The 252,493-nt window shown below is 32.7% G+C and overlaps 15 protein-coding genes, 3 long non-coding RNA genes and 2 pseudogenes across 42 annotated transcripts; 11 read left to right on the top strand and 9 right to left on the bottom strand.

Moving 5' to 3' along the window:
- Positions 1-8,377: 8,377 nt before the first annotated feature.
- On the bottom strand, positions 8,378-10,126 carry LOC148627638 (uncharacterized). The gene is made up of 3 exons (XR_015919320.1): positions 9,961-10,126; positions 9,461-9,528; positions 8,378-9,080 (listed from the first exon to the last, which is right to left on the bottom strand). It is a non-coding gene; the product is annotated as an uncharacterized LOC148627638 (long non-coding RNA).
- Positions 10,127-30,711: 20,585 nt separating this feature from the next.
- LOC148627635 (uncharacterized) lies at positions 30,712-53,272 on the top strand. 12 transcript variants are annotated; one of them, XM_088576386.1, is made up of 9 exons: positions 31,631-31,762; positions 33,024-33,298; positions 34,383-34,484; positions 34,729-34,752; positions 36,578-36,723; positions 36,995-37,045; positions 37,318-37,368; positions 49,213-49,353; positions 52,165-53,272. In XM_088576386.1, exons 5-9 carry the CDS (start codon positions 36,654-36,656, stop codon positions 52,308-52,310), a joined length of 459 nt encoding a protein of 152 aa, XP_088432512.1. In that variant the 5' UTR covers positions 31,631-31,762; positions 33,024-33,298; positions 34,383-34,484; positions 34,729-34,752; positions 36,578-36,653; the 3' UTR covers positions 52,311-53,272. The 12 variants fall into 12 exon arrangements, with proteins under 12 accessions (XP_088432521.1, XP_088432504.1, XP_088432427.1 ...); XM_088576321.1 differs by lacking the exons at positions 31,631-31,762; positions 34,729-34,752 and adding an exon at positions 30,784-30,821; XM_088576339.1 differs by lacking the exon at positions 33,024-33,298 and having other exon boundaries at positions 31,622-31,762.
- LOC148627637 (uncharacterized) lies at positions 42,941-43,879 on the top strand (annotated as a pseudogene).
- Positions 46,340-47,839, top strand: LOC148627636 (uncharacterized; annotated as a pseudogene).
- Positions 53,273-57,369: 4,097 nt separating the features above from the next.
- Positions 57,370-59,318, bottom strand: LOC148627634 (uncharacterized). Its single transcript, XM_088576283.1, has 3 exons — positions 59,168-59,318; positions 58,529-58,663; positions 57,370-57,949 (listed from the first exon to the last, which is right to left on the bottom strand). Exons 1-3 carry the CDS (start codon positions 59,220-59,222, stop codon positions 57,780-57,782), a joined length of 360 nt encoding a protein of 119 aa, XP_088432409.1. The 5' UTR covers positions 59,223-59,318; the 3' UTR covers positions 57,370-57,779.
- A 2,504-nt stretch (positions 59,319-61,822) lies between these two features.
- On the bottom strand, positions 61,823-69,256 carry LOC148627633 (uncharacterized). Its single transcript, XM_088576272.1, has 4 exons — positions 69,115-69,256; positions 67,179-67,383; positions 66,603-66,739; positions 61,823-66,007 (listed from the first exon to the last, which is right to left on the bottom strand). Exons 1-4 carry the CDS (start codon positions 69,161-69,163, stop codon positions 65,811-65,813), a joined length of 588 nt encoding a protein of 195 aa, XP_088432398.1. The 5' UTR covers positions 69,164-69,256; the 3' UTR covers positions 61,823-65,810.
- A 321-nt stretch (positions 69,257-69,577) lies between these two features.
- On the bottom strand, positions 69,578-72,188 carry LOC148627632 (retinal homeobox protein Rx2-like). The gene is made up of 4 exons (XM_088564675.1): positions 72,095-72,188; positions 71,664-71,765; positions 71,036-71,196; positions 69,578-70,232 (listed from the first exon to the last, which is right to left on the bottom strand). Exons 1-4 carry the CDS (start codon positions 72,152-72,154, stop codon positions 69,791-69,793), a joined length of 765 nt encoding a protein of 254 aa, XP_088420801.1. The 5' UTR covers positions 72,155-72,188; the 3' UTR covers positions 69,578-69,790.
- Positions 72,189-74,720: 2,532 nt separating this feature from the next.
- LOC148627631 (uncharacterized) lies at positions 74,721-101,080 on the top strand. 3 transcript variants are annotated; one of them, XM_088576249.1, is made up of 11 exons: positions 74,721-74,813; positions 80,605-80,677; positions 82,040-82,078; positions 83,303-83,407; positions 84,788-88,273; positions 91,205-91,348; positions 92,017-93,735; positions 94,175-94,340; positions 94,833-94,962; positions 97,224-97,436; positions 98,170-101,080. In XM_088576249.1, exons 4-11 carry the CDS (start codon positions 83,308-83,310, stop codon positions 98,308-98,310), a joined length of 6,099 nt encoding a protein of 2,032 aa, XP_088432375.1. In that variant the 5' UTR covers positions 74,721-74,813; positions 80,605-80,677; positions 82,040-82,078; positions 83,303-83,307; the 3' UTR covers positions 98,311-101,080. The 3 variants fall into 3 exon arrangements, with proteins under 3 accessions (XP_088432375.1, XP_088432366.1, XP_088432384.1); XM_088576240.1 differs by lacking the exon at positions 82,040-82,078; XM_088576258.1 differs by lacking the exons at positions 80,605-80,677; positions 82,040-82,078 and having other exon boundaries at positions 74,736-74,813.
- A 2,889-nt stretch (positions 101,081-103,969) lies between these two features.
- LOC148627630 (uncharacterized) lies at positions 103,970-108,668 on the top strand. Its single transcript, XM_088576227.1, has 3 exons — positions 103,970-104,573; positions 107,061-107,119; positions 107,372-108,668. The coding sequence occupies exons 1-3, from the start codon at positions 104,273-104,275 to the stop codon at positions 108,224-108,226; spliced, it is 1,215 nt and encodes a 404-aa protein (XP_088432353.1). The 5' UTR covers positions 103,970-104,272; the 3' UTR covers positions 108,227-108,668.
- A 2,298-nt stretch (positions 108,669-110,966) lies between these two features.
- On the bottom strand, positions 110,967-138,908 carry LOC148627629 (uncharacterized). 6 transcript variants are annotated; one of them, XM_088576147.1, is made up of 10 exons: positions 138,820-138,908; positions 131,671-131,855; positions 125,894-126,484; positions 122,799-122,918; positions 121,689-122,407; positions 118,540-119,210; positions 116,946-117,504; positions 115,730-115,970; positions 115,331-115,442; positions 110,967-114,491 (listed from the first exon to the last, which is right to left on the bottom strand). In XM_088576147.1, the coding sequence occupies exons 2-10, from the start codon at positions 131,815-131,817 to the stop codon at positions 114,301-114,303; spliced, it is 3,351 nt and encodes a 1,116-aa protein (XP_088432273.1). In that variant the 5' UTR covers positions 131,818-131,855; positions 138,820-138,908; the 3' UTR covers positions 110,967-114,300. The 6 variants fall into 6 exon arrangements, with proteins under 6 accessions (XP_088432273.1, XP_088432265.1, XP_088432290.1 ...); XM_088576139.1 differs by lacking the exon at positions 138,820-138,908 and adding an exon at positions 135,402-135,514; XM_088576164.1 differs by lacking the exon at positions 138,820-138,908 and adding an exon at positions 135,406-135,492.
- LOC148627628 (uncharacterized) lies at positions 135,508-151,708 on the top strand. Of its 2 annotated transcripts, none has more exons than XM_088576203.1 (9): positions 135,508-135,595; positions 144,049-144,538; positions 146,279-146,384; positions 146,592-146,660; positions 147,314-147,358; positions 147,777-147,831; positions 148,525-148,659; positions 150,968-151,021; positions 151,364-151,708. In XM_088576203.1, exons 2-9 carry the CDS (start codon positions 144,264-144,266, stop codon positions 151,408-151,410), a joined length of 786 nt encoding a protein of 261 aa, XP_088432329.1. In that variant the 5' UTR covers positions 135,508-135,595; positions 144,049-144,263; the 3' UTR covers positions 151,411-151,708. The 2 variants fall into 2 exon arrangements, with proteins under 2 accessions (XP_088432329.1, XP_088432320.1); XM_088576194.1 differs by lacking the exon at positions 135,508-135,595 and adding an exon at positions 142,712-142,786.
- A 65-nt stretch (positions 151,709-151,773) lies between these two features.
- Positions 151,774-161,018, bottom strand: LOC148627627 (uncharacterized). Its single transcript, XM_088579626.1, has 8 exons — positions 160,440-161,018; positions 157,911-158,085; positions 157,409-157,572; positions 156,527-156,668; positions 155,347-155,390; positions 153,596-153,716; positions 153,103-153,260; positions 151,774-152,732 (listed from the first exon to the last, which is right to left on the bottom strand). Exons 1-8 carry the CDS (start codon positions 160,489-160,491, stop codon positions 152,584-152,586), a joined length of 1,005 nt encoding a protein of 334 aa, XP_088435752.1. The 5' UTR covers positions 160,492-161,018; the 3' UTR covers positions 151,774-152,583.
- Positions 161,019-161,908: 890 nt separating this feature from the next.
- On the bottom strand, positions 161,909-164,988 carry LOC148627626 (uncharacterized). Its single transcript, XM_088576214.1, has 4 exons — positions 164,796-164,988; positions 163,769-163,919; positions 162,817-162,983; positions 161,909-162,552 (listed from the first exon to the last, which is right to left on the bottom strand). Exons 1-4 carry the CDS (start codon positions 164,845-164,847, stop codon positions 162,416-162,418), a joined length of 507 nt encoding a protein of 168 aa, XP_088432340.1. The 5' UTR covers positions 164,848-164,988; the 3' UTR covers positions 161,909-162,415.
- A 1,036-nt stretch (positions 164,989-166,024) lies between these two features.
- On the top strand, positions 166,025-169,085 carry LOC148627625 (uncharacterized). Its single transcript, XM_088576099.1, has 2 exons — positions 166,025-166,157; positions 166,818-169,085. Exon 2 carries the CDS (start codon positions 166,839-166,841, stop codon positions 169,083-169,085), a length of 2,247 nt encoding a protein of 748 aa, XP_088432225.1. The 5' UTR covers positions 166,025-166,157; positions 166,818-166,838.
- A 106-nt stretch (positions 169,086-169,191) lies between these two features.
- Positions 169,192-207,741, bottom strand: LOC148627624 (uncharacterized). The gene is made up of 4 exons (XR_015921209.1): positions 207,604-207,741; positions 206,936-207,005; positions 205,936-206,179; positions 169,192-169,679 (listed from the first exon to the last, which is right to left on the bottom strand). It is a non-coding gene; the product is annotated as an uncharacterized LOC148627624 (long non-coding RNA).
- Positions 207,742-207,781: 40 nt separating this feature from the next.
- LOC148627623 (transforming growth factor-beta-induced protein ig-h3-like) lies at positions 207,782-212,750 on the top strand. Its single transcript, XM_088576114.1, has 6 exons — positions 207,782-208,481; positions 208,722-208,939; positions 209,281-209,470; positions 209,851-209,949; positions 210,239-210,349; positions 210,971-212,750. The coding sequence occupies exons 1-6, from the start codon at positions 208,340-208,342 to the stop codon at positions 211,102-211,104; spliced, it is 894 nt and encodes a 297-aa protein (XP_088432240.1). The 5' UTR covers positions 207,782-208,339; the 3' UTR covers positions 211,105-212,750.
- Positions 212,751-214,938: 2,188 nt separating this feature from the next.
- On the top strand, positions 214,939-228,287 carry LOC148627622 (uncharacterized). Of its 3 annotated transcripts, none has more exons than XM_088576053.1 (6): positions 214,939-214,963; positions 221,596-221,723; positions 224,373-224,458; positions 225,612-225,732; positions 226,113-226,261; positions 228,135-228,287. In XM_088576053.1, exons 1-6 carry the CDS (start codon positions 214,956-214,958, stop codon positions 228,264-228,266), a joined length of 624 nt encoding a protein of 207 aa, XP_088432179.1. In that variant the 5' UTR covers positions 214,939-214,955; the 3' UTR covers positions 228,267-228,287. The 3 variants fall into 3 exon arrangements, with proteins under 3 accessions (XP_088432179.1, XP_088432195.1, XP_088432188.1); XM_088576069.1 differs by lacking the exon at positions 214,939-214,963 and adding an exon at positions 214,974-215,080; XM_088576062.1 differs by lacking the exon at positions 214,939-214,963 and adding an exon at positions 215,737-215,759.
- A 1,896-nt stretch (positions 228,288-230,183) lies between these two features.
- LOC148627621 (uncharacterized) lies at positions 230,184-235,003 on the top strand. Its single transcript, XM_088576041.1, has 6 exons — positions 230,184-231,035; positions 231,447-231,571; positions 232,930-233,015; positions 233,534-233,669; positions 234,051-234,196; positions 234,838-235,003. Exons 1-6 carry the CDS (start codon positions 231,019-231,021, stop codon positions 234,973-234,975), a joined length of 648 nt encoding a protein of 215 aa, XP_088432167.1. The 5' UTR covers positions 230,184-231,018; the 3' UTR covers positions 234,976-235,003.
- Positions 234,715-240,440, bottom strand: LOC148627620 (uncharacterized). 3 transcript variants are annotated; one of them, XR_015921206.1, is made up of 4 exons: positions 240,380-240,440; positions 239,586-239,641; positions 237,033-237,075; positions 234,715-235,168 (listed from the first exon to the last, which is right to left on the bottom strand). It is a non-coding gene; the product is annotated as an uncharacterized LOC148627620 (long non-coding RNA). The 3 variants fall into 3 exon arrangements; XR_015921207.1 differs by lacking the exon at positions 240,380-240,440 and adding an exon at positions 239,880-239,945; XR_015921205.1 differs by lacking the exon at positions 240,380-240,440 and having other exon boundaries at positions 239,586-239,701.
- On the top strand, positions 239,395-249,035 carry LOC148627619 (uncharacterized). Of its 2 annotated transcripts, none has more exons than XM_088576030.1 (7): positions 239,395-239,555; positions 241,635-241,721; positions 242,554-242,741; positions 244,239-244,313; positions 244,530-244,584; positions 244,976-245,125; positions 248,810-249,035. In XM_088576030.1, exons 2-7 carry the CDS (start codon positions 241,649-241,651, stop codon positions 248,917-248,919), a joined length of 651 nt encoding a protein of 216 aa, XP_088432156.1. In that variant the 5' UTR covers positions 239,395-239,555; positions 241,635-241,648; the 3' UTR covers positions 248,920-249,035. The 2 variants fall into 2 exon arrangements, with proteins under 2 accessions (XP_088432156.1, XP_088432148.1); XM_088576022.1 differs by having other exon boundaries at positions 244,976-245,143.
- Positions 249,036-252,493: the final 3,458 nt, after the last annotated feature.

The following is a 252,493-nucleotide window of genomic DNA, read 5'->3' as shown; positions in this document are numbered from 1 at the left end:
AATCCTGTTTGTACATATCTTTAGGCCAGAGAAGTTTTATTCAGTTTGCGCCGGTGGAATTTTTTGAAGCTGCTCAAATGTGTATATTGAAATGCACTTGAAAATTAATTGCGGTCTCGTGCCTGCTAAGTAGTAAATCTTAAAACCAATCAGAGGTTAAAACAGCAGAGCACCACAGATACCAATTACACCTCAACCCGCCCTAACTCCATACTAAACATTGTCTCGTTAAGCAAAGTAGAGCAGTGTTCATAGATCTGTAAATTTTTATAGTAGTACTCATGTCTTTTTCTTTTTTACATACTGACAGGTAGCCCGAGTCCCTGATTCTGGATAGCTGAGCGCCCTGTGGGCTGGTACTGATAGATAGTAGTAAAGATAAAAAAAAATCATATATTTAGTATGCGAATTTATAACTCTCTTAGTAGAAATTTGTTTCCAGCTTCCTTTGAAAAATGAAAAAGATATGATGATACCACGAAGAACCAATCCAAATGGAGGATATCAATTTCTTTTAAAAAATAAAAAATTATTATTTTTTTTAAATCTTGCTTGCTTTAAATTGTCTATTTTTTCTTTCGTGGAACTCGCGTTTCATTAATATGACCGAAGTTTAGTTCTTTCCTTTCTAGTCCCAAGTTCGCCTGTTCGTAAAAATGATTTCCACATGTATTAAGATAGATTAATAAAATACATTATGCATGCAAACTAGGTATAGTGTTTATTGTGAACATATTCATGAGTCTATATACGAATAACTGGGATGTATGCTGGGAAAACATGGCATCATTGTTTTTGATAGTGACTTTATCGCAGTTCATATCATATGAGCCCGTTAGGGTGAGTCCTGATATTAACCTACTCCTACAACGTAAGAGGTTTGAATTCCGTTACTCCATATACCACAACTTTTTACTTCCGAGCGCCATATTGCATACCACTCGTTCCGACGTTCTTTGAAATCGGCAGAATTGTAGCAAAATACTGACTATTTATAACGTTTTTTTTACCGTAACACGGTGGGGTTGTCTCAAAATCACCATTTCTATTCCCGTTATATTTAAGTTGATTTAGAGATTTAGTTCTATTTATGCAAGTTACTCGTACTCGAACTTGAATTCATCGCTATTACTATTTTCTTAATCGCGTACATGTTTATCACACTTTTTATTCGAACTTTGATATATGTTAACTTTATACTGCTACAAGTCGAAAGGCCGAGCAATTAAGAATTAACTAAAAAATACACACACACCTGATGGGGTGTTTTAACCTATAATTTTGTCGTTGAATTCGCTTGTTTGTTTTCGAATTACGTATTTATCAAAACAAAACAAAATAAATTTGGTCAAATTTGGTCATATAATCTTAATTTACATATTTGGTAGTCATGCATTCTTTTAACTGTTATTTTCTTCCTACTCTAATTTAACATATCGGTAAAAAGTAATAAATCTGATATTGTATAAAGGCTATCTTAGATTCAAACAATTACAAAAACAGGACAGTATGAGATATAAAGCTGAAAACAAAGCTTTCTGACGACATGGATCCCGTTATATGTTTAACACTAAATTCTAATTTTCAAGATGTCAATACGATAAAAACAGAATTTTCAGAATGCGAGATTTTCTTCTATTAATGCTCAAAATGTCTTTTAATCAAACACTTTTATTCGATCAAGCTGTTTCCTGCCAAAATATTCTGAAAGTATTTATTAAGTAACCATAAGAAATAGATAATTTGCATATTAATCGGCTATTTTTAAAAGGTCTAAAATCTAACCTTGAGTGTCTCACTATAATTATGCCTTGTATAATGGAATGGAAGAAGACAGTGATCTTCACGGTCTTCCTCCATTTCACTCTGATTGGGGCTTGCTGAGACATGGAATGGTAACTGTATCCAGTTGTTTTCATTCCATATCAAATTGAACTTTTCCATGTGTTTCTTGGGCGTTCTCTGTTTTCTTCCTCTGATGATTCCACTTAAGTGCTTGTCTTGAAATATTTCCTAGGTTGGTGCCAACTTTCTTTTCTTTACCTGCAATAAAGTAAGCTGATGTGTAAGTATCCAGGGACCATGATTATTTATGCATTTCTACTAATGAATTTTAATTATTCTACAAAGGAATCTATTGATTAAGGCTTGGATGGTTGATTCGCATTATCTGTGTTTTTATCTTTGTTAGTCTTGAGCCAAATTTTGTGGCCGTGTTTTTGAGAAAGACGTACCAGATCGTCGAGTTGATCCATGAGAGTCTACCGGATTTGGTTCCTTCTGTTCATGGTACTCTCTTTCATGCTTCAGCCGATTGCCAGTGGAGACAAGAAAGGTGACAAAACACAACCCTGACGATTGTTTTTTTTTCAGGTGTATATCGTTTTCAAGAAAGTAATCATGTGACACTGTACAATTCTATCATGCTCCTTGCATGTTTCATCAACTTGTGTGACAAGGCGCTCAAAAGTCTACTGGTCTAATCTTGTTCGATCATTAAGTAGATTAGTGTTAATGTTTTTAATCACTTCGATGGTTCACTTGTTGACTGTCTTATCCAATTTATTTTGCTTGTCTTCGGCTTCCCCTTTCATCTGTCTAAAGATGTTATGAATGCATCTTTAATCATTTTCCACGTAGCATTCATTGAACTCCCTCTTCCAGTGCGAGATCTTGAAATTTCTCTAAAGGTGCCAGCTAGTATGTCTCTAGATTTCCCTGCTTAAGAGCTTATTATATTATAGTATTTTCTGGCATCATTTTCTCGGAATCTTTTCTGCTTTTGACTTCCTATCACTTATTGATGATCTAATACTGCATCTGTAATATTTTTATCTCACGTTCTATTGCAATCTTCTGAACAATAGATTTAAGCAGATATGATCAATTTGATTACCAGGGATGTGATCAGACGATGTCCAAGTGGTTTTTCGTAGTCCTTTGTGTGGGAAAATCGTTGATCCAATGACAAAGTTGTTTGCAGCACAATTATCAGCCAGGTGGGTTCTAAAAAGATGGAACACCTAGATACCAATACGTAGTACTTGGTGGAGATTCTCTTTTCTTTGTAAACAAGATTTCAAATCATCGTCTTAATAATTTTACATGAGGCTGACTTTAAAGCTGATCTTATCTAAAAGAAGGGACATTGTTTAGCCAGATCCTTACATCTCCTTCGACCAATTTCTGCTATGTGGATGACGTGTTTTCATTCCTAGTATCAAGAATTTTATACACCGCAAATACCCCTACGAAATTGTGATAAATGACACTTTAGATACTACGAAGTCAGCCTCATATCTTGCCCTGCTTTAGTAGATCGGTGGAAAAGGAAAACTCATGAACAAACATGCCAAACGCGATGACGTGTCATTTCTTTTATTTATGGCATCATCTCTTCAGCACCTGCGCATGCAGTTTTCATAACACAACTCACATATTAAGCCAGAACTTGCCAAAACTATGTAATATTTTTGTACTGCGATAAACTTCTTAGAATTAGGCTTCTGGAACAAGATTATATTGCTTCAAGATAAAAGTCTTCACTTCAAGCAAGTACTATCTTTAAAAAAAAGATATCCGACGCAGTAAACTTTGTTCTTTTTACTTATAATTTTCTACATTTCATTCAAGAAATAACAACATGGCACGCAATTTCAATTTTCGATACAGGTTTTTTCGAACGCCACTAAGTTATCAGTATTTGGCCAATCGGGAAAGAGACTTGCGTTTCCATGGAAGAGCGCCTTTAAGGTCAAAGGGTAAAAAGCGAAACTATACCAACTGCGTCGGAAAAAAATATGGTCGTCATCGTTAGCTTGTGGAACATTATGGTGAATTCGTATCCACCATAAGTACCGATTTGCTCATTATATCCTATTGTTCTTTCCTCTTTCGTCTACTCCAGTTGTGACATTCTGTTAACAACTCCGTGGGTGTTTCTAAAAAAAGCTTAGAAGGCTTATTCTACAGGTGCAATTGGTTTATGCTCCCAGTTTTTAGTGGAGTCAGGGGTTGTCTATTCATTTCTTTTTGTTCCTATGTCCGTTTATTTTGATTATTTCTTGTTCTTTGTTGTCTGTGTCCATTTTTACGATCTATTCTTTTTCCTTGGAACATATTGTTTTGATTTCCGCTCGAATCTTGGTTTCCTGTTTTGTTGATCGGTGCATAACACATGACAACGGTAGTGTTAACCATTTGTGTGATGTTTCGAATTTGGCTTGTATAAGTCTTTTATTTATTGGTTCCTTTCCTATAGGAGATCATGCGTCTTTCTGTGACATCATGATGGCTTCTCCTTTTGTATGATTTGCGTTTTTATCATTGTTATCTGAAAGTATGACATTTTCGTCGTTCCATATCCGACTATAAAAGATTCCTATGTCGAATGATATTCGTTCGTTTGAACTGCTTCATATCTCCAGTTTGCCAGATTTTTGAAGTTGGTTTCTTTTATCTGTATTCTTGTCCATATTTCTGTAAGGTATTTCCCCAGGATGCTAGGGTTGTTAGCCTTATGCTTGAACCCTATATGATCAGAGGGACCGCTGTTTTTCTGTAGGTGTGTTTATCCCTTAGACGACTGCTTCTGCTATCGAGTTCCAACAACACGGATGTTTTCCTGAATTATCTTCCATTGTCTTTGATTTCCAGTCTTCTACAAGTCAGTGAAGATATTGGACCAATAGCTGGGGCATGGTTAGTGAGAACTAGGGCACACGCAAATGTTTCTCCACTCCGCACTTTAAGGGCCCTTTGTATACCAAGAATCCCTTTAATTCTGACTGAGGCTTATTTGCTTTATCCCAAATAACGTGCATTGACACGGGAAGGTATTAAATGAGGCTCAGTCTTTGTAGTGTAGAGGGTCAGTACTTGTAGGGCAAGCTTTACGCATTCAAGTTAGGCTAGCCAGCGGTAGCAGTAAATATACAAAATTTCCGCCACAACACTGATACATTTCACTACTTTCTTATGAAACAGCTCCAACATGCCTAAAACTTTACAATTTCCGGTTAAATGATATGATTTTAAAGGAACTGTTTTTGTTCCCAGTCAGTAGAGTTAGCTTATGTCAGTACTTCATTTTGTATTATGTCCATCATCTCCCATTTTTAGAATGGTTATAACTGAGTACTTGTAATTACGTGATATGACATTACTTTGGGTTCGTCCAGGCTTCAATGGACCCTCTGTAGCTGAAGGGTCGTATTAGTTTAAACAACGGTTTTGTCACAGGTTTCCTTTCTCACAGTTCCCGTTGAGAGTGTGATGTCTGAATCAACGTTAAGATAAAATTTGTGAAATACTTAAATTAGCAAATTAATCATTTTCTACTTGTATTTTAATAATTTACATATATATGATAATAGAAAACTTTCGTTTTGATAATTAAAGAGAGTCACATTAATATTTATGTGATATCCTTCACGTGATCTGATGCAATGCCTTATGATACAAAGGTATCGAATAAAAGCAAGATGTGAAATTATAGTATAATATACAGGTTTCCTCGTTTGCAAGTGCTTAACGTAAATGTTTGTTTCAGTTGTTATTACTATGTTTGTTATTTATCTTTCTGTTATGTTTATAATTTATATTCTTTCTCTTCTCTCAAATATCACTACACATGCCTCAGCATAACACTGTTACTCAGCTCTTTCTCAGTGGTTAAAGTGTTGTATCATTTTGTGGCCATGTAAAACTATTATAAGGAAATGTTTGGTCAAGTCTAATGGGAATTTAGTTTCATATTTCTATTTTTGCATTATTTAAAAGTAGATGTGGTATGATTGCCAGTAAGATACCCAAAAGCCAAATCATGTTATCTTGATATCTATTTAGTATTTAGTAACCTTAATGAATATGAAAGATTGAATTACATTAGTATTGAGATAAATCTTGAAGAGCGTGTACTTTAGTTTCATCCATTTCTAGAAATATAAACATGAATACCATATATTATAAGATCTGTGTTTTTGTTAATTACTTGATCCCTTACATTTTCACGCCTTTTAAAGTAATAAAGTACAAGGACACTCTTTATTCCTAATGTTTGACGGTCAAAAACCACTCGGATAACAAGCCGTTACTGTTAAACAAAAAGATTTCAGTAAGAAATATTTAAAACAATTTTAGAAAAGTATAAAGATCAACGACCAGTATTCTTATAGTAAAATGATCGGTCCTACATCTGATGTGTAAATATAATAATAGGACATTTCAAATACAGAAAAATCCAAGTTCATGGCCTACAAACATAATGTTTAAAACAGAATGAATTTACAAATATACAACGTGTCAATTGTTTTTGAAGAGACTCCTTTGTGACTCGTGTCGGGTAGCTGCGTAATTGTTGCTCAACTATTAGCGGATTATAAGGTTCCACTTTATAGATAGGTCACTGCAGATAACTTCATGACAATTTGTGGAAATAAAAATAAATTGAGACACTGAAACAAGCAAATCCAGCATTTTTTTCCTGTAAAAAGTATATATTTTTCAAAACCTTACATAGTGGAGATCCATGTAAATATATATTATTTCTCTTTTGTCATGAAAATCTGTAACCATGGTAACATTATAAAAATATATCTCAGTTTTCATAACAAATTTTGGTTGCCTTCCGAAAATGAATTGTAAAAAAAAACAGGTTTTCTGAAATACCAGGCACTTTAAAACTACCCAAAAAGTGAGCGGGTAAGGTATTATTGTAAAAAAAAAACAAATAAAAAGTGTAACTTTTTCTGTACATCGTTCATGATTTTAATTCTTAAAGTTCTTGCGAAATTTTGCTTTGTTGAAAAACAACCAGTTGGTGCAGGGAAGAGAACCCAATCCAGTGAGGATCAGAATCTTATATATCTCAGTTTTCATAACAAATTTTGGTTGCCTTCCGAAAATGAATTGTCAAAAAACAGGTTTTCTAAAATATCAGGCACTTTAAAACTGTCAAAAAAGTAAGCGAGTAAGGTATTATTGTAAATTAAGTAGATTAAGTATTTTTCACACATTCATATTGTCACATTTTAATTTTTGCCCTCTTTCTTGGCACTTTTGATCATTGACTATTACAAAGAAAATAGAAAAAAATACATCTATTTTGATTATAACTCCTCTTATGATGATCTTTTAGCAAAGGCCAAGACGCCTACTTTACATGTAAGACGTATCAGAGTAATTGCATTAGAAAGTTTAAAATATTATATGATCAGGCTCCACATGTATTATCTGAATTAATATGTAAACAAAATCATTCGTACAATTTCAGATACAGCGACTTATTACAGATACCACATGTTAAAACAACAAGAGCTTATGTTGAATTGTTGTAATGAACTTGCCGCCTTAAATAAAGCTTATTTGATTTGATTTGTTGGCGGAACAGGACACACTTACCCTTCCGGAGCACCTGATGTCACTTGCGGCTTTTGTGTGATGTCTTGTTTTCCTTATCTTTAGTGTTTGTATGTAATTTTTTTATACTGTTGTGTACACTAGTGTATGTTGATCGCCATTTTTTTCTGTTTTCACGTTCATGCCATGTTTTGGGGTTTTGACATATTTGAAAGCTCCGGTATTGTTTACCGATGTATAATATTGCATATAAAAGCTGGATATAAGAAAAACAAAACATTGCACAAAATCTTAAGCACTAGCAATATAAACTCCCACAAAAACCAGGTGTGATTTCTGGTGCTTTGTAAGGATAAGGATGTCTTGACACCCATTCAGGAGAGCCTGGACAATTTCAATATTTCAGTGTAGTGTTGTCATACCATGCCTTATTACAGAAGCAGAAGAAATATTAAATTTGATACGATAGTAGTGTAGTTGTGGCAAATATTTTTTTGTTTTATTTTGCACTAAGATCATTTATTAAATTAACCGATACAATCAGAGTAGTCGCAATTAGTCAGACACATATTTCATTTGTTCTTTTTTTAGGCAAATTATAGTCTATTCACGCTCATCACGACTGAACACTTCCTTAGTTTCCTAAAGAAAACACTTGAGGCGATAATTGTAAAACAATGGAAAGCACTATAGAAACTATACAAACATGATTTTGGTATCTGTATTTAAGTAATATTCAACCTTTAAACAGAGAACTATCAAGCCCGTTAATATGTCAAACATATTGGTTGTCTTTATCTTTTTTTATTTAGTAATCGTTTGAGTTTTCTATAAAATATGGAGATAATCAATGCTTCTGGCGTTGCAATAATTGAATTGCCATATTGTCTTATACATGTATCTTCTATATAGAATGTATATATTTCAAATTTGCAGTTTGATTTGTTTTAGGATGTCATGCTCTCATATCAATCCCACATGTAATTCATTTATGCCATTTGCATATATTTTTGTGTAATAGTGCTTTGGTTGCCATATAAAACACAATCCCAGGCAGTACTTTCTGATTGTTTATTAAGCATCATATACATATACAATGTACCTATATTGTTTCTATCCTGTTATATTAATAGTTTTGTGTGTGTGTACATTTTTAAAATAAAATTTTAAAATGCGTATCCCCTGAGGAGCCCCGATCGTTAAAGCGGTAGAAAAAAAATTAATACGCATGGCGCATGACTCGGTAAACATTGAAATTCAATCCACACTATATAATCCGTCAAAGCTGTTTGAAGAAAATAAACAATGTATCAAAATTTATTTAATTCCAAGAGACAGATAAGTAAAATGAACAATAATTACAAATATTTTGAATGTTGTAAAGTCGATTTTAAGAACATTAAAATTTTGAATTTCGCGAGGAAGGTGGAAGCTGACTTGTTTCTGTTTGGTATATGGCAGTAGATTTCAGGGGTGAAATTTGTGCACTAGTTTCTTTGGGATTTGAAATATCTGTTTGAGATTTTTGAAGAAGAGGAGGCAGTTGTATGGGCAGATCTATAATGTAGTGTTCCTCTGATTCATTATCTTGGAAGAGCCAGAAAGTCGATAACCTGCTAATGTACGGATACAGCAAAAACAAATAACCGTATACCTTTATTCGTTTAACAAATAATCTCATTGCAGGATAAATCAGAATCATAGGAAACAATGAAAATACCCTGTAATAATAAATAATCATTGTGAATATACATGATCAATACGCGAATTATAAAATATTTAAGATGATCAAAATAGGAAAAAAATAACAATGTTTTCCTCATATTCTAAAACTAATTTCTGGTAAGTCTCTAGTTCATATATATCCCATTTTAAACTCTAATTCAAAATGTGTAGATACTGTAAATAACACCATGTATAATATATGCATTTGTTAATTACACATATTAATCAATTCTCACAAATGTTATTCTGTGAATTATTCAAATAACTAAAAATCGAAACATGTGAATACAGGCAAAGGCATAATTCTGCAGTAACAAGGAAAGCAGACAACACGTTAAGCAACAAATATACATAAAATACTATGGACATAACATACCTCACATGTTTGTGTAAAGGCTGTGTCTCCTATGACCCTTATTACCAGTTCATCAAAATTATATAAACCTGAAGTACCAATATTTATAATCATAAATATTCAGGTCATTTAGATTAGATGCATTACTCTGTATAAATATAGTGAAAGTAGTTATCTCCTTTATATTTACATTTTTAACAAAGTAAAGCAGTATTAAGTTTATTAAGATGTAAATGACGTATCACTCACTCATATATTCTACCAAAATCATGCTAGATGCCTATGGAATTATGCATTTAAATTGTTAAGATGTTTTAAATCATATTTGTGTAAATCTAACTGTTATAATAAAGTTATTTAGTGACAATTATTTAAATCTCAAGTTTATATAAGATTTTATGTAACTCTCGAATCAATCATACAAAGCATTCAAACTCAATCACCAACTTTCTCCACAAAGATTACTTACTCTGAGAAAGGATTGAATGTTATAAATACTAAATTGTTAATAAGAAACAAACCTGAAAATGAACAGAAATGTACCATAAAGGTATAAAATTCCAACAAGACCAAAATGGCTTCTTCATACAATCAAAATCCAGAGTCAACTGCCCAGATAAGAAATTCCCACCAAAAAGTGAACTGGCCAATAAGAAACAAGAACGGAGTAGGAATATCTGAGTAAAGAGAACATAGCAGACTACGAATGTACTGTGAAAGAGTAACATACAAAATTACAAGTACAAGCACTGAAACTAATAAAACTAACTTTTATTCATATACAAATTACGCAAATAAATCATATATAGGGATATATGGCTGCTTACATCAATATACTGTTCACAAACACAAAATAATAAAATACCACATTTGTACTATTCTCAAACGTATCACATTTTGTTTTTGAAATATGCTCTTCTGGATATAGGAATAATACACTTTAAGACGAATCGCGTGATTATAGGAAAATGCCAGTATATTACTATTGTTCTTCAGAACACTAAACCATTAAAAGTTAAACATCTTTGTTTCGTTTCGGGCCAGTCGATAATTGTAATGAATTCATTGCAAAATCTATACGATGGCACTTACTCTATAAGTAATAATATTCCAAAGACTAACAGCTTAAATGTATACACACAGATATAAAAAAAAACTTCAATTGCATTTATCATTCATTTGCATGATAAAGATTTCTTAAATAACCAAATTTGTGTTTATTTACGCTTTATGAACCGCGAAGCGATTTATAAACAGCATAAATTGTCCCAAAGTTGGATATACTAGCATAACTTGGTCAACAATTAAAAACAATAATTTGATTTCTAATTAATGAATGTGAAAGTTAAGATTTGTCCCTTCATCAAAGCTTTATTTTGTTTGGAACTATTTGAATTGCAGAATGCGGACCCATTGACGTTAATGACGTCACAGTACTATGTTAGTTTATGACGTTAATGACGTCATAGTACTATGTTAGTTTATGGAAAATAACCTAATACAAAATCAAGTTAAATTATAACAAAGTAAGAAAATTCTTATAATACTTATATTGCAGGTATAAAATGTTATAAATGCAGTAGCTTAACAAGCGCAAGCTGTGTGGAGTCAATATACGCAGCCGTCGCTAGTATCACTTTACCCACTGTTCAATGCAATGACGATTGCTTCAAATTCCACCACCTGGGGCACACATCCCAGTTGCTTTGTGGGCAGAGCGCCCGAGCCCCCGGCTAGGGTTCTGAACACTATTTAGTCGCCTTTTACGACAAGCTTAGCGCTGCTGCAGGCCTATTCTTTTAACACCCGGACCTGCACGGGGACATTACCGGTAAGAAACATATTTTAATAGCGATCGTTGACGTTTTGAGACAATGATCAAAATATGAAGAGAAGCGATGCTTCATATGTATGATGAAAGGTCAGTTGATCATAGGTAGATAAATAAAATAAAACTGCCAAAACATAATCCACTGTTTTAGGTTGTTTAGGCAGATTGTTATTAAAACTGAAATGTGAAAGGTGTTTATTTGTTTTTAAATCACTGTGAACATTCTGTAAAAAAAATAATAAATTAAGTATTCATGGATTTATAGATATATGTACTTCTTCGTATTGGTCAAAACTACACAAAAGAACACGCACTATCACTAAGTAAATCGTCACGACTAGAAGGTATATTAGAAGATCAGGCAGAATATGTAGAAAGTTTTAGATTTCAATTTTGAAAATGTACAACTCTGCTCAAAAAACTTTTTCTGGAAATAAGAAATGAAAAAAGTGTATATTGCACAGAAAATATTACTTTTTTTTTCTTTTATCCAGAGATAAGACGGGGTTGTTCTACAGGGACAGAGTTTGGTGATTATTACTGCAGCTCTGATAGATGCAACGAAGGGTATCATCTGATGCCGAACTTTATATCTACGGCGACTGCAGTTCTTGCATCTCTTTTACTAATGAAATGGGTTTAAGCACTAAACTCCAAAAGCTGACACAGACATAAAGAATTTGTTCTCTGCTAGTTAAGTGCATACTTGCTCAGTTCATGTTGTGTAAAAAGTGGTATTAGCGATTTGCTGATATTATGGTACTTATAGTGGTTCATAAATAATATGCTTGCCTGTATATTTTCCTTTTCCCCAAAAAAATAACTTTAAATTAACATACTTAGTAATGTTTTAATTTAAAAAAAATACTAGTCACTCAGAGATGTTTGAGCCTTAATATAGGCTTATATATATAATATACTGATTAATTTTCCCATGAAATTAGAATATTCTTTAAAAGTCACCTTGGTTTCTTTTTTTTAATATTAGATTAAAAAAATATGAACTTCCCATTACATCATTACATTTCTACATAACATTTTCCCACAAATCGAAAGAAATTTAAAAAAGAAAAATAAATGTTTGTAATTTTACTATACATTTTTTTATGTCAAAATTTTTTTAATTACAATTTTTGAAGAAATGAAGAAATGTATACCCCTTCAATCACTATTTGAAAATCAAAATATAATATCATACCTCTGCACTATTTTGCAAGGTGATAGAGGAAAATGCGCGAAGAAATAGATGTATCGAATGCCAAATATCACCCCCCCCCCAAAAAAAAAAAAAAGAAGAAAATACCGAAACATCCAAACGGATTGAATAATATCATTAAATGAAATATAAAAACAAAATTACAACAGCAAAACCAGGAATTTGTTTTGCTTTTAAATATTCTTGAGATAAATGCTATCATTATGTTATTTTCTAGATTGTTTCATAAGTATAACGGGAATTAAACATTTGTTCGTCAAAATGATTACACATATTCACTAACCATACCCCCAACAGCCAAAATCGCTAAGGAAACTCATTTTAGATGTTTTGATACAAATATTTTTTCAAAAATTTTATTTGTTTTGTTACAGAAACGAATATTTTGTTGTAAAATATTGATATTTTAATTCAATCTTTTTGACCAATCAAACGACATGAAAATTCACACAACTTGTTTCTACAATCTTTTTCATTGTTTGAAAAGAGGACGGCAAGTTTTTGTTTAACATAATATATAACAAAGTTACATGCTTTCTTTCAGATTGAACTGAAAATCATTTATATAACATCCAAAACTATATGTAAAACTGTTTATAAGGTTTTATGAGATGCATAATTTGTTTTTGTGAATGGAGATCTTCACTGTCTTATAAGGCTTATTATTTTAATTCAAAAATGTGTGCATATCATAAAACCGCTGTACATATGAACGCTCTGATTTCTGAAATCTGTGTAAAATGGTCACTGTATTTGTTTTCCACCTTTTACACTTTCGTTGCACAGCAAATGCTTTTTTAAATGTTTTATACATTTCATGGTTATTTTATTAAGTGAAACAGTTCGACTTGAAGGTTTATCCGTAATGTTCATGTCAATAATCGAGTCGCAAAAAAATATTTGTTACCATAAATGTGGTTTATATAACTTAAAATAATTCCAAGTCAATAAAATAATCAGTATAAAATAAAATAATAAGTATAAAATGTTATTTCAGGATCGGTAAGGAACTGTAAATAAAAGAAACGAATTCTATAAATAGGTTATTGAGTTTTTGAGTGAATAATTGATAATTTGTATGTGTAAAAGTATTGTTTATTGCAATTTAACAATGATGAGTTCAGTTTTGGTAAAACTCCTATATTTCTTTTTGGAGTACTTTTTTTCATATTTTTATAGGAATTTTTTCACATGTTGTACTGTAATTTGAGAACCCTTTCTACAATAAACGTCAAACTTAACACAATTGTTGGTAATAATTGTCTTATGGATTGTACACTGATTGCAGAAAATTAGATATAAAATTAGTTTCAGATTTGTGTGTATATCTTTATTCTGATATAACCAAAGATGCACAAAATGTATGCAGAAAAACAAATTACCGAACAAAAATAAATCAATACATTATACAATTTGCTGAGGGAGCATGATAAGGGGAACATTTAATATTAACAGCGGCCAAAATGGGTCCATTTTGTCATTTATGATTCTTATAAATTTGTAATTTTGATTTTTGTTTCTGGTTCAATATTAAAATTTAAAACTTTACGAATAGATACGTGTTTTCTATCAATAAAAGTTTTCTGTCCTGTCGTAGACTTCTATTTTCTACTATGTGGTGGTATTCTTCACCAACAATTTCTCTTCAAAATAAAGACTTTCTTTGTTCATTTTTAATATATTGCCATCGGTCATTCTCTACTTGTAGCTTAAGGTTCATTGTTCTGAATCATGATAGTTTTATAATATCTTTGTCACTTAGAATATTGAGGTAGTGTACTAAGTTATGTGACACTTTATATATTCGGTAATATCGTTTTGGATAAGAGTAATCAAGGGAACCAAAGTGATACCAAAGCGGTAATCAAAGGAATGTAATCCAGGGACAAAAACCGGACATGGAAAACAGACACACACAACAAAGAATATGAAATAACTAAAATCATACACACAAAGTAACAAAAGCGGACTCCACTAAAAACTGGAATGGACCAGGTGCACAGATAGCGTAAGTGTTCTCTGCTTTTCTAGAAACATTCACCGAGTTGCTCATAAAAAGTCAAGTCCGGGGTAGACGAAAGAGGAAAGGAAAACTATAACACGTTGAACAAATCAGTTTTCATGGCGCAGATGGATATACCGTAGCGAACTACGAGTTCATGATACCGACCATATAACTTCTGTAGTGATGACTTCAATCTTGTAGCAACATAACCCTGTTCCAGAAGTCTATTTGTTAGAATTCTAGCGCGATACAAAAAAGTCTGCGTAGCTTCGGCAAGCTCTGGCATAACGTATGAGCTGTGATATGAACACCCCATACGCAGGTGCTGAAGGGATGATGCCACAGATGAAAGGAAAGTTGACAAAGCTGTTGATATTTTTCTCTCCACTTCCCTTTGAACTGATCTTCCAATCGTAGTTTAATAACAAACTTTCTGTTAGGTGTTGTGTGTTGGAACGTCCATAAGTTATGTGACTCTTTCATATTTTCATGGGTTTTCCATTGGGACATGTGAATCATGCATTCATAGTGAAGCTGTTAATTTGTTTTTGTGCTTTTTATTTTTGTTTTGTTTTTGTTTTGTTTTTGTTTTTGTTTTTTATTTTTTGTTCATATTAAATTACCTTATAAAGCAAAATGTGCTCTTTAGCAGTGACGGTCCTTAGCTAAGTTCTCTATGTCATCACCTTATTTTACAGAATTGCATATATACCTCTTCGGACTTTTTCAAAAGTAATTCTAGTATACATGATATCTAGAGTACTAAGTATGTTCAGTTTAAAACATAATTAATACAGCACTCCTGGTTATCGTACATGAACGATTTGCGAATTCAAAATATACTGGTTCAACGACCGTATATCACCACTGGTATGTGTGACAGAGGCAATTACGCGCGTACGACCTGGCTCAACGTCGTTATTGCCTCTGATTTTATTCATTTACACTGTCAAATAGCAATGACTGTTAAACTATCAAAACAGCTAAATAGTTTCACTTTAAACAAGGTTTGCGAAAAACGTCCTCTGATTTTACATACTAACTGTTTAAGACAATTTGAGAAATTGTAGCGTAAGTCTTTTGAAATAAAATGGCAAATTGCCTGTTTCTCTTCTGTTCCACTGGGGACAACTTTTGCTTGATTACTCGCTGATCTACGAGACTGACTATATAGCTGATCTGATACAAAAGAAGAAACATCATTTAGTCAGAACCTGTCATCTCAGTTTTTCACTATATAGTTGATGTATTAAGCAAATCCAGTTTTGGAAAATGTTATGCATCGCATCTCCCCAAAAATACATCAAGTTCGGATTACATACGTTCAAACTGACACTCTTTCCCTTTCAACTCTTTGTGAGAAGCTCTCAAATACGGTTAAAACATTTTATTTATATCAAGAATTGGTCATTTGAATTATCAGAATAGGTTGCAAAGAAATATAGACATGTAAGTTCAGGAACTGTTAATAAAAGAAATAAAATCTTCATATAATTGACAGCTATTCAAACTGAAAAGAAAGTGTCCAAAATGTTTGTTTTAGTTGTTATTACTATATTTGTTCTTTATCTTTCTGTTATGTTTATAATTTATATTCTTTCCCTTCTCACAAATATTACTACACATACCTCAGCATAACACTATTACTCAGCTCTTTCTATGTGGTTGAAGTTTTGTATTATTTTGCGCCCATGTTGCAATCTAGTATCTGACGAGATAGACTCTGAAATACAGGAATCAAGATGACGAGACACCAACATATTGTAAATGTTACCAGAGTTACATGTATTTGCCTTTCACCTGAAATTTTACTGTTATGGGGGCCAGCGATTGTTCGCCGGTTTTCTGGAGTGGAATTTATAGCATGGCAGTCGTTCTTGTGGTTTTGGCACGTGTCCACGATCTTCACTTAAACTGTCTTATTATAAAATAGGTGTTCAACCATTTCTCATTCTTTTAAAAATAGACATTCTGTCGAACATCATTTTTTTCGTTTGTTGTTGAAAAAAACATGTTAAATCCGGTGTGTAGTTCTATACGCATGTGAGCACACCCATATATGCAAATTTCGTACTTTTATGACCTGGCATGACCTTGTTTTGGGAAAGTCACAGAGAATCTTAGAGTATTAATATACCGAAGTTGTAACGAGTTTTTCTTGCAACGGGTCATAGTTTTCCTTTCATCGTTCGTCTACCCCGGACTTCACTTTTTATGAGCAACTCGGTGGGTTTTTCTAGAAAAGCAGAGGACGCTTACCCAACCGGTGCACCTGGTCCATGCTCCCAGTTTTTAGTGGAGCTTCTAGTTTCTCATTTGCTTTTGTTACTTTGTATGTATGATTTTAGTTACTTTATGTTCTTTTGTTGTGTCTATTTTCCATGTCTGGTTTTTGTTCCTGGATTGCATTCTTTTGATTACCGCTATAACCTTGGTTCCCTTGGTTACTTCTTACATTAAAATGTTCTTGATTTTTATTGAAATTGGCTTATGGATTTATTGAAATTTTAGTCATGAAATGCACTTATAGTGCATATTTTGAGGTTGTTTCTACAGTCTTGTGATTTTTCAAGGCTTGTATTTAAATTCTAGGGGTTTTGACATTGTCTGACAATTTCAACCATGTATCTCTGGTTCCTTGTCAAATTTAAACTTTTTTTTATTTATTTATTTATCTGAATTGTTAAGTAGTTTTCTACTTATCAGATCTTTTATTTATTTCTGTGCAGGACCACAGTGATTTTAAAATAAAGATTATGTTTGTCTAGCCAAATTATTTCATAGCAGACTCTGGTTAAGTTGGACATAGGGATATTCCTGAATTCAGTGTTTTTCCTGAAATCAGAGACAGGTATTACCTTATACAATCTTTTTCTAAGGATATTTCACACTAAACATGACCTGTCTATACCACTACAGCCGGTAAGAATTAAATTCGATAGGTAGCCAATATTGAAGATATCTTGTCTCGTCTGTGAAATATCATATCGGTTACTCAAATTGTGATGTCGACCGTAAAATTTTCGTAGTAATGATATTAACAAAAGCTGGACAAACCCATTATTAAAAACCGTAAATGATTATATTCGCGCTCTACGGAGAAATTCTACAGATCACAGGCTTCACAGTAACGGATAAACCGTGAAATATATACACCATAGGCTTGTAATGCTGGTATATTGCTATTAGGAAAATGGAAGTTTATTATTGGGAAGTCAAAATCATCACGTTTGTCATAAAGTTTCGATTTCAAAAAGTCCTGTATTATCTATGTACAAATTAAGGTCTAGTAATGAAGTAAAGATGGCGAAGGAGTATATGTTGTTTCTTTATTTTCAGGCTCTTTTGGGTGGATAAGATGTAGGTAATCCTTGAAACTATGATTTTTAAGAGATAGTTCATTACCTATACAACGAAAACTGAAATCGATGGTCTGGGCTATATGCCTCTCTTTTTTCAGTAGTAACCTTTATAAAAATCTGACTTTATACGAATGTGGGAACAAATCAGTCAAAAGTGGTGGTCTGCTGGAACATAAAATCGAAAACAGTGTTGTCAAACAGAAATTTCAACATATTAACAACATCAGACTTGGATTAGTTTTTGTTAAAGTCAGTGTGATTTTTTGTCACAAAATAAGCCTTTTCTCTACCTAATACTAGAGAAGCATGTCCCATGCTTTGGGTAAACATTGGTGACTAACATTACGTAGAAATGACTATAGCCTGTAATGTGGAAGTGTGAAGTACTAGGTAGAAGAATCAAAAGTTTGTATACTGCTACAAAGGTTAAGGCTCCTCGAAGAAAGAAAACCTTGTAGGGCTTTTGCATTCTTGAGAATCCACATGATTCACACCACTTGTAGAGTTGTAAGGAGTTTTGAAAGTGGTTTAGTCGGGCACTTGGATGACACAGCAATATACTTCTGTTTGTAAGGACACTTAATATGAAGATTTGATAAGTATGATTGATTTTTTTTGTATATGAGCCGAGGATTCCGAATTACCGGTTTCATTGACATATAACCATTGTTGTCTATGTCAGAAAAAATGGTCATTTAGAGATGACGCAGATGCCACAGGAATAGTGTAGTTATTGTTCATCAAATTTGAGTTGTTTTATTATTTATACTCTTATATAGCATTGTATTTGAAAACTTAAGCAGCCTTAATTTCTTCCAATACCTATGTTCAGCAGGTAAAATATTGCCACAGACATAAAGTTTCGGTTTTCATACATTAGAATAAAATAAAACTTGACTTTCACCTTTGCGGAAAACTCATAAAAACGATACATAAATGACGAATGGATAATAAAAGTGTGAGCATATTTTGAAACGACTTTGAAATACAAACATTAAAACGATCTTTCTAGTACTTCAATAAATTAAGAACAGAAGAATCGAAACAGATATGAAACATGTGAAATAAAAACCTATTAAAAACTCGTATGCAATATAATATATTACCTCAGAACTTTATTTTATTTTTTTTTTGTCATTCATGGCTACTGTAAAAAATAGATAATTATTATTTAAAGAAATGAAATTCAATCATATATCATTGAAAAGTCCTTCTTATGGTTCCGTTATTACATAATGACTATCTATTTTTCTTTTCCTTTTGTCTTTTATTTAGGTCACAGATTATTCAGAATCAATCTTCATGCTTACATGGTAATAATCGGTCAAATGTTTTTATATGTTTGATTCAAACGTCTGAAGAAAAAAATACAAGTCCAAAATTCTTAAATGTAGAGACAAAGCTATCAGATGTCTGCTTAATAGGAGGTGCATGCTATTTTGACATTTGCATAGTTTGAATAATATTTGTTGTGTGGAATGAATTGGCTATTAGATTTGATTAAATCGTTTGTGAAGCAGATAAAACCAAAACGAAACATCAAAACATTTTGGCAGATCATTCTTACACGTAGTCAAGGAAGTATTTGGTGTGATGCTATATTTAACATTTTGTGAAATAGACATAACTACTATAAAAAGGTTTGAAGTTTACATTAGATTTTTACCAAAAAAATTGAGCAATGGATTGTTTTTTTTTATCTAGAAATATAAACAGAATTCGTATGAGGGACTGTAAGTGTAATTGGGTGTGGAAAGAAGCCATCATGTTAAGATTGTATTTACTTATTTTTGTTCTTTACTTGTTTGAAGCTGTGAAAATGGCTGCAGTAAACAGTAAGATTTATTTAGAATACAATTATCAAACATTCATGTTCATTGATAAGTTAGATATTCAATTTCTTAAAATTAAATGGCACCTATAATCTATCTGTTTTCATGCAAATGTTTTGAAATTGAACGATTTTGTAACTGTGTGAAGTTGGTTACTTATTCCATATTCGTTAGATATTTATATGATTTTCGACTTTTGCTTGTCAATCTTTTGACACACGACCAATTACTTCCCATAATGACAAATTTGTTAGTGTCCCGCTAATGTAAAGCGGAATATTGATTTTTTTTTCTCTGTTTTTGTATGCATCTTTATACTCTGTATAATACTATTCCAAATGCTGGAAATCCTGACTTAAAAGCATTAAACATCTTTGTTACTCAAAAGAGATGGAACAAGTAATACTTGACAGATTCATTTGTTCAAAAATATCTATTTCAAATCGTCGTCCATACGTACCGACGAAGATACTGTAAGAATGCTAGACACCATCTAGTGAGGTGGATGTATTTCAACAGAATGTTTGCCATTGCAATGAGAACAAATTGTGTTTCGTTAGTCGCTGACCTATTCCTTCACTCTTATGAGGCTGACTCTACTCCCAAAAGAAGAAGAAACATCGTTTAGCTGGATCTTCTGGTCTCATTTTCCAATATAGATTTGATTTTTTGTCTTTGAACAATCCCAAATACGGTGATTTTATACATCGCATCCTCCAAAACGATTTGAGAAAATAACACTACAGACACTGTAAGGTCAATCTTATATCTTGAACAACTTTTAGGGTTCTATGATGTGGGAAAACTGTAGACACATGTGATGATTTGTAAGGGATAGTTTATCCTTTGAAATACACTTAGTCGAATGTCAAAAACATCTTTTGTCAATTTGATCCATGGTTAACACTGTCGGACGCTATAAATAGGATATCGATTGGTTGTTGATTGTTACCATTTTTACGTGATGATTGTTCTCCAAATTCAAGAAAAAGTACATAATTTTACCCATTTGGATAAAAATATCAAAAATAATACAAGAGGCGCACAATGGCATGACCTAACAATCATTTCTTGAAAGATCCATAAACGTTCAGCCAGTTGTTAAGGAGAAAATGGAGACACAACAGCAGAAATTTCACAAACTGACGGATGAACGAGTAAATGAACATGGATTCTACTTACTCCATATCAACTTAATAATTAGAAATAATCTTTCTCCCAGAAAATGAATGCACTTAAGTTATTGTGTGAAGTGTGAACGACGGACGAACGGACTATACATCCCGTCTAGAAAGACAGCCTTATTTCAATCATTTCGTGAAGGTTTAACATACATTCTGTTTTTTTTTCATGATAAATGATGAAATGTAAAGCAAAATTATAACAGCTAATTAATGGAAGGACAATTACAAGTAATGATATAATTGATCGTGCGTTAAGAGATGTTAAATGAACACCAAATAAACACCAAATGAAAATCAAAAGAATGTCGAATAAGTAACTTCGCTCTGCTTTTTTTCAATTTTCAGCCACAACAGAGAGCACTCCGATTCCGGTAACAAATTCGGCTGGTTGTAAGTAAATAAATAACGTGTAATATATTTTGATGCAAAAAGCATAGCAAATGTGTATCTTGTAGTATTTTTCAAGCTTTAGCGTAATTCAATTTTACTTAAGAACTTAGTCATATTTTTTGCATCTAATTACAAATATGCAAATTCTATATCATGAAAGTATATCAATTTATAAGGGAGGGTTGCAAATAAGATTTCAAAATTGTAATTTGATTTACTGGTAAAGAGTTAATTATTTACAGATTAACATAATAGCAAACACCGATTTGACATACCAGAAGTTACACGTATAAAACAAATTTATTTTTATCTTTGTTTGCTAATATCTATGGATTAGCTCCCATTGCAATGTTGCTCTGTAAACATATGTAAAAGAGCTGAACGTGTAAAGTCCAAAGAGGAGAGCATCTAATATAACAAGCCAAAGTAAAAATAAATCCACAATAATTAATATGTTTTCCAAAGGCTTCCCCTCTACAACAACAAAAAAAATATTAAAAAAAAACATTTCAGAAATTATTTATCGGACGTAAGTTGCATAATTTACTCGTAGTATATTGTAAATAAGAAATATTTCCGAAGGAAAAGTGCCAATAACAGAAAATTTTACATTTCTGAAATGACATGTAAAAATGAATACAGAAACACGTTATAACAGGAATCAATCAACTACCACGCGCCACAATTTTTTTTAATTTCATATGAAATGGTATTTAACATTTATAGTTATATATAGAACAAGATCTGTAATAAAATTGCTTATTTACTCTATGCAATATTTTTTGGAATTTTTTTCAACCATAATATGCTACGATTGTAGAAGCTGTACAAACGAATATTGCAAAAGTGCAGTAGGATGGTCGGCTCCCTTCCGTCTTTCTGTATATTGTTCAAGTGATTGTTTCACTTGGACTTTGCATTATGACGGTAGAACAGGTAGGTTGACTGTATTTAGAGACTGTAGCTGCTTCAAATAATGTAAAGATGTACTCATTGGACATTCCAATTTAGAAGTCCATGTCAATGTCTTGAATAATAGAGAAGAAAGTGGAACGGGTACTATGTGAAATTGATTTAAAAAAAACAACAACAACAACAACAACAAATAAACAGTCAAAGGCAGTCTATTTATCTTCAATGTACGGTGAGAAATGTTTCACACCTCCTCTTCCCGTGACGATAAAACTCATCTCAGAAGAGGTATTTGTCCAATGCTTAAATAGGTTACATAACAAACAAAGTACAGTACAGTCTCCATTACTTAGGATTACTACAAGTTACTTACATGCCAGTTCCATAATTCAGTAGAGCTTATTACAAGATATCCACAGCACTTCTTAATTCTAAAAAGATAGCATTAATTAGTGAAGTGGTATTTTTGTGATATCAATAATTTTGTCATTTTTTGTAAATGAGTAATCAAGGGAACCAAGGTTATAGCGGTAATCAAAAGAATTTAATCCAGGGACAAAGACCAGACATGGAAAACAGACATACACAACAAAGAACATAAAGTAACTAAAATCATACATACAAAGTAACAAAAGTAAATGAGCAACTCGAACTCCACTAAAAACTAGGAGCATGGACCAGGTGAACCGGTAGGGTAAGCGTCCTCTGCTTTTCTAGAAACACCCGTCGAGTTGTTCATAAAAAGTCAAGTCCGGGGTAGAGAAACGAGGAAAGGAAAACTATGACACGTTGAATAAATCAGTTTTCATGGTGCAGATGGATACACAGTAACGATCCACGAGTTAATGATGACGACCATAAAACTTCTGTAGTGATGACTTCAATCTTGTAACAACATAACCCTGTTCCAGAAGCCTATTTGTTAGAATTCTAGCGCGATACAAAAAGTCTGCGTAGTTTCGGCAAGTTCTGGCATAACGTATGAGTTGTGATATGAACACTCCATACGCAGTTGCCGGATGAAAGGAAAGTTGATAATTCTGAATGAAAAGTCATCACGTTTGTCGTAAAGTTTGGTCAATAGTTTTCCTTTACCATCGATTTCTAAGTGTAGGTCAAGATATGAGGCTGACTTCACAGTGTCTGTAGTATCCTTTATCTCAAGTTCTTTTGGGTAGATGCGATGTATCAAATCCCCGAAATTAGGATTGTTTAAAGATAATACGTCATCTATATAGCGGAAACTGAGATTGAAGGATATAGCCAAACCTTTGTAAATCTTTTGAAATGATCAAAATACGGAAAACCATAATGTAAAAGTTTTCAGTTTTAGAGGTATCGATTAATATCGATTTTAATTTGGACGGTTAACGAAATTATATATAAAGGGTTGGTCATGCAAAAAAAACAGGCTAAAGTTAGGACATGACTGATTTTTTTTTAAACAACAATTTTAAATCTCAAAGTTGAATATTTAATTTTTTAAGAAACTGTTTTAAATTAATATATGTTTTGGATATGATATATATTGCTATTGTAACGGTTTTTATTTTATTTGTTATTACGAATAATGTTACGTCCATTTGTCCGTTTTTCCGTTTTTTTTTTTTTTGTTTTTGTTTTTTTTTGTTTGTTTGTTTTTTGTTTTGTTTTGTTTTTTTTTATTATTACGATATCTAAGTGTTAACTAGATTTGATCTAGATACATTTACAATTCCTTTTATGTTTCAACCGTTCGATGATATATGTTCGAATTTGACGACGGTATTAAGTTCCTGTCTATGCCAAATTTGAAATAATGCAGTGGTGTATGTTATTGTATGCACAGTGGAATTCCATTTTAGCACTTGTTTTGATAATACGCCTTACAAAAGACTTTTTTTCAATATTTCCGATTAGCTGTATGAAAATAAGCGGATCTGATTAACTACTTAGACCGTTCTTGCCTGTATCAAAGTTAAAATCGTACTCTGTCTCACGCTATATTTTATAATAGCTACTATAAAACTGGTATTTTTTTGTATTTCAGAACAAATCGAAGGATGTTCTTCTGGAACTCACAAAGTTGATGAGGATTTATGTAGTGAAAATAGAGGCAACAGAGCAATACTGCTATTTTCTCACACTTTTACCCTTGTAATAACTTTAGTAATGTATTGTTTTTTGTCTAATTTCATAAATACATAATATCATTATAGCATGATATGTTCTTTTTTGTTTGGTGCTGAATATAGTTCATATGACGGTATATACGTACTTAAAAGTATTCATCTTTTTGACCATGCGTAATTGCTTTAAAGATCTTTTTTTCTTTTTAGAATAATTGGTTTTTGTTGTTGTCAATGTTTTCAAAAATAATTCAAGAGACAACAATACTTTTTTAAGAAAAATTATTCTTTGTATCCGTCACATCTACTTTAAAAAACACCAACTCCCATTTTTTCACTTATTTATTTATTTATTTTTTTATTTTTTTTTTGAGTTTTTAAAACTGTGTACTTTAAATAACATATGACATTAATTTAAGTTTGTCAAGTTCTCAATTGACTCGTTGTAGATTAAAGGTTTTATTCATTTTCAAACACTGGTTTTATGATTTCTTCTCTTAATGATTCTGTTGGGGTGTGATGTCAACCAAATAAGATCGTACCAGATACTTATTTTCCTAATATCTGGTTTTTGTTTTCATATGTATAAATTTTGGATTTTTATTTTTAGTTTTTAACAGTTTATCATAGGCTTTTGGTGTCAACAATATTTGGAAAAAAAAATCACACTTATCGTCATCTACTTGTATGAATTAACATTAACATGTACATGACAGTAGATAATCATCAATTTGATAATTTAAAAAAGTAATATTAAAATTAATGATCTTATGCAATGTCATTTGATACCCAAAAATCGAATAAAAGCAACGATGTGAAATTTAATTATAGTATAGTTTATTGTTCAAATATCTGTCGATAAGATTATTAAACTACATAGGGTATAAATTGTTACCGATGCATCATATTGACATTTTCTGCGCATTATAATTTAGTTTCACATTTTTATTAACAACAAACATTTTCTCTTTTTTCGTAAACAAGTGCATTACATGAGCGCTTTTCAGTTCCAATTGAACTGTTTTCTGTAATTTATAAAAGTTAATACACTCCTGTGGTGATTTATGATTTTGTTATCCTCTTCAGAATTGTCACTACACACATCACAACACAACGTCCTTGTTCATTTTGTTCTGTGAATAGAGTGCAAAGGGTTGTATTTTAAAAGAAGGGCACTTTTTCACAATGTACTCATTTCGTACTTGACGAGACAGACATTGAAATTCAAGACACACTAACATATAGAGAAGGCAATACTAATACAATATGTAATACAAAGAAAATATTTGATTGCGTCTTTTTTCCATACACTTTAAATGTACAATATGGGAATACAGTTTCGTTATCTTTTTTCTGCATAAATTATACATATTAACTGTAAAGAAAAAAACCTTTTGTGTTTTGTAACCTTAAAATGGATATTAAAGATTTAAATATCAATGTAAACTCTGTTTAAAAATATAAGCAATGTTGTAATTTAAAGCGCGTTTTCATGGGTTCCATCTATTTCTAAAATTTTATGCCTGATTTATAACTTATTTATAAAAAAAAGTATTTAAAAAATTAAACCAAAAAAGGCATTTAACGCCTTTTATAGTAATTCACTGCAATAAAACAGTTTATTGGTTCAGGAATACACACGGCTAAAAATCGTAACTAGTATGTGTTAGCAGAAATTAAAAAGATCTTATAAAGTCTTACAGTATTTGTAAGTAAAATGATATTTTTTATGCTTGGACCTACCAATGATGTGTACTAAAAGACCCAAATTATCGGAGAAAAAATAGACCAAAGAGTCCTTAATAGGACAACTCAGATAAAGTAAAATCCAAGTACATGAGCTAAATGTGAAAACTGAAGACAATCGGCACACACAATATAACAAATAGCATAAAATACAATAACATATAAAACTGGAAAACAATACAAAAACAAAAGCATTAGCAATATGAAATTCCAGGAAAAAAACGAGAGTGACATCAGATACTCCAGATCCGCCAGCGATATCTATCCAAAAACGCCTTGACGCCTTAAATCATTTAGTGTACATTGTTCTCATATCATGTCTGTTTATATTTAACTTATATGAACTGAGTATACATAGTAACAGATGGATTTTTTTTACTTGACCAGAAAGAAAAGTTTTGTAGGCATCTTTTTTATTAATTAAAGAGGTATGGACTATTAAAGCTTAAAATTGACCCGAAATTTAAAAAAAAATTCTTTCTCCAGTTCAAAATGTGTTTTATGTGCATTTAAACATCTGATAGACATAAATCATTTCCAAATTCAAATAAAGAAATGATATCATGAAAATTGTATTTAAAATATTGATAAAAAAATTATGCTACTTTTCCCTCTTTTGATGCGTCAAATCCCTAAACCAAAGTGTCCTTTTGATATGTTTTGTATAACTTCTTTGTATACTTTGCATCTACCCCAAAGAAGTTGAGAAAAAGAAATCTACAGACAGAGTGAGATCAACCTCATATCTTGACCTACACTTAGAAATCGATAGTAAGGCTAAGTGAAGACTTTTCATTCAGCATTTTCAAATTTCCTTTTATTTGTGGCAATATCTCTTCAGCACCGGCGTATGGAATGTTCATATCACAACTGATACGTTATGCCAGAGCTTGCCAAAACTACGCAAACTTTATGTATCGCGCTAGAATTCTAACAAATAGGCTTCTGGAACAGGGTTCTGTTGCTACAAGATTGAAGTCATCACTACAGAAGTTTTATGGATTGTCACGGTGTATCCATCTGCGCCATGAAAACTGATTTATTCAACGTGTCATAGTTTTCCTTTCCTCGTTTGTCTACCCCGGACTTGACTTTTTATGAGCAACTCGGTGGATGTTTCTAGAAAAGCAGAGGACGCTTACGCTTACCACCTGGTCCATTCTCCCAGTTTTTAGTGGAGTCCGAGTTGCTCATTTGCTTTTGTTACTTTGTATGTATGATTTTGTTACTTTATGCTCTTTTGTTGTGTTTGTCTGTTTTCTATGTCTGGTCTATGTCCCTGGATAACATTCTTTTGACTATCGCTATAACCTTGGTTCCATTGATTATTTTTTAATTATTTATTAAAGAAAATGGATTGATGTTTTCTTAAATTTTCCCACTTTCATCAGAATTCTGTACATTATAAAGTTTGAACTTTATAAATCTGTATAAAATGGTTACTGCATTTTTTTTCTTCTTTTATATTTTTCATTGCAAAATATATACCATTAAATGTTTAACTCTTTTTATGACTATAAAATGTGTTATTGTTTCGTTAGGATTAATTGTAACTACAGAACCTTACTATAATCCTTAGTTTAACTATAGACATGATAAAAAGATGGTGTGTGTTGCAGTGGAACATTGGTACAATTTGCAATGAAATACAATAATGAGTTTAAAATATAATTTCAGAATCTGCAAGGAACTAAAAATGAAATGAAGAAGAAAAAAAAACTATTATTGAGTAATGAAACTTTTGAATATATACGCAATTTTCATTTGCAAAATTATCACATTTATAACTTTAATTATTTAGTTGACAGTCAAGCGGGATAATTGGAAACCCCATTGATTGCTGATTCAAGTATAGAATTTATCGATCTAACATTATATAGATATGTTCTTGTTTCTATTAACAACAAGTGGTGATGCTTTGTTTTTTTTTCTATAAAAAATAATTTATAACAATATTTCAACTCTATTAAAACCATTTTTGTTGTTTTGTTGTGGTTTTTTTTGTTTGTTTGTTTGTTTGTTTGTTTTTATTATTATTATTTATTATTCCTTATGAAGCAAAATGAATAAACTCGCACTTTATATATCAGCATTTTAAATACTTACTAATAAACATGAAAAAAAATAGTTGTTCTTCAAAATTGTTTTCTATGAGACGTGTTCTGTCCTTTTAAGTCATTTGCTGGTTGGTTATCATAGAAATAGAAGAATAAACTAATCACAAAATACAACTTAAAACATACAGCTTTCATTAGCTTATATATAGCTATAAGTTTTAAGCCATAGCTGTCAGAAAAGAGGAGGGATTCGAATCCCGTTCAGGGAGGAAATGTTTACCGCAAATTTGCTACCTTGCATCGATTCTAGAGTTGGAATGTAGCTTAGACTTGATCATATATATATACCCTTAAACATGCCATAACCTTCCTTTTAGAATATTTTTCGGCAATATTGAAGTAATTCCAGTATACATCAATATATGTATCAAGTGTAAGACAGAAACTCAGCTTAAAACTTAATTAAGACAACTCTCCTGGTTATCGAACATAAAAGACGGCCATCTCTTGGAAAATGGTCATTTCTCTTTCTCATTGTGTTATATCAGTAAAATATGGGCCATGGGCATCAAGTTCAGGCTGTATACGTTTAAATGGAACTCTTGACCTTTCAACTCGTTCTGAAAATCTCCAAAATACGATACAAATACTTTTTTGTATGCCAATGAATGGTCATGTAAATTTTCAGAATAGTTGGAGAGAATTATGATATTAAGTATCGAAAAATAATTCATTCAAGAATCAGCAAGAAACTGAATAAAAAACCGAAATCTAAATCTAATTAAAATTGATATGCAGCCTTATCACTTGTCTTACTTGTTAGGTGTTGGTATTCATTTACGGTAATTGGTAACCCCTTTGCATTTTATTGATTACTGAAATTTAACAATATATCATTATACAAGTACTATCTTTAAAGATAGTCGACGCAATAAAATTTTGTTCTTGTTTTCTTTCAAGAAAATAACACATGAAACGCAATTTCAAATTCGATTGTTTTTTTGAACGCAATTTCAGAATTTCGATACAGTTTTTTTTCGAACGCTATTAAGTTAACAGTATTTGGCCAATCGGGAAACATGATTGCGATCAGGTGATTTACGTTTCCATAGAAGAGCGTCCTTAAGGTCAAATGGTAAAAAGCGAAACTATATCGACTGCGTCGGAAAAAAACACTCTCTTGCTGATATCGACATTTTTTTTTTCATAAAATATTAAATTAATCATTTTCTAATTCTACGTATAAACACTAAATACACATGGCAGTAGAAAACCATCAATTTGATAATTAAAGAAGGTCACATTAAATTTGAATACACCCATCACATGATGCAATATCATATAATACTAGAGAATCGAAGTAAAATTAAAGTACAATGTGAAAATTAAATGCTCAAATATCTGTCAATAAGATGCATCCTATTGACATATATTTGTACATTAAACCAGTGTATTTATAATTCAATTTCACATCTTTATTGAGTTACAATTCATCACAAAAGTACTTATTTTAGTTGCTATTAAATCATTTGTCTTTTCTCTGTCTGTTTGCTGTAAAAGTTTATGTCTTCCTCCTGAATATCACTTCACACGTCACAGCCCGCCTTTGTGGTTCATTTTTTCTTACAATAACAACAAAGAAACGAAAGTAAATGAAGAACCCAGATTCCGATAAAAACTGAGATCATGGACCAAAATCTTTTGGGTTAGATGTGATGTATAAAATCCCCGATTATTTACAAACAATACGTCATATATAAAGCAAAAACTGAGATAGGAAGATCTGGCATTACGATGTTCTGGATCTGATTAACTGTAAAGTCAACTTCTTAGGAGTGGAGGTATACGTCAGCGAGTAATGTAAAACGCAACATATACACTAGCAAATAAGAAACGTCTTAAGATCTTAAGTAAAATCAACTTGTTTATGATTGAGCCTACGCCTGATGCATTCATGAGTATTAAATTGTCCAAAAGAATCTAAGACTACTTGATGGTCTCACAGAATCTTTCCTCTTAAATGTTATGATTTTAAAAGAAGCAGTCAATAGTTTTATACCCACTCATTGAAATTAGCAACAATGAGATCTTTATTTGGTAAGATGTCCACCGTCTCCCATTTATTGGAGTGGTAAAACTGTGTATTTTAGATAGCATACATTACTTTGGGATCAAAGTTCTTTTCTCTTTTGACATATCAAATTGTTCAGCCCATCTTCACCTGGAGCTTTTCTTACTATGCAAATTTAAATAGGATATAGTTCATTCCGTCCGGTTGAGTTGTTGTCGCTTTGACATATTCACCACATCCATTCCCGTAATATCTAACATACAATAAGGAAATAATGTTTAACTTAAAGGGATAGAAAGTTGAACCAAATGTTTGATTTGTTCAAACAAACGAAACAGAGAAATGGAAAAAAGTGAAGACTTATAATCCCCAATTTCACATGTTCCCTATTTAAGCAAACCATGTTATCGTCACAATTAACTGTGCCTTTGTTTTTGCTTAGATAATGCAATAATTTCTAATATGTAATGGATTAAAAAGGCTGTGTAAATCATACAAAAATACATATCAATTATGCTAGAGACGTTTCAGCACTAAAGTTATGTATTATGCAGTGGTATCGATTCGGGGCATATATTTAAAAGTAACATTCATACTTTAAATATTGAGCCTTCAAACTCGTCAATATGTGATCTTCTTGGTATTTTCATCTACTGCATTAGTTAAAGGTAGGCACTTGTAATTAAGTAATCGTCCGTGTTATTTCAAGCCGGGGATAAAGAGATGCTTCTGACATTTGCAATATTAAACTATACATGTTTTTTTTATATTTTCTATGCGAGAAAAGTTTTTTTTTTGCGAATTTAAAATGCTTCTTTAGAAAGTCATACTACTCCGTTTTTATATATGAACCATTGATAATACGTTGCGTTATTCTTACTGCAAAAGTACTGTCGGTCCTTATATTATTTTGATATGCATCTACTAACACAGCCAAAAAAGTCGTAAGTAATGTAAATCAAATGTACATGTTTAAAGCTGCTTTAGCTGTCATTTTCATATTTTTTTGTATCTGTTGAAATATGCCTTAACTTTGAATTGTTTCTACTAAATTGTACTTTTCCTGTATAATTTAATTTGAATCACGATTAACATGCATTGAATACATGAAATAGCCTTCGATTCATTTATTGTCTTGCAAGGCAAAAAGTTTACGATATAATTCGTATACGTTAACTTCTGGTGGACTTAATCCCTGCAGGTTCTGTAAAGGTCGATTCTTTAAACAAAAATCTGATTCTAAAGCGAAAGTGGTTAATCAACGGCAAGGAAGACCCGTTTATTTGACAAGCTCAAATCGTCAAAGAAAAGAGTTCGAATTAAACGCAAGGATCCATTTGTAATATATATATTGTGATATAATACTGCACAAATGTGGTCAGTAATTGTCATTATTTATTTTGAAAACTAATCAAGAAATAGATGAAATGAAATAGAAACAAGACACGTGCTTACCTGTGTATCTGTTATTGATATTTTTAACCAACGTGGAAGTATTTTAACCCAGATGAATGTCCTGTCGGCAATTTTTGGAAGTAATGGCGAAAAATAATCTGATTATAGCTATCGATCTTCTTTGATTTAAAAAGCGTTGTTTTCACAAAATTCTGTAAGTATTATCGACATTCATCGATTCAATTGCATTACTACAAACTTATTTCATTGATTCAGCAAAATTCAGTAGAATCAAAACTGAACAAATTTGACAGCTAATGCAGCTTTTTTAGATGTATATTTAAAATTCTTATGCAATAAAATCACAGATCTAACTATTACTTTTTTGGTAGTCACGTATGGTTATTTGAAAACCCTTTGCTTCTTAAAGTGTTGGATTAAAAATCTATTGTTAAATGAGTCTCTCCTTAGTTTTATTACTTGTATTACGTAGCGACGATTATAAGTAAGTACTTGTAAATATTTATATTTATAAATCCTTATTCACAATCAACATTTATTTAAAAAAAAAACATCATGATAATATGTCATACTTTTGGCTCCTGCTTTTAAGACATTTGCACTATAACCTTGGTTCCCTTAATGACTCTTTCGATAATGTAAAAATGGAAAAATCGACTGGACACTTTTTTTAAAATGAAGATGTGCTTCGTAATAAAAAATGTTTATATAACGAGTGCTTTATTGTGGAATCATACATCTAGGCAGGTATTATACACCAATGACGTCCTTTGGGGTGTATTATAAAATACATTAAGTAAATCCCTTGAACATGAAATATGCTGAGTATATTAAGTTTACAGCATGATTGCGTCAGTCCTCCTAATTATCGTAGATGACAGGATCTTAGTTTGCTGGCTTTTAGATTCAATACCGCTTTTTTGTACGCGAGAAGGAATGGCCATTGCAAAATGACACAAATACCACCTTGCTCAATGTCTTTGTTTGTTTCTTTGTCTGTTTGTTTTTTGATGGTTTTTTTTTTTGTTTTGTTTTGTTTTGTTTTTTGTTTTGTTTTGTTTTGTTTTGTTTTGTTTATTTTTGTTTTTATTTGTTTGTTTGTTTTGTTTGATTTTTGTTTTCATTCACACTCCAATACTACTACAACTAAATAACTACGCGGACAAAGTAATAATTTATTATTGCACACAAAAAAAGTTTTTGCCAATAGGGTTACAAGACTTTGCAAAACCGTTTGAAGTTGAGCAAACATACTACATTGTATTTGAAAACTCGGGGCTTGGAAATTTAATAATTTTCTGCTAATTCTTGTGTTTTAGTGGTAAACAGACGTATAGTTCTGGTTTCCATACTTACAAATTAACTCAACTTCCCCTTTCCTCCAAGAATGGACAATAAAAGTTTAATATATTTGAAAGGAAAATGAAATATAAAGTATTTGTATCGTATTTCAGGATCTACAATGGACTGTGAATAGAAGAAACGAAATATACACAAACATATGAAATCAAAACCTTATTAAAATTCATATGGAACATTTTCTCAGAATTTTAAGTTACTACTTATAGGAACTGGAAATTACCTTTGATTGTGGAAAACCATAAATCTGTGCTATCCTCTTTTGGTCTCTCTACCAAGGACGATGATTGTGATTTACCGTCTATGTACTGGATTCCTAAACTTCACAAGAATCCATACAAACAACGTTTCATAGCTGGATCTGCAAAATGTACCACCAAACCTCTTTCAAAACTTTTAACTTCTATACTCACAACTGTCAAAGAGTTTCTGCAGTCCTACCACGACACTTGTTACTCCCGTAGTGGTATTAATTCAATGTGGATCCTGAAAAATTCGAAAGATCTTTTGGAGACAATCAGTTCAAGACTATTATCTGAATATAATAGCATTAAAACCTATGATTTTTCAACACTGTATACTTCTATTCCCCATACTCAGTTAAAATCCCGACTTAAAAACATTATACATCGTTGTTTTTTCCAAAAAAGATGGTACACCTAGATACAAATATATAGTTCTTGGTAGAGATTCCTCATACTTCGTAAGAAATGTTTACAAAATGCTGGAATTTCTAACAAGTAGACTTCTGGAACAGGGTTATGTTGCTACAAGATTGAAGTCATCACTACAGAAGTTTAATGGTCGTCATCATGAACTCGTGGATCGTTATGATGTATCCATCAGCACCATGAAAACTGATTTATTCAACGGGTCATAGTTTTCCTTTCCTCGTTTGTCTACCCCGTACTTGACTTTTTATGAGCAACTCGGCGGGTGTTTCTAGAAAAGCAGAGGACGCTTACCCTACCGGTGCACCTGGTCCATGCTCCCAGTTTTTTAGCGGAGTCCGAGTTGCTCATTTACTTTTGTTACTTTGTATGTATGATTTTAGTTACTTTATGTTCTTTGTTGTGTATGTCCATTTTCCATCTCTGGTCTTTGTCCCTGGATTAAATTCTTTTCATTACCTATATAACCTTTGTTCCCTTGATTACTCTAATTAAAGAAATGGAATTCAATAATATATCATAAGAAAATTCTTTTCATGGTCCTTTAATAACATAAGTACGATTCTTCTTTTTTCCCTTTGTAATATATCTTATACAACTCTTGAATAGTATAAACCTCCCAAATACACCATATACCCCATCTCCATTCCCCATTCAATCATGCATGTTTAACATGTAAGGAAGTATCAAATTTCTTATTTTTATATTTTTCATATTTGAAGGTGCACATCTTTAGTATGTATTTAAACATTTTGAAAATAGTATTTATTCAATATATTTTAGTTATGAATTACCCAAAGTAAGACCCCCCCTAAGCGTGAGTGTGGCGGACAGACGGAAGAAGTAGAGCGGCCAATACACCTGCTTTCATCGCAGGTAACGCAGGTACAGTAAGAATAGATCTTTTGGCTGTTCATTTCTACAGATAGTCAATGATTTATGTGATCTGTATTTAACTTGTGAAAAAGTTGTTAAAAAAGATTGGAAGTTTACATTCTATATTTAAATAGTCGTTTAAAAGCAAAGTTCCTTTTTAAAATTTGATTAATTTACATAGTTCACTTCAGAGACTGCAAGTGAAATGAGACTCCATGTTCTGATATTATCTCCTTACTTTTTTTGTTAGTAGCTGCGGATTGGGCTGCATTTAACAGTAAGAACTTAAAATGAAATTATCTAACATCCATGTCCCTAAACAGTTAATTAATCTTAATTCATTGACAATAAATGACGCCAATATTCTTTCGCTGTACATCCAACTACTTTAATAAGACCTTTTTAGCTCACCTGGCCGAAGGCCATGTGAGCTATTGCCATTACTTGGCGTCCTTCGTCGTCGTCGTCGTTATCAATTTTTCAAAACTGTTCTCCTCTGACACGACTTGACTTATTGAAACCAAACTGGATATGAATGTTCCTTGGGATATCCTGCATAGAATTGATGTAGGGATTTTTGATCCATCGAAAAACATGGCCGCTGTTACTAAAAATAGAATATAGTCGTTTTTCGCATATATCTCAGAAACCGTTAGATTTACCTAAATTCTGACTGGATAAAGGCGTTCAGCATGATGAGATCTACCTGCAGACAAATTTTCGTTTTAATCTGTTAAGCCATGTTTGAGATATTGCCCTTTTTCAACGTTTTTTGCTATTTTTAATGTTATTTCTTTAAAAAAATCTTCTCCTCTGACACTACTTTATCAATAGAAACCAAACTTGGTACGAGTGTTCCTAGGGATATCCTGCTTAGAACTGATGTGGGGAATTTTTTTTATCCTTCGAAAAACATGGCCACCGTCACTAAAATAGAACATAGGGGTCAGACAGTAGCTTTTCGCATATATCTGCAAAACCGTTAGATTTAGCCAAATTCTTTCAATAGCTGACATGATCCTTATTATTGGGACTACAAAAGTCTTTAGGTATAAAAGTTGTCAGACGACTCCTTGTTAGAGTTATTGATAGTGGAAAAAATGACAGTTTTTTTCAACAGTTTTCAGCCAATATCTTGAAAACTATAATAGATAGAAAGAAACTTTCAATTGCTGAAATGATCCTTATGATAAGTCCTACCAAAGTCTTCTTGAGTCAAAATTGTTGGACAACTTCTTGATAAATTTTTGCCCATGAAAGACAAAATTCAACCAGGTGAGCGATTAAGGCTCCTGAACGCCTCTTGTTTTAATTGTTAACAATTTTCGACACGTGCTTATTTTTTATACGATGCAAAAATTTGCAGTCGTTTAATGTTATGGCGCAGTCATCGTCGGCGGTGGCGGCTTTGTCGTCTAGGATCAATTTGTTTCCGTCCGATAATTTGAATTGTTGTTGACCAATTGTTCTAAAAAAAGAATTAATGATTTTACTAATACAAAAGAAAGGTTCCTATTTAATTTTGAGTTGATGGCCCTACCGTTTAAGGATAAGGGGCCAAAAAGGGTAAAAATATTTGATTAATTAAAACTTATACAGAATGTTTTACGTCCGATTTTGATATTTTTTTTATTGTGTTCCTTATTTAATTCTGGCAAACAAATGTATCAGCAGATTTTATGTGTTTTGGACCGTTTTCAAGTTATAGTGAGTAAAAATTGGGCTACGCCCATAACATTCACCTTTTTTTAATTTTTGATCCGATTTCAAAATTATTTGTTTCCATTGGATTCCTCATACAAATACCTACCTGCGTTTGCCAATCTGATTTAGATATCTCTTACGATTTGCGAGTTATAAGGGGTCATAGATATCACATCCGAAAATTATTTTTGGTTCCGATTTTGAAAATGTTTCATTGAATTTAACATTTGGTGCAATATAATGTCAAAACCATTAGTTGTGTCCATAATAAATTGTAATTCCTTATATTCAAGTGTATCAAAAACTAATATTTTGTCCACACTTGCCCCAACTGTTCAGGGTTCAATCACTTCGGTCGTATCACGCTGCGCTCGGCAAAGCTTTCTATTGCATTGTAGCAGCAACAGAAACCACTCCAATTCGGTGAAAGGAACCAAATTAGCTGATTGAAAGTAGTATAGAAGAAGTGTTGAAATGTTCAGATTTTACCCACTAATTATATTCATTTACTTGTTTAACGCTGTGGAGTTGGCTGCACTTGGCAGTAAGTTTTTTTCTTTTAAATTGTAATAATCTAACATTCATGTCTCTAAATAATTGTTTAATTTAATTCATTGACTATGAATGACACCAATATTCTTTCCATGTACATGCAAGTGATTTAATTTATATAACAATAATGGGTATGGTGTATATGTCAAATAGACAACAACCCCATTGGGATGAAAATTTCATCCCAAGGCTGCTGGCAGCTGGGCCCCAAAACAAACCATTTTCAACTGTAATCCATTTCCGACATTTTTTTCACGTTCCAGCCACAACAGAACCCACTCAACTTCCGGTGAAGAGAACCAAATCAGATGACTGTAAGTAGTGTAGAAGAAATGTAGAAATGTTAAGATTTTATCCACTGATTATATTCATATACTTGTTTGAAACAGGGATTTTGACTGCATTAAACAGTATTTTTTTTTACATTTTACAATGTAATAAACATTCATGTCCCTAAATAACTATTAAATTTAATCCATTGACAATAAGTAATGCCAATATTCCTTCCATGTATATGCAGTTAATTTAAATAGACCCTTTTTCAACTGTAAACCATATTCGACGCATAGTTGATTTTACGTTGTAGCCACAACAGAAACCACCCCACTCCCGGTGAAAGGAACCAAATCAGCTGATTGTAAGTAGTATAGTAAAAGTGTTAAAATACTTGAAATTTATGCATCAGGGTTTCCATCTGATTATAAGCATGCAATTAATATACTACAAAATTATTGCAAATAGTCATACAAGACAGAAAACGGGGTAGTTCGAATTACTGAAATCCCCGTAGAAAAAGTTGAAATCCCCCTTGGATTTGGTGAAAAACCCCTAGATATGTTTGATAATAAGTAAACAAAAGTTTCTATATAGGTTTAGTTAACTAAAAATCAGTTTTGAGTGTGATGGAGCACTTTTTCCCTGTCAGCCACGATGTTTATACGAAACCAATATGGCGGCCGATTGTTTACCTGGATATATCTGATCAAAGTACTGTAAAGCACTGATAGCGTTAGGTCAAATTAATATTTAAACTAGTATATTTATGCTCATGTTAGTAAAAAGCCCCCACGCCACGTCAATGCTGTGAGCATGTGAGGGTGGACAGGAACATATATTAGTTATATGATTAAAAAGGAGTGATTACAAAGACTCGGCACGGGCATATCTGTCGTAGTCACGCGAAAAGTTATTTAACATATTACAACAAAAAAAATAAAACTACTAAGATATCCTGCACAAGGCACAGGCATATCTGTCGTAGTCACGCGAAAAGTTATTTAAAATTTTATAACAAAAAATGAAAACTACTAAGATATCCTGCACCAGGTACGGGCATATCTGCAGTAGGCACATAACCAGATAAAAAAGATTTAATAATAAAAATAAGTAATACATCAGTTGGCTACATCAATTGATAGACGATTAAATAAAAGAAAAGAAAAAAATGAAATAAAGTATTAAAAAAGACATTATATAATTTTAGCTGAAATCAATTATTAAAAAAATACATCACATGTTGAAAAAATTAAAAGAAATACACTCTATGAATCGCAGTCTGTTTTCGTCTTCTTATGAGTCGTTGTCCTCTCATTAATCTTCCTCTTTCTTTTGACCAATCTTCTTTCCAAGTCCCCTTGGTTTAAGCACAGTCATGGTACCGTCTGTAGATGTGATTGTTTTCTGATCCTTAGGAACAAAACATCGAAATCTACTGAACAGTCTCTTTCTCTCTTCCTGTGTCTTACTCAACCATGCAGTCTTAGAAACAAGGAAATGTCGGTGAGATACCGAAAGCCTATACTAACCAATACTTACCACCAATCTTGGCTTCAATAGCCTCGCATTTAAGATCAAAACAAATGGCATCCTCAGCATTAATAAGTCCTTCATGTCCAAATATATCATCTATACTCGGCGTCACATAAATAACATACTGTTAAAATTTGAATAAAAATATTTTCTACGACTTTATTGACACCTACCGTCGTTTAAATTGTCTTAAATGACTTGCTCATTCGTTTAGCCAAACAGCTTCTCCCTAAACGAGTCGCTTATTAGCTTAAAGCATGCGTAACAAATCCTTACGGGAAAATCCCATACTAATATCCGCCATGTTGGTTTCTACCATACGATTTGTTTACAAGTTCCCGTCGAACTCCAGTGACAATCGTCTGCTTGATCAACTTCTCGGTATTGTACGTTGTTGGCGTAAAATAAATCCGAGATATCCGAAATAACGCCGAAATGCATTCTAGGTTCTTCGGTTTTTGGACAAACCATTTAAAGGTAAACAACATCTCCTAGCAACCCGATCACTGTAAACATGGCCGACTTTTTACAATGTAAATATTGGCACCGAGAATTAAAATCTGACCGGAATTTAACGATTCAATGTTTAGGGAGAAGCCGTTTGGCTAAACGAATGAGCAAGTCATTTAAGACAATTTAAACGACGGTAGGTGTCAATAAAGTCGTAGAAAATATTTTTATTCAAATTTTAACAGTATGTTATTTATGTGACGCCGAGTATAGTAAAGACTCGCGGTCCTTTTTGTCGATGACGTCGTCAAGTAGCTTACGCTTCACTTTCTCGTGTAAATGTCGCATGCACAATATATGGTCCGAATCGGGAAAAGCATTGTTAATGGCATTGACCATTGCAAGTTTCATCCGTAAATGATTACAAAAGTTGCTGAATGTAAAAAAGTCACTATTGTCATGGATGAACACTGGGCCTATGAAGATTGGAGATTCTTTGGTGGATTCCATATTGACGGCGGTATGTTTAAACAAGTAGCTGTTACACGCATGTCGCATAAGTTAAATGTCTTGTCGATTCCTAGAATGGATTGTCCTGAACAACACAATTTGTGATATCGTCCAACTGTTCGTTTGTATACAGGATAAGGCACGGCGCCTTCCCATTATCTCTCACTATCCTAGGTACAAAATAATATTGAAATACTGAATTTGATATATAGATTAGAATGCAACTTACGTGGTTTAGTATATGTCGGAGAAACACAAAAGGGTGTGCGGTCAAAGTTCGGGAATTAACACCACCAAATTCCCGACAGTTTATCAACATTTTAATCAAGAAGATCATTCAATCCTCTCTATGAAAGTTCGTATTTTAGAAAAAAAATTACCATCCTACGAACAGTCCCGTTTAAAGTAAAAATTATCGTAGGGAAAGAGAGGAGTACTGGATACGCAGACTAGGTACTGCAATACCTTACAGATGCAATGACAACATCAAAAGTATAGGAAATCTTTCAATCCAATATAACAATAACATAAATGTGATGAATTTATTTGACAAAAATCCAAGACGATAGAGAAAGAAGTCATGGCCATCGCCACTATACATCACCTAAATTACATGATGTGTCCATAAATGGTCTCCTTCCCTTCATACAAAAACGTCTTGGACTTGATAACATTAGAACCAAACTTTTTCTATACCTCTCACTGTACTACACTCCCTTTACAAAACAAGTCTTGACACTCCTGTTTCTGACCCTACCTCTTCATTATACAGACTTGTTGCCATCATTTTGAATATTGGTTTTCACAGATTCTTTAAACCAGTTTGTGTGAAAAGTCAAGATGAAGGAAAAAGATCATTTCTTCCACTACCGTTTGTCAACAAAGGTATAGATGCAATTAATTTGGCTAACATCCTCCATCACAAAAACGTTACCAACAAAAATTCCCCCATACTTTAAAGACAAATCCATACCAATTATTTCATATTCCTATACTTCACCCATTGCATCCAAAATTTTCAATTATAAAAGGCTATTAGAGAACCTCGAGATTGAGGACTTCAAAGCTAAACCATCTGACTGTTCTTGCAAAACCTCTCCATTCAAATATGGTTCTTCTGGTCACGTCGTTACGTGAGATTTAACTATCATCGAAAACGAATCTCTACGTAATATCCTTTATAAAGGTCCCAAGTACCGTGAACCACGCTCCATAAATTGGAATTATACCTTTAAAGTTCTTATGGATGCCGTGGAGGACTAGGCAAGAAAGTGGATAAAACGAGAAGAAGACATTGATTCTCTGTGAGAGTGGTTAAAGGCCGTGAAGTCTATAATTTTGAAACGAATGAAAGTTTTAAGTAGGTCAATGAGTGAAAAGGCTATATCTGTTTTCAAAGACCCCGATGTATTGAAAACATTGTCTACTATACATGACAAATGTGTTGTCGTAACAGCAGACAAAGCCCAAAACAACATTGTTTTTGTCAGCATAACGTTTTACATCCAATGTTTATTATCAGAGGTAGACGTAAAAAAATAGCAGTGATAAGACCTATACTGCCACCACACTCTCCAAAGAAGACATTGTGGTAAACCATAAATCTGTGCTATCCTCTTTTGGTCTCTTTACCAAGGATGATTGTGATTTACCGTCTATGCACTCGATTCCTAAACTCCACAAGAATCCATACAAACAACGTTTCATAGCTGGATGTGCAAAATGTACCACCAAACCTCTTTGAAAACTTTTAATGTAGATCCTGAAAAATTCGAAAAATCTTTTGGAGACAATCAGTTCAAGACTATTATCTGAATAATATAATAGCATTAAAACCTATGATTTTTCAACACTGTACACTTCTGTTCCCCATACTCAGTTAAAATCCCGACTTATAAACATTATACATTATACGTTGTTTTTTCCAAAAAAGATGGTACACCTAGATACAAATATATAGTTCTTGATAGAGATTCCTAATACTTTGTAAGAAATAATTCCAAATCATCTTCCAAATATACAGAGGTAGATGTTTACAAATGCTGGAAATTTTATACATATTTGTCCAGTGTGGTGGACGTGTTTTTCAACAAACGGTCGGCCTTCCAATGGAAACAAATTGTGCTCCTTTACTTGCTGACCCATTCCTTCACTCTTATGAGGCTGACTTTCTATCTGATTTGATTGGAAAGAAAGAATATCGTTTGGCTAGATCTTTTAATCTCAGTTTCCGCTATATAGATGACCTATTATCTTTAAACAGTCCTAATTTCGGGGACTTGATACATCGCATCTACCCCAAAGAACTTGAGATAAGGATACTACAGACACTCTGAAGTTAGCCTCATATCTTGACCTACACTTAGAAATCGATGTTAAAGGAAAACTATTGACCAAACTTTACGAATAACGTGATGATTTTTCATTCAGAATTGTCAACTTTTCTTTCATCTGTGGCAACATCTCTTCAGCACCTGCGTATGGAGTGTTCATATCACAACTCATACATTATGCCAGAGCTTGCCGAAACTACGTAGACTTTTTGTATCGCGCTAAAACTCTAACAAGTAGACTTCTGGAACAGAGTTATGTTGCTACAAGATTGAAGTCATCACTACAGACGTTTTATGGATTGTCACGGTGTATCCATCTGCGCCATGAAAACTGATTTATTCAACGTGTCATAGTTTTCCTTTCCTCGTTTGTCTACCCCGGACTTGACTTTTTATGAGCAACTCGGCAGTTGTTTCTAGAAAAGTAGAGGATTCTTTCACTACAGGTGCATCTGGTCCATGCTCCCAGTTTTTAATGGAATCCGAGTTGCTCATCTGCTTTTCTTACTTTGTATGTATGATTTTAGTTACTTCATGTTCTTTGTTGTGTATGTCTGTTTTCCTTGTCTGGTCTTTGTCCCTGGATTGTATTCTTTTGATTACTGCTATAACCATGGTTGCCTTGGTTGCTCTTGCTCTAGCTCTATTACTTTTACCTTTTAGCACACGTTGGTTTGCGAAGTTTGTAACTCGCTAGACAAAATGCCCTATTGAGGAACGATATTATTCCGATCTTGATGTAACGCAGCCTCCTCCGTTGATTTGACTCTAGCACCCGAAGGGCGGCATTACATTTTTGGTGGCAGCGGTGGGATAATCTCGTTTTTAGAGTCTGTTTTTTGTAATATCATTTTAATATTTGATTAATGAAGGTTGTCATACTTAAATAAAATGGATGATTCCGAAATTTGTTTCGGCTCGGTATCAAATGGTCGGGAATATCAACAGGAAACGTTACCAAGTAGCGTAGATTTAGCAGTGAGCAAAACAAATGATGACGAAACGACTTCTGATATGGAGGGTCTGATGGACAAATGTATGTCAGATTTTTTTTATTAAATGTAAGGTATGTTGGCAAATTTTCAAGATAAACTTGATTCTGCGACTATGAGCACTCCTGCTCGTCCAATTCGAAAAAGATATGATTGTGGGGTAGGGCCATTAATTTCTAATGAAACAAATCACAATAATAGTCACTCTGTTACAAATTATAACTCAAATGGCATGGTAGAAATTAATTGCAAAATAAAACCACAAATGTATGGTGGTAGTGATGATCTGAGTATTTAATTCAATTCAATTTATTAGCAGAATTGAATGGGTGGAATCCTAGATCAAAAGCGCTATTATTAGCAAATAGTTTGTCAGGGGAATCAAGGGCTATTTAAAATGAAAAGATAGAAACAATTATGAAAGTCTAGTATCCGTCCTTAAAAACAGATTTGGTTCTGGAAATAGAGCCGAAGTATTCAGAGCTCAGTTGCAATTTAGAGTAAGATTTAGAAATGAAACGTTGCCAGAATTGGCTCAGTCTATTAAAAACTTGTACGTTGAGCCTACCCTGGGACATCAGCTTTAGTACGGGATACTTTAGCGTAAGAATATTTTATAGACGCTATCCCAGAAACAGAGATTAGGCTCCGCTTAAGAGAAGTAGGGCCTAAAACCATAATTGAGGCCGAAAATATCGCGGTACGCCTCGAAGCACTCAGACTAGCTGATTACCAAAAGGACAGATCCGTTAGAATTGCAGACACAATGACTCAGGGTGATATTAGTCAAATTGATAGTGGGTTAAATCACGACCTTAATGAGTTGAAAGATGGACTTAAAACTCTTAAAAATGAAGTGAGTAACATTAAAGGAAGCCAAAATAGGGAGCGGAATGCAAATGTTAGACCTTCTCAGCAGAATCGCGATACCCAAAATAGAGATTTCAAGCGAAATCAAAATTCTGGGAATTTTCGTAAACATTTGAATCACGACAGACATAATGTAAAAAAGGCGGAAAACGGACAACTGTCGAGGACACGGGTCATCTTTTGACATCAGTATTAAGGCCCAACACTATTATTTCGAACGTATCAGGGGACAAGGAAAATGGATGTTTTGTTTTGTTAAATGTTAATTCATTACCTGTTCCTACACTTGTAGATTCCTGCGCTTGTTTTTTCTATTTTGAGATATGGTATCTTTGAATCTATTCCGGCCGACAGAAGACTCCAAGTTACGCCTGTCCGAATGAATCTTATAACTGCGACTGGATAAGTTTCAGAATTTATTGGTAGTGTAGAAATAAGATTAGGTGGTCGATGTAAACATGAGTTTTTACTTGCTAAAATTAAAGTAATGTGGAGGTTGATCAAATACTGCATAATGAAAGTTCACAAAATCTCGTCCGTTGTGTATTGTATAAAAACGACTGAGAAAAAGTTTATTAAATGTTTCAAAGAAAGCCTTTGAAAAACTAGATAAAGAACGGACAGAAAAATTGAACGATTTTTTGTGTTCTTATCAAGACGTATTTTCTAAGTCGTCGTCAGATATTGGTTATATGGAGCTCGTTAAACACGAAATAAATACGGGGGACACAAAAGCCATAAAACAAAGACCGTACAGGCTCCCCCTGGCGAAACGCGAGGCGGCGATGTAGGAAATCGATGATATGGCCTCTCGGGGTATTATTGAGCCTTCTAACTCTGCTTGGTGCTCACCGGTTGTCATGGTAACAAAGAAAGTAGATAATAAAATAAGATTCTGCTGCGACTTCAGAAAATTAAACGCAGTATCCCAAAATGATTGACAACCTTTACCCCGAATTGACGACACATTGGAAGTTTAAACGGAAATAAATGGTTTTCAACCCTTGATATGCGTTCTGGGTACTGGCAATGTGGCCTTGAAGAGAACGATTGAGAGAAAACCCCCATTGCAATCCCCGGAAGCGGTCTATGGCAGTTCCAAGTACTAAGTTTCGGTTTAAGTGAAGCACCCGCTACTTTCGAGAGGCTAGTTGAAAAGATCTTTTCAGGTTTAACCTGGAAGATATGTATGGTGTATTTGGACGATATCAGCGTGTATTCAAAAGATTTTGACAAAATATCTGAAAAACTTAAGTAAAAATTGTGATCGTTTAAGCAGTCAAATTTAAAGCTTCACCCTGATAAGTGTGTTTTAACACAAACTGAAGTAACATTTTAGGCCACGAAGTAACGAAAGACGGTATTAGTACCGATAACTCAAAATCGACATGGTCCGAGATTGGCCGGTCCCGAGAAAGTCAAAGAAACCCGTAGTTTTGTAGGTTTTTGTTCTTATTATCAACGTTTTGTTAAAGACTTTGCTACAATTGCAAAACCCCTACACAAATTGACAGAGAAAGGCACAAAGTTTGCTTGGACTGATGCATGTCAACAAGCTTTCCATACTATGAAAGAACTATTTATAGCCGCACCAGTGTTAGGTTACCCTGAAAATGAAGGGGAATTTATACTAGATTGTGATGCAAGATTCTTTCGGATGGGGACAGTTCTTTCTCAAATGCAAAATAAAGTTGAGAAACCAATAGCGTATTTAAGTAACACATTTTAAAACAAACTATTGTGTCACTCGAAAAGAGCTATTGGCTATTTATAAGGCTATCAAAAATTTTCACCATTACTAATACCGTCGAAAATTCACTGTCCGTACCGTCCACGGGTCCCTACGGTGGTTGATGAATTTTAAGGAACCGGAAGGGCAGCTGGCCCGTTGGTTGGAAGTGCTTGGTAGTTATGATTTTACAATTATACATAGGGCAGGTCGAATTCATGGGAATGCCGATGGTCTTAGCCGCCGGTCATGTCCAAACAGTTGCTCACATTGTCTACGAAGGGAGACAATAGAACGTTGCTCAAGAGGATCTGAAATTAAAGCCTACGTTGATAATTCAGATCCAGTACCTTCTAGTGAGCTTAACACCCCGACCGATACCAACAGTGAACATAAGGGAAGTCACAAAATTAGTTAGGAGATATGCACACTAAAGCACAATTAATAAGGTCGTGCGTATGTTCTCATATGACGACTCAATGAAAATACAGAACGACTCTGTAAACCAAACGTGACCCGGTTAGCTCACTTAAAATCGAATAAAGACAAATCGTTTACAGTTTGTGAAAAGTCGCAAGGCGTTAACCTCGGTGATTTTTCAAATAGAATCCAGTGTGAGCATGAAACTCGAGTGAGTGCTGTGAAAACACGAGGAATGGTGAAGAAAGAATTGACGGAGAGTAAGAATGACTGTAAAAATTCTGAAAATTAGCGGTTGAGCAATAGAATAGAAATAATGCAAGAACAAGAGAATGACAAGATTTTAAAACGTGTCCGTTATTCGGTAGAGAATTCAGTTAAACCGTTTTGGTCTGATGTCCCAAAATACTGTCCAGAAGTAAAATACTACTGGAATCGCTTGGATTCTTTTGACATAAAAGAAGGGGTTCTGTATAAAAAAAAATTGAACACGGGGGTGAAATTTCGTGGTTATTAGTAATACCGGATAGTTTGAAAGTTTCTATTTTGCAACATTTACATGATAGTGCAATGGGTGGTGGTCATCTAGGTGTCAAAAAGTCCCTTAGTAAAGAACGAGAGCGATACTTTTGGTTTGGGATAAGAAAGTTTGTGGTGTCGCAAATGTGACGTTTGCGCGAGTCGCATATCTACTGGTAGTAAACCAAGAGCACCAATGTGTCAATATCAAGTTGGTGCATGTTTTGAACGCGTAGCTATAGATATTCTTGGTCCTCTACCTACTTCGGAAAGTGGAAACAAATATTTGTTAGTCATTGGTGATATTTCACCAAATTTGTACATGCAGTTCCCATTGAAAACCAAGAGGCTGTTACGGTAACTCGAGCCTTTGTTAACAATTTTGTTTCTTTATTCGGTGTCCCTATGCAAGTGCATACGGACCAAGGGGCTAATGTCGAGTCACAATTGTTTCAGGAAACCTGCAAGCTCCTTGTTATAGATAAAACTCGTACCTCAGTAATGAGACCCCAATCTGATGGACTGGTAGAGCGCTATGTGCGGACAATTTTAAGTATGCTAGCATCATTTGTATCAAACCCATAGATGGATTGGGACCAAGTACTTCCCCTTGTCATGATGGCCTATCGGTCGTCGGTGCATGAGAGCTCTGGGTTTGCCCCATGTAAAATGATGTTCGATCAAGATGTCCATTTGCCAGTTCTTAAAGACCTCTCATCAGAGATGGGCCAGAATTTAAGTGTCACACTGGAAACAAAGAAAGAAGAGAGCACCGAAATCGAACTGCACCCTTCTAATAAAGAAATTGTAGAGCTCAGTTTTTCAAATCAAATCAAGAAAAATAAATCTTTGAAATATTTTCAGCCTCTTCCTCATCTTCCTCCTCTTCATCTGGCTCCTGTACAGAAGAAAAAAACACAGTAGTTACTGGACCAGCAAGTCTTCCTGAAAGAAATCCCTTCTCGTCACCCATGACCGAAGAGGTGGACACTAACTTGCAGTACCTGCAAGAATATCGGGAGAGAGAGTATGGAGGTGTTGAATATAGATGGAGTGAAATTTGAGACCAGCAAACCCACTCTTCGCTCGGACCCATCTTCAATCTTTGCCCAGATGATAAATCCGAACAGTGCATACCGCCCATCAAACAACATCAACAGTTTCGGCCGTGATCCAGCCCATTTCAAAATCATTCTCAACTATTTAAGAAACAATTGCTATGTAGAAAAAAGATACCAAGAGAACACAACTATTTCAATGAATTGTCACAGGAGGCAAAATTTTATAAGCTATTCGGTTTGAAAGCAGTAGTGGAAGAAAGACTGAATGATTTGTGTGCCTGCAAATTGAGTGCAATGTGAGAGAGGATGTGTATAAATCGGCTGTTGTTGTTATTAAATGTTTCATATTAATTTATAAAATACTGGTGCTAAAAGAAAAATCAAAGTACTGAAGCACTGATGTTGTTGTGATGAAAAATTAAAATCAGTGGTGTTAAAGTTGTGAAAGTCCCTTCTTTGAATTCTTTCTATTCCTTCTAATTTGGAGGCCAAATCCTGTAGTTAGGAGGCAGAGTTATGCGGACTACCCACCCCCTTTTTGTGTTGATTTTATATAGTTTGTAGATAAATTTGACAGAAAGGTATTTTGTGTTTCTTAACATTCAAATGTTGTTTGTTGTTCAAACTACGGCTAAAAGCTAATCTTTGTTGTTTAAGTGAAGTGACTTGTTACTCGATAGTTTTAGATTCGACTAAATACCGTCGGTTCTGATTTGTCAAAGAAGTTTAGCAAACGAAAAACCAGTCCATCTACTGATTTTAAATTGTATGGAAACTTTATGTTACTCCCGTTGTGTGTAATTGAGTTAAAAAGTAATTCCAATCCGTTGTCTTCAATAAAAAAACATGAAAACATTTTATTTTGTCCAAGTTTGGTGTTGTTTACCTTTTCATCAGCAGGCACTACCAGCCGTAATATTTTAGATAAAATGCACGGATTGGTTAATAACTATTGTGAATATGTAAGGCGCCTTTTGATTGGCTGAGCGCTTGTAATAAAAGTACTGTGCAGTACCGGAAACGGAGAGTCTAGATTACATCAACCAAAAAGTTCTGAAGTTGTCAAGGCGGCGACTTTTAAAATGTCTGAGGTGCACTCAGAAAGCGCAAAAGTTAGTTAGTTGAATAATTGATTAATGTTGTTGTGTTATGAAATCTAGAGTCCTAGATGGTTGATATATGTTTGCTGTGGGGTTAGATTTTACTATTTTATTTCTATTTGTTTGGATGCAAAAGTCTGGTGCAAAACTCCGGTGACAAATTGCGGGTGTAAATTCAATTTATGGGTGCAAATCCCGGGAGCAAATCCTCGGTGCAAATTCAAGGTGAAAATGCCCTATTGAGGAACCATATTATTCCGATCTTGATGTAATGCAGCCTCCTCCGGTGATTTGACTCTAGCACACACGAGAGGCGGCATTACAATATTCCTGCAAAAGTTCTTGATATCGGAATTTAACGATTTTGGCTCCCTATTCAAGTGAACGCTTTATGAAATAAGAAGTGATAGGTTGAATTGGTAACATTTAAAATTGTAGTCAGAATTTATGAATTGATATAGCTTCTTGTTAACCTATCTCATGATGTTCTCATAACCTCTTGATCAGCATTCATAATTGTGAAAGCATTTTTTAAAGAAAACTAACGTGATTTCTCAAAAAGTCAAATGCACACAAAATAAAACAGGGTGTATTTTGAGCCTACATACACTGACTGAATAGAACAAGATATTACAACAATTCCTTGATTACAATTTGTATAATAAACTTCTTTTTTTTTCTTTTTTAGCAATAGTATGCTACGATTGTAACAGTTTTTCAGATGAGAATTGTGGAGAACACCTTAAATGGAATGATCGATATTTCATCAAGACTGTTTATTGTTCAAATGATTGTTTCATTTGGACTTTACATTATGGCGGAAGAACAGGTAGATTAACAATATTAAATGGCCTAAAAATGATATTTTTCAGTTATGTACATATTAAGGAGATAATTGTCGACTTATTTGGACTGTATGTAAGACTGCTGTAAGGCATCATGATTCAATCCTGTCATATTTCATTTAGTACATTGCGGGCAAAGTAGTAGTTTTGTTTAATATGCAATTTACGAGTACGATTGTGTGGAAAATATTGATTTGTTATTGCAAATATTTTTTTGTATATTCTATTCTATCTGCTCTTATTTGTTCGGTTTTTTTTTTACTTTTTTGTTGGTCTGTTTGCTTTGTATTTTTTTATTGTTGTTGCTTTTTTTTTTTTTTCTTTTTTTTTTTTTTTTTTTTTTTTTTTTTTGCTTTTTTTGTTTTTTGTCAACAAGCTATGTTCTAGAAACATTACCAATCCAAATGGAGTTGTTATTTCAACTGATGGGTAATCCAATTTAACTTTCCAAGATCGAGTGAATTAAGAATGGAATTCTACTGGTTGTTTTCTTACTTCTGGAGTTTTCAAATCACGACTCATGCGTTATGCAAGGGGTTGTCGACACTACGTACACTTTTTTTTTTTACCGTGCTTGACTTCTTACAATTAGGCCTCTTGAAAAGGGAATGTTGCAAGATTAAAGTTATTACTACTGAAGTTGTTTTGTCCTTATATGTCGATAAGGAGGGTTTGTGTACTAAATTTAACAGTCTTCGTACTACGAATTTCGGTTACACGCTTTCAATGTCGATTCTACAATATGAGGACGTTTTATTGGACAGTATATTCACTTATAAATACCAAGAAAAATTTACAGAGTTTGTTATAGACAAACATGTAAGGTATGTCTTTAAATGAAGAAATATCAAGGACAGCAGTATTTACTTTATGTTTGTATAATTGATTTATTAGATCAGTTAATCTAACCTGTTGGAAAAAAACAATGATATTGTGCGCAAAATCTGCATTTTTTATTATAACTACACAAGTACACAAGTTAATTTACGTAAAAAAACGTGGATTTGATTTTGCTATTAACTAAGAGTCAATTTTTTTTCATGGCAACTGTCAACTATTTTCATTTCCCCTTTTGGTAGACGTGCACCTATACTTTAACACAATAACACATAGTCAATTATGTGTCTACTTCAAGGTTTCATTATGAGTAAAATTGAATATCGAAAAATATCAACTCGAGTATTTTGATCACACCATCCTAGCATGCGAACCTCGAGTAGTTTATTGTGATGCTGAAATTAAGTAACGAGGGTTGTCATTTTGCAACATTCAAATTTAATGAATTACTAAACCTTTTTCTTTATAATTTCACTGGAATATTCGGATGCTTGATAATTGAGCGATTGTCCTTCTATGCTGTTGTTACGGGAGAACAAAGTAAAAACATCATAATTTTGCTTTCGGCCAATCAGATTCTTTTGACATTTTTTTTTACATTTGGGAATGCACAAAAACCAAATGCAATGCCTAATTTAGACTTGCTACAATTCTCTCTGTATTTAAAATATTTTACATGATGTATATATCTACACTTTTAACTATCTCTGTAGCGCAGATCGATAGTGAATATAATGAGAATGGATCGGGTGAATATGTCAGACAACAATTCCACGGGGATAAAAAATGTCAGCTCTGGATTACTCATGGGTCTTCATTAAACGACGAGAGACGATATGAATATTTGATAGTAATAAAATAAATTTGAAAGATCACATATAGTACAAAGAGACTTATAGCAGAACTAAGAATTGTTCATTCCACAAGTATATCTTACATTGTCCTACGTTGTGATATCGCGAACTATCTATTATATGGCCGTTATATCTACTTCTTGGATGGCTAAATATTTGCGATATCACGCAATGGACGATGTGATATGAACGCGTAAAATTAAAGCTACGCCGTTGCGATTGGTTGTTTTATGATTGCGCATCATTTTCTATAAAACATGATTGATTGAAAGCGACGTAATTACAACCTTGATGTCGTTATAGACGGGTGATCGCTAAAATTTCCGCCATGACAGACGACATATATATATTCCAAACGAATCAAAGAGAAAAATGTCTCATAATGAGTGAAAGTTGAATATTGCAAAGTATCAACTCTCTTTATTTAATGTCAGTATCATAACAAAATATCCAGCCGTCCAAGAAGTAAATAAAACGATCAAATCATAGAGAATTTAAATTTCGTGACGATGTAAATGGTTTCAAACATGAGCTATCGATTACTTGTTTTTCTTTCTGGAAAACACCAACCACACCTAATTGAGCAGCATGAGAACTAAATACTCAAGAAGGTCAAGATTCCAAAAATAAATTGTGTAACAAGAAGAACTTAAAACAAAAAATGTCGAAGTTGAAGCAAACGCAGCACCGATGAGTTCTACTAGAGATATTAAAGGAGCTGATCGTATATAGACTCAAGTACACATGGACAGTGATCGTTTATTATAGTGAAAGTAAAAGAACGTTACCCGCGATAATGTCGCATAACATCTACTACACTTTGCGACAGAGCTACATTGTTAAAGCCTCGTGATAACGACTGTATCAGGTCGTAAACGCAAGCCTTGATAAGTCATGTTTGAAATTCATCTACCGTCTGTGTTATGTATTTTGAAAGCTCATTTCCAATAATCAAATTGCTATGATCGTATACAAATAAATTTTCAATATCTCTCATAGATAAACTGTAGGAAACCATGCATGCGGATCTGAAAAATAGCTATTTGACTGTTCTTGTCTGTATCAAACATTTTCTAATGCTATTTAAATATTGATATCTTTCAGAGTATGTCAGAGGATGCTCGTCTGGAACGCATAAAGTTGATAAAGAATTGTGCAGTAACAGTCGTTGTAATAGGGAAATACAATTATATTCTAACACTTTAACCCTTTTGTTAAATTTTGTAATGGTTTTTTTATTGTCAAAATAATTATGTTTCAAATTTCCCAATAATTAGAAATTAGAATGTATATTCTAAATGAACTGACCTATATCACGAACTATTCTTCCTTCTTTAAACATTGAAACATTTATACATAATCTATGTAAAGTAAGTGTGTGTTTTTTTGAATGTTTATTATATTATTTTTTTCTGATCACAGCACACTTCAATATTTAATGACTTTGTATCTATTCCGTGGCTTGATTTTTTTCAAACACACATTTTAATTAGAGTTTTAGTCTCTGTATCATTGTTTCGTAACTCAAAAGTGCTTATAAAAAGTTTTGCCAATGAACATGATTTAAGAAAATATGCACTAAGCTCAAAACAATGACGATTTTTTGTTAAATTAACATAAACCTTTTGTTCTGTGACTGTACTTATGACATGCTTAAAGATTTTGGTTCATTTCCGAAATTACCAAGGTGTATTTGGAAATTGATTTAGAAGCGTATCACAACTGGACTTAAAATAAAAGACATGTATTATCGATTTTACACTGGATAATTCTATAGTATCAAATTTGAAACCAAATGTTTTAGCAGGTTTGTAATAATCCAAAAAAGGCCAAATCATTGTAATTTAGCTTTACATATGCTTCTGTAATTTTTGGTTTGGTTCGAGTTTGTGGTTTCCATTGACGAAAAATAGAGTTGGATGATAACTGGTATGGGTTGTTTTGCTGCCCGTATTTTTTCTACGACCATTCTGAAACTTCTTCATATGTTTTATGTTTTTTTTTCTGTTTTAAATCAGTCACTGTATTGAAATGAACGACGTTTGCATTTCTTGTAGTTTTATCTCCATGTTACTATGGATCCTATTGATGTAAAAATTCTGTGCTCGGCAAATATCTATATATGATGCTTTTTGTCATTCCAATTGAATTAATTATTTGAATATAATTTGTTTAATTTTAAAGCTTTAGATAATAAAGAATTTATGAAGTATATGCGTGCAATGGCCTCTTAGTAATGATGGGTGATCTTCAGTATAATTCTGGTATTTTTAATTTCAATACTGTAAAAATTATTTGATCAGGTAGCGGTCTTCCGAAAAATCAAACAGAAAGTGATTCATGCATGTCAAAAATCCACCGAATTCAGTTTTATTTCTTGTTCAGAAACAGTTAATGATCAAATAACAAGTCTTAGATTTTCATTTGGATGTTGCACTTTTGAAATAAAAATTATATTGTACATAAAATTGGCACTTTGAATGAGTTATCGTTTTTGATTTGGTTTCATTTGATTGATTTCAGTGGGAGATAAGTGTTTGATTTTCTAAAAAATGCAGATCTGCTCACAATTATTAGGAGAGCTATATGCTAGGAGGTAAAATTAATATTAACCTTCATCAACCATTTATATTGTCATGCTTTTCAATCGATGGTGGGATGCCCAACATATATCATTTGTTTCTTTAGTTGATAGAATTTATCACATAAAGATAAATTGATTAAGTAAACGTGAATGCAACAACTCCAACATTGGCCAAACGTTCTTTGTTAGGTCAGGCTAGCGTTGGGACGACAAACTCATCAGAGTTTGTCCCAAGGACCAGTAAGCAATTCCTATGGATTATCTTGGAGACCTCAAGGAGACGAAATTGCCCAGACGACGGACACAGCGGTTCAGAAGCCACAAGATTGTTCCCAGTCACAGGCAAACTCGGATAAGTTGTATGACAATACATATATACCGAATATTGGGGCAGGGAATATGCGGGGGTTTTTTGGGCTTAGGTGTCCTGCAAGTAAGCCAAACACCAAATTGCACTTCAAACGTATTGATCATGTAAGTGCTCATTTCCGACAGAAATCAAAGACATAATATGAGTGGGTGAAGATCTGGCCATGGACAACCACTGAAATAGAAATAATACTGTAAACAGGGGAAAGATACAGTCGTTCAACTAGAACATATATCTATAACAAACATTCAATGTGGACCTCCGCAATTATGGTACATGTGGGGATTTTGCTTGAAAAATGGCCAAGCAAGGATCAAGAATTTTTGAAATACATGCATAACGTGAGTCTTGTTGCTATGAGGGTGTGGCACCAGGCTGGGTTTCATACGATGAGCAGTATAGGCTTCATAAAGTGAGAACCCCCAAATTATCATGGGTTGCTATTGATGTGGAGCTTTGGTTGTTATATGTATCCACTTGCCAGAGATCGGTGAATATCAACACTCATCAGTCATTGGTATGTAATGATGTCACAGAAACTTCTGGTCATACATACGAAAAGGGCCATTTTCCAATTTATCTGTTGGAACTGCAATAGAAAGAAGTGCAATTTCGGAGTAAAGTGCAATTCGCATAAAATGCCCGAATTGCATGGGAGACCATTCCGTCATGTAAAGGAAAATAAGCAAATAATGGAGAACAATAATCTTGACTGTCAGCTATATTCTTTGGAATCTTCTCCTATTTCGGTTGAGGTGGTCGAAAAAATCATAAGAATATCATCCTTTGCAGCAGGTGACTTAGGAGATTATATACAGATTATAATACGCCTTCAAATTATAATATTCCGGCCCACGACTGCCTATGAATAAAAAAAAATATAAGTGTTTCTGAGTACCCCGAAGTATCTCGCAAAAAAATGAGTAAAAGATGTCAAAACTTGGCATAGTGGCAGAACCATTCCACTCCCCGCCTGTCCTTACTATGCGAATGTCACCCATATTTTTAATCGCAAAAATGAATGGCGATTTTAGGTTGATTCATTACTTGTACAATCTTTGCGAAAAATCAGTTCACGATTTTTTCGACCATAAATTTTGCTCAGTAAGAGACTCTAGTGTTGATGATGAAGAAGAAATGGTTAAACGTAAAGCAAGATGCGGTATTCTGGCTTTGGCAGACATTAAGAGTGCTTCCAGATTGATAATAGTTTGTTAACCTCGATCAGTTGGATTTCATTTTTGATGAGAAAATTCTATTATAACAAATGTCTCCCGATGGGTCCCTCCATAAGCTGTCCCATTTCCGAAAAGTTTTCGACAGCGCCCTCCATTAGTTTATTTGAGTTCAGAGTAACAATGAAAACATCATGCGTTATCTAGATCACTACCTTATTGGTGCGGCAGACGAGTTACGTTGTCAAAATACATTGGATATTTTCAAAGGCGTGTGCGATGCGAGGGGTTTTAATGGCCGACGACAGAACTGTTGAATCCGTAGAAATTTTAACTTTTTTGGGCGTTCGTTGAATTTGGCACCTAGAAATGGAGCTTACTAGTAGATTTCCGGAAAAGAAAATTTTAGAAATTAAATCAGTCTTAGGTCATTAGATAATATCCGTTAAAAGGATTACCTTGCGTCAGCTTCAGTCGCTAATTGGGTAATTAAATTTTGCCTACCAGGTTGTTGCTTCCGGTGTAGCATTCTGAAGAAGACTGATCGATGCGAAGTGTAATGTTCAGAAACCTCACTACAAAATCGATGGCGAGGCTTGTCGAGCTATTCAAAAAATAAAATTTATTTCACGAGATGTGTGAAATTAATAATCAACAAGCTTTGAGTGTTTCGGAAAGCATGTGGGAAAACATACAAGTTTGGCAATCCTTCTTATCTCAGTATAATGGGGTAACCGTCATGCTTTTGTTCTTGTGGACATGATCCACCTTTTTTAGTTTAAAGTGATATTGCAGATGGCAAATAAGGGATTTAGGTTCTATTTCCGGGGGCTAGGCGCTCTGCCCACGGAGCAACTGGGTTGTGTCCCCAAGGTGGTGGAATGGGTTACCCCTGGCGTGTTACATACTGGAGTCGTCAGACTATAGTACGGAAAACCTGATCGCAAACCATAGTGGTGTACCGTGTTGGGAAAGATGCCACGTACCTCGCACGTTAAAGAACCATGCTGTGGTATTCGATAGGAGTAGGAAACTTTGTGTGCCGCCGCAGGAGGCTAAATTGCGCGACCCTACCCACCCTTCGCTATTTCTTGTGGCAATCAAAATTTCTCGACCCTACCATCTTGTGTCCCATTCCATTTTTCATTTCATCAGCATCATTTCATGTTCATTGTATCATCCATTTCATGTTCATTGCCTGAATGTAGCTGAAATATTGCTGCTCGGGTGTTAAACACAAAGAATCAATCAATTAATCATTTGTAACTATACATATATTATGGGGTCATCTTCTACGGAACGAGAAAATAATCTTCAATTTGGATAACTAGTCTGCTATGTGTATAATCAATAAAAAGTCCTCAGAAGGTGAATGTGTGATACGCCACTACAATGTCCGTACCAAAGAAATTGACTCATCTATCTGATGTTGTTAATGATATTTTTTCTGAATATCTGAATAACATCCCATTCATGAACCTCTTGAAAAGTTTGGGGCAGAAAGTTTTCCCTCCTAGGTAAAACTTTAATATGAATTTCGCGAAAGGAGTCGTTGTATGCAACTAAAAGCGGGGGAGGAGGATGCATGGCCTTGAGCAGACGAGCAGCTCATATGGCGGGGTATGACAAGATGATAAATTGGACATGTCGGTATCCCCAAATTGTACGTCAGCTTATATATATATATATATATATATATATATTTGGGGGTGTCTTCAGTGTTACCACAGAGACTGGTATTTTACTGTTAAGTTAAAATTGTGGGGGTTTTTTTGTTACCAGAGAGGCCGGTTTCTGAATTGATGCCAGTTAGGTACCTTTGGACTTTTTGAATACACCGGGAAGTTCGGGTAATTATTTGTTATCGTATCGGGGTTCGTGTTCTGTTTATCTATCTTTACCATGTAACAGCATTGAACGTGTAGGATTGAAGCTTTGACTGTTACCAGTGAAGCAGCGCTAGGCTTGCCACATTAATAAATCGGCGGTATGACTTTTGTCAACCTGTCATATTCTGTTCACGCAATTATTTTAACGATGGCCATACCTTCCACTGAAATTGTCTCCTCATTTAAGTCGCATGCATCTTTTGATGATGATTCATTCTTAGAAAGACGAACATACAGACATTTTTTTTGTCTTTTACTGACAAAAAGCCAAAAGAAAAACAACAGTTTCCATATGATTAGAATTTAATTTATTTAAGGCACATTTAGGCTTGTCTTAAAGTGATACTGAATGCATGTGTTTCATATATGAAAACGTTATACGTAAGACAATATCTGGATTGGCAAATATGATAAATTAATCAAATTTTATATAGGTTAAGCATAGTACAACCAGCAGAACTTTGAAAATATATATTATAATGGGTAAAATCCAGAACAACACCGAACGTTATAGATACTTTAAAGAATAAAGCCACCCAGTGCCAAAATGAAAGGCGTCCCTCTGTCGAATGTTTTCATTTAACATATAATGACATAAAAGTGTTTAACCACGAGAGAGTTTTAGAAAACATTGGATGTAAACTTTTCATCTGTGAGGTATTGTTGTTTGTCTACATATATGGTGACTATTATTGCCGATTTTAAAAACGACCTAAGTAATAAACAGTTGTGGTTGCGATTCCAACTGCGATGGTGGCACCAGGAAGTGACACTGGTGTGGCCGCATTACACAAATTCTGACTGCACAGATATTCAGCGTAGCTACTTGCTGGTGGTACCATTCCTAAGATCTTACATCCTCTCCTTACCTCTGAAATAAAAAAAGAGAGGCATTATAGACTCACAAAATACAGCTGACTTGACAATTGTTTAGGCTAAATCGTTGATGATATTCTGGTAGTTTATACTCACAAACCAAAGAAAAGCTCCTCAAAGGGCCATTTATTGCTAAGTTAAGGTACGGGTCAAACAAAATGATAACATAGTAAATTGATACCGTTCGGTAATTGCTCATAGTTCCCAATATACGTGTATGATTGCAGATCTAATCTTGGAAGAAATCTTTACTGTACAGATCCGTGCTTGTGATGCTTTATTTGATCTGATTTTGACTAATATTTTTTTTATCATTGTTGTTTTTGCTGTTTTTGTTTACTTTTGTTTTTGTTTTGTTTTGTTTTGTTTTTTTGTTATTATTTACTTTTTGGTTTGTTTTTTTTTCGGGTGTTTTAAACACAATGCAAGAGACAACAATCCCTTTCAAGAGTACTTAATTGTAGTATCTGTACCACATTCTATGAATTCTTTATATCAATAAAAAATGATTCATTATTTACAAAAGAAAAGGCAATTCAGTAGTATGAAAGAATGAAAAGACAATCGAACGTACCGTTACCATTTGAATATAAAATCCATTTATAGCAGCTTGTAGAACATCTTGTCGTAGTGAGGTATTCAGTCAATGGATCTTTTTCTCCGCATGAACTCTGTTGTTTGAATGATGTGCAGTTGTAACACCGCAATGCTGGTGTAAAAAAAAGAATATTGATGTTGAAGAGAACTCAAGTTTTAGAATATATTACACTATTATACTTTTCAGGACTATATCACAATTTAGCAACCAAGCGTACATGTACTTGGTATGACAGATTAATCCTTTAACAATTTTGTTAACGTAAACAAAGTAATGCTGCATGTTTGTAAAATAAGCATAAAAAGTGCAAATAATATGTTTCTTGGAATACACCTATGATGATCTCTTCAAGACATTTTAGTGACTTTTTATTCAAAAGAAAAAAACGACTAGTATTGTATCAATAAGAGCAAACGATTCCCAAAGCATCAAAACAGAAGGTAAAATCCAAGCCGTTAGAATAAAATACATACATTCAAAAGAAATTCTTTGGAAGTCATTTAATTTTGATCATTAAGTGTACGATGTTTTAAGACAAACAAAAAATCTTATCCCTCATGCCCACAGAAAAAATGTAATATTTACATGTAGCCTGGACGAATTAGTTTACATTACCAGAAGTACTTCCAACAAGAAGCAATAGGCCTAAAATTCCAGTCCAACTCTTCATATTCTAAAACAAGCCTGTTTGGTAGGCTATATATGATAACAGTTATCACAGGTTACGATTATGTTATGAGGTTAATGATCATCTATTTTATATCTTTCATCATACTTATGATAACCGAGTTACTTTCAAAGATATAACGATCATGATGGTGTTCATTGTTTTCATAAAATTTGATTTGATGAATTTAGACAATACGTCGAAAATATATCTTTTCTTTTATTCTTATTAAAATACACACAAACATACTTTAATTAAAAAATTGTCATGAACACCCAGTTTGTTGTTAATAATAAGTATATAAGCGTTTATATGTCATTCACTCAGTAAATGTGCATGTTTCTTATTAGTGGACGGAGGCCTCATAATGGTAATCAATACAAATTTAACCCTTGACCTTAGAAGCACTTGGAGCCAGATTTCAGTCTGACAGGAAGTTAACATGTAACACCAAGGGTACTACGAATCCTTCCTAGTTTCGTATCTTTAACAAAATAAATGCATATCTGCATATAGCTCACATCTTCTAAAGTTTTGTTAAATTATAAAGAAAAATAATTCCTAATTGATATCAAACTGTAAAAGGCTCGTTTTATTTTTCACAAAATATCAATATCATTAATTTTTCCTCTAACAGGCTACACTTACCGTATATTAAGTACCCCATCAATTAACTCAACTGTGCATGTTACTTGATATGTATATAGTCAACCCATTCAATGTACACATGTCCTAATAAGTACGTTATTCAAGCAATGTAATCGTATTTGATTTAATATTTTTCGTCATGACTTTGATATTCAATATATTTTTCATCAAAACAATTATTTTTTTTTTTAATATTTTGTCTTCAGTTTACGAACTTTTGATAACGAACAAGCAAATTCACAATAGTACAATAAATAAAAATATTACTATAATATTCTACCTTAAACTGAATGATATTGTTAACCTTTCCTGAAACATTATAGCACACATAAAATTGCAATAGGAGATGGGCAATTATTAAAATACCCATGTATATTTAGATTTCTTTTATGGTATTAAGTTTGATGCCTTAATGATCACGTTGTTCTTGTTCTACTCTATCAACTTTAGCTTATTCGATTCGTGTTTATCCGCGCCCGCCAATTTAGGTCTTACGGCAAATATACCGGGGCACTGATGGAATAATTTTAAAAAGATGTCTTTGATTACCTATCCACTTGCATTGCAATAGATATATGACGTTTATATGGTCATATGATATTTATATAAATTTGGCTCGACGGAGACTTGAACTGTACCTCTGTCTTCGCCTTATATGTTTACAATTCTTTTTATGGAAAACACTATGATTATATTGTTGAAGACAAAATGAAAATAATTAAAGTAATCTCAATTAAAGGTAACACATTTCAAGAACACAATAACATTAGTCTTGTAGAATTTAAATATTCAAACAAAAATTATTTCACAAATAAAAAAAAAACTGTTAAATAGTAAAATGTGATAAGCAGATACACCACATGGGTAGCAAAGATTTTAAGTTAAATGTATCTTTTGTGACATAATTGTACATAAGACGAAACAGGATATAGCCTTACCATTAACTGCTCGGTATAGCAAGTCGCAAACCACACTAGATCATTTATGTCATTACACAAGAACATATAATAACAGAGATTGACAAATTATTTTAATGGTATATTGTTACTTCTTCAGGATAAATTAGTTGTTGGTGATCTGGATTACAACCAAACTGAACAATGGCGCGAACACATGTTCAAGCTTTCATGTTCATCGCCTGAATATAGCTGAAATATTGCTGCTCTGGTGCTCGATCCTAACAATCAATCAATCAATCATGTTCAAGCCTGGGTTTCACTAAAATATTGTCAAATTGAGAATTTTCTCAAATTCTTGAGGATTTCTTCATATTTCCAATTTTATGCGATCTGATTGGTCGAAATTAATGTTAAGGAGGGGTTAGAGGGAAATCTCAAGATTGAAGGGATCTTGGCTGATTAGTTATAAACCTCGGTGTGTAAAGACAGTTATGATGCTTTGGGTAGCCAATATATGGAAAAAGAGGCATATTTATTTTCACCATCCTAACTCTTACCGGAAAAACAGGCACACCATTACTTATTCCGTCCTCCTTTATATAATCAAATTGTTTGTTGGTTCAGTTAATATTTTCCTTATATTAAAGGGGTTGGTTAAAGCCTTATTAAAGTAGTTTGTTTCATATGCCTGCCAATAGTTTGGAGATGATGGTACTTAATGCGAACAGTCTGAAGATGATGGTCATTAATTCGTCTTTTCGTCATTATATTACACTTTAGTTTGATTGATCTAAACATATTTAATTGTAACAATTACATCAAATAAGAACAGCAATGACACACAAGGATTTACAAAACAAACACGATCATGCTTCTGTAAATCTATCCCAATTAGCAAGTAAACCATGTATTAAAATTCATCGATTTGCATGTCCGTTACTATTTTTAAAAGTTCGGAAACTTTAACGTAAAATTATGAAAAATGAACAAAACAGAAAAAACGATAATTTTATTTTTGTATGGGCATTGGTTTTGACACATTTTAAATTAAATCTCTTACATCGTAGTATAATTTTTTTGAAAAGTCTAGATAATGACGAGTTTTGTTCGTCTGATAAATTTACGTTTCCAATAATAAGAAGATTTATGTCTACTAAAAAATTCAAATTTAAATTTCATTACAGATTTGAGCATGTCCTAGCGTGTATTATGTTAAAAATGAAATGTTGTACAGTCTCTATCTCACCACAAATACAATTTGTTAAGTTTTAGTTTGTTAATGAGGAATTCTCATCATTCTGTTGCCCAAGATTCATTATCCTTGTTGTCAGGACATTTCAGAGTTTGCCTTTCACTTTTTGAAGACCTTATTGGAACCTCTGAAAGTATTTACTGTCTTGGATTTAAGAAAGTAGACATAGGGTAAGGGACACAACTCTTACGAATCATTGAAACGTTTGTATTCAGCATTTTACATCAATCTTATGTAAGAGTTATCAAGGGAACCAAGGTCATAGCGGCAATCAAAAGAATGCACTCCAGGGACAAAGACCAGACATAGAAAACAGACATACACAACAAAGAACACAAAGCAACCAAAACCACACACACAAAGCAACAAAAGCAAACGAGCAACTCGGACTCCACTAAAAACTGGGAGCATGGACCAGGTGCACCGGTAGGGTAAGCGTCCTCTACTTTTCTAGAAACACCCGCCGAGTTGCTCATAAAAAGTTAAGTCCGGGGTAGACAAACGATGAAAGCATCTAATGAACTTGAACTGATTTCATTCTATTTCAAATGAAAGGTTGAGAGGCTTTGGTAAAATTGAATATGATACAAACATATCACTGATTTCATGAGTAATGTCCCTTACCCTAGGTTTACCTCCTTAAGTTATACGCTGATGTATTTGTTGCATTTCACCATAAACGATCTTTTTCCACCCTTATGTTATGGAAATGATTGAATACAAAAAGATGAATATTGTGTCTTTTACCTCAAACACGATGTTATTAGGAGCTGCTGGTACGATCTGGCAAAGTTTTTTTAACAGTGAGATCGTCAAAACAAATGTCTTAAAGAATCCCAGAGTTCAGGTTTGTGGGGACGTAAACGTTATATATTGCCTAGAGGAAAAGGCTGAATAAAATATTGGGGATAATCTTTCGGGAAAATCGCGATTCATTGAATGTGAAACATTTGTTTTCAATTTTGATATATTTGAAAGTACAATTTTGTTAAATAAATATTTCATGAAAAACATACAGTTTTTTTTTGTTTTTGTTTTTTTGTTTTGTTTTGATTTTTTTTTGGGGGGGGGGGGACAACGGTCAGTTGTACATCTAATCGGTTCGGGAGGTCTTGTTGGGAAATTTTAATTGGGTTTTGGGAGCAAATTTCGGTGAGGCGGGCCAAGTGATAGACACCCCCCATTTACAAACTTCCAAATTCCTTCCTGATCGTACCCTCTGAATCTGCTTATACCATTCAAAAGTCAAAACAAAATGAAACATTATTAATGATTTTTTTTCTATTTAAGTATATGAGTATATCTATGATTTTTGTTCTGATTTGATACGATAGAGGTCAAGTTTTAAAGTATATAACCTACAAGCACTCAATTATAAACAGAAATTATTTTATTTTCTTCGCAAATGTTCATGTTATAGAAAATGGAATATAACAGACAATCAAATTGTAATATTTGTGGAAAAGAACCAATTATGAACACTTCTTCGTCCGAAGTTATTTTTGACTAAAACTTAACAAAGTTCTTAGGAAAGCAGATACCGCTAAACCAATTACATCAAAGGAAATTGTTATTGGTTACCAATTTATGACAAGTACATGTAATATGAAAATATTAACATTCTTTACACACTTTTAGTTTTTTTTTCAATTTACAAGGCGTACTACGTGTCAAACCAAAGAGCTGGCATGTCAATGTATTGAAAAAAAAACTGTTTAATTGCTATAAAAAATATTTTCAAAAAAACAAAAAAAAATCTCATTAAATTTACAGTTTTTTTGTGTTATGAAATTAGTTTTGTTTTGTTTTGAGTATTCGGTTTTGAGTATCATGGCTAAATAAGTGGGAATTCAAAGGGATGCTTCCCTGTAAGCTTGGGCGCTGGAGCTTACTTTGTTACTATCTTGTTGAATAAATTAGTTTGGGTTCCAAAAAAATTAGACATATAGTAGCCAACTGTGAAAGCAACAAGACAAGCGGAATTTATTAAGACTTGTGTAGAAGAAGGGTAAGGAGGAAAACAGGCATCAAAGAGTAATCAAGGGAACCAAGATTCTAGCGGAAATCAAACGAATGCAATGCAGGGACAAAGACCAGACATGGAAAACGGACACACACAACAAAGAACATAACATAACAAAACAATGCATACAAAGTAACAAAAACAAATGAGCAACCCCGTTTCCACCAAAAACAGAAAATGGACAAGGCGCACCGGCAAAAATGTGCAACAGGGGACGTTTAAAACTTGAAAATAAGGCGACAGTACCAATTTTCAGCAAATTTCTAATGTAGCAAACATGCAGATATAAACCTGTGATATAGTGTTGAGAGAAACATGATATTTTAGTTAAGTTGATTATAAAAAAAAATAAATGAGAATTATCTATGTGTGTATATTAATTGAACAATAGACGATTTCCAATAGTCAGAGCAACAGTACACAGAATGCTAAGATGTACACTTTAGTTGAGAGAAATGTGTTTGTCTTAACAAATTAATGTTTCATTGTTTGGAGAAGTAATCAGTAAGCCTAAAGAAGAGAAAACCGTGAAAAAAGATCACGGTGGTAAGGGGACTGAAAAAAATATTTGGCAGTGAGCACTAGAATTGAATTTAACAAGGTTGATGAATTAAAGGTCGTTTGTTGTACCAAGCAATTTGATAATAAAGTTGGGTTAAAGGAATGATAAAAAGTGAGAAGAGGTAATATCTAACATCTTTTAAGCTGTGGTAAAGGGAAAAAATGATATTGCAAAATAAAAACTTGAGTGAAGAGAAAAGACAGATTCAGAAGCGTCTGAACAGAATATTTACAGAGAACAAGAAAAATTGACAAACGAGGTTAATTTATGGTTCCTTGCTTGTGCAGAAGGGAGCTGTTAGAAATTATACATGAAACTATATCGTAGTCATCTTCAAACATAGAAGACCTCAGATAAAATTAATACGAAGTTTCTACTAATAAAGCATAATTCAAATTTTGTAATTTGTTTGATGTTAGACTATTCCAAAAAGGAAATTTCTCTGAAAGTGATACGTGCATTATTTAAAAAAAAAGATGTGAATGGGTATCAAATATAAAGAATCGATGCTTCTTATGCTATTTGCGTAGTCAACTAAATATTCAGAATTTGAAACCTTACTCCGGATAAAAACGGGGATGATGAGATTTTCTGCAGACGTGGCTTTTCAAAAGAAATTGTAATGTGCTATGGAAGTCTGTTCACTCCGTATTTGATGAGAGTTGTTTGCAGATTTGCACGTAAATATCAGCTTGTTACAAGTACATATAATCGGAAGTGCAGTTGAATATGTGTCAATGGTATTTTAACGAGTATGATTAGTTACGTCTTGCACGTGTACAACATATAGATTTTTATTCAATACATGTATTTAAATATGAGAATTTGAGGGTGGCTACTTGAGTTTCCTGGCGACTGTGTTCATTGATTTTCAGTTCACTTACCATAAAACTTTTTAAAAAGTAATTGAATTTTGTACAATTTAATCTCACTGCCATTTTATACTCCCAAACTATAGAAGTTTAGGGTTAAAAGAGACAGAGTCTATATAATTATAAAATTATGTCGACTAAAGCACCATATCTGAGGACACGCTATTCCATTTCATGTTTACAGTTAATCGTTTGATTATTCAAGTAGAACTCATCTCCGGTTGAGGGCTTTCTCCGTGACCTGTGACTTTGCACCATAACTGACCTTAACAGCATGTCGCGTTCAAGCCAATCCCTACGTTTTAATTCTATTTCTCTGCAGATTCTTAATGACATCATAAAAAGTCTGTCTCGAGAAATCGTTCATTCCACTTGGAATTATCTTTCCCAGTGCTGGTCAAAATACCAGCTGTAGCCGATTTCATATTTTCTGATGAAAATGCAAAAATGTCAATGTCTTCCGGTGCAGATGGTTCATGGTTGCCTTCTTCCTGACTGACTATCAGAATTCCATTTTCCGATGGAACTTCGTCTGCAAATATGACATTTTTTTATTATTATTAGAGGTCTGTTAAATGAAAATTAGAAAAATTGAAAGGTAGCTAACCAAGAAACCAATCGGAGAAACCAACACAGTTTTTGTTCACTTTAAATTCACGTAAGTGTGCTGTCCGCTTAATCAAATGTTGTACAAATCGTGTCCGTTTGTATCTATGTGTCATTCTGTTAAGCATAAAGACAAAACATAAAAGATGTAAATTTAATCATGATTTGACAAGAATAAGTTTCATTTTTGAAAAACTTGATTTTTAAAATACAACGACTGAAAAACAAATAAATAGATTTAAAAAAACGAAAAACGACGGCAAAATATATAGTATACAAAATAAATATGTATTGCTGATGACAGAGGATGAGAATTTCAATAAAAGAAGAAAATTTGTTGATAATATAGTCTGTTTTTCATTTTTGTCTGCATGAGTTAAAAATCAATTATATTGACTACCTATTTCGATATTGTGTTTTAGTACTTGTACATCTATTTATTTATTTGAATATCAATCTTCCTATGTATTAATATGTAATTTGTGATGCGGGAATATTCGAATGATTTACATCAGACTTACCACTCCTTACACACGTCTTTTGTTTGAACCATATCAATTTCCTTGTATAATCATAGTATAGAACAACTACTATACCAATAAATACGCAGAATCCTACCAGACTTCCGGTTACAACAGCTGCTATAGCTTCTGGACTTCTAGATTGAAAAAAATGAATAGGCCTTAAAACATATAAAAAAACGTGTGTTACCGTATTGTAAACCAAGACAAAACTGACAATTCAAAGACGGCATATATAGAATAACATGTATAGTATCGTAATGTAAAAATGTGGAGGTGAGTCAAGAGAAGACTGACAATTCAAAAGTAAATCGAAAAGCTACGATCCATTATTTCAATGGAGAAGCACTGCATACTGATATCATTTTAGCCCCCTTGTGGTGTTGACGCCTTCTCAGTTGATCATATTTTAGTATCACCTTTTTCTTTTTTTTAACCTTTTTACCTGTCTATATTGATCTGCAAATGATCATGATCTGTTTTGTTGAATTTATGTGCGTTTAGTTTGTGATCAATATGCTCTTTATGGACCTCATTTTTTATAGAATTAATGAAATATTGTAACTATTGGCTTACTGTCTAGTATCGTCATTTATACGGTACTGTCTTTGATTTTTGTTGAAATGTTTATAGTATGAGCCCTTCACACAACATATGAAGCCTCCGTGTGTCCCACAGCATGCAGTCGGGCAATAGACATATGCAGTTCGTTCTATCTGTTCAGTTCTATAGGAATATAAACACACCTCGCCTGCCATGGCACAGCAAACAAATAGCAGCTCTGTATAAATAAAGTAATTTTGGTAGCGTTGTTTGAAATTGCATTGTATTTTGTGGCTGAATAAAGAGGGAGTACAAAATAAACGAGAGAAGGTTCACCAAAGAAACCCTGAAACCATATCGTCAAAATGTACAAAGAAAAAGGAGTACGGATATGATACAACGCAACAAATGCACCGGAGTACAACCGAAAAACAAAATACTAAATATTCAATGTCTTCAACAACTGTTAGCACACACCTTTAGGTAAACTCTGAAAGGCCCTATCAAATGTAATTAAATCCACGGTAAAAGAAGATGAAAATTCTTCAAAATCAAACAAAAAGACGTGAAAGGTACGGGTTTGAGTCTTGTATGTTTTGTTGTAAAAAAGAATTGATAAAAAGGTATTTCTTGTTCTATTATTTTACCCGGAATGCAGGTTAAACTGCATTAATTGTGAATGTTTAATGGACATTCATTTATACAGTATTATTTTCTTTGATAATAAGCTTTGAAAACATCAATGACAGGTATTGCGTTGACAGAAAAAGATGAAAGCTAACGCTAAATAAGTTTTCCTCGGTGAATGTGAAAAAAAGGTATCCGTCGATTTAAATTATTTTAAAGAGTCTCAAACAATGCGTGCGTTATTCGGCTTTAAAAGCGAGTCATACTGACGACCTGAATTGGAAAAAAAAAAACAATTCTCATAACCAGACCGAGATTAAGTGCGTTGGATATTCGATGTTTGATATTCGACATTCAAACTTTTTCAAACTAAAATTTTACCGTTTGATGTTCAGTTTGAAATTGAAACGTTTGAATGTCGAATATCGAACATCGAATATCAAACGTACTTGATCTGGGTCCTAACAAGATCAATTATTTCTTGACGTAATTTTTAATAATTAGACTTTAAATGCCTCAAATCAACATTGTTTACTCATCTATATGTTGTTTTCCCACTGATTGTCATAAGAAACCTTATATTTTAATTGAGAGGGTGGATGAGTCTATTTAAACAGGTCTGTGTTCCTTTTAATGGGACAAAAACAATCTGGTCAGCGCCACCACCTAACAAAAGCGTACTGGCCTACATGTAAATCTTATAATAAGGTGTTGGTTATTTATTTTAATTTCGAAATTTAAATCCAGTGGTTTTAAAAGTATATGATAGACCGAATTAATTTTAATGTATTTAAATGAAAGATTAATTATGTATTTACTTAACAGGTTTGATGTAGGAGTACTTAAAAATGAAAATTCAATATCGTGTTATATATTACTTTGGGAAGTGTCACGAACCGCAGTACACAATGCACTACCAAAATAAAGAGAATACATATCGAACTAATACATAATGGTAAACCATTACATGCAATTAAGGTAACTTTCTCAATTCATTATAAAATTCTTAATACAAAATTAAATATGAAATAGAACTATTGTGATGTAAAGTTTATGTGATATTCTTATACTAAAGTTTGATTTTAACGTGCATTTTGTAAACTTGTATACCACATAAAGTGTAAAAAAAGAATTGATATGAATCGTAGATTTTAGGTTTTTAGGATGTCAGTAAAACCCTAGTAATCATCTTCCATGTTTTTATTGTTGCTTTATATGGAGTTAGGGCAAATTGTTATGACAGCATGTTCGAGAATTTTAAAAAGAAATTAACATAACCTGATTGATATTTTTCGTCATTATACTACATAAAACTTGTGTTTGTTCACAAGATGACACTTACCTAGAAAAAGTACGTTAGGGTTTCTCCAATTATTATTACGGCCACTCATTTCAGAAGGAACATATTGACTTCAGATGATTACACAAGTCTAATTTCATGAATTTAAATAGAGGAACATCGATTTTGGTAACTCATTTTATGGATATTTAAACACAACAATTAATTTCTATATGTTTACATATTTATTCTGTAACGCATGTATTGTATGTATTAGTCAGACCATACAAAGAAATATGAACTATAGATGTGATAGTTTTGTGGCCTTCTGGTGTGTCTATTAATAATGCTTATAGGGGCATCTTGATTGTAAAACCGTCTGCGAATGAATTTACAGGAGCCTTGATTAGGTTGGTTAAAAATGTAAAAGAAAAATGCTGGAAACTCTGCTTTATCATCGTTTTTTTTTTTCTGATTGGCAGTAGATGAAAGTTTGTTAGGAAAAGAACAACACAATTAACAGGTTTCTGTTTATTTTATTTGAAAATGTAAACTTACTTTTCAACACAATAGCACTAAAAAGGTTACAATTCAAAACATACAATTAATGTAACACATACACTTGACATTTTTTTCTACTTTAGTCACTATTTAATCAAGAACGGTAAAGAACATATGAGCACAAATTGGTTCTGTGGAAAGACAGTGGCATGGACAAATTGAATTAAATTCGTAGTCTTCAATGACGGTACATGCACTGATGAGCCATGGCTACGCTTGTCTGAAAATACTGCCATTGGTAGAACTGGTTCAGATACATGTTCTGGAACCCAGCTGACTGCTGTTGTGATGCAGGGAAAGCAGGGTGTAGGCGTGACTGTAAGGGTGATGTCGTCAGAGAGTTGTCTGATGAAGAATCGTGAATAAAGGTCGGATCAGGTGATCCGAGACTACAGGGTGATGGAACTGAATGTTCCAAAAACAACGGTGAAAAATCTTGTTGAGATGGCGATGACTGCTTGATTATAATCCTTTCTTGTGAAGTGCTACCCTGTTGTTGGAAAGGCTTACTGTTGACGTCTCCTGTGATGTCATTAAACATGTCGTGGGGTATAACAGGTGGATAAACTGGTGTTGGAGGAACAGGGTAGACTGCAAGTATGTCTGGACTGTGGTGCAAGCTAAAATGAATTTAAAAGAATTATTTCTTCATTACCAAAATGTTTTATGTTTCTCGCTTTCCATTCTAGTTCGTTGTGATGAGCCCCGTGCAGGTCCGGGTGTGAAAAGAATAGGCCTGAAGCAGCGCTAAGCTTGTCGTAAAAGGCGACTAAATAGTGCTGAGAAACTTAGCCGGGGCTAGGCGCTCTGCCCACAGAGCAACTGGGATGTGTGCCCCATGTGGTGGAATGGGGTACCCCTGGCATGTTACATGCTGGGGTTGTCAGGCTATAATACGGAAAACCTGACCGCAAACCATATTGGTGCAACGTGTTGTGAAAGATGCCACGTTCCTCGCACGTTAAAGAACCCTGCTGTGCTTTTCGAAAGGAGTAAGAACCATTGCGCTCCGCCACAGGAGGCTAAATTGCCCGAACCTACCCACCCCCCTTTTTCTAGCGGCAATCAAAATTTATCGACCCTATTATCCTTGTGTCCCATCCTTTTTTCATTTCATGATCATCAATTCATGTTCATTTTATCGTCCCTTTCATGTTCATCGCCTGAATATAGCTGAAATATTGCTGCTCGGGCGTTAAACCCCAACAATAAAAAATCAGTCAATCAATCAATCAATCGTTGTAATGACTTTTAATCCTTAAAAACCTACTAGATACTAGTATCGTAAACCACTTTACAACTTTTTTATGGTTATTTATTTCTCATATGTTTTTTTATGGTTTCTGAGTTAAAATTGTTGATTATATTTTAGTATCAATGATTTCGCTTTTCAGAAGACATATAAAGGCATCCTCCCACTTACTTTGACCTCGGTGAGTTGTTTGTATCGAGTTTGGGTGGCGCCGAAAGCACATGCTCTGCTTCTTTCTCTGGTGGTCTGTTGAAGATGTGTTGTCTCATCCAGGAAACATTAGAATCTTTCGATTGGCGCTTAAACTTTGACCTCCGATTCTGGAACCACGTCTAACAATACATGAATGCAAACTGTTTTAAAGGACAACAAAGTTTACATTGATATCAATGATTCGAAAGCCAAGCAAACTGGTACAAAATAAACTAAAGGTTAGTACTGCAATATGAATACTTTGACCTGATGCAACGATATGGTACATGCGTCAATTGCATTTCTAGAGACACACACCAAAAAGAAAACTATGATGATTCGATACATCAATATAGTATTTTTTTTCCCTATCGTCTCTTATCATTTTCACATAATATTTCTGTTTTAGTTGAGATAATCTGGCAGTTTGTAAATATATTATTTATTTTTAAACGTAGATTTAAACGTGTTTATAAAACTTGGTTTTTTTTTTATTTATTTAATTTTTGTTTTGTTTTTGATTTTTTTTCATTTTCGCGTGGCTTTTCACTTGTAGAGATGCATATTCTGTTATTAATACTATTATAATAGTAGAATTGTTACAAACCGAAATTTTCTCGGTAGAGACATTACAGTGGTCAGCTAACTCCTCCGTTGTTTCCGTGTCTGGATACTGGGAGAGGCTGAAAGCTTTCTCCAATACGTTGAGCTGCAAAAGAAGTCCTAGCATTCTTTAAAGGCCAAAACAATATATAAGGCTGTTCAAATCTTGACGTGCTAAATATATAAACTGTAACAAGTTGTATTTAATACAGACAGTTTTTGATATGCTCAATAGCACTGGTTTGGCAAATAGCCTTTCATGAATATGATCAACAACAATGCGAACCCTAAATCGGTGAATTGAATTGTCAACGTGTAGCAAATGTTATTTGCTGCCTATACATAGTGTTTATATATTCAATCGGATAAGCTGTTTAGAAAAACTAGCGGTTTGTTTGGCTCAGAAGAAAAATTTCTAAATCTGATGTACCCTACCTGTTCAAGTGTATACTTGGTTCTATTCCGGCGTGCTTGACTTTCACTTTTAAAACCCATGCTGCAACAAAACGATTTTAATAGAATTGTGAAATAATATGATTTTTACAATTAAAATTTCCATGTTTCTGATTATTACGGTTTATCAAGCATATATTTAAGAGTACAACAGCTGTCAGTAACAGAACTTATTAAATTAAAATTTTAATTGACTTTACATTTCACAATTTTCTTATCGCATCGTCGATTTAAACATCATTTGTAAAAAAATAGGATTTCGTTCATAGATAAGGACACTATTCTCTTAATCTTCGTTAATTTGGAACCATTATCTAATATTAATTTAAAATGATCAAGTTCGACAAATATTCATCAAACCTAAATTTATTCCATTGAAACATTAAACATTGGCACTGGCAATTTTACCGGCTCCGACGAGATAGCCAATTCAATTATGCTGTGCTACTTTGCCAGTTCTGAATGAATTGACAAATGTTATTAATAATATATATTTATTAACTTGAACTATGTAGAATCGATTTCAAATATAATTTACCACTAACAATGAGAAAACGCGGTAGACCCAAGGGTATAACACTAACTGTAATCGGACTTCGTTTCATGATCATGTGTCAAACAGAAAACTGGGAGTCGCCGCGAACTTTTTTTTATCGTAGCATGATAAAAAAACCTGAAACTATAGTACACTTTCTCGCCAATTATTTCCCTACCCTTGAAAGAGGGTTTTTAAAATTAATGTTTGTAATTATACCACATATAGTTTTATGTCAAAAATTCATATTGAATAATTTCAAGACATTGTAAACATCATTTCATTAACTTTTGTTTCTTTTTACGTGCTATTTTGGTTATTCCGTGTTCTTTGTTGTGTGTTTGTGTGCGACTGTTTTCCCGGTCCAGTATTGATCCCCGTATTGCATTCTTTTGATTTCCGCTACAATCTTGGTTCCCTTGATTAGTCTCAAACACTTTTTATTCGTTGAAAAAAAAAAACATACTTCTGTTTGTATGATTTTGCCACATCCGTTCATATATGTGTTAGTGAGTCTAAAATTTTAATTGCTTTTAAGTTAATTTTTAGCATTTAATTTTGTATCACAGACAACTTAATTTATAATTAACTGAATGTCGGAAATGCGACATTTTAAAATGTATATAAGCATGTGTATTAGTTTTTTTAGCATGCATAGAAACTATAATTTATTAAATTATATTAATTTTCTTGATTTCTTCATATTCCTAATGAAAACCGGACAAAATCATAATTGGAACCGGCAAAATAGTAAAAGCGAATATACTTGGGCATTTTACTGGAGCATTGCTTAAACAAATTTTGGAGACCAGAAAGGCAACTTATTGAGTCTCATGGACAATGTATTTGGATAACGTGTTTAAGTTAAAATGACAAACTATTTAGATTATTTGTTGTAAGATTACAGCGATTAACCACAACTAGGCGCCAGAGCGCGATAACTACAACCATTCTTTGTATTTACGGTTGTGTACTCTCAGAACACTGAAATTTGAACTGGTCAGTCAAATTTAGGTTTACATCAGATCTTAATATATGCAATGGGAGTACTATTTGAACCTCAACAAAATGAGGGGTATGCTTTTCACTACACTCTCAAAAACTTTTGCAACAAAGACTCAAGACTAGCTTATTTGGTCACATATATCTAAATTTCGTATAGATTAATTTGAACACTTCTACGAGCCTGCTATAATTCATTGGTGTAAATTTATGTCTCTGGTAACACTCACAGCGTCTGAGGACTGATATGAAATATGAATGTGAGCAAATAGATAACATCAGAATTTTGTGGTTATGATGTGCAATATATATCACGTGGATTTTGAAAAGTAAAGTTAGTAACATATAATACTAGTGTACACTCTCTGATAAGACATAAATGATTAAAATTGTACTCAAACAAAATGAGAAAATATATGGCTTACCTAACAATAATGCGTCGACACCAACTGACACATAAGAAATGATAGGTTTCAGTTGTAACGATTTCTTAAAAACTTAATTGCAAAAACAACTAACTTCAGCGCTTCTCAATGACAAAGTCTTTGATCCTACCGCTAAAACCTTTTTATCATCGTTCTAAATGCTTATTGCAGTATATACCCAAGCTATAGGTTAAAATGAGTAAAATATGTTTTGATAGACCTTAATCACAACAATAAGGTGAGATATTGACAATTAAATGTTTATTGACCACTTAAAAAAAAAACCTTTGATGGATAAAAAAAATAGATAAGCTTGTCCACGCGCTGCCCTAAAAAAAAATAGAAACTAACAAATCGCCTTGTACATTGATATTTGCAAACATAATATTAACATTATATCATTTAATATCTACTGTACTCATTTATATATTTAGTAACACAATCGATGGTTCTGTACAGGGAGTGTATACATAGGTACACCTTTGTCATTTAAAGATACAATAAAATATGAAGCAAAGATTGAGTATTGAACGGGAAACAACTACTTCCAGATTCAGTTCAACCGAAAACTTTTTTTTATTATTCGAACGCACCGCGCTTCCTTTACTCTCTTCCGAAGGAGATTAGTTGAGTCTTTCACGTGCACTACACACTTGCGCAGTTGTGATGCTGAGGTTGGAAGGGAAATTTGAAGGCGAAAAAATGCCAGCGACAAAATGAAACTTAATTTCCAGCTAAGGTGATTAGATTATTCGGAAGCAGTATAAACGCACTAGTCACCAAGTTCTGTTTGTAGCCACGTCCTCGTTTATTTATCTGAAATTGTGAAGTGTTACTATTTACTGTCCTTGTCACCTCTATGACCAAAAATCTTCATTCGAACTCCATAACATTAACAACACCTCTTCACTTGAATATCATAATTTGTCTTCATGACAGGACAGAAAACAAAAGTTGTTGCCTTTAACAAAATTCTGTCAAGAGACGGACCTATGCGGAAATTTTCAAAACATTTGTCAGTTGATGACGTAGGAATACAGTGATTGGGAAGGATTTTTTTATGATGGGACAATGGCCCCATCCCTGACAATTTCATGGGGCCATTTTGTTCAGATTTAGGAGAAAATTTTGAATAAACGAGTAACGACTTTATTTGGATTTTCAATATTTTTTGTTTGATTTGAACAAGGCTTTAGGACATAAATGTCTTTTGTTTTAGAAGTCTGTTTTTTGTCGGTTTGCATGTCTCTAATGTGTGTTGGAAGTTGTGATTTTTAAGCCCTTTTCCTTCCAATCTGACTCGCAGCAGTCTGTCGCATATGAGAGGGTTCAGTCTTGACCGTAGCATCGTTACAATGAGATTTTGTTGACTGAACACCATCTCACAACTGCATGTGTGTAATGGCAAAGTTAGAGCAATCTCCACCAGCTTTATCAAAGAAATTCAACGAACGATCGACATGGCTAACTTTATCATATTACGTAACATAAAAGATGCAAAAATTTCATCAAAATCGCGTAGGGTTTATCAAAAAGTTTGATTGAAAATACTTGGAACATTTAAAAGCATTATTTTCAATATTAACCTTCAATTCAAGTTCATTTTATTTGTTTATATTCTTTCGGTTTACGATCGTTTCATTTTGCCGAGGGATATCAACATTGGCCAATATCGAGACCCCAAATGCGGGAAATTGGTAATACAGTTCCGAGAATTGTACGACAACAATCAATTTCATTGGCTAAAGCCGCTTGTACAAATTTATCCTCCAATCAGATCGGCGATTTATTTTTAAAGTCTATTTTTAATCGGGGGAAAACCGCGATTTCATGTCATTTTAAAAATAATACAAAAGTTTATGACGCAAAACGGAACAGAACAGGAATAATACCGATCAATAAAAGAACTTTAAGGGCGCACTACGGCGCTTTCTGATTGTGCTTTGATGCGCCATTTTCGATACAAATGCGCAAATTGTGCATTGCGCATGGCCTTCCCAACCACTGGAATAACGGCCCCTGAAACAGCTTTTTTGGCATTTTTCACATGTACCAGTGCTTTTATTTAGAGCTGGCACCAGGTACTTTTACCTGGCTACAGTAGCGTCTGGTACCGGCAGAATAAAATATAAGCATAAAAAATTATGAAGAAAAATCTAGTAAATAGATATCTAAGATCGTTCTGTCTGTAGGCTATGTCTCCAAAATCGTGATCTTTAGTGTTTATTATTGTTTATATTGGTGTCTTTGTCGAGGTCAGTATCGGAATCTAATCTGTAAAGCACTTTAACCTACGACGATTTAACATACAGTGTCCAGTTGTAGAAAATATGTGGTAACTTAACAATGTCAAAGCAATCACCGATTATTTTGTGCTGAACAGAAAGCTAAACACAGGTGAAGATTCTATGAAAATGTAAAAAAAAAAAAAAAAAAAAAAATGCTGTTCGTATTTGGAATTGCCCCATACCCATCATTTGTCCCAATATTTGTTGTGATTTGTGCAGACGAGAGCAGGAATTTTTAGTTTTACGAGTCAACACGTTAAACAAACTTTTACAGAATATAATTTAAGGGACGACCATTCGATTCGGCGGGGAGGAGGAGTTTTGGTAAAAATAGTCTGGCAACCCTAAGTTTGAAAAGAACATTTCAGGCCTTTGCTCACAAGAATATGAAAAAAAATTATTGGATCCAAGATTCAAAACTGCTATAGATAATAATAGAAAATAAATACATTGTAATGTTTAAAAAATTACTTTTTGTCTAATAGTTAACCAGACTAAAACTGCCAGCCTTGTTCTTTTTCAGAAGCAAAGAGTTTCTTATCAGACTATGATTTTTAGACCATTTCACAATAAGACACATGCAATTGCTCTACATGTCACAGTAATAATTAGGCAATAAACAACAACAAAGTTTTATTATGAAAATAATTTAATCAGCACTAGGAACCACCACATGTTACAGGATTTCATTTAATGAATGTTTAGTTTTGTTCCTATGCTTTTATTTGCATGTGTTAGTGTTCAAATTTTGTAACAAGTAAATAAAAGCCTAAGAACAAAATATGACATTTATCAAAATTTCATATAAAATGGCATAGTATTAAACAGTCAACAAAGTTTATCAGCATTAGTCTAGAAATGGATCTGGTGGGAATCATGGAGAGCTCCTGGATTTCAGGATTTTGAAACTAAATCAATTATGATTCATCATATATCTTGATTTCAAATTAATATATTTTAAACAAAGCCGAAGTAATTATTGCAGACTTAATCCCATATTTTCAAGTCAAAATTTAAATCTCAAAAAGGCTAACATCCAGGAGCTGGAAAGTGTGTCCTACATTGTTGACCTCTATTATATCTTTGATGATTCTATCTTAATAGTTTGCAACATGTTGACATACATTTTTTTTTCATGAGAAGGTTCTTAAACTCTGACAGTTATTATCATAAGTAAAAATTTGACACCGTATTCGAGCCGTGGCCTTTCTGACTCCCAATCACTGTCATATCCACTTATTTTTTTCGTATTCTTTTTTTCTTTCGGCCATATTAGACATTTTTTTTCCTTTTTTCCAGGCTAGGCATCATCATGATATTTCAAATTATCAAAAAGACACATTGCTTGTTTACATTTTCATGTGGTGGTTCCTTACATATTACACATGACACCGTCATGTACATTGACTTAGTATCGCAGTTTCATTGGATGATATTACCGAGCGACCAATCAAATCACATCATACAAATAGGAAAATCATTCCAGTGATGTATGATATAATTGCCGGACATTCGGTCCGATGGTAAAAACGGAACTATCAGACTGACTCAAAATATTACCGGACTGGTCCTGCAGTCCGGCACTTTCGTTTAGCCTGTTGTACAGAATTCAAAGAAAGTTGGCATATTTGTTCCATAGGGTATCCCACACAAAATACTCTTGGGATTTTAAATTCGTGAAAAAAAACATGGCCACAGTTACTAAAAATAAATCATAGGGGTCAAATGGCAGTTTTTGCAAATAACTTGAAAACTGTTTCCTTTAGCAAAATATTTTGCGGATGATATTGTTCAGCATCATGGGATTCACCAATGCCGAAATTTTCAAAACGATTTGTCTACTGATGTAGGAGTTATGGCTCCTAAAACAATTCTTAAAATTATTTTTTTCCCTTATGTACAACTTTGAAAATCATCTTCTCTAAAACCATTTAAGATCATTTAATGAAAATAAGCATATTGGTTCTTTAGTATATTGTGCTCGAAATGACGTGATTTTTAAGCTATGAATAGATTTGGCTGCCTATACTAAAAACGGAACAAAGGGGTTAGAAGACAGTGTTCCAAAACAATTCCAAAACTGTTGCCACAGCAAAATTCTGGTTCAAGTCCTGAAAATGCTATTTAAAGCACTTCCTGCATTTGACAATTCAGTTAATTTTAGCTTAGCCTGTCTCATTCCTCAGTGTTCAGCATGATAAGATCTACTTGTGATAAAATTTTTGTTTTGGTATGAATGTTCCTTGTGGTATCCTGCATAGAACTGATGTAGGGATTTTTGATCTGTTGAAAAACATGGCCACTGTTACTAAAAATAGAATGCAGGGGCTCAGACAGTAGTCTTGCACATATTTCCAAAACCATTAGGTTTAGCCAAATTCTGACTACAGAAAAGTGTTCAGCGTGATAAAATCTACCTGTGATCAAATTTTTGTTTTAATACATTAAGCCATGTCTTAGTTATTGCCCTTTCTCTATGTTTTTTTTTCTATTTTTAATGTTATTTCTTTCATAAATATTCTCCTCTGACACTATTTGACCAATGGGAAGCAAACTCGGTATGATTGTTCCTTGGGGTATCCTGCATAGAACTGGTGTGGGGATTTTTGATCTGTTGAAAAACATGGCCACTGTTATTATAATTGAATGTAGGGGCTGAGACAGTAGTCATTCGCATATTTCCAAAATCATCAGGTTTAGCCAAATTCTGACTACAGAAAAGTGTTCAGCATGATAAGATCTATCTGAGATCCAATTTTCATTTTAATACATAAAGCCATGTTGGAGTTATTGCCATTTTTTGCTATTTTTAATGTTATTTCTTTCCAAAATCTCCTCCTCTGACACTACTTGATCAATTGGAACCAAACTTGGTATGAATGTTCCTTGGGGTATCCTGTATAGAAATGACGTTGGGATTTTTGATCTGTCGAAAAACATGGCCACCATTACTAAAAATAAAACAGAGATCAGACTGTAGTTTTTGGCATATATCTTCAAAACCATTAATTTTAGCCAAATTCTGACATAGGGTAAAAGTGTTCAGCATGATGAGATTTATCTGTGGTCAAATTTTCATTTTAAACTGTTAAGCCATGTTGGTGTTATTGCCCTTTTTCTATGTTTTTTTTGCTATTTTAAATGTTATTTCTTTCAAAAAAAATCTTCTTTTCTGACACTACTTGACCAATTGGAATCAAACTTGGTATGAATGTTCCTTGGGGTATTCTGGATAGAATTGATGTAGGGATTTTTGATCCATTGATAAAACATGGCCACCATTACTAAAAATAGAACAAAGGGGTCAGACAGCAGTTTTTTGCATGTCTTCAAAACTGTTAGGATTAGCAAAATTATTTCAATTGCTGAAATGACCTTATTATAAGGCCTTCAAAAGTCTTCAGGGATCAAAGTTGCCAAGTCACTCATTGTAGGAGTTATTGTCCTTGAAGGATGAAAAATGACTTTTTTTTTTTTACAGTTTTCAGCCAATATCTGTAAAACTATAACAGATAGAAAGAAACTTTCAATCGCTGAAATGATCCTTATGATAGTCCTACCATAGTCTTCTTGAGTCAAAATTGTTGGACAACTCCTTGTTAAATTATTGCCCTTGAAAGACAAACTTTAACCAGTTGAGTGATTCAGGCTCCTGGGAGCCTCTTGTTTGACATATTTTTGCTATTTTTAATGTTATTTCTTTCAAAATTCTTCTCCGCTGACACTACTTGACCAATTGGAACAAAATTTGGTATCAGTGTTATTTGGTGTATCCTGCATAGAACTGAATTTGTAATTTTTGATACTTTGAAAAACATGGCCACTATTATTAAAAATGGAACATATGGGCTAGACAGTAGTTTTTCACATATTGAATATCTCCAAAACCGTTAACCAAATTCTTTCAATAGCTGTAATGGTTCTTATTATAACGCCTGCAAAAGTCTTCTGGGATGAAAGTTGTCAGACTTCTGTAAGAGTTATTGCCCTCAAAAGATAAAAAATGACAGTTTTTTTTGTTTTGTTTTGTTTTGTTTTTTTTTTTACAGTTTTCAGGCAGTTTCTTGAAAACTGTGATAGATAGAAGGAAACTTTCAATTGCTGAAATGATCCTTATGACAACTTCTTGTTAAATTAATTCCCTATGAAAGGCAAAATTCAACCAGGTGAGCAATTCAGGCTCCTGGGAGTCTCTTGTTCTTGAATTTCAAGGCTTTTATTGGTTCTTGTTTGTATTTTCAGTTATCAAGACATTTGACTGAGTTAAGTCCCCCTCAACTCTTTAAGGAGATCAAGCTACATTGTATTGGTACATGTAAGTATCTAATGTTTAGTTTGTAAGAAATTTGTCTGGCATTGTGATCTTTGTATTCGGAGGGTACTTAGCAGTTATATTTTGCCACCTGAGATCACAAATCATGTTTAGGGTGGCATGAATAATGATGAAACTAAATGTTATTTATTATGTTCCACTTTTTTGAATTTCTGAGAGGCTTTGTTAAGTAATGAAGGCATAATTTCATTGTGGGCAAGTTGATTTTCATTTTTTTTCAGGTTTTCTGGTGGAAACTTAATTTTCAAAAATCCCAGAACATTGTATAGGTCAAGGGTTCAATATAAACAGGTCAAATTTCCTATTTCATAATTTTTCAGTTCTACAATTACATTCAAACTTACATGTATGCTGTGTCATTTATTATGCCCCCCAAGGTTCAGTTGGAAAGCATATTGATTTACCCCTGTCTGTCCATCCGTTTGTTCCCGTTCAGGGTAAATAGTTATTTTGCTTAAATCCTACAGTATTTAGGGTAGGAGGTTGATACTTTGTAGAATGATTACCCGGTATATATGGATTGAAGATGTGCATATTATCAGGGTTTTGATTTCCTTCAATATTTGACATTTTTATGGATTTTTTTCTCCATTCTACAGAATTAAAGTTTGTAAGTATATCTTGACTTTTATATATGTCAGAAAATACATGCAGGGGCATCAAATGTGTCTCTCAGACACAATTTTCTCTTAAATGAATTTTGACAACCAAACATTATGTGGTAGCTGTGTTAAAATGGAGTGCAGGGGCATCCCTTTGTCTAGCCTTATTACTGGTGTTTTCTAAAAAGCACTTTCTGGAGGGAGTACCGGTAGATGCTGAGCCTTTTTTTGAGGGCCCTGCCCTTTTCTCTCAAATGATACGAAATAGATGTTAAATGCTTGCATGAGGTGCCTTCATCGGATTTACCAGTATTTTGATCATATTGACCACAACTGCTTAAGAAGGACTAGAATCTGAATTGAAATGGAAGTGTGCTTTTCTTAAATTACAGAGTGTGTATACTCTGTAGGATTAGTTTCTGTAACTATAAATTACACTGAATTAGAGAGATTATTAAATAAATGTACGAAGTTTTCAGGGTTTCAGATACTAGGAAGTTAGTACTAGGTCATTGTTTCAAAATATTTTGGCATGAAATATTAAATGTTTGGCAGGTACAATGTACATGTACACCATTCATATATGCTTGTTTTTCATGCTTCAATGAAATTAATGCTATTGATAGAGCCTTAAAAACATACATGTACATACATTTTGTGTTTAATTACAATTTCTTCTTACTTGTACGATGTACCAGGGTTTTAATTTTGTAAAATATAGTTACCGATTATTTTGAGCCAGGAACTCATCAGAGAATAAGCACGAAGAGCAGAGATGTAGGTGAGTTTATAACTGGAATTAATGTATTATAGTTCTTATATATTTATATAGTACATATAAGTGAAACACAAAGCATTAGTACAAGTAAAAAGAAATTGTAGGTATTCACAATGACTACTAGTGAAGGAGACATGACACAAAAATATCTTTCCACTCAAATTTATATTTATAAAATCCTTGTGTGTTTACTTAAAAGTATATGGTGCATATGCTCAACAAGCAAGTGTCAAATGAAATTAAAAGGATTTGTTTGTGTTTCTTGGTAGTCTAATTGATATGTATAAATGAAGTTACATATCCAATGTCATATATGGAAACTTTGTCATTGGTTCTCAACTTTCATTTTAACACATTGAACTGGATACACATGCCTGAAAAAAAATAAGTACATCACAAAAGAAACTTTCTCCTTGAAACTCTAATAGTAATTAAATTACATTAGAGTATGATGACACATACACGTTCAAAGCTATCTTAAGTGACTTCTATCAAAACAGTATACTGTCATGATTTCTATCTGAACAATACTGGTAGTTAAATTGTAGACCAAGATCTTCATGTAGATGACTTTAAAACTTTGATAATGTATATTAATCTAGCCATTGAAAATTTGTTCATGTCTTTTATTTTCTAGAAGGAGAATCTAGTACTATGGAATTGTTATTTTTCTGATCAAGAGTTTCCTTTGCAAAAGGTTCAAAGTGGTACAAGAGTAAATTAAAAAGAAAATTAGCTGAAAACTGGGAATTTCTCTATCTCAGTTCTCCATTGTAGCATTCACACAACAGTATTGATAAAATTATGCATTTCAACCACTTGATCTGAAAATTGAGAATAATGCCATGACACTGTCAAATGTCATTTTGTATGAGATTTTAAGCAACCTTCATCTTCAATCAAAGCATGTTTGAAACAAAAAGGCATTGTCATCATTTTTAATTGACATGTATCAAAGCTATTACAAAAATGTTAAACGAAAAATTTGTGTCATGTCCTTTAAGAATGAGAAACTTGTTTATTTACTTGTACTTTATTTTAAGTTTTTATTTCTAAGACAATTTTAATCAAAGAAAAGTCTGCCATGTTAGAAGATTCGTCGGAATGAACCAGTTGACATTTGTGATAAAAAATGATTATTCATATGCATGTTTAACATAAGTATTAAGCATTGAGTACTTTTACATAGCATATTGCATTGTTTAGGCAGTTTTTATTATTTTACAGGCACTATGACAAGTCTTGAAGACAGAAAGAAGACAAGAAATGGATATTGTATTAAACTATTCAAACAGTCTATCAAAGAGATGGGACACTCAGAAAAAGTTCATGGTAATATTCTGGTTGTTTCTAATCTGCAGTTAAGAGAAATTTGTAACTGTACAACACACTCTGTTTTGTGCACAACTTGTAATAAGTTAAAGATATCTCCAGAAATTTTCATGTGGAAATTACTTAAAATGAGCAGTAACTTGTCATTGCAGTAAATTAGAATGGTTGTTCTCTTAATGTAGTCAAATAAATACATTTTTTCTACTTTGGCAAGATAACTATTATTGAGTACTAAAAAAAATTTCAACTGCATAGTACAGGTGGAGCATTGGCAAAATGATGATTGTTATCATAAAGTACTTTATAATGATTTAAATAATCAGTACATATCCACATTGACCACACCAATATCTGTTAAAATAGCATGACATACAAAGATCTATGGCATAAAATTACAACCAACTACAAACTAAATTCTACTGTGGTTTCATTTATTTTCATGGGTATTGGTTTTTATGGTAGGAGGAAAAAGACACTAAAATGGCTTGTGGGTCAATAATATTTACAAAATAAATCAACCAAATTGTCTTTAATCCCAGCAAAATTATCACTGAAGAAAATATACTTTTGCTCAAAGTTAAATATGAAAATTTCATATTTTTTAAGCATTTAGTTTTTGCATGGATGGATACATGTTTCACAACAACAGACTTACCTTCACAATTAGATACTTGACAGTTTTTGCTTCCCTGTTATATGTTTAAGTTGTGATAATTCAAAATTCTTGTGAATGAAGAATTCAGGCACCATTGATATTTTTATGTTTTAAGGAAAGTGTTAAAACCTTGAGTTTACAGAAGGTCACTGTTACAACATCTGATTCTGAAGGAAAGATGGAAAATGCTAAAAAAAAAATACCAAACACACTCTTGTTAACACTGAGTGACCATAGCCGCAATGCTATTTTGGGCTTATAAACAATTGATTTGCTGTTTGATAAAACAATTATGAGTTGACAGGATGTCAATAGCTTTATATGACTTCTCTGTTCATGTTACTTGAACAATACCAAGTTATAACACCTTGAATCTAAGTTAAATTGAATTAACTTTTATCCATACAGATGAATTGTTCATTGGATTCTTGATTTCTTGGATTTACACTAAAATTAGTACCCCACAAAAAAATGAAACCACAATAAAACATAAATGGTACAATTGATAACTCACTTGTTCCCAATGGGACCAACTGTAATTCAGGCAACCACCTCATTGATACAGGAGCAGTTTTTGAAAAGACGTTTAAAGATGCCTGGTAGTCCTATATTTTTTATGGCAAGCTTTTTGCTTAATCAGACAAGAAACAAAACTGAAAAACCCACAATGATAATATAACTTACATGGCATTACCAATTTTTTGATCATGTAATTTGTCTTTTAGGTCCCCATGGTAAATCTCCTGAGGGTAAAGATGAGCAGTATCATGAGAGACTTGAAAGACTGTCAACACCAGAAAAATCTTTAAGCAAAGTGTCTGGAACTCCAGAGAAAATTTCAGATATATCCTTAACATGCCAACAAAGCTTGCAACCAAAGACACTGCAGAAAATACATATTGAATCATCAGATGAAAAAGTGTCTCCTCAGAAAGGAGCAGATAATCTCATCATGACTGACTGTACACCAGTAACTCCAGAAAGATGTCAAGTCACATTAAGAAATGAATCTGATGGACATTTTGGTAATTATGAGAATGATTTTGGAGGCAACTTAGACACCATCCCACAACTGCGCAGTTCATCCACACCAAACCCAACAAATGATTGTCGAACGGTTGAAAATAAGGACAAAGTTCCACCTATGAGCACAGAAATCAACTATACAAAATCATTACAAAAAACTCCTGTTAAAGAGATAGATGATAACTTCAGACCATACAGAACTGTATCTAAGGAACTGACACCTCCAAAGTTTCTGAAATATAAGAATGAACTTGGCGACAGGAGAGATAGCAATAATAATATTTATTCTTCTAGACATTGGAATACTGCTTCTCATGCTAAAGAAAGATCATGTTTTGGTAATAGTAATCAACAGTTCCGTAGTAGAGAAATAAACAGCAAAAGACATTTTGTCAGGAACAATTTTGAGAGTAAAAAAAAAGCAGATGTTCACAGTGATAAAACGTCCTATATGAGTAACAATGAACACAAAGAGAGTATGACTGATAGAAAGTCTGAATCTGAGGATTGGTCATCAGATCTTCTAAATGTATCTGACTGGAACAATGACAATATTATGGAGGACCATTTCAGCTCACTAAACATCAATGATGATGAAAAAGGAACTGATGATAGTACAGCTAATACTGAGACAAACAGACTTGATCTGAACAATAGACTTGTAAGAGAAGAACACTTTGAAGAAAAATTAAATTGTTTGAATAAAGAGAATCAAGTGATAATCACGTATAATGAATTCAAAAGAGAAATTTTTAATGGTACAGGAGATAGAATCTGTTCTTGTACAGATATTGAACAAGCTTCAAGTGGGGGAATTGATGGAGTGAAAAGAATTTTAGATTTTAGTAGTGACAACCCAGATAAGATGGGTGACTCTCTAATTAGGAACAATATTGTAGCCAATGATGGAGATGCGTTGATGAAATTTACTGGTCAAGAGGTTGTGCAAGATAGGCCTAGTGTAGTCAGTGATGAAATGTACTATGATACAGAGAACAATAAACAAGATGCTCACCTTGTTAAAGAAATATCACAGTGGTCAACTAAGATTGATATAGAAGAAAATATTTTCGAACCTGTTCCCTGTGACAATACTAAAGAAACTGAATCACAAGTGGAGAGATCTATTGACTTGAATGAAGTTAAAAAAAAGAATAACACCATTTCTTTAGGTAATGAAAGTAATGCTTACACACAACCAGATAACATACAAGAAATAATGAACTACATGCCACCTGCATTCATAGAGGATGATCTATATATTTCACAAGAATTAAGTACTATAAGTGACAGAACTGAATCCAACAGTGAATCTACTGAAGACAGATGTCATAGTGAAGTTACCTTGTACAAATTAAATGCTCAAGCTTATAATTCCATTGAGGCAGGAAGTGATTGTTCTACCCATGGAGATGTGTATGACAAGCTTATAAAGGAAAAAATGGAAAGTATCCGTAAAACTGTCACAAATGGAGAGAAAATCGGTGCTGTCAAATCATGTGATATCAATATGTGTGAAAGGTCAAACAGTTTACCAGGTAGTCCCTATACACAAATATTAGATTTAGTCCACAACTTCAAGTGCAAAGAAGCTGAAAGGAATTTGTTGCTTGAACAACAGAAAATTTGGCAAGAAGACCGTGACAAAAATAGTACATTAGATACCAATAAGGTTCAAAGTGGATGTGGTTCATATTTGCATGATAATGAAAGGAAACAAACTTCATCAGGTCTAGAAAATTCTATATCTTCTGTCAAAAACAGACAAAACATAACAGAGGACTGGGATTCTGACCTCTTATCTTCTAAACAGTACGTCATTTTTGACACTCGAGATCTTGAAGATGAAGCTTCTAGTCATGCTTCAGATAATGAACAGAAATTTGCAATGACTCATACTTTGGAGGAAGGTACTAGAAATAGTATACAGAAACCTCAAGTTGTTCCCTCAACAAAGAGAACTGGTTGTCATATTCCTAGAAGTCACGGTTTCAAAGCTGTTCAAGGCTGCTTAATACACCAAGGTCCTGCAGAGCATGTGGATATGATACCTAACAGTCCAGTTGGAGAACAAAGGCTTTGTGGTAGTCTGACTTCCGAAGAAACTGTTAGTAAAGAACTTAAATCTCCTTGTCCAGAAAGAAATCAAATTAAGTGTAAAGTCACTACTCCAAAGTCATATACCCCTGTAGGAAGAGGACTTTTATCTCCTAAGTCTGAACAGGAACAAGTGGTGGTGCAGAGTCTTAAGTCCTTTGTGCCTAAGGGAAGAGGGGTATTGACTCCAGGAACTCTTGATAACATCCCTGATTTAGAAACTAACAAATCTCCTACTGTTGAAGAAAAGAGAGGATTTGACATTTTTAAATGTAAAAAAGATGGAAGTTTTGAAGGTCCAACTGAAAAGAAAGGTGTTTCAAAAGGAAGAGGATGTTTGTCTCAGAACTTTGAGGATAATATGATGGACTTTTTGGTGATAAAAAATGATGAAAGAGCAATACCACCAGCTAGGCATGGTTTTGATATGAGAAAGTACAACGAGCCTTTGATTAAACAGCCACATGATTTGTATGGGAGCCTTTATACTCAGGAACAAAAGGAGCCTAGAGCTAAACAAAGTACCATGGACAATATAATAAAGTTGGAAATCCAAGGGACAGAAAATGAACCCAAAGAAAAACAGCCACAAACTGTTATTAACCTATCATATGAAGAAGAATGCTTTGAGCAAGCCACATCTGAATGTGATTCTTCATTGTCTTCAAAATGTGAATTTTTAAGTGCCAAATCACAGAGTACACTAAATGAAGTACCAACCATGCCTGATTTTGAGATGACTGAAAATAGCCATCTTGATGAAACTAGGGATGATGTTCAGGATGATATTCTTGATGAAAACTTTGACTCTTTAGAACCATTTGTTAAAAAAGATTTTGACATTGGTCTTGATGGTAAAATAAATAATAACAAAGAAACACTAGAATTATTATATGAAGGAGAGGAAAACCTGGAACCGTCAGAAATAAATGATGAAGTAGATTATACTAGTTACTACTACCCTGATGTATTACCATGTCATTGTCACCCCTCTCTCCACCAGTTCTGGGTGTGGCATAGCTGTATGTGTCAGGCCCCAAGGTTGTGTGAAATTAGAACATGCCATAATTATTGGATGCCACATGAAGGTAATTTTACAGCAACCATTTTATTTTATTGCTATGCACTCTACATTTCCATTTTGTTAAAATATTTGAAGAGTTTTATTTTGTTATATATGTTCATTTTTTTAAGGGGATGTGCTTGTCAATGCTTGGATGATTCTATAGTAATGCTAAAATTGAAGGGTCTGTGTCTTTTGTTAACCTAATACTCATTTCACCTAAAAATTCTTGCATTATTACATTTGACATGTTGATTTAGTAGTTAACTTATTTTATCCCCTGTCACAGCATAACACAAGGACTGAAATGCTAGGTCAAGAATAGATTTAAGTACTTCTCCATCTAAGAATTAGGCATAATGTGTGTAGGGTAAGGCACACGAAGAAAAAAAAAACACACAAGATATTATTGCATTAACCAAATATTTATACCTGATAAGTTTCAGAAATAACCATCTAAGTGTTTGTAAAATTTGTCTGTTTAAGATATTGATAGGTCAAATTTAGTTGAAATTGACTATGGAAAAAATGGGGGGGGGAATTTTCCTGCACTTTTTCCTTACATAAGCTGTCAAAGAGTATCTAGGTCACAGATGCTTCTGAATAAATTTAAATAGCTTTTCAGTTGTTTTCTATATGTATTGAATATAATTGAGGCCAAAAAAGATCAAGTAGAGAATTATGGCATTCTACCCATTGCTTGATTCTTATACAGAATGATACTTAAAACGATATTCAGCTGTCTGTGTCAAAAACTTTTTCTGTTGCTAGCTCAAATTATGAATTTTAATATGTTTCCTGAATACATTTGTTTCTGTACTAAAATTAAAAATTCCACTAACCTGAATAAGTTAACTAGTCTATGAGATATGGATGACCAGCCAGAAGCTTAGAACAGGTTGTTCCATGTCTTTGTATGTTATTATGCAAGTATTGTATGTCATCAGTATATGTGTTTTAATTATGATGTAAGTGTTATTAGATGCATGTACATAGAGCCAATTTTATTATATCCTATGCAACTAGTTGCTGGGATAGTTAAGGTTTTTAGCTGACACCTGACCGTCATGATCACTTGGTGTCCATCCTCATCTGTTGTTGTTAACAATTCTTCTAACATTTCTTCTCTGAAAATACTGAATGGATTTGGATGAAACTTCTTATGATTGTTACTTAGCGTATCCTGCACAAAATGAACGTTTGGATTTTTTATCTGTTCGAAAACATGGCCGCTGTTACTAAAAATAGAACATAGGGGCCAAAGCCGCCAGACAGCGGTTTTTTGCATATATTTCCAAAACCATTAGGTTTAACCAAATTCTGGTAGGGGTAAAAATGTTCTTCATGATGAGATCTGTCTGTGGTCAGATTATCATATTACGTTTTTTTGGGTTTTTTTAGGGTATCCAGCACAAAGTAACTATTTGCATTTTTGATTGGTGAAAACACATGGCGGCTGTTACTAAAATAGAACATTGGGGTCGAAATACATTTTTTTTTTTTTTAATAACTTTGAAACCATTGAATATAGCAAAATTCAGATGTAAGTGTTATTTTTCACCATCAGAAGACACACTTTTGCCGAAATTTTAAAAATGATATTACCTGTTGAAGGATTTATGGCCCCTCAAACAGATTTTTTTGTTGTTTTAATGTGTAAACTCTGAAATCAATTGCAACAAAATTTCATAAAAGTTGGCATAATTTATTTTAGGGTTCACAAATTGATCACTTAATACTCTCATCAGTCAAAAAACATGGCCGTCATTACAAAAAATAGAACATAGGGGGTCAAAATGCATTTTTTGCTATTTTTTCCTCAACTATAGAAGAATAATGAAAATGAAAGCTACCCATAAGATAAACATGATATTCTGAGTTCACTGGCATTATTGTAATTAATGTTTTAAGTAGCTATTTTATGACCCATCTTCCCACGTTGCTCAGATTCCTTCTTTAGTAAACTAGGTATTTAAAGTTGAATGGTGATGATGAAAGATCGTACTGAGCAGCCGTTCTAAATATGTCACCCAAGTAAATGTTTAAAAAGAAGGTAAAAGAAATTTTAACAAAAACTTATCATTTAGAAAAATCTCCATTTTCTCCAAGTTATAGGCTATCAAGATTTTGTAATCAAATAAAAGTATAACTCACCCTTTGAGATTTTAAATTCTTCAAACCAAAGTTTTATTTGTTTGTTGTTTTTTTTCCTATCAAATAATATAATGTTTCAAAACTTAAATTTTTTTATGATATAAATTTGTCAATAAGTTACACAAGACATTGTGATTGGAAGCATCTTATACTATAATATCAAACTAAGTTAACAACTTGTATTTGTCCAATCCTTATACCTCATATCTTTCTTTACAAGCAGGAGAAAATAATTTCTGAAAGCATAGTGCATTAGCTGGAGTTACCTCCGTTATTCTTTTAACATAGATTTTTTTCTTTGAATATGTAGATATATTCCACTGATTTTGATTCTGAATATCATATGTTGCAATCACCAGTAGTTTGAGGTCAGACTTTATTTTGATTTTACTAAAATAAACAATTTAATAGTTATTTTGATATTTTGACATCAGCAGTGTACATTTTTACTTAACTTCACTTAAAGACTTAACAAAATTTTATTCATGCAAATCTGGGATATTGGAATAGTTTATGATACAAAAAATGTATATACAAGTACATATTTTTTACCCTATGTGAGTTGATATTTAAACATAACAGTTTTGTAATGCCTCAATATGTTCTGAATGTGGAAAGTGAAATACTAGACCAAACAACAGGTATCTGTTAATGTTATCCAATGCAGGACTCCTATATGGAGTTGTCACACCCATACACTAATTATTTCTATAAAAGGGAATTTTCCTGTTACACAATTCCCCATGCTTTGTTATTTTTTTTTTTATTTTTGTTTAAAGATTAATGTATTTTATAATTACAGCGATGGAGGGTATATACCACACAGTGCCTATACCAGAAGTTAGTGGTAAAAAGTCTGACAAGGGAAAGAAAGAAAGCCTGAGTGGTAAAAAGTCTGACAAGGGAAAGAAAGAAAGCCTGTTTCCCCATGATCAGGAACATTATGGTAACCTCTTAGTTCTCTTTTTAATTCATCATTTTATACCCTCATATGTAAGAGGAGGCTATATTGCTGTCACATTGGCTGTCTGTTTATTTGCATGGTTATTTTTCTTTTCTTTTACTAGACAGAATGATTTCATATTTGGCTAAGAGTTTTGACTTGATGAGTTGCAGATATTTTATTTTTTAAAATAGCATACATTTAACTTCACTCCCAAATATGTAGCCATTTTTCACCAGTATATACTTAATGTAACCCACACTTTAGTTTTTAACTTGCTTAGTGTTATATATGATTTGCCAACAAAAAAATGATGATGATACAGATCAAGACAAGTTATTGGTCTTGTCTACAGAAGCATATGTGCGAAGTAAATTTAGCTGGTTATGTTCAGTAAAACATACATTAAAAAAGAACAGTTTGGTTTAAAGAACTACAGTTTGAAGTTGTATTTTTAAATACATATACATTGACTTTTATAATGTATTTGGGATTTCTATTACATAGAATACATGAATGATGAACTGTTTAATACTTGGAATTTTTTTCTAAAAACTAGTTCTTCAAGTATCATATGGTATAAAATAACACTTTTTCAGCTCATGATAAATTTCTGAATCTTAAGATATTGTGTTGCTCTTGAATAAAAGATCTTAAAATGTAAATTTCAGCAAGCTGTTTCAGAGATTCAAGACCACCTGGTTTTACAGAACCAAGTAGAAGGGGAATGTGTGCATCAGTACCTCAATATATGCCTCCTGCACCACCATCTCGTCAAATATGGGAAAGAATGCATACAATGCCATCAATATCACCATATAGGATGTCTTACCGAGGCCCATCACCTGCAACAAAGGAAAAGCCAGCAACTCATGGCCAGCATCAAACACAACATACGGCTTCTCCATTTGTGTGTGCACAAGAATTCTATGAAAGATTTTGTGGTAATAAGAAAGGCACAAATCGTCATAAGAATAAATCAAACAAGGAAAATGAACTTGATGATAGTGGTGTTGTCACAGAAGGGTCACCAAGTTTTATTGGTCCAGTTCTTCCTAAGAATGTCAGAACAACTCCTTGGAAAGATATAGTGAATTTGTCAACTATAGACAATTCATTTGATAAAAGTAAATCTATTCACAGAAAGAGACTGGTAGACTATTCATATAGTGAGACTGATGAATCTGAAGATGACAGGTCAAGGTCTTCTCAAGCTGAGAAACGACCAAGAGAGTCGACAGATGTGGTAAAGGTACATGACTCTACCTCTGAGGAAGAAACCTCTGAAAACTTCAATAACAGTCGGAGTGAAAAATCTGATAATTCAAAGTCTTCATCTGAAGCAATGAATCAGAGTCATTGTGATTTCAGAGACAAAAATGTTATTGACAATGCACTTGAAGGAGGAGAAATTATTGAAGATTCAGATGAGGGGTCATCTAAATTCCATGATTGTTCTTCAACCTTTAGCAACTACCAGATATTACAAACAGTTTTAAACCAGAAGTTCCCTAAGAAACAAAGAAAGAAAAGTTTCAGTATGCAAGAAGATGAAAGTGAAGCAGTTGATCTGACCGATGAGGGCTCTGAAATCCTAAGTGTTGCTTCACAGGAAAGCAGTGAGAAAGATCAACCAGCCAGGAATATTGGTAGGGGCTATCCTTATTCATACTTGTCTGAGCACAATACCTCCCCTATATGTGGCTACCCAGTTATGTTTCCTCCATATGGCTACCCTGGCTGGGTCAGCCCTGATATGCTCTCTTCCATGTATTCTCCTGGACACGATAGCCAGCATTGTCAGTACTCTACCTCAAACCATGAATATACTGGTACTCCAAAATCTGAAGTTCAAAAACAGATTATTTCTAGCCCAGGAGAAGAGAAAACAATGTGTCAAAACACACCAAGTCCGTCTGGTGGTACAAGAAGACATTTGACTGTTAGTCCAGCTGAATCTGGGTTCTCTGAGACTCCAGAAAGGCGTTTATCTCAAGTTGATAGAGATGTAAGCCCAAGGCCAGGTGTATCCACAGGGCGTGGGATTTCAGGAAGGATGAGATTTCTACATAATTCTAAACTAATGGATAATGATGCTACATTCCAGGCTCGACTAGCTGCACTTCAGAAAAACAAACAGTTGGAAAATAGCAGTCAATCTGACAGCCAATCATCTGTAACCTCAACCTGGAAGATTCGCTTTCTCAACAATTGTCGCAAATACTCTGAACCCTTTATAGATTCCCATTGTCATATTGATTTCTTGTTCAACAGAAGTGAGTTTGGTGGAACCTGGTCAAAGTATAAAAAGGTTAATGCAGATACGTTTCCTCAAAACTTTGCCGGATGTGTTGCAGTTTTTTGTCATCCGAGTAGTTTTAGAACTAATGGTAAGTTCATAAGATACAAACATTGTCAGAAGCCACATTTACTTATTGGAGTATAAGTTGTAAAAATACAATGTAGGTAGGTTCTTCCTGTAATGAGAAGCACAAAATAGAAGTAAGCTGGTTATGAAACAAGAAAAACTGAACAGACTTAAGGTGTAGAAAGCTAGTCCCTTTTTAAAATTTTCAATAAGATGAAACACCAAAATTAGAGGAGACATTATTTTTAGGTGTATTTGGAAGAGTACTGCAGTTGTAAAATGGAAACATTTGTTCACCACAGTTTTTTACTGTAGGTACATAATGTACTTTAATTGTTTTTATGGAGGAGCTCAACTTCACACTATTATGTGGTGTTTTTACGGTAGTATTGAGCATCAAACTTAAATTAATGTTGATGAGGAAAATTTACAATGTGAATGATAAATTGATTTATTTACAGGAATGTGGAATGATATAGCAGAGGAGAAGGATGTCTGGATAACATTTGGTTGTCATCCTAAGAATGCTACAGAGTACACAGAAAGGACAGAAAATAACCTTAAGTTGTGTTTGAAACATCCCAAAGTTGTTGCCCTGGGTGAAATTGGCTTGGACTATTCCAGCATGTAAGTACTCATATAAAACACATCTAATTTAAAATTCTTCTTTTATAAAATATTACACCCCAACGTTCGAGGAGAAGGGTATATTAGTTTACTGTCCATCTGTCCTTCACACTTAGTAACAGTTTTCTCTGCAACTACTTGTCACAATCACTTGATATCTTAACACAAGCTGTATATATTTGTACCATATCATGGGATATGATTTAAACTAGTGTTGCAGCAACTTCCAGTTTGCCTACTCCATTTAAGCTCACATATTTCTATTGTTGCTCTAGAATAAGTAATATATTAAATAAAGGTTGTGTTAAGCAGCTCTAATTTGAAGCATTTATTAAAGATTTCAATGAAAGGACACAGTGAAGGGGGTTAATATCTAATGCCCCTTTGTTGCTGCACTTGGTTATTGCCCTGTTTTTGTTTAACTTTTCAAATGACTCACATTTTCTAGCATTTAAAGTTAAATTGAAGTCTCTTTATTTTTGTCACTGCCAGCTTTGAGAAACATAAAGCAGTACAACAGATAGTGTTTAGAAAGCAGATCCAGATAGCATTAGATATGAATAAACCTTTAGTGATACACTGTAGAGATGCTGAAGACGACACTCTTAAAATTCTAGATGAGGTATTGACCTTAAGGTTACTTATACTTTAAAAAATAGAAATAAAAATAAAAAAGGTTTAAGAGTTGCAACCTAATTCTAAATGCTGTGAACCTTTATTGGTGGGTTAGGGGAAAATAATCAGTTCATTGATTCTTTAATTCTTGGATTTGACAACTCTTTCATACATAAAGATGAGAAATTTCATTTTTGTTGGGAATTGGATTTCATGATTTGCCAAACCCATGAAACATAAAAATTGGTACCATGAACATACTTTCACAATAAGCCAAGATTTTTATGCCCTGGCAACGATAAGTTGGGGGGCCTATTGTTTTACCTCGTCCGTCCGTCCGTAATTCTGTCCGTCCCATAAGTTTTCCACACTTTTTTTGAAAATCCTTGAAGATATTGAACGGATTTTTTGTATGTGAGTCTTTCATGATTAGTTACAGATCGAGTTAAAGTTTCATTATGCTACGCTGAGTTTTACCAAAATTATGGGCCCTGGACTTGAAAAATTCCATGGAAATAACAGTTTTCCGCACTTTTTTTGTAAACCCTTGAAGATATTGAACTGATTTTTTGTATGCGAGTCTGTCATGATTAGTTACAGAATGAGTTTAAGTTTCGCTCAGCTATGCTGAGTTTTACTCAACACCACATGCAGGGGCATCATTTGTGTCTCACAGACACAATAACACATCTGACAAAGTGCTTTTTACAATTATGAATTATGATATAGCTGTATGAAGGTTAAATGCGGGGGCATCATTTTATCTAGTTTTGAAAGCCTGTGATTATCAATCTTTCCCCCTAATTTTGTAATGTGCAGAATTTAAGAAATATAAGAACATATCACAAATCTTTGGTTTCAAGTGATTTTACTGTAAAATAATTGAGATTGTTCACAAATGATCACTATATTTTTGTCTACTCTGTGCCATTGTTGATAGATATATTCTTCTTCAGTAGTGAGTTGTTTAAGTCATTTCTCTACCTGAGATTGTAAAATTTTTTGGAAATATGTTAAAATCTAAATTTTACCATGAAGAGTTGAAAAATATGTTAAAATCAAGAATATGCTGATGGAGAGTCAGTTTCTCTTATCTCAATCATTGTCCAGCAGTTAAAAAGTTTTATATATTTATTATTGTTGCATATTTAAGTATGGTTCTGTCTAAAAACAGGCAGAGGGTGATTCATAATATCTAGTAATCAATGAAACTGTATTAATAATTTGTTTGGTCCTAATAACAACTCTTCCTATGTTCATGGATCTGCTAGTTATTGTAAAATGTTTTTTGACTAGTTATGGTGTAAAAATTCAAGTTTTCCTGTACTTTTTCTGTGATAGACTATAATCAAAGTTAATATCTCCAGTGGGCAACTTTCATTTGCACTTTCATTTTTTAATACAGTTCCTATGAAGCCTACTGAAGAATTTCGAATAAAAAATATTTGGGATCTCCTTTATATTTTTAAATATTTTTTGACTGGTTATAGTGTAAAAATTCTGGTGGGAAATTTTCCTGTACTTTCTCTGTATTAGAACATAACCAGATTTTAAGTTTTAATATCTGCAGTGGAATTAAGAAATTCATGAATCCCTCATTATAAGCCTCTGTCTGGTTTTTAGGCAGAGCTGTATTAATCACTATTTAATAACTAAAATATTGTTAATGATGTGTCTCTCTGTCTTTCCTTATATCTGTCATGGTATAAGATGGAATTAATTATGATAATTGCATATATTTGGATTTGTAATACATTTAATTTGTATTTGCTTGTGATTTGACAGGCATATTATGCAATACTGCTTTTATCTCTCTGTGTATTGTAGGATAACTCAAAATGATGAAGCAGGCATTCGATATGTTATAGTAAACCTGTTTGATGGAGCAATCCAATTAAAATCAAGCATATTTATTGTCTCATTCTGTCACTGCATGTAGGATCTTACAATACTCCATTCTACTTTCTGATCATCCAAGATTTCAGCTTTCATAATTGTGAATGCATTGTTTTGAAGATATAACCCTTTGATTCTGAAAAGGTCATTTGAACAGATAGTACAATAGAGTGTTGTTAGATCCTACGTAAAATGACTAAATAGAACAATTAGTAGGTCTAATTTTTATTTGCTTGTTTGTTGGAGTTCCCCACCACAAAATATTGACGCCAGCTCTGAAGCAAAAAGGAAAGGTCATAAACAAACTTTAGTTTACATATAAACTATAACCAGCTGTCCTTTCAATTAACATATGGTAAATATTCATTTCAGATGGTACCAAAGAATTACAAGATACACTGTCATTGTTTCACAGGGAATTATGAATCAGCCAAGAAATGGATGGATATGTTTCCTAATCTCTTTATAGGACTGACACCATTAGTGACATTCAGGTCTGCCACACCTACACATGAAGTTGCTAGATTTATACCATTGGAACGCTTATTATTAGAGACAGATGCACCATATTTCATTCCTAGAAAGGTAATGTAAATTAGTGAAAGAAATTGAAAAAAACATATTTGACTAAGAATGTTATTGACTTTGCTGAAGGTAGAGACAGTGGCAGTAGGGGTATTGATTACTGTTACTGGGATCATCCTTTCTTGTATATAATACAAAAGATGGACAAGAAAGGATTCAGCCCAAAAATGCAAATACTGTTATTTTGTAGCTAGGTAAAGGCAAGAACATGAAGGAAAACATCTATTCAGATCAACATTGTATTTCAAAAAAAGGCGTATAGTTCCCAAAAGCACTTATGACGTTACATGGTTACAATAAAGCGTGGTACATACTGTATGTCATCTATGTGTGGTACTTTGTAATTCTTGACAACTGTGCACACGAACTTACAATGAAGTTTTTCATTCTGCAACAAATTTGCACAGTAATTTGGTTGTAATTCCTTGTTCCATTATATCTGCCAACACAGTTATTGAAGTTTAAAGCAGGACAGTACTTCTTAAATTGTAAATTCAATATAAAATAATATGTATGTATTAAGTTTTATTGCTGTCTGACTCTTTATGTATGTATTAGGTTTAAATGTAGGTCTGTCCCATACCTTTAGTCAACTAAACTTTGGAGCAATTTCTCATTTGGTGTGCTGCAGTAATATGAATGATTATGCTGTGTCTTAGATTTTCGAGTTGTTCCCACAAATTTTCTGAAAATTTAGCTATTTTCTAAATGACCAGCCATGTCTTGTTTGTAGTGTCCTAGATCAGAGTTTCCATTCTCCCATCCTGGTATGGCAATAACTGTTGCAGAAGAGGTGTCATGGCTGAAGAAATGTCCCATTGAGGAAGTGTTGTATAGTTGTAGACAGAATACTCGTAATATGTATGGAATATGATTGTACAATCAATTTTTGTATTTGGTAGACAGTGTTGTACATGTATCTAAAGGTGTATTGTGAATTTGAAGATCATGGTTTTTATTACATAGGTTCTCATAGTAAATCTCATATATGCATTGCACTTATTATTTTTATGCCCCCGCAACGATAAGTAATGTTAAGTCTGTACTTCCGTCCATAATTTTGTCCGTCCCATAAGTTTTCTGCACTGTTTTTGAAAATCCTTGAAGATATTGAACGGATTTTTTGTATGTGAGTCTTTCATGATTAGTTACAGATCGAGTTAAAGTTTCGTTCCGCTACACCTAGTTTTACCAAAAATTTGGGCCGTGGACTTCAAAAATTTCATGGAAATAACAGTTTTCCACACTTTTTTAGTAAATCCTTGAAGATATTGAACTGATTTTTGGTATGTGAGTCTGTCATGATTAGTTACAAATCAAGTATAAGTTGCATTCTTTTATGCTGAGTTTTACGAAAATAATGGGCCCTGCACTTTTAAAATTGTATTGAAATAATAGTTTTTCGCTTTTTTTTGTAAATGCTTGAAAATATTTGACTGGTTTTTGGTATGTGAGTCTGTCATGATTAGTTACAGATTGAGTTTAAGTTTTGTTCAGCTATGCTGAGTTTTACTCAAAACCACATGCGGGTATAATTTTAAGACATTAGCCAAATGCTGAAGTGTTAGCTTTTTATGTAATTTTGTCAGTACTTTTTTTCCAGTTATATTGTACTTTATTGTAGAAACCATTTTCATTGACAACTTTATAATAAGTTTCTTGTACTGTTCTTATGAACTTCTTCACATTGCTGCCCTCAAAAATGTGAAATCAAAGTTTTTATGAATTTCATCTGAAATATAAAAATATAAATGTTATTTTGAACTACATGTTAATATATATGTTATAGGTTTATAGTCAAAACTTGACTCATTATACCTCAGTCTTTTGCTTAATGTATTCCAATACAAGATCCTTGACCTTCAATAATTCAAAAACTTGAGAACATCAATAAATGTTAAGCAAAATATTTTCTCCATGATCACTATCTTTCCCATTTTTTGCTCCAGTTTAAATCAATAAACAGTGCTGTGGCATATCATGAGCTATTGTTTATTGTCATGTACATGTACGATACCAAAATGTATTGTGTAATAAATTAGCAAAGATAAATATCTTCATGGTGAATGACATTCTATTGAACTTTAATTTATTTCATTTTGTTCAGTTTGCAAAATACCCATGTGAATTGAAGAGGTTTTGATGTATGTAATAATCTACATGTATATGGTACATAAATTGTTCTTAGAAAATTGCCACATTATGTTTTTTTTATTTCTTTTGTTATAACATGTAGATGAGTCAACAATTAAATTTGAATTTCTATCAAATCAGAAATTCTTGATCATAGTTATGGCCCTTTTATGTTTTGGCAGGTTTGAGAGAATATTTTATTACAATGTACAATGTTATAGATAATTATCTATTCCATGTCAGTTTGTGAAAAGTCCTTCAAAATGATTCACGTCATTCATGCAGCTTATAGTCAACATTAGACCTTGATTTCTTGATAATCAGTTTGTAACTCATTTTAGCCAAATTTCACAAGTGAAAATCAAATTAACATACGATGAATGGCAAGCAGGCAGGGAAATTATTTTTGTAACACTTCTTAGTAACTACTAATCACAGACTCTTGAGACTTGGTATCCAGCATCACTTACAGTTCCAATATCTTTGGATTTGATTTTAGGCCTGTCTGACATCTACTTCCTGTTTCACGAAATTCTTCCATTTCTGTTTTTGACCCATTATTAAGCCATTATTATAGCGAACTTTTGTAAGATCCATTTGTCATTTTCCCTCCTCACTTGAATATGTATCTTGTAGATATTTAAATTGTTTTTCACTTGCTTCCTTATCCCTTATTATAGAGCTGCAGATCTTAACAATAATAACAAAAAAGAAGGGTTTGGTGTATTACAAGTGTTTGCCTTAATGTTTAAAGAGTGTTAATTTAATGATAAGTTGATTACAATTGTGCAATTATGTTTCCTTGGTATTCAGCCATATCTTTACCCCAAAATTAAGGCCAGGAGAAAATACAGAAACATTTATGATTAGTGGATAATAAAAATATTTTCATGAGAAAATTGTAAGAACAGTAAGGAACAAAATATATAAAATTTAGAAGCTAGCATCCCATATATGTGTATTTTATGGGGCACTTATGGCTAAGGATGGCTGAGTACTGAAAATTTGATGTTTGAAAAAGTATCCCCCTTTTTGAGCCTTTATTTATAGGCAGAAAAGCAACATGACATGGCAATTTTTATTTCAAAATTTTAAAGCTTAATGGTGTGTGTGTTAGCAATAATCATTAAATTAGAGAAATTTCACCCCATATAGAAAAAACATTGTGAATAATTATGCTTTTGTATCCAGTTAAAACCATATTCAATGCCCTCTGTTGGAGTGAAGAAACATATTGCCAGTAGGGGAATTTATGAAACAGCAAACAGTATCAGCACGAGAAAACAGGAAATTATAATGAGTGAAAGCTTGCTTGTCATTACTTCATACTTTTTTAAGTGGCCAAGATCCTGATGAAGGATGTTGAGTGGATATTGTAGTAGAAGAAAGAGCATTTGAAAGACTAGTGCTTATTGTTACAATGACAGTATTACATGTGTTACATCGTTTCTGTTTCCACTAATGTGTTTATTGTTCAGTTAGAACATTGTGAGTAAATGTTTTGTTCTCGATTTTGTGTTTTTTAAGCCATTTTATGCCCTATCTGACAACAGTGAATGCATTAATCTGCATTGTGTACAATTCTTGAAATCCAAGACAAAACGATTGCTTCTACATCTACTGAAAGTGTTGCAGAATTGTGCTAACATATTAATTAAGATTTACCAGTCAGTATTTGCCATCAGACTATGGTAGATCATATTCCGATGGCGAATTGAAAAAAGAGAGGTCCTCAGTAGAGATGATAATTGCATCAAAGTGTGAGAATTTATCAGGAGAATCATTAGCAGAACTGCTTAGTAGATATTAGTTTTTGATCCATCTAGCCTTTGATGTGGTGAGTCTTGATAACTGTCATCATAAAGCATGTTTTGACCTGGTTTCTAATATTTTATGGGACATATAAATGCTGGTAAGATTTAATATCAATCATTCTTAGCCTGAAGTAAACATGCATTGGTTTATATCAATCCATTGAATTAGGATAAAGCTGTGTTCATCTTTTCTCGATGGAAACGCATGTCTTCTGCAACTTACTTTCATAATTTAGTAGGCCATAGGTTCGGTCCCAGCGTCTTTACATCTGCTAGTCACTGCTGTACCAAGCAGAGATAAAATGACCACTGGTAGGCTTAGTGTTCAAATGGTTTGACGAACCTGCCTGTGGAGTGTTGCTTCTGTGAGTTAGCACAATAAAAAGCGAGGAATGTTCGATTGTGTTCTCGTACTTAAATGCATGACATACATTTGTATCTGTCGTAGGGCGTAAAAGTACAATCAATCATGTTTTATGTTCAGATTTTTGTGACTTTAAAATACACAGCAGATTGAAGGTAAACAGGAAATGAATCTGAATGTGTAGACCAAGAGTGTTGGTGAGGATAGAAATAAATAAGAACAACATGACTGGCCATGTGCACACGTCGAGTTATAAGATGGGGCACAGTTTTTACGAAAAGGGGGCATAATTTAAATAGCAAGCAGACATGCCTGAGAACACGCATAATAACTCAAACATGGAAACAAAATGATTTAATGTTATTTTTGTGATTAAAAAAGGTCCTGGTCCCAAGGGCCTGTGGATGGGGTTGGGGGGAGGGCGGCGGAGGCGGAGATGCGATTTCTATTTGAGGACTGATCGATTGCTACAATGCATAGACGTCTACGCATTTATACCATGGGGACTGATGCGTATGCGTTCATCGGATTTTCATAACATAAAACAGGGTACTATATATCAATTTAAAAAGTAAATTTCACAGGATTTTTTAATTGAAATTTTTGCCGAAATTATTTTACAGCGACTCTATTCTTTCTTTTGCTAAATGGAACGTGGCATCTTTCCCAACACGGTGCACCACTATGGTTTGCGGTCAGGTTTTTCGTATTATAGCCTGGCAACCCCAGCATGTAACACGCCAGGGGTACCCCATTCCAGTTGCTCTGTGGGCAGAGCGCCCTAGCTCCCGGCTAGGGTTCTGATCACTATTTAGTCGCCTTTTACGACAAGCTTAGCGCTGCTGCAGGCCTATTCTTTTAACACCCGGACTTGCACAGGGATTTGCTAAATGGTTGGTATTGTAGTTGCGATTAAGGGGTTTGCTGATAGATACACAGTTTGTACCAATTTGAATATCGTTTGCTTATTGAATACTTAAATGCATTATCTATTGCATAGCCATGTAAGGAAAAATGCACTCAATATTCTTTACAGGCAAAATATATGATAGTGAAATACATGTATACAATCTGTATGGCAACTATACAACAGAGGTTGTGTCCTTATTGTATGACCTACATGATGTATCGTGGTTCATGGGAAGAATTGGGATTGATATTACATGCGACAAGGGCATAAGTTGGCATGTCAGTTAACTGTTAGTAGTCCTTTGTGCATTTATGTAACGTATAATCAGTACATTTATGTTTTGACAAGGGACTCCAAATTTTTTGGACTGATTTTTTAGGTATGTTTAATTGTGTGATATTTTTTTTTCCACGGTGGCCACTTTTAAAAAAGGTGAGGGTTGTGATCACGCCAAAGTAACCCCGCCGCATTTTTTGCGCCTGTCTCAAGTCAGGATTTTCTGGCCTCTGTATATGTCTTTTTTTTTTGTCCTCACCTTCAGTTAAAATTATGTTGCTGGGTTATATAGGGGCAACTATTTCGCTGTATCTGTGTATAATGTTTAGGGGCCAGCTGCAGCCTGCCCAGTAGTTAGAGGGTTTCCTCATCGTTCATTGAAGACTCATGGGAGGCCTTGAGCTAACATTTTTTCATCCCGGTGGGGTTGTTGTCTCTTTGGCATATTCACCATACCCATTCTCCTTATACGTGCGTTATTTTTTTTAAGGTAATATTAGGAACAGTCGGTTTAAACTACGCTAAATGACATTCGAACAAAACCTCTAATTTCAATTGGAACATTTTCGTTAGCTCCATTGATCTTTTAAGGGTATATTATAAACAAACACAAAACAGAATCGTCAATATTATCCACTGAGATAATGTAATATCAGAAAGTAGTTTGGTAATCATTTGCAGACAATACAGAAAGTCCCAACTTATTCCATCGATTTAGAATGGGTTATCTAGAGGAGGGATAAGGCACGAATAGAACTGAATAGTTTAGACAACTGATTGGGGTATCAGTTCTTACAGTTTACAAATAGACAACAAATCAATGGTATTTTTTTTATTTTACGAGACAAATGAAACCCCTCTCATGAACTTGTAAAGAATATAAGACTTTATCAATGTTTACACATACAAATCTGTCATTTACCATAGCGGGGTTTCTCGGTACGGACTCAAAATCGATGACAGTAGATTTTAGTAAGGCCTAAATGTGGTATTACCTTAACTACTGAATAGTGATCTTGGTTGAACCATTGAGTGCTTTGTTGCATACATTTGGGAATATTTACTTTCAAATTTATATGTATTGATATCTATGTAATCAAGTTTGTTAAGCAAATTTTAACTGTCGCATTTGCCTTACATTTTTCAATCGATAAGGAATGCATTGAACACGAAAATTATAGGGGATTCATTTTAAATTAAATTATTATTGAAAAGTATATAACACGTCATTTGTAAAATCCATATCTCCTGAAATGGAAGGCTAAAATATTTGGTATTCCAATTAAGAGAGAAGAGAGTAACAACACCACTTACAACTGTAGTTGTATGAAACAACAGAATGAACAAAGAATGCAGGAAGAGGATAACACAAAACCTGACTTATTTGAAGGAACGGATGTTAGATCTGGATCCATTAGTGGACTATCTTATAGAACGTGACGTTTTCCAGTTAGAACACCGAGCCAGGATTGAAGCAGCCACCCCACCGACTCCTCAGAGGAAATTCAATGAGTTTGTTCAGATGCTTCTGTCTTCGTCTCACCCAGCGGCATACCACGCCTTCCTTGAGGCCCTACAGAACGAGAGGCAGTACTATGTAGTTGAGAGGCTACAGAATACTATCGTCAAACTAGACACAGGTATGTTGTTATGGTTTAGACAGAAACGTGTAAGTATGAAGTACACTTAGAATAGGTGTGTTTTAACATTTGGTTTTTTATTTCTTTTTTTTTTAATGACGTATTATGATATATACCGATTTACGTCCATCGTTCACTTGCACTTGCGCTCATAATTTTCATTGGACTTAGGTGAATTGCTTCTTTCTATTGCTGCTCGGGCGTTAAACCCCAACAATCAATCAATCGATCTTTCTATTGATGTTAGCTCCCTTTCCTGTATTATATAAAACTTCAATTTTACGTTTTGGATTTTATTAATATTAAATTTTGTGATTCTGTAGTTTGCGGACTATATAACTCAAAACTTCCACCTTTCTTATGAAACTTAAAACTATTTGTTGATCTCTATAAATGCATGTTTTTTTATTTATTTATTTTTTTTATTTTTTTATTTTTATCTGATATTGCCACTTTTTTCACAAGAAGGAGAGATTTTTCTGTTTTCGGAAGTTACAACTCAAAAACGCTTGCCGCGATTGTTATGAAACTTTGAGGGATAGTTTATTTCTTCGGGTGTAAGTTTATAAACTTATGATTATAAATCATAATGAATTTTATTCATGAAAAAGGGAGTCATATAATCGCATAATTACTTAAAACTCTTTAACAACTTTCATGAAGCTTTGATTAATTCTCTCTTTTATTATATATATATATTATATATATAAGTTTCATACATTAAAAAATTCACAATATCCCAAGAAGTAGTCTGCTACAATACAAGGCAAAGAAAGAATGTAAAAGAACCCCTTGTTTTCTAACATACCACCCCTGCCTTAAAAACAGCCACAACACCATTCGTGAGCACTGGGCCTCTGTCGAGAGAAACTCAACATTATCCAAAGTCTTTCCCGAACCACCTATGATTGCTTCAGACAGCCAGACAGTTTGCGTAGTCTACATGTGAGGGCTGAAATGTCTAAGCCCAACTTGACTCCAGGCGAGAGTCGCTCCTGTGGTGACAAAAGGTGTAAATGTTGCAACCAAATGCACCACTCGTCATCATTCACCAGCAAAGTCACGGGGAAACGCTACAAAATATTTTGCAACGTGCACTGCAAGAGTGCTAATGTAATATATTTGCTCCACTGTCCCATTTGTGGCCTTCTATATGTTGGTGAATCTAAACAGCCTTTTCACAAGCACTTGAGCGGACACAGGAGCGACCTAACAAAAAAGCCTTTACTCCCAGTGAGTCAACACTTTAGATTACCTAACCACTGTCTCGATGATTTCAACAAAATGAAAATCTTTATCGTGGAACAAAACACGATCTGGAGCGATCTACAGAGAGTGAAGCAGGAGGGATTTTGGATAAAAGAACTCTGTGTTTTACACCCACACGGAATTAACAAAAAACATTAAGTTCTTCCTATTTTGTATAGTTTCTTATAACAGTATTTGTAAATATTTTTTTTATTTTTATAGTTCAGTATTCAAGATCAACACACAACGTGTGTCTATAGCACAATGTTCAAGATCTTTGTTACTGTCGGTAAAAAAAAAAAAAAAAAAAAAAAAATAGACGTCACAGGTATTCACCTGATTAGGTAGTGAGTTGTGTTCACAGACCATTTACTTTCATACACACTCAGTTTATTTAAGGCACTGAAGAAGGTCATTTGTTGACTGAAAATTTTGCCCATTATATACTTTATTATAGTGTGTTAACATCTTTATCGGTATCGTTGTACAATCCTTTAGACTTATATAATTATTTTTGTTTGTGCTGCATCGTCATGACTGGACGATCCGATACCCATTAAGTTTGCTGGTTGGCAGATTCCTTTAGACTTTATATATATATATATAGAAAGGTCGGAAAAATTCCCAACGCGGGACTCGAACGCGTACTGCTGTGATATCTATGGCAACACCGCCTGCACGAAGTCCAGAGCCCTAGACCACGTTTAGACATTAAACTATCAGACATTAGAGAAAAGGAATATATATATATATACATCTCAGAATGCGACGACTCTATTCGCTATATATATATATATATATATATATATGTATACATCTCAGAATGCGACGACTCTATTCGCTACACTGCTCCATCGGATCAAATTGATACAGAGAAGATATATAAACATATAGAAAGGTCTGAAAAATTCTCAACGATGTTAGATCTGTCAAATTTGCGATGCAAATTTTTGGTCGTTCCCTCCGCGGGACTCGAACTCGTACCGCTGTGACATCTATGGCAACACCGCCTTTTACTCATGCCTATATTTTTATATTATGAAGAATAAAAAAAATTCCTATATTTCTTAACTACTGTGTAATTTTCATTACAAAGTACAACTGAAAAAAAAACTACTTTATCCCAGGTGTCATCATTATCAGAATTGATATTGATTATTTGGTTGAATTATTAGTACTTTCTTTTTTAAAGAAAAAAAAATAAATATAAATTTCAAGTCACAAAATTGATTTTTACAGGACCGACACTTATGAGAGCGAAAACACCACATTCAAACAGAAGACCACAAACTCAAGGGGTAAGAGTTAAATTGTACTAAAAATCTGCAACTCTTTATCTTTACTTTGTCATTTCTCCATTCCACTGTATGAAGAAAGCTATACATAATACAAACTGGCATCTTGAAGTGCAATTTAATGACTAAAGCTCAGTGCTGATTTTCGTATCCCCATTTTTTCACAAATAAGGTAAGATTTCTTGCATTGTTTATATCAAGGGAGTGTATATTGTAACTAAAATTTCTGATATGCCTAGCGATTGATTGTTACAGGCACCTGTTTCTGATGGTTCAATGTCACCTAAAGGATATACTCACATTGACCAAGTGGCTGCTGTTATGTCTAAAGTTCTCGATGAATTCGGTGGTAAATTAGCAGAGGAACTAGCAAGTAATTTTGAGAAGAAAAGAGAAGAAGAAATGAAAGAATTAGAAGATAGAATGGAGTCAAAGTTAAACAAAATTTGCGATAAGTGGGAAACTGAAAAGAAACAAATCGTACTGCAAAATGAAAGTGCCATCAAGTTTCTTCAAGACAGTTTGGACAAACTGCAACGTAAAAGCACTGAATGTGATAGACTGAGAGAGAAATATGAACAACTTAAAATACACCAAAAAGACATTAGAGAAAAGGAAAATGACAGATGGCATAAGCTGACACATGCCAACCTTGAAAATTCTCAACTAAAAGCAGAAAACAAGCAGCTGAAAGAGGAGGTCGATAGGTTAAAAGAGAAAGTAGACGAGTTGCAGGACGAGGTTGCTATCGTCAGGAAGGACAAACTAACAGCAGAGATGGATGCTAAGCACCATCAAACCGAAAATCAAAATCTTAGAACGGAACTCGAAGAGAAAGAACGCGAACGAGAGGACCTGAAGAAAGAGATTGAAAATGCATATGAGAGGGTCCATGAAATTATCCGAATTCAGAAAGAAAAGTCGTCAACTGAGGACAATAGCTACAAGAATGTACTAGACAAACAGAACCAGAAATTGTCGGAGATTTACGATGCTGTGAACGCTTTATCAAGCAGAGACCGGTTAAATCAGATTAGGGTTTCTGGAACACCTAAAACATTATACATTGGAGGAAATGCATTGATGAGATCAAACAAATCTCACAAATAAACTCGTCTATTTCACCTATCATTTAAACTACCAGTGCCAAATGGACATTTTTATTTTATTGTTACTAATCAGAGCAATTCACCAACTGAAAGAAGGAGACACTTTAGCTTGATCTATATATTTATTTAAGACGTACTTATTTGCTTAAGTGTGATGAAGTGCTTTATACATTTAGTTCTGCAACTTGTTTATAAGCAGTTACAAGATTTTAAGAAGATTTTATGAAAAATATGTGTGTTATTTATTTGGTAACAGATACAAGTTATTTTAATGTTCATGCTTAACGCACTAGAAATATTGCACTTAATTGATGAAAAGTTGTGGTCCCGAAAATGCATTACTCAGCCTGCCATGAACACTAAATAACTGTTCAACACTACAAGAAACTTATTCATAGTGTAAGTTATATTTTCTGTCGAACAATACATGAGATTCAACTGTCCGTTCGTGTTACAAAAGGAAGCTGCATGATTTCTTCAGAAACCCGTGTCCGAATTATTTCAAATTTAACATATCTTATGTGGGTTTCAAGGTCTGTATCTTTCAAGTTTTTTGTTCTACAAGAATTATAGAGAACTTCAACAGTCTAAAAATTCAATATGTCACGTCTTTACTAAAAAAGTCTTCAAACTCTTCACAAGCGATGTTCACAAGGTCTGCACACGATGACTTTTCATTCCGTGTTCATGTGTGGCAACATCCCTTCAGCACCTGCGTATGGAGTTTTAATATCACAACTCATACCTTATGCCAGAGCTTGCCGTAACTACCCAGACTTTTTGTATCGCGCTACACGTATTACAGTTAGGCTTCTGGATCAGAGTTATGTTGCTACAAGATTGTAGTCATCACTACAGAAGTTTTATGGTCGTCATCATGAATTCGTGGATCGTTACGGTGTATCCATTTGCACCATGAAAACTGATTTGTTCAACGTGTCACCGTTTTCCTTTCCTCTTTCGTCCATCCTGGACGTGACTTTTTATGAGCAACCCGTCGGTTGCTTCTGGAAAAGCAAAGGACTCTTACCCTACCCGAGCACTTGGTCCATGCTTCCAGTTTTTAGTGGAGTCTGAGTTGCTCATTAACTTTTGTTGCTTTGTATGTATTACTTTGGTTATTTTATGTTCTTTGTTGTGTGTGTCAGTTTTCCATGTTTGGTCTTTGTCCCTGGATTACATTCTTTTGATTTCTGATAGAATCTTGGTTCCCTTGATTACTCTTTTAAGCGAATAACCGATTTTGATCCCGAGTTCTTCGAACTTTTTATAAAATACGGGGTGTTTTTTTATATGTCACACATAACAGATATTAATTGTAATGGTCTCAAGTTTATGGTGAAATAGGTAAAAAAAATTATCTTTGTTTCCGAGACATGAACCTAAACACCAATAAATGCCTCGCGGGGCGAAGCTAGATATGCCCACAGAGGTCAAACCCTGACTGTGACAGACGTAGGGCAGATATGGATGCAAAGTTCAAGCTTGATGCAGCTCTGTATTTTCATTTCAATAAAAGATTTGACACATGATGATATTTTGATCAGATTGGATCGAAATGGTCCAATAACTTTTTTTTATAAATACTTGCAATAAGACCAACACACGATATAACCATGTGATTTCTATATATCCCCAAATTTTGTTTCTGAAGTGTATGATGAACAAAAACCGAAATTAAAAATCAAAGGAAATAAGCATCTCTCTACACAGGACACATGGTATACTGGTGTCTACCCGTAGTTCACTCTCTCTTTGCAAAATAACTCAAAATTATATGCTGCCACCAATTTTTGTTGAACATTGGTGAATTGTGTTTTTTTCTATTGATGTTAAATCCCTTTTCAATTGGTCTCAAATTTCTGATTATGGGTTTCCAAGTTACAAAAAGGGTGGATTTCCCATATATACACAATAACCTGAAAAAGCTTAAAGCCTTCCTTTGGGGGTATGGTACCTTTGGTACAACTTCCATTTACTTTCACTCAAGTTATTATCAGTACATCAGGAAAATGCTTGTTTTTGGCCCCTCATTCCTTATCAGTTGAAGTCATAACACTATAAATAAATCCCTGTGATGCTTTTGTGGTATGGCACCTTATACATTACAATTTCAAAGAGATCCATTCACTTATAGTTAAGTTATTATCCTAACATAATGAAAATGTTTGTTTCTTGTCCCTTTTTGGCTCTTAATTTATAAACGGCCCAAGTAATAACCCCCAAAATCAATCCCAGCCTTCCTGTGGTGGTATTGCACTCTATGGTACAATTCGGAAGAGATTCATTCACTTAAAGTCCTTGTTTCTGGGCCCTAATTCTTAAACAGTTTGAGCTACAACCCCACAAAAACAATCCAAGCCTTTCTTTTGTGGTATGATACCTTGTGGTGCAATTTCAAATAGATCCACTCACAGTTAATCAAGTTATTGTCCAGACATCATGAAATACTTGTTTTACCTCCTTTGTGGCCCTAATTCCTAAATGGTTTAAGTCATAACCCCAAAAAATTAATCCCAAGCTTCCTTTTGTGGTATGGTACTTTGTGATATTTCATAAAGATCTATACACTTATACTTAAGTTATTGTCCAGACATTGAAGTGTCTATGGACAACTACAGTATAATACTATATGACTGTAAATTTTTTTCTGCAGTCATATAAAAATGGAGTTGTATTTTAGGCTGCTTTGCACTCATTTTCACTTCCACTGCACATAACAGTGACAGTAAAGGAAAAACTTTCTTTTCAAACCTTTATTCATGTTAACACTTATATAAAATATTTATATTGTCTTTTTATACACTTTTATAGACAAAATATCAACAAAGAATTTTTACAATAAATATATTATATTACACTTAAAAATATATAAACAAGATTATCTTGACAGATAAAATTCAATAAATGTTTGAAGATATGGATTTCTGAAAAGTGGTAGAGAAAGTGATGACTTTTATATACATACGATACAAATTAATCTACAACATAAAAGAAATGAAAATTGAATCCACCTTATTGTACCTATCATATATGTCAACATCATTTGGAAGTCCCAAATGGGGGAAATTTTGCTGCTATTAAAATCCAAAGATCCAATCAAACATTTAATACACCAAATTTACCCTATAAAAAACTGATGCTGACAAGTCTTAACATTCCCAAACAGTTTGGACAATTTCCTTCTAGCATACAAACCAGCAGTTAGAAAATGCAGTACATTGAAATAAACATTTAATTAAGAGTTAAATACAGCAGAATAATATAACATTACACACTAACACTTCCTTTACACATGTGTATTTAATTACCAAAAAAAACCCATCCTTTACACATGTGTATTTAATTACAAAAAAAAAACAACTTTGAATTAACATTTTTTGAGTAAAGATTTCAATAAAATGTTCAATGCTTAAGGAAAAAAATTGGTTGCTATATATTGCAACCATGTATCTATCCAAATTAACACCAGGAGGAAAACATTTCACTTCAATATTGAAGGAATTACAGATACACATGCTAATAATACTAAAACCACTTCATCTTTAATTCACACATTGCACTTAAGAATTGAGTCCATGAAAGTAAAGTGTTCATTGATCAACAGATACTGCTACTACAAGATCTCTAACAATACTGCACAATCAACTAACAGTATATACAAATCCCAATTGATCTATAAAATCATTCCATAGAATATAAGTATTTAATATTCATTTCTCAAAATTCAAACCAAGTTTTTTTTTCTATTTTAAACTGTAGAGATTTGAGTAGGAGCCTAAATGTAAATAGGGACCAAACAACAATAAGAAATGGCCTTAAACCTCATGCAGTACTTCAGCACAAGTTTCACAATAGAAGTCAGTGAAATACTGTGAAAGTACTTTAATTTGTGGATACCAATTTTCATGGATTAGGGAAGAAACACAAATTCATGGATTAGGGAAGAAACACAAGTTCATGGATTGTTGAATTGGTTTTCACTATACAAATCAATGGATATCTCCTTTTCGATGGGAACCAAATTTTGTGGTTTCGCCTACACATGAAAACCATGAAAATTGATACCCCAGAAACAATAATACTTTTCCCATATACTTTTTATATGACCAAACATAAGCATTTTCGTTTAAACATTCATTAGAAACACACAAATAAAGAAATAAACAATGTAATTTTAAATTTACTTAGTTCATCATTAAACACTTAATTTGTACATGTCCTTTCAAATACAAGTTAAAACCTCTCATATCAAATTAAACTATGAAGAAAATTGACAACAGGTAAGGATTTTTCTTCTCCACCTAACATTCTCACTTATATATAATCTATCATTGATTCAAAGTTACATGTACTTTTTCATTTTCCATGTCCTTCATTTAATTCCCTACACACAAAATCCCAGCTCATTTCTTTCATCAAAAATCTATTTCATTATATTATTTATATTTGTCATAAAATAAAAAATATTTTCCATTTGCTAAGAAATAATAAAAGGCTGAACATGCATAGCTTGATCTAACCACAGACTGAGACTATAGGAAAAAGAAAGAAGAGACACAGAAATAGGCTTGACATGTCTATTCATGGAGTGAATTTAATAATAGAATTTGTAGTACCAGTATGTTTTCTTAACATACAAATTATAACTACTTAACACATATCCTTCTCATGACATGAGAACCATTGTGAGAAAAAAAAATACTGCTGTAAATGTGTCCAAATTGAGAAAAATTAATGTACCAAATTTATTCCTCCTTTTGATGACTTTAATGACATAATTCATACCCAGATATACATTATAGAAAAAAATATTTACATTAACATATAGGCCAGATCAAAACTGTGAAAGAAACCCCATTATAACTGGTCAACCAAGACTACACTCTCAAACAATCAATGTAATGTTGAAATCGAGTTATTACCATTTGCATCATACTAAAGTAATTTGTATTCAATTTTACTAACTTCACATTGGCTCCTTATATCTATAAGGTTGTGGGCACTACCTCGGAAATCAGAAAGAACATATTATTATTAAAGGCACTTTTTACACAAAACTCAGATCTATTCACTGCAACTCAGATTCATATTTAAACCAGATCTGCACTAAGACTTTAGAATAAACCTAAAAAAAAAAAAAAAGCATTTACCGGGTAATAGAATGTTTTATAAAATGAACATTTTTGGCCCTTTAGGGCCTCTCATACAAACAGTCAAGGGTATAACTAGAAAAAAAACAATGCAAATCTTCCTTTATACCCATCCACTAATACTCACACTAATACCGACGAAATCACACAGGGGAGATACAATTACATTACCAAACCATTATATAATTGTTACGAGGTAGAATATAAGAAATCTGCCATTTTAAAGTCTTAAGAAGTAAAAATCCTTTTGATATCTTAAACCTTTGAGCCTGTGATGTTCTGATAAATAGTTTAAATCAAGAATCAAAGTAATTAATTTCTATGTTGGGTTTTTTTTGTGCAAAAAATACAACATCTTTGCAAAATGTATTTTTATAATTTCAATTTAAAAAAAGTAGGATTTCCTTGATTTCATGAACACTGATTTCACAAATGACTCCTAAATATTTTGCAAAACCACAAGGATTATGCATTCAATTAATTCTGAAGTAACTGGCACAATATCTAGTGATTGTCAGATAAATATAGTTATCTCCCCTAGATGAATTGCATATTTAACTACAAAATTACCTCCCTTAGACCTACACATCTACCTAACAAGCATATTGCATTAATAATAAAAAAGATTACAACCAGATATGATTTTACAATAGCGGTTTGTGAAATGGCACACATGTACTTAAAATGATAATTACAGAACATTCACACAGTTATAATGTTCAAATTTACTATATGTATTGCATTTTTTGACAAGTGCTTAATACTGTCAATGAAAATATTACAATTGTGGAGTGCCTGCTCCAAAAATAAAAACTACTATAAACAATATATCAGACAAATTATGTAAGGTTAACAAAAAATTATTTTACTGTAATACAATATGACAGAACAACAGTAAAAAACATCTCCACTTAAACAGTGTTTATCTTGAATCTAACCAGTTCTGTAATAGTTCTACCAGATCTTTTCTTTCCATATCTGGATGTTCTAACAGTTCTATGAGTTCATGGACAGTCAGTCTGTTAGTTTGGTTCTGGTCCAGTAACAGGTGCTTGGCTGGATCTCTCTGTGTTTCATACACTGCTATATCCTGACATGACAATCCTAATAAACCTGTTCATAAATAAATATTAATTGGAGTCTGGGTTGCTAATTTACATATGTTTCTTTGTGTTAATTTTTTTGTGTGTGCTTATTTTCTTTGTCTAGTTGTTATCACTGGATTTCCCTTTTACCAAAAAAGCTTAAAATAAAATAAAAATATGAGACTAAATTATATTTTGAACACTTCAATTTAAACAAATGAAAATTGAAATGATGTTATCTCACAAATTATTATACCTCCTTTCATGCTGAACTACAATCAACTAATTTTTTTAAATTGAACAATACCTATGTACATTTATGAAACTAATTTGATGTAAATATCATTGTAACTACATGCCTAGTAAAACCAAAGAAAGAAGACAACAGTGGATTAAAAAGATGTTGATTTCTGACAAAGTCTTAACTAGGAACAATCATCAGTATCAATGGCTATATCAAAATACTAGTTCTGAATGTCTGCCAGAATTTTAAGATCATTCCAGGAAAATGTATGGCAGAGTTGGAAGCCACTATAAATATAAACTTTTATGAGTTTATGTTGTCTATAAAAAGCTTCTAAAGGAAATGTAAGTAAATCCAAAATGACATTGTATGGGTTATACCAGTAAATGTGGGAAAAATATCTTCAGACCTGCTTAAGCTACTTTATGACAATCCATATTTCTGGCCACATTTTTAAAACTTGTCTGTAAAATCCTTTATTTTGTGATTTTCAACATAGGTTTTCAGGAAAAATTTACAATCCATGGAGCATAATGTGCAGTCAAATTGAGTTAAAATCTATTGAGAAGCTAAAGTAAACACCTATGTGCCTTTCAATCCCAACTTAAATTTTGTTCTCTTACCGCCCAATCCTCTCCAGTCCTGACCTAATGTAGTAGAACACTGTAGGTACGTATATAATTTCTGGAACAAGTTGAATGGTAAATCTTTGATGTACACCTTAGTATCTGTTCCCTGTGAATATAGTAGCATTTTGATCATACAAAAATTAATACTGAAACAATTTTTGAAAATATTATTTTACCATGAAAAAGTGTTGAAGTATTGTCTATTTCATTGGTATTTGTATTTAACTAAAAGTAAATCGAAATGAAATTAGTTAGGAATGCAAATTGGAGTACAAATGATATCCTCATGCAAAATATCTTATCCTTTAAAAGATGCCACAAAGGAGGTACAGCATAACTTTTGTAACTTTGGGATGAAATATATATATCAAGGAAAGGAACAGAATTCAGTACCTGATCAGACAACCAACGTCTGATTGTTTTATGATTGTCAATTCTCGTTGATTTACACATTACACTGTTGCCAGGAGATATATCGACAACATGTATACTGTTGAATGATCCCTTGGATTTACAGTCGCAGTTCAGTGGACATTCAGGTCCCAAGACATACTGGATTTCTGGAGGTAATGCTACATTACATACATCACAAAGCCACTGGTAGATGTAATGTAATCTCTTGTTTCTCTCACTTCTGCAATAAAGAACTAATGTGTTGAAGAATATACACAGTACGGGTACAAAAGTCAAATACCAATTAAATCAAACCCAGTCTTACTTTACTGCTAATAAATATATCTGATGTTTTTAATTTTCATTGCTTCAACACAGTTTTGTTATTTTATGGCAATTAACAAGGTCCACTGAAAAATTTTAATTATTGGTTTATGGATCCACAAAATAAATGAAAGTTGTTGTCTAATTCTTATACTTGAAAGCTGAAAATAAGATAATGTTTAATATAGTAATGATTGTCTTTTAATATGATGAAAACATATGTACTGAACCACTCAGACATGAATAATATTTTAAGTGGAAATATAAACATTATAAACATTTTTCAGTCTATGACCTATGTCAAGTTTTTATGACAATTTAACTTTAAATCTGTTTCAGGATGTTGCAAACTCCAGGAGACAAAAACTGTGAAACTAATCTAAAATAATATACTGTTCTTTTCAGACATGATTTTGCAAAGCCAACAAAAAGTAGAAACTGGCAAATTGGCAAGTAGGCATACACTAAAAATGAAACGGAATGATAATGTATTTGAAAAATCATAATTTTGTTCTAAAAGGGAAGAAAATCATGTCTACATGTTAAAGAGTATGCTGGATTTTCAATTATGTATACACACAACAGTGAACAGGAAGGTATGCTACAGACGCTAGGTGAAACTATGAATTTATAACAAATCATCTTACAGTCTTCGAAACTCTGCTAACTTGAGAAAGAAGCCACATTTGTACCTTCATAGTTAATGATATTGTATAATCAAATCAAATTGTCATTTTTTAACAACAATTCATGACAATGAATGGCTCTGTGTCATAGTAGTAACAATACAAATGAGAATCCGGTGAATATGAATCATAAAAACTCACTTTACTCATTGAACTGTGATAAGGTAAATTTTAACATGAATCTAATATTTGAATTTTAAACATACTTTCCAACTATGATTTGCATCCTATCTTCAAACTTGTGATGAACCAATGATATTTCATGTCCTTGGTGATGAATGGTACAAGATGAAGCACTTGTCAGTGAGATTCTGTGGCTGTCTGTCTGGCAGTTAATACTGAAGGCTAACTGATAAAACTGCATACTTGACATATGTGTCTGATCCACAAACTGTAGATACAAACAGGCACTACCTGGTTCCTGAATAGGAGAATGACAAGTTCCCTGCTCAGACAAAAAGTATGGGAAAAAGTATTGTTCCATGCCTTCCTGGTCAACATAATGTTTGAATATCATTCCAAAAGCTAATAGAAGTCTAAGAATTTTTTCTGCATTGACCGAATTAATAATTGTTATAATATCATCATGAGATATATTGCCTGTAGCAACAAGTTTAATCCACCAATGTTTGGTAATATCACTGTTCATTGAGTATTTCTGTGGTATACAAAGGAGAGCTTGGATGTGTTGAAGGATGATTTCTGGGTCAATGAAAAGTAGTTTCTCCATTTGATGATTGTTTGGAAGGTTCATAGGAGCTGCCTCTGTAAGACAATCAGACATTTGGTTAATACTTTACTTTCATTCATTTTATAACCTGCATCTAGTAGCATTAATCTTGAACAATCACAATATCATATGATCATGTATACCAGTGAGCTGTTCCGTAAGACGGAGTAATTTTAGAACTTTATTCATGTACATGTTCATGTACATAGACAAGATCAGCTCACCTAACTGAAGTTTTTCATGTAAACATGTACATGTATATAAGTTTTTGTTTGTAAACAACTGTTTAAATATGTGTAATCATGACTTTAAGGATAAATTTATTACATTGAAAGAGGCAGCCAAGGAAGGAAATAATTTAAACTGATTACATAATATATGTAATTAAGTACTCTGCAGGGGGCAGATTCATATTAAAAACTTTAAAAAACACAGTTACATTAAGCATACTAAAGAAACCCTAGTTATAATTTTTTTGTCAATTTATCTTTTAGATTAATCTGGACCGACTGAAAAAAAAAGATCCACATTCTTGATACATGTACATGGTCTAGCCTATTGAAGAACTCCACATGATCAAATTATCAAGGTTTGAGACAATGAGTTGTATCAAATTTGGACCAACTGAAAAATGGGACCAAAAAATCTAAATTCTAAATTCATGTTCATATAGTGCATGTCAAAGAACCCCATAAGTCACATAAAAAACAACAAACTCAAATGAAAAGAGTCAACAAATGAGCAATTTACATTTTATGTATACAAAGTTTAAGAAAATGCTTGCTTTTGGCTCCTATTGCTCGGTCTAGCTTAAGGCCATAACCCTCAATAATAAACTGGATATCCCAATCCAAATACCTGGTAAAAATAAAATTAATGCTATCGAAAACTGTATTATTATGTCAGTTCAAGGATAACTGTTATCTTACTTCAATCTTAAAAAAACCCTGCTGATAATTTCTTTTCCATAACAGGAAATTGGAAAAAAAACTCTCATTGTTTCCTGGTGTTTGTGTAAGCAATAAATTCTATAAAAAAAAATGTAGTACTTAAGCAATTGCTAAACCTACTAGTAGAGAGTATTTCACCAAACTCCTTCAGCGTAGTCCATACCACATGTTGTAAGCTTGGTTCACTACTTGGTAAAACTGACTTAAATAACTTAGTAAATTCATCCTCTGTTAGAATTTGTTTTCCTTCGCGCCTTAAAATCTCTAACTGTGCCATCATAATTACAGTCAAAATGGAAACTGGTTGCTTTTGAATGGTTTCACTTACAGCTTTCCATACATTTTTCTTTAAGGATTTTGAAGACTCAACATAATCCTGCTCTTCTGGTGAAGATAGAATTAGATCAGGGATAGAAACACTATATTTACTGATCTGTTGTCCGTAAGAAGTATAGAATAATGTTTGAACTTCATCTTTGAAGTCGGCTTGCTCACTAGACAGGAGACCATATGTCAATATATTACAATCATACCCGACACAGCACCTTATGCAATGAATCATGTTTTTTAACCGTGAAATTTCACCAGCAGCTGAACTGAGAACTTTAGCACCATTGAATGTTAACAAAAACAAACTTGTACGAGTGAATAGATAGTTACATCCAAACTGGAATAATTTCTCATCAGGTATAATGAACATTTCCATATTAACAACACCCCTGTGTAAGTAATCATTGTCTCTTAATTTTCCTGTGTCACTGTTGGCTAGAGAATCGTTACTGGCATTCATTCTAAAAAAAATTAAATTGCCAATTAAAAATATACAATGTACATGAAACTCTTACTACATATGCATGAATAATGCTCTACCTAAGTCATTATATAGTGCATTGCTTTTCTATGGTGTATAGCACTGTGCTAACAGAAAATAATTTTAGATGGTGCAAATTGGGCAGTTTGCTACAGTTTCAGAAAAAAAAAAAATTCAAGAGATTCATGGGAAGAACAATGCATGATGGAAAATACACAGGCTCTGTTTATTGGATCACGGATTGTTTATGATATGAAAAAAATTTGTAGACTGGACATTAATGAAGCTTTGCCTTTTTAAACAAAAGTTATAACCATTATAGCAACCTTTCAGCTTGATTGGCCAACTATAAACTTTACTTTTATCAAAATGACAACGGCAAATAAAACATGATGGAAACAGGAAGTGACTGAAGCAAGATAGGCAATATTGAATTGAATTTTAATGTCACTCCTTAACCCTTTTATTTGTGTCAATAACAAAAATTTTCAATGTTGGTGTCAACTTACACAAGTACATGTATGTAATAAATACAATTACACATGTATGTGGTCTACTTCATATTGCCAATGTTTTAAACTCTTCAATAATACAATTGTATCACACCTCAAGTTGATAGTGAGAGCAATAAGAAAGACCATGCATTAAACCTGTAAGTACTCAATTTGCACTATAAGTGGTGAAACTAAAATATCAGTATAAAGGGTCAAGGCTTGCTGCAAGTAGTTTCTGTCTTAAACTTCCTGATATTACAAATGTACAATGTATTTTTCTACTTATGCAAGATAAAATTTTACTAGTTACACAATTAACCTTCTTCTGCTGTCATTACTTTGTAAAATTTGCAATGATAAAACTTACAAATATGAAGCTTAAATTAGAAAACTTACTTATAACTGATTTAGATAAATGTATGTGCAGATAAGCACACATGCCCAGGTCCATGGCAAGCAAATTTCATGCAAGACAAGTCTGAGCCAAACAGAGCTTGCCCATTAGGGCCTAGGCTATCTAATTTTGAGTGTTTTTTTTCTGTTCAACACATCATACAGGCAAAAAGCTTCACTCAGTGTCAGTTCAGTTTCAGCAAAACTTGCCCACATGACCAGTTGGACAAATTTCTTATTTCTACCCCTGTAACATGTACATGTAAGCAGGTAAACAATGTACTACAATATTAACTAAATCAAGCATATTAAAGTGCTGCAATTCATTTCTTAACTTTAAGTTTAATCATCAATAATTAAAGGATTGGATCTTTTATGCTTCCCGATAAAGCAAGAATGTAATTGATTTCTATACATCTAAAACTATCATAACTGTAGAATATTAAAATAACACTTCATGACATGAGAGAACATTTTTGCCAGGGTTGCAAAGTAATCATTGAGTATAGAATAATAGTTCTTGCTTTCACTTTTATATAAATAGTACATGTACCTGTTGGGTTTACAACATAATACCACACAAAGAAAAATATCTTCACCCGAGGTGCAGTTGAGGGTGATATATTTCTAGAGTATAGTATTTCCATGAAACTAAACTCTACCACAGGCACTATGTGTAATATCATACCAAATGCATTTGCACATGCAATTTGAGAAAACAATTTCCTGTCAAGACGATGATACCTCACAAATACAAAATGATATACCTAGGTCATCTAAATGTACCTAGGCAGTTACGGTAATCATTTAATCATTGTGCAGGGAGTGCAGCAAGTACATTGTAATTCTAGATTTTTGAATGATTGTTCATGTACAATGTACATGTATTACATGTATGTAGTATCATAAACTTGTGATTTCAAATGCCTCCATTGCAGATCATTCAGAGAAATCCAAATCTCTATAGAAGAAGGGAATGGACATTTTCTTTCTAAATATATTTAACCAAACAGCTGAAAGTGATATAGTATAGTGGGTACAACCTACAAGAATCATGGCTTTTTTTATTCACTAAAATTACTGGTTATGTCGAGAGTTTAATATATCATTTCAATGAAACCAAGACAGAAAAAAATAGATTTTACAAATCTAGAAAATTCAAACTGATACCCATATACTTCAATAGTATTTCAAATATACACATATTAGTAAACAATTGTCACAAGGGCTGTACTCCACTGTATGTTATTTCTAACTATAGTTTGGTTGTTTCAACATTGTACCTACACATGTATTTAAACAAAATACAAAGTACATAAGAAAAGGAACACAAGAATTCTGTCTAAATCAACGCCATTCTAGACTGAATAATTTGATTGGGTTCGACTGGTATTTGATTTAGACAGGTTAAAACTGATTTAAAATTGAGTTGTAATTAATGTGATGGGACTAATGATGGAGTCTAGAAAGGTTTACGCTTTATTCAGGGTTTGGTGTGGACAGGTTGCATTGTAGTATATTTGAAGTTTATGTAATAGATGTTTCACTTGTACCATTGATTATTTACATACCTGGTAGTTTCTTCAGACCTGATAAGATTCTCATATGATGACCACTGCATGAAACTTATGTCCCCTGCTTTACTCATATCCATGGTACACCTAACACACTCATACAAATTCTGAGAACTTTCAGGATTTAGGAAAGCTGACGGAACAAGTTGTTTTGCCAATGCTCTTGCTTCATTGCCACAAACAAATATTCTAATTTTTGGCAATTTAACAGTCTGATTTGTATGGAAGTCGGACAGCACATTATTGTTATTGTTTAAAGAAGATGTTTCCTGTACTATAAGATGGACTTCTGCATTATCAACAAGTTTTTCGTTTTGTAAAGGATTTATATGCGACTCATTTGACCCAGAACAACTTGATTCAGGTCTTTTAATGTGAAACAGTCCAGATCCTAGGGTACTATTGTCAGAAGTTCGACCTTTTGGTACCATTTTACCTGACTCTGTTTTTGGATACATTGTCAATGGCACTTTCTGTTCAATAGGTGTTAAAGTTCTGCTTGACCCAGAGCTTGTTGACATGCAACTCTCCTGCCGTGTTGGCAGGTGTCTAACTGGTTCATAAATGTTTGGAGTAGCTATGTTAGGTTTGACACATCCTGGACAGCCTTTCACATCCTTGATTTTACCTTTGAAGTTAGGTATCAATCCTTCTGGGCGTTGTAAAATTATCCTTGCTGATGTATATTTATCTAAACTATCAAGTACATCAAAAGCCTGTAAAAAACATAACAGGAGAATCTTTGTATGCAGTAAGTAATTAAGTATATGGTCTTAATTAAACTGAAAATTGGATTGGTATTATACCAAACCATACCGGTACTTTAGAATTTATAGTTATATTGAAAGTGTTATTTGACACGAAATATGTAATTTTTTTTTTCAGAATGAATTGAAATAATAGTTTTATCAGTTTTTAACCACAGACTAGGATGTGAAGAAAGAATTCAAAACTCCTTATCTGTGATTCTGTACATTTATTTATGAAGCTTTCTATTCAAACTCCAACATGTAACTTGCAGTGGAAAATCCACAGAAGTAAACACCAATTCTGACATGTTAAACTGTATGATTGCTTTCATTTTATTATAGAAAAATATATACAAACCTCCTTAGGAGTGGAAGGAGCCTGTCCATTTATAGATCTGATGTAATCTCCCACCATAAGCTTGCCCAGAGCTGGAGCTTCTCTGACTTCAACCACTAAAGTATACCAATCATCCTGCCTCTATAACAGAATCCAAACTTGAACATCTCTTACAGAATTTTTACAAAAATACTTAAGTTTTCAATTTTTTATAATCCTCCATATAAAACTTTACTTTTAGTTCAAACTCTAAGCACCCTAATATGATCAGACATAGTTTAAGTTAAGTTCTTTCTATTAGTTAATACCCAATAGACCCTCCTATAATCGGTTATAGTGTTAGTTAATACCCTAGGGACCATACTGTAATCAGTTATAGCGAATGTTAATACCCTAGGAACCCAACTGTAATTGGTTATAGCGATTGTTAGTACCCTAGGGACCCTACTGTAATCAGTTATAGCGATTGTTTATACCTAAGGACTCTACTGTGATCACTGATAGTGTTTGTTAGTACCCTAAGGACCCTGGTGTAATCACTTATAGTGTTGGTTAGTACCCTAGAAACCCTACTGTAATCAGTTATAGTGTTAGTTAGTACCCTATGGACCCTACTGTAATCAGTTACAGTATTAGTTAACACCCTAAGGACCCTATTTTAATCAGTTATAGTGTTAGTTAATACCCTAAGGACCCTACTGTAATCAGTTATAATGTTAGCTAATACCCTAAGGACCCTGGTGTAATCAGTTATAGTGTTAGTTAAAAACCCTATGGACCTTACTGTAATCAGTTGTAGTGTTGGTCTGAACATACAGAGGGATCCAGATTACGGAGCATGAATTTTTCCCTCATTTACACCTACCACACTCTTTATTAAACTCCATGGCAAGGTCTTCCACATACAAGTTGTATAGGGGCCAATGCTATTCTATACTACCACCAAAGTGGTGAAGGAATATAGCCAAAATTCAGGTCAATTTCAATTTTGATTGAGCTTAAAATTGATATATTTGATATATGATTTGAACATTATTGGCTTTTAGCAGCTGAAACCTTTGTTACAAATAAATACATGTATTACCTAAACAAACAAAACATGTAATTTAAAATCTTGTTAAATATTGTTACAGTGTTCTTTCTTATTGATTTGTGTTTTAAATATGCAATTATTTTGATCAATAACTCAGCATGTTTTACTTCTGCCAACATAGACTTGGCATCTAAATACTTTATCTTTAATATGGATTCAAAAATGTAATAAAATTTTCTGATTTTCAATAACTGACTTTGATTCAGTTTATCATCCTAGTAAGGGGAAGTTTACACATTGGAAAGCCAACCAATAAGAACTTACACCAAACAGAAATTGGAAAATAAATCAAACTTGAGTTCAGTCCTGACAGTGGGTAAACATGGATCTTCCTGTAACCATAGTAACCAGGATCAAATGGAATCAGACCAAGGTCTGGCATCCTTGTTAATTCTGGAACTTCATCCAGGATTACAAACTTAGCATAACAGGGTTTAAATTAGCAGTGGTCCAAGGTCTAGTGTTGAAATTAAAATCACTCAATTTTTGATGCCAGACCTTTAAAATATCATTTACCAAGATCCAGGACCTGCCCCATTTATGTTTACTCTGATTGAGGACTTTTCATTTGGGAAAAAAACAGTCCAAGACCTTTAACTCCTGAAAGTAAATTTGAACCCCTGCATAAATATTCTGACATGGATATCAAAATAAAGTACACAAGTCCGTAAAAAATAGGTCATCTGGTTGGACCTTTTGATAGTTTTTGTGTCTTTAATTACTATGAAACTTTATCAGCCTGTTGATATTTTTGTAATAAAGTTCATTTCAGACTATACATTACCAGTATTTAAATACTAATGTTTAGGGAAATTGCAATACACGTTTTCTTAACTGTATGAGCTAAGTTAAATCTTTCTTTCTTTTACAACTAAAAAAATTGTCATTGTTCAATTTAATATTGGTCAATGCTTTACAGATCTGGATGATCCCACAAAAGATTATATAATTGAATATAGGTACATGTAATGGGAAAAAAGGGCTTCCTTAAATGCCAGCAAATAATTTTTAAGTGTCTTAACGAAGTCAGTGAAGCTGTTGTACCAAGTGGTGTTCTGTTTTATAATAGAATTAAAGAGAATTAAAAAAAATTTGTTAAATGTACAATTTCTTTTTTCAGCAGATCTCGGTATACCAATTTGATATCTCTGACTTTTGCCAGTTTTCCTGGCAAATACATGTACAACATGTTTTTATTCTATTTTTTAATAAACCAATTTCTTGTGTTAAGTTTTCGCTGCAAATCATGAGATATCTATACCAGTTCAAAAAAGTTAGTGGACTAAATAATCTATATTTAACAAAATTTGGAAAGATAAATTTTGTAACACAATCCCACCATATTTAATCTTATGTAGGTGTAGCCTAAATACATACATTTTTATATTCTAATGTCTTTTGAAGTAGTTTCATTTGCCTCTAAGACTTAACATTTTTACTTCACTTTTAATGCATCAATTATTTGAAATTCATTTTTGGTGGGAGGGGGGCACTCCATACTTACTATTTTTAACATCATCAGGGCAATCCAAGGGTTCAAATTTACTTTCAAGAAAAAAAGGTCCAGAACTTTTCCAAGTTTCAAATCAATGTTAAACTTGATGATAACTTAAACCCCACAATAAATGTCCATGAAAACGGTCAGAGGACCAGGACATAGGTAAATGAAACTTACAAGGTCCTTGGACAGAAATGGAGGGTCAAGGACCATGTACCACCACCTACTTGAAACCCTGAAACTTCAGACTGACTTTACATTATGCTTAGGTTCCTCAGACTACATTTAGAAAACTCCTGTGATAGTACTTTAATTCCTAGATACCAATTTTCGTGGATTAGGGAAGACACACAACTTTCTAGTTTCTTAAATTTGAGGCTTTGAAGTTTTCAGTATACACATTGATGGGAATCGTCTTTTTGTTGGGAACCAAATTTCGTGGTTTGGCCTATCCATGAAAACTACAAAAACTGGTTCCTCAAGTAGAATAGTACTATCACAATATTGTTTTCAAACCATACTTACATAAAGACATTTTTTAATCTTGAACTTGAAACCAAAACTACGTTTGTTTCCTTTCTCCAGAGTGAATGTCTTTGTAGACGACCACATAACACAGTGTGGGTATTTAATATAAGTTTCTACATCATCTGGATTATTTCTTCTATTTCTTGGTGGATCATAGGAGTTACATGTTGGACTGTCAGGGTATATTACTTCATTTGGAGGATTAATCACAGGCACAGAGCAATGAGTCTCCCCTGGCACCACCTGTCCATGATAAGAGTTCGGCAATGGCTCAGAACTGATTATTGACTCATGAGGGGAATCCATTGTTGGAATACTTTGTTTCTTGTTGATATGCTTTCCAGCCATCTCCCCCTCAGACCCTGATGAGTCTCTATCCCTCTTACGATCAATTTGACACACTTCAAGCTCTACAACAGGTTCCTTGGTTTGCAACAAACACAACACACATTCCTCATCGTATGATGTAATATCGTTGTGGTTTATAGAAACTATTCGATCATACTCTGTTAAAAAGTGGTTGTATTTCAATCGGCATTCATCTTTTACTTTGGTTACAATGGAAAAGGTCTCAGATGTTGTCTGACCCTGAAATTGAAAAAAAAAAATTCAATTATGGCTACAAACATCACTATAATATTATTGATTCCATAACTATCAGACAAGCATCTTTAGACAGCCTTGTCTTTTTGTCTTGTTTTCCATGAAATTTCCTTGAAACACAACAAATGTTATTATTGATAGGGTTAATATAGTACATAACAACCTACATACATGTGGTGTAAAATCACATCATGTATTGCATATTCTGTAAAATTTCAATTGAAATCCAAAGAGCAACTTCAGATAAGCTGCATATATTAAATAGTATTAGATACTTGACAACTATTACCATATTTCCACCTTCTTAATTGTGTGTCTACCCTTTTTATTGCTAAGACCAAGTTATACTATAGTTATTTTGAAGTCATTATATGTTTTGTTACTAAACTTGTGTGAAATTAATTTTCTCATCTGACAAGATCTCCTTTCACATATATGTAAGTAGGTTTCATTACATTAGAAATAAAACATTTAATCACTTGAAGATTTAAGTGCTGTTAACATTTCAGTGAGTGTCTGTTTACTAATTGTACTAAGTATAAATTTTCAGTGTGTTAAAATGGCCTGTGGTAAAGACAACTGATTGTGCAGCAGTGATTTTCCTATTGTTTTGGAGAAGGGGTGGACCAATTCTGTTAGGAAACAAGAGGCTCCCAGGAGCCTGAATCACTCACCTGGTTAAATTCTGTCTTTCAAAGGCAATAAATTTAACAAGAAGTTATCTAACAATTTTGACTCCAGAAGACTTTGGTAGGACTTACCATAAGGACCATTATATGGCTTAACAGATTAAAATGAAAATTAGACCAGAGATAGGTCTCATCATGCTGAACACTTTTACCCTATGTCAGAATTTGGCTAAACCTAACGGTTTTGAAGATATATCCCAAAAACTTCAGTCTGACCCCTGTTTTATTTTTAGCAACAGCAGCCATGCTTTACCACAGATAAAAAATAACCGACGAAAATAGGACAAATACACTTTCCATGTATTGAAGTTTTGAGTTGACCTTTAAATGGCAAATTTGATAAAATAGAGTTGAAAGATGATTTTGCACATCTTAAAAATCTATCTTTTAATCTCTTACAAAAAAAGTATACATATTGAGAAAATGTTTCAACTCACAATTGGGAATTTCAGTGCTGAAATTCGGGAAATTTGGAGCCTTCTTCTCTTAAGGAATGGGGCTGAAATTTTAACCAAAATAAGAATTTTAAATTTATTGCCACATGTGACAAGGATACCAAATGCCAATAATTCAAACTTCCATTAACTTTCAATTAAAAAAAGGGCCTGAATGGGTGTGTAACGCTGACCTTGTGGCTTGACCTTTGACCTTTATGTATTTGAAAATGCATTATACGATCTTGAACTTTACATATGGACTTCTATTCAGACTTGCACTCTATAATTCACAATTTATAGTTGAAAATCCAAATGTACAATACTTATTGTATATACAATACAATATCTAAAGTATACTTAAAACAATACTTAAGATAAAAACTATAAATACATAATGAACTTCTGGGTAAATGAAAATAAAACAAGATTGCATTGAGTAAGATACACAAAAGGGTGGAAATCCAGGGCTCTCCATGATCTGTTTTAGCTGGCAAGCCACCATGGTTAAATTGTCATCCGCCATGATTAACTTTTATAAATATCAAAAAATTATTTTATGCCTGAGAAATCATAGTGTTCAAAAGGTGTTGTGGAAGGACAGACAGATGGAGAATATTGGAACTAAATGCAACTTCTTAGGCAGAGATTATAAATGTTGCCTATACACAATATCTAAAGTATACAAAAATAATTAACCCTTTGAAAACTGACAGGAAATTTGATAATATGAAAAATTCCTCCTTATTTGGTAAAGAAAAAATTACAAATATAGGGCTTAGGGATAACAAGTCTTCATTACCAGAAAAGTAATTTTTCTACCACTGGGTCTTCCAACTTTATTAAAAAATGATATTGTCATTGTGTAACTGTAAGGAACAAAAAACTCTACAATATCTCATTAGTTACATAGTGTTTGTAGCAACCAGTTCCATCAATTTAATTTCAATACTAATGACATATACCAAAAAAAAAAAAACATTTCAAGTTTTAAGTTCTTCTAAGGACTTACTAGGTCAATACAAAAAAAGAATGTTCTCTATACTACCAACCTCTAATAATATTTGTTCAAAGGGTGTAACACAGTTTTATAGTACAATCCTTAAATCCTAGTTTAACTTTGTACCAGTTTGAAACATTCCCAATTCATTTCAAATATTAATAAAGTTAAACTCTACAGATATTTTCTATTATTTTAATTATACACTTGAATGAATGAAACTTCTTAACAAAATTGTTTTTTCCTTTACCTGATTCTGAATTTAAACTCAAGAAACACATATCACTATTGCCAATGGGTGTCAATTAAACACAAAATTAATGTATACATATTTGTAATGTTCAAATCTTCTCATACCTTACGGATATGAATGAAACACAAGACGTTTAATATCTTTGATAGTTTGATTATAGACTCGTGTAACAAAACAAAATCTATGAATGCGAACTCAGTTATGTGTATAATCTATTAAATTCTGGTTCAATAAACTCTTCTACCAAATCAGATAGAACAAGTAATTCATGTGGAGTAGACATTTAAATTGTCTTGTAATGGTTTATTTAAAAATAATATTCCTATAGATATGTGTTAGATGGATTACTGCCATCTATGATGTAATAATGAAGAAGAGGACTTAATACCCACTTCAAATATAATGGCCATAACACAGTAACTAAGGGGTTTTGCTAAGTTATGAACTCAAGAATTCAATAGTAAGAAAAGAAATGTATGATTATGTCTTTAAAGTTTATTACATTTTGTTCCCTACATCCTCAGCCTAATAAAATAATATCAGTATCAAAAATATAACAGATTATATGAAAGGGCAATGACTTTCTAAAAACAGTTCATCTAAACTGTAAGTAAAATCTCTATCATAAATATTTATGAACATAAAGTTTCACTCATTTTTGTGCTAGGTATAATCCCCACCCAAAACAGAAAGTTGATATGGGACAGCATCCAAAGCTGCTTACAAAGTACGCACAATCTATATAATATATTGGGATACATGGTAATTGTGACACAATTTGGATGGACGAAGTGATTCAAATATGTACTCCATATAAAATTCTAGTATACTACCATCCCTTCGATACTTCTGTAGAGTGGTATGCCCAGAATACCACCAGCTCAAAGTGGACATTCTTCTTATCCTTTCCTTTTTGTTTTCCTTTATTTCATACTTCCCCCAAAACAAAAACATTAGACAACAATTTGTTAGAAATGGAAAATAAAATGTAAATTAGTAATTTTTGTAAATATGGGCACAAAGAGGACACAATAATTGTGCAAAGAGGGGTGAGGTTGTTCTGCCAGTTTCTACCAACGAATGGTGCATTTGATCGTTTAGAGAATCTACCACAAACTTAATGATATTCAGTATAATATAACAACACATATGGACTGCAGGTTGGTATACTAGATCACCACAATCAGAAAAGACTTTGTCTCCGGTGATATTCTTCCCTCCATTATACCACCCACAACAGCAGGCATTATGTGTATACATGTAATACCACCCACTCACTGAGAGAGGGTATAATATAAAGACTTTACACTATACATGTATTGAACAACTGTATTTTACATGCATTAAGTTTTTAAAATTCTGTAACACATGATTTAAAATTAAGAGTATAATAGTATGATACAGATTAACCCTGAACACATTAAAATAAACATATTGTATCTCAATGACCTTAGACAATTCTGTGGGCAAGACACAATTAAGGTCACTTTAAAGATTTATAAAGACAATAAAATAAGTACTTTTTAAAATATGTTTTCCAATTTCTACTTTTCTCACATTTAGTTTCTGCATTTAATTTGTGGGTGACTAAACAAATATATCTGTATCTATTCACACAAGAATGCATTTCCTTAAACCTCTAAAATCAATGGTGTGTGTCATGACTAAGCCAAACACAGGTTGGAAAGAAAGAAAACCCATAAATCATTTGACTTCAATTTAGAACAAACTAACTAGATCTATGTAAATGATATGATCAAATTAAGCAACCTGTAACAGGTTGAAACTGTGGGACTGGTGTATGTGCATTAATATCTAATCAGAATACAAGTTAATGTCAGTATTTACATCTCCCCATCAAAACTATAATTATCTAAAACCTCTCACTTTATTTGTAGGTCATTAAAAAAAACCTTGTGATTTGTGATTGTTTATCATAGAAGATAATATAACATTAAAGTTTTCATTATATTAAAATATTAGTGCCATGGGAGAGCTGTGTGGAAATAAAATGACATTGTGGCAGTGGACTGTAACTACTCAATTTTCAGGATGAATAGTCAACTTTGTTTGTTCCTTACAAAAAATATCATCAAGATATTTACAAGTTTCTGAAAACTTGAGTGTCCTTCATTTTTTTTCAGAAGGGTATTACTGTGTACACATATATATATCAACTTGTACTATAGAAGTATCCCTCAACAGCACCTTTCAAACATGTCTTTATTCCAAGCCCTGCTTTGTCATTATAGTTTATTATCCAGAAACTTTATAAATTTTCCATTGTTTCAATTCTTATCTCAGGCTATTGCCGTGAAACTAAAAATATATTGGCAATTTCTAATTACAACATTACGTTACAGTTACATCGATTGTGACCTGAGAAACAGAAGAACATCAGCTTTGAACATTTCGACAGATCATAACATCTCCCCTATTATGCTGTGATATTCTCTTTTTACGTTATCTTGCATCTATATATTTTCTCTGTTTCCTAAGGGCACATACTTTCATTTCTTCCATGATTCTTCAAACTGCTTCTTTTTACAGCTAGGTTTCATTTGAGTATCAAAAGTACCAAAAATTGATCTCTGCAAGTAGCAGTGATTACTGAATTCTTCAAATCTTAAACATTCAAGTAAGAATTTCACTGGACAAAAGACCAAGTTTATCATATGTTAAATCACTTTTCATGTAATTTTTCTTAAACCAATTTTTAACAGGTTATTAATTATCCATCAAACATTAATAAAATGGACTTACTGCATGAACTACAATTTCCAGAACAAACATACCTGGTAAACTTTAACTTTTATTCCACATTTTCCTGTGACGCCTTTAAGAATACACACATGACGAGGTCTGGTCCAGATAATACTTTCTGGATGATCTTCAAGTCTGTCTTTAAATGTTCTGTAGATATGATAGGGCACAGAACCCATTCTGTTATATGTAGGTCACATTTTCACCGGATCAAGTCCTAAAACAATACACTAACATTGTTCACTATACATATACATCACTACAACTTGAAACTATGCAGAAAATCTGACTGTTCCTGTATTCAATCTATATTTATTCCTTGGAGTAAAATGAAGTAAATGAAATCTGCAGTTTGGTTAACTCAAGATTAAAATTTTTATACACCTGTATGCAGCAATTAACAAAACAAAATTAAATAAATTTCTCTTCAGTCAGATGGTAATTGGATTTTCACAACAAGTCATTAAAAGATATGATCTTGTATCCCAAACAAATTTAACATCACTAATAAACATCCTGAAAGTTGATCAGTAGAAACGAACCCCCAAGGATAGAAACGGTAGACAAATTATCCAAGTCAGGATTAGCTATACAATGGTCAATTATATCCCTTTAAAGTCCATAACAGAAGCGTTATCTTATCACATGTCATCACCACCTACTGTATTTTGTAGCATTGAAAACTTTTCCTAGTCAAAATAGTCTGACCCAAATTCATACTGTAAAATGTGTTGAAGTGCATATCATTAACCTACACGTAGCTCAAAGAATGTTAAAATTCGGTGAAGGTAGCTTTTTTTCCATTTACACCAACTTTCTATTGACTGATTGAATGAGAATAACTGTGCACACTCAGTAAACAAACAGAATTTAGAAGAGCAACAAAAGTTAATGTTCTGAATGCAATGTACATGAACAATGAATACATAATGTATGTAAGTCAGAAAAGAAAACTATGACAAAAACAATCTTAATGAGCAATAATTTACAACAATTTCATACTTTAATAGATGCAGGAAGTAAATACCTTTGCCAAAATACCACACACAAAAAAAATTAAAATAGACCTTGAAAATCTATGATTTAGTGAAGTCTATGCATGCAAAACAAAACTTTAAAAAAAAATAACAATGCAAAAGATTGATATTGCTGAATGAATAGCTGATGGTACATGTCACTGGCCAGTTGCAAAAAATGATAAACACCAGTATACCAGTACTACCCATATGAATATAATGAGGCCAACTGCAAATTGCTCTGCAAATTACTGCTCATTTTTAAAATCTTGACAGGAAACAAAAATAAAATTAGTAATTAGAAAATCTGACTAACTTTTACATTACCTTATAAACTTTGCAGATCTTACCACCATTAAACTATGCATTAATTACATGTGACATTAGTAGGCAATCAGGAAGTTTGACCTATTTAACTTTACATGTATAGGTAATGAAGACAGAAGGTGGATGAGGCTGCAAATATGCTTAATTTCACAAAAAGCCGTGTCCCGTGAACAAATAAATTTATTGTAATTAGCAGCAATACAATAGAAAAAACATTTTCTATCACTTTCAATAGACTACAACTTGTTCAACTGATTATTAGTACCCTTATCTAAAGATCATCTAGTTACATGGCACCTTCATGACCTTTAAAAAACCATATATGAAGGCAAGTATATATCAGAGATGACTAGGTCACCAGGGGCAGATTCAGACACTTTGAAAAAAAAAGGTGCCTGACGAGGTTCCTCGTAAAAAGGGGGTGAATATGACATATTTACAGAAAGCCAAGTTGGAAGGAAGTATGGAATGTCATGTCTGAATGCAAGTACATGTAAAGGACAGAGTCTTAGAGATGACAATACACAGTTTAAACAGTTGAATATGAAAATATTTATAGGTTTAAGGTGACTAGGTTTCAAAACATAGGTACACTTAATGCTTAACTAGAAGCTCTAAAGAGCCTGAATTGCTCATCTGGCTTGATAAGCTACATTCTATTTTGTGTAAAAGCAGCCATGTTTTTTCATGAATAAAAAAATATTCATAGGCATTTTATGCAGGACATTCTAAGGAAAATCATATTAACTTTTATTAAATTCTGTTCAGTGGTTTCTGAGGAAAAGATTTTTCATTGTAGTAATTTCAAAAATACTAAAAAAAATTTTCAAAAAATGCTTTAACATGAGTCAACAGATTGTCACAAAATGTGCCAACAGAAACATCTCATCATGCTGAATACTTCAACCATGTCGAAATTTGGATAAAACCAAACAGATATATGCTGGGTCACTGCTGTTGACTGCTTCAATGTATTTGAGGCTTTAAAACATCTACCCTTAAACTTGTAAAAATTGTACAAAAAAAAACTTTCCAAATATTTGCGTAACCCAAACATTTGTTTGCAATAGAGTACATTGTGTACATTTTTCTATCAAAATCAATAAATTTCATTGTATTGCAATTCAAAATGCTTGATACGACATAACTAAATCAAATTCATATCATGAAAAAAAAAGATTAGACCTTCCTACAGTGTTTAAAAACTGATTTTCCTGACAAAAATCATTTTTAAAACACCTGTAGTTTATCAGTTGTTTATTTGGCATTTCAATAATATTGGTTAACCTGGCCTCTAACCTGTTTCATGCAAGTATTTTCTGTGATTTATATAATCATATTACCCCTAAATCAATTTAAAATAAATGAAGTCATGGACTTAAAGAAAACAAAGGGACGTTTAATGGTTCTTCATTTTCATGGATGTGGGAAGGGAGTAGGGTATGAGGTTCTAGGGCAGTATTTTAAGATTTCCATTCCCTATCACCTGGGGCAAGTGTAATTTAGCTGAGGGCAAGTTCTTTCTTTATGTCCCACTTTCACTATGGCTAAAAATAAACCTGAATTTCTGAAGTTTTCCATAAAAACCTATTTTTTCTAATCCTAGAACACAATAATCATAGGGTTGTCAGTTAAATAATAGTAATGCAAGCTTTAAAAAGTTCTTATCAAAACCACTAGACATTTAAAAACAAATAAATGTTCATCTTTTATTACTGTCAAAAGAATGTGAAAGAATGCATAATCTATATGTATAAAACCCAAGGTCACATTAACACTATAAAATTAAATCTACATTAAATATGAGTCAGGAACTTAATGTGACTACTACACAAACTACTGAAGATGATTTTTTCATCCATCTTATTCAATGGATCACATGTACTTAGTGACTACTATGTGATGAATTAATGCCCATATATGGTAGTATTCTCACCCTGTTTACATTTACATGTTAACATGTGGTAAAAAATTCCGTTATTGGTTCAGACAAACATTTCCGATACTCTTGTCTCTTCTTATATTAGTAATAATTAGTTATTATACTTATTAAGTTAGTTGACAATAATAATATCTTGAAATGTACAATACATTTTGTCATACAATGTAGCTGTCTTAAATCAAATACACACCCATTCTCCATTAGCTTTGTGCAAAAATGGACAAATACAACTGACACATTTTTACGAGGTTTTCTTTTGATGTTTCATACAAAAAATATTATCAAAATTTAGACCTTTGTTATATGCAGTTTCGTTGTAGATACTGATTGCACAATCATATACAATACTAAAATATGCTTCTCATTTGAGTTAAGCATTTTTTGTTACATACACATTTTTTTCAGCTAATTTTTTTTTCATTAAAAACAATTCAAAAGACAAAAACTAAACTGTTGTTCTAAATATATATGTACTTACTTACAGACATCACATGCTTAACTTTTTTAAAAGGTTTCTTCCTGGGGTTGTATTCATGTGTGACGAAGTTATTTAATTCAAATATTTTGTTATCTTAGCTATAAATAGTAACATGGATTTCCCTGTCCATCCAATATACCATAAGTCAATGGACTACTGATGAATGACAGACTACAGCAGTAACAGATGACGGGGTAATCAGAAGTTTGCATGTCTTGAATGCAAGTTAAATTAACAAATTTAAAAGAACTTTAATCTTAATAAAAAAAAACACTAGTGAAAATAATCAGAGTACTATCACATGCAAAAATTAACAAATTAAGATACAAGTACATATACATGTGAACATCAACAAGTAACAACCTACATACACATGTAGTAGAAATATGCCAACAATAAAATAAGTCCATCCAGTAGTAAACTTCTACAAGCATGCTGAGGTAACTTATATAATTTCATTGGATTGTTTATTTCTCATCTGGACAACTTGGTACTGTGAAGTCAATGTCATTAACATCGATCAGTCCAGTCTGCAATTCATATAATTCAAAGCTACATTATATAAAGTCTTTGATGAATGGACAAATCTTATTTTTTATCTTAATCTACATTTGTATGAGAAATTAAAGTATAAGTTTGTGTTTTTTTTAATTTTTAATGCTCACATGACCTGGTCAAAAATTAAATACAATCCTTAAATAAACATAACATTTGGAAACAAAAACTAAAACACTAGGACAAATCTTTTAAATTTCAAGAAGATCCCTCATATTGACACATGGCTTTATTTAGTATTTTTTACCTATCAAAGAACTTTTAAAACTTATATTTCAAAATAGGCCATGCCTTATCTGACACTTCACAAATCTAAAACAGCTAAATAAACAATCTTATGACAAAAATACAGACAGACAAACTTAACAAAAGGCTCCAAGGAGCCTGAATCGCTCACCTGGTTAAATCTTTGCCTTTCAAGGGCAATAACTCCAACAAGGAGCTGTCTGACAATTTTGACTCAAAGATGACTTTGGTAGGACTTATAATAAGAATCATTTCATCAATTGAAAGTTTCACTCTGTCTATTATAGTTTTCAAGATATTGGCTGAAAACTGATAAGAAAAGTTAATTTTTCATCTTTCAAGGGCAATAACTCTAATAAGCAGTTGTCCCAAAACTTTGATTCCCACAAACTTTAGCAGACCTTATCATGTGGATCATTTCCGCAACTGAAAGTTTCATTCTTTATATCATAGTTTTCAAGACATTGGCTGAAAACTATAAAAAAAAAACTTCATTTTTCAATAACTCTTTCATGGTGTCTTCAGACAATTTTGATCCTTTGGAGACTTTTGTGGGCCTTATAATAAGGATCATTTCAACAATTGAAAGAATTTGGCAAAATCTAATGGTTTTGGAAATAAACGATAAAAACTTCTGTCAGATCCCTTTGTTCTATTTTTAGTAACAGCAGCCATGTTTTCCAACAGATCAAAAATCCCTCGAAAGTTCTATAAAAATACCCTTAGGAACATTCATCCCAAGTTTGGTTCCAATTGGCCAAATAGTATCAGAGGAGAACATTTTTGAAAGAAATAACATTAAATATAGCAAAAGACATAAAAAAATGACATTAACTCCAACATGGTTTCACAGATTAAAATGAAAATTTTAACGCAGATAGATCTCATTATGCTGACACAATAATCCCATATCCGAATTTGGTTAAACCTAACGGTTTTGGTGATACATGTGAAAAACTACTGCCTGAGAACTACATTCTATTTTTAGTAATAGCAGCCATTTTTTTTTCAACCGATAAAAAATCCCCACATCAGTTCTATTCAGGATACCCCAAGGAACATTCACACCAAGTTTGGTTTTAATTGGTCAGAGGATAAGATTTTTGGAAGAAATAAAAGAACAGCTTTCCAATGTTCTCCGCGAAAAAAAAGTGCAGAAAACTTAGAAGTCATTGAAATTTCCTAAATCCAAGGGCCATAGCTTCTGTAAAAATCATTCAACCATAACTATAGTCAAACTTAATATGTAACTTCTCATAGTAAGACTACATACAAAATATAAAATCAATTGGTAAAAGCATTACAAAAAATGTGCAGAAAACTGTAAATTCACTGAAACTTTCTAAGTCCAAGGGGCTTTACTTCCATCAAAATCATTCAACCATAACCAAAGTCGAACTTACATGTAATCTGTAACTTCTCACAGTAATGGTAAAAGCATTACCAAAAAAAAGTGTGGAAAACTATAAATTCACTGAAATTTTCAAAGTCCAAGGGCTATAACTTCCGTAAAAATCATTCAACCATAACCAAAGTCGAACTTACTCTGTAAATCTTCATAATAAGGCCACATACCAAAAACAAACTTATTTGGTAAATGCATAACAAAAAACAAATATTGTGTCGCAGGGGACAAAAATGGAAGACATGTATATCTGTTAATAAAGCAAATCAGTGATAAAGCACATTTCAAGCCACTTACTAGTGTTGTTACATGCATTAGGATAATTCAGCAATGTCATTCACAGACAATCCAAAATGTAAGTTGTCGACTAAATTTGGACTAATTTCATTTTTTCATTACTAGTGTTCTAACATTCATATATTCATACATTCATGTTCATGTATGTTCATGAAGAAAAGCAGACTTCTGACCACATTTGTCATTTATTATGGCAACAATTTTGCATTTTCAAATCTTTTTTACATTGATTTGGAATCAAATAATAGCATTATGTGTCCTCTGTTAAATCTGACCAGTATCCTAAGCACATGTAACCTAGGCCTTTGACCAATTAATTTTAAAATCAAAATAGCTATTCCTTTACCTGTTAAGTTTTATTAAATTCTAGAAAGCTGAGTGAAAGTATGCTCTGGAAACCAGTTTTCAGCTAAAAAATTCTATGGATCTAGGATCTTTGAGCAGTAAAAAAAGTGTCGTTTTTTTGTATTATCTTCCCAAAATCCTTGATGTGTCTTTAGCATTTACAATTCTTGAGAACGTTCTGACATTAAAACATCAATATGTAACAGTTGAGCTTGATGCATTCAACGATTTTTATTACAGTATAAGCAAGGAATTGAACCTGGGTTGCAAGCACTGAAAGCAAACACTCTACCAAGTTAGTTAAACAGGGGTATAAAATTATGTTAGTCTGATGACTAAAACCAGAAAATTGAAACTAAGCTTTCCCGTCTTTATTTGCAAAAAAACCTGTTGGGTATGCTCTTGAAAACAATGCTTTAATTCCTTCTCTTACTATCTTATTTGATATCGGAAAACAGCCCATAACCGTATATATACGGTTCCCGCATGGTAAAGGTTAATCTTCTACCTGTGAGAAGAGGCCATCACTATGTAGTGTCAATGTGCCTATGAATTACATAGAATACATACCAGTGATTTAGAGAAAGCTACTGTACAAAAGTAAAAACTTTTTTTCTTATGCGGTCTTTGAATAGCTATGGTCGTCTTGGAGGTAAAAGTCCGAAATGTTCCAGTGTATTGAAAAATTAAGTCTAGCTACTCTGGACGCGACATATGTCTCATTGGCAATAATTTTGCATTCATTATAGGGTCTTTAGTTTAGACTAGACTAAATACTTGTGACTTGTTTGGTCGAATTGTTATAGTCCCCTCGCAAACGAAGTTTCGGGGTATATAGGTTTCTATCTGTCTGTCTGTCCGGTCGTCCGTCTGTCTGTCCGAAATATTTTCTTAGCAGCTATATATACAGCTATATATGTATATTGTAGAAATAACTATTGTTGAACATACTAGGCGTTTTTCAGCAAAACTTGGTCTGGTGCGTTGTCCACAATTCCGCCCTGACGACTCGCATGATCGTAATGAAACTCAATGGAGTGTTCGACTACCTTATCGGGATGCGCAAATTGTCGGGAATTTCTGTTTGGGCAAAAGTTGTAGAAATAACGGCGTTTTTCAGCAAAACTTGGTCTCATGTGTTTTTCGCAACTCCCCCTAAACAACTTACAATTGCATGATTACTATATTGGGACGTGCATATTGTCAGGAATTTGTGTTTTAAGTAAATTTGCGGTTATATTCTATCACTGTGTTATCAAGTAAATAGTACTGATTGTGGTTTGGAGAATGGCAGCAAATTGCTAAATAAATCCCCATAAAAACTGTGTCCATCATCATCGTGTGTCCACATTTGTCCCCAAATGTACAGGGTTCGACAGGTTGCGGGGTTATTAGTCCCGTTAGAGGCAATGTCTAGATACATATACAATACTAGAGACCTATGATTATTTTAATTACAGGTCTATGACAATATACATTGATCCGCATAAATTATATATTTAGACACAAACCACAATATGCGGTCAACGAAAGAGACGGTAATTATCAGAATATATTTATATGCTTATAAGCACATTGGCTGCTCCAAATTAAATAAACTTATCATATTGCATACTTTTATCTTTTCGAATTGTAACTTTTGTCCTTTGGCATTTTTGCACTAAAAGTAATAATTCAAATTTGCTACCTCTCCAAATTAAATAAATAAACTATGACACGGGAAACAAATTGGTTCTCATGGATAACGTTCCACGAGTTCATGATGACGACCGGAAAACTTTTTTATTGATGACTACAATCTTGTAACAACATAATCCGGAATCGTAAGAAGTCTAGCGCGATACAAAAAGTCTGTGTAGTTACGGCAAGCTCCGGTATACTGTTTGAGTTGTAATATGTAAAATCCATACGCAGGTGCTGAAGGGATGTTGCCACAGATGAAAGGAAAGTTGACGATACGGCATAAAAAGTAATCGTGTTTGTCGTATAGTTTGGTCAGTAGTTTTCATTTTCTATCGATCTCTAAGTGTAGGTCAAGATGTGCGACTGACTTCGCAGTGTTTGTAGTATTATTTATCTCAAATTCCTTGGGCTATGTATAAAATCCCCACAACCAGGATTGTTTAATGATAATACGTCGTCTATATAGCGGGAACTGAGATCAAAGGATCTAGCTAAACGATGCTCCTTCCTTTGGATCAGATCAGACAAAAAATCAGCCTCTTAAGAATGAAGGAATAGGTCAGCGAGCAGAGGAGCACAATTTGTTCAAATTGGAACGCCGACCTTTTGTTGAAAAACGCGTCTACCACTCTTGACAAATATGTTGTCGATAGAAAAAAAATCCAGCCTTTTGAATTGAAAACACCCTCTTCGGTATATTTGAAAGATGATTTGGAATGGTTTTTTTTTTACAAAGCATGAGGAATATCTACCAAGTACAGTACTACGTATCAGTGTCTTGACTATGAGATTACATTTGATGATCTGTTAGATCGAGCTTAAGTACCATCACTAAAGATCAGAAGGATTCGTACAATGGCTATATAGAATGTTTTAAGGTTGTTAACAAACTGACATGATGTTGTTATTTAAAAAAAAAAACTTATATTATGATTTTAGATATTAAAATATTGTAGATATACATAGAGTACGAACTACTACCTATGGTAAGAACTCTTTTAATATGCTGCAACTGTTTAATTGAATACCTACCTGATGACTTTAGGAAAAAAATCGCAAATTTCAATTAGTTTTAGAACATGATTGAATCTCGGGATGTGACCAAGTATAAATGAACAGCCTGTTCTGATTTTCCATCTAGGCCATCTGAAGTATATTTTCATTTTGCTCTAAATAACACTTATCGTCTCTATATGCTTTTAATTTATAGTGATATTTTAGATCATCTTTCATAGCCAGCTCTTATCATATTTGTTTGCATGCTTTGTTAAATCTGGTGTTAATACTTATTTGTTATATTATGTCGATCGAAAGCTCACCTGAGCTTATGTATCTTATTAAGTGTTATATGCCAACTCTAAATAAAACTTACTTGTTTTCAAGCTTCATTCTATCTTTTGTGGTATCTTTGAGAGCTATAATTCCATAATGTGGAAAAGCATACTGAGAAACTTAAGGTGTGTACAGGTCCGCAATATCTAGTGGTTTCCAGGTTACAGACCACCAATTCAACCAATGAGCATTTGGAACGTACGCAAAAATAGTCCTACGCAGAAATTACCCCTGTTCCTCATAGTGCTGTGAAAAAAGTTCTCATCTTATTTAAAAAATGTAAACAGTTTCTGAAAGGAAAAACATTTCTGTACATTTTATAGGTGCATTTTGCTTCTTGTGATGTGAAGCCTAATCTCCATAATGATTTTTAAATATACCCCTATCTTGTGAAAGCACTGGGATTTCCCATGCTATTTATATACCCTTCACTTCCGGTGACCAGTACTGCACTGCAAGTCTGCTAACGCCACATGCCATTCTGAGGATTGTGAGCTGACATATGTAGAATCATGCTGATATATAGTCCTCTGCAGGTTAAAGTTAAGGTAAAGTCCAGAGAAGCCATTGAATATTGTGAAATTAGCATAGAAGCCTATGGGAAGTGGAATTAGTGGTTTTTAGCCTCCAGTGTTGACAATTCCGTATTTTTAGGATAAACAGTTAACTTCTATAAAAATCGTTGGCCTTGCTTGTTGCACTGTATTCGTGTATTTAAGTGTGTGACGTAGAAATAGTTCTAATAACTTACATAAGTCCGTTGGTGTTAGCTATTCTTAAACTTTCAGTATAGTTTCCCCTAAGAATCTTTAAAAAAAAATAGGCTACAAATGATACATGGATGCATGGATGTATGCAGATCTTGTATAATACACAAAATAAACTGAAAACTTTTGATGGAGGGCCTAACAGATCGTTTCAACAAAGGAAGTGGCTCGTTGTTATTATTAATTTCCTGCTGCACAGAATCATATTGTCCTTTAAATTGTAATTAAATTTCCTCTTTGTATTTCAAACTTCTGCAAACAAAAGTATATATATATATAAATATGAATATATTTAAATATGAATCACCCTGTCTCCATGCATGACCAACTGTTAAATAAATTTGACAAGCACATCTTCTCAGTCCTGAAACTGTTCAAGGAATTCTGGTGACATGAAAAGAAGGTTTAATATCATATGCATGTAATTATTATTATTGTCTTATGCATCCGAAGAAAGATAATGCAATTTAAGGGTTTACACGTGACAACCTCGGAAGTGCATATATGTATAGCATTTTTCTCAACGGATGTATATAGAAAAAAACTATTTGTGTATTAATTATCATAAACCACTATAATCAGTTAGTTTGTTTTTGTTGTAAAAGTTTATCCTGTATATTTATCCTTCCCTTCGAGCCCTATACTTATACGGATAATATGTTACTAGTCCGGGATAAAAGCATGAATTTGTTGATAAACTGGTTCCAGCCTTGCATAAATTAAACTATAGTCTGTGTTTACAAGTTGCACGTGTTGTAAGTCATGTATAAGATTTTGACCCCAACAACTTTGTCATTCAGCTAATTATTAGCCTAATACATTTATTAATATGTCGTTGCCAGAATTTTGTGGAACAAAAATAGAGACATTACTGCAACCAATATATTGAGCAGTTCCGTCTCCTCATCTCTGACCAATGAAAACAAAAAAAATATGTATCCCCCTCTAAAGTTGATCAAGAAAAAATATTCCCCCTAGTTCTTCTGAAAAAAATGTTACCCCTATATTGTTGTGGATCCTTGAATAAGATGTCACACAAGTTTCTAGATCATCATCATCACCTGCCCCCTAATCATTGTCATCAAAATCGTCCTGATCTTCTGCATGCCTTTGACTTTGTATTTTTTCTCATCACTTTCAATTATCGTTTCTGTTTTTCCATCATAATTTGTACTGAAACATCTGCCCCTATGGAAACTTTGTAACTGTGTGGATATTGTGGAAATGTGTTTCCCAAGAAAAAAAGAATCATGTAAATAACAGCAACCAAGGTCCAAGTACAGTATTGTGTAAAAATGGAAGACATTAAACAGGAGAGTTTTGATGGTTAAGTTTAATGAAATACTTAAAGGATTTGAGTAGACAGCATTTTTTACAGACAACATACATGTAACAAAAGCACTAATCACTAGTAGTGACTTCAAACCAAAACAAAAGTACGAAGTTGAAGCCAGCCATCCATTCCCACTCATTTTATCATTTAGAAATTTGACAATATCGATATGTTGGAAAGTAAAGGTCAGTCTCAATTTATATCATAGACACTTGATCTCCCTGTCAGTAAAAAAAAATATGTCCCTTAGTCTGACTGGGTTGAATAAAAAACGTTATTTTTCATGCTTTAAATGTCATTTTAGTTGTAGTATTAAGACGATAACAGTGCATAGAGCTGTATTTGATTAAATGATGTTGTCCATATATTTCCTAATTGCTTAAGGTTTAACCTCTGTGGTCATATCTAGCTATGCCTAATAGCAAGACATTTCGTTCAATTATAATTTTGAAATTGGGGATTTAGCAGTTTCTTATAGAAAGAATTTGAATTTGATAAAAAATTGCAAGGGCAGAATTAATGGTAAAACCCAAAGTAAAAATGTTTTTTAGTACTTTAAAAAAGGTTTAAAATATGGCATTGAAGAAAATGATTGATAAAAAAAACTTTATTTTTAACAATTTTCCTTTCAAATTATATCTGGTAAAAAAATTATTTTTACATGTAGGTGTTCTTTTTTTTCAGTAAAACTGTCAAGGAAAACTACTCAATAAAATGTCATGGATTGAAGCAGTTAAAAAGCCATATTATCAATGTGATGTTCAGTTGAGATGAAGGGATCTTTTAAAGGAGCAGATGCTTATGAAACACAATAAGGAATTATTAAAATTGAAGGAAAACTATATAGTTATTTAAATACAAAGTAAATGAAACAATAGTTGAAAATTCCACTTAGAAATATGAAAAGGAAATCAGCACACACTGTATCAGAATCTGAAGATAATAGTGATGGAGAAATTAAAAAAATTGCTGAAAAACATTTGAATTCTGAAGCAGATGAAATGTCAGACTTCAGCATAGCATCGCCAAAGAAAAAAAAGAAGTTAGAAAGAACCAGTAGTAAAAAGTTGTCAATTTCTAACAAAGTAGAAAAAACATCAAATTTACCCAGAAAACAAAATCCTAAATCACCAGAATTAAATAAAGGGGGAAAGAAAAAAAATGTGAACTTGAGGTAAATTACTATTAGTCATTATTAAACATCACATGCACATGTACAGTGTGAACTTGAAGTAAGTTACTGTTAGTCATGGTAAAACATACTATATGTACAGTGTGAACTTGAAGTAAGTTACTGTTAGTCATGGTAAAACATACTACATGTACAGTGCGAACTTGAGGTAAGTTACTGTTAGTCATGGTAAAACATACTACATGTGCAGTGCGAACTTGAGGTAAGTTACTGTTAGTCATGGTAAAACATACATGTACAGTGTGAACTTGAGGTAAGTTACTGTTAGTCATGGTAAAACATGCCACATGTACATTGTGAACTTGAGGTCAGTTACTGTTAGTCATGGTAAAACATACTACATGTGCAGTGCGAACTTGAGGTAAGTTACTGTTAGTCAATTTCTAACAAAGTAGAAAAAACATCAAACTCACCCAGAAAACAAAATCCTAAATCACCAGAATTAAATAAAGGTGGAAGGAAAAAAATGTGAACTTGAGGTAAATTACTATTAGTCATTATTAAACATCACATGCACATGTACAGTGTGAACTTGAGGTAAGTTACTGTTAGCCATGGTAAAACATACTATATGTACAGTGTGAACTTGAGGTAAGTTACTGTTAGTCATGGTAAAACATACTACATGTACAGTGTGAACTTGAGGTAAGTTACTGTTAGTCATGGTAAAACATACTACATGTGCAGTGCGAACTTGAGGTAAGTTACTGTTAGTCATGGTAAAACATTCCACATGTACAGTGTGAACTTGAGGTAAGTTACTGTTAGTCATGGTAAAACATACATGCACAGTGTGAACTTGAGGTCAGTTACTGTTAGTCATGGTAAAACATGCCACATGTACAGTGTGAACTTGAGGTCAGTTACTCTTAGTCATGGTAAAACATGCCACATGTACTGTGCGAACTTGAGGTAAGTTACTGTTAGTCATGGTAAAACATACTACCGGTACATGTACAATGTGAACTTGAATTAAGCTACAGTTAGCCATAATAAAACATGTACATGCTTTTTGTTAAGTAGAAGTCTTTGTAAGAATTGTGCAAAATTGGTAACATGTGATACACCCAAAGAAAAGGCTACACATTTTTATTTTTGTTCTTAAGTTTGTTTTTAGGTTTATACGATGAAATGTACATGTATAATTATTCATTCCAATCTGTCTGCTCTCAGGAGATAATTTGCATTGTTAATCCAAAAGTTTCATTTACAAAGTTGTCTCCCTTAATTTTGAGTTCTGCAGTACTGTCTATATGATTTATAACTCTTATCAACAAGGGTTAAAAGATTCTGTTTACTTAAGCGTTTTAAACAAAATATCAAAAATAAAAATATGTAGGCTTTCCAACCATGTATCACATTTTGCATGATTCTTAGCTGGAATGCTAATTAAAAAACTGTTACATGCTCAATGACTGTAAATCTTTTAATCATTTGCATAGAACTATTTGTAATTTGGGTTCCCTTTTTCCAGTTCAAGCATTATGCTTTAGTGTAAAGATAATGATTATGGTGGGTTAATTAAATGTGCTGTTTGGGTACATGTTGTATGTTAAATTGGTTGGTTAAATAGCTCTTTAAACAGAGCTAGTTAAGCTTCTACCATTATACACAATGTACCTGTGCATGTACACATTACCAGTATGTGTTAAATATCATCAAATGTACATGTAGGGGATTGATGAATGTATTATCTCCCTTTGTATTTTTATTCTTAACTAGGTATAAAGCACCAGAGGGATTTGGTGAAGCAGTGATATCAAACTCTGATATTCTTGGTGAAGATGTACAAGATAAGGAATTGTGGCTGATTAAGGCTCCTTTAAATGTAAGAACTTTGGTGAGAAACATCAAAAGTGCCTCCAGATAAAATGTTGAAATATATCATTCTAATAGATTACATGTATTAAAGAAAATTATACATTGATTTTTTTTTCTGCCAATTAGAAACACTTCATCAAAAAGTCTTGCACATCACATACATTTATAATTGAGTCATGTTGCCAAAAAAAGTAATCTTTTCAAAACATTACAGTTTGATATTAAAGAGCTGAATGGAGTTGAAATAAGCCTTAAAGGAAGTACAGAACTACGAGGTAATGGGGTTAGTAATGCTTTTATTCTTTCCTTGTTTTACATGTATTCTATATCAAAGATGGAGTAGATACATGTATTTACAATTTTATGATTTTTTATTTCATAGTGCAGATATTTTTTTTATATGTTAATGCATTAAAATGAACCAATAATTCACTACACATTTAAACTGTCTAAAATTGAAAGCACTCACTAGAAAGAAAGAAAAAAATATCTGTCTTCGTGGTACTGATGTATTCGACATGTTAGCCGATAACAATTCAAAAGTTAAAATCTCTAAATTATTTATAAATACTGATTGAAATTGTGAATCATTAGCCTCTTTAGATGGCTGACAATTTTAAAAATATATACATGAAATAATGTTATGTTTATTCAGGTTGTAAATACACAATTCTTCCTTTATATATACAGCCTTTATGTTACTTTTGGAATATACATTACTTAAAATCTTAGAAATCATGAATCTGATTCTGTGTATTAAAAAGAACACTGTCATCCTAAAAATGTACTTTCATGATATTCTCACAACTTATCAAATCTGACATGTGTATTGTTTATATTTTAAGGTATACAGACAAGTGATGTTCCTTTGTTGTTGAATATTTTTGATGTTTTGTCCCCATGTTGACTTATTGCTTACATTAAATGTATTTGTAGGATGATTTCTATGAAGTTACTGTATCAAAAGACAAAACAGGGGAGGTAATGATACATTTCTTCTTAATAATTATGACATTTGTATTTCAAAAAGGGTACTAGCATAATTAATTTTCCAGACTAATGTTACTAGAATCAATAGTTTTGTTTGTTTAAAATCCATACATCCGTATTCTTGCCAAAAACTATACAAATACAATACAAGTACAACTTACATTCATACAATTAATTAAGTAAACCAATTTAAAACATGAAATTTGACCTGAAATTTACCTGAGGCCATCATACATTAAAATGAAATCTGAAGGCTTCTTTAATTTACAAAATGAAATAATTTTGTACTGCAGTAGAAGCACAAAAGCCAGATTTCATTTTTAGAAGCAACCTGTCTTTTTATGACAGGGTGAATTTCAGTAGATTAGTTATTTGAATTGAATAATGATTTTTTTCTGTCTTTTTACAGTTACAGCAGTTTTCAGCTATATTTCCAAGTGAGGAAAAATCTCCCTTCATGCTAGGTACTTACTTTAAATGAACTCAACTTTTACTATAATGTGAAGACGATGCAAAAAATTCTGATCTGACTTAAAGCTCCAACTTTTATGTGCATTTTTCTAAGTGATTTTATGATTTGACTGCCATGAAAATTGAAATAATTTTTTATACAGATCATCTGGCCTCTGGTAATATTACAGCATTAAAATACTGTGTAAAAATATTTTAAACAAGGTATGATATGAATTTGGAATTATTTTGGAATTTAGAAAATGAGTAAAAAAAAATAATTTGTAAAACTAACCATTACTAAGGTGGTTTGTCATGCCAGCATGGCTAAGGGGTAAGATTAGTTGGTAAACAAAAGACAATGAAACCTTTCTAACCCCACTTAGTCATGACTGCATGACTAACCCTCTTAATAGGGGTAAGTTTTATAATTTTTTTTTACTGATTTTCTTCAATCCAAAATAATTCTGAACTGAAATAATACTTAGTTTTTATTAATGTTTTACACAGAAATGATAGCAACATATGTTTTCGTAGGTTTCAGGAAAAAAAATTAAACAACAAAAGTTTTGCTTTTGAAAATATAGAAGTGGTATTTTTTGTACAATTTAAAAAAAAACTAACAAATGAGACATTGCTTTAAATTATTATACCTAAACATCTAGCTTTGGAGTACTTGTATGATAGATATTCAAAAACTATTTTAGGACCAAATTTTAAAGGGCAAATGCATGTGATGCAGTCTTTAGAAATTCCAGAACTTCCTCCAATAGTAGTTCCAGAACCAGTAGTCCATAAAATACCAGATGGCTTGGTCCCTAGATTTGAACCATTTGGATCAGGTAATTGATAGTTTGCTACATACATGTACCTTAATATGCAATATTTATATGTTTGGTAATTCGTATTGCTAAGATATACTGAACAAAAAACAAAAGAATATGTTTTGTACTACTCTGAGAGCGTTACAGAATTTTTGCACCATTCTATTATATTTTTTATGAGATTATTTACTTTGAGAAAAACTAACATTGCATTTTGTGAAATATCACAAAGTTCAAACATTTGATTAGTTATGCTCAGAATGTCACTATTATTCACTTGTTCTGGCTCTTGATTATACGACTCTAAATAGACTTTAATTACTATAAACTAAAGTCGGCGTCACATAAATAACATACTGTTAAAATTTGAATAAAAATATTTTCTACGACTTTATTGACACCTACCGTCGTTTAAATTGTCTTAAATGACTTGCTCATTCGTTTAGCCAAACGGCTTCTCCCTAAACATTGAATCGTTAAATTCCGGTCAGATTTTAATTCTAGGTGGCAATATTTACATTGTAAAAAGTCGGCCATGTTTACAGTGATCGGGTTGCTAGGAGATGTTGTTTACGTTTAAATGGTTTGTCCAAAAACCGAAGAACCCAGAATGCAATTCGGCGTTATTTCGGATATCTCGGATTTATTTTACGCGAACAACGTATAATACCGAGAAGTTGATCAAGCAGACGATTGTCACCGGAGTTCGACGGGAACTTACGCACTTCGTTTGTAAACAAATCGTCCCGTAAAAACCAACATGGCGGATATTAGTATGGGATTTTCCCATAAGGATTTGTTACGCATGATTTAAGCTAATAAGCGACTTGTTTTTGAGAAGCTGTTTGGCTAAACGAATGAGCAAGTCATTTAAGACAATTTAAACGACGGTTGGTGTCAATAAAGTCGTAGAAAATATTTTTATTCAAATTTTAATAGTATGTTATTTATGTGACGCCGAGTATAGTCAAAATCTTCCATGTCTATAAACTGTGTGTAAATGTAATCAGTGTAAACAAAACATAAAAAGCAGCTGTAAGTACTACTGAGACCACCAGGTGATAATAGGGTATGAAAGTCTCGTTATAGTCTCATTTTCTTTACCAGAATTTCTGATGTAGAACATATTGAAACCCGAAGACCAACCTGTATTTTATTGTTTACTTCCAGGTACTCGAAACACTGTATAACAATGCAAAGTCTTCTAGTTTATGTTTTTCTTACTACATTTATCATGTAGAAATAGTTATTTGTCATATTTATCTTTTTTTTACACAGAAAGATTTTTGCCCTGAACACTGAACTCAACACTCTCTAAATGACAAATCTCTATGCTTTTGAATAGTACATTAGCACTCCCATTCTTGTGAAATCATGCGGTCATATGACAAGACTTACATACCCTATCCATTCACCCTGAATTGAGGAAGTTTTTTTCTATCCATACCATGGACAGAACTTTACTTCACCTTTACTGTGTACCATGAATGAGGAAGTCAGAATAATGTATCTCAGCTTAATAGTTATACTGTAAACTAACTTAATTTTTGTTAATTAAAAGATGAAAACTAACTGATGTGAAAAAGGCACTTCTTTATTTTGAGAGAGTGTTAGTTGTAAAATTGAATTTTTAAAATACAAAAATAAGTATCTGCCAAAACAAATCATATATTGTACTTCTTGAATCGCCTTGCTTGTCTAATGGTAGCATGTACACCTCAAGTTTGGGAGGTCCTGGGTTCCATCACCTGATGGGTCATACCAAAGACTTTAAAATTAGTAGTTACTGCCTTTCGACATGCACTCAGCATATTGAAGATAGCATGAAGACTTGTTTACTTGAGAGTCAGAATGATGTGGAGACACATGCTTACCTGTGGGCTGTTGTTTCTGTGAGCTATGCAGCCAAATGTGCCACATATGATATTCATATGATAGTTTATTTATGAGAATAATATGATTCTCAAATGTTAATTTTGATTTGAAACATATGATAATCATTTGTTTGTGAAAAACCTTTGATCAGGCAATAATAATATAGAAACATATGATTATCATATCATACTGGATTAATATTACAATTATATATTGCAAATCATATGATTCTCATGTGTGCACTTTTGGCTGTGCATCAAATTAAAAATCTGGCTCAGCATATCTGACAAGAACATAGAAGGGTCTGTGTAATTGATAAAAAAAAATTATTCTTTTTTTTTGCCATGAAATGCTACATCAATCATAACTTCTTCATGTGAAATTTTCTGTGAGCTTTTAATGCATGGTTTAATGACATTGCATTGATCACAGACATTTCATTTGTTCTCAGAGAACCCAGTGCAAATAGGAAGAAAATCACATACGGACAAAGTTGTACCTTTAGGTTTGTATTACAAAATAAAGTAGGAAAGAATATATTTTGAATTAAATATTGTGTATTATTTATTGTTTAATCTGCAAAACCTGTGTATTGTTTTGGTAATTTGATATTTAAATTGCAGTTAATAGAAAATGAAAACGGTAGAGAAGATACTTTAAGTGAACTGATGAAATGATAAAAGATGTGAAGACATATTCGGACTATAAGTAAACTTTCCCGAATAAAGATTCCTCTAAAAATGCATTAATGCTTCACTAAAATATAGATGTGAATCATGTGACTATACAGATGTTGGCCTTACATGTACTGACATATAGAAATACTAATACCTTTTTTTATTTTCAGAAGAAAATTCAGCAAAAAAGAAAAAGAAGAAAAAGAGACAACATTGATGTACCTGTAAAAAGTGTATTTAAATGAGATATGTATGAAATAGTGTGTAAATGGAATTTAGCAAAAAAAGGTTATTATTATGAAGAGTCCACTTTGTGCCAGTAATTTTAAGACTATTGGTGAAGATCCTGTGCAAAAGTTACAGTTTTTCATTGGTTGGATTAGCATTAATACAAATCATGAGCTCTTCCAAGTTGTTATATATCACAATTTAAACATTTGGCAGTTGTTTTAAATTATCCATTGAAGAGACTGTCAAATGAAAAAAATAAAGGTTTTCAAAAAAATTTTGTTTTGTCTTTATTAAGGTGAAGTTTACCTTGGATTAAGATTTGGCAAACATAAGCAAATAACAAGGGAAACAAATCTAATACATTTTTATTATAAAACTGACAATGACACAATGTTAATCTTGCAAATTTATATGTAGCACCTGAGTAAAATAAAATAAAATGCTTTTTATCCTGTTTTCTTTAAGCATAACAAAATTGACATGGTATAACATTCATCATCATAGAAGGTCAATAATCAATATAAGGCCAAATAACATTAAGCCGTAGATTGTCATCCTCTCCTCTCCCTAAAAATTTACAAAAATTCAAAAAAATTAGGGCGAGAATTTCAAAATCAAGATTTTTTCGTGTCAGTTTCTAGTATTGATGTACTTTAACACACAAATCTTTCATTTCTTGGTGACTAAAATGATGTTTCTCTTTGAAACTGAAGCGGCTGCAGATTTAAAACATGTCTATACTTCAAATGGCTAAAATTACATTAGCAAATATCAGGTCAAAAGTAAAAAATAAAATTCTCCCACCTGCCCCATTTTTTTTGTGAAGGTTGAATGAAAATCTACCGTGTAAGTTTACTTGGTCTAACAAAGGTTGTACCTGTAAATGAAAATAGTATTTTGGGTACATCATGCTGAATATGTGTATAATGTTGTAAAAAGATATTGCATTACAAAGACAAGACATTTTCAGATTTTAGTTACGGCATGAACACTGCCATAGATAAAAATAAGGAATTTATGAACCCCATAAATCATCGGTACCACGAATATTACATAAACATAAAGGATTAATTTTCACATATAACAACCGTATATTGCCATTTTGTCCTCCATACTAATCACATCAGTATTGCAACAATTATAGGCACCATCCTCTGTGTTATTTGTATCCATAATTATAAGCTGGAGGTGGGTAGGCTGGATTCTGAGAGGCATAAGAAGGTGGAGGGAGGTTGGGTGTATATTGGAAAGGCTGTGGTGGAGGATAGACTTGAGCTGTTCCATTCTGGTGTATTGCATTTGTTGTAGCTGAAAAGATATAACAGAAATGAGGAAAAGAATACTTTTAAATTATAAAATGAAAACAAAGTTTAGTTACAAAAACTGTTTTTTTTTTTTATGTGTTTCAATTCATTAGGACCATTCTGCATGTTTTTACTCTCTAGATTTGTCAATTATCCCTTTATACTATTAATATATTAAGCATCGTTTTTCATATCATAATGAGCCTTGCTACACACATGAACCATCATAAGGTTTTAAATGTATTGTAATATTTTGTTCTAACAGAAAGAGCAAGACAGAACTATGGTATTGCTCATGGCAAGTTCATGTTAAAATTGACATATCTTCAGTATTATGAGTGTATCTTAAAGAAAAGAATATGATGTTGACTTACAGGTATAAACGGCTACGTTTCGTTTGGGTTGTGTAGGTTTTATAACAAATGGTTTTCGTGGTTTTGCATTCTTCATTTTACAGCATATTACAATAACTATAATGATAATGGCTGCTCCTATTATAGATCCTACCACCGCCCCAGCAATTATACCAGGCCTGGAATGAAAGGGAAAATATGTACATTGTGAAAAAATAACCAGTAGACAAAATTGTATTGTTAATAAAAACTCTGGTAGAACCATAAAATTTTATTCCTTACACCCAAAAGACTGTCAGGTTATTTGTCATATATTGAGCATTTCCTTAGAAAAAAAAACTTAATTGCAACCAAGGACCAAGGACGATCTGGTTAAGTATGTACCACCATAAGCGAAAAATAATGCTGTTATGTTATTTCTTGTGCAAACTAAGAAATATGACAGGCAACACGAAGCGGTGCTACATCAGACCAAGTATCACTGATATTTCTAATTAGTTCTTCTAAGACTTACGATCCTGTACTTCTGTATCTGTAGTAAGAGTTGTAGTAATAATACGAGTAGGAGTAATAGCTGTAGTAATAATAATATCTGCTATAGTACCGAGAGTATCGAGCACATTCTATCAGGTCACCTGGAAAAATTATCAAATTGTTAATGGATGAAAAATAGAAGCTGAACTATATGAAAGTAATTATTTAATTATGTCTCTGCGAATGAAGTTTGTTGTCTTTATGTGTCCTCGGACTTCAGTACTTTTAAATTGAATTGCCAAATTCAGTATTGGAAATGTGCAAATTTTAAGGTATTATAATTTCTTATTTTACTTCATGATAAAAGCAGTGCTGGGGTGGAGGTATTTTTAGGGACAGTTCCAGCATTAAAATTCCAGAGAAAGCGTATGCTCCTACTTAAAAGGTTTACACTCCTGCCACACTCAGTGTTAAACCCCACCCCTGTATTCGGGTAAGAACAGTACCCACAGCTTGTCGAATTTGTAATAATGAGTTGCCTTTTTTACATATCCTGAGCAGAGCATATAAGTTAGCGGAGAGATGGAAAGTAAATCCGGCAACGGTTATTGGTCTGCAGTAGAGATTGATGAAACGGTAGTCCTATTTTGAATAATTAGTTACAAGTCATTCAACTGTTCGTCTTGTATAACACTGAGTAACGGAAATTTTAATCTACAAGTTGGGTTTTTCCCCATCTATTTTATGTCCATATAAGCCCGAAATCAGATCGACTCGCAAACCCATTGCAAGGTATCCATTTATAGGCTTTCATTTTTTGTCTCATATGCTCATTTGCCAAATAAAGAAATTACCAGACCTGGTAGTTTTCCAATAAACCATCTAAGTTTAGGTAATTGCTTACTGGTGTATGCGTGGCCTATATGCATGAAGTGTTAACAATTACACTTGATTACATAGACATATTTGTGCAAAGAACAGTAGTAATAGACACTTGTCACAGTGGTTAAAACTATATACTGGAGATAAAAAATAATTAAATGAAGGAGGAGAGAACAGCATGTGAAAGCCAGGGGCAGATCCAGGATTTTAGATCAGGGCGCAGTTAAAATTTCGCAGAGCGGAGCAAGGTTAATTTTTTTAAATATTCTTCTAAGGTGCACGTGGGTGCAACGTAGATATTTTTGTGGTAAAATTAGCGAGCGATCAAAGTTTCAACCTAAAACCGCCTAAATTTACCCCTGACAACCAATGCTTAGCAAATTTTAGGGGGGCGCACGCCCGCCACGCCCCCACCTGAATTCGCCCCTGAAAGCTGTTCTCTGAAGATGTATATTGAGGTAAATGGGCAACTGCAATAGGTAGTAGGTTTCACTGAGTGATAGTGTATGATGAGAGAGTGATGTTTTCTGGTTTTTGAGTCTGATGGAATAAGAACTGTGCTGAATGGAATAGTAACAAGCTGATGTGTGATCTTATACATCGTTATAACGCGACTACGCACCCTGCGTTCTTATAGTTTTGGCCAGTTTAGTGTGTTTAGCATGCAGAGAGATACACTACTAGTGTTGTGGTAGATATTACAGGCGTACCTAGCAGCCCCCCTCTGAACCACATCTACTTATAGTCTTGAGTATGATGACCCAAACTGAGGAGGAATACTCAAGTTTGGGGCGTACAAGGGCTTGGTTAATTGATATTTCATTCAATTCTACACCGAAGTTGCGGAAATTTGGGTAGCACTGTAGAACTTTAAATTATATCTACTAAGAGGGTATTAATTACACTTACCTTTAATAATGTTCACTAGAACCGTAAATAATATCTTCCACAAGCTGTCCATTTACAAAAAACATAGAATGTAAAAACAAAAACAATATTCTACCGGCCTTAGTTACCTGTTTGTTATTGTCACGTGATGAAAAAGGTAAAATGGATTTATATCGTCAATATCGACTTTTTAATACAAACATAAATCATCTTATGAAATGAATCTGATTACATTATCTTATTGAAACTTGTATTTCTGACCTTCACACATGAACGTAGGACTTAAATTTCTTTCATATAATAACCAAAGCCGTAGCCAGGGGGGGTTCTTAGGGTTTTAATACCCCCCCCCTTAAAAGAATAACCACTATTTAAGCCAAAGTTTTGCTTGATTTGTCTTGATGCGAGGTACAGGACTCGATCCGCGAGTCTAAAGAACCCCGCTCCACAAAGTCCTGTCTAGGGCCTGATAACTACTGGTAAATATGCAGAATATCACAAATGACTCGAGATATGCAACCATATGGACTTGATATAACATTCAAATATTCCGAATGTAGTTAGTACAAAATTAATATGAATATTGTCGGGTTGTTTTAACGGAATTAATTACTAGTAGTCCATGTGATGCTACTAAAATTATTCGGCTATTAGATTTTTCAAAATGACAGTCTAAGGACACCAAACGAAATACTACTGGTACAGATATAAAACACACAAGGCTTGATCTGTCATCAATGTGCAACTTGGGGAGGAGAAATCGTATTCTAAAACATCATCTTCAACTTTATTCAATTGAACACACATACGGTTATAAAGAACCAATATAATATAAATGATCATAACTACCTGATTTCAATGTTTTGTTTTTCATACTATCTTTTTATTATTTTCATTGTTTTGTGTTTATTTTTGTCGTTCTAAGAAATATTTGTTATAAGACTATGCTTACAAATCCAAAACTATTACTCCACGTGCATCTTACTGTATTGATTTCCTAAAAGAATTAAATCTCCGAGAAATATCTGACGCATAACATAACCGTGTGTTGTCTATTTCTCTCTTGCAACGGAATAACATAACAATCTTTGAAAAGGATGTCATTATATAAAACAATACGAAGATTTTCATATGTATATTTTGTACACGTGAAAGTTTAACAAGTTCGACGCCTGTTCACAATAACTAACGGGCGTTGTATTATCTAAAACCGTAGTTAAATGCGGGAGGTGGATAGGCGGGATCTTGTGAAGTATAGGATGGTCCTGGTATATTCGGATAATATTTGAATGGCTCATGTGGTTGCTGAGGTATTTTTGGAGGATCTGTCGATGAAACTGTATCTGAAATAAAAGAATGTTGATTTAAAAAAATGATCCAAAATCATCGAAATGTACATGTGTGAAATCTACAAAAATCAACGATAAAGTGCATGCAAAAATTATCTATTACAATTATGTATTGCACTTAACGCGACTAATACCCCCCCCCAGCATGTTGAACCCTGTTCATTTGGGGTCCAATGTGGACATACGATATATATTGGACACAATGTATTGGTGGATAGACTACGCACGTTTGACATACAATTTGCTGCCATTTCTAAAATAGCCAACACAATAACAGAAAATGACTAATTACTGACAATATGCACATCTCCATAATATGATAATCTAACACTCCATCGAGTTTCATTACAATCCTGCTAGTCGTTCAGGAGGAGTTGTGGACAACGCATGAGACCAAGTTATGCTGAAAAACGCTTAAGTCCAACAGCTGTCATTTGTACAATTTTTGTTCAGACATAATTATATTCCTTACAGTATATGCACATCACAATGTGGTTAAATTACATCCCATAAAGTTTCATAACAATGCTGCAAGCTGCTTAGAAAATAACTTGGACAGACGGACGGACGGACAGACAGACGGACAGGGTTAAACCAATATATACCGCAGACTTCGTTTGCGGGGGCTATAATAATATGAGAATCATTATTTGCTTTAGTACGTCATTTTTGGCGATAATTTCATGAAGTTTAAAGGAGTTATAGCATACATTCCCAGAAACAATTCCTCTTACTTGTTTTGACTGTGACTGTAGTTTTTGTCTTTGCAGGGGTGGGCTTAATGACAACCTTCTTGTTAGCTTTGGCATGGTACATTTTACAACATATAACTGTTACAACGACAATTATTATGACAGCCAGGATACAGCCAACAACCACTCCAGCTATCCATCCAGACCTAAATAGCATAAAACTAAAAAATCAGTAGAGTTCATCAATGGTGTCTATATGCAGTGTTTCTTGCTAACCAGAGAACACTCCTTTTACGATGTAGCTGACAACTATATTGAACATATTATATATAGTCTGTGCGTGCGTGTTTTTATTAGGTTTCTGTAAATCATTTATGATACATTTTTTCGTTGTTTTTACTGACAGCACGGAAATTGAATCTCAGTATTCTTCTACATCCTTTGTACGTGTGTTTTATGAAGACGTTTGCGCTATGTGACAATATTTGATAAACAATATCACTTATACAACTAAGGTTAAATATAAAATCTAGAAATGTCTTACCCTCCCGAGGTGGAATATCCATAGTAAGAGTTATAGTAATAATAGCTGTAGTAATAATAATAGTAATAATTGTAGTATGACGAGTAATAATAATTATAGTAACTAGTGTATCTGTAGTAGTAACTGTAGTAAGAACGGTAGTATCTGGTGTAATAGGCACATTCACTGAGATCAACTGAAATAAAATCAGTGTCATTTTAAGTACATTTATTTCCATAAAGTATGCTGTTAAAGAACATACATCTTACTAGTATTATTTGTTTTACAATAAAGACACTATCGACGTTAAGATTAACAAAACACGTACCTTTTTTTCTGTTTTTTTTCTGGCTTGTTTCGTTTCTAGAGACTGTCTCTTTGTAATGATGTTTAAGACCAGTTGTTTTATTAAAGAAATTTAATGCAGTCTTAGGTTACGGAGTGGAATAGAAAATGATCTATCACCGAGGCAAATTTCATGTATAGAATTCGGTAATAAGTTTGATTTTTATAAAATGAGCTATTTTGATCAACATCAACTGATACATATTGGAGAATTTTTCATTTTTCTTAATTAAATCATCATTGAATTTTGCAATAATATTAACATTAAAATTTCTTTTAATGTGAAATAGTATTTTGCCTTAAGTTCCATTTTGTCACTTATGTTCCCAATTACACATTTTTGGTCAAGAAAAGTCTTAAGTCAAAGCTCTCAATTATCAGATTATACTGTTCTGAGTTGAAAGTGACAGATTGTAGCATGTGAGTTTGATAAGCTCTATCATGGGTCTATTCAGTCATTGTATATTATACGTCGATGGAACATTGTCTCGGTCCTAGTGAACATTGTCTTGCTTCTAGTGAACACTGTCTAGGGCCTAGTGAACATTGTCATGGTTATTGTGAACATTGTCTAGGTCCTAGTGAACATTGTCTTGTTTCTAGTGAACACTGTTTTGGTTCTTGTGAACATTGTCTAGGTCCCAGTGAACATTGTCTTGGTTCTATTGAACATTGTCTTGGTTCTAGTGAACATTGATTTGGTTCTAGTGAACACTGTCTAAGTCCTAGTGAACATTGATTTGGTTCTAGTGAACATTGATTTGGCTCTAGTGAACACTGTCTAAGTCCTAGTGAACATTGATTTGGTTCTAGTGAACATTGATTTGGCTCTAGTGAACACTGTCTAAGTCCTAGTGAACATTGATTTGGTTCTAGTGAACATTGATTTGGTTCTAGTGAACACTGTCTATGTCCTAGTGAACATTGATTTGGCTCTAGTGAACACTGTCTAAGTCCTAGTGAACATTGATTTGGTTCTAGTGAACATTGATTTGGCTCTAGTGAACACTGTCTAAGTCCTAGTGAACATTGATTTGGTTCTAGTGAACACTGTCTAAGTCCTAGTGAACATTGATTTGGTTCTAGTGAACACTGTCTAAGTCCTAGTGAACATTGATTTGGTTCTAGTGAACATTGATTTGGCTCTAGTGAACACTGTCTAAGTCCTAGTGAACATTGATTTGGTTCTAGTGAACATTGATTTGGCTCTAGTGAACACTGTCTAAGTCCTAGTGAACATTGATTTGGTTCTAGTGAACATTGATTTGGTTCTAGTGAACACTGTCTAAGTCCTAGTGAACATTGATTTGGTTCTAGTGAACACTGTCTAAGTCCTAGTGAACATTGATTTGGTTCTAGTGAACACTGTCTAAGTCCTAGTGAACATTGATTTGGTTCTAGTGAACACTGTCTATACTCGGCGTCACATAAATAACATACTGTTAAAATTTGAATAAAAATATTTTCTTCGACTTTATTGACACCAACCGTCGTTTAAATTGTCTTAAATGACTTGCTCATTCGTTTAGCCAAACAGCTTCTCAAAAACAAGTCGCTTATTAGCTTAAATCATGCGTAACAAATCCTTACGGGAAAATCCCATACTAATATCCGCCATGTTGGTTTTTACGGGACGATTTGTTTACAAACGAAGTGCGTAAGTTCCCGTCGAACTCCGGTGACAATCGTCTGCTTGATCAACTTCTCGGTATTATACGTTGTTCGCGTAAAATAAATCCGAGATATCCGAAATAACGCCGAATTGCATTCTGGGTTCTTCGGTTTTTGGACAAACCATTTAAACGTAAACAACATCTCCTAGCAACCCGATCACTGTAAACATGGCCGACTTTTTACAATGTAAATATTGCCACCTAGAATTAAAATCTGACCGGAATTTAACGATTCAATGTTTAGGGAGAAGCCGTTTGGCTAAACGAATGAGCAAGTCATTTAAGACAATTTAAACGACGGTAGGTGTCAATAAAGTCGTAGAAAATATTTTTATTCAAATTTTAACAGTATGTTATTTATGTGACGCCGACTATAAGTCCTAGTGAACATTGTAGTCGTATTATTGTTTTCTATATTCTATAGTACACTCCACTGGTACGTGTCAATAAGTGCAACATATTTTTTCCATTGCTTAAACTTCAATATTCTTGTAAATTGCTTGTTTAAGGTTTAAGAATGAAGAAGTCTTACCTTGTAGAATAAACCCTAGGACGGCGATAAACAACTGCTGTATTGCATCCATTATTCGCTTTTCACAAAGTATTTGCGTTTATATTTTGACCGATTGTAGAATTAAATGTTTTTGCCCAGAACAATGGAATACGCAGACCATGGTTACCCAATATTTATACATCATGTGATTTAAATAAGTATTGGATAACTACGGTGCACGGAAGCAAAATCTAGTGACTGGTTCTTTAACGAATTACACGAACCGTTAATTTGTTTTAATTACGAAATTTGACATATTTTGGACGCATTAGGTTCAGGGTACTGACTCTGTGGACTTTTGACCTATAGATCGTTCTTGTACTCGTTTTTATTGCACCCGTTGATCTTAAATAATGTGTAGGAGGTACATTATGTGTGTCTTTAAAAAGAAAGTTTGTGTTGTAATTCATTGTGATCATCGTAGTTTTCCATGCGGTATTAACTTTATCAGTATAAGTCAATAAGAAATTATGAAACGACAATGCATTTCAGGGTCGAATCAGGACACTTTGAAAAAGAAGGGTGCCAGCCGGGTTTCTTCAGAAAAAAAGGTGTGCTATGACATTATTTACCTTTTTTTGTCAATTTTTCATATGAAAATTACAAATTTTCTAATAAAAAAAGGTGTGGTGCCAACCCCCCGCACCCCTCTGAATCCGCAATTGCATTTAGTCAATAATAAAGAAAATGTTAATACATGAATATAAGTACACCCCTCCTTTTCAAAGTGTCTGGATCCGCCCCCGGAGAGAGAGCGAGGTGCAAAAATGTGTACTATTTTTAAATTAATCATACGAAGAAAAAAACTGCAAAATTAAAAAAGCAAACGTTTGAATGCAATTAAACTTACTGTTTTTAAAATTTACAGAAACAGTAAATAAGCAAGGAGTCATTTTCTTTTAACGTCATTTATATATTGGTTTATGAAGGTATCCTGAAATATTATTGTCTATAGATACAAAGGATGCAGTCGCTTGAAATAGAATAAAAGTTTTCAGAGGTGACTCGAAAGTTTGATCAGTAACTGATCTTACTTGGCTAAAAAGTGATAGCATTATATGTCCTTGAATTGCAAGATCTTTGCTGTGTACAAATTTGGAATAACAAAGAACTTTCGAAAACTTGTTGAAGAGCTTCCGCCTTTTAAAATTGACTGTCTGTGTTCTGTGTCTAGGGTTGTAACATTAGTATTTACAACAGAAATTAATACATTGTCATGACAAAATAAACACACCCAATTAGACAGTACCACTTATTTGTGAGACTGAGGTATAACGCTAGAGCTGAAGAAAACATCCTTGCTAATGCAGCTCGCAGATTGTACTATCCAAAAAATCCCCAGAAATTCTTTTGATTATTTCCATGTCTAATAAAATTACATAAATATGAAAAAAACAAATTGCAGGGGATACAACTATTATCAGATTGTTATATACTTCTGGTATAACTTTTATTTCGACCTTTTATTTTCAGAACTTATACATCTTACAAATATGCGTTGAAAAATACATTAACGTGTAAAATGCGATAGTAATGCTTATGTGATATGTGGTCAGGAGATAAACAATACACATACATCTATATATTTCTAAGAATTACGAACTTTCTCTGGTGATAAGCATTTTACAAGATTGTTTGATTCTCTAATATTATATACAGATAATAACTGTATCAGTAAAGGTGTACTCATCTTTTATAGAATTACCCAAAACTTCAGAGTTCATTTCAGCAGTTAACCTCCGAACGCCATGCAAGCATTGAAATAGAGTGCCTATAGTTGCATATAACTAACTTGTCATGAAGATTATTGTATTTTTCAATAAGTCATATGATAGGTTTTAGTTTTTCATACTAGAAACTCGGAAGTAATACAGACACAGACTGATATTTCTGCATGCACAAAGCAAACGTATCCAGGAAAAAGAATATTTGAATCATAGAACTAAGTTTACGTCTCAGTTGTTGTACCCATAAGAGAACGCTGGCGGTGGATACGCAGGATTCTGCGAGGCGTAAGCTGGTGGAGGTAAGTTAGGAGAGTAGTTGAAGTTGTTGTGTGGTGGTGGTATCGTCTGCTTGGCTGGTAGAACGGCTGGAATGATAAGAAGAGTTATAAGACAAAATTCAGTGCTCTAATTTGATTAACTTCATAAACTTTATTTTAAAACTGTGAAACTATGCCCTGTACAAATATAAGCATACAAATGTGAACATGTAGTAGTTGATTTTATGTTTAAACACATGGTCGGATATTTGAATTGCTATCTTAAGTCTTAGGATGCACCCTTTTTGCTTTTATATATATTTTTTTGTTTTGTTTATTTTTGTAAACAATAAGGTATTTACCAATACTTACTCGGTTGTGTCTTTACAATGCTGACAGTTGTTTTCTTTGGCGTCGTTGTCAGAACTAGAGGTTGTCTTGGTCTATTTTTTATCCTATGTCGTATAATGACTATAATCGTTATAATGATTACCAAACCAACGATGCTACCAACAACGGCACCAGCAATTATTCCCGCTCTGAAATTTAAAAATAAGAATAGACGTATAAGCAGTTTTCAGACTTTTAAGAAATACAGCGTAAAATGTGGATTCCACTCGTCGTGTAAATGACTTTGAAGTTTTGAACTTTAGAATCTATGGACTTTGTTTAAAAATGACTGTGAAACAAGTGTAGCCATTATCTTCTAAAGATTATCATTTTGGATACAGCAGTAGAGTCGTTTGAGGAATTAAGTAGCAGTCTTTATAAAAATCAGACAGGAGGTGATTCAAGCATGTCAAAAACCCACCGAATTTAGTTTTATTTCTGGTTCAAAAATAGTCACTGGTCAAATGACTAGTCTTAGTTTTTTTTCATTTGGGTGTTGCGCTTTTGAGATAAAATTATATAGATTGTACATGAAATTGGCACTTTGCAAGAGTTATCGTTCATGATTTTGTTTGACTTGGTTAATTTCACGATTTTCTCATATGTACAGATCTGGATAGTTTTACATAGACGATTGTGGTTTTGTAAAAATATAGCATATGTAGGCCCAAAAATCATTGTTTGTTTGGTGCATTTTTCTACACCATGAATCACTTTACTATTGGCGGTGTCTGAATTTTATATGGACTGGTACTTAAATTCATTGACATTTGTCTAGTAATATGATGATGTTGATGGCCTGCCAAAATGATTTGACTCTTATTTGGATTTTTAAGTACAGGTATCGCTTACATGGTATATATGTAGCTTTATCGCCACGTGAGCTTTGCTATGATTCTTACAAAAGGAATTTTGGAAAAAAATATGTACTTACGATCCCGAGCTTGAGTATCCATAATAAGAGTTGTAGTAGTAATAGTTATAGTAATAGTAACTATAGTAACTGTAATATCGGGAGTAATATCTGGAGTATGATGAATAGGACCTATAGGATCTGTAATAACGGGCTGCCTCTACCACACAGGCTGAAAACATGAATGGTAATTGTTTATTAACCTTGGTTGACAGCTACCTTGGGCATCGGATAATGTTCGTCCGCCAAGCCCCTTTTCCTTGACAATTATTATTTTCTGGTTCTGTATTTTTTTTTTTATAAATCGCACTTTTTATGAACAACCAGTTTCATTCAGTTTGATATAAGTTTCTCTAATTGATTTTCTTCTGTTTTATTTAAATCTCGCTGATGTCACCGTGTCATAGAATTAACCAACTGAATTGTAATGCACATCCATCTTCAATCCTATCGTCTATAAACAAGGGGAGGTAGTGTAGGGCATCCACGCGTTCGAAACAAAAAATGGCTATATTTACAGTGAAACAACGTTCTGAATTTTCTGCGCCTGTCCCTGTATGTCTACACTAGTAGAAATAGCAAATTAAATTAATGGTAACTAGAGCACTGACTTTTAATTATAATTCTTTGATGCTGTAACTGATTCACTGGATTCTTTAGTAAAGCTTTCATTTACAATCATTTTCACGAAAGGTTCTCCTATGTAGGATTTTGTAGCTTTATATGAAGTATTGCAACACCTTCATGTTTACCAAGTAAAACTGTTTATAAAGCTGATATAATATCTTGAATTTACAAAAACAACATAAAAAAAACCCTAGCCAAATACCAAAGGTAAATAAGTTGAAGAACTACATCATTTTACTACTATGTATGATATTACATAGTAGCTCAACTGCACGGAAAGGTTTTTTTAATACAGATCACGATTTGTTTTAGAATGTTATAATGTATTGATTATACATGTACATGTATGTGGTTATAGTTTTCAGGTAGCTAGGCAACGTTAAAACGAAATAATCAAAATTCAAAATTCTATTTAACCTACCACACAAAAGTGTTTTAATCAGCAAATACACTGCTTTAACTGAACTGTCCATAATGTATCCTTCAGAATTTGTAAAATAACATGTTGTAACCAAAACTAGCAGTTTAAACAAAAACACACTAAATATTACAAGACTGCTAAACAATATGATTTAATCCGTATTTTAAATAGCCAATGTTCTCGGTGTATATAAATATTAAATGGACTAGTCACACAGGTCTTTTAATTAGTACACACACTGTAGATATAATAGCATTCAAGATTTTCTTTTCAGGTCAATATTTCAAAACGAATAAATAATTCTTTAGATCAAAAACGTGTGTTAATGAACAAAGGCAACCTAATCACTATTCTAACATGACTATAGTTGTGTTTGCCTGCATGTATCACCAAGTGAAAATGTTTAAAAATGATTTAAAAAATCATAAACATACTAGTAAGCGATGCAAAGTATTGGTGGTACTAAAAAAGTTTGTTCAAGGATAATGATCATCACTAATTCTCCTGTTAAACATGCCAACTGACGCAGGATTAAAGGATTAAAAAAGTAGAATTAAACTAATGAAAACACTCTTTTAGGTTTTAGTACATCATATATTAAAGCACGTTAGTATTTGACAATAATGTAGAGACCTTGAATCATATGCTAACAAATATTTCTTTTCTTCTTCACTTATATTTTTTGATGAGCCCAGGCGCTAGGGGTACGGATGGCTTCGACCAGGCGCTAGGGGTACGGGTGGTTTCGACCAGACGTTGTGGGTACGGATGGGTTCCACCAGGCGCTAGGGGTACGGATGGGTTCGACCAGTCCATCTGTTCTTAAAAACCATTATTTCCGTCTGATTTGTTAATTTGATTAAACATTGTATTTTGTCAGTTTCTTGACCCATTCATTGAAAAATGTAATTTAAAAAAATCGACTCAGGTATTAGCATAGGTTATTCGAGCCGATTTTTCTATTAGATGGTGGAATTTGGCTTCCTTTTGTGATGTTCTTGCAAATGAAAAAAATATATATCTATACTCTAATGACTAGGTTGATACATTATTTACTGTCGAATTTTTTTTAGTTGACTCAGCAATTAGAAATGTTCCGTAAATGATTAATGACCTTTTTTCGTATCATGCAATGTCCCCATCCCCTCGTTTGGAACATTACTAGGATAAAAAACTCTTATCAACATTTTGTCGATGTCAAATGTAGACTAGAAGACAAATGACATGCTTACTTTCGTTGTTGTGCAGCGGAAATGTCCGAATAGCTCGATTCCAAATTTAAAATTAGCGACATTACGTCATAAATACGATCAGACAGGAACTAAAATACAAATTTGAAAGAAACCAAATATTCATAGCTTGGTAAGTTCAATTTTGAATTTAGCCAGGTTGTAATGCAGAAGATGACATGGAGGTGCATTAAATAAATGAAAAGAGCTGCCATTGGCGAACCCTAACGTCGAATATATGTTGCGTGAAAATCGCCTCAACGAATTGATCCACAGAGGCTTGGTGAAATGTATTTTAAGAAACATATATGCTCGCTAGGCAATGAGAACCTCGGGAAAAGTCAACCTTTCTCGAGGTTCCCATTGCCTAGCGAGCATATATGTTTTTTAAAATACATTTCACCTTTTCCCCGAGGTTGTCATTGCCTAGCGAGCATATATGTTTCTTAAAATCCCCTGTGATTTTATCCTCATGACAAGGCCTATACTATAAATGTCATATAAGTTGCATAACAATTAATTTGAATGAAAAACCGTTATTGAACTATACTTTCTTGCTTGAATTTCTTTATGGTTGAACATTTTGGTCAATGAGCACCCCTCCTGTTCTTCGATTCCTGTATCCGCTCCTGTCAATATGTTCTTCAGACTCCATGGGCTCCTCATCTTATATTCGTATAATGATTTTTTTTAAGGTAATTAGTTCTTGGAATTGATGCCATTTGCATTTATACCACAAGCATGACAGCTTGGGGGTACAATGTATTATGATAATAAATTCATTTGTTTCCAGGTTATATTTCTGTACCAAAATATGCAGAGTTCTGCAAGTTTCACAGAAAGTTTGAGCATCACGCTAAACTCAATATTAAATCGTACTGGTCTGTCTTCTTTTGTGCGAGGGCACAGATTGTATTATGCTAAACAAGAAGAATGGCTTCATAATTTGATATTTGCCGATGCAAATGTAAAATGTTTTATAATGGGAAGCCGTATGGAAGGCACAACAACACCCGAGGCGGAATCTGATACTGATATCATAGAATGTTACTCTGATGTGAATGTTGTTCAAAACTACTATGACATAAATATAAACCAGTCATTTTTAAATGCTCGCACCTTTACTGATCAAAACACTCACCCCGGATATGTCAAATTAGAGCTGTGTCTTCCAAACGACCAGCCTCAATTACGGACAAAATATATTGAAGCGTTACAAAGTACTCCATTCGGGGAACACATTAGAATTGATGAACAAAACAGAATATTACTTGCTAATTCGTATGCAAGGCGAACTGAAAATTGTGACCAGTTAAGTGGACCTGCTAGAACAGAACAATTCAAATCTAAATTCTACAACAAAAGCGTGGACCGTGTTTTTGCGTTTAAAAGTTCGTCATGGCCGGATCAAGCAAAAGATTGGCTAGAGAAGGCAAACAAAAAACCGTGGCCTACCGGGGATGCTCTTGGGGTAATCAAGCAATGCGGATTCTTTGTTACACCAACTGGCCACCCCTTTAGTCCAGACAGTGACTTAGAATGGCGACTATCATTATCTCTTGCTGAGAAAGGCTTAATATGGAGCTTTAATGACACCCAGTTCAAATGTTTTGTTCTTCTAAAACTGATAACAAAACAAATTGTGAATCCAGTCCACGATGACTGCATATCAACTTATCACTCAAAAATGTGTATGTTTTCAGTGATAGAAGATAGCGACAGTGATCTCTGGAAGCCACACAACCTGCTACGCTGTTTAGACAAATGTTTAATCAGATTTAAAGTTTGGATTGAAGCTAGAAATATTCCCCAGTACTTGATTCCCTCAAATAATCTTTTGGAGCATAAAGTAAATGAGAATCAAAGACAAGATCTGCATAATCTATATCAAACTATGCTGGATAGTAAGTTTAGATTTATACTTCAGATAAGAACAGACAATATTGGCGAACTGTTGACCATGTGTCTCACCCGGTTCGACCAGTTACTTACCTATATTCCTTGTGAGTTGCCTTATCGGATGCTTACACTTATATGTAGCCTTCCTCTGGAATCGGTAGCGCTTTTTTTAAACTGGCGACTGAAAATGCTATGTATGTCTGTTCCTGAGCATGGGGATAGTAATATCGACGTGGTCATTCAGTATCACTTTAAACGTCTAAAACAACTATCTAATTCTATTGAAGAATTTAGGTTTAGCAACACTTTACAACATCCAATGCAACTTATGGAGTTTCTGATTCCTCATGTGGCGAGTAGTCTTGGGTTTCAGCTTCAAGTTAAAGGTCTAGAATGTACCACTCCCAAAAACACAGGTATGGGATTTTTAAGGATGGGTTTCGAATTTATTGAAATGGGAATGGGAGGCGCTTCAACCTCGAACTTGCTTAAGCTGGCTGCTTTGTTTCATGAGTGTAAAATGGTAGAAAAGATGGGAGTGTTGTTAAAAGAGGTTCATGATAGATACTCAAAGAAGGTTTTCCCTATGTGCAAATGTTATGAGCATCCGATGCATCTCTTGGAAGACTACGCGAAACATTTTTACAAGTATACATTACAACACATCTTGACCAAATGCTTGGCGCCTTGCATTGTGTATCTTCCTACCGAGGAACTTATCGCACCTTTCGCTATCAAACTTGAAATGTTTCGTTCATCTGGATGTCAACTAGATGACCTCTCTGATTCCCAGTATAAAAACATTGGCGTATGTGATTCGATTATTTTTATGCATTATCTTACATTCTTGTACAACCATGAAATAGGGGATTCAGATCAAATGGATACAGCAATCATTTTGATGTTAGACACTTTATCTCGAGAGACAAATCTTGGTCATAGAGACGCTGCATGGAATCTTCTAGGCCACTGTTCCGTGATGAAAAATGATTTCGCGTATGCTTTTCATTGTTTCATACAATCAATGTCGATTAGGGTTGAGGCAGATAACCCTAGGTACCAACTACGAAACAATCAGTTAAACAATGCTGCTAAATGGCACATAGCGCTGCTCTGTTACCGACTCCTGACCTTGAAAGACGAAGGCTGTTCAAGATCATAGAGCATATTTATAACACATTAGATATTGTACAATAAAAACAAAACAATCATGAAAAATGATCCAAATCAGATTGAAATGGGTTGTTAACAGCAACAAAGCAAAAGAATACAAAAAAACGACATCTGTTTTATTTATCAAAATATATGATAAAAGTGTAAAGTAACATTGTTTCATAAAACAGCATGTTTCTTGTGTTTTTATTCAGTTGCTATGAGCCTTTGCAAATCTATGACAACAATACTTGATGAATATATATATATACGTGCAACTGATTCAACTGATGCAAAATTTAAACTAGAATACTTCCTTTGTTTATGCATCATCTTCAGCTTTCTTCCAGTTATAAACTGTTCACCTAATCTATCATAATTATTATGTTCTAAGACAAGATTAGTAAATTTGCTAATTGACTATTTCCTTGTCAATAACCGTAGTTGAATGCTGGTGGTGGATAAGTCGGATGTCCATCCGAATTATGCCTCTGGAGTGTGGACGTTTTTATCAGTTGTCCACTCGAATAGTACCTTCGAAGGTTGGATTTGTAGTCAAATTTTGTGTAAGGTGGTGGAGGACTCTTTGGTATATATTCTGTTTCTGTAATTAGAAATGATATGTATATAGTATTGATACAGGTAAGAAAATGGACGCATTCAATTTATTTATTAGTTTCATACATCGGTGACTGGTCCCCGTCATCAAATCAAAGTCCAAAGAGTCAAAAGTTAAACTGAATAATCAAAATTGTATTATTTGTTTTTTTTTTATCTAACCTGGTATTTAGATTTTGGATTTTGGACCATAAAAGGTAAATGTATTTTCAAACTTACGAATTTTATTACTTCATTCATTCTGTGTCAGAAACCTTCTGCGAGTAGTTATATTTTGATTTCAATAAATGTGTCAAATGAGCAACATTGGCAATTTCAATAACCTTACTTAGTATTTTAGCAACGTTCCTACAGAGCTACTTTAATAATGGTGTCCCAATAGTCATTACACAAACCAGACAGGTAGTGATTCATACATGTCAAAGAATCCACCGAATTCACATTTATTTCTAATGTAGAAACAGTAATAAACCACAGTTTATTTTAGTTTGTGGTTCGGTTGTTGCACTTTCAAGATAGAAATTATTTATATTGTACTTCTTTGTTATATTATTTATATTGTATTTCTTTCTTATACTAAGACATTATGACAAATTACACTGAGAGCCAGAGCAAAACTACTGCTTTTTATCTGAGTCAGAATTTAGAAACTATACAATATCCAATTAAATGTCATTATTAGAATGACGATATCAAAAACAAAGTTATAAAATAGAAAAAAAAATGTCACAGACAGGGAGACTTATATTTGAAAATATTATAACTAAGCTTCCTCTTTACAAAAACTTAATTATGATACAGAAAAGTGTGGCTGTAATAGAAAGAGTATGAAATTGGCACTATGGAAGAGTTATAGTAATTTGGTCTGACTATATGGTTGATTTTAGTGGAGATGAATGTATGATTTTCTTCAAAATGCAGATCTAAATGCAGAAAGGACTGTCGTTATGTAAAAATATAGCATGTTATATGTGTTAATGAAATTTCTTATTAATACTTATTTTTGTTTTCTTTGGTTTTTGACAATTAAAGTGAAAGAATTGTTATCAATTTGAGATGGTTTACGCTGCAACATAAACCGCTTCGAGAGGTAGGGCTTTACAACAAAAGAATTTTTCTCGGACGTGTATGTAGAGCGGGGTGGGTGTTACTTCCTATATACCAGTATATATACAGACGTGTTGCTAGAATGGGTCTGTTTTTTTTCTACAGTTGAAATACATGATTGGGTCATAATTTTTTCACTTTCTTATGTCAATGGGCTGTCATGTCTGAGCTGTACTATATCTTGGTCTTATTTCTACAGTTTAAATGTATAATTTATTGTTAAGACAAACTTTCCAATTGTTACCAATTTATCTTGTCAGTGTATCAAATTTTAATTGAAATGGTGATGAGGAATTGATAAATTACAGATGTATAAGATTTGATCAAAAGATTTAGCAATTAGGTTCCCTTTCTGTAACCTCCTGGAGGCCTTTGTTTTCATTAGCTCACCTTGGCAAAGGCCATGTGAGCTATTGCCATCACTTGGCGTTCGTCGTCGTCGTTAACAATTATACAAAACTTATCTCCTCTGAAACGACTCGACTAATTTGAACCAAACTTGGTATGAATGTTCCTTGGGGTATCCTGAATAGTACTGATGTGGGGATTTTTGATCCGTCAAAAACATGGCCGCCGTTACTAAAAATATAACATAGGGGTCAGACAGTAGTTTTTCACATATATCTCCTAAACCGTTAGGTTAAGCTAAATTCTGACTAAGTAAAAGTGTTCAGCATGATGAGATCTATCTCTGTTCAAATTTTGGTTTTAATCCATTCAGCCTTGTTTGAGTTATTGCCCTTTTTCAACGATTTTTGCTAATTTTAATGTTATTTCTAAAATCTTCTTCTTTGACATTATATGATCAATTGGAGTCAAACTTGGTGTGAATGTTCCTTGGTGTATCTTGCATAGAACTGACGTGGGGATTTTTGATCCATCAAAAACATGGCCACCGTTACTAAAAATAGAACATAAGGGCCAGACAGTAGTTTTTTGCATATATCTCCAAAACCGTTAGGTTTAGCCAAATTCTTTCGATAGCTGAAATGATCCTTATTATTAGGACTACAAAAATCTTCAGGGATGAAAGTCGTCAGATTACTCCTTGTAAGAGTTTTTGCCCTTGAAAGAGGAAAATGACTTTTTTTTAACAATCTAATTAAAATTCAATCTTTAATTACGCTACACTCCTTGACTTAATTGGCACATGTCAGATCGTGTATTTTAATCAGATTGTTTTTAACAGTTTTCAGTCAATATCTTGAAAACTATGATAGATTAAAAGAAACTTTTAATTGTTGAAATGATCCATATGATAAGTCCTACCAAATACTTCTTGAGTCAAAATTGTTGGACAACTTCTTAAATTTATTGCTTTTGAAAGGCAAAATTCAACCAGGTGAGCAATTCAGGTTCCTCTTTATGTTCTCTTAATTAAAAGAATATTAGGTACACAGTAGAAGAATATATGAATGGGTATGTATTTCGCGCTGAAAATATATAAATGTGACAGATTTCTTGCAAACAAATATATGAATGGGGTGTTTTTCCAGCTCCAGCGGCACCCCTGTACCAAAATTTGGCAAAATTAACATAAGTGACTTCCCGTGATATAGAGCATGTTCCACGCATGGTCTACATATATTGAAGGTTAATAACAAAATTACCGCACTGATAGTCCGTAATTGGAAACCATCGCAATGGTCCTGACTTGGTACAGGTATTTTCCAAAATGAAAGGTGGGTTAAACCAGGTTTTATAGCGCGCCACCAGTCAAAGTTGGTAAAAAATCAGTAGTCAAAACAGTATATAAGAAATGAGCAATATATAAGTGAAAATGAAAAGAATAAGACACAAACATTAAGTTTCAGAATAACTCTAGAACTTGTGCAGAAGGTGCGTCAAGTTCAAGATGAAATAATAATATACAGATAAAACTACATAAAAATTATTTGTCGGAAAATTTTTTTCATTAATATATGAATGTCGGAAACCTTTTTAGGCAGCGTGTGAGACGTACTAGTTTTTCCTATAACCTTGGTCCAAAAGCCTGTCTCTAGGACAACAAAGCCTCTTAATAGTCGCTACTAGCCGTGAGAAATATATAAAAAAAACATATGCAGGGAAAGCAGGTATATTGTTGCACAAGGAAGTGAAATTTAAAATCGTTTCTTTTGTCATTTATGCTTGTACTGAGATGATTAATGTCGTCAAATTCGAGGTGAATGTCTAAAATGACGCAGAGGAAGCTGTGTCAGTAGTCTCTTTTAATTTCTGGTACTAGTGAATAAATTAAAGGAAACCATTCTCTAAATTTATAATTATTAATGAAGAAAACATCGTCAATATATCGATATATGACATTAAATGCTCTAGCCTCCTAACATTTTTGTCTTTCACTAGATTTTAAAGGAACTCCGATTCATAAGAATAAAGGAACAGATCGGCTAATAGAGGAGCACAAATAGTGACCATCAGAATTCCGATCGTTTGTTAATAAAAGTGAAAAATATGTTGTCGAGCATATTGACCTCCTGTTGCTCGGTGTAACAACTTTTGTCTTTTTGTTTTGTAGTGGTAAAATTATGTAGAATCGAACCCGAAAAACAAATTGTAATAATTAACATTCTTGCAGTTAAATGCTTTGTGGATGGTTTCCTTTAGACGGGCTTCAATTTAACGTGGGACAATTTATCTAGGAGCCTGAGGTAGGTAGGTAGGTAGGTAGAAAGAGTAATCAAGGGAACCAAGGTTACAGCAGTAATCAAAAGAATGTAATCCAGGGACAAAGACCAGACATGGAAAACAGACATACACAACAAAGAACACAAAGTAACTAAAATCATACATACAAAGTAACAAAAGCAAATGAGCAACTCGGACTCCACTAAAAAATGGGAGCATGGACCAGATGCACCGGTATGGTTAGCGTCCTCTGCTTTTCTAGAAACACCCGCTGAGTTGCTCATAAAAAGTCAAGTCCGGGGTAGACAAACGAGGAAAGGAAAACTATGACCCGTTGAATAAATCAGTTTTCTTGGTGCAGATGGATACACCATAACGATCCACGATTTCATGATGACGACCATAAAACTTCTAATATATAAATTAAAAGATGTATATTTTCAGTCTGAAGACACTATTCTTTATAGGCTAAAAACCACTAATTCCACTTCCCATAGGCTTCTATGCTAATTTCACAATATTCAATGGCTTCTCTGGACTTTACCTTAACTTTAACCTGCAGATGACTATATATCAGCATGATTCTACATATGTCAGCTCACAATCCTCAGAATGGCATGTGGGGTTAGCAGACTTGCAGTGCAGTACTGGTCACCGGAAGTGAAGGGTCTATAAATAGCATGGGAAATCCCAGTGTTTTCACAAGATAGGGGTATATTTAAAAATCATTATGGAGATTAGGCTTCACATCACAAGAAGCAAAATGCACCTATAAAATGTACAGAAATGTTTTTCCTTTCAGAAACTCTTTAAATTTTTAAAATAAGATGAGAACTTTTTTCACAGCACTAAGAGGAACAGGGGTAATTTCTGCGTAGGACTATTTTTGCGTACGTTCCAAATGCTCATTGGTTGAATTGGTGGTCTGTAACCTAAAGGGTCACTTTTTGTCTTAGAAAAAATAAATAACTATACAGGTATCTTCCTACACACATACTGAATGCATTTGCAAAGTTTCAGTGAAATGTGACAAGCACTTTTTTAAATATTTGATTTTTAAATATAGGGTAACCAAGTTGTGCGAGCAAAAAAGTGAAAATATTCTACCATACTGAAATGCATTAAATATTTGCAAAGAACTTTTTCTGACTTTTCAAATAAAAAATATCAATCACAACTTGTTTTTTAACAATATTAATGAAGAAATAGTTTTAAAAGTAATCATTTTCTGAGAAATTGGTCTATTTTTAAAAATTTATTTCTGACATGCCTCCCCCTTTTTCTTGATCACATGTCAAAAATCCTAAATCTTTAAATTTTCACAAAAGGTGATATATTTGGCATTAAATTTGTAAATACAGTGTTTTCACATTAAAACATGACCAGTAAAGGGCACCTAAAGCAAAAAAAGTGCTCAATAATGGATTTTCCATGTTGCCATAGGGGAATGCTTATATGGCCTTAACCGCAGTAATGAAAGTGAGTTTTTCCTCATTTCTAACCTAATTTTTGCTCAAATCTACACAAAACTTGATTTCAAGTGCTTATTACTACCATATTTAGGTAAATATAGCCCTCAAAGTTTAATATTTGATATTTTTACTAAATTTTCTACACTTTTTACAAGATAGGACATAAAAATCAGCCAAAAAGACCAATTTTCCATAATTTGGACCTATAACTTAAAAAAATGCATATTTTGAAGGATTTTTGTAGTGTATTCCTCTCATGGCAAAGTTAACAAGATCTTCAAGTAGTTTAAAGCTATTTCAAGAAACTTTTCATTTTGCCATGGCTTCATCTTAAAGGGTCACTTTTTGTCTTAGAAAAAATAAATAACTATACAGGTATCTTCCTACACACATACTGAATGCATTTGCAAAGTTTCAGTGAAATGTGACAAGCACTTTTTTAAATATTTGATTTTTAAATATAGGGTAACCAAGTTGTGCGAGCAAAAAAGTGAAAATATTCTACCATACTGAAATGCATTAAATATTTGCAAAGAACTTTTTCTGACTTTTCAAATAAAAAATATCAATCACAACTTGTTTTTTAACAATATTAATGAAGAAATAGTTTTAAAAGTAATCATTTTCTGAGAAATTGGTCTATTTTTAAAAATTTATTTCTGACATGCCTCCCCCTTTTTCTTGATCACATGTCAAAAATCCTAAATCTTTAAATTTTCACAAAAGGTGATATATTTGGCATTAAATTTGTAAATACAGTGTTTTCACATTAAAACATGACCAGTAAAGGGCACCTAAAGCAAAAAAAGTGCTCAATAATGGATTTTCCATGTTGCCATAGGGGAATGCTTATATGGCCTTAACCGCAGTAATGAAAGTGAGTTTTTCCTCATTTCTAACCTAATTTTTGCTCAAATCTACACAAAACTTGATTTCAAGTGCTTATTACTACCATATTTAGGTAAATATAGCCCTCAAAGTTTAATATTTGATATTTTTACTAAATTTTCTACACTTTTTACAAGATAGGACATAAAAATCAGCCAAAAAGACCAATTTTCCATAATTTGGACCTATAACTTAAAAAAATGCATATTTTGAAGGATTTTTGTAGTGTATTCCTCTCATGGCAAAGTTAACAAGATCTTCAAGTAGTTTAAAGCTATTTCAAGAAACTTTTCATTTTGCCATGGCTTCATCTTAAAGGGTCACTTTTTGTCTTAGAAAAAATAAATAACTATACAGGTATCTTCCTACACACATACTGAATGCATTTGCAAAGTTTCAGTGAAATGTGACAAGCACTTTTTTAAATATTTGATTTTTAAATATAGGGTAACCAAGTTGTGCGAGCAAAAAAGTGAAAATATTCTACCATACTGAAATGCATTAAATATTTGCAAAGAACTTTTTCTGACTTTTCAAATAAAAAATATCAATCACAACTTGTTTTTTAACAATATTAATGAAGAAATAGTTTTAAAAGTAATCATTTTCTGAGAAATTGGTCTATTTTTAAAAATTTATTTCTGACATGCCTCCCCCTTTTTCTTGATCACATGTCAAAAATCCTAAATCTTTAAATTTTCACAAAAGGTGATATATTTGGCATTAAATTTGTAAATACAGTGTTTTCACATTAAAACATGACCAGTAAAGGGCACCTAAAGCAAAAAAAGTGCTCAATAATGGATTTTCCATGTTGCCATAGGGGAATGCTTATATGGCCTTAACCGCAGTAATGAAAGTGAGTTTTTCCTCATTTCTAACCTAATTTTTGCTCAAATCTACACAAAACTTGATTTCAAGTGCTTATTACTACCATATTTAGGTAAATATAGCCCTCAAAGTTTAATATTTGATATTTTTACTAAATTTTCTACACTTTTTACAAGATAGGACATAAAAATCAGCCAAAAAGACCAATTTTCCATAATTTGGACCTATAACTTAAAAAAATGCATATTTTGAAGGATTTTTGTAGTGTATTCCTCTCATGGCAAAGTTAACAAGATCTTCAAGTAGTTTAAAGCTATTTCAAGAAACTTTTCATTTTGCCATGGCTTCATCTTAAAGGGTCACTTTTTGTCTTAGAAAAAATAAATAACTATACAGGTATCTTCCTACACACATACTGAATGCATTTGCAAAGTTTCAGTGAAATGTGACAAGCACTTTTTTAAATATTTGATTTTTAAATATAGGGTAACCAAGTTGTGCGAGCAAAAAAGTGAAAATATTCTACCATACTGAAATGCATTAAATATTTGCAAAGAACTTTTTCTGACTTTTCAAATAAAAAATATCAATCACAACTTGTTTTTTAACAATATTAATGAAGAAATAGTTTTAAAAGTAATCATTTTCTGAGAAATTGGTCTATTTTTAAAAATTTATTTCTGACATGCCTCCCCCTTTTTCTTGATCACATGTCAAAAATCCTAAATCTTTAAATTTTCACAAAAGGTGATATATTTGGCATTAAATTTGTAAATACAGTGTTTTCACATTAAAACATGACCAGTAAAGGGCACCTAAAGCAAAAAAAGTGCTCAATAATGGATTTTCCATGTTGCCATAGGGGAATGCTTATATGGCCTTAACCGCAGTAATGAAAGTGAGTTTTTCCTCATTTCTAACCTAATTTTTGCTCAAATCTACACAAAACTTGATTTCAAGTGCTTATTACTACCATATTTAGGTAAATATAGCCCTCAAAGTTTAATATTTGATATTTTTACTAAATTTTCTACACTTTTTACAAGATAGGACATAAAAATCAGCCAAAAAGACCAATTTTCCATAATTTGGACCTATAACTTAAAAAAATGCATATTTTGAAGGATTTTTGTAGTGTATTCCTCTCATGGCAAAGTTAACAAGATCTTCAAGTAGTTTAAAGCTATTTCAAGAAACTTTTCATTTTGCCATGGCTTCATCTTAAGGCTAAAAACCACTAATTCCACTTCCCATAGGCTTCTATGCTAATTTCACAATATTCAATGGCTTCTCTGGACTTTACCTTAACTTTAACCTGCAGATGACTATATATCAGCATGATTCTACATATGTCAGCTCACAATCCTCAGAATGGCATGTGGGGTTAGCAGACTTGCAGTGCAGTACTGGTCACCGGAAGTGAAGGGTCTATAAATAGTATGGGAAATCCCAGTGTTTTCACAAGATAGGGGTATATTTAAAAATCATTATGGAGATTAGGCTTCACATCACAAGAAGCAAAATGCACCTATAAAATGTACAGAAATGTTTTTCCTTTCAGAAACTCTTTAAATTTTTAAAATAAGATGAGAACTTTTTTCACAGCACTAAGAGGAACAGGGGTAATTTCTGCGTAGGACTATTTTTGCGTACGTTCCAAATGCTCATTGGTTGAATTGGTGGTCTGTAACCTAAAGGGTCACTTTTTGTCTTAGAAAAAATAAATAACTATACAGGTATCTTCCTACACACATACTGAATGCATTTGCAAAGTTTCAGTGAAATGTGACAAGCACTTTTTTAAATATTTGATTTTTAAATATAGGGTAACCAAGTTGTGCGAGCAAAAAAGTGAAAATATTCTACCATACTGAAATGCATTAAATATTTGCAAAGAACTTTTTCTGACTTTTCAAATAAAAAATATCAATCACAACTTGTTTTTTAACAATATTAATGAAGAAATAGTTTTAAAAGTAATCATTTTCTGAGAAATTGGTCTATTTTTAAAAATTTATTTCTGACATGCCTCCCCCTTTTTCTTGATCACATGTCAAAAATCCTAAATCTTTAAATTTTCACAAAAGGTGATATATTTGGCATTAAATTTGTAAATACAGTGTTTTCACATTAAAACATGACCAGTAAAGGGCACCTAAAGCAAAAAAAGTGCTCAATAATGGATTTTCCATGTTGCCATAGGGGAATGCTTATATGGCCTTAACCGCAGTAATGAAAGTGAGTTTTTCCTCATTTCTAACCTAATTTTTGCTCAAATCTACACAAAACTTGATTTCAAGTGCTTATTACTACCATATTTAGGTAAATATAGCCCTCAAAGTTTAATATTTGATATTTTTACTAAATTTTCTACACTTTTTACAAGATAGGACATAAAAATCAGCCAAAAAGACCAATTTTCCATAATTTGGACCTATAACTTAAAAAAATGCATATTTTGAAGGATTTTTGTAGTGTATTCCTCTCATGGCAAAGTTAACAAGATCTTCAAGTAGTTTAAAGCTATTTCAAGAAACTTTTCATTTTGCCATGGCTTCAACTTAAGGCTAAAAACCACTAATTCCACTTCCCATAGGCTTCTATGCTAATTTCACAATATTCAATGGCTTCTCTGGACTTTACCTTAACTTTAACCTGCAGATGACTATATATCAGCATGATTCTACATATGTCAGCTCACAATCCTCAGAATGGCATGTGGGGTTAGCAGACTTGCAGTGCAGTACTGGTCACCGGAAGTGAAGGGTCTATAAATAGTATGGGAAATCCCAGTGTTTTCACAAGATAGGGGTATATTTAAAAATCATTATGGAGATTAGGCTTCACATCACAAGAAGCAAAATGCACCTATAAAATGTACAGAAATGTTTTTCCTTTCAGAAACTCTTTAAATTTTTAAAATAAGATGAGAACTTTTTTCACAGCACTAAGAGGAACAGGGGTAATTTCTGCGTAGGACTATTTTTGCGTACGTTCCAAATGCTCATTGGTTGAATTGGTGGTCTGTAACCTAAAGGGTCACTTTTTGTCTTAGAAAAAATAAATAACTATACAGGTATCTTCCTACACACATACTGAATGCATTTGCAAAGTTTCAGTGAAATGTGACAAGCACTTTTTTAAATATTTGATTTTTAAATATAGGGTAACCAAGTTGTGCGAGCAAAAAAGTGAAAATATTCTACCATACTGAAATGCATTAAATATTTGCAAAGAACTTTTTCTGACTTTTCAAATAAAAAATATCAATCACAACTTGTTTTTTAACAATATTAATGAAGAAATAGTTTTAAAAGTAATCATTTTCTGAGAAATTGGTCTATTTTTAAAAATTTATTTCTGACATGCCTCCCCCTTTTTCTTGATCACATGTCAAAAATCCTAAATCTTTAAATTTTCACAAAAGGTGATATATTTGGCATTAAATTTGTAAATACAGTGTTTTCACATTAAAACATGACCAGTAAAGGGCACCTAAAGCAAAAAAAGTGCTCAATAATGGATTTTCCATGTTGCCATAGGGGAATGCTTATATGGCCTTAACCGCAGTAATGAAAGTGAGTTTTTCCTCATTTCTAACCTAATTTTTGCTCAAATCTACACAAAACTTGATTTCAAGTGCTTATTACTACCATATTTAGGTAAATATAGCCCTCAAAGTTTAATATTTGATATTTTTACTAAATTTTCTACACTTTTTACAAGATAGGACATAAAAATCAGCCAAAAAGACCAATTTTCCATAATTTGGACCTATAACTTAAAAAAATGCATATTTTGAAGGATTTTTGTAGTGTATTCCTCTCATGGCAAAGTTAACAAGATCTTCAAGTAGTTTAAAGCTATTTCAAGAAACTTTTCATTTTGCCATGGCTTCAACTTAAGGCTAAAAACCACTAATTCCACTTCCCATAGGCTTCTATGCTAATTTCACAATATTCAATGGCTTCTCTGGACTTTACCTTAACTTTAACCTGCAGATGACTATATATCAGCATGATTCTACATATGTCAGCTCACAATCCTCAGAATGGCATGTGGGGTTAGCAGACTTGCAGTGCAGTACTGGTCACCGGAAGTGAAGGGTCTATAAATAGTATGGGAAATCCCAGTGTTTTCACAAGATAGGGGTATATTTAAAAATCATTATGGAGATTAGGCTTCACATCACAAGAAGCAAAATGCACCTATAAAATGTACAGAAATGTTTTTCCTTTCAGAAACTCTTTAAATTTTTAAAATAAGATGAGAACTTTTTTCACAGCACTAAGAGGAACAGGGGTAATTTCTGCGTAGGACTATTTTTGCGTACGTTCCAAATGCTCATTGGTTGAATTGGTGGTCTGTAACCTAAAGGGTCACTTTTTGTCTTAGAAAAAATAAATAACTATACAGGTATCTTCCTACACACATACTGAATGCATTTGCAAAGTTTCAGTGAAATGTGACAAGCACTTTTTTAAATATTTGATTTTTAAATATAGGGTAACCAAGTTGTGCGAGCAAAAAAGTGAAAATATTCTACCATACTGAAATGCATTAAATATTTGCAAAGAACTTTTTCTGACTTTTCAAATAAAAAATATCAATCACAACTTGTTTTTTAACAATATTAATGAAGAAATAGTTTTAAAAGTAATCATTTTCTGAGAAATTGGTCTATTTTTAAAAATTTATTTCTGACATGCCTCCCCCTTTTTCTTGATCACATGTCAAAAATCCTAAATCTTTAAATTTTCACAAAAGGTGATATATTTGGCATTAAATTTGTAAATACAGTGTTTTCACATTAAAACATGACCAGTAAAGGGCACCTAAAGCAAAAAAAGTGCTCAATAATGGATTTTCCATGTTGCCATAGGGGAATGCTTATATGGCCTTAACCGCAGTAATGAAAGTGAGTTTTTCCTCATTTCTAACCTAATTTTTGCTCAAATCTACACAAAACTTGATTTCAAGTGCTTATTACTACCATATTTAGGTAAATATAGCCCTCAAAGTTTAATATTTGATATTTTTACTAAATTTTCTACACTTTTTACAAGATAGGACATAAAAATCAGCCAAAAAGACCAATTTTCCATAATTTGGACCTATAACTTAAAAAAATGCATATTTTGAAGGATTTTTGTAGTGTATTCCTCTCATGGCAAAGTTAACAAGATCTTCAAGTAGTTTAAAGCTATTTCAAGAAACTTTTCATTTTGCCATGGCTTCAACTTAAGGCTAAAAACCACTAATTCCACTTCCCATAGGCTTCTATGCTAATTTCACAATATTCAATGGCTTCTCTGGACTTTACCTTAACTTTAACCTGCAGATGACTATATATCAGCATGATTCTACATATGTCAGCTCACAATCCTCAGAATGGCATGTGGGGTTAGCAGACTTGCAGTGCAGTACTGGTCACCGGAAGTGAAGGGTCTATAAATAGTATGGGAAATCCCAGTGTTTTCACAAGATAGGGGTATATTTAAAAATCATTATGGAGATTAGGCTTCACATCACAAGAAGCAAAATGCACCTATAAAATGTACAGAAATGTTTTTCCTTTCAGAAACTCTTTAAATTTTTAAAATAAGATGAGAACTTTTTTCACAGCACTAAGAGGAACAGGGGTAATTTCTGCGTAGGACTATTTTTGCGTACGTTCCAAATGCTCATTGGTTGAATTGGTGGTCTGTAACCTAAAGGGTCACTTTTTGTCTTAGAAAAAATAAATAACTATACAGGTATCTTCCTACACACATACTGAATGCATTTGCAAAGTTTCAGTGAAATGTGACAAGCACTTTTTTAAATATTTGATTTTTAAATATAGGGTAACCAAGTTGTGCGAGCAAAAAAGTGAAAATATTCTACCATACTGAAATGCATTAAATATTTGCAAAGAACTTTTTCTGACTTTTCAAATAAAAAATATCAATCACAACTTGTTTTTTAACAATATTAATGAAGAAATAGTTTTAAAAGTAATCATTTTCTGAGAAATTGGTCTATTTTTAAAAATTTATTTCTGACATGCCTCCCCCTTTTTCTTGATCACATGTCAAAAATCCTAAATCTTTAAATTTTCACAAAAGGTGATATATTTGGCATTAAATTTGTAAATACAGTGTTTTCACATTAAAACATGACCAGTAAAGGGCACCTAAAGCAAAAAAAGTGCTCAATAATGGATTTTCCATGTTGCCATAGGGGAATGCTTATATGGCCTTAACCGCAGTAATGAAAGTGAGTTTTTCCTCATTTCTAACCTAATTTTTGCTCAAATCTACACAAAACTTGATTTCAAGTGCTTATTACTACCATATTTAGGTAAATATAGCCCTCAAAGTTTAATATTTGATATTTTTACTAAATTTTCTACACTTTTTACAAGATAGGACATAAAAATCAGCCAAAAAGACCAATTTTCCATAATTTGGACCTATAACTTAAAAAAATGCATATTTTGAAGGATTTTTGTAGTGTATTCCTCTCATGGCAAAGTTAACAAGATCTTCAAGTAGTTTAAAGCTATTTCAAGAAACTTTTCATTTTGCCATGGCTTCATCTTAATAAAGGGTCACTTTTTGTCTTAGAAAAAATAAATAACTATACAGGTATCTTCCTACACACATACTGAATGCATTTGCAAAGTTTCAGTGAAATGTGACAAGCACTTTTTTAAATATTTGATTTTTAAATATAGGGTAACCAAGTTGTGCGAGCAAAAAAGTGAAAATATTCTACCATACTGAAATGCATTAAATATTTGCAAAGAACTTTTTCTGACTTTTCAAATAAAAAATATCAATCACAACTTGTTTTTTAACAATATTAATGAAGAAATAGTTTTAAAAGTAATCATTTTCTGAGAAATTGGTCTATTTTTAAAAATTTATTTCTGACATGCCTCCCCCTTTTTCTTGATCACATGTCAAAAATCCTAAATCTTTAAATTTTCACAAAAGGTGATATATTTGGCATTAAATTTGTAAATACAGTGTTTTCACATTAAAACATGACCAGTAAAGGGCACCTAAAGCAAAAAAAGTGCTCAATAATGGATTTTCCATGTTGCCATAGGGGAATGCTTATATGGCCTTAACCGCAGTAATGAAAGTGAGTTTTTCCTCATTTCTAACCTAATTTTTGCTCAAATCTACACAAAACTTGATTTCAAGTGCTTATTACTACCATATTTAGGTAAATATAGCCCTCAAAGTTTAATATTTGATATTTTTACTAAATTTTCTACACTTTTTACAAGATAGGACATAAAAATCAGCCAAAAAGACCAATTTTCCATAATTTGGACCTATAACTTAAAAAAATGCATATTTTGAAGGATTTTTGTAGTGTATTCCTCTCATGGCAAAGTTAACAAGATCTTCAAGTAGTTTAAAGCTATTTCAAGAAACTTTTCATTTTGCCATGGCTTCATCTAAAGGGTCACTTTTTGTCTTAGAAAAAATAAATAACTATACAGGTATCTTCCTACACACATACTGAATGCATTTGCAAAGTTTCAGTGAAATGTGACAAGCACTTTTTTAAATATTTGATTTTTAAATATAGGGTAACCAAGTTGTGCGAGCAAAAAAGTGAAAATATTCTACCATACTGAAATGCATTAAATATTTGCAAAGAACTTTTTCTGACTTTTCAAATAAAAAATATCAATCACAACTTGTTTTTTAACAATATTAATGAAGAAATAGTTTTAAAAGTAATCATTTTCTGAGAAATTGGTCTATTTTTAAAAATTTATTTCTGACATGCCTCCCCCTTTTTCTTGATCACATGTCAAAAATCCTAAATCTTTAAATTTTCACAAAAGGTGATATATTTGGCATTAAATTTGTAAATACAGTGTTTTCACATTAAAACATGACCAGTAAAGGGCACCTAAAGCAAAAAAAGTGCTCAATAATGGATTTTCCATGTTGCCATAGGGGAATGCTTATATGGCCTTAACCGCAGTAATGAAAGTGAGTTTTTCCTCATTTCTAACCTAATTTTTGCTCAAATCTACACAAAACTTGATTTCAAGTGCTTATTACTACCATATTTAGGTAAATATAGCCCTCAAAGTTTAATATTTGATATTTTTACTAAATTTTCTACACTTTTTACAAGATAGGACATAAAAATCAGCCAAAAAGACCAATTTTCCATAATTTGGACCTATAACTTAAAAAAATGCATATTTTGAAGGATTTTTGTAGTGTATTCCTCTCATGGCAAAGTTAACAAGATCTTCAAGTAGTTTAAAGCTATTTCAAGAAACTTTTCATTTTGCCATGGCTTCAACTTAAGGCTAAAAACCACTAATTCCACTTCCCATAGGCTTCTATGCTAATTTCACAATATTCAATGGCTTCTCTGGACTTTACCTTAACTTTAACCTGCAGATGACTATATATCAGCATGATTCTACATATGTCAGCTCACAATCCTCAGAATGGCATGTGGGGTTAGCAGACTTGCAGTGCAGTACTGGTCACCGGAAGTGAAGGGTCTATAAATAGTATGGGAAATCCCAGTGTTTTCACAAGATAGGGGTATATTTAAAAATCATTATGGAGATTAGGCTTCACATCACAAGAAGCAAAATGCACCTATAAAATGTACAGAAATGTTTTTCCTTTCAGAAACTCTTTAAATTTTTAAAATAAGATGAGAACTTTTTTCACAGCACTAAGAGGAACAGGGGTAATTTCTGCGTAGGACTATTTTTGCGTACGTTCCAAATGCTCATTGGTTGAATTGGTGGTCTGTAACCTAAAGGGTCACTTTTTGTCTTAGAAAAAATAAATAACTATACAGGTATCTTCCTACACACATACTGAATGCATTTGCAAAGTTTCAGTGAAATGTGACAAGCACTTTTTTAAATATTTGATTTTTAAATATAGGGTAACCAAGTTGTGCGAGCAAAAAAGTGAAAATATTCTACCATACTGAAATGCATTAAATATTTGCAAAGAACTTTTTCTGACTTTTCAAATAAAAAATATCAATCACAACTTGTTTTTTAACAATATTAATGAAGAAATAGTTTTAAAAGTAATCATTTTCTGAGAAATTGGTCTATTTTTAAAAATTTATTTCTGACATGCCTCCCCCTTTTTCTTGATCACATGTCAAAAATCCTAAATCTTTAAATTTTCACAAAAGGTGATATATTTGGCATTAAATTTGTAAATACAGTGTTTTCACATTAAAACATGACCAGTAAAGGGCACCTAAAGCAAAAAAAGTGCTCAATAATGGATTTTCCATGTTGCCATAGGGGAATGCTTATATGGCCTTAACCGCAGTAATGAAAGTGAGTTTTTCCTCATTTCTAACCTAATTTTTGCTCAAATCTACACAAAACTTGATTTCAAGTGCTTATTACTACCATATTTAGGTAAATATAGCCCTCAAAGTTTAATATTTGATATTTTTACTAAATTTTCTACACTTTTTACAAGATAGGACATAAAAATCAGCCAAAAAGACCAATTTTCCATAATTTGGACCTATAACTTAAAAAAATGCATATTTTGAAGGATTTTTGTAGTGTATTCCTCTCATGGCAAAGTTAACAAGATCTTCAAGTAGTTTAAAGCTATTTCAAGAAACTTTTCATTTTGCCATGGCTTCAACTTAAGGCTAAAAACCACTAATTCCACTTCCCATAGGCTTCTATGCTAATTTCACAATATTCAATGGCTTCTCTGGACTTTACCTTAACTTTAACCTGCAGATGACTATATATCAGCATGATTCTACATATGTCAGCTCACAATCCTCAGAATGGCATGTGGGGTTAGCAGACTTGCAGTGCAGTACTGGTCACCGGAAGTGAAGGGTCTATAAATAGTATGGGAAATCCCAGTGTTTTCACAAGATAGGGGTATATTTAAAAATCATTATGGAGATTAGGCTTCACATCACAAGAAGCAAAATGCACCTATAAAATGTACAGAAATGTTTTTCCTTTCAGAAACTCTTTAAATTTTTAAAATAAGATGAGAACTTTTTTCACAGCACTAAGAGGAACAGGGGTAATTTCTGCGTAGGACTATTTTTGCGTACGTTCCAAATGCTCATTGGTTGAATTGGTGGTCTGTAACCTAAAGGGTCACTTTTTGTCTTAGAAAAAATAAATAACTATACAGGTATCTTCCTACACACATACTGAATGCATTTGCAAAGTTTCAGTGAAATGTGACAAGCACTTTTTTAAATATTTGATTTTTAAATATAGGGTAACCAAGTTGTGCGAGCAAAAAAGTGAAAATATTCTACCATACTGAAATGCATTAAATATTTGCAAAGAACTTTTTCTGACTTTTCAAATAAAAAATATCAATCACAACTTGTTTTTTAACAATATTAATGAAGAAATAGTTTTAAAAGTAATCATTTTCTGAGAAATTGGTCTATTTTTAAAAATTTATTTCTGACATGCCTCCCCCTTTTTCTTGATCACATGTCAAAAATCCTAAATCTTTAAATTTTCACAAAAGGTGATATATTTGGCATTAAATTTGTAAATACAGTGTTTTCACATTAAAACATGACCAGTAAAGGGCACCTAAAGCAAAAAAAGTGCTCAATAATGGATTTTCCATGTTGCCATAGGGGAATGCTTATATGGCCTTAACCGCAGTAATGAAAGTGAGTTTTTCCTCATTTCTAACCTAATTTTTGCTCAAATCTACACAAAACTTGATTTCAAGTGCTTATTACTACCATATTTAGGTAAATATAGCCCTCAAAGTTTAATATTTGATATTTTTACTAAATTTTCTACACTTTTTACAAGATAGGACATAAAAATCAGCCAAAAAGACCAATTTTCCATAATTTGGACCTATAACTTAAAAAAATGCATATTTTGAAGGATTTTTGTAGTGTATTCCTCTCATGGCAAAGTTAACAAGATCTTCAAGTAGTTTAAAGCTATTTCAAGAAACTTTTCATTTTGCCATGGCTTCAACTTAAGGCTAAAAACCACTAATTCCACTTCCCATAGGCTTCTATGCTAATTTCACAATATTCAATGGCTTCTCTGGACTTTACCTTAACTTTAACCTGCAGATGACTATATATCAGCATGATTCTACATATGTCAGCTCACAATCCTCAGAATGGCATGTGGGGTTAGCAGACTTGCAGTGCAGTACTGGTCACCGGAAGTGAAGGGTCTATAAATAGTATGGGAAATCCCAGTGTTTTCACAAGATAGGGGTATATTTAAAAATCATTATGGAGATTAGGCTTCACATCACAAGAAGCAAAATGCACCTATAAAATGTACAGAAATGTTTTTCCTTTCAGAAACTCTTTAAATTTTTAAAATAAGATGAGAACTTTTTTCACAGCACTAAGAGGAACAGGGGTAATTTCTGCGTAGGACTATTTTTGCGTACGTTCCAAATGCTCATTGGTTGAATTGGTGGTCTGTAACCTAAAGGGTCACTTTTTGTCTTAGAAAAAATAAATAACTATACAGGTATCTTCCTACACACATACTGAATGCATTTGCAAAGTTTCAGTGAAATGTGACAAGCACTTTTTTAAATATTTGATTTTTAAATATAGGGTAACCAAGTTGTGCGAGCAAAAAAGTGAAAATATTCTACCATACTGAAATGCATTAAATATTTGCAAAGAACTTTTTCTGACTTTTCAAATAAAAAATATCAATCACAACTTGTTTTTTAACAATATTAATGAAGAAATAGTTTTAAAAGTAATCATTTTCTGAGAAATTGGTCTATTTTTAAAAATTTATTTCTGACATGCCTCCCCCTTTTTCTTGATCACATGTCAAAAATCCTAAATCTTTAAATTTTCACAAAAGGTGATATATTTGGCATTAAATTTGTAAATACAGTGTTTTCACATTAAAACATGACCAGTAAAGGGCACCTAAAGCAAAAAAAGTGCTCAATAATGGATTTTCCATGTTGCCATAGGGGAATGCTTATATGGCCTTAACCGCAGTAATGAAAGTGAGTTTTTCCTCATTTCTAACCTAATTTTTGCTCAAATCTACACAAAACTTGATTTCAAGTGCTTATTACTACCATATTTAGGTAAATATAGCCCTCAAAGTTTAATATTTGATATTTTTACTAAATTTTCTACACTTTTTACAAGATAGGACATAAAAATCAGCCAAAAAGACCAATTTTCCATAATTTGGACCTATAACTTAAAAAAATGCATATTTTGAAGGATTTTTGTAGTGTATTCCTCTCATGGCAAAGTTAACAAGATCTTCAAGTAGTTTAAAGCTATTTCAAGAAACTTTTCATTTTGCCATGGCTTCAACTTAAGGCTAAAAACCACTAATTCCACTTCCCATAGGCTTCTATGCTAATTTCACAATATTCAATGGCTTCTCTGGACTTTACCTTAACTTTAACCTGCAGATGACTATATATCAGCATGATTCTACATATGTCAGCTCACAATCCTCAGAATGGCATGTGGGGTTAGCAGACTTGCAGTGCAGTACTGGTCACCGGAAGTGAAGGGTCTATAAATAGTATGGGAAATCCCAGTGTTTTCACAAGATAGGGGTATATTTAAAAATCATTATGGAGATTAGGCTTCACATCACAAGAAGCAAAATGCACCTATAAAATGTACAGAAATGTTTTTCCTTTCAGAAACTCTTTAAATTTTTAAAATAAGATGAGAACTTTTTTCACAGCACTAAGAGGAACAGGGGTAATTTCTGCGTAGGACTATTTTTGCGTACGTTCCAAATGCTCATTGGTTGAATTGGTGGTCTGTAACCTAAAGGGTCACTTTTTGTCTTAGAAAAAATAAATAACTATACAGGTATCTTCCTACACACATACTGAATGCATTTGCAAAGTTTCAGTGAAATGTGACAAGCACTTTTTTAAATATTTGATTTTTAAATATAGGGTAACCAAGTTGTGCGAGCAAAAAAGTGAAAATATTCTACCATACTGAAATGCATTAAATATTTGCAAAGAACTTTTTCTGACTTTTCAAATAAAAAATATCAATCACAACTTGTTTTTTAACAATATTAATGAAGAAATAGTTTTAAAAGTAATCATTTTCTGAGAAATTGGTCTATTTTTAAAAATTTATTTCTGACATGCCTCCCCCTTTTTCTTGATCACATGTCAAAAATCCTAAATCTTTAAATTTTCACAAAAGGTGATATATTTGGCATTAAATTTGTAAATACAGTGTTTTCACATTAAAACATGACCAGTAAAGGGCACCTAAAGCAAAAAAAGTGCTCAATAATGGATTTTCCATGTTGCCATAGGGGAATGCTTATATGGCCTTAACCGCAGTAATGAAAGTGAGTTTTTCCTCATTTCTAACCTAATTTTTGCTCAAATCTACACAAAACTTGATTTCAAGTGCTTATTACTACCATATTTAGGTAAATATAGCCCTCAAAGTTTAATATTTGATATTTTTACTAAATTTTCTACACTTTTTACAAGATAGGACATAAAAATCAGCCAAAAAGACCAATTTTCCATAATTTGGACCTATAACTTAAAAAAATGCATATTTTGAAGGATTTTTGTAGTGTATTCCTCTCATGGCAAAGTTAACAAGATCTTCAAGTAGTTTAAAGCTATTTCAAGAAACTTTTCATTTTGCCATGGCTTCAACTTAAGGCTAAAAACCACTAATTCCACTTCCCATAGGCTTCTATGCTAATTTCACAATATTCAATGGCTTCTCTGGACTTTACCTTAACTTTAACCTGCAGATGACTATATATCAGCATGATTCTACATATGTCAGCTCACAATCCTCAGAATGGCATGTGGGGTTAGCAGACTTGCAGTGCAGTACTGGTCACCGGAAGTGAAGGGTCTATAAATAGTATGGGAAATCCCAGTGTTTTCACAAGATAGGGGTATATTTAAAAATCATTATGGAGATTAGGCTTCACATCACAAGAAGCAAAATGCACCTATAAAATGTACAGAAATGTTTTTCCTTTCAGAAACTCTTTAAATTTTTAAAATAAGATGAGAACTTTTTTCACAGCACTAAGAGGAACAGGGGTAATTTCTGCGTAGGACTATTTTTGCGTACGTTCCAAATGCTCATTGGTTGAATTGGTGGTCTGTAACCTAAAGGGTCACTTTTTGTCTTAGAAAAAATAAATAACTATACAGGTATCTTCCTACACACATACTGAATGCATTTGCAAAGTTTCAGTGAAATGTGACAAGCACTTTTTTAAATATTTGATTTTTAAATATAGGGTAACCAAGTTGTGCGAGCAAAAAAGTGAAAATATTCTACCATACTGAAATGCATTAAATATTTGCAAAGAACTTTTTCTGACTTTTCAAATAAAAAATATCAATCACAACTTGTTTTTTAACAATATTAATGAAGAAATAGTTTTAAAAGTAATCATTTTCTGAGAAATTGGTCTATTTTTAAAAATTTATTTCTGACATGCCTCCCCCTTTTTCTTGATCACATGTCAAAAATCCTAAATCTTTAAATTTTCACAAAAGGTGATATATTTGGCATTAAATTTGTAAATACAGTGTTTTCACATTAAAACATGACCAGTAAAGGGCACCTAAAGCAAAAAAAGTGCTCAATAATGGATTTTCCATGTTGCCATAGGGGAATGCTTATATGGCCTTAACCGCAGTAATGAAAGTGAGTTTTTCCTCATTTCTAACCTAATTTTTGCTCAAATCTACACAAAACTTGATTTCAAGTGCTTATTACTACCATATTTAGGTAAATATAGCCCTCAAAGTTTAATATTTGATATTTTTACTAAATTTTCTACACTTTTTACAAGATAGGACATAAAAATCAGCCAAAAAGACCAATTTTCCATAATTTGGACCTATAACTTAAAAAAATGCATATTTTGAAGGATTTTTGTAGTGTATTCCTCTCATGGCAAAGTTAACAAGATCTTCAAGTAGTTTAAAGCTATTTCAAGAAACTTTTCATTTTGCCATGGCTTCAACTTAAGGCTAAAAACCACTAATTCCACTTCCCATAGGCTTCTATGCTAATTTCACAATATTCAATGGCTTCTCTGGACTTTACCTTAACTTTAACCTGCAGATGACTATATATCAGCATGATTCTACATATGTCAGCTCACAATCCTCAGAATGGCATGTGGGGTTAGCAGACTTGCAGTGCAGTACTGGTCACCGGAAGTGAAGGGTCTATAAATAGTATGGGAAATCCCAGTGTTTTCACAAGATAGGGGTATATTTAAAAATCATTATGGAGATTAGGCTTCACATCACAAGAAGCAAAATGCACCTATAAAATGTACAGAAATGTTTTTCCTTTCAGAAACTCTTTAAATTTTTAAAATAAGATGAGAACTTTTTTCACAGCACTAAGAGGAACAGGGGTAATTTCTGCGTAGGACTATTTTTGCGTACGTTCCAAATGCTCATTGGTTGAATTGGTGGTCTGTAACCTAAAGGGTCACTTTTTGTCTTAGAAAAAATAAATAACTATACAGGTATCTTCCTACACACATACTGAATGCATTTGCAAAGTTTCAGTGAAATGTGACAAGCACTTTTTTAAATATTTGATTTTTAAATATAGGGTAACCAAGTTGTGCGAGCAAAAAAGTGAAAATATTCTACCATACTGAAATGCATTAAATATTTGCAAAGAACTTTTTCTGACTTTTCAAATAAAAAATATCAATCACAACTTGTTTTTTAACAATATTAATGAAGAAATAGTTTTAAAAGTAATCATTTTCTGAGAAATTGGTCTATTTTTAAAAATTTATTTCTGACATGCCTCCCCCTTTTTCTTGATCACATGTCAAAAATCCTAAATCTTTAAATTTTCACAAAAGGTGATATATTTGGCATTAAATTTGTAAATACAGTGTTTTCACATTAAAACATGACCAGTAAAGGGCACCTAAAGCAAAAAAAGTGCTCAATAATGGATTTTCCATGTTGCCATAGGGGAATGCTTATATGGCCTTAACCGCAGTAATGAAAGTGAGTTTTTCCTCATTTCTAACCTAATTTTTGCTCAAATCTACACAAAACTTGATTTCAAGTGCTTATTACTACCATATTTAGGTAAATATAGCCCTCAAAGTTTAATATTTGATATTTTTACTAAATTTTCTACACTTTTTACAAGATAGGACATAAAAATCAGCCAAAAAGACCAATTTTCCATAATTTGGACCTATAACTTAAAAAAATGCATATTTTGAAGGATTTTTGTAGTGTATTCCTCTCATGGCAAAGTTAACAAGATCTTCAAGTAGTTTAAAGCTATTTCAAGAAACTTTTCATTTTGCCATGGCTTCAACTTAAGGCTAAAAACCACTAATTCCACTTCCCATAGGCTTCTATGCTAATTTCACAATATTCAATGGCTTCTCTGGACTTTACCTTAACTTTAACCTGCAGATGACTATATATCAGCATGATTCTACATATGTCAGCTCACAATCCTCAGAATGGCATGTGGGGTTAGCAGACTTGCAGTGCAGTACTGGTCACCGGAAGTGAAGGGTCTATAAATAGTATGGGAAATCCCAGTGTTTTCACAAGATAGGGGTATATTTAAAAATCATTATGGAGATTAGGCTTCACATCACAAGAAGCAAAATGCACCTATAAAATGTACAGAAATGTTTTTCCTTTCAGAAACTCTTTAAATTTTTAAAATAAGATGAGAACTTTTTTCACAGCACTAAGAGGAACAGGGGTAATTTCTGCGTAGGACTATTTTTGCGTACGTTCCAAATGCTCATTGGTTGAATTGGTGGTCTGTAACCTAAAGGGTCACTTTTTGTCTTAGAAAAAATAAATAACTATACAGGTATCTTCCTACACACATACTGAATGCATTTGCAAAGTTTCAGTGAAATGTGACAAGCACTTTTTTAAATATTTGATTTTTAAATATAGGGTAACCAAGTTGTGCGAGCAAAAAAGTGAAAATATTCTACCATACTGAAATGCATTAAATATTTGCAAAGAACTTTTTCTGACTTTTCAAATAAAAAATATCAATCACAACTTGTTTTTTAACAATATTAATGAAGAAATAGTTTTAAAAGTAATCATTTTCTGAGAAATTGGTCTATTTTTAAAAATTTATTTCTGACATGCCTCCCCCTTTTTCTTGATCACATGTCAAAAATCCTAAATCTTTAAATTTTCACAAAAGGTGATATATTTGGCATTAAATTTGTAAATACAGTGTTTTCACATTAAAACATGACCAGTAAAGGGCACCTAAAGCAAAAAAAGTGCTCAATAATGGATTTTCCATGTTGCCATAGGGGAATGCTTATATGGCCTTAACCGCAGTAATGAAAGTGAGTTTTTCCTCATTTCTAACCTAATTTTTGCTCAAATCTACACAAAACTTGATTTCAAGTGCTTATTACTACCATATTTAGGTAAATATAGCCCTCAAAGTTTAATATTTGATATTTTTACTAAATTTTCTACACTTTTTACAAGATAGGACATAAAAATCAGCCAAAAAGACCAATTTTCCATAATTTGGACCTATAACTTAAAAAAATGCATATTTTGAAGGATTTTTGTAGTGTATTCCTCTCATGGCAAAGTTAACAAGATCTTCAAGTAGTTTAAAGCTATTTCAAGAAACTTTTCATTTTGCCATGGCTTCATCTTAAAGGGTCACTTTTTGTCTTAGAAAAAATAAATAACTATACAGGTATCTTCCTACACACATACTGAATGCATTTGCAAAGTTTCAGTGAAATGTGACAAGCACTTTTTTAAATATTTGATTTTTAAATATAGGGTAACCAAGTTGTGCGAGCAAAAAAGTGAAAATATTCTACCATACTGAAATGCATTAAATATTTGCAAAGAACTTTTTCTGACTTTTCAAATAAAAAATATCAATCACAACTTGTTTTTTAACAATATTAATGAAGAAATAGTTTTAAAAGTAATCATTTTCTGAGAAATTGGTCTATTTTTAAAAATTTATTTCTGACATGCCTCCCCCTTTTTCTTGATCACATGTCAAAAATCCTAAATCTTTAAATTTTCACAAAAGGTGATATATTTGGCATTAAATTTGTAAATACAGTGTTTTCACATTAAAACATGACCAGTAAAGGGCACCTAAAGCAAAAAAAGTGCTCAATAATGGATTTTCCATGTTGCCATAGGGGAATGCTTATATGGCCTTAACCGCAGTAATGAAAGTGAGTTTTTCCTCATTTCTAACCTAATTTTTGCTCAAATCTACACAAAACTTGATTTCAAGTGCTTATTACTACCATATTTAGGTAAATATAGCCCTCAAAGTTTAATATTTGATATTTTTACTAAATTTTCTACACTTTTTACAAGATAGGACATAAAAATCAGCCAAAAAGACCAATTTTCCATAATTTGGACCTATAACTTAAAAAAATGCATATTTTGAAGGATTTTTGTAGTGTATTCCTCTCATGGCAAAGTTAACAAGATCTTCAAGTAGTTTAAAGCTATTTCAAGAAACTTTTCATTTTGCCATGGCTTCATCTTAAAGGGTCACTTTTTGTCTTAGAAAAAATAAATAACTATACAGGTATCTTCCTACACACATACTGAATGCATTTGCAAAGTTTCAGTGAAATGTGACAAGCACTTTTTTAAATATTTGATTTTTAAATATAGGGTAACCAAGTTGTGCGAGCAAAAAAGTGAAAATATTCTACCATACTGAAATGCATTAAATATTTGCAAAGAACTTTTTCTGACTTTTCAAATAAAAAATATCAATCACAACTTGTTTTTTAACAATATTAATGAAGAAATAGTTTTAAAAGTAATCATTTTCTGAGAAATTGGTCTATTTTTAAAAATTTATTTCTGACATGCCTCCCCCTTTTTCTTGATCACATGTCAAAAATCCTAAATCTTTAAATTTTCACAAAAGGTGATATATTTGGCATTAAATTTGTAAATACAGTGTTTTCACATTAAAACATGACCAGTAAAGGGCACCTAAAGCAAAAAAAGTGCTCAATAATGGATTTTCCATGTTGCCATAGGGGAATGCTTATATGGCCTTAACCGCAGTAATGAAAGTGAGTTTTTCCTCATTTCTAACCTAATTTTTGCTCAACTCTACACAAAACTTGATTTCAAGTGCTTATTACTACCATATTTAGGTAAATATAGCCCTCAAAGTTTAATATTTGATATTTTTACTAAATTTTCTACACTTTTTACAAGATAGGACATAAAAATCAGCCAAAAAGACCAATTTTCCATAATTTGGACCTATAACTTAAAAAAATGCATATTTTGAAGGATTTTTGTAGTGTATTCCTCTCATGGCAAAGTTAACAAGATCTTCAAGTAGTTTAAAGCTATTTCAAGAAACTTTTCATTTTGCCATGGCTTCAACTTAAGGCTAAAAACCACTAATTCCACTTCCCATAGGCTTCTATGCTAATTTCACAATATTCAATGGCTTCTCTGGACTTTACCTTAACTTTAACCTGCAGATGACTATATATCAGCATGATTCTACATATGTCAGCTCACAATCCTCAGAATGGCATGTGGGGTTAGCAGACTTGCAGTGCAGTACTGGTCACCGGAAGTGAAGGGTCTATAAATAGTATGGGAAATCCCAGTGTTTTCACAAGATAGGGGTATATTTAAAAATCATTATGGAGATTAGGCTTCACATCACAAGAAGCAAAATGCACCTATAAAATGTACAGAAATGTTTTTCCTTTCAGAAACTCTTTAAATTTTTAAAATAAGATGAGAACTTTTTTCACAGCACTAAGAGGAACAGGGGTAATTTCTGCGTAGGACTATTTTTGCGTACGTTCCAAATGCTCATTGGTTGAATTGGTGGTCTGTAACCTAAAGGGTCACTTTTTGTCTTAGAAAAAATAAATAACTATACAGGTATCTTCCTACACACATACTGAATGCATTTGCAAAGTTTCAGTGAAATGTGACAAGCACTTTTTTAAATATTTGATTTTTAAATATAGGGTAACCAAGTTGTGCGAGCAAAAAAGTGAAAATATTCTACCATACTGAAATGCATTAAATATTTGCAAAGAACTTTTTCTGACTTTTCAAATAAAAAATATCAATCACAACTTGTTTTTTAACAATATTAATGAAGAAATAGTTTTAAAAGTAATCATTTTCTGAGAAATTGGTCTATTTTTAAAAATTTATTTCTGACATGCCTCCCCCTTTTTCTTGATCACATGTCAAAAATCCTAAATCTTTAAATTTTCACAAAAGGTGATATATTTGGCATTAAATTTGTAAATACAGTGTTTTCACATTAAAACATGACCAGTAAAGGGCACCTAAAGCAAAAAAAGTGCTCAATAATGGATTTTCCATGTTGCCATAGGGGAATGCTTATATGGCCTTAACCGCAGTAATGAAAGTGAGTTTTTCCTCATTTCTAACCTAATTTTTGCTCAAATCTACACAAAACTTGATTTCAAGTGCTTATTACTACCATATTTAGGTAAATATAGCCCTCAAAGTTTAATATTTGATATTTTTACTAAATTTTCTACACTTTTTACAAGATAGGACATAAAAATCAGCCAAAAAGACCAATTTTCCATAATTTGGACCTATAACTTAAAAAAATGCATATTTTGAAGGATTTTTGTAGTGTATTCCTCTCATGGCAAAGTTAACAAGATCTTCAAGTAGTTTAAAGCTATTTCAAGAAACTTTTCATTTTGCCATGGCTTCAACTTAAGGCTAAAAACCACTAATTCCACTTCCCATAGGCTTCTATGCTAATTTCACAATATTCAATGGCTTCTCTGGACTTTACCTTAACTTTAACCTGCAGATGACTATATATCAGCATGATTCTACATATGTCAGCTCACAATCCTCAGAATGGCATGTGGGGTTAGCAGACTTGCAGTGCAGTACTGGTCACCGGAAGTGAAGGGTCTATAAATAGTATGGGAAATCCCAGTGTTTTCACAAGATAGGGGTATATTTAAAAATCATTATGGAGATTAGGCTTCACATCACAAGAAGCAAAATGCACCTATAAAATGTACAGAAATGTTTTTCCTTTCAGAAACTCTTTAAATTTTTAAAATAAGATGAGAACTTTTTTCACAGCACTAAGAGGAACAGGGGTAATTTCTGCGTAGGACTATTTTTGCGTACGTTCCAAATGCTCATTGGTTGAATTGGTGGTCTGTAACCTAAAGGGTCACTTTTTGTCTTAGAAAAAATAAATAATTATACAGGTATCTTCCTACACACATACTGAATGCATTTGCAAAGTTTCAGTGAAATGTGACAAGCACTTTTTTAAATATTTGATTTTTAAATATAGGGTAACCAAGTTGTGCGAGCAAAAAAGTGAAAATATTCTACCATACTGAAATGCATTAAATATTTGCAAAGAACTTTTTCTGACTTTTCAAATAAAAAATATCAATCACAACTTGTTTTTTAACAATATTAATGAAGAAATAGTTTTAAAAGTAATCATTTTCTGAGAAATTGGTCTATTTTTAAAAATTTATTTCTGACATGCCTCCCCCTTTTTCTTGATCACATGTCAAAAATCCTAAATCTTTAAATTTTCACAAAAGGTGATATATTTGGCATTAAATTTGTAAATACAGTGTTTTCACATTAAAACATGACCAGTAAAGGGCACCTAAAGCAAAAAAAGTGCTCAATAATGGATTTTCCATGTTGCCATAGGGGAATGCTTATATGGCCTTAACCGCAGTAATGAAAGTGAGTTTTTCCTCATTTCTAACCTAATTTTTGCTCAAATCTACACAAAACTTGATTTCAAGTGCTTATTACTACCATATTTAGGTAAATATAGCCCTCAAAGTTTAATATTTGATATTTTTACTAAATTTTCTACACTTTTTACAAGATAGGACATAAAAATCAGCCAAAAAGACCAATTTTCCATAATTTGGACCTATAACTTAAAAAAATGCATATTTTGAAGGATTTTTGTAGTGTATTCCTCTCATGGCAAAGTTAACAAGATCTTCAAGTAGTTTAAAGCTATTTCAAGAAACTTTTCATTTTGCCATGGCTTCAACTTAAGGCTAAAAACCACTAATTCCACTTCCCATAGGCTTCTATGCTAATTTCACAATATTCAATGGCTTCTCTGGACTTTACCTTAACTTTAACCTGCAGATGACTATATATCAGCATGATTCTACATATGTCAGCTCACAATCCTCAGAATGGCATGTGGGGTTAGCAGACTTGCAGTGCAGTACTGGTCACCGGAAGTGAAGGGTCTATAAATAGTATGGGAAATCCCAGTGTTTTCACAAGATAGGGGTATATTTAAAAATCATTATGGAGATTAGGCTTCACATCACAAGAAGCAAAATGCACCTATAAAATGTACAGAAATGTTTTTCCTTTCAGAAACTCTTTAAATTTTTAAAATAAGATGAGAACTTTTTTCACAGCACTAAGAGGAACAGGGGTAATTTCTGCGTAGGACTATTTTTGCGTACGTTCCAAATGCTCATTGGTTGAATTGGTGGTCTGTAACCTAAAGGGTCACTTTTTGTCTTAGAAAAAATAAATAACTATGCAGGTATCTTCCTACACACATACTGAATGCATTTGCAAAGTTTCAGTGAAATGTGACAAGCACTTTTTTAAATATTTGATTTTTAAATATAGGGTAACCAAGTTGTGCGAGCAAAAAAGTGAAAATATTCTACCATACTGAAATGCATTAAATATTTGCAAAGAACTTTTTCTGACTTTTCAAATAAAAAATATCAATCACAACTTGTTTTTTAACAATATTAATGAAGAAATAGTTTTAAAAGTAATCATTTTCTGAGAAATTGGTCTATTTTTAAAAATTTATTTCTGACATGCCTCCCCCTTTTTCTTGATCACATGTCAAAAATCCTAAATCTTTAAATTTTCACAAAAGGTGATATATTTGGCATTAAATTTGTAAATACAGTGTTTTCACATTAAAACATGACCAGTAAAGGGCACCTAAAGCAAAAAAAGTGCTCAATAATGGATTTTCCATGTTGCCATAGGGGAATGCTTATATGGCCTTAACCGCAGTAATGAAAGTGAGTTTTTCCTCATTTCTAACCTAATTTTTGCTCAAATCTACACAAAACTTGATTTCAAGTGCTTATTACTACCATATTTAGGTAAATATAGCCCTCAAAGTTTAATATTTGATATTTTTACTAAATTTTCTACACTTTTTACAAGATAGGACATAAAAATCAGCCAAAAAGACCAATTTTCCATAATTTGGACCTATAACTTAAAAAAATGCATATTTTGAAGGATTTTTGTAGTGTATTCCTCTCATGGCAAAGTTAACAAGATCTTCAAGTAGTTTAAAGCTATTTCAAGAAACTTTTCATTTTGCCATGGCTTCAACTTAAGGCTAAAAACCACTAATTCCACTTCCCATAGGCTTCTATGCTAATTTCACAATATTCAATGGCTTCTCTGGACTTTACCTTAACTTTAACCTGCAGATGACTATATATCAGCATGATTCTACATATGTCAGCTCACAATCCTCAGAATGGCATGTGGGGTTAGCAGACTTGCAGTGCAGTACTGGTCACCGGAAGTGAAGGGTCTATAAATAGCATGGGAAATCCCAGTGTTTTCACAAGATAGGGGTATATTTAAAAATCATTATGGAGATTAGGCTTCACATCACAAGAAGCAAAATGCACCTATAAAATGTACAGAAATGTTTTTCCTTTCAGAAACTCTTTAAATTTTTAAAATAAGATGAGAACTTTTTTCACAGCACTAAGAGGAACAGGGGTAATTTCTGCGTAGGACTATTTTTGCGTACGTTCCAAATGCTCATTGGTTGAATTGGTGGTCTGTAACCTAAAGGGTCACTTTTTGTCTTAGAAAAAATAAATAACTATACAGGTATCTTCCTACACACATACTGAATGCATTTGCAAAGTTTCAGTGAAATGTGACAAGCACTTTTTTAAATATTTGATTTTTAAATATAGGGTAACCAAGTTGTGCGAGCAAAAAAGTGAAAATATTCTACCATACTGAAATGCATTAAATATTTGCAAAGAACTTTTTCTGACTTTTCAAATAAAAAATATCAATCACAACTTGTTTTTTAACAATATTAATGAAGAAATAGTTTTAAAAGTAATCATTTTCTGAGAAATTGGTCTATTTTTAAAAATTTATTTCTGACATGCCTCCCCCTTTTTCTTGATCACATGTCAAAAATCCTAAATCTTTAAATTTTCACAAAAGGTGATATATTTGGCATTAAATTTGTAAATACAGTGTTTTCACATTAAAACATGACCAGTAAAGGGCACCTAAAGCAAAAAAAGTGCTCAATAATGGATTTTCCATGTTGCCATAGGGGAATGCTTATATGGCCTTAACCGCAGTAATGAAAGTGAGTTTTTCCTCATTTCTAACCTAATTTTTGCTCAAATCTACACAAAACTTGATTTCAAGTGCTTATTACTACCATATTTAGGTAAATATAGCCCTCAAAGTTTAATATTTGATATTTTTACTAAATTTTCTACACTTTTTACAAGATAGGACATAAAAATCAGCCAAAAAGACCAATTTTCCATAATTTGGACCTATAACTTAAAAAAATGCATATTTTGAAGGATTTTTGTAGTGTATTCCTCTCATGGCAAAGTTAACAAGATCTTCAAGTAGTTTAAAGCTATTTCAAGAAACTTTTCATTTTGCCATGGCTTCAACTTAAGGCTAAAAACCACTAATTCCACTTCCCATAGGCTTCTATGCTAATTTCACAATATTCAATGGCTTCTCTGGACTTTACCTTAACTTTAACCTGCAGATGACTATATATCAGCATGATTCTACATATGTCAGCTCACAATCCTCAGAATGGCATGTGGGGTTAGCAGACTTGCAGTGCAGTACTGGTCACCGGAAGTGAAGGGTCTATAAATAGTATGGGAAATCCCAGTGTTTTCACAAGATAGGGGTATATTTAAAAATCATTATGGAGATTAGGCTTCACATCACAAGAAGCAAAATGCACCTATAAAATGTACAGAAATGTTTTTCCTTTCAGAAACTCTTTAAATTTTTAAAATAAGATGAGAACTTTTTTCACAGCACTAAGAGGAACAGGGGTAATTTCTGCGTAGGACTATTTTTGCGTACGTTCCAAATGCTCATTGGTTGAATTGGTGGTCTGTAACCTAAAGGGTCACTTTTTGTCTTAGAAAAAATAAATAACTATGCAGGTATCTTCCTACACACATACTGAATGCATTTGCAAAGTTTCAGTGAAATGTGACAAGCACTTTTTTAAATATTTGATTTTTAAATATAGGGTAACCAAGTTGTGCGAGCAAAAAAGTGAAAATATTCTACCATACTGAAATGCATTAAATATTTGCAAAGAACTTTTTCTGACTTTTCAAATAAAAAATATCAATCACAACTTGTTTTTTAACAATATTAATGAAGAAATAGTTTTAAAAGTAATCATTTTCTGAGAAATTGGTCTATTTTTAAAAATTTATTTCTGACATGCCTCCCCCTTTTTCTTGATCACATGTCAAAAATCCTAAATCTTTAAATTTTCACAAAAGGTGATATATTTGGCATTAAATTTGTAAATACAGTGTTTTCACATTAAAACATGACCAGTAAAGGGCACCTAAAGCAAAAAAAGTGCTCAATAATGGATTTTCCATGTTGCCATAGGGGAATGCTTATATGGCCTTAACCGCAGTAATGAAAGTGAGTTTTTCCTCATTTCTAACCTAATTTTTGCTCAAATCTACACAAAACTTGATTTCAAGTGCTTATTACTACCATATTTAGGTAAATATAGCCCTCAAAGTTTAATATTTGATATTTTTACTAAATTTTCTACACTTTTTACAAGATAGGACATAAAAATCAGCCAAAAAGACCAATTTTCCATAATTTGGACCTATAACTTAAAAAAATGCATATTTTGAAGGATTTTTGTAGTGTATTCCTCTCATGGCAAAGTTAACAAGATCTTCAAGTAGTTTAAAGCTATTTCAAGAAACTTTTCATTTTGCCATGGCTTCAACTTAAGGCTAAAAACCACTAATTCCACTTCCCATAGGCTTCTATGCTAATTTCACAATATTCAATGGCTTCTCTGGACTTTACCTTAACTTTAACCTGCAGATGACTATATATCAGCATGATTCTACATATGTCAGCTCACAATCCTCAGAATGGCATGTGGGGTTAGCAGACTTGCAGTGCAGTACTGGTCACCGGAAGTGAAGGGTCTATAAATAGCATGGGAAATCCCAGTGTTTTCACAAGATAGGGGTATATTTAAAAATCATTATGGAGATTAGGCTTCACATCACAAGAAGCAAAATGCACCTATAAAATGTACAGAAATGTTTTTCCTTTCAGAAACTCTTTAAATTTTTAAAATAAGATGAGAACTTTTTTCACAGCACTAAGAGGAACAGGGGTAATTTCTGCGTAGGACTATTTTTGCGTACGTTCCAAATGCTCATTGGTTGAATTGGTGGTCTGTAACCTAAAGGGTCACTTTTTGTCTTAGAAAAAATAAATAACTATACAGGTATCTTCCTACACACATACTGAATGCATTTGCAAAGTTTCAGTGAAATGTGACAAGCACTTTTTTAAATATTTGATTTTTAAATATAGGGTAACCAAGTTGTGCGAGCAAAAAAGTGAAAATATTCTACCATACTGAAATGCATTAAATATTTGCAAAGAACTTTTTCTGACTTTTCAAATAAAAAATATCAATCACAACTTGTTTTTTAACAATATTAATGAAGAAATAGTTTTAAAAGTAATCATTTTCTGAGAAATTGGTCTATTTTTAAAAATTTATTTCTGACATGCCTCCCCCTTTTTCTTGATCACATGTCAAAAATCCTAAATCTTTAAATTTTCACAAAAGGTGATATATTTGGCATTAAATTTGTAAATACAGTGTTTTCACATTAAAACATGACCAGTAAAGGGCACCTAAAGCAAAAAAAGTGCTCAATAATGGATTTTCCATGTTGCCATAGGGGAATGCTTATATGGCCTTAACCGCAGTAATGAAAGTGAGTTTTTCCTCATTTCTAACCTAATTTTTGCTCAAATCTACACAAAACTTGATTTCAAGTGCTTATTACTACCATATTTAGGTAAATATAGCCCTCAAAGTTTAATATTTGATATTTTTACTAAATTTTCTACACTTTTTACAAGATAGGACATAAAAATCAGCCAAAAAGACCAATTTTCCATAATTTGGACCTATAACTTAAAAAAATGCATATTTTGAAGGATTTTTGTAGTGTATTCCTCTCATGGCAAAGTTAACAAGATCTTCAAGTAGTTTAAAGCTATTTCAAGAAACTTTTCATTTTGCCATGGCTTCAACTTAAGGCTAAAAACCACTAATTCCACTTCCCATAGGCTTCTATGCTAATTTCACAATATTCAATGGCTTCTCTGGACTTTACCTTAACTTTAACCTGCAGATGACTATATATCAGCATGATTCTACATATGTCAGCTCACAATCCTCAGAATGGCATGTGGGGTTAGCAGACTTGCAGTGCAGTACTGGTCACCGGAAGTGAAGGGTCTATAAATAGTATGGGAAATCCCAGTGTTTTCACAAGATAGGGGTATATTTAAAAATCATTATGGAGATTAGGCTTCACATCACAAGAAGCAAAATGCACCTATAAAATGTACAGAAATGTTTTTCCTTTCAGAAACTCTTTAAATTTTTAAAATAAGATGAGAACTTTTTTCACAGCACTAAGAGGAACAGGGGTAATTTCTGCGTAGGACTATTTTTGCGTACGTTCCAAATGCTCATTGGTTGAATTGGTGGTCTGTAACCTAAAGGGTCACTTTTTGTCTTAGAAAAAATAAATAACTATACAGGTATCTTCCTACACACATACTGAATGCATTTGCAAAGTTTCAGTGAAATGTGACAAGCACTTTTTTAAATATTTGATTTTTAAATATAGGGTAACCAAGTTGTGCGAGCAAAAAAGTGAAAATATTCTACCATACTGAAATGCATTAAATATTTGCAAAGAACTTTTTCTGACTTTTCAAATAAAAAATATCAATCACAACTTGTTTTTTAACAATATTAATGAAGAAATAGTTTTAAAAGTAATCATTTTCTGAGAAATTGGTCTATTTTTAAAAATTTATTTCTGACATGCCTCCCCCTTTTTCTTGATCACATGTCAAAAATCCTAAATCTTTAAATTTTCACAAAAGGTGATATATTTGGCATTAAATTTGTAAATACAGTGTTTTCACATTAAAACATGACCAGTAAAGGGCACCTAAAGCAAAAAAAGTGCTCAATAATGGATTTTCCATGTTGCCATAGGGGAATGCTTATATGGCCTTAACCGCAGTAATGAAAGTGAGTTTTTCCTCATTTCTAACCTAATTTTTGCTCAAATCTACACAAAACTTGATTTCAAGTGCTTATTACTACCATATTTAGGTAAATATAGCCCTCAAAGTTTAATATTTGATATTTTTACTAAATTTTCTACACTTTTTACAAGATAGGACATAAAAATCAGCCAAAAAGACCAATTTTCCATAATTTGGACCTATAACTTAAAAAAATGCATATTTTGAAGGATTTTTGTAGTGTATTCCTCTCATGGCAAAGTTAACAAGATCTTCAAGTAGTTTAAAGCTATTTCAAGAAACTTTTCATTTTGCCATGGCTTCAACTTAAGGCTAAAAACCACTAATTCCACTTCCCATAGGCTTCTATGCTAATTTCACAATATTCAATGGCTTCTCTGGACTTTACCTTAACTTTAACCTGCAGATGACTATATATCAGCATGATTCTACATATGTCAGCTCACAATCCTCAGAATGGCATGTGGGGTTAGCAGACTTGCAGTGCAGTACTGGTCACCGGAAGTGAAGGGTCTATAAATAGTATGGGAAATCCCAGTGTTTTCACAAGATAGGGGTATATTTAAAAATCATTATGGAGATTAGGCTTCACATCACAAGAAGCAAAATGCACCTATAAAATGTACAGAAATGTTTTTCCTTTCAGAAACTCTTTAAATTTTTAAAATAAGATGAGAACTTTTTTCACAGCACTAAGAGGAACAGGGGTAATTTCTGCGTAGGACTATTTTTGCGTACGTTCCAAATGCTCATTGGTTGAATTGGTGGTCTGTAACCTATAGCATTTACATGAACATACCTTTTGCAACTTTAGTGTTTTTAGTCAGTATGATTTTCACGTCCTGTTTGGATGATTCACTGTTATCATCTTTTGCTAGTTGAAAAGCTGGTTCCTTCTTCGCAGTTTTAGGTAGCGAAAATTTTGATGTTATACTACTTATACTGTTGTTTCGGTTAGAACAACATTTATATTTTATAAAAAAAAAGCAAAAATAAAGGCAAATATTCCTAGACAAACACCCAAGGCAATGTATCCATTGGTGCTGAAAAAAATAAATAACAATTCTGTAATGTCATCTCTTTAAAAGTTGGTTTTCATGCTTTTTATAAGAAATACTTTTTTTTGTTAATTGAGTATTATACAATGTTTTATCACTACATATACTAGGCGTGGAATAAAATCTAAGCAAAAATAACTGCAGCAACAAAAATTGGTGAAACAAATAAATTTGCCCCATTCCAAGAAGTATGTATATTACCTGCGATGACTAGCAAAGCGCACGCCATTGATGTCTGCGAACACTAAAATAAGTATATTGATAAAACAAAAGATAGCTGACGCAGTAAAATTATGTTCCTTTTTATGTTTCTACATTGCTTTCAAGAAAATAACACATGGCACGCAATTTCAAATTTTCGATTTGTTTTTTTCGAACGCAATTTCATAATTTCGATACAGTTTTTTCAAACATCACTAAGTTAGCATCATTTGGCCAATCGGGAAACCTAATTACGATCAGTTGATTTGCGTTTACATAGAACAGCGTCCTTCAGGTCAAAGGATAAAAAGCGAAACTATACCGACTGCGTGGGAAAAAAAACCCACTGTTTTCGAATTCAAATATTTTTTCCTCCATCCATTTCTCTTTTCCTAACTAACCAGAAAAGGCCACTCTTTAAAAAAAACAACGATACGATCAAAATACTTCCCTTTGACGAGAAATTTAACATCCTTTGTCAACCAAATCCAAGACATTATTATTAGAACTTGAAAGAGAAACATGAAATATTTGCGTTACCTGCTACCCCCTCCACCTGAATAGTACCCATATCTGGCACGCGACCTGAATCTTGCTTCTAAACAATGATCTGAAACAATATAGAATAAAGATTCATTGCGTTACCGACTGAAGCAACATTTTTTAATACTGTTTTTAATATTTGTAATTTTATTATTTTTTTTACGCTTTGAATTTAACTAGTAGTCAATGAATTAAGAATACTTAGTAATTATATTAAATATGATTGATCTATTATTTAAAGATTTTTAAAAGAATATGACACTATTTGTTATTTGAAATATGAAAGTATGTCTTTGTTATGAAACATTAGGCTAATCAGCTTTATTTACAAAGACTTGGGTTGTCAGATTTTATCTTGAGTTAGATTGTTGTTATTATATAATTACATTTTCTTCAAAAGGTGGGCAAAATAAGCTTTCGAAATGTTTCATATAGTACATTACGTTTGGTGTGTATTTTGTATTCGTACGGAGTAGATAATTAAAGACACTTCCAACTTAATTTGTCCATTTGTTGTTTTTTTTTAATTTTATTTCATGAATGGATGGCACCGTTGGAATAATAGGAATTTCTCAAGTTTGGATGTTATAGATGAATCAATTAACAGAAGATTTATTTTTGTATGAAATTTACATAAAAGCGTTATAGCAAAAAAAAATCCTCACCTTGAAGTGAAACAAATATAACCGAAATAAATAACATAACTTCCATGTTTCGTATCGAGACAATTATAACAAACGTATATAGTTACGGTTATTTGTTTACAATGAGACTTTAAAAAACCATTCTATAAAGGGAGACAAATCATACCAGGTTAAACCTTTCAATGATACTAAATGTAATTATCAGACTTCATAAATGGGTAAATTGAATAAAAACAAAACCCCAAAACAAACAGATAAAAAAATAATGTAATTTATAAACCTGATACAGAAATGAGTTATCGTTGTTTCTTCTTAATGAAAAGAAAACAAAAACAACTATTAAGTCTGGATAAAACAAGCTTTTGTGACAACTTGTAGGTATATAGTATTAAGGAAATAAAATTTTGCAGCACCCTAACTTTCTGAATCTTTCTTCTAAGGTTGTTTTACAAAACAGTGACTCCCTTGATCTTCATTTTTCAATAGTAAATCATAGTTGAATCGCATGCCATTTTGACATAGGCAATTATCTGAAATGAAACGGATTTCTTATCTTAAACAAGTTTCTTGATTTCCTACTAGAAATGTTGTGAGTTCTTGGCGTCGAATGAAGTGCCATGTGAGAATGTCGCAATAGTATCTCACTTATCTGTGGTCTTCCTGGGAACGTGACCACTTTCTTGTATAATTAATACATTATAAATACGGTCTACAGGTTCCAGTAAAGTAATATAAGTTTACTGCTTGTAAGATCAAAATGAAGGTTCTTGTAGTCGTGTTGCTATGTTTATGTACTGTTCAATGTGCCAATATCGTACAAATGGCCACAAGGTTAGGGGCTAACACTTTGGTCGACCTCATACACCAGGCTGGATTAACAAGTACTCTTAGCAGCGGCGGTAAGTTTATACTTGATTAAGGTGTCTTCAGGACTTGTATTGCGACAAAATGAATAATTTGTAAATAAATTTAAAGCAGCAATCTAAAATGTTTTCCTCTGAATATATGTTCAACAGTTCTGTTTTGTAACTTTATATCTGACATGAAATAATTTTTGGCCGCAAATTTTGTCATTTATACATTCTGAAATTATGAAGATGAGTTTTTTTCACTGCCATTTTATATTGTCTGTTTGACAGGACCATTCACCGTCTTTGCCCCTACCGACAAGGCTTTTGCTGCTGTACCGAAAGACATTTTGCAAAAACTACAGTCTGACAAAGCCTTATTACAGAAAGTCTTAAAATACCATGTAGTTTCTGGAAAGCACTTCGCCTCTGAGGCTCAGAATGACTTGGTTGTACCCTCTCTTGTTTCTGGGATGGACATCCGTATTAATCTGTATCAAGGTGGCATGGTATGTTGCTTACTTGAATAATCTTCATTTCAGAATGTCATAGATTCTACCTTTTGAAGTTATCTTTTTAAATTGTCATAATCATTAATTTCCGAAAAAATGGCAGTGTCTCTAAACTATTGTGTATAAGACAACCTATTATTTTCAATGGAGATTGTGTATTGTTATCTTTTTAAATTGTTGTAATCATTGTAAAAAAAAGTTGGCAATGCTCTAAACTAAATGTGTATTAGACATCCTACTATTTTCAATTACATGTAAGAATGTGTCAGTCAACAGTTTAAGGTATAAAGATGGATTCAGTTATGTAAAGTTTTACATCAAGCTTTCACTTATTTCAGATAGGAACAGTTGAAGGAAACAAGGTGATTCTGATGAACCAGAATGCCAGTAATGGTGTCATTTACGTCATTGACAAAGTGATGTATCCACTTCCGGAAAACACACTTTTACAATACGTAGCATCACAACCTAACTTATCACAGCTCGTGTATTCTGTAATCAGGGCCGACTTACAACAAGAATTAGCAGGTATTTTTCTATAATGCTTCTGATTCTGTATCCTGCTAACACTCAAGGAATTTTCCTTTTTGTGCATTAAGTCTGCATGCTCTGACAATAGTGTAATCTGAAACAATTATATTTAGTATTGTGACGCACCCTAAGTCAAATAGTTACTAGAAAGATAAATATGTTAATACTATTTTTTTTTAATGAAACTAAATTTCGACAGAATAAGTTTGTCGTACATGACAACACATCACATACCGCCGTTGAATACTAATTCTTGCAAAGCATTCTCAAAATAATTGGCAATGAATTGATATGTTAGTATGAACTAATTCAATGGGACAATGACATCTCCTTTAAAACCATTTCTACATGGACGACCTGACTATTATTTGTTTTAGGTGGACCATTTACTCTCTTTGCACCTGTAGACAAAGCCTTTGATGCATTGCCAGCTGGATTCCTTAACGACAACTTTTTAGATCTAGAAGATTCTAGAAGTACGTTTAGTTTTCGTTTTTGTCCGTTGATGGAAAATGATCCCGTTCTCTTCTAAATTAATCTATTAGTCTAATATGTTTTGATATGTCTGCCTTATCAACATGTTTAAACGCTTCTATTGTTTAATGAGTATAACATAGAAATATAATAATTACTAAAAATAGTTATAAAAAACCATTAAACAGAGGGCTAAACACAACTAGACATTTCCTAATGCATTTAACTAAAATGAATATTTCTTTTTGTCGGCATTTTTTTGTATAACGTGTTATTGTGTTTGTTCTACAGGATTGTTGAGATTCCATTACGTTCGAGGAACTTATTATAGCTCAGGACTGACTAATGGTATGATGGCACCTTCAGTAGAGGGAGAAAATCTTAGAATTACACTTAAAAACGGTAAAAAACTTCATACACGTTTTGCATATGGCTAAATTCTAGAAGAAACAGATATTTAGGAATGAACTTTTAATTTAAAAAATAGTTACCATTATTCTCTCGATAACTCCGACAACCAGTATACATTTAGTTTCACGATCCTCACTTTATGTCACACAGAGGAGCAATGTGCAATTATTTTGACTTATACGAGACGATTTTAAATGTATCTATACATACTATAGTATATCAACAGAGAATGACTATGCCAAAGAAATTTGAAGATTTTTTATAATCAAATCGGTTATAATACTGTGGCCTGTCACATATGTATTATATTTTGTACAACTGAGACGGAAGTTTATACGGATGTACTTAACCCCTTAGCGGTTCGTCCCGTATTTTCCCATTTATTACATTTAAAAAGCTGAAAATAGTGAACATTTGAAAATACATATTATATGGAAAAGACACGGAGTTATAAAACAAGAGATAACTAAAAAAGCTGAATATCTTACCTTACGATGTTTTTTTTTTATCATTTTCACAATTATTTTAGTAATTAAATTTGCTAGAAGCCCAGCATAACATACTTACTACCATAATTTATTGATAAACTAATTTTACAATGACTTTATCTAGGTATGGTGATGGTAAACAATGCTACTGTGACAACTGCAGATATAAGTGTGACAAACGGAGTGATCCATATTATTGATACATTCTTACAACCCACCACACCAACGACAAAGCCACCAGGCTCTCTTATAGGTTAAGCCATGAGACGACTGTTATTTACATTTGTATTTTAGCATGTTCTATTCAATGGAAACCGCTTTATACGAGGCATATTTCATTCGTGTGCAATCTGATTATTTTATTCTGAGAAATTTGAAAACGTTACCTATATAATAGAACGTATAGCGGTCGAAAATTTTATTTTGATCGCATTTATGTATATTTGACACTTTTTACTCATGAAGCCTAATTGAAGTTGTAATTTCATATACTCAAAGTATAGTCATTTCACCATAATTGGACATATTGCAGTGAATATTATAGTGATTAATTGACAGTGTGGTTTATAAGTCTCGTTCTAGTTTGAAATTCTCTCTTTTTCCCGGAATTTTCGATGTAGATCTTGTTGAAATCCGAACCGATCTGCATTTTTTATTTTACTTACGGGGTCTCGAAACGCTGCATTACAATGCAGAATCTTCTATACTTTTTCTTAACATTTTTATCATGCAGAACAAGATATTTGTCATTTTTATCGGTATTTTTATACGAAAAGATGTTTTCCTTTTACTGAACTCTGCTCTCTGTAAATGACGAATCTTCATACATTTGAATAGTAGACAAAGACCCATTCTCAGGTATGAAACAATGTAGTCACGTTACATGACTTACATACCCTATCACCCTATGAATTTACTTTGGCAGTTAACTGAACAATTATCAAACTTTGTTATTATTTACTTATAAAACTATAGAATGTTTAAAACTATCCAGTTTACCTAAGTCATCAGCTAAGCAGTGGTCAGTTAATCGATTTAATTATATTCAAAGTCTTTAATATCAGTCAATATTATTTTTCATCTTTCGAAAATATTAGAAAAAGAAACAATAATGATAGAGAAGTATACAGTTTTTCTTTTATTTTTCACGTCTCAAGTTTATAAATGTGATCTTCCAATCTCTAGAGAATTTAGAAATTATATAAAGGCACTTTGTTCGATTCTTATTGAAACTGAATTGAAAAGTACGAAAATGCAAGAAAAGTAAGTCAAACCGAAACATTCGATTATAGTATTGTCATTTTTTTATTGATCACCCGAAAAAACAATATATACAAATGTTTAGATCATTAGAAATGGATTTGTAGATCTCATTCTTGTTGTGATTTTCTTTCCGGAATTTCCGATGTAGACCGAAAAGAAGACCGATCTGCATCTTATTGTTTACTTCCGGGATCTCAAAACACTACATTACAAAGCAAAATCTTCTATTTTTTTTCTATTTTTTGCTTTTCTTAACATTTTTATGATGTAAAAATGGATTTTTAATCGGTATTTTTACACAAAAAGATGTTTTGCTTTTAATATTGAACTCAACGCTCTGTAAATGGCCACTTTCCACGTGCTTTTTAATGGTAGGCTAGGCCTCAATATCGTGAAACAACGGAGTCAGTTGACGAGACTTACATACCATATATAGTCATGTATGCAAACTTGTATTATTCATACGCCTCCAATGTCTCAGTTAAATTGTGTATATACAATGAGGGGATTGAGATCAATGTATACAGACCAACACTTGTATAATTTGTATATAATGTATAAAAATATTATGTATTCGTAATAAATTCATAAATATCGAATGTTATAATCTTTGTTGTTAAGAAGCATGTGTTGCCAAATCAGTTTATTTGTTGAGAATTATTTGCCTTTAAAGTTTTGTAAGAGTAACTCGGTGATATTTGTAAGAATAGAATGTCCCTGAAACATTATACTCGATAGAACCTTAACACAATTAAAAGGGAAAATAGAAAAAAAACAAGAAAGTACAATTTCAACAAAGACAAAGCTGGGAATTCTAAATTCAGTTGACCATCTGATCTTTTCTTTAAAAGGAAAATCGTTGTTTTCAGGCATATCGTACGCGCAAAAAATTAAGAAATTTATGCAAAGTATACCCATAATCAATAGACAAAGACCAAGAACACAGAAAGCAGACAAAACACTATAAAATTACAAAAATAAAAATAACAACTTAATTGAAAAAAAAACTGGGAGTAACGACCAGGTGCACCGGTAGGTTAGCGTCCTCTGCTTTCTATAAACATCAACCGAGTTGCTCATATGATGTCAAATCCATGCTGTAATGAAAAATGGAAAATACAATATTGTGAACAAAGTTCTCATGGTGGAGATGGCCACACCATAACGGTCAGCGAGTTCATGATGTAGGCCGTGACACTTTTTGAAGTTGTAACGTAAGTCTTGTGTTCTTTGGTTCCTGCAAGGCATATACAGTTATTAAACTTTAGCTAGCTGAATAAATGCAAAATGGCTCCGAATGTTCCAAGGTAGCAGACTAAATTAATACAGAAACGAAAATGAATGGCTTAAACAAAGTATACTTAACGTCCCTCTATTTAAAACGAGTAAAGTTTGCATTCAAAATAATTTTTTTTTACTCATAGACAAATATTTAAAAATGTGCAAAAATGTTTTCTCAAACACATTAACAGTTCCATACATTTCACTTCAATAAAAAAAATGTATTGTTTAATAACTAGGTTTGTGCCATACAATTTATCTCTAGTTTATGATACAAGGAGAGTAATGATTGAAAGCTTTCGGCTTAGCTTTGAAGAGTCGCTTGGTTTTCTCCAACAAAAGCACACGTCGCACTGTGCCATGAAACCACTCTCCTTAAGATGTACACGACAAATTTCGTTTAAAGTTTAAATGCGAGACTATGGTACAGTTAGTGTATGCATAAGGAGTAATCAATTAATCTTATCAGTAAAAGTGATATCTTAAAACTAATGCGACACCAACGAATGCGTTAATTATGTTTAGTTTTAGAAAGTAAAAGCATGGTTACCAAATAGTCAAAAGTGATGGGAAATTCGTCGACAAAAACAACCGAGCACACAAAAAAGAGACCAAACAATGTCACACACAACACAGAGTAACTTAAAAGTAACTGATAATGAACGACGCGAACCCCATTGAAACTTGTAGTGAACTACAGTCCGGAAAATGTGAACTGTTCTTGCTACGGTCTGAAAGTCATGTCTAAAGAAACTTGAAGAACATCTTTGACAGTCTGAGACCGTTTTCTAAATTGAGAAGTGAAACTCCGGTCAAGGAAATAGTTATTTCAGAGTTTCAAGCGACTTTTATCTATTAGTGACATGAATATTCACGTAGTTTTTGTGTTTGCCACACAAAATGATTCCTATCCAAAAAGAAAATCGGTGTACTTGCTGAACAGATGAGATATGAGATTAATATATCAACGGAAAACAAACTGTTCTTATTTACACATTATGAGGTTATTTACCTGATTTTTTAGAATGGCTAACGCATAGGCGACCTTATCAACCATTAAAGTATTTATCAGACTTTTGTTTGTTTCACTCTAGATATGATTGGGATTAGTAAGTCGCAGTTGCTAATATCGATAACTGCAACATGGTGCATGGGCGCCCCTTTTCTGACATTTAGTTGAGTACGTTTTTTGAAGTTGTATTTCACTGAGAGGCTTTACAATACGAATCGAGTCGAAGTGTATTTTAATTTTACATTCTACTGACTATTATTGAGTTTTAATTAATGCGTTAAAACCTTCTTTACAGCTACAACGAAAAGAGACCAAAGGGCACAACGTCAATTCGCAACACGTTGCATCCTTACCATCGAAACAAAAAGGGGATGAAACATTGATTATAATTTCCATTTGAATAAAAATGCAGTTTTTACAGAAGAATGAACATTTTGTTCAACTAAAGACTATGAAATCTGATTACAAGGCCCCAAATTGTCTTGGTATTCACACATACGTTACAAATCTTATTTGTTTAAGCTTCCATGAATATTAATAACACCAAAAAGCCATGAATAGGTAAAATAATGTTTTTATAATATAGTTGTAATTTGCCTCACCTTTGTTCACTTTGAAACATTTTTAACAGAGAGAATAGTACCAAAAATTTATAGGGATATATTCATCAATTTCCTGGTACGTATTAACTCTTTTTTTCCAGTATGAGGTAATAATTGCTTAACTATTTCATTATTCGTACGTACTATTATTGTTAGTAGATAAATCGTTTTAGGTTTTACATAGATTTGTATTAGAAAATAAAACACTATCTAAATTAGGTACTAAATATTAATTAAAAGAAAACAACACAGTTTTGTATCTTTGTGATAAAAGTCGCACACAAGCACTGTAACATAACATATTACCATTACGATTGTTAATGTTATTATGTTAAATTTGTAATAGTTTCTTGTCTAAAATATTGCAAAACGAAAGTTTTTCATGTGCAAAAATGTGTTTTACAATATTGGTAGAAGTATTCGCATTTTTTCAAAATAACTAAAAAAGTGAAGATTAGTATATTTTGAATTCCACATAAAAAGAAGTGCTTTCCTTAAAATTGAGAGTTGTACTAATATAATCTTATCAAGAACTACACAGGGCATGCCCACAGTGTATAAGGGCCTTAAAAAGTTACAAATTTTATCAAGATATACATGAAAGAGTAATTGAGATAAACACATGACCAACATTTCGTGCAACACATGTGTTACAGATTAAAAAATATGAAGAAACTAGTCCTATTAGAATCGAAATAATTGAAACATGAACGTTTATTGTACAGGTAGATAAAACATTCAACAAGCATGTATTCGTGAGTAGAATACACAATTTTCCTCTTGAAGAAGAACTGTTGGTCGAAAATATGAGTTTAGTCATTTTCACAGACTGACAACTTGCCTGCGTAGTACCTTCCATCAAATTTACGTATAATCTAAGATGTCATATGTTTATTATTTTGATTTTCATTGTAAATTCAGAAATAGTTGCTTTTTCATGATTACAGGTTTAGAATAAACGTAAATTATATGAGACCACTTATTCGCATTGTTTCATATCTCTTGATTTCTAAGTTTCATACAAAAAATTAGCACAATTACAGTATACCCTTTTCAATTTACGAAAAAATATATTATTTACTTCTCAACCTTACACATGTAAGTGCATACCAAAGTTGACGGTCGTTTATTCTAACCAGAATTTAACAAAGTTTAAAGAACTTATACATACCAATACTGTAAAATATTTCAATAACTAGGTCATATTGTAAATAAAGTGTCTTGAAAGAATATTACTCGAAAATTCAAAGATATTTGGCAGACTAAGTCAGTCAGAATTTTTAAATCCCTTCTAAATATTATTGCTTATCACTTGTATTTCTAAAATAATTTTTTTCTCGTATTAGTAATGAAAATCTTTTTTTTTCGACAAACTATTTTTTATTATAAAAACTGAGGAAATTATAACAAAACACTCATGAGGTGTGCTTGAAGTCATGAATAGTCCATGATTATAAAAAATATCCATGGGTCGAAAATACTAGTTAGCAGTCGCAAGAGATGTGGATTTTACATACATTTTATAATAAATAATAACTAGTACCACGAATAATTTTCAATATTTTTTATATGTGATATATGATGCCAATGAACAACTGTGCAGAAATTGCAGAAATATATATATAAAGTTCCATCTTCAAACATTGACAAAATTTTCTCATCATCATCCTTGTACAGTTGATGTCATAATTTTGGATATACAGTCAAATTTTGTATCAGCAGGTATAGTGCACAACAAATTATTCATATAGGCTATCTTTGTTACATCGATAGTGAATATAGCTGGTCTCCAATAACCATTACCTGATGAACTGTCTTAAGTTAACTGGTCAATTAACAAGGAGATTTTAACTTTTTTTATCATTCTATGATTTTTATTGGTTTTGAGTACTTGCATAATATTCTTTTAAATATTAAACTTCCTAAGTACACGTATTCGCTTTTAATGCTGCTCAAAAAAGATTACTCCATGAAACATGCGTACAGTAAACAAAAATTTGCAATTTTGATATTATTTGTATTCATAGGTATCTAATATATCCATGAAGTTCCATCTCTTTGCCAGTTGTTCAGGTAACTACATAAAGAAGTTCATCAGATAATTGTCATTTAATCAAGCGAACCTTAAGTTGAATAGATTATTCCTTGTAAATTGTTGAAAGGGACATTACAACAAATATTGGACTTCACTTGCCAGCTTTACAGCTGATTGTGCTTGCAATTCTACTGCAAAGGTATGCTGCCTTGTTGACTGTCAGACTGACACAATGATTAAGCCAATTTACGCTTGCTTGATCTTCAAAATATGTCGCTAAATGCTATCGAATTTATATTAACCAAGCATATAGTAAGGAGTTTTTATGAAGAAACAAATCATAAAAAAACAACCACACATTGGATTTATCTCTAAATTATGTAATAAGCCATCAATCATGCACATGTTATTACACTTTATGACAAAGCCTGTTTGACACAGTCAAAGTCTTGGTTAGTTTTTTGTAGATATTTTGCAGTTCGATCAATTAAGACATTCTATATTACAGCTATGAAAAAGATTTCAATATCAAAGACAACGAGTTTTTTTTCACATAATTTACCCCGAGTCCCAAAAATGGTCACATAATCTTAAATTTTATATCAGCATATGTTTTTGAGCTTAAATACCATGTTTCATTAAATTGTGGTGAATTACACTGTTTTCATCCATTTTAATGACGGCTATTTTAAATTGGTGGATATCTTAGATGATCTGAAACAAGTGTTACATTAGTATTTACTAACTCTTAGGAAAGCTGTCTTTAGTCGTTTAATATATTTAAGGAAAATCATGTAAAAATAATAAAAAATACCTCAAAATTTTGGGATTTCCTTTCGTTCACATGGCAACACATAACATATCGCTTCATTATTTGGCGTCATGTCATAAACCTCACTAAACTCTATCAACATAGCAACTTTGACATTTTTCGGTCATCTAGGTGTTCAAGATAATACAATGCCCGATAATATGTCCTATCCCCCGTCGGCTTAAGTGGCCTGCACACCAATGGAATAAGACCCAACCTAAGACAAAGTTTTGTTCTAACTCTTGCATTTTTTCCTTAAATATTGTATGCGAGAGGAAAAAGGAACAATGGTAACAAAACAACTGAAAAAGCACAATGTACAAATTAACAAGATGAAAGGAAATCAAATGATTTTTGTAAACATATTAAAACACACTAGTGAGCATATTCGCGGATATCAATTTTCGCGGATTTAAAAAAACGATAATCGTTTTATAGTGTTAAAAAATCATTTTCGTGTGTACTTTTTTCCGCACTTTTCTGTCCAGCGCGAAAATGGCGATGATTAGCACAAGGCGAAAGTTAGTACGTATACAGTATAACATCCGTAAAAGAAAATAATATCAAAAGCTTTTAATAGCAAAATTAATTTTCATTGTAAAATTATTTTACATGATTTTCGATTGTATTGAGCAAATACAATTTATGGCAGTATTCACGTGAAATACGTTGTAATCGAGTCATCACGTGATATCCGTGTGAACTTTTCTCATGGAATTCATTTCAAGTTCATTTCACTTGAAAATTAATTTTATATAAAGTTCAGCAGCTTGATTTATCTAAACGTCATTTTTCTGTATTGATTCTTATCAGAAAAATATGAAATTGAGTTGTTTTATATTTCATTTTATTCATATAAGGAGTTCCCATTATAATATAAAAGAAACGGAAAGGCCAGAGAATAGTTGTTAAATCGAACAATCGATCAATGGAACTTTAAAAAGATTCAAAATACTAGTAGACGCAATTCTATGTCGAAAAGTCCTCATCGAACCCCCAAACATTTTTTTATTAGATACATGAAATTGATGTTGATAAGTGAGACATGAAACATCCTTAAAAATAGAGCAAAAATATTTTTTTTATTTAAAATATTTGCACCTAAAAAAAACACACATACACGATCAGAAACAAAATATTTCCTCAATTATTCAGCTTAATTCTTTTAATTTCGTTTACAGCAACTCGATTCCAGTGCGCTTTTAAGTAGCACTCCAGCTAACGATCATACAAAATGTGATTCATGGGTAAAAAGCCTACATATTTTTATTTTTGAGATTTTGTTTGAAATGTCATAGTAAGAGTAATCAAGGGAACCAAGGTTATAGCGGTAATCAAAGGAATGTAATCCAGGGACAAAGACCAGACATGGAAAACAGACATAATCAACAAAGAACATAAAGTAACTAAAAGCATACATACAAAGTAACAAAAGTAAATGAGCAACTCGGACTCCACCAAAACCTGGGAGCATGGACAGAAATTAGCATGTGGTTTTTCATATAACCCATGGTCTTAGAAGATAAAAATTATATAGAATGTAAATAAAATGGCGCTAAAATACAATAGAATCTACTGGATTTTCAGTGTGTATTATCTCCTAAGAGCAGGCAGATTTGAATGATCAATTACATATTTCATAGTATAGACCCATAAAACAACGTAATTACAAAACTAAAAATATGTAGCCTTTTTGGGGGTGTATCACATTTTTGCATGATTCTTACAAAGACAGCTACTTAATTCTTTGAAGTGAGGTTATTTTTGAAATTACCTTTTTTAATTTGATAATATAATGGTTAAATTTTTACGAAGATTCTGCGCATCTTCTTATTTCATTACTTTATTTCATTACTATTACTATTTTTATTATTATTATTATTTTTGTTGTTGTTGTTGTTGTTGTTGCTGTTGTTGTTGTTCTCTTTATAGAAAAGGGTTTATTTTCATCATGAAAGACAATATGATATCAAGGCAAAATTTGAAGAAAAAAAAATAATTTGTTGAGGCATGTGATCAATATGCCTGGAACGAAAAACTAACCAAACAGCCAATCACATATGAATAATTGAAAAAAAAAATCATTCATGACTTTGCTTTTGACTACATATAAGCTCGTACATCTTTAATGTCTAACTGGTAAAAGAACAAGTATGGTATTCAATTTTAAAGCAAGGAACAATAAAAATACCCATGACATGCAAATGAAAGAACAGAAACTGAAGACTACTGTGTGTGAAAATCAGCTTAAAGCTACACATACGATTTTAAGTCCATACTAAATGAATCATGTATGAAAGTCACTCCCTAAACTACTATACAACAAGTCAACAATCCATATAATACTAGGCTAAATTGGATAAAGATGCCATGTATCAGCAAATCAACTAAACAAATGGTTTGTAAGCTTACCAGTAGATCATTTATAAGTAAATTAGGAAGATTGAATATATACAGCCATATCCCTTACTCTGAAATATTTGTATTTGTCATTTTCTATTTAAAACTCACATTTTTTGTAATACAGTCTTTAGTTTCAGCAAAATAGACGCTTTTCTTTCAAAACTTCGACTTTTGTTTTTTTATATCCGAATTTTGTTTGTTTGTATTTTAAGGAACAAAATATTGTTTTTTTATTTTTTTATTTTAGGTACCAAAACATCTGTTTATTCATGTAAAAATTACAATTCAGTGCCCGGTTTCATAAAATAATTCAAAATGGATTTTCCCAAAATCCTTCCTCAACTCAAATTTCGACCAATCAAACTTAATGGGTTTTTTTATATAACAGCCAGGCTTGAACGTTTGTTATTTACTGTAAGAAATGGCAATTTATAGCAATTTAATGTTTTTCAATCAATGAATTATATTTTCGGTAAAAAAAACCTATTAATTCGTTAAATGATTGAGCTTCAGAAAAGAAAATCATTGGAATTATACGAAGTGTTATTTTGCCCATTAAAATATTTTAGATAGTAATTGTACAAACGTTATCTAATCGGTCTACATCACAAAAAAAATTGATCAAACAGTAAATTTAAACAAACCAAAGGGTTAAACCTTTTTCTTTTCTTTTTTTGTTCCTTGTTGAATTTTTTGTGATTTTTGTTGAGTCGGTTTGTTTGTTTGTTTTTTTTTACATAATTTTCACAATTTTTATTGAGTTTCTTTGGGCATGAATATTTATATCAGCGGTTTCGAGGAGAAAAGCGTCTCATTTTAATGAAATTAAGTGTTTGCTTGTTTGTTTATAAATTTTGTTTCTAGTACATGGAACATCTCACAGTCACTGTAAGAATACTGTCAAAGTTTATTGTTTGAATGAAAATTATTTAAAAATAATCTGCGACTCTGCGAATCTGCGAGTTAGAGTTGCTCATTTACTCTTGTTTCTTAGTACGTATTATTTTGGATATCATGTTTTTTTCCTGTGTATGTTTGCGTTCCCTGCCAACTCTTGGTTGTATTATTTTGCTTTCCGCTAGAATGTTGGTTCCCGTAGTTACTCTTTCGCCAACGTCTCATAAGTTTGACAATTATTTCAGCGGAAAGGGTAAAAGATAAACATTTTTTATCAGGTTGATTTCCAGTTGCATCAACATCATAAATCCACCACGTCTAATCACATCAAATCTTTTCTCAGCAACAGCTGAATATGTGTACATTTTGAAATTATACACAGTAAATCGAATCAGATTTATCAATGATATTTATCCTGAATACTTTTTTTTCCTTTTTCTTCCAGTAACATCATGTGGTCGGTATTATTGGTTGTCCTGGTGACGACCGTACACGGGGACAATTATGAAAACCAATGCAAACCATGTCCATATTACGTTCATCCTGAAATTGCTTATTGTGCTTCAGACATAGGTAAGAACTTATTTTCCTTTAATTATACAGCTATGTTGTTTTTGCATATTCAAATATTAGACTTTATTGTTTCACAATAATTGTATTTACATATAAGTAACTTTTTATACAAGAGCTGTTTTTAAACATGTATTTAACTATTTACTTACAAACAACTTATTATATACGTATTAAGCTGGCTTTATACCAGGTCACTCTACTGTTCGCTAGCTGATAGAAATTCAATATAGAATTGTTATGTCCTAAGAAGACAAAGGTTAAAATACAGTCGTTTTTTGTGACATTTCAAAGCCTTTGACAGGGTGTTGCATGCATGACTTTTAGTTAAATTAAAAGCTTATGACTTTCATGGTAATTTACACAGATGGCTTATTTAATTAACAGAATTCAATGTGTTTTCATAGGAAACTCTAGATCGTCAACTTTACACACCAATGCAGGAGTTCCTTGGGGATCAGTTTTAGGGCCCTTGTTGTTCCTAATAAATGTCAATGATATAGCAGACGAACTTTTAAGTCTTGCAAGGCTGTTTGCAGACGACACATCCCTCTCATATTCCTCTCAACATCCTCATACTATTGAAGATATTTTGAATTTCGATTTGGAAACTTTGGATTTGTGGTCTCGTAAATGGTTGTTGAAATTCAATTCTCAGAAGACAAAAGCATTGCTTATTACTAATAATGGTATAGAAGAAAACGATTTCAGCTTATTATTTAAAGATGAAAGAGTATAATTTGTTTCATCGCATAAGCATCTAGGCGTTACTTTTGACAGCAATGGTAAATTTCACACGCATATTCTTGATATTGCTCAGTCTATTAGTAGAAAATTATGCGTGCTTAAGAAGCTAAAATACGTGTTGAGTAAAAATAATTTGGCTCGTATATATTTGACGTTTATTCGACCTGTAATAGAGTATGCGTTGTTGTACAGAGATAGAATCTGATATTTTAGAAAAATTACAACTAGAAGCTGGCAGGATAGCAACAGGTTTGTCCCTGTTTACCAGCCGTGAATCTCTTTACTTTGAAACCGGTTGGGAACGGTTAGTTGATAAATATCGACGTCTCTACCTGTTTTATTCTATTCATAATGATACTGCCCCAGAATATCTTATTGATCTATTACCCCCATTAGTAAGTGAAGTAACACTATATAACCTGTGAAATAATGATGACTATGTTGTACAACAGCACCCTTTGGCTAGCACTAGTAAATCCTTCTTCTTTTTTTTAACACAATAAGTGATTGTAACTTACTTAATTCTGACGTAAGACATTCCAGAAGTCTAGGCATTTTCAAAGAGCGAATCGAGCAACCTATTTCAAAACCGCCCATTTATTATAATTATGGGATGAGAAAGATAAATGTAATTCATACGAGACTTAGAAATATATGTAGTTCATTAAATACCGATCTCCATCGAGTCAATATAATTATCGATCCGTCTTGTAGCTGTGGCCACCCTGTTGAAGATGCTATTCATTTCTTTTCGGAATGCGAAAATCACACAATTCATAGACGAACATTGTTTCCCCAGATTAATCAATATGACATTTCGATTGAATTGATATTAGCTGGTAATAAAAATTTAACTGTAAATCAAAATGTTTATATATTTTTTTTCATGTATTTATTCATATATCAAAAATAGGAACCGGTTTCCATGTTAAAAAAAACAAAGCTTCTTTCTCTCCAGTCACCTTGTAAATATTATATGTTTATTATGGTTAAGGAATGATCTGATTTTTGTTGTAGTTTATATATATGTAATTGTCGTCATTATTTATACCACTATAATAACTATTTATGCCGGGAGATGACCTCGATAAGGTTGTATAACTTATGTCTAATCCCGTTGCTGATATTGTAGCAAATAAATATGTTTAAACCAGTAACTTTTTTAGTTTAATTATTTTACCTATGAAATTTTACTTTTCGCCCATTTTCTGTTCTTTTTATAAATATTGTTGTTTTTATTTAACTGATATGTGAATAACATAATACAGCACAAAACACATGAATACGTTTTTTTATTTTTTTTCGTTAGTTTGTTTTAAACCACAATCAACATGTGATTTTCACATACGAATATATGGTGTTATCATATACTTATAGAAAATATGTATTATTTCTTACTGTATAATAAAGCAAGTTTTATGGCTAAAAATTTGATATTTTTCAAGATTGTCTAAGCGTGCTGATATCAAAATGTTATTACATGCTTCGGAATGATATTACATGGCTGTCCGTAAGTGATATTACACCCCTTTCTGTAAATGCTCGGCAATTATCGTATTTGTTTACAATATGGCGTCTAGCGACGAAGCTGACGAACAGCTGGGTATGATGGAAATGGAGATTGACGATACCATGGAATATATAGACTCTATGAAGAATATTAATACAAAACGTAAAACTGTGAGTGATATGAAACTGCTGTCGCGTTGATTGGAACAACATAAACAAAAATAAATATGTTTTTTGGCGTTTTCAAAATGTCTTGTATGATTTAATAGCCTTACTTTGCACTCCTATTGTGAAGCATATGATAAAAGGAACATCACATCAAGGGCCAATATCAACCAAGGGCTAAGAATACATGTGATATCAAAAATGTCATGTGATAATCTGATATTATTGCAGTTGCTAGAGTAAAAATCAACTGGAATGTTACCAATCCAACAGAGAACACGGAAACATATGGTATTACAGTCAAACACATAGAAAAGGTGGTATATGTATTACACAACATAGTTGATACTATTTAAGAATTGGCAATCATAAACATTTTGTCTATTGAAAAATTACATCTATTTTCCATGTGCATATTGTTTATTGCGCGAAGTGCAATAAACAAAAAAAATATAAATTAATTTTAAAACATATTTTCATCTTTAAACATGAGAAAAGTAGCTCTGAATTTAACTGAATAGGGCGTGTCAATATTTTTTTATCCATTGAGATATAACAAAATTATCTTAACCAATCAGATTACAGTATTTATCTCAAATGAATTAATTGAAATATAAACCAAAGATAATTGCTATTAAATAAGCTCTTAAAGAGAGAAGGCAGGTCATATTTCCCGCTTTTGAAATTGTTCAACGTTAAAGAGAATGTTAATGTATTTGGTAGTGCTTCGATTCAGTTCCTTAATTTGTGGTTATATACCTGTTTATTTGGCCAATTTCACTAAATACTGCCTCAGTCTAAAATTCACATTCCACTCATTTGCTCATATGCATTTGAACCCCTTCGGACATTCAAACTACATTCTTTTATAATTATTTCGTCTGTCAAATAAAAAGTAATTACAAAATTACGTACATGACAATGATTTAATGAAAAAGTCAAAAACAAGGAAAGTACATAAAACTATTGGTAATACCAAGCTAAAATTCCGAAAATTGGAAACAACTGCAAAAATCTTGACTTGGTACAGGTATTTCCGATTGAATATACAATACCAAAACTAAAATATTATATTTTGGTATGCTTTACACGAGTTTTAAAGAGTAACCTATCATCAGCAGCATTATAACCAAATATAAGGAAGTTTAAAATTCAAAAAAACAATTGTATACAATAATATATGAAGCCAAATCCAGCACCAATATGTTATACTAGAGTATTGAAAGGAGCTACATTAAAGAAAAAAAGATGAAAACACGAAAAAGCTTCATCTCGAGACGACAGACAATGCACTTAAAGTGTTTCACATCAATAAACCATTTTGGGTATTTTGTTCGACATGTAAGCAGACAGACAAACGAACTGGCGAACGAAGAGACTGATATACTATAACAGGTCCGTCAAAAACATTCAAATACACAATAGTTTGAATTGGTGAGATAAAAATAAAAACTTTCTGTCATTTTGTAGTTAAGTAAAGACTTTGAGAATAAAGTTACAAAGGACAAGCTGATCATCATGGAGGAACAGTGTTACAATTTCAATTCAAAACATCCTGGTGACAAGAAAGGGAAAACGTACCTTGTAGCAGGTAAGTCCACCTGGCGTTCATTAATCGATCCCGACCCTTGAGAAAAGAATTGGAAGAGCAAGATAAACTAAACTTTTTTTTAAATCGCTACCAGAAATAAAGAGATTTTTTTATCGTTGTGCAAAGATTGGTCAGAGTAATGAATTAGAAATGTGTAAACAAATAATTCTAGAGCAATACTGTTTCAAAGGATTCATTGCCATTGTATGACATGTTCAGCGTCGATTCGTCTTTATGATTTGTTTTGTTTTGTTTTGTTTTTTATTTGTAAATCACTAGCCTTGTGGTTGTAACTATACTTGATATCAAACAGATATTTGTTTTTGTGTATGAACCCCTAATACCATTCATTACTTGATTTCGTTTTGTCAAATTCACAGGACGTCTCTGGATTAACGAGAAAGGTTATCCACAGATTATATTGAATCAATGTAGTTACTCTGTAGCAGTTAATGATTTGAATTGTTATCAAAGAAAAGGAGTCTTCAGATACATGTATGATGTCAACTGTAATTGTGTCAGTGTAAACGTAAGTGTTATATTTAAGGAAGAGAATACAGTCACTCTCATCCCTAGACCTTACCACTTACTGTTTACTGTACATTTATTTTTGTATCACTCGGCTATCCAAAGTATTAGAATTTTCACATGATATGAAAACTTTCGATTTAAAATCTATGGAGCTCCTACTGTGTATGAAACCAATTAACATAAGGGCTCCGGTCAAGTAATTGTTTTGAGATAGCTTCGGGGATTAATCATAGTTTCACAAGAAACTGAAAGCATGTATCATTATGTCTCTTCGGCAGTGTTTCTCGGTGTTAAAGTTGCCAATTTGCTTGACGTCCATCCTTATTGCTTAATTTCAATTTCAATTTTCATCATTTTCTTTTCCTTAGCTTTGTATCTTAACTTTCATATCATTCGTTTTCTCAACAACCGTGCTCTGTAATCTGTTCTGTTCTAACATCCTTTGGTATTACTTTAGGTGAAACTATGACGTTCTCTTCTATTTTTTTTAATTATTGAATAAAAAACTCGTGTTCTTACAAACAATGATGTATTGCTGGTACTTTCATGTGCACAAGGAAAACCTTTTCGAAACTTCATACTACTTAACTCACTGAAGAGAAAAAATGACTAAAAAGTTACTGTGATAAAGCCTACTCTACAAGTAGTGTGAACCAGATGTGGATTCTACAAAAATAAAAAAATAAACCTACAAGAGTGTTTTTCTTATACCACACTTCTGCACGACAAGCTAAAGTCATTTCTGTGTTATCTTATTCACGTACAGAAAGTTTACGGTCTTCATCACAAGTTCCAGTTTCTATCTCAAAGATGAAACAAGATATATTCAGCTAGATTTCACGTCTTACCGATTTGACTAACTTTCAAACTTGACTCTTACCAGAGTTACGGTTGTTATGGGTGTTTTTGTGTGTGTGCGGTCTTGTTTTTCATATCTTCAATTTTATGTATCTACATGTAATTACATTTTTTCTGATGTCTACATTGTGTATGTAGGTCATATTTGTTTCCTGTTTTCATGTACTTGGTTTTGGTATCTCTGAGTTGTCCTTCCATTTTGATATACAGTTTATAGTTGAAACCAGTTCCGATCTCTATGACATACTAACGATCAGAACTGTTGTATAATTGTCTAGGTTCCAAGTTGTTCTGCACAGGAGTTATTCTGTTCAGAATTGTCATGAATATTTCAGATATAGAATTGTCAGATAGGTTGTCGATAAGCTAGTCGAGATACATATGCCATGTCTTCCCTCTATTTGTAGAAAACAAAATGTGCATGTATTTACGAAAAATGATTGTGAATATTTGGGCAAATAAGCAGGTTATAAATCGTTCTAAGTTAGAATTGTCATAAGTTGTCAGAAATCTGTCATTGAAATGTCATAAATTGGTCAGACCTAGAATAGTCATACATCGTTCTTGGTTCTGACACAAATTGATCTAAATCGTTAATAATTGATTGTAGAAGGATTCTAGAATCGACATGCACGTGAAGATTAGGAGTGATCTCTACTATAAGGCGATTAATTTTGCAATATAGAGCCTTTTTTTGTTATTACATATAATATCTTTTCCAATAAATGTTCTCAAAGTTCGTTTGATGTTAGAATTCATTTGTTTATTTTTTTTAAATATTTTTTTTTCGTTATATGGAAATGAATTGGTTAATAGTTAATTGCAAAAATGAAAATATCATATACAATAAATAAGGCAGTATACGGTCAATATCATACTTGTATCTAACTTGTAAGTTAACGGTAGAAGGAATAAATGTTTTATGTCATTGCTTTTTGTTTGAAATTCTATAGAAAACGTTTCATTAGTACATATCTTTATCTTGTAACAATAATAAAGTATACTTTTAACAGAAATACAGCGCCAAATTTAAATGCCCCGAAATGACTAAGAGCCGTTCCTGCTATAGAGATTATGCTTACTGCAGAAACCATGGAGATCATTGTGGATGGCAGGAATTCTGGAAATTCAGGACCTGTACATAGAATAAACGCTATATAAGAGGGGTTTTTAGTTACTTTTCTAATATGACGTCTTCATATCTTCAAACAGTATATGTTGGTACAACCACACCTTTAGCACCTGCGCACTGTCTCTTTTGTTTCGTTGTCACTTCGAGACAAAACACTCATTTAAAAACGTTAACGCGATGATTTAACGGTTGAGAGGTTATCTAATTGAAATCAATTATAAAAATACACATATTTAACACATACGATGACATAAATACACAAATTTAATCCAACTTCCATACGGGGGAGGTTAAACGGAACAGCCTTTATTTTGGCTACGTCTAGGGAAATTTTTGTCACAAAAATTACCGTATTTGTCATATTAGAAAAGAAATAATTCCGTCCGGAGGTAGGTTTCTTCTCATTTTAACATTGCTTTGGCATTTATATTCTCATCGAACACCACGCTATCGCTCGGTGTTAAATAATTGAATATAAATGCCGCACCCATGTTAAAATGAGTATAAATCTACCCTCCACGAATTATGTCTTGATTTACCATCCTTTCTACCTCAATAAATTTATAACATCGTACTGACATTGTACATATTTTGTGTAAGAAAACCTATTATTCTCCAATTTCTTGTAATATCGAATGCCAAAATATAAATGATATCAATATTGCAAACTTTAGTATGTTGACCACGTGTTTCATTGAGTATCATCTCATCAACAGCATTAGTTGAAAGATCCCAAAATAAATTATAAACAAGAATTCTTGAAAACAAAAAATACGGAAGAATACTCAAGAGTAATTGAGGGAACCAAGAAATCAAAAGAATGTAATCCAGGAACAAAGACCAGACATGGAAAACAGACAAATACAACAAATAACATAAAATAACTAAAATAGTACATACAAAATAACAAATGTAAAATGAGCTACTCGGCCTAAAAACTGAAAATTGGGAACATGGACCAGGTGCACTGGTAGGGTAAGCGTTCTCTGCTTTTCTAGAAACACCCGCCGAGTTGCGCATAAAAAGTCAAGTCCGGTGTAGACGAAAGAGAAAAGGAAAACTATGACACGTATGAACAAATCAGTTTTCATGGTGCAGATGGATACACCGTAACGATCCAGGAGTCCGAGTTGCTCATTTGCTTTTGTTGCTTTGTAAGATTTTAGTTACATTATGTTCTTTTTTGTGTATGTCTGTATTCCATGTCAGGTCTTCGTGCCTGGATTGCATTCTTTTGATTACCTTTAACCTTGATTCCCTTGATCACTCTTTCATAATGCCGACCATAAAACTTTTGCAGCGATGACTTCAATCTTGTAGCAGCATAACCCTGTTCCAGAAGCCTTATTGTAAGATGTCTACTAGCGCGAAAAGTCTGCGTAGTTACGGCAAGCTCTGGCATAAGGTATGAGTTGTGGTATGAAAACTCCAAACGCATGTGCTGAAGGGATGTTTCCACAGATGAAAGAAAAGATGACAATTCTGAATGAAAAGACATCACGTTTCTCGTAAAGTTTGGTCAATAGTTTTCCCTTACCATCGATCTCTAGATATGAGGCTGACTTCACAGTCAAGTTCGTTGGGGTAGATGCGATCAAATCCCCGAAACTAGGATTGTTTAACGATGATAATGCGTAATTTATATAGCGGAAACTGAGATTAAAGGATCTAGCTAAACGATGTCCTTTCTTTCGTATCAGATCCGCTATAAAGTCAGCCTTATAACAGTGAAGGAATAGGTCAGCAAGTAGATGAAAATATATGTTTTAAGTATGAGAATAAACGATAGATTTGTGTTGACAATTTTTGACAAATAAAAATATAGTAATAAAGAAAAGGATCAAATAGCCTCCAGACTTTTTATATATTAAAACATATGTTGTTGAAGTACATCTAATTGAGTTCTACAAAAATAGAACAATAGAAAAAAGTAAACGTCAAGACAAAACAACTTGTAAAACACATATCATGACATTAGTCTGTCATCGAACATGTTTAAATACTTAAGTTTAAGTTGCTAAATGATGAAAAAAATCTCCAGTTTGATGGCACTGATACGATCAAAGTAAGATGATCTTCGATTTTTTAAAGTGTAAGTCGTAGCACTTTTCCAGGAAAGCTTCAAACAATTTAACTTAACAGATGATGTTAAAAAAAATGTTCACCAACCATTGTTATTGTATGTGGTGATACAGGATTATCAACCTAAAAAATCAATCATACCTATAATTTATGGGTTTATTTACCTTTAGATTTGTAACTGAATTCCTCATCGTACTTTTAAATGTTTGTCAGATTGCTTTGGTTTTCCTTTTTAAGATAGGACTGAGATAAGTATGACGTGCGCAGTTACTATTAACGATAAATGCAACATGGTGCAAAAAGGCTTATTTCTGACGTTTAGCTTTGTTTGATTTTCAATGTTATATATCACTTAAAGGTCATTAAATTACGAGATAGAGTAAAAGTGTATTAAATTTTGATATTATGTAGACTGTAACTGGTTAATAATTATTACTTTAAGCCATTTTTATGGCTTTCAATAGGGAAGACCGAAGGCCACAGCTTAAATTTGCATCAATATTGTTATTGAAATAAAAATAGTAGTTTTACCAAAGAATGTACGTAATGACGATGGAATCAGATTACAGGACCCCTACCAGCCTTGGCATTCACTAATACAAACCAGTCTACGGAATCCTAGGCATCAATTCCTTACTGAGTATATTGGATGTATTTTATTTACTACCGGTATACATTATAAAATGCGCTCTTTGCGACTGTGAGTACATAAAGCATTTAGTTTCTTGATTTTTTATCATAGCTTTTATTACTTAATGACAGGATTATTTGACAATTATAAATGTTTTATCTAAGTTTCAATTACTGTTGTATATTAAATTTGGTATAAATGAAAATGAATGTAATCGATCACTAACACTACAGCTACACCACAGATATCGTAGACACATAGCTTGAATCGTGTTTTACAAAACGTCAAGAATTTTACGTTTCTTTTTTATTATTGTTTAAATTTTCTGTAATATACTTTCATCCTTCTTGCAATTCAGTATGCCAAGCTGGTAAAAAACGTATTGATTATTTGATATAAAAAGAGAATTCTAGTGTAAAATTAAGCTACAATCATTACCCAAAACACGTTTGATTTTTATGTCATTTTATTTTCTTCCAGTGACATTATTTGGTTGGTATCGTTTCTTATGTTGACGACCATACGCGGAGACTACAATGATAAAATATGTGAACCTTGCCCTTACTTCGTACATCCAGAAGTGACGTATTGTGTATCAGACATAGGTATATTATTTTTTTTTCTATTTTAGATTTCCAGTTTCTTTTTTGTAAGTATCATTTTTTCAAATAGATGACTTTGTAATTATACAACACATTACATGTTGTCCTTAGTAGAGATTCATCATACTTTGTAAAAATAAGGATCCTAAATCATCATCCAAATATACCGAAGAAGTTGTATTCTCCAAATGCTGGGTTTTTTTTTGTCCACTGTGTTGGACGCGTTTTTCATCAATCGGGGTCGGCATTCCTAGAAACTTGGTTCCCTTGATTACTCTTCCAATGGAAACAAATTGTCCCCCTCTACTCACTGACACATTCCTTCACTCTTAGGAGGCTGACTTTATATCTGATTTGATTCAAAAGAAGGAACATCTTTTGTCCAGGAGCTTGGATCTCAGGTTTCGCTATATAGGAGACGTTTTATCGTTAAAAAAATCATAGTTTCGGGGATTTTATAATCTCATCTACCCCTAAGAACTTGGGATAAAGTATACTACAGACACCGTGAAGTCAGCTTCATATCTTGAGTTACATTTAGAAATCGATAGAAAAGGAAAACTATTAACCAAACTACATATATATATATATATATATATATATATATATATATATATATATATATATATATATATATATATATATATATATATATATATATATATATATATATGACAAACACGATGGCTTTTCATTTCGTATTATCAAATTTCTTTGGTAATATCCCTTCTATGCCTGGGTTCAGAGTTTTTTAAATCACAACTCTTACGTTATGCCAGATCTTGCGTTACTACGCAGACCCTTTGTACCGCGGTACAGTCATCACTATAGTAGTTTTATGGTCGTCATTATGAAATCATTACTCGGCGAATCTATCTCCTCCATCAGAACCGATTTGTTCACCGTGTTATAGTTTTCCTTTCCTCTTTCGTTTACCCCAGACGTGATATCTTAGTACCTCGTTGGGTATTTCTAGAAAAGCAGAGAACATTTACTCTACCGGTACATGCTCCCAGTTTTAGTGGAGTCCAAGTTGCTCATTTACCGTCGTTTATTTGTACGTATTATTTTGGTTATTATATGTTCTTTGTTATGTGTCTGTTTTCTCTGTCTAGTCTTTATCCCTGGACGGCATTATTTTGATTTTGAATTTTGGTTCCCTTAGTTGTCTTACTGCATGTACCCAGCAACAATTGAGCGAACTTTTTACTTCTTTTTCCAACTTGTTAAACATACTTAAAAATAAATACTTTAAAAGATTCTTGTAATGCACGAACCTGTTGAGGTAACATTTCTAATTTCGTTTTTACAGTAATATATATTGACATTACAAACGACTATTCATTTTTCCATTGTTGTAGTGGCTAAAGCAAAAATGGTACAGACGTTTACTGATCCAGCAAAGAGTACAAATATGTATAACATAACCACCGTTGAAATCATCAAGGTAGTGAATAAAAGTGGTTTTCATAGAATTACACAGAAAATTTAACTTCTCCATTCATTTCTGACCCCAATAAAACCATTCTGGAACAACGTTCTTAAAAATAAATCTATGCTTACATTAATGTAGAAAACGGTCCCTGAATAGCAGATTTAGATTAAAAAACAAACTGTTTTCTTTGTAATCATTATTTCTTTGTTCTGATATATATTTGCCTTTGGAATCATTATTATTTTGTATATATTGTTCGTAACACTTCTTTATTTTATCAATAATGAGAATAACTAATATAAATGACAAATAACAATTTATTATCCCTCCAACAATTCATATAATGCGTCCATTTGTTTAACACCCGTACCCCGATCTCTCTCTCTCTCATTTGAATGACATAAGAAAGACAGATTTACAGAGAAGTTCAGTTGAACATGCTTTGAACTGAGATGTTTCTTGTATCATTAACAATAGTATGAAGAATGTTTAAGTAACAAATTATAAATATCATTTTTTTTATTTTGTAGTTAAAAAGTACTGAAAGTGTAGCATTAGATTTTTCTTATGGGGTAAACCAAAATAACCCGACCATCATGAAGGATATTTGTTACAACTTTAATTCAAAACACCCTGATGCCATAGGGAAAACTTATCTTCTAATGGGTAAGTGGTAGTGCAAAGCCAACCGGAATACCGACACTGCTTGTAGTCTATTTTCTTTTGGATGAGAATCTTGAAATAATGACGAAATGCAAATGATGTTTCCCTAGTTTTTCAGGCATGGTTATATTTTGCTTAGATAACATTTACAAGATGACTTTGACATATTTACAGGAAAGCAGGTTTTGGCATCGTTCGTCGTCTACCGCCATGCAGGTCTTTATCAGATTTCTTTATTACATTTCAACCTTCAATACTACAATCGCCTTCATTTCACCCAGACGTCAATGATGTTGTTTTGTGGTGTATTTTGTACAATCTTTGTCCGTACTTATTCTTTATTTGCAATATTTCATTTTGCTCTTGTTTTTTGAAAATTTATAGGAAATATCTGGTTCGACGAGAAAGGCCATCCTCAGATAGTTTTGAACCAATGTAGTTATGCAGTAGCAGTGAAGGATATAAACTGCTATCAAAGGAAAGGTTTCAAAGGCGCGTACGGAAGCAACTGCGCTTGTGTCAACGTAGGGGTGAGTATACAGTTTCTAAAAGAATAAAGTGGACATCAACTGTGAACAAATATCAATTGTGAATAATCTTGAAATTCTAAAAGTTTATCTCTAGAAGTTTTGTGCGTTGTTGTAGTCGTCGAGCTTTTATCACGTGTGATTTGAAACTGCAATGCATATGAAATACTTACGGTAATGCATGGAATTGACATTAAATATTTACAAAAAAATGGAACACAGCTTTTGTCGTATAGAAAATCATGAGCATGTTTTTACCCTACCGGAGCACCAGGTCCATGATCCCAGTATTTGGTGGAAACCCTGTTGCTCATTTACTTCTGTTTTTGATCGAATCTTGGTTCCCTTAATTACTCTAACTGGACAGACACAAGAGTCGATGTGTTCTGCATCGTGTTGTTTGGTATAGATGTGATAGAATTCCTCACCTATTGATGAGTGTTCGATGACAAAATATCGCCGTTGGAGTACGAAGAGGATAGTGATATTTAATTAAATAAAGTGTTTATAAGTAAACAAGGTTACTTTTATATCTTTAATTTGGAAACTCAAAAATCCTTTTTTGTGTTTTTAAGTGTTTTATCTTATTTATTTCATGTTCGTATATATAGAAAAAAAATGAAATATCTTCATTTGTTTTACAGTATAATGGAAACATGGCAAATTTAAAATGTCCAGAAATGAAGAAGTCTGGTTCCTGCTATAATGACTATGCATACTGCAAAGACCTAAAAACTCATTGTGGATGGCAGCAATTCTGGAAATTTAGGGACTGTTTATAGAATTAACGCTATAAAAATCATAGCTTTGTTTACTTTTTCCTGCTGTTGAACAAGTCTGCTTAAGATAAACTCATTAAATTCGAAGTTTCTTCCTCTAAAACAAAAACTTTGGTATTGTTGATCAAATTTGGATATGTGGTATTGTTAACCAAATTTTCCTCAGACGTTGTTGTTACCATTTTTGATGCATTTGCTGCAATAAAGAGAAAAATAAGTGCACCGGCATGTCGACTATCTTCAGAAACTAAGATCTTAAGATAACCTTAGTGCAGCTTTACACGCAAAACTTATATGATAGAAACATTCTACAAAAAGTTTGAATATTACTTTGTCAAGCTTTAGGACATAATAAAAAGCCGATGAGAAGTACCATTTAAATACGATATTCGTGAAGTTACTAACAACACAAAAACTGTTTCATGGTTATAATGTAAAACCCAAGAATAACTTCGTTTTTGGTCTGAAAAAAAAACGTTTGTTTAAGGTTCGTCTTGACATGTGCATTTAAGAGGATAAAAGGGAGAAAAATCACTATTATAACTGTAAAATGTACATATTAAACAGTCCTTACCTTTACCGAAATTTATTAAAAGAATAAAGTTTATTGTGATACGATTAAGAGTGTAAGATATAAAAAAGGGACTTTTGTCTGTGTTATAATAGTTTTGGCACCAGAAATGGAATAAATGAAGGTATTATGTAAGGCTGCAAATGGTTGAACTGAATCATTTGCTATACGTATTTGTAACCATGAAAGTATTATATTGACATATTCAAATTACTGAGAAATATGTCAGTCAACTATATATGCATTAGCAAAATAGTTGGCAATATTTGATACTAGATGCTTTTGCAATAAGATGTGATCTAATGCGTTATCTTAAGATAACCAGCACTGATAACTGATATAAAACAGTCGTACATAATGACACAAAAATACATAACAATTTTAAGGTATTTGTTTTACAATTAAATTACAAATAAAGTTTTTTCGCACCTTTAAACCCATAGATCCGATGGAGCAGTGTAGCGAATAGAGTCGTCACATTTACAAATTTGACATTTCTAACATCGTTGGGAATTGTTCAGACCCTTCTATGCTTATATTATCTTTCCTGTATCAATTTGATCCAATGGAGCAGTGCAGCGAAAAGAGTGGTCACATTCTGAGACGTTCGAATAATATTGATTTTTTTAGTTTAATTAAAATTAGCCCCTCCGATTTTTATTTGTTTCGCCGGATGCGTACATCAAAAATAAAAAAACGCAAGGTCTAATTTTAATTAGACTGATTTTTTTTATGACATATATCATTAATTTTATCCTCAATCCTACATAATAACACCTAAATGAGCTGTCCCGTACTACCATACATTGTGTACTTAGTTACAGCCATAGATTAACCCTACGAGGAGGAATGACCCGGCCAGCGAAAGCTATATTTTTATATAGCCTAGCTGGCCGAGTGGTCTAGGGTGCTGAACTTTGGGTAGGCGGTGTTGCCATAGATATCACAGCGGTACGAGTTCCGCGGAGAGAACGACAAAAAATTTGCTTCTAACATCGTTGGGAATTTTTCAGACCCTTCTATAGATGTATATGTCGAAGTATACCAACACACATTTTATATACCCCCCCCCCAAAAAAAAAAAATAATATGTCTTATATCTACTAATAACGTGTTTTGATAAAACGTTAGCTTTAATTACCTTTCATTAAGCGTTAAAAAAAGAATTAATTATTCAAATTCAGATAAATTTCAAACGGATTTATTCACTTTAGTACTTCTCTGTTTGAGAATAAGGCAAAATGTGTATAAGATGTGGCACATGAAGAAAAAAACACAGATTTTATGGCGTTATTCGAGTATTTATACCTCACGACATCAAGAGAAAACCATCAAAATATTTGCAACATTTTGCCTTTTTAAGATGTTAATAGGTTAAATTCAGTTTAAATGTACTTTGAAAAAATGGCGGGATAATTTTCCTGCACTATTTCCAGACAAGGAAAACAGACACACACAACAAGAACATAAAATAAAAAATAATACGTACAAAGCAACAAAAGTAAATTAGCGACTGGGACACCACTAAAAATCTGGAACAAAAGAGAAAATGAAAATTATGATACGGTTAACAAATCGGTTTTCATGGTGCAGATGGATACACTGTAACAATCGACGAGTTCATTATGACGACCATAAACTTCTGAAGTGCTAACTTCAATTTTGTAGCAACATTACCCTGTTCCAGAAGCCCATTTGTAAGAAGTCTAGCGCAGTACAAAAAAGTCTGCATAGTTGCGGCACGCTCTGGCATAACGTTTGAGTTGTGAAATAAAACTCCATACGCAGCTGCCGAAGGTATGTTGCCACAAATGAAAAGAAAGTTGACAATACGGAATGACAAGTCATAGCGATGATCGTATAGTTTGGTCAATATAGTTTTCTTTACCATCGATTTTTAAATGTATGTCAAGATATGAGGCTGATTTCACAGTATCAATATTATAATTATTGTTTGAAAAATGTCCCCTAAGCAAGGCTTTAAAATTAGAAAGTGAATGTTTAAGTAATGTTATTCGTGGCAAAAGTAATAAGGAGTTTTTTATGTCTTTTCCTCGCAACAAATATCGTAATTTCCTTATTTGCATTCGTCAGTCAGGCCTAACTTACTCACTTTTTCGAATGCCATGGCAAAATCGAAGGTTGAATAGCATATTAAAAGAGAATATAACGAGAATAGGTGTAGTGAATATGCCAAAGTGACAACGAAAATAAAGAAACTGAATATTAATTTCAAAAATCACAAACTAGGGACTACTGGCAGTTAACTGACATACCAGTGCCAGACTAGTTTAAACCTACAAAAAGTTATGTTCCCATCGTATGTAAAATCAATCCCAATTCTTCCAATGCAGGGTTTAGAACCACGGTACATCATTAGTCATACAATAAGGACACAACCGAACTCATACCAAAAAAACGGCTTTTAAATATAGTGTTTTAATTTCTATGGAAATACTCTGTGAATCAATGTTAATATCAAAAATTGCTATCCTGAACAATTTGGCAACAATATCATAACTATATCCTTTACGAATGAGCCTATTCAACGGTTCAATTTACTTATTGGGTAAGAATCGAACTTTCCGTGCTTTGTGTAGAATATAACCGTGAAACAAAATGTGAAATATACCAGCGCAATTTTAAAATCCTTTACAAGTACATCTGTATTTGAGAAAAAATGTCTTGTATCGGTTGAAAAATTTCATGAATGATATTACGAACTTGTGATATCGAAAACGTTGCTGTTGTAGTTTCTCGGTTATATCTAGATCTCTTTCGTTAAAATTCGAAATACTGTTACAAATGCGAACAAATCGACCACTTATGATATGCGAATACCATATGATGGTGACAAGGGGGCGTCACCATTTAAAAACTGATAGTTGACAATAGTGAAAAATCATCCCTTTCTTGTAAATTTAAGTATCAAGTTTACAATTATCGATATGATATTAAGTTCAAGAAACGGACATTCTTTATTATCAATATTTACTTTATTCAAAGTCAGTTCTACAGGATATATATATCTTAAGTATAAATGTTGATGTCATCGTTGTTTAGAGCCGAAATATTTAAAGGTGTAATTATTTTTTTCTACCAAATGTTGTTTATAAGGGTCTTTATTTATCATAGCTCCTGTGATTCGTAACAGTATAGAAGAGGCCCGCAATACGTGATGCCCAAGTGGCCCCCATTGGAATTACAATAACTTACGAAAATGTTGTCTAAAAATGTTGAATTCGAAAGTAGTCTTAACGTAGTTTTTTATGTTTTTCGTTACTAAAAAATAATCTCAAAGAATTCGAACAAATATATTCACATCCCGATTAATTCAATAACCATTTGATAAAATATGTATTTTTTAAGATAATATTGAAGTGTAATGTATGAAGTTGAAAAAAAACACAACTTTGAACAGATTCCAAAGACCATACAAGGACATGTAATATATTAAGCACTTCAAGCGAGTTGTTAACACTCCAAAAATAGTGAATTCCACAATTTTTATAAGATTTGTTACAAAAACTTATAATCAGATTCTTATGGTATTGAGCGCGCTAGTAAGTAAAATAGAAAGTTTAGTTGTAGAGCAATGACTTGAAGAGGAAATGAATCTAAATTTATAAGGTGGATTTTGAAGTTTGGGAAGCCAGTAGAACTATACTATATTTAAGTCGTCTGTCATTTTAACACTATCCATCACCCTTTTTAATGAATATTTCAATAGATGTTTGTGCAGTTAAACAAAAGCTATTAACACTTTGATTTGAACCCATCAGATCAAAACATGAATAGTAACCTTGGTGGGTTTTTTAATGTTTCTCTTCTGTTTATGTCTATGGATTTCCACCACTGCACAATAAGTATCAAATTTGGCCCCATCAATGCGGTTGAACTATTTATCTTTATGTTGAATTTAAATACTATATAAGACAATACATTTATGAAAGACAGACGGTCAACATAATTCTCAGCTTCATGGTTCGGAGTAAAGTCATCATTTATTACCGTAAGTATAAAATTGGATTATTTTACTTACTTGTTGATGAACATTAAGTGATATTCTCAAACAATCAATGCTCATAAAATGATAATCTGAAATAAGTTACATAAAACATTGATAGTCTGATAAATTTTGATACACCAATAACTTGGTTGAACGAATTTGAATGAGTTTAAAGACAATCAAATATAAAGTAATTTAAAAGGCTAAATTTATCTTTTGTGCAACTAAATCACCCTGTTGATAATAAGCGTTTACTTTGAATCAAGCTATGCTTATTTATTTTACAAAACGAGTAAATACAAAGATGTCCTTCGTTACTATACATACTTTCCTATCCTATTTCATATACCCCGGACTTGACATTTTATGAGCAACTCCTCGGGTGTTTCTAGAAAAGCAAAGAACGCTTAACCTACCAGCGCACATGGTACATGCTCCTAGTGTTAGGTGACGTCCGAGTTATTAATTGGCATTTGTTTATTTGTAATTGTTAATTTGGTTATTTTATGTTCTTTGTTGTGTTTGTCTGTTTTTCCTGTCTGGTCCTTGGATTATTTTCTTTTGATTTCTGCTCAAATCTTGGTTCCTTGATTACGCATTAACCTACTATGTGTTCTAACTTTATTCTTACTGTCTTTTTATGATTTTGATGTACTTTTATTTATATATTTATATTTTTGATAACGATTGTCGTTCAAAGCATATGATTTTATTTAATTATGTAACTTCATATGCACGCAAAAGATCAATGGTACAAATTTTAAAAACATGTTTATAAATTCATTTCACAAACTAAAAGTCATCATACAATTTTTTTTTAAACTTACTTCAGTTAAAGAGAAATCATAACTCTTGTGTAGTCATGGTCATAAAAGCAGTGTAAAGGCTGGTTAATCGACCAAAAAGGATTAAAAATACAGCCAATGGGTGAAACAAAACTGGTGCCTGTATATCGAAAGTTTCAAAGGTCATCTCTTGGAACATAAATGAGGATAATATCATCATAATAATAATGATGCAAATTCTCTAAAATTACTGGTCAGAATTTCAATAAACTTTGTTTTTGTATGTAATTAGTACACAAACTTTATTTGCGATAATTTTAAGTCGGTGCATATGGAGTATTTTTTCATGAAATAGGATGAAAGATGTACACTTTTGATGGCAAAATGTGAACATTGACTTCATTGTATGATTAAAAGCAAGGAGACCACAGCGTAGACTTGCTACAAGTCCCTTTATTTAAATTTATGAAGAAATGAAAACGTTTATCAATTGCATGTATCTCTGACAGCAAATTTATTACTTACTGCTGGGAAGAGCAGGTTGTAGTGGCGTTATCAGAGGGGTAAATGCATAAATATATGATAAAGAGGGGACTTGTAGTAAGTCTAACCACAGCATATAATATAGAAATACATTCCTTCAAATTTCCGATGATTTTTTTTCACCCAAAAGAAGTAAAAGGCTCAACATTCAAAAATTGTGAGTACAGAGGAATATTATTATAAGCATAGAACATTTCAATGTCCAATATTTCGCATATGTATTAGAAGACCATCTTAAGTCATCGAACTAAAGTGAGGATAACATTTAGAATGTATAATGAGGATTTCGATATTCGGACTTGAGACAAAGATAATTACTGTATGTCTTTGAACCATCACAAGACGTGTCAAATGATGGCTTCTTCAAAAATGTCCCAGTATTTTACTTGATAGCGTTTAAGCAGGTTAGACTATATCATCAGTGGTTATTTTTTGTCTAATTTAGTTCAAATACAAAACAATAAAAATTAGGTCATATATAATATAATATGACACTAATGTTAAAAATTCCTTAATTTGAAACTATTCTGCATTGTAATAACTTCCGTGCTTTTTAAATTCACAAAGGCATTCAGAAAAAAAATAATCATATTTTTTTATTATTACTGTATGAAAAAGAATTTTATTTAGAGTGGCTTGCTTACTTAGCTTTATAATCTTCCTCATAATCATAATTAAAATCTCTTCACATTGATAATTATGTCTCAAGGTTTAAATATTTATGTTGTCATGCTTAACTTTGTTTTGATTTCAGAATGATACCAGGTTATGGATTCAGTCCTTATAACGGCAGTACTGCAATTTTTGTTTTTTCTTCACGGTGGTAACAGTGATATGAATGGTAAGGAAAATTTTTTTATGTGGCCATAGGTAGTTGTATTATTATGGTAGGTGTCCATTCAGTGTGTTTGTCATCAAACAAGGCGGGCCGTTTCATTTATTTCAAGTTTGTAGACGCTTCAAATGTTTCCGATATTATGTTTGATTAAGTTTAAAACGCAAAACAATGTGATTTTGATTAAAACAGTCTTTTCAAAACTTTAACAACTTTAGAGAATAAACTGAAATGTTTTTCTTATTATATTTTGTATGAAATAATAAACAAAACATTTCTATTTATTCTCATGTATTTTGTTTGCTGTGTTTCTTTCTCACCTGTACATCTTTAACGATCCTTTTTCAAACGAAAATTTCATGAGTAAGATTATGCACTACCGTTTCCAAAATATTGTTGCAACATAAATGTAATTAAAAGTTTTTGTAGCGATTAAAACCGTTAACTTGTTGGATGGTAGTTTACTAAGAATAACGAAAAGACATTTAGACTTTCAAACAAGTACTATCTTTAAAAAAAAGAAAGCCGACGCAAGGAATTAACACATGGCACGCAATTTTGATTTTCGATAGTTTTTTTTCGAACGCCACTAAGTTATCAGTATTTGGCTATACGGGAAACAGAATTGCGATCATGTGACTTGCGTTTCCATAGAAGAGCGTCTTTGTGGTCAAAGGGGAATAGCCAGACTATACCGAATACGTCGGAAAAACTATGGAATAATAGATTATAATAATTATCTCGTCAATTGCATGTAATAACCATTCAGCCGAAAGAAGGCCTATATCTGTAACTAACTATTGTACTCACAGTGTATTTTTTTATCTTTTCATTGAAGATAAATTGCATACCTTTTGCTCTTGCTGGACGGCTAATATTGAGCGTGAAGTCAACATATTAGAATATACAATCACCATAAAGGATTGTCCAGAAATATTTCCATGGGAGAAATACGATCGTAGATATGTCACTACGTTTAGAGTAACAATAAATAGCTTCAGAAATAATGTAATGTGTGAAAGAAAAGTAGGTATATTAACCATTTATCAATCAATTTATAAATTTGCATCGGTAGAATGATAGCATGAAACCCTCTCCCTTTTTCAATATATTGATTCACCCCTGTGTATGTATTTGTGAATTGAAATTCATGCATTGATACTGTATATAAAAATGTTTCTTTGTTTCTATATTGTGTTTGCACTTTGCGATACCTTTAAAGTAGTGTGCTTAAAAACGATTTATATTATTTAGCATTCCTAGGTTCTGTTCACATCGAGACCAATTGCCATCGACTCTTTGGATTGCTTCTGTGTTCATAACTATAAAACTTGAGTCGATTGCGATCGATCGGAATTAGTCCTATCGTTCTCAAAGAAGCCGATAGCAATCGATCGCAATCGTCTCACTATTGCACGCACTTGCTACCAGGCGATGTTGTCTAGATACTGATGCACATTTTCCAAAATGGTGCCTAATGAAAAAGAAAGTAATATGTGACATCGGTTGCATTTTATATTTGAGTGGTGCTATTGCCTTTAATACTTCGGCATGCAGAGTACAAAAGCTTCAAACGAAAAGGAGGAAGTGCCTGGAGAAGACAATTATTCAAAAAATAAGCGTATGCTTAATTAAACGCATTTGAAGCAGTGGCAATCAATTCCAAGCGTTCACATAATTCATGCGCGTAACTAGGCGAAATTTCGGAAGCCTGAGCTTCCACATCAGATCGTAAAAAAATATTAATGATAAACTGACATAAAATAAATATAAAGAGAGACAGATAGAAAAGAAAAGAGGACGAGGTGGCAGTTTATAAGTGGAAGCGATCGTGTACGGGGGTTTCTTTGTTGTTTCGTGGTTTACTATGTACTCATTGAGTAAAGACAGGGAAATAGTCACATACAACAAAGAACATAAAATAACTGAAATAATACGTACAATACAACAAGAGAAAATTAGCAACTCGGACTCCACTAAAAACTGGGAGCATGGACCAGGTGCACCGGTGGGGTAAGTGTCCCCTGCTTTTTCTAGAAACACCCTTCGAGTTGCTCATAATAAGTAAAGTCCGTGGAAGACGAAAGAGGAAAGGAAAACTATGATACACTGAACAAATCGGTCCTCATGATGCAGATGTATACACCGTTACGATCGACGAGTTAATGATGACGACAATAAACTTTTGTAGAGATAACTTCAATCCTAATTGTAAAAAAGTCTAGCACATTTTGACTTTTATGGGTCTAAAACGCCCAAACACTGGGAGCTTCTGGGAGCTCCGATCCCTGTTCCCCACAGGGGGTCTTGAGTGGTCCCTAGACCCCTTGTCGAATTTGGGCTTCACTTCAGCTTTATTTGAATCGATCTTTTTGAAACCACATTTGTAAACCGTAACAAAATAGATCGGTTGCGATCAATTCAACTATAATATGAACAGTAAAAGAGATTTGATAAGTGTGAATAGGTTCTAACAGACCTATTGATGTTCCAGATCATTCGTTTATTGTTTTATATTTGTAGGCGGAAATCTGTAAATTTCGAATTCCTTATCCAGAAGTTGAATTTCCTGATAAGCATGAAACTTTTAACACGTCGGTAAGAAGTCATACTTATTTTATGTGTTTGAATGTACTCAATTACTGTCTTCTTTCTTATTTTGCAATTATGTTTTCTTAAAACACTTCTTCTGTCAAGCAAAACTATTAAATACCGGTAGTTGATTTTCGGCATCAAACCATTTACAACTCAATTATCTGCTTGCATACCTCTTTCCACATAAAAATGTTTACATAAAACATCATATCATTACAGATTGTCCCTGTATGTGATCTTGGTTGTCATTGTAACCCAGTCGCCAGAGTTATTAGTAGGTTATTAATTGAAGTTACAAACACTAAGATACCGAAGTACATTGAAGTACAAGATTATTGTAAAAGATTAGTTTAGATTCTTTAAGTATTTCTGTCGAAGTAGCATCTTCATCTTCTTATCATGATGTACAGGTAGACAAAAACAAAACAAAACTTATTTATTTTAACTAAGCAAAACCAATTTTACACAAACCAATCTAAACAATTTTGATATGTTGTCGGATTCGTAGGCTGGGTATGATTGATGTTTGTGCAATAAAAACCCCAGATTTGCCTTGTTTTTTTTTTAATTATTTTTTTTTTATCAATTTGCTACACAGCTTTCAATAAAATGAAACTTGAGAAATAAGTTGGTTAACTTTAACCATGTAACTCCTCACATTTTAGCGTTCTACAAACATAGTTCTACAACTACTGCACCTGTTCCGCCAACTACATCCTCAAAGATTCAAAGCACCGCGATAACTGTCATCATTAGCATTGTTGTTGCATTTGGATTTGGTATTACAGTAATAGTTTACGCGATATGGAAAAGACGTAAGAATGCATCTTATGGTAACTTAAATATTTTAAAATTTTATCCTTAAGAAATTCTCATCTTTTCGATTCTAAAACTAAAAACATTTAAGTATTAGTCTTTGTAAGAATCAATTTCTGCAATATGTGATATACCTTATAAAGACTGCACATTTTTATTTTGTTATTAAGTTGATTTATAGGTCTATATGATGAACTGTATAATTGTGCATTCCAATCTGTCTGCTCTTAGAAGATAATCCAGATTGAAAATCCAACAGTTTCTTTTGTATTTTAGTGTAATTTACACTGAGTTATCTCCCATAATTTTGAATTCTACGGTACATTCTATATAATTTTTATCCCCTTAGAACAAGGGTTATATGAAAGGCCACATGTTTATTTCTGATAACTATAACATTTTAAACATAATATCAAAAATAAAATATGTAGGTTTTCCAACCATAAATCACATTTGCATGGTTCTTATCAGGAGTGCTTCTTTACAATTGGAAATTGTATGAAAGTGTAGGGCCAAAATATGCTATTAGAAGTGTAACATGGACCAATACATGTTAGATTCTTACTCATAAGATAATTAATTGGACAAAGTGAATAACCAAAATATTATCACAAGTGCCGAAGTACGCCTAGATTTCACATTGTGCGGAACTTGTTTCGCGCACAAGTTAAATCCTAAAGGCTAAAAACCACTAATTCCACTTCCCATAGGCTTCTATGCTAATTTCACAATATTCAATGGCTTCTCTGGACTTTACCTTAACTTTAACCTGCAGAGGACTATATATCAGCATGATTCTACATATGTCAGCTCACAATCCTCAGAATGGCATGTGGGGTTAGCAGACTTGCAGTGCAGTACTGGTCACCGGAAGTGAAGTGTCTATAAATAGCATGGGAAATCCCAGTGTTTTCACAAGATAGGGGTATATTTAGAAATCATTATGGAGATTAGGCTTCACATCACAAGAAGCAAAATGCACCTATGAAATGTACAGAAATGTTTTTCCTTTCAGAAACTGTTGAAATTTTTTAAATGAGATGAGAACTTTTTTCACAGCACTATGAGGAACAGGGGTAATTTCTGCGTAGGACTATTTTTGCGTACGTTCCAAATGCTCATTGTTTGAATTGGTGGTCTGTAACCTAAAGAGTCATTTTCTGTCTTAGAAAAAATATATAACTATACAAGTATCTTCTTATACACATACTGAATGCATTTGCAAAGTTTCAGTGAAATGTGACAAGCACTTTTTTAAATATTTGATTTTTAAATATAGGGTAACCAAGTTGCGCGAGCAAAAAAGTGACAATATTCTACCATACTTAAATGCATTAAATATTTGCAAAGAACTTTTTCTGACTTTTCAAATAAAAAAAATCAATCACAACTTGTTTTTTAACAATATTTATAAAGAGATAGCCTTTAAAAATAGTCATTTTCTGAAAAATTGGTCTATTTTTAAAAATTTATGTCTGACATGCCTCCCCCTTTTTCTTGATCACATGTCAAAAACCCTAAATCTTTAAATTTTCGCAAAAGGTGATATCTTTGGCTTTAAATTTGTAAATACAGTGTTTTCACAATAAAACATGGCAAGTTAAGGGCACCTAAAGCAAAAAAAGTACTCAAAAATGCATTTTCCATGTTGCCATAGGGAAATGCTTATATGTCCTTAACCGCAGTAATGAAAGTGAGTTTTTCCTCATTTCTAATCAAATTTTTGCTCAAATTTACACAAAACTTGATTTCAAGTGCTGATTACCACCATATTTAAGTAAATATAGCCCTCAAAGTTAAATATTTGATATTTTTACTAAGTTTTCTACACTTTTCACAAGATAGGACATAAAATTCAGCCAAAAAGACCAATTTCCCATAATTTGGACCTATAACTTAAAAAATTGCATATTTTGAAGGATTTTTGTAATGTATTCCTCTCATAGCAAAGTTTACAAGATCTTCAAGTAGTTTAAAGCTATTCCAAGAAACTTATCATTTTTCCATGGCCTCAGCTTAAGGCTAAAAACCACTAATTCCACTTCCCATAGGCTTCTATGCTAATTTCACAATATTCAATGGCTTCTCTGGACTTTACCTTAACTTTAACCTGCAGAGGACTATATATCAGCATGATTCTACATATGTCAGCTCACAATCCTCAGAATGGCATGTGGGGTTAGCAGACTTGCAGTGCAGTACTGGTCACCGGAAGTGAAGTGTCTATAAATAGCATGGGAAATCCCAGTGTTTTCACAAGATAGGGGTATATTTAGAAATCATTATGGAGATTAGGCTTCACATCACAAGAAGCAAAATGCACCTATGAAATGTACAGAAATGTTTTTCCTTTCAGAAACTGTTGAAATTTTTTAAATGAGATGAGAACTTTTTTCACAGCACTATGAGGAACAGGGGTTATTTCTGCGTAGGACTATTTTTGCGTACGTTCCAAATGCTCATTGTTTGAATTGGTGGTCTGTAACCTCAAGCGTTTTTGGCACATTTTGGTTATTCACGATAACCAATTGATTATCCTATTTTATTAGATAGATTTTCTTCATAATTTATCGACATTTTCTACATGAATTTTAAATTCTGTGATGATTGGACTGATATCAAAGTTGTTACGTTTTGGCTTGAGAAAGTACGCGAGGGAAATTATTGAAATTTATTACACTGGGAACATTCGATAAAACACTGCTATCTTTATAAAGTTATCGTTACTTCAACTATGTTACAACTACGTTACAGTACTTAAAATGGTGTAAAGTAAACAAAGTTGGTCTTCCCATGATTAAACGAAACTAATTTAGAAGGTTAATTGGACAACTGCATGACATTCATTCACTTGATTTATATCTATCTTATAAGTTTGTTTTGGTTTTTTTTTATTGGCATTTATGTGGAGATCTTTACTTTTTTCAAATAAATTAATTTGCTTAGTATAAAATTGATTCAAAATAATGAGCAAGCGAAAAGGAACACATTTAAAGTAAAAAAAAATTGTTTTGTATTTAGCCCATAGATATTCCTGGATGAAAGAAATATCTTAACCTCATTTCTTTTCTAATACTAGACCTATATCTTGTCCAATTGTTTTATTTTAAATGGATTCAATATCGTCAGGAATCGGAAGACCAACAATACATTTTGAAATACACGCAGTACCGTAACGTAATTTAACGTTCTTTGTCTAAGGGGCCATCGCACCCATTTGATGTTGAGGGAAGGTCCAGGAAGATTACTTTGGATCAAAGTATTCATTATTACCATGAAATCTTCAAATAACCACATGTGGCATTTTTATAATTGACAAAGGGGAAAATCCTATAATGGAACGGTGTGATTGGGGACAACTGACACAAGTTCATTCCTAGGCAAAAAAGGCGTGAACAAGAAAAATACGTTTTTTAGAATTCTTCCAAGCCCCCCCCCCCTCAAAATCAAATGGTCATCCCCTAAATAACACATGAAATTGGTATCTTCAGATCATCATAATAAAGAGTAAACTACTATGTGTAAGCCAACGGTGTTTAAAGAAAAATGTGAAAAGCGTCTAATATTGTTTCCTTATTCACTTTTTCTTGTGCAATTTGAATTTACTGACTCGCTTGGTGTTTGTTTTTTTCTGTCTTTATTTTATCTATTGTATTTTGTTTGTTTTCTTTTTGTTTTGATAGGCAGGACACCCGTTATTCAGCTAGCACTTGCCATGGATGATGAAACAAGAGATCAAGCTTTTTCTGAAGAACTAATCCATATTAATTTTGGAAACCATAAGACTAGTTAGAAACGAAATGAATTTGGATAACCAAGACGCTAGTCCTTTCTTCAGTTCATGTCTGCATATAAAATGATACCACATGAAGAACCACTTAGAAAAAAGTTGAATATATATTCATATAATTTTGTGTCACATTTTTTCTTAATGAAAGTCTTAAAGATAAATATATATATACTGTCGTCCTAAAGCCCCTGTTACACTGGGCCACGACCCTACTACGACCTTCATTTTTGACGAGATTGGGGCCAATCGTAGTAGGGTCGTGGAGAATGTAGGAGTAAGGTCGTGTTAGGTCGGGGTTTAATAAAGTCCATGCAGCTCAAAATAACACTAAAAAGCTAATGCTTAAAACTTGTTATAAGACATAGACTGATTGAGTCAACATATTGGCATATAATTGTTTAGCCATTGTTGCAATGGATGAACAAAAAAGGGAGTCTCAGTCAATGTCATTCTGGAAATCGGTATCAAATACAACATATCTATCTGGTGTGACTTTCATGTTTCAACAAACAATCGTTAAAAAATATATTCCCGACTTGCGGACCAACATTTTGTCAACATTTATCTTCCAGATATCTTGCAGAGTTACCTCTCGTAAGAGCGGGTATAATTTCGAAGTCTCTCTAATCGATGTTCGGATTCGGGTGCAGAAAAAAAACAGGTAACTCGAATGGAAATGGAATCCCCTAGCAGACAAAATTTACAGGGTGTTTCATTTTGTTGCTAGGTTACATAACGATGATTTTCATTTGTATCCCGGGTAAAGAAAATTTATGGCAGGGTCAGTAGAACGAGAAATTCCCTTTTGACTTTCGAGATTTTCTAAAGTATCGTCGATATGGAAAACCTTACGTGTTCCGGATAGACACCTGCTCCAAAGGGAGATAAATGTTGACGAAATGTTGGTCCGCAAGTCGGAAATATCTCCAAGACGGTTAGGTTAAGACCTATCTTGACCGGGTAAAAGTGTTCAGCATGATGAGATCTATTTGCGGTCAAATTTTCAATTTAATCTGTTCAGCCACGTTGGAGTAATTGCCCTTGTCAGACAGTAGTTTTTCGCATATATCTCCAAAAACGGTTAGGTTTAGCCAAATTCTTTCAATAGCTGGAATGATCCTTATTTTTAGGACTACAAAAGTCTCCAGGCATAAAATTTGTCAGACGCTTTCTTATAAGAGTTATTGCCCTTGGCAGGGGAAAATGGCAGGTTTTTTTTACAGTTTTCAGCCAATGTCTTGAAAACTATGATAGATTTAAACTTTCATTTACTGAAATGATCCTTATGATAAGTCCTATCAAAGTTTTCTTGAGTCAAAATTGTAGGACAACTTCTTGTTTAATTTATTGCCTTGAAAGGCATAATTCAACCAGGTGAGCGATTCCGGCTCCTGTGGGCCTCTTGTTTGATCAACCAATGAGACTTATGAAAAAGCTCAAACTTCTATTTGTTGTTAATTTTGACATTTAGTTTAGGTAAATTCAATCTATCTATTATAATTCTTATGAGCTACTCCAACATCAGTGTCATCACTTCTGGTGTTTCACGGTTGCTATGAAGATTTTTTTCAACCAATTGAGATGATTGCATGCACTTTGCACATTTTTTTTAGTCTGTTTATATCTTTATTATAATAGTCGCCCCTGATTCACTTTAGAACAAGAGAACATTTATAGGAAAGGAAAACCAAATCGGTTCTAATTGTGCAGATGGTTACACGGTGATGATCCACTAGTTCATGCAATCTAATTAAAACAAAAAGTCCATGACATGCAGTGACTGAACGAAACAATTGATACATGTATGTTGTCGATTTTTGATCCGTTTAAAACATGACCGACGTTACTAAAGATAGGACAGGGATCAGACAACAGTTTTTCGTAAGTATTTCCAAAGCCGTTAGCTAGGTTCAGACAAATTCTGACATGGAGTAAAAGTGTAGAGCATGATAAGAACTATCTGAGCTTAAATTTTTGTGAAATCCATTAATTTTCTTAGGAGAAATTGTCCTTTTTGGACTTTTTTTTTTCTTTTTCTTTCAATTTTTGTTTACTATTTTGTATGTTATTGCATTAAAAGTCTTCTAAAAAACCACTGAACAGAATTCGATGAAAATTGATAGGGTTCTTTCTTATGATCTCCTGCAGAAAATAATCATTGGGATTTTTATCCATATTAAAACATCGACGCTTTTACACACAATAGAATGTAGCTTATCAAGCCAGATGAGTGATATAAATGTTTTATAGTGGTACATGGGTGAAACAGAGTTGGAAAATACTGAAATAAAAGTAGGTTAATTATACAGTTTTGTGACTCGTACATGCTGCTTTTAAGTATTTCTTCAATAAAAATTCCGTAATTCTAACCTATAGAAATAAAATATCGGTCGAGCAAAAAACAAAAAAAAAATCAAAGGCTGAAGTCTTCAAAGTCGCTAATCGTCAAATAGTCTATGCCTCTGACTTTGACTTGCTTTCAACATCCAGGCGAATTCAGTGCTCTACTAAACTTTACACCTAATCAATCAGTGATGACATGGTTCCGAATTTTGAAAAATCACAAATTTTAGTGAGCTGAAATTTGAAGATTTTAAGGTCGATTTTAGGTCGATTTAGCTCATGAAAGCTTGTGTTATAATGTTTTTATGTACCTGTTTTACTTTTGAACGTTGAATTGAACTTTGTTGTGTAACGCAACAGTTCGTCCTGCGGCTAAAATCGGCAATCTTCAAGCAAAGTTGCGATATGTTCTATTTAAAATCGGGCGACTTCGTAGCCGAGATGACCTGAATATTTCTCAATCAAAACAACTCGGACTAGGCATTTCTCAGCTATATTGCAAAAAGTTCAATGCTAACCGATCATTTCATCTTTTAATGTAAACTTCCTGCTCTTATACAAGTAAAAAGAAAACACACATAGAACACATGTACACATATAGTATTTAAGAAGTACATTTTGATCAATTATATGAAGCTAGAAATGATGATCAGCAGCATAAGGTGGTGTAGTAGTACATAATTATGCAAATCAAATAAGAATGTACAGTACTGCAATTACGAGTACAAGAAGTCGCTAACAATATTAGCACTTTAAAAAGAACTTTAAGATATCTAAATGTCCAAATATATATGAATCGGGAAATTATACCAGCTTTTGTATTTTTTTTCCAACGCAGTCGGTATAGTTTCGCTTTTTGCCCTTTGACATTAAAGACGCTCTCCCATGGAAACACAAGTCACCTGATCGCAATTCTGTTTCCCGATTGGCCAAATAATGATAACTAAGGGGCGCTCGAAAAAAACTGTATCGAAAATTGAAATTGCGTGTCAGGTGTTATTTTCTGAATGAAATGTAGAAAATTATAAGTAAAAAAACAAATTTTACTGCGTCGGCTATCTTTTTTAAATAGTACTTGTTTTTACTTGGTGTTCCTTTCGGTGCCTGCGTATATAGTTCCAAATCACAAGTTACCAGAGTTTGTCGAAACTACGCGGACTTTTTGTACCGTACTAACCTTCTTAAAATTAGGCTTCTAGGACAGAGTTGATCGTCATCAGGAATTCATGGGTCG

This window comes from Perna viridis, chromosome 1, assembly GCF_037379345.1.
Source record: "Perna viridis isolate PV_CMFRI_1.1 ecotype Kerala chromosome 1, ASM3737934v1, whole genome shotgun sequence".
Lineage (NCBI taxonomy): Eukaryota > Metazoa > Mollusca > Bivalvia > Mytilida > Mytilidae > Perna > Perna viridis.
This window is presented reverse-complemented; position numbering and strand designations above follow the sequence as displayed.

What these genes read in the sequence shown, in the direction of transcription:
- LOC148627635 (XM_088576395.1), top strand. Translation starts at nt 36,654, where the DNA reads ATGTTCAGATTTTACCCACTAATTATATTCATTTACTTGTTTAACGCT. An exon ending in GGAGTTGGCTGCACTTGGCA is followed by an intron (nt 36,724 to 36,994) that starts GTAAGTTTTTTT and finishes TTCACGTTCCAG; the next exon opens with CCACAACAGAACCCACTCAA. An exon ending in ACATTATGGCGGAAGAACAG is followed by an intron (nt 49,354 to 52,164) that starts GTAGATTAACAA and finishes GATATCTTTCAG; the next exon opens with AGTATGTCAGAGGATGCTCG.
- LOC148627634 (XM_088576283.1), bottom strand. Translation starts at nt 59,222, where the DNA reads ATGAAGAGTTGGACTGGAATTTTAGGCCTATTGCTTCTTGTTGGAAGT. An exon ending in TCTTGTTGGAAGTACTTCTG is followed by an intron (nt 58,664 to 59,167) that starts GTAATGTAAACT and finishes TTTTTACACCAG; the next exon opens with CATTGCGGTGTTACAACTGC. An exon ending in TTTATATTCAAATGGTAACG is followed by an intron (nt 57,950 to 58,528) that starts GTACGTTCGATT and finishes TTTTTATTTCAG; the next exon opens with AGGTAAGGAGAGGATGTAAG.
- LOC148627633 (XM_088576272.1), bottom strand. Translation starts at nt 69,163, where the DNA reads ATGAGTGGCCGTAATAATAATTGGAGAAACCCTAACGTACTTTTTCTA. An exon ending in ATAAATGACGATACTAGACA is followed by an intron (nt 66,740 to 67,178) that starts GTAAGCCAATAG and finishes TTTTCAATCTAG; the next exon opens with AAGTCCAGAAGCTATAGCAG. An exon ending in AAAGACGTGTGTAAGGAGTG is followed by an intron (nt 66,008 to 66,602) that starts GTAAGTCTGATG and finishes TCATATTTGCAG; the next exon opens with ACGAAGTTCCATCGGAAAAT.
- LOC148627632 (XM_088564675.1), bottom strand. Translation starts at nt 72,154, where the DNA reads ATGGGTTTTAAAAGTGAAAGTCAAGCACGCCGGAATAGAACCAAGTAT. An exon ending in CCAAGTATACACTTGAACAG is followed by an intron (nt 71,766 to 72,094) that starts GTAGGGTACATC and finishes CTTCTTTTGCAG; the next exon opens with CTCAACGTATTGGAGAAAGC. An exon ending in AACAACTCACCGAGGTCAAA is followed by an intron (nt 70,233 to 71,035) that starts GTAAGTGGGAGG and finishes AATTCATTTTAG; the next exon opens with CTTGCACCACAGTCCAGACA.
- LOC148627631 (XM_088576240.1), top strand. Translation starts at nt 83,308, where the DNA reads ATGACAAGTCTTGAAGACAGAAAGAAGACAAGAAATGGATATTGTATT. An exon ending in CTCTTAAAATTCTAGATGAG is followed by an intron (nt 94,963 to 97,223) that starts GTATTGACCTTA and finishes TATTCATTTCAG; the next exon opens with ATGGTACCAAAGAATTACAA. An exon ending in CATATTTCATTCCTAGAAAG is followed by an intron (nt 97,437 to 98,169) that starts GTAATGTAAATT and finishes TCTTGTTTGTAG; the next exon opens with TGTCCTAGATCAGAGTTTCC.
- LOC148627630 (XM_088576227.1), top strand. Translation starts at nt 104,273, where the DNA reads ATGAACAAAGAATGCAGGAAGAGGATAACACAAAACCTGACTTATTTG. An exon ending in TATCGTCAAACTAGACACAG is followed by an intron (nt 104,574 to 107,060) that starts GTATGTTGTTAT and finishes TGATTTTTACAG; the next exon opens with GACCGACACTTATGAGAGCG. An exon ending in GAAGACCACAAACTCAAGGG is followed by an intron (nt 107,120 to 107,371) that starts GTAAGAGTTAAA and finishes TGATTGTTACAG; the next exon opens with GCACCTGTTTCTGATGGTTC.
- LOC148627629 (XM_088576147.1), bottom strand. Translation starts at nt 131,817, where the DNA reads ATGGGTTCTGTGCCCTATCATATCTACAGAACATTTAAAGACAGACTT. An exon ending in GACGTTGGTTGTCTGATCAG is followed by an intron (nt 115,443 to 115,729) that starts GTACTGAATTCT and finishes CTATATTCACAG; the next exon opens with GGAACAGATACTAAGGTGTA. An exon ending in GGACTGGAGAGGATTGGGCG is followed by an intron (nt 114,492 to 115,330) that starts GTAAGAGAACAA and finishes ATTTATGAACAG; the next exon opens with GTTTATTAGGATTGTCATGT.
- LOC148627628 (XM_088576203.1), top strand. Translation starts at nt 144,264, where the DNA reads ATGAAAAGGAAATCAGCACACACTGTATCAGAATCTGAAGATAATAGT. An exon ending in CAAAAGACAAAACAGGGGAG is followed by an intron (nt 147,359 to 147,776) that starts GTAATGATACAT and finishes GTCTTTTTACAG; the next exon opens with TTACAGCAGTTTTCAGCTAT. An exon ending in GGACAAAGTTGTACCTTTAG is followed by an intron (nt 151,022 to 151,363) that starts GTTTGTATTACA and finishes TTTTATTTTCAG; the next exon opens with AAGAAAATTCAGCAAAAAAG.
- LOC148627627 (XM_088579626.1), bottom strand. Translation starts at nt 160,491, where the DNA reads ATGGATGCAATACAGCAGTTGTTTATCGCCGTCCTAGGGTTTATTCTA. An exon ending in TTTAACTACGGTTTTAGATA is followed by an intron (nt 155,391 to 156,526) that starts ATACAACGCCCG and finishes GTAAATGGACAG; the next exon opens with CTTGTGGAAGATATTATTTA. An exon ending in TCTAGTGAACATTATTAAAG is followed by an intron (nt 153,717 to 155,346) that starts GTAAGTGTAATT and finishes TAATTTTTCCAG; the next exon opens with GTGACCTGATAGAATGTGCT.
- LOC148627626 (XM_088576214.1), bottom strand. Translation starts at nt 164,847, where the DNA reads ATGGACAGTTCAGTTAAAGCAGTGTATTTGCTGATTAAAACACTTTTG. An exon ending in GATTAAAACACTTTTGTGTG is followed by an intron (nt 163,920 to 164,795) that starts GTAGGTTAAATA and finishes TCATGTTTTCAG; the next exon opens with CCTGTGTGGTAGAGGCAGCC. An exon ending in GGATACTCAAGCTCGGGATC is followed by an intron (nt 162,984 to 163,768) that starts GTAAGTACATAT and finishes TTTAAATTTCAG; the next exon opens with AGCGGGAATAATTGCTGGTG.
- LOC148627625 (XM_088576099.1), top strand. Translation starts at nt 166,839, where the DNA reads ATGCAGAGTTCTGCAAGTTTCACAGAAAGTTTGAGCATCACGCTAAAC.
- LOC148627623 (XM_088576114.1), top strand. Translation starts at nt 208,340, where the DNA reads ATGAAGGTTCTTGTAGTCGTGTTGCTATGTTTATGTACTGTTCAATGT. An exon ending in AGATCTAGAAGATTCTAGAA is followed by an intron (nt 209,950 to 210,238) that starts GTACGTTTAGTT and finishes TTTGTTCTACAG; the next exon opens with GATTGTTGAGATTCCATTAC. An exon ending in TAGAATTACACTTAAAAACG is followed by an intron (nt 210,350 to 210,970) that starts GTAAAAAACTTC and finishes GACTTTATCTAG; the next exon opens with GTATGGTGATGGTAAACAAT.
- LOC148627622 (XM_088576053.1), top strand. An exon ending in TTATTGTGCTTCAGACATAG is followed by an intron (nt 221,724 to 224,372) that starts GTAAGAACTTAT and finishes ATATTATTGCAG; the next exon opens with TTGCTAGAGTAAAAATCAAC. An exon ending in CAGTCAAACACATAGAAAAG is followed by an intron (nt 224,459 to 225,611) that starts GTGGTATATGTA and finishes GTCATTTTGTAG; the next exon opens with TTAAGTAAAGACTTTGAGAA.
- LOC148627621 (XM_088576041.1), top strand. An exon ending in GAAAACTTATCTTCTAATGG is followed by an intron (nt 233,670 to 234,050) that starts GTAAGTGGTAGT and finishes GAAAATTTATAG; the next exon opens with GAAATATCTGGTTCGACGAG. An exon ending in GCGCTTGTGTCAACGTAGGG is followed by an intron (nt 234,197 to 234,837) that starts GTGAGTATACAG and finishes TTTGTTTTACAG; the next exon opens with TATAATGGAAACATGGCAAA.
- LOC148627619 (XM_088576022.1), top strand. Translation starts at nt 241,649, where the DNA reads ATGGATTCAGTCCTTATAACGGCAGTACTGCAATTTTTGTTTTTTCTT. An exon ending in TGGTAACAGTGATATGAATG is followed by an intron (nt 241,722 to 242,553) that starts GTAAGGAAAATT and finishes TTTTCATTGAAG; the next exon opens with ATAAATTGCATACCTTTTGC. An exon ending in CCCAGTCGCCAGAGTTATTA is followed by an intron (nt 244,585 to 244,975) that starts GTAGGTTATTAA and finishes CTCACATTTTAG; the next exon opens with CGTTCTACAAACATAGTTCT.